At 37.3% G+C, this 288,358-nt stretch overlaps 3 protein-coding genes across 5 annotated transcripts in view; 1 reads left to right on the forward strand and 2 right to left on the reverse strand.

Moving 5' to 3' along the window:
• LOC134549113 (collagenase 3-like) overlaps positions 1-1,862 on the reverse strand; it is a 7,502-nt gene extending 5,640 nt beyond the window's left edge. The window contains exons 1-3 of the mRNA XM_063394562.1: positions 1,683-1,862; positions 1,342-1,583; positions 100-248 (exon numbers count right to left, since the gene is read on the reverse strand). Coding sequence (XP_063250632.1) covers positions 100-248; positions 1,342-1,583; positions 1,683-1,805 — 514 coding nt within the window. The 5' untranslated portion in view covers positions 1,806-1,862. The remainder of the gene's footprint in view (positions 1-99; positions 249-1,341; positions 1,584-1,682) is intronic.
• Positions 1,863-39,750: 37,888 nt separating this feature from the next.
• Positions 39,751-53,398, reverse strand: DCUN1D5 (defective in cullin neddylation 1 domain containing 5). 2 transcript variants are annotated; one of them, XM_063394565.1, is made up of 9 exons: positions 52,801-53,398; positions 52,325-52,366; positions 50,173-50,255; positions 47,565-47,635; positions 47,076-47,167; positions 42,029-42,137; positions 41,830-41,934; positions 40,853-40,955; positions 39,751-40,088 (listed from the first exon to the last, which is right to left on the reverse strand). In XM_063394565.1, the coding sequence occupies exons 1-9, from the start codon at positions 53,382-53,384 to the stop codon at positions 40,033-40,035; spliced, it is 1,245 nt and encodes a 414-aa protein (XP_063250635.1). In that variant the 5' UTR covers positions 53,385-53,398; the 3' UTR covers positions 39,751-40,032. The 2 variants fall into 2 exon arrangements, with proteins under 2 accessions (XP_063250635.1, XP_063250636.1); XM_063394566.1 differs by lacking the exon at positions 52,325-52,366 and having other exon boundaries at positions 52,801-53,342.
• Positions 53,399-54,186: 788 nt separating this feature from the next.
• On the forward strand, positions 54,187-198,306 carry DYNC2H1 (dynein cytoplasmic 2 heavy chain 1). Of its 2 annotated transcripts, none has more exons than XM_063394563.1 (89): positions 54,187-54,393; positions 56,683-56,853; positions 57,378-57,513; positions 57,825-57,943; positions 58,491-58,635; positions 59,418-59,650; positions 59,894-60,028; positions 60,122-60,235; positions 60,420-60,531; positions 60,683-60,807; positions 61,733-61,908; positions 63,269-63,464; positions 64,041-64,136; positions 64,630-64,782; positions 64,893-64,991; positions 65,616-65,755; positions 65,845-66,073; positions 66,527-66,654; positions 67,938-68,053; positions 69,314-69,441; positions 72,497-72,646; positions 73,425-73,630; positions 74,460-74,615; positions 74,707-74,821; positions 75,357-75,527; positions 75,706-76,088; positions 76,835-76,967; positions 77,057-77,174; positions 77,334-77,446; positions 77,536-77,655; positions 78,133-78,283; positions 79,816-80,018; positions 80,476-80,658; positions 80,965-81,147; positions 81,285-81,508; positions 82,090-82,205; positions 83,037-83,236; positions 83,887-84,151; positions 84,487-84,694; positions 85,057-85,186; positions 86,091-86,246; positions 86,850-87,109; positions 87,750-87,996; positions 88,693-88,844; positions 89,376-89,520; positions 90,763-90,865; positions 92,077-92,244; positions 92,363-92,487; positions 93,612-93,860; positions 94,649-94,757; positions 95,729-95,842; positions 96,659-96,801; positions 98,065-98,146; positions 99,380-99,534; positions 101,174-101,311; positions 103,622-103,735; positions 104,891-105,051; positions 105,214-105,337; positions 105,958-106,079; positions 106,948-107,034; positions 108,378-108,504; positions 110,218-110,359; positions 110,906-111,015; positions 112,974-113,072; positions 114,194-114,317; positions 117,194-117,357; positions 118,104-118,223; positions 120,893-121,027; positions 121,781-121,924; positions 123,538-123,627; positions 125,512-125,577; positions 127,653-127,703; positions 128,099-128,176; positions 129,331-129,462; positions 130,838-130,910; positions 133,536-133,696; positions 135,584-135,709; positions 137,230-137,340; positions 139,129-139,284; positions 141,226-141,301; positions 142,762-142,973; positions 144,674-144,778; positions 161,436-161,552; positions 168,584-168,793; positions 171,619-171,708; positions 187,346-187,455; positions 187,790-187,871; positions 194,111-194,227; positions 197,739-198,306. In XM_063394563.1, the coding sequence occupies exons 1-89, from the start codon at positions 54,193-54,195 to the stop codon at positions 197,895-197,897; spliced, it is 12,921 nt and encodes a 4,306-aa protein (XP_063250633.1). In that variant the 5' UTR covers positions 54,187-54,192; the 3' UTR covers positions 197,898-198,306. The 2 variants fall into 2 exon arrangements, with proteins under 2 accessions (XP_063250633.1, XP_063250634.1); XM_063394564.1 differs by having other exon boundaries at positions 90,763-90,862.
• The last annotated feature ends 90,052 nt before the right edge of the window (positions 198,307-288,358 follow it).

Raw genomic sequence — 288,358 nt, forward strand, 5'->3', positions numbered from 1 at the left:
CTATAAAGAAAAATTCAAAACAGTTAAATTTTTTACTCCATCTTATGTATATAGGAATATAGTTTACTTAGAAAATAAAAACAATTGGTTCTGTGTTACCTTTAGTTCCAAAGGAGATCATGATATCAGCTGTACCACTTCGTATTCTGGTGAAGTTCAGTGGTGTCACATCAGACCAAACTTTAAATGCTTTTTTGAAAGCTCTCTCTACTTCATTACGTCTCAGATCTGAAGTGTAATTCATAATTCTGTCAAACAGATTAATATCTCCAATTAAATTGTGTGAATTGAAGAAATAGGCAATGCACTTTTATCTGACTGTACACCTTACTAAAATTTTTGCTTTTGTCATATGATCTTATCACATAACAAGGAGCTTAGCAACTACATACAGTATTTAAAAAAAATGTTTCTATCATCATTAAAATAATCCAGAGCTATCAGAAATGATCCAAGAGCTTTCTGTAATTGGTTTTCTATGCACCAGAAGATTTATAAAGTGACAGATATGTTCAGTATTAAGTAAAATCCTATCAGTAACTTCAAAATTTTTTATGTCATATAAAATGTCTCATGATCCTCACTTCCTGAAGGAGAAAAACATTATCCAAAGTGATTTTTATAGGCTATAATTGTCCATATTAAATTAACATTTATCACTTGCTATGGAATGAAGATATTTTGGTGATTTCATATTTGGAATCTGCTAAATAAATTCAGTCTTTAGCTGTTGAAAACCCCAGATACACGACCTTGCAGAATTAAGGACAAGGATCTACCCTGTGAACTGTCAGCCCTTCACCTCCTAAGGTCAGCTTTTCTGAGGTCATGGTACAGGGATGTGCCTGACCAGACACAGAGATCTACACTTGGGATATGAAATGGAAGAGTCTGCTCTCACAGTCAGACTAGTTTGCACCTACCCTCTCTGTCCAGGACAAGACAGAAGCAAACACTAAACCAGGTCCAAGCAGAGCTAAGGAGTGACCTGGAAAAGAGCATGGTCTGAGCCCGTACCCCTCTTTCATTTGGAACCATGGATGCATCCTGAGTGTCTATATGGAGGCCAAATGAGGAGTTGCTAGTTTACAGCACACCAGGTTTCCTTTTCCATGACAAAATGCAACAGAAAAATTTCATGTTTACTTCCTTGGGCTGCAGTGTGGGCTGGGAGCACCTTTCTAGAAGTGGGGGTTTAAGGGTTTTAAACTGCAACCTTAATTTTGTCAAACTCAAATGAATCCTTCTCACATCAACCATGAGGCATTGAGCAACCCATTGGACAATGCACCTGGAAAGAAGGCAATATCAGTAATAACACTCAAAATACCAGGCATTTACCTGTACGTCAAATTCATTTTTGACCATTTGAGTTTTCTAGGGAAAAAGTTGTATTCCCCCACATCTGGGACACCACATCTTGGTTTCTGCATCAGCTCATATGTTTCTTCATCTAGTTTGCCTGTCACCTCCAAGCCAAAAAAAGCTTGCATTTCCCGAAGTTTAGCTGCCACTGTGTTTCCACTCTTCCTCATTATGCCAGCAGGATTCGGACGGAGATCATAGTGAGTCCTGAGATAGCGCTAAGGAGGGGAAAAGGAGCAATAAGCCTGGTTTCCAAACAGTGGTAACTGCACAGATTACATTATTGGAACATGCAAATGAATTATTCTATACTGTACCTCTGCAAACTGAAGGTCCTTTTCTGTGAATTCATGGCTGTCTTCAAGGGGAATAGGGATTGTCAGGCAAAATGACAAACCCAACAAGAAAAAGAAAACAGCTGAAAGTCCTGATTGCATCATGTTGGATTTCTGAAGTCTGAAGCCCTGATGTTTTAGAGAGCAGCTACCTTTACTTTTATAGTCCCAACCCAGTGAGTCACCACTTAGGGACAAGCTAGAACTTCCTTGTTGCTGGAAGTAAACATGCTTAGATGGCTGGTTTGTTTCTCCTCCCCAACACTGTGGTTTAGGCATCCGTTCCCCTGCTGAGGGCTCTGAAACCGTATCCTCGTATAAACATGAGGGCTCTGAATATTGACATAGTCTGTGGGAAGAAATGGGCACAAGCAAACCACACTTCTTGATTTTTTGCAGTAACTTCCACCGGCAATAACTGGCAACAATGCTGCAATAACTTACTTTTCTTTGCTAGAAAAATTGTGGGTTTTAACCATTTGATAAAAAATAAAAACACATAACAAGAGTCATTATTTTTAAAGTAAACCCTGTAACTTTTCAGTAGTTACATTATTTCAACAGCAATTTTTAGTGAAATAACATTATAGAATATACAATATTATACTGTTTCTCTGTTTCTGTAAAGAACTATAACTCCATAGCATTATCAAAAATTTTATTTCAGAGATCCTTAAAGAGAATGGCTATTTATATTACAGGATACTTTACTGCCTAACATACTGAAAACTGGAAATGCTACATATCAGGAACATTTAGAAGCATTTTTTGTTATTAATAAAGCAGGTCATGTAGAGTGACTAATTCATATAAGTTATCTTCAAAAAACTAGAATTTAATTTACTTTATGAGAGGATGACAACCATAGGTCAATGAAAGAGCTAATACTTTGAGAGAGGCAATCTACCAGCTGCAGGTAGGATCTGTGTGTGTAGAATAACAAAAATGTGATTTTTGTCTTGTGAGGTGGATAGTAGGATAAATCTGATGTTATGACGGAGATGGTCATTACTATACTTCAAACATAAGGATTATTTCTGTCTCCCCAGGGCCACCACAATCTCAGCTCCTCCTATATCGTGTATCATATCACATGCTGGCAAGCATGCAACCAAGAGGAGATGTGCTTTCTGCTGAATTTGCCTTGTTCTTTCATGGATAATTTCTTTTGCTTGTATGGAAAACCTCAGACAGCTTTCTGGTAGACACTGGTACAGGCATCCTGGAATACACTACCCTGACATGGATGTTCCCTTGTTGACAAAACAGGAAAAGGAGAAAAATTAGTGAAGCTGAATGTGTAAAAGCTCTATTACTCAAACAATGATAGCTGTGTGTTTTATGATGACAAACAACAAAAGTAAATAAAGCTGAGAGGAATTTGTTATGTAGGCTGTTTCTGCCTCTCTGCCCATCTCAGCCACTGTCAAATATAGTTGCAGCACTCAGGAACAGACAACATCTGTTAAAGCAGTTTGTATATTCTCCTTTATTTTGTGTGCCAGCCACGCTGAGACTTTTACTCAGCAATGGACATAAAGACTGTTAATTAGTTATTCCACCCTCCTGAAAAATGTTCTCCCCTGAAGTGCTTCAGGGCAAGCACTGAATCCATACTGCTCTCACTGCACTGCACTCCTTGCTAGTGCAGGCTGCCAGATTATGTATGTATCCCATTTCTTTCCCTCCAGTTACTCCGTACTGATATTTGCAACATTGCTTTTCTTAAAAAAATTATTCTTGGGGTACCCAATTAGCAGATAAGCAGTGTTTACAGTGTGTTTTCTTGCTTTGTGTGGAGCTTAGGAGCAGTGGTGCTGCCTTGTCATGTTTTTTGTGGCTGTAAGGAGTGCTTTGCTGGAGACTGTGAAACTGTGAAAGTTACTGCTCTCCACAGCAGTACCAGCCATAGATCAGAAATCTATGAGCAGAGTGAATAGTTTAAAACTCCACAGGTAACATTCCCATGAATTCCAAATTCTCTGAAATTAGGTTCCTTATACCTAAAGAAGCACAATTTTATACTGCCATTTGTGTATCACTGCCCCTTACCAGATTTAGTTAAAAGTTTTTCATTCTCTGTCAAGTCCTTTTATGGCTCCTCTTCCTCAGCTCACACATTGGAATCTTTGCTTCTGGAACAGGAGAAATTAATTCCTTAATCAACTGTTACTGCAAAAATGTGACCATTACACTCGAGGAGAGGATAATCCCAAATTATTCCTCAGTGGTCTCAGCTTTACCTTAATAAACATAGGTCAACTAACTGCCAATTAAAGGGAAAACAAAATATTCAGAGACAATATGTGAATTATATAAGTATAGAACTGAAAAATAAATATTTAGCTTGGCTCAAGAGTAAAATTAAAGAACAGTGTTGGCTTACCCAACAGTGCTCCAAGGAAATGTGTAGCCCTGTTCTTTAAGCTAAAAATGCCTAAGCTGCAGTCAACAAAGCAGTAGTAGTTACAATTGTCTTGCATGAAGAGAATGATATATTTGACAGGGAAGAATAATTTTCCACTTTCTGTGATTTATTTTTCACAAATGCTCGAAAGTCCTTTGAAGCTCTCTATGAAATCTCTTTCAAAACTTTGTTTTTGTTACCTTCAGAGAGCTGTCCTGAGGCATTTCCAAGGAATATTTTAAAAATTGGGCAATTTACTTACAGGAAAAAACTAGGACAGGCAGCTTTTCTGAAAACAACTTCTCTTTGTGTAAGAAAAAATGAGTAAAGGTGGATCTTTGCTACTGTAGAAAATGAAATGAGATGAACAAGTGAAGACATAGTCCATTGTAGGGAACAGATTCTGTCTGTAAGTAGAAAAACACACAAAGAGAAAAAAAAGCAGGTAACCTGTAGTTGTTTTTTCACAGGGAGTAAATCAAAATGCTAAACCTGAAGCTGGTTTCTGAAAGACTGTGTGCAATGAGCCATGTGAGAGTGTATTATGGCCAAATCATGTTTTCAGAACACTCAGTTAAATCCTTTGGGAGCCCCGGCAATGTAAAAATATCCAATATGTTTTCTTACATGTTTTATTGTTATTTATACTACATCAGTGACCAGAAGCCTAAACTGAGGCACAGATTTTTGTCTTCTGTAGACAAAGTGAAGAAACAATGGTGAAAGGCCATGCAAGCAAGCAAATAAAAGAGAGCAAAAAAAAAGAGCTTTATTTCCCCTTTTTCTGAAACAGTGTCTAAGATGTAGTGTATGATGGTGTTTTTAAGGGCAGATAAAGTCTTGACTGAGCTGGGAACTGAGTAGAGACCTCTGAAGTTGCTATTACTTTCATATACAGTGACTCCTTAAAACCTCAAACAAAAGAAGTTTTTAAAGTTGACACTGATAAATGATTATGTCAAGGCCAGCCAGCGTTGGGCATTGTAAGATGTAAAATCTATGGATCAGGTGATGCCAAGTCTGAGTCAGAAAATTAATTTAAAAATATGAAGAGAGGTGTAAATAAAGGTAAAACCAGTCAGCAGTGGTTTGTAGACCTTGTGCTGACCCCAGTGCAACCAAGCGAGCCTGGAAAATTCTATTTGAAAAGCTCTGAAACCCACAAAACTGCTGAATAGTAAGATTTCAACAAGCACTGCAAAATTCCTGCAGTGCTGTCATCTTGTGGGTGTGGGTAAAGTTAGCTGGACTGATGGTAATTTACACAGGCATAGCAGAGACTGGAATAATCATGATGGTCTTCCCCCTCAAGGAAAAATGGAAAATGAGGGATGGCAGATGTGTCAAGAAGAAATGAAGTGCCTTAACGCATCATTTAGGCACTATTTATTTGAAAACAAGAATTGTGCCAACCATGTGATTTCAGCATATATTTTGCTAACACAAATAATTGAAAGGTGTCCTGTTTTGATTTACAGTCTGTGTTTGGTGCCCAAAATAACAGTATATAGTGAATGTGGTGAATGATCAGTGACCCTGAAACAGTAGACACTTCACTTAAGAAAAATAAGCAAAAGTCAATGGTCCCATTTGTTAATGTTTCTTACCACAAAGCAGTTGTATTTCAAGTGAAACTTTTCCAGTGCCTGGGGCTGTGCCATCACATTTAGATGAGCTTCCTCTGGGAAAAAGGATGTTATTCTGAGGCCCATTGTGCAGATGGGTAAATGGAGTCTCAGAGTAGTCCAAACACATGGAAATACTCTCGCTCTGCCTCTCCAGGTGGGACTCCATCTCTGGGACCTGCTGCAAGAAGGGGGCCAAGACACATGAGCTGGGATGGCAGGGGGTGTTACAGCAACCTGATTCCTTTTTATATTAAACAGCAGCATCTTTGTGCCATTTGCTGGCAAAAAGATGCAATTGGGGTGTGCAGAGATGTTCAATATGGTCTGGTGCCAGAAGCAAGAAACATATAAATGTGTTGCCAAGAGGCAATGACCCTTGTTTGAATGAACCTGCAGACCCTGTGAAGCAGAGGTGAAGGGCACCAGAGATGGACTGCCTTTTTGTCTGCAGAACTAAATTTGGGCACCCTCCTGTGTGCTGTGTCTAAAGTCTCATTATGGTCAATGAAGTAAAAGCACTCTCTAATCCTAGACAGCAGTTTATCTTGTTACACTGAGGTAGGCACCTTGGGATTATTTCAGCTGCCCACAGACAGATTTCTGACTTTGTTTGAAGGACAGAGAGCTCTCATCAGCCCTGTGTCGTGTCTGACCATCTCATGCAGGTGCCTTGGGCTCCCCCCTGCAGCTCAGCTGGCGTTAGGTGCCTTTCTTTGGGCTGCTGTGCTGAGTCCCTCCCAGCTGGGCTCTGCTGGCTCTGGTGGAGATACACACAGAGACACTTCAGGTGACCTCTTCTGGAGGTGAACTTCTCACCCATTTTCTGCTGATGCCTGAAGAAGCCAGGAGCTATCACATTGCAGGGATTTGTTGTGTTATTGTGCAAGGTGGCAGCTCTGCAGCTAGTTGGGAAACATGCATTCCTTCCAGGACAGTGCTCCTGCCCACAGCTGCAACTAGGACAAACAGGGGCTCCTGCCTCATGCCCACAGCCAAACTGAGAGAGAGAAAATGCCTCAAAGAGGCACATGAATCCAGATTTTCTTTGTCCAAACAAAGTGACTGCCCCGATCAAATACAAAATATCTAATTATCTCTATTGATAGAAAACTGTAGGCAAACAATGAGTTTATGAATTTGTGTCTAGGCAACATAACTCTGCTGCTCTTGAGAAGGAGCTGGTCAACAGCACAATAAAAACGAAGGAAAAACCACAGGAAATTAGATCCAAGGTAAAAATGTAATTTTATTTTTAATACATTCATCATCTTATACCTAGTTTTTAATTCTGATATTTAAGATTGCACACAGTCTCAAAAATATATTTAAAGATTATCTTGATGGCACTGTGGATCTCTGACACTCATAAGTAGGTCTTAGTATGTTTTGATGTATTTTATTTCTTGTGTCAGCCCCAAAACACATATATTATGTCCTTAAAGCATTTTTATTTTAGCTCTTCCACCATGATAAAAAAGTTCTCTGTCTTGTCAGTTTACTGTTTAAGTACTTTGCTGTAGCAACTTTAGCCTTAAAACTTAAGACCTTCACTGTGAATGGATAGCCATTGCTCATAGGAACCATAGAAACAATGTTAATTGTGGTTAAGTGTAGCCTTTACAAAATCTGCACTAGGAAAAAAAAATGCATTTTTTGGATGATTTATTTATAAAGCAATTCAACATTTGTTTCTAAAATTTTGGGGGCCCAAGAGTTTGAATAAATTACCTGGAAGAAAAAGAAATTTTGCATGTTAAATGTCTAAGTGGAGTTTGAACTTTAAATACATCTTCAGGAGTGACAAATGGTTCCTTCGGGAGTATGAAATAAAATTTTATGTGATGTCCTCTGAAACATTTAGGTTCAGAGTACTTACTATTTTTGAAAATTTGGGCTAGGAACCTAACAGAAACACACAAGCCTTTTTCCTGACTCCACAAGCTCTTTTCTCTGATGTATGTTAACACATTTGTTATTGGCAATGAAGACTCATAATTTCTGATTTGAATTTCTGTCGGTCACTTCTCAAAAGCACTATATCTTCTAGACCTCTTAAGTAATAACAATAGCTGTCTCCACTGGATCTAGATGTGTCAAACCAGTGCTGGCTGTAGTACCTAACCCCACCAAGGCCTTGGCTTTTCTAGGTATTGTAAGAAGAAATGCAGCAGAGGAGCGGGGCAGGTTTGGTGTGGATTTCTACGATGGAGAGAAAGGCTCTCTTCAGCCCCAGTGAAAAATATGAGAGTTGTGTCCATTGTTCATAAGACATGTTCATATGTACTGAATGAGGTGTTACCTGATTCTTTTCAGAGGCATCAATCATTAAAGGTACACCCTAATTGAACTGTGTTCCTGATTCCTTATATTTTTCCAAGCCAATATCTATTGGAATTTCTACCTGAGTGCCTACAAGTTTCTTTACAAGATCAGAGCCTCTCATATATGCACACAAATAATTCAGAATGATGTCAAATGAATTTTAAAAGTTGCATTTGGCACTATCTGAAAGAGACAGCATCACAAGTCTTTTGGACAGGTGCTTGTCCTTCACGGAAATTAATGGAAGTGAGTTTACTGTAAATTTTTGATTTGTAAGGAGATTTATGACTAAAACCATACATTTAAAAAACATTTAGGAAAGGAAGTGTAATGTTTAAAGCCATGGGTTTTGCTTGCCAACCACACTGATGTTGTTTATACAGCTGGGCTTTTTACAAAGCAGTTCCTCAACCCCATTGCAAAAGCTTTTGAGGGTAAGGGGGGCATAAACTAGAACATTGATGCATACAGTTTTATAGAAAGTACAACAAGCAAGTGATAAGCTTAAAATTAAGGTTAGGATAACTGGTGAGAGATTACTAAAGTTGGGTTTTAGAAAACTCTTGATGCTACCTAGCAAAGTGTATGTTTTCAACTACAAAGTGATGTGGCACAGAAATAAATGTCTTTTTCCATTACAAAGAAATATAATAAAAAGGGGGTTCTACATTTAATCAAATATTCTCACTTCCCCATTTGGATCAAATTCAGGGTAGGCCACCAAGATGATGGGGCTGGAGCACCTGCACTGTGAGGAAAGGCTGGACAGCTGGACTTGTTCTGTTCTGCTTGGAGCAGAAGCAGCTTCAGGAGGACCTAACAGGAGCTCCCAGTGCCTGTGGTGAGGTTTCCTTGATACCAGTAACCAAACATCAAAGTTAGATCTATTGAAAACATTTTAGTGAGTATGCTTATGTGACACTTTATGTATACTCAAGTTCCATACATTACAGATTTTTGAGTGAGAATTAGTAAAAAAGCCAACAAACCAGGGCTCCAAATATTGACTGTCACTTGAAATCTTCAGAGACTTCTCATGTTCAAATTTATCAGTCAATATCTTCATGATAGCAGAGAATTTTCAGTTACTGTGAAATATTGCTCAGAAAATACTCTAGAAAAATTAACCAGCCAATACAGTTTACAAATGCAAATTAATGTGATTCAGACTAAGTTCTCAAAACAAGTATTTGCAATTATTTGTCTATCTAATGCCTTAACACTATCTTGTACACTAACACGCTCCATATGAATGATTTTAACAGAGTATTTTCAGCCATTACTCCAAATTTCCTAATTTCTCTGCCATTCTCCAGCATTCTACCCTTTTTACCCTGGCCTCTGCTATATAAATATCCTTCTGTATTTACTTTCAGAAGAAGACAACAACTTCCATTCCTCTTTTTCACATGGTAGCTGTGGGATGTAATAATAACAAAATAAAGGAATTTCTGCAGTGTTTTTGATAAGTCGTTAGAAATGAATTTTCCATCACACTATCTCTGTTCTTATGTCAGCTGAAAAATTTCATTCATGTGTCCCCTACCCTTGGCATTCAGCATTTTATTTTCTGCACTAGCAGCTAGCAAGAAGTGGCTTCTTTCACTTACTTCTTCCTCTTTCCTCATCAGGCAGTGTGCTCTGATTCACTGCAGCTATAAAGACCAACTGCTAGTGGTTCAGACTGGTTAGTGTGAGTTAAAGAATTACAGAAAAATAAAATTATAAATATTATTTGTTCAGAGAAGAAGACTTGCAAAAGCTGTGATGCTAGAAATGCTTGTTCATATTCATGCTGACAAATGAAGTTCAATAGCTTTGATCTTGCAGAAGATGCCTGGAGATCATGGTTCAGATAGAGCGACCTAGAGCCAGCCGCCCAAACCAAAATGATCAGAGGGATGGAGCACCTCTCCTGCAAAGAATGGAACCTACTGAACAGTGCACCATCCAATCAATCTCTCCCCAGTTTAGAGAGCAGGGCCTGTGTCAAAGGCTTCACAGAAGCCCAGACACCTATAGCCCTTCCCTTGTCCAGTGCTGCAGGCACTCCACCATAGAAGGCCACTGGGTCAGCCAGGCAGGATTTGCCCCATGTGAAGCTGTGCTGGCTCTCCCAAACCACCTTCATATCCTCAACACGCCTTAGCTAGAAAGACCACACAAAATGCAAGCCATATCGAGCTCATTTTTGAGAATTTCTCCATGATGGTTCATACTTGCAGATTCATAATAATTAAAAAACTCACTAAATTACATAAGGCTTAAATCAGAATAAATTCTATCCCTGACTATTTTAAAATGATTGGAGCCACTTCAGCCTTCATTATCACGATATTGGCAAGGCCACGAGACAGTCAGACCAAGGTCTTGGGAAAATTTCCAGCCACGTGCTCCTGAACCTTCAGCGTCCTCGCTTGTTTATTCACTTTTCTCTAGCCAGATGTGAGGTGGAATTTATTATATAAACAAATCAGGAGATATCTGTGCATAGTGGTGTCAGAATCTTTCAAGTTAAAAAAACCTGTGTCATATGTGGCTTGGTTTCCTTAGCATATAAAATGGAAATTCCTGCCTGAAAGTGAACCATAAAAAATGATCACTGAAAGTTTCACAGAACTTATGCATTAAGTTGAGCTATTGCTTTATGTCCTTTCAATGCAAAATAGTTTATAAAACCTGTTCAAAGTTGGCATAGAAAACCCTGTCTATGAAAAATACTTCTTTTACTGTCAAATAATGAGATCATTAGAATGGCTAAAAAAAAGTTTTGTGTGTTGTTTTTCTTTATTCCTGGATGAGGAAAGAGGAACATTAAGAAATACTTTTTCGCTTTATCTAAAAATGTAACAAAATGTTATGAAAGATTAAGATTTTCTCTGAAGGTTGCTTCTCTGTAATTAACTACTTGAAATTATGCAAATAATTATGAATTCATTTTATACCACTTGTGTTTAGCAAATATCACATGTAACCACTCCAGACTTGCACCTGAACAAAAAAACCAAGTGTTATTTCTATGCAATATTAATCCAGTTGACTTCCAGAAACTGAAAGTCTTCAGATGGAAGTGGATGTCATAACATGACAACATCTACTTTTGGTTATTAGGGAATTTGACTAAATGACAAAATTTTACATCCATGCACCTAACAAAGAAGGTGCATGGAACTCAAGGTTCACCCATACCCAAGATGAATGCTCTTGACCATGTAATAAAGGGCTGAATCAGCTTCTCCTGCCTGTGTGTAAGAAGGGATCAATCCAGTTTTTAATCCTATTTCAAAGAGTACATAATTATCACAGCATAAAACTTTGATTGTGCTATTAAATACAATTACAACACAATTCATTCAGTTTTGCTTAATTGCTTCAGTTTCACTATTTAACATGCAAATGACTGAATGACCCATCCATCTCAGTATTCTCTCTTAGCAATGATAATTAAAGCCAATATCTAGAGAGAACATGAGTTTGATGAGTTTTTGACTGATGCTGGATGTCTTCACGATTTTCTGTAAGAACAAATGCCAGATATTCACTTACTATTCTACAAGAGATGGTTTAATTTCTCTGTCTTAAATCCTGCCAGCCTGATTCTATGCCCCATGCCTCTAATATTATACAGTTTGGTCTACAGCAGCTTTACGTTCAGCTTCTGATGTACCTCCATGATTTTGGAAATCTTAGTTTTATGAAGTTTTTGATCTCCTCTTGTCCAAACTCCTAATTTGATAGCTGGTCCTTCAATTTAATGATTGAAATTGCCTTCTGGGTACTGTCTTCACTGTCATTATATCTTTTCTGAGATCTGAAGAACAAAATTGCACTAAGTTCTCAAGAATTAGACATGGGAAGTTTTGATATAGTGGGAAAATTATGCTCCCCATCACTCCATCTCTTGGCACTTATCCTAATGGCTTTCAGTACATTGAGTTCTTTTGCCTGCCACTGCATACTGAGCCATTGATTTCTGAGTGAAGATTTAGTCATGTAGAGTTTACTCCTGCTTTCGTACAATAGGCTGTTTATGTTCCAAATTCAGAAGGCAGAAAGAATGTGAGCTAACAACAGAACCAAGGCTGACATGATTACAGATTTTTGGTGGCAAAACAGCAAATCTAGAAGTGCACACTGTCTTCTGACTAAATCGCAACATAAGGATTGTTTTACCTTATGGTGCATTTTTAGCTGCATTGCTTCATTATCATTTACAGGAAAAGAATAAAACACAGGAAGAAAAGATTGATTTCCCATTCAGGGTTGACATGACCAAAAACCCCCATGCGGCCAAACAAACTGTAAGTTAAATTATAGGATATATGATGTGCTGTGCACCAAACAAATGTGTGTTTTTGTCTACAACTGTGTGAATAACTGATGGTTTTGTTCAGTCAGAATAAGAAAAATTAAAACCCCCAATGACTTCCATGTGAAGTATTTTGTGTTTATCTTTCTTGTCAGAGGGAAAAACCCACCCATATTTCATGTTTCCTTAATGAGAGCTAAGGCTTAAGCAAGCCCAGTTTAAAACCCATGGGTAGTAGCTACAGCTATAAGATCCAGGGAGGTGACGACCCATTCTTCTTGGCACTTATGAGACCACATCTGGAGTGGTGTGTCTGGATCTGGATCCTTTAGTGCACAGGAGACATTACCACAAAGGTCAGAGGCAGGAGCACAGGGCATAAGAGGAAAGGCCAAGAAAGTTGTGTTTGTTCGTGCTGGATGTCAGAAGGTGAAGGGGAAACCTTACTGATATCTTCAGGTACCTGGCAAGAAAATGCAGATAGTCTGGTGACTAGACCAGACTATCCTTGGATGTTCACAGAGAAAGGACAGGAGGCAATGAAAACAAAACTGAACACTGGAAATTTCACTTGGGTGTTAGGACAATTTTCTTTGTCATGAGAGATGAAAAATGTTTGAAAGGGCTGAGTTTTGGTTCTTTGTCCTTTGAGGTGTTCAAAATTCATATAGTCAAATCCATAAGTAACATGGTCTAATTAAATTTGAGGCAGTGGTAGCCTGCATGACCTCTCCAGGATCCTTCCAAACTAAATTAACCTGTATTTTGCATTTCTTTGAATGATGGTTGTTACTGATCCAGTAGATCATTGGAAAATCTTTTAGAAGGAACCTGAGTATTTTATATCTGAACTGCTGAGAAACAACATTCAGCACATTGCCCTTGGTTGGCTGGCTTTTGTCTAGGCTGGATCATGTTTCTTCCACCCAGTTCAGATTTGTGAATTCAGATTATCAGGTCCACTGAAACTGTATTTTGTTGTGAAAAAAAAATTGTCTAAAATGTTTTTAAGCTCTAAATTTTCTCAGATTTCATAGCAGTGAGTCAACAATAAAATTCTGAAAACTTGTCTTCTAACATCTGAATATTTCATAAGCATTAGATGATTAATCGTCATATATATTTGTTACTCAACTAAGCATTTTTATGCAGGGTATATTGTAAAATTGAGAAAGATTGGTCCCTAACTTCAAAGTTATCTATCAATTCCATTCATTTTTGACAGTTTGCTAAGCATCTCACTTTGGTCCTCAAATCCAGGTCAATGAAAATTCACTGGTAGGTGTATAAGAGAGTCCTAAAGCTATAGTGAAATCCTCAATAAATATTAATTTACAGATCAGTAACATCAGCAAACTCACTAATGACAGTCACAGTGCAAATTCTAATGCATGATGCTCAAATGAAGTTTGCAAATTAATTCTTCAACAAATAAATACAACAAAAGGGTATCCACTGCCTACGGTCTCCCAATCCAACCTCCATGTAATCATGATGTGTTGGTATTCCAGCTCCAAATAAATATCAGCTTGACAACCCAATATATATATGTCTTTGGTAACTTTGTCCTTTTAAATTCTATGCCAGGCTCTCTATTGATTCATATGCTTAGCAAATACATTTAAGAAAAGCCAAAGCAACAGGCTAAAAAATTCTTGAAAATGCCATCTACAAATGCTTTGTAAGAGGGTAAAGTGTTCAAAATGGGCTGTTCTTAATTGTTTCAGTCTGAAATGTACATGTGTGAGTGGGCACCATGTATATGAGTGTTAGAAAATCACTGGGAACATAAAATGAGTAGGTAGGTTGCCAAAGGCAACATGCTGTTGTTATTGTGCCCATTTTAACTCCAGACCATTGAAACTGTTCTTCTGTGATTTGATAAGACTTGATTCATGGTTCTATGAGTTGCCTAAAACTATGACTCAAGTCTAAGCCTGAAACTCAGTCAGTATTTTTAGATTATTAAAAAATGGGGAGAAAATTGAGGTGGGGAACTCCTTCATCTTGTTTACCTAGCAAATTAAGAGTAAGGTGTTTTTCACACGCTTGAAAACAGAGGTCTGTTCTGTGAGTCACTAGTGGATTTTCCACAATTACTATTAAACAATAACTAGAAGCATAACAACAAGAAGCTCAATTGCTAAATGACTTGCAAGTTAAAGAAGGTTCAGATTAACCTCTTCTAAATATTAATTCTTTCTCTTTAGGGCAATAAAGAGTTAACTCCTGTCCAAACACAACACTGTGTTGTCATTTTCTCAAATACTTTAGCTGAATGATCCATTTGATATGATATTATTATTAGTGTTCTTTTTTTCTGAAGTCTAGGGTTGTAGACGCAGCTCTGAACAACTTCTGAATTTTTTACCAAGAGTCAAAAAATGATGTTAAAATGTCTGAAAGATATAGTTAATTTATTCACACTGTATTTTCAGACAACCTATATTGCATGTGTATGGTAAAAAGCAAACCAAATTTCTCACTTTATCGGAATTGTTCCATAGTTCCAGGGCTCTGGTAAATTGAAAATTTTTATGGTTAAATAAAAGATGTGTTTTCCAACACAGTACTACAAAGACTGTAAAAGCACCATGATATTTATGCAGGTGTTTAGATACTCAATTATTTAGATACTTATTCAGAATTATTTTCTAAAAAATGTGAATCTTTCTCCATATCCTTTGATTTGTCTATGCAGATGCTGAATACGTGTCATGGGGAAAATCCTGTTCAGTTTGCCCCAAATGTTTTTTATCTGGGAACATTCTGTTTAGAGTAATCATTTTCTGTTTTTCTTAACAGACTCTGGTGATTCAGCCAAGACACTATTGATAGCAAAAGCTGCAAAATACTTTAATAAGGGCACACAGAGATGTTGATTTCTCTGAGGAGCTGTTAAATACCAGGGGCTTTTTGTTAGATGTTTGAGTATTTCAGTCTGACTCAGACTGAAACCAAACCAAAGCAAACCATCACAAAGGGTAACATTACTGTCAGTCATCTTTATAGAGTAAGTGGTTAAATTCCGATGCAATGACCCCTGTCTTGATCAACACGGGGCAGACTTCCAGTGGTAAAGTGTTGAGCCTGTGCAGCTCAAGGCTAAACCCCAAACCTGAGATGGTAGGAGTGATACACATACTATTAGAATGGGCATGGCACAGAGGAGAATTAATAAGATTCACTGTAATTATTTACTCTTACTCAACCTGAGTTAATAAAATTTTTGACAGCTGTATTGGAGAGAGAGATCAGTCATGCATTCCTCTGAAAGAGAGCTAATAGCACAACAGTTATGAGTAAAACAGTGATTGCAGTCTTTATATTGTAACATCTGATCAAATGGTTAGTTGAGGGGATTGTCCTAAAATGTATTCATCAGCCTTCCACACCATATTTATGAACACTGTATTTATGCAATTCTCTAATGTGGAATGAAAGTTCTCAAGATTATGTCATTTCACATAAATTTGGACTTTAGACAGGCCTGGTCTATATAAAAATATACAGAGGTGCAATAAGAAAGATCATGTTTGCACACTAGACAACTCCTTATGACATAGGCATTGAGAACACAGGGCATTCAGTTTAAATTTAATTTAATTTTAAATTAAATTCAGAGAATAAAAAAGATAACTGTGTACACTGTTCATAAAGGGGCATAGATCACAAAATTATTTAGTCTAATTAATTTGGGTGATTTATTTGGATGATTGTCATGCCACCAAAGCAGAAAGATTTGATGGAATTAGTTCCTCTTCCTCCAGTGAAAGACTCTGCCTGTTGTCCCAGCTACAGTTGCAGACTAAAGCAGAGTAAATCAAGCAGCAGTCTTGCTAGTCAATATACTTTTTTTTTTTTTTACCAGAAAAGGGAGATACAGAAGAAAAACTGATTTCTGTGTTTAAACATTTTCCTCACATATTCCTGGTTTCTCCTCTTCATTTCTCTTGAAGGACTAACTCTTTTTAGATGAAATTATACACAAACCAGTTGTAAACTGTAATTCACTGCTTGTTGAAAGTTAGACTTTTTGAGAAAGATACGGCTCCAGAATTTTTGCTTCATTAGATATCTGGAGGTAACTTGATAATTAACCATTTCTTGGTAGAAACCCCTTCCTAAATAAACATAAATCTAATAATAGCAAAAGACAGTGTAATTGTGTTTCTTATCTGAAGACCCAATCAAGAACAATTAATAAGCTTATTAGTGTGAAATTATTAAAACTGAAGAGGGAAAAAAGTGAGGGTAGAAGCAAACTGTGCCCCAAAATTTGCCTTAGTATTTTTAATCCTAGGTGTCCTGGAGCTAATGGTCTATATTATATCAGGAAATGAATTTGAAATAGAAGGTCCAGTAAACATAACACATGATTCACATCTTGATACTGAACTCAAAACAGCCTGATATAAATAGAATAAGAAAAAAAATATTTAATGAAGCAGCAGATCCTGATTTCCAATGTACCTTGAACTTGTTTTTTTTTTGTCCTCATTTGGAATGGCTTTTGCATTCCGGTGAAGAAATGTTTATTGCCTGTTACAAACCAAGACATTTATGGAATAATGTGGAAAACCCTGCATCTTACACGCAGCACTAGTCATCACAAATTAACGATAAAGAAAGGAAGTATAACAGTCACATTTATAGCAGCAGAGCAGCTGTTAAACACTACTTGGCAGTTCCTAGGTTGTAAAACCAGAGATGTACTTCCTGGAGCATGAGTTATGAGGGTCTGTAAATGTACAAGGTTCTCTCTCTCTCTTGGGGTCTGTAGCTCATGAAGGAGCTTGAAAATTTCAGAAATGTCAAGTTTAGCATGTAGGGCCTGCAGTTAAAATCCAAGTGCATGAAATTGGATGGCCATTGAAAAACCTTACTTATAAATAAAGGGGTTTGAGTCATGTAAATACTGACATCAAGGATGAGCTTTTTGTGGCACAGGGGAAAATAAAACTGTTGAGGTGGAATGCTGTGCTCAGCCTGTGGTATCTGGGACACAAGTACAGGTTAATTATCCCATAGCTGTTTTGGCTAATAGAACTGGACATTTTAAGTAAGTCTGAAGTCCTTATCAGAGGTTGCAAATATTCCAGGACAGATCCTCATGGACATTTTACCAAATCAAGGGAACAATGTCTCAAACATCTTCTTGGTAATACCGAAGCTGAAATTTGGTGGAGTTGAAAAAAATGCATTAAATATTAATAACCTTGTCAATGCTTTAGGAACAAATGTTACTAGGAATAACGGCGATTTCAAATATTTTTATTCTCTATTCAATTACTAGATAATTTTAAAAATATAGGTTATGTTTTGAGTTTCTGGGCTTGATTAATGGTGGGTGTGGAGCCCATTTAATTGTTCTACATAAAACTTGCACATACTACTACCGATACTTATGTTGTTCTACATCAGTCATGAACAGAAGCCCATAAAGAATTTAAGACACCTGGCCTTAACCCTGGTGCCTCTGTCCATATGAGTTACAGGACAAGGTCTTGGAGGACTTCAACATGTATCATATGAAAACTTGGAAGTGAAAAAAGGTGATAGTCTAGAATAGGAGGGAGATTTTTCAAAATTCTACAGGGAATTAGTCTCAACAGCTGCACAAGAGAAACTTTATTGATTATTACATAATTTCTTTTCAGATCAGTAATTTGTGTGTTGGACTTCAGTAAAAATATTTTTGTACATGATTTTTGTACATGATACTTTTTGCATATGATCCTATGTTTCTGTAATATCACATCTCTCTGCTCTAAGGAACCAACAAAGAATTATAAGATATATATAATTTTTCCTAGCTAACATTGTCTTTTTATCTTTAGTCTCCCATTTAGAATTAGTATTCAATGTGAGATTGAGAACTACATTTTCATATCTGTATCTTGGAAAATATATTAGAAAAAGCATAAATGATTCACAACACCCCCCCTTTTTTTTTTTTTTTTTTTTTTTTTTTTTTTTTTTTTTTTTTTTTTTTTTTTGTCTGCTAAAATAAATGACAATTATTCCATCAAGCTTCTCTTTTTTAAATTCCACAAATTTATTTGTAGCAACTTCTTTGGAATCCCATCGGGATACCATCCTCCCCATCATATACCAAGGACTTACAAAAGGAAAGACAGCGAGAGTACAGTCTGAAAAAAAGAGATTTGAAGATTTTTAGGGCAAGTTACCTCTCAATGTCATTCCAGCAGCTGCAAAAAACAGCACCACTGTTGGTTTCCTCCTGCCTGTGGATGATTTTGTTATGTGCAGTTGTGGAATGTGACGGGAAAGAGAAGCTATTTGTGGCTTTCCCATTAATTCAGTCCTCATTTTTGGAAGTAAGGAATCAGCAAACTTTATCTTGTTTTCATGGAGTCCTAAGAAGGAAGGGAATGTTATTAGGCACTTTGGTAAATTCTTCCTTTATTCTAGATGTCTTTTTTCCCCTGAATTGCTACACTGATATTGGCAAAACTATGCAAGGTGAATTGAAAAGACTGAGAAAGCTATCATCACTGAACATCCCTGCCCTTCCTCTGTGCTGCCCCCAGCAAATGGAAATTACAGGAGTATTACTATGTCAGTTGTAAATAAAATGTTTGCCTTGAAATAATTCAGCCAGTTAAATAAAAATAGTTTATCGTGTGACAGTGAGAAGACAACTGGGCTGCTATGTAATCTTAGCAGAAAATAAGGTTAAAGTTATGGCCAGTTGTAGTAAACTCAGCCCCAGAGGAAGAGGTTCGGAGCAGCTCAGCCCCTTTGAGCCTAGCGAGGGCTGGCAGAAGCTGAAGAAGGTGCTGCTTTTGCTGGGCATGTCACAGGGAGCCTGCAGCCTGAGCCAAACCACAGCTGTGGGGATGGCTCGAATGGCTTCCAGACAGCCTGCGTGGAAGTCTGTGACCTACTTCTTGCAACACAGCAGAGCAAAAACAAACCTCCCTACCTGAGCTCCAAGGGTCATTTCCAAGAATCATTTCTTGATACTTTTATCTTGATTTCCCCTTTTCTCTCCTTTCTCCTGCTGCCTGGCCTGAGGCCACCAGCCTATGGTGGCCTCTCCCCAGCCCTGTTTCTCAGTTTTCTCATAATTAAAAGTGAGAGGAATATATGTCTATCATTCATCCAAATGCACTAAGGTACTCATACACTTCTATCTGAGATACTTTCCCTTGGAGAGCAAAAGCCTTTTCAAACTCCCTAGCTTTCTGCAGCAGAATCTGGAGGGTTTCTGTATGGAAGGCCTCCGTGTTCTCCTTGTCATACCCAGAAGAGCCAGAGGCAGCCTGTTCCTGGAAAGCCTGGGACGGAGAGAGAGCAACCTGGAAAGAGGGAAACAGTGCCAGAGCATGTAGCAAATTGCTGTGTTCTGCCAGGCTGTTGTGGTCGTGGGGCAGGATGCTCCTGAGGGATAGCTCAACAAGGGAAGCACAAAAGAACCTTGCCCTCATTTTATTATTGAGACATTGCATTAGAAAGAAATCAGCAAATACAGGTTTCTGTACACCAAGATTGTGCTGGCTGAGCCATTCACTTAAGAGTCGGATTTGAAGATCCTTAGGAGTCCCTTCCAACTCAGAATATTCTGTGATTCTGAGAGCAGGGAAAGACATGCATAATAAAAACATAAACCCAAGAACACAAATTTTTCTTGTAAAGAGCCATGGCAAATGAACTAAACAGGGAAAATTAATTTCCCATGGAGTCTTTGTATGTTCTCTTTTATCTCTAGGATATTATTTTTCTTCGTTTTAATCTACTGTTAAACATGGGTTGCTTTCTCTAATCTCCTCTGAGGGTTCTCCAACCTCTTATGAGGGTTTCTCCAACTACCTCTGAGAGTATCATATTTTTGCTGAGATGTCTACTCCTGTTTATGGCTTCTGAGCACAGTTTGTTTCTCATTAGCAGTATCTGGACTTCTGACTGGATTCCTGATTATGAATCTGTCCAGAAAATTAACTTGGATAAATGAGTCATAAAAATTGCCTTGAAGCAGCCTCATAGCCCCAAAATCACAGCTACAATTAGGCCCTGCAGAATGTGGAATAACACTTAGTAAAGGCTTAAACATCACCATGTGGAGGTGAAGAGGCTGGACCGTGAAGTGTGGGGCTGGTGAAGCATTGTGATGGTGTGGGTGCATCTGTGCTGTGTGCTGGTCAGGGCAGAGCCCCAGACATGCCATTCCTGGCTGTTTAATGGAGCAGTGTGGCTCTCCTGCATTTTCTGTGCCCTTTGGGAACAGCCTGATATATGAGGCTGCACAGCCAATATGTAACAGGTATGGAATGGAGTTACATTTTCGGGGCATCCCTAGGGGTAAGGTGTACAGCAGGGCTGTGGATCCTGTTGCAACTTACTTGGCAACCCTGAGGTTGTGTTGCTCCTCTCCAAGGAATAATCTACTAGAATCCTTTCCCATGTTCTTCCCTTTCTCACTCCTAACTGACATCTCAAAATCTTGTCCCACTCTCTCACTGCAAGATAAAGGCCCAATCTGTATAAGGTAGTTAAAAACTCTGCATGCTGAGCTGGCAGAGGGCTGTGGAGCAGAGACCTGACATCAGGTCCTGTAAGTCTTACTCCTAAGCATGGTGAAACTCAGTAGGTTTTTGGGTAACAGCATTGGTTTCTAGACCATTTAGTATGGGTGCTGTAATACAGACTTCTGAGTGGCCCTCACTGTTTTTTTCCTGTTTTGCAAACAAAGAGGTTTTTTTTCCTAGAATCATGACTTTTGCCAAGAATGGTAACCACAAAAATTGCTGTTTACATCAGGAATTCAGAGGCACAGACAGCAAGTCTCCCTCTTGTCAGGATAGAGAAGAGAAGAAGTTTGAGGCTCAGGGTTACCTTAGTGGGGAGGTTTGGGTTAGCGTGGGAAGACTCTGCCACAAGGAACACAACACTAACACTGGTTTTGCTGCTGCCAGTAAGGACCACAGAGTGCCACAGAACAGAGCATTTCTTGACCTGCTTTTGTTGTTACACACTAAGGTTTAAATGAAAAATACACCTTCCTCCTCCAAATAAACTTTGCCCAGCTTGAGAATCCTAGGGACTATAAACAGGAGGACTGACAGTAGCTGCCGACAGTAATCTGAACTAATAGCAAAGAAATCAATTTCCTCTTTTTGTGGAAAAGAGGAAAAACATGCCAACTCACAAAGTATTAAAGGGCAGGATGAAACTGAGTGTGCTTCTAAATAGTTCTTCAGATTTGTGTCATTCGCTTTCCTGTTTCACAATACTGCTATGGAGAAAGCAGGTTCACACAAATACAAACAAATACGTTGTGGGTTCAATCCTGCCAGAGTGCCCAGCAGAAGAGCTTGCAGGGTGGCAATGGACCTCCTGCAGATGCTGGGAGCAGGGACACAGTGTCCTTCACTTCAGAGCTGAGCCCTGGCATGCTAGAAATAACTCTCTGACTGTTCTAGAGGGACTAATTTCAAGTCAATCATAATTCTTCATCCATTGTATTAAAGCCAAAGGATCCAGAACCTTTATATTCTATATTTGGCACCTTTATATTCCTTAATCCACAAAGCACATTCTAGCCCTTCAGCTTTTCATGACATGTAAGTTGGAACCCTTGCAGTTTCTTCTTCTTTGTTTCATTGAGATCTTCATAACTGAAATTGCCTCTGATCTGTAAAAGTCCTGTGAAAACCTTCACAACACCATTTACCTCTGGTTTTCTTGCCTAAAGTATTTCCTTCCTTTCTTTTAGTGTTTATCACTCAGATAATGAACCTGACTGCTCAATTGCAATAAGTTCTGCTAAGACTACTAAGTCCCAGTAAATTTCCATAGTGTTTAGATTTCATCCATTTCATGCACTTATTCTGCTATTTAGTGCTATAGTAGCATTATCATTCTATTAAAGACATTCAGTTATTTAATATAAATTCTAATATGTTTATCAAATAAGGTTATTTGATAAATTATCCCTCTTTGGTGTTTTTTTATACAAATTTAAGTAAATGATTATTTACCTACATCTCAAATGTATTCTTTTTATAGAACTCTCATGGTTTCTTGCCAATAAGTTTCACGAGGTTCTTCTGTATACCTTTATATGTTTTAGAGATCTTTGGAAATAAAAAGAAAATATAATTATAATTGTCAAGAGACATTAATAGTGATATAATGTTTCATCCATTTATGCATAAGTGAAAAGGAATATGAAACAAATGCTTTAGATTAAAATAAAGCTAAAAAATTACTCTCAGATCTCTCTGACCATCTAGGTCATTAGCTTGCAACTGTAGCTGTTCTGTATTGTTTGTCACAGCTTTCTTTTCTCTGCTGTATAGATTATAAATTTGGTTTTGGAAAGAAAGAAGGAGGGAATAAGATTGGTTTCAGGAAAGGAGACCGCAAGAAAATCAGGGAAGTGGTAGATGCAATCGTTTGAGAAAATAGTCTAAGAAAATAATCTAAGAGCATAGGGCAGAGTAACCTCTAAAAGAAGCAAGAAAAACAATATAAATTGTGCAAAGGCAAACTCTTTGGAAGTAAGACAAAGGTGAAAATAGATACTATTATACATGAAGATGGCTTGAGAATAGGAAGGAATTGAATGAAAGCAGAAACACTATTAAGTGTGAATTTAGAGCTGCAGCATGTGGGCATAAAATGAAAAAGATTAAAGACGAAGGCATTAAATATTATTGTTGGTCACATAAAGCAACAAGTGTAGATCATACAATTTAATTAGAAATAAAAGAAAGTCAGATGAAAGTTCATTCTGTTGCTTAGCAGGTGAAGGAGCCATGTGGGGAAGTGAATCATCAATGTATGAACATCACAATGTGGGAGCAAAAGGGGTTGCCAGTGAGACCAGGAATTCCATGTATTTTTATTCAACATTTTCACCAAAAGATGGATGGAAGAGTGGGGATTATGACAGCATGTGTTACCACATGTCTTTATACATGTCCTGGGTGGCTTTATTTGTCAAGGAACTTGACCCTCTTTTTCTGACTTTTTATTTTTTGTCATTTGTTTGTTTATTTGCTCATTTTGTTTTGGGGTTTTGTTTGCTTGTGGCTTTTTATTTGTTTATTTTGTTTTGGTTTTTTACTCTTTTTTTTTTGGATGTGTTTCTTTGCTGTCGAAGTTTCAGGGGCAATGTAAGGTAAATAATTGAAGTGCTGCAGGATTAGGCAAAATCACGAGTACTTTGTGTCTAAGCTTCCACATAACTATGCACAGATGAGCAGGCTATAGCAGCAATGTTGTTCTAGCTACTCCTGGAACATGCTGTCTTGGCTTTTCTGTGATACAGCCTAAAACATTAACAAGGCAGTAGATGATCTCTGGAAAATTACAGAATCATTAAAGTTGGAAAAGACCTTTAAGACCATCAAGCCCAGCTTTTCCCTGAACAGCACCTTGTCAACTAAACCATGGCTTCCTCAGCTGATCCTCCTAGGATTTGACCTATGGGTCTCTAGAAGGGTCTCTAGACCCTTCACCAGCTATACCAATAAATGGCATCCCATAACTAATGAAAAAAACAATCATTATGCCTGTTCTAATTTTACCTGTGACTGTATGCTTCAAATACCAGTTATTCTCAGTCAGGTTCGTAAAGTATGTGCATTCAGATGAGACAGAATGGACTAGATTCAGAGTATAGAGCTGTTCAACTGAAACAGGCCTGTTTTAGGTGACCTGAGTTACTGGTAATACTGGAAGAATGACCACAAGCTGCTGGACCAGATATGTGAAGGTAATGTTGGAGTCATAGGCAAAGGAGAAACCTTTTCTGCATCCTTTTACTAGGACTCTCGTTTAACTCGTGAGCAGCTGCTGCTTCCTGTCCTTCTGTCAATTACAGATGCTGAAAATTCCTTTATTTTGCAACTTATGAAAATTTCCAAAGGCATTTTGAAGGATGTCTTGTGAAATAATGTACAGATGGACTCTGATGTATTTGATTTCTTACATCTTTACCAGCCTAGATTACTGTACACCATCTCTAAGATCATAAGCTCTCACTTTACTCGGGAACATATGGTTACTTGTTATGCCAGAATAAACTACTAACTACATGAAATGGTTCCTCTCAGAAGCTGCTAGTGGTAGTGAAACAAAGCCCTTTTGGATCCAGGACCTTTGTATTTATAAAAACAGCTACTGGCTTCTGTTTTCTGGCATGATGAGCAGTACTTGCAAGTCAGTTCTATTTAACAATTACTTCAGCAGTCTCTTAGTGTATTATGGAGGTTGCTAATGCTTAGTTTTCCTTTTTTAATTACATAGATCCTACAGTATGGCTAATATACCATCAAGAAGTATTAGCACTTCATTTAGGGATAAATATCTTTGCCCAGGTGGCAGAGAAAATCCAAATGTTTATACAAATCAAAATAGTAGTACTAACAATCTGATTTTGTCAGTGGTTTTGAGTAAAAATATACCAGTATTGAAAATAATAATAAATCCTTGGTCTTAGGATTTCAGATTTCAGGATTTCATTTGCCCATCACAATACATACATGCTGTTTCAGTATTGTGAGATAATGAAGCCGAGAGCCATGCTGCTGAGAGGAAGGATTGCTAAGGTACACAGTTTTGGGTTATAGCTTTGTCTTTTATCCTTTTGGTGTATTTTATGATGAATACTGTATATTTGATATAATGTGAGTCCTACAGTCAATCCTTAATTCATCTTCTCCAATGCACTAGAATTCAATGTAATTAATACAAACAATAGAAGTACAAGAGGGAATGTTTTCTCCTCTGTTATGAATCTATAAAATTATTCAATAAATGAGAGTCATGCTGAATACTTAATTGTTTAGCAGTGGGTATTGCAAATAGATTTTAACTTAACTTTAGCTTATCTGGGCTGAAAACTTCTGTTCTGCTCTTTCCCTAAAACTCATTGGCATCATGTGCTTTTAAAGCAAGTTCAGGAGTTGTATTGAAAACAAACATTTGCTAAATTTTGATCTAAGAATAACTGCAAAAAATACTATATTACGTGTTTATTGCTGTCTTTAGAGCTTTCCCATGTCTGTGCTATTAACTAAGTCTTTTTTGCTTTGGGAAGCCATCAATGGGATCCCAGAAGGATCTAAATGTGTTCTATTTGCAGGCTCCACTTCTTTGGCCATAAATACTTCTTGATGGAAGAAAAGAATATTGTTTTGTACTCAGCTGTTCCTGGAATTAGCTTATTAGGGGTAAGGTTGGTAATTCTTGACACATCTGAAAAAAAAAATTAATGTGTCTCTAGGAGCTATTTGAGTGTGATCACAGTTATACAGTCATGCAAGAGAGAAGGATACCTCTCTCTGAGCTTCACAAATTCAATCTAATCCTATCCTTCACAGTACTTGGGGCACTGTGGTATCATCGATTTTATTTGTAGTCCTAGGTCCTAGAAGGACAAAAAAATGAAGAATGAGGAGACTGGGTATAATACAAACCAGTAAAATGGCAGCAGAAGTAAATACTTTATGTATTCCATTGAGGTAATAAGAAAAATGATGCCACATCTCACAAAAAAAAAAAAAAAAAGGAATGAGTAGTAAAATGAGCAGTAAGTCTTGATTTCTGACTGTCTATACCAGGACAGCTGTGACTTCACTACTCTCTGGAATTCAGAAGAAAAGGATTCTTCCAATTGGAGAGAGACAACCAAACTAGTTGATAAACACAGCTAGAAACACTCTGTAACAGGCTGCCAAGCAATGACTTTCATTGAAACTGGGGGGCTGTAACTTGCCTTTGAACTGAGGTGGAGCAATCAAAGGAGCTTTGATTGGTGCCCATTACTTAGCGCATAAATATAACAGTAAAATATAACTGTAGTCCCTTCACCATATAGAACTAATTTTGTCTGTTCATTGCTTCGGTTTGTGCTCCAGATTACTCTTGGCTCTAAATGCAAAAAGAAAAAATGAACTGCAGTGATTGCAATTTAGGAGAGCTCCTGGTTGAGTAACTGAGCAGGAAAAATGGGGCTGGACAGAAGCTCCCTGGCTGCAAATCAGTGCTCAGCCTAGCTGCCCACCAATAGAGAGCAGGTGGTTTTACTTCACTTTCCTTTTGCCAATGTCTTCTCTTCATAAAGAGTACCTGGAGATACAGAAACTTGGATCTGACATTCTGAAGTTGAGCTAATGTGCTTCTCTGCCAACTAAGATGCAGCCCTCTGCTTGAATCAATGTAAATCATAAAAATAAGAGATAGAGAGGACTACTGTGATGAGTCATCTGATCATCCTCCTTACCAACACAGGATTATTACCTACTCTGCCCAAATTAGAGTTTTGTTCCAAGTAATATTTAGGAAGCCTGAGCTTCATAGGATTTTCTCTGGAAAAATGCCATATTTATTTTCTTTTTAAGATTAAATTTTCAACTGTGTAATGCTGCTGTCAATTTACAACTATGCCAATCCCTTAAAAAATGTCCAAGTATCTTCACTCTTCTCAATGGTATGAAAATAAGCTGATTATCCAGCTTTGATCAAAAGCTGTACTTGTGGTTGTATGTTCCATGCTCCAAGATACAGGGATGATAACAACTGAGCAGTGACCTATGAGCTAAGCTCTTTGGCTTTTCTGGAATTATAAGGCTTCATGGATACAAATCTACTTCCTACTGATATTTTTTTTCTGATACAGGACAGTGAGCCACCTTGTCAAAGGTATCTGGATTTTTAAAAATGTGGAGGAAGCAATGGGAGCTAGGTTCTAGCTGGTTCTCTATACTAAGGTTCTCTCTGCATTTAACACCAAGTTGGAAGGAAAACATTGGCATGTTTCATGCCCACAAAGTTAAGTGAAATACTGAATAGAAACTTCTGGGAAAGTCTGGCGTCTGTAGCTGGAATGTCTATATGGAATTACAATAGCTTGGAAAGCCTTTCAAAATATTAATATTTTGTACATCGTAGGAAGAAAGAATATCCTAAGTGCTAATGGCTTCAATAGGAAGCAGATCTACATTATGCCTACCTCACTGCCTGAATGCCCTGTTTCAGAGCCCTTGTATACTAACTTTTAACTTCCCGTAGTCTTTATACATGACTTAGTTGTCTATTTTTAGAAGAATAAGTTTTCCAGACAATATTGTCATATTGTTATGGTAATAGCAGAGAAAATATGGCTAATAGAATACAAAACCAGATTCTCTTAGGCATTTGTTCTTAATAAAATAAATGTTATAGTGGTAGGAACACAAACCAATAAGTAGGTATGAGAGCTGTCTGACTTAGTAGCTAGCTACCTATGAAGACAGAATATATCAAGAATTGTAATCATAGAAATTAGACTTAAAAACACATTATGAAATTTCTGGTGCCTTTTATTACCAGGTCATTAGGATTTCTTAGTGTGATTTTTTAGTTATATTTTATTTAGTCTGCTTTTAAATGTTGCAGAGTTGCTTCTATGGCTCCTCTTGGGAGACTGTTTCTCAGTTAAACAAATCCTACATTTGCAATATTTTGGCTAATATGTCTTAAAATAATTCAATTCTAATTGGTGGCTGTTAATAATAATCTAGACTGCTTCATTATAGCTATTTTTGTACTTCAAGTTATTTCTGGAATATTTACTCTCTATACTAAGGTTTTCAACCACCTTAACTCTTGTAAATGAGTTCTGGTTTTTCTTAAGCCTTGAGCCTGTACAAAAGCTATATGTATATAAAAGTATTCCCAAGATAAAATCTTTAATGAACCAAATCTATCTGTTCTATTATACTCTCTATGTATGCTATCTAAACCCTTTATAAACATATACATACATATAAATATGAAGTGTTTATATACAAAAGCTAGGGAAAGGGAATTATGCTCAAGAAAGACAACCCAGGATTAATTATCTGGAGAACCTGTTCCCATAAGGCCTGAACCTATGAGGAGTCATAGAAGCACCTTTGCAACACTTGAAAGTGGACTAAATAAATTATATCTAAAACCTGAACCTGGCTCAGGGCAGCCAGGGGTGAGCTCACTGTCCATGCACACAGACAGCAGACCTCGAGGTATCACAACTGAGATTAAAATAAAGGCCCAGTGCCCTTTCCCCAGGTCCTGTTTCCTATGTGCCAGTTCTGTGCATCTCCACAGGGCACTGGGCTGTGAGACAGCCCAGGTGGCACCAGGTCTGAAACTCCTCAGAGGCTTCCTGGGGCTCAGGCACCACATTCACTTGTCTGCACCCTAATGCTGAGCTCCACCTCCCTCTGCCATCCAGCGATAAGTCAGCAGCTCCGCTTATTGTTTGGAAACTTCCCCAAATCACAAAAACTATGCAGTTTTCCTATCTGTTTCTCATTTCCATTAGGAATCACTTGCATATTCATCACAAGATGCATCGCTCAGCAGTTGGATCAGCAGGGGAAAGAACTGTATTCCATTTCCTTTGAAATTGTCTATTGCAGCATGGTTTGACCACTTAAATCAGTTCGCAAGTCAGTATATTACGGAATGTTTTCTAAAACAATAAAATCCTTAAATGTCATCCCTACTCTGCTAGGGAGTTTGCAGAAGTAGCCAGATGATTGTTGACTGTATTTTGATTATATTCTTGCAACAGATATGCCATATGAAGAAGTGCTGGATGAAAGAGATAACGGGAAAATGTGGCTGTAAGGACAGGAACAGAATAGTTGTTTAACTGGCTGGTCAAACTGGGTTAATGGTTTATTTCAGTCCCTATAGTGGCAGTGGCACAGTTAGTCTAGTATATGCAGGTATATAGTGAGTACGTGAAGTGTTCAAATTTCCAGAATGTTTAAAATTCTTATTTTATTGCAGCAATTGGAACACAGTTCCACTAGAAACCTAGGAACTTATGATTACACATTTCACATCACTGAGTGGCAGAAATTTTATAAAAAAGTCTAGACTGTATCCATAGTCCACATCAAAAATGTTGAAAAATAAGATATATATATTTTTTTTAATTTCAACATTTCCAAGTATGGGTATGAAGCAAATCCTATTTCTGTGGGACAAGATACAACTCTTTGTGTCCAGATAAGAGAGCATAATTTTTGCTCCTTCTTATGTGGTCATCATTCAGTTACAGGTTAAAAAGAGAGCTTGGCTTCCATTCTAAATCTTGTTTTCAGCTTGTATTGTTGCCGGTGTTGTTGTTAGTTGGGTTTTGTTTGTTTTTAATGCTAGGGACAGATCTGTAAGTGTTTAAGGAGTTAGGTACCACAGTGCTTTGAGAAACCCCCCCTCCTGTGCCCTGCCGTACTGAATACTCCGTGCCACGGGAGACTTTCAGTCAAGCCTTTACACTTGAAAGAGAAAAAAATGATCCAGAGATCCACCTTGTCCATATCCTTGAATACCTGGAAGAAGCCACCAGAGCTGGTTTATCCCAGGGGCTTTACCAGCACCGGGCGCTTTCACAAGCTGATGGGTTCCGTGCGCCAGAAGGAGACAGCGCAGGGTCCCCTCCCAGGGGCAAAGGCCGGCTCCGCTCCCGCTGTCCCGTGTGCCGGTCACCGACGGCAGCTGGAATCCCGACGGCAGCTGGAATCCCGACGGCAGCAGGCACCGGCATGGCTGGGGACACGGCCCCACCTCGCGGCGCTCCGCTGTCATCGTGCGCCTTCTGCAGCGGAACACGCCCGCAGCGCCTCGGCGCTGCTCCGACGCACAGCATCACATCCTGCTCATGGGGAGCAGGCTGAAAGTACGTCCTCCCCCAGAGCTGGAACTGCGAGGCAAAGATCTATTAATCTGTTACCCAGAGGTTAAAAACAGGTCAATTAACTTTGGTTGCTCCTGTCCTAAAATATATTTATCCTATTCACAGAAGCGAATGATATGCAACCACGAAGAAATCACAAATAAAAGAAGAAAGGCACGAAGTTCATGGTTTCCCAGGAGAAAATATTTAGCAAAAGCCCTTCTAGTTTCAGTGTTTCCCAGTGGTATAGACAAAATATGGCTATCTTTATGGTTACAATTCTGGAGTTGTACTGTTTATGGTTGTAAAATTCTCAAGTTCACTAACTAATCACTGCCATTTGGATTCTCTTTGACCACTCCTGAAGGGAAAAGATTGGCATCTACCCCAAGTATACTTAATAAAATTGTACAGTACCCAAGTAGGTCAAGCCTACAGTACTACTGCATTCATAGATGCATGGTTTTCTAAGACAGGGTGGGACAAATGTGATTCCAATTTATTTGTAAATCTCTTGGGCCACGTGATATTACTCGGTGACTTCTGAATCAGAGGTCGGTCTACACAACAAGTAATAGAAAATTGTCATTCTTACAGAAGATACGTATAGGAGGCAATAAAGAAAGCAGATTAGAAAATAATAGAGCACATAATTAAATGATATACTTTTCCCAGCATTTGCTGTAGGAGTCCTCTTCCAAAATTTCCCAAGGAACCAGAGCCTTCGGAGTCCTTTGGGCTTGCTTATCACAGGGCTGATGCATTAAAACCAACACTTCCCATTACAAATACTTCATTAAAACAAAGACTGATGAATTACATCAGTGACATGTCAAGGCTGGGAAAAACATGAAATATTTGTCAGCAAACATGTTCATAGGAGGTATGAATTTTAAAAGGGACTGCATTGCTTGCTTAAAATATAACAAATAACTGATAACTTTTATGACCTTTCTGTCAAGTCCACTTCAGATGAGGTTATGAATATGACTTCCACAGGAACAAAAAGATATCAAAACAGAGGGGGAAATTTTCCTTCAGAGCATGTCCAAGACCTCAAGAATTAACACTTTCACTGCCTCTGTCCTGCAGCAGGAACAATTACGCTGGTCCAAACAGTCTATGCAGAAATGCTGATCTACCTGGTCTGTGTTCAGTATGGGGCCTTTAACAATAAAAAACCCCCTCACCTCATGAACAGAAATATAAGGAGCTTCCTGATAGGGTTACTTTAGAAAGAAAAATCTGCATGAGATAAAGGAACTACCATTCTTGTACAGGAGAAGTCACTTGAAGTTTCTATTCATTAAGAAGGTTAACAACTGAAGCAGTCCTTAGATTTTTCAAATTATATATGGACAAACAAACTAAAGTTAGAATTTTCTTTGAAATCAGCTCTTTTTATAGATATAAGATCAAGCCATAGAAGCATTTAACACTTCATCCTACATGGATAGCAAGTAAAATTCACACTTAAGGAACATTCATGTGCAGCAGTGTTAAGAAATTGAACCTAGCCAGAATAGCAGAAGTGGGCTGTGTAGATGTGATTCTTCACGTGAAGTAATTGCACCTGCTTTTGTTTGTTCTTTCTAGTTTTCTACAAACTATAGAGAAAAAAAAAGGTACAAGTTCTTACAAGTTTGTCTAAGCATGTATGTCTTTTAAAACAGAACAAAATTGCATGAGACAAAACAAAAATGATGAAAAGTGTCTGAGCACACTCTTTTTACTGCTGTTAAAACCATCATGTCTTTCTCCTTGCTGGCCTAGCCTCTCAGTTCATTCTCATACCTGTGACACTGCCTTAAATCTGTTCATTCCATTTTAATTACACCTTCTGAATTTCTGCAGGCCTTGGGCATTTGTTTCATAAAAAAACATTAAACTGAGAGGGACTGGATGAGATCTCTAAGGAAATTCTAAGTGCTGAACAAAGTAGTTTTAGAAGGTCTTTCTTCTCTACAGAGCTGACCCAGTATCCTCTGCTTCATTTTGGTTGCAGGACAGCTAGTGATGCTGTCTCTCATGGGCATTGGCTTGTGACCCGTCTGCTGTAGCTCCCAATAGGCTGATGAACTCACTCAGTGCCTCTGATTCACTGTTTAATCAGCTGACAGATTATGCTGAATATGTTTAGTTATATACCTTATTTCTTCTGTTGAACTAGACTTACAAGTCAGAGCAAAAAGTGAAATTAAGAGATTTTGGACAGCTAATTTAGTGTGCCTAAACTCTCTTTGGCAGAGAGTGCACTGACCAGAAATCCAAGCCCTACTAAAACGAATATTGCAGTCTGTAACATTTATGTGAGCTTTCCTGAAGGCCATGAAAGCTTAGTAGGCTACTCGACAAAAGGCAGACTTTTCTCTCTTGTTTGTGACTGCTGTTCCTGAGTGGCTCAAACAAGTAGGTATATTCTGGGATGCCTCATCTTTTTTACCCAGAAGCAAAATAGCTGCCAACCCCTTGAACTAGGATTAGAGATGACTCAGGCATCTACTGACTCGCACACATCAAATGCAGCAGTTCTGGGGACCCCCATCAGCAGGAACCTGGACACCTGTGGAAGCAGTAGGAAGAACCTGGGGCCATTAGAGCTACAGTCACCTCTGTGGTTAGATGCTGCACAGGGGCCCAAGGTCTGCCTGAAGCCTTAGGAGGATCAGGATGCGGGCTTGAATCTCGCTCCAGACAGAAGCGTCTGTTCAGGGAATTGTGTTCTCAGGACCTCCCCTGCACACCTTGCACACCAATAACTACTGGAAGAAATGAGAAGCTTCATTTACAGATGCACAGAGCTTCAGGGTCCAGTTTAGGGAAACTGTCTTGCTTTTGCATTATCAGAGCACCCCACAAGCCCACCTCCATCAACTACGTGAAGTTCTGTAGGCCATAACAATGACATAAATATGTATGTTTAAAGGGCACTAAGCAAAGGAGAAGCACGGTGTTAGTAGGACAGTAGTGTCATTAGGTTGGAAGGGAAGTTTTATTAACAACACAGTACCCAGGTACAATGAAGTTGAAGCCTCACATGCTAGTGCACCAGCAGTCCAACCAACTCTCAAATTGATGGAAAGATAATCTGTTATTTAACAAGGACTATGAAGATGTTCCCTGAAGAACAGCAACCCTTTAAGAAAATGAGTATATATATATAAAACAAACAACCCCCCAAAAACCCCACCCAAAACCAAAAAACACAAACAAACAAACCCCAGCAAATTAAACTCTGTCTTGAAGCTTATTCCCTGCTTCAAAAGGTCCTAACACTTCAGATGCTTCCCCATGTCTTCAGAAATCATTGCTTTTCCACTGAGCAAAGAAGTATACTCTCTATGTTCCAGATTTATGTGAAGAAGCCCCACAAACTGTAACATGGTACATCATTAAAGCGGTAAGTTATGCATTTAAGACATACACATTGTAATGAACTTCAGTACAGCATAGGCTCAGTTGTACAGCAGAGGCACAGCAATATCCTTGTGTGATTTAATACACGACCTAAAATCACAGCCCCATGAACAAATTAGAAATAAAGGCAAGTCAGAAACATTAGCAAAGGGTGGGCCTTGGCACATAAATAACGCAGTGGTTCACTCAAGTGTCAGCAATAATTACTGGCTTCCCATGAACACTGAAATTCTCAATTCTACAGACATTTTCCCACATTAGAATATTCATTCTCTAAACCAGTAATCACCATATCACCCAACAAACCAATCCCAAACCATAAAAAGTCAGCCACTGGGTCTGGAATCAGCTTATTGAAGATTCAGGAAGGAAACAGCATTTCACCATCAGAACTTTAAACAGGCTCCCTCCTAGGACAGAACCACTCAAAGGTAGAAAAAACACCCTCAAGGGTAGATTTGCATAGGACAGAAAGGTGACCAGCCACTTCCATAGCCCCAAAAAAGTACACATGATTTAAGAAAGCTGAGCAGAACAGAATCTCCTTTCCAATTCTCCTTAAAGTTCCAAAATCTTTCTGGGCAGTTTCCACCACTCTGAATGCTAGATGGGAAACACTTATGCTTTTATTTTTATATATAAAAATATGTGCCTGTATAGAGGCTACAAATCTGAAACAGGGAGAGAGCATGCCCCTGGTTACATCAAGAACCATGGAAATACAGGGGATAACGGCAGGATAAGACTCTAATTTTGATTTGAAATGTACTTCCTATTCCTTCCCCTATGTGCCATCACTATTTCCATTTCCCATCTTGGCAGAAGCACCTTGTCAAGACCCATGCCCAGTCCTCAGAGCCCCAGAAGTGGCCTTAGCTTTGTATTACTACTCAGTCCCAATGGAAAGAACTCCTAACACGCATGAGGGAATAAACCATTTCCTTTGTTTTGTAGATAGAAGCAATACTCTAATTACTACACAAAGCATCACTTCGATGCAAGTGGCAGATATGCAGAGAACCTATTTTTCATATAACAAATCTTATGCTTCCTACTGTTGCAATCTGAAAAAAAAAATCAAAGCCATTACATTTCTCATGGATTAATAATGATTTTTCAGATGTGTCCTGACTAACATTTTGTCTGTGTTCAAATTGACATATGTTGACCAGTTAGATGAGGATGAAATATATAGCTGTTAATATTTATTTGTAAGTTTTAATTATTGAGAGACATTACATCATAGGATACTAGTTCTTTTTTCATTACAAAAACTGATTTATAGTTAACTGATTTTGAATGCTAAAATAATTTCACATTAAGCCTTTGATAGTTAGGAGACTAGATGCCACATCTACCATTTCACTTTATGATAACTTAATTATTATAATAGGAAAAATAAGCCTTTCTGAAATATCCTAATATTTAAGAGTATAAGACACTCAGTGCTATTAGCAGAAAAAAAATAGCTAGCTAGCAGTTCTGTGTTGTAGCCCTTTAATTTACTTCCATAAAATGAATAGTGAAAGTAAACAAAGTCTTTCTGGACACACTAAGGAAAAAATTCGGTTGCGTATTAGCTAGAATTGAAATCAACCCAAAATACCTTTATTTTATAATCAGCACTAATTCATGAGTCAGCTGGCAAAATGCATACATGGACAAACCGCTGAAACATAGAGTGATTCTTTTCTTAATTTTCATAATTAGGGAAGAAGTTTAATTTAAGAAGCTAAAGAATTTTATGTGTTGAAAGCAACTTCATCAATATGCAGTTTCTAGAGAAACAAGATACAGCCACTACATTTCCATAACTTATAAAGTACTAAGTCTTTCAACAGAAACACACTGGGAACCAACTTGGATTAAAAAAATAGTATTTGGCTCATCAAGACAAATATCTGTCCACTCTAAGGCCTATAAAACAAATCAGTGACTTATGTCTTCTGTCATTGTTATTATGGTCACTATTCAGACGAAAAAGCTAAGGCGATCCAAATACACAGAGTGTGTCACACTCTTGATTAAATACGACAAAGACAGGAACAAGAATAAAATTTAGAATCCAGATGATGTGATACACTGATTTTAGTTTGGTGACACACCTGGCAGTGGCTTGAAATTAAAATAAAAAAAGGCTACATAACCTTGCAGTGCATGTTCAGGCTTTAATGCACCTACCTATCAATTCAGTGCCCTTTCTCACAGAGACAGAAAGAAATACAAGAAAGATAACATAGATGGGTAAAGAAGTAAACAAAACTCTTGCCAGCACTTGCAGACACGAGATGCCTGCTGTGTGTGTATATACCATCAAACTTATACTGTCTCAGGAAGGCAACACAACTTCATTGTCAAAAACAATATAAAGCAGAACCATGGAGGCAACAAACATTGCCTTAGGTCAAGAGAGACTGAGGGAAGACTGTCCTGAGGCAGGTATGCCATCAGACCTCAACAGCTAGGAAGTGCAAAGAGAGGAACAAGCTGCATCTGCAAGGAAAGCAGCGTTATTAACTCAAACATATGACAGGATGTTGTCTTTGATTCTTTCTGTAATGGGCTCTGAAAGACCCTGTAGAAGAGTACACTAGGAAACACCAAGTCCTTTCCTAAAAACAGACATGTGACCCAAGAGATACACTGGGGGAGAGTGGAGGGAGGCAGCTGCAGAAGACAGAAAAGCTCATTCCCTCTTCATTCACATGCACCGCAGCAGGTTGTTGGAATTGTGTTCATTCAATGAATAATTAATGACTGCTAATTTCCAAGATCATGACATTCTATCAGCACCTAACAACATGGGATATAATCAAGAACAGTGTTTGCTGTTACTTGCACTTGCAATCAAGTTCTATTTATTACATCTACACACAGAAGCAAAGAAATGCTTCACTAAGGTTAACTTAACAATGAGATTGATCCGTCTTGCTGAAATTAAGTTACCTCAATGATTTTATGAAAAATTATACACAAAAACACGTAAGCAAAAACTAAGAGGCAACATAATAAAAGAAGTTTTCTGCCCTATTACATGCCATTTTATTCATCATATTTAACAAAGCTAAACCTGTAAAAGGTGTGTACATATTGCATGGAAAGAACTATTTACTAGCTCAAAGAATGAAAATAGCAGAAACATTAAACTTATGGTCCCTTTTGCCATTTTTGTGCAGTCAGGATCAATGTATCAGCACAAATCTTTAGACAGATACCAAAAAAACCCTGAACAAAGGCCACAGAGATCACAGGGCCCTCATTCGGGCTACCCAAGACAGGTACGAGGATGATATCCATGGCCATCTCAAAAGCCAAATTCAAACTCTGCTATATAGAAAAGTGAAATTATAGCCATTAGTAAAGAACTTAAGAGGAATTTAAGAATCTAATTTAAACAGTAAAGACAAATTGGATCAAAACTACATATACAATTAAAGACATAGGTAAACATACCCAACTGTTTAATTCAAGATCACATTTTTACACAGGAGAAATATTACATTCTGATGTACCAGTATGGCTTTTTCCATGAGGAGGTGGGTGTTTTCAGACTTCAAACTGGAAACTGTTAGTTGTCTAAGAAAATTGGAAGTGATTAATTACTTTAGGAAGAATTAACATCAAGAAATGAAAGTGAGATTAATGTGAAATTCATACCATTAAGATAGACACCACTATGATTTAATTTTGGAAGATGTTTTACCTTCAGCTTAACTATTTGTCATATTGTGGCAGCGTATTTCACCTGTGGTCTTTCATCTTAGAACACTGAAAGATAAGGTATAACTTTTTAAAAAAAATTCAACAGACTGAAATGGACCTGAGCAAAACAAAGTTCAAAGACTAAAGAAAGCACTTAGCAGAAGCCAAGTTTTGGCTTGTGGACATGCACAAAATTAAAAAATACAAAGCAAAACCAATAGTTAATAGCTATTGGCACTTATCCACAGTAAGTTTTAAGGTGATGTAATAAAACAGAGCTAATAAACATGATTGGTTCACAACGAAACTGTATAAGCCATTCATTCACATTGAAACAATACACCTGATTGTAGTGTTGAACAAAAAACCATAACTTAAAATTCCATTTCATTCAAATTTGAAGAACTTCTTCAACTAGTTTAAATACATGAATCCCCAAAGTTTTACAGTAACTGATGATTTTCAATCACTCACACAACCACATTGTAAATCCCTGAAACATGGGTTTATTATAGGAATACTGATAAAACCTTGACAGATACAAATGATACATCACATAGTGTCTTACACCTTAATGGCAAGTACTTGACCACCTCAGATTGGTAGGTGCATCAATCCTACTTTTACACTCTAATAGCATCCTCTAGGACCAAATGGTTTAAATTGAATTCACAACAGTTTGCAGTTATCTAAAAGCAATGACTTTTTAAAATCAAGCTATAAAAGATTCTCTTCTGACCAGTATTTCAAAACGTTTGGAAAGAGAACACCCTAGTGGAGACTAAACACAGTACACAAGGAGTCATTGCAGTGAACTTGAAAGTCATTTCAGAATCAGCATCCCTGAAGAGATTTAATATACAGCAGTACGTCCCTTGACATCTGTTATGTGGTGCATGTTTATCTGTGCATCTTAGGACTTTATTGTACCAGCAGGTCTTTGAACTGTTGAAATTAATCTCATTCTGACACAAGCTTTCTGCAGGGTAGAGCAATTCCCAAATGAAAGGCACTCCGTTATGAGTGAAATCAGAATTATCAGCAATGCAAATGGACAACTTGTACCATATTGAAGGGAAATGCCGCAGCTTACACGAGGTCTAAAACTAGATACTTTCTGTAAAATATGTGAAAAGATATTTAGAGCAGCTGTAGTGCATCTGTTTACACGCACACAGACACTAGCCACTGTACAAGCAGAGATCTTCCAAGTATCTCAACAGTTGTTTGGTTTTTCCCCCTCCGGTGCTTTTTTCACTTGGGTGAAACCAAGCTTCTGCAGTTCAAGGTGATTCACAGAACAGCCCACAGCAAACAGATCTGGAGAGAAGTGCAAGTGTGGTCCTTGGTAGCAAAACAAGAGGACAGGCACACACCATTAGTTGATATGCCTTATGTCTCCTCATACCTTTGCTTTTCTTTCCACCCTCCTTCTTAAAAAAAAAATAATCATCTTGGGAACACAGCTTTCTTCAAGGGCAGGAAAACTCATGCTTGTTAGTCTGTCTAAGGGATGTGCAAAATGAAGTAATTTCCCTGAGGCAAAGATCTTCAAGTCATGCCTAGTTTACATTGTCTTTTCTTATGTCACTTGTTGAAATATTTGGCACACTGAGGCCTTGATCACCAGCTGAGTCTCCCGGTATTATCACAGTCTGTATTATACATTTATATAATGAAGTAGAAGTTGCAAATGTTTCATTCTTTCATTCTGGTTTGGGTTTTCACATTTACTGATTAAAAACCCTTTCCTTCTCAAGGGTGACATTGGGTTTCCTGGTCAGGGAGGTAGAGTGAGAAACTTCTATGGTATTTAAAGGTTGATACAAACACCAAATCCCTAAAAGGGCAATCACAGTATTACTGGACTCAAAACACAGAGTAACAGGGTGACAATTAATATCCTGTTACATACAGCCTGTTACTTGGTCAAAAGTAGGTGATTAAATAGCTGCTTCTTGATTTACATTATGGAAACCATTCAGTGAGGAAAAAAAGGTTATGAGTGCCTCCAGTCTAAAACACGTAAGAAGCAAAGTTTGAAACCAAGTCTTCCCAGTTTTCCCTTTTAAAATATAAATTGCACTTTTATACAAAGCAATCCAAAAAGCCTAAATAGCAGTAAAAATCTGAAGCTGCCTTGCTGTACCAAAGAGTATCTGTGTTCAGCATCTGAAGTACAGGCAACTAGTTTTCAGCCATTCTGCACATAGAGTCATTTGCTCTACACCTTGCTGCTTTGAAAGGGCCTGCTATTAAATGCCATGCCACTGGGTGGGGAATAAATAAAGAAATAAAAAACAATAGTAGGAGTTTAAGGCCTTTATCTCCATGAGGAGCTGAAAACTGTGGCACATCCCATGACCAGTACTATGCAAATTAGCACACTCCCACCCAGGGCTTCCAAAATCAGTCATTCTTTCTAACATTTGCCACACAAGACAATCATACCAACAGCAAGCAACAGTGCCAATTAAGCATTTTTAAGGTCTTAAAAAAATTCACAGCAAAGGGCACTTCTGAGAAACATATCTTATAGATTTGGTTTTAAAAATAGACACCACACTCACATTCAAGGGAAATCCTTCACTTTTAGGCCTTTGTCACAAATCTGAATCTTTATTGTTCTGAAATAAATGCTATAAACATAAGACTCAAAACAAGAACTCCAACTTTCAGTCTCAGAAGAGGTGTGGTTCAATGCCCATATCACATGTAACAAGAAAGTCTCCTTAAAAAAGGGAAAAAAATTACTGTAAAGTCTTTCTTATGAATGAAAATGCAATCCTTTGTTTTTCTTATTACTTTGTGTACAGGCGGGCACCAAAAAAAAAAAACACTTTGCATTTTCTTTTGAATTCTTGCTATGACGCTTGACGAACTTTCTGCCATTCAACAAATTCATCCAGAAGTACAGGCCCTGCAAATGGACAAAACTTGGAATTATAATTGGCAATGTCTTTCAAACACCTTTTGAAGTATGAGGGTTAAAACTACTGGTCTAGGAAACATCCATGTCAATCCTACAGTAAAATACTCTTAGATTAGTACAACCTTTCCAATCCAAGGATGATAAAAAGTACACAAAAACCACTACACAGATTTATGGAAAAAAGTGTTCCTGATATCTGACAGGTAGAGTGAACTGAATGGAAAGCATAAAATATTCTTATAAATCTTGTAAATCAGCATAACTAATTCTTTTCCTAATTTTCAAAATTGTGGATAATTAGAACACGGACCAAAATGGGACTCAGGCAATTCAGTCACGGCATGACTGACTACCAGCCACGTGGAGAGTTCAGCCCCAAGTACCAGCAGGTAGGCAAAAGTTGTTAAGCTAGAGTTTACTATATACTAGTACAAAATGAGAGTTTGCTGTTTATAATTCTACTTGCAAGTCTACAGTTGCATGCAGCAAGCACCTTCACTAGATCCTCACTGAACACAAGCTGGCTCAAGTAAACCATCATACTACTGACATACTGTACACCTGACATTCAATTAAGAACAATTAATATCTGCAGCTTGGAGGTGGATGGTTATCAGGGATGTTTTTCTATACATTTTTGGAAGAAAAAAAATTTATACCTTTCAGTATTGTTTCTGTTACAGAAATTTGTTTTATGCAATTTTAAAATTCTCTGCTAATATCTGAATAAGCAAAACATTAGGAATACTTACATGCACCATCTTCATCATAGTTGCTAAGATCTGCATGGACAGTCCTGCTGAACTCCAGTACATTGTACCACTGATCCTTGTTCATGACTCTATACTTCGATTGCTAGGAAAAGTAATTTCAAAACATTAAAATGTCAAGTGGCATTTGGTACTTCTGCATCTCATTTACATCATTTTATCTTCAATGAGTTCTTAACAAACAATTTAATGGATAACAATGGCTATTACTTACTTCATTTTCCATTTAAAAAAATACTACACATGAATGTATTTCACAGTTATGAAACTACATAAAATGACTTCTTGGAAGATCAGAACAGAAACAAAACTCCCAAAACCTGGAAATCAGTAAGTCACCACTCTAAGCTTCAAAAACTGGTATATTTTTGCATTGCCCTGAAGCAGGGCATATCTAGCTCAGATAAAGTTCCAGAATGAACTATGTTTAAAAAAAAAAAAAACTTTTCTCCAGGGTACAACACATTATCATCATAAGGACATCTACTCTGCAGTGTTAGTACTATTTTGAAGCCAGGGAATAGTCTCGAGTCTATTATCTAATATGCTCCACAACCTCCACCCGTTCACTTTAATCAGTCACTTGCAGCTGAGCTGACCAAAATCTTCCACAGAGAGCCAGAGATCAAGGTACCTCCACACCGTAACTGCACAAAGCAAACTTGAAATGCAGTGCAGATGCAGCTGAAGAGACTAGTGGGGCTCTACTACTTACTTTTAAACTTACATTTACAGTGTAACCAAGATGGAATTTTAGTTGCCTTTGGTAAGAAAAGGTGCTAGGCCACAGGAAGGAAGACAAAGATCTGTGATGTATACAAAAACATCACTGTTTCATAAGCACACTGAGCAAGGGAAAGAGAGCAATATGGATACATTTTTGAGTAAAATAAACACAATACTATCACAGAACAGTCCAACTACTATGCCAACATTCACAAAGTCAAGGAAACTTGTACCTCCAGGTATTGATAAAATACTGAAAACAGTGGCCAAGTTCTTCCAAGCAGAAGAGCTAACATGGACTTTGCAGTATCAATGTCAAGACTTCGCTGGTCTTTTTCCTAAGGTTGAATAAAGAAAGCACAGAAACCAATCAAGTACAAGCTTGTTGAATAAAGAAAAGTAAGAACTTTGCTAACATTTCAGCAGTCTTACCCTTGCAAAATCAAAGGCGTATCTGTAGATATTCTTAAAGGATGAAATGTCATTCAACTGTGACCGTAAGAAGTCAAATTTACTCTGTAATTTTTCTGTAGAGTCACACCTTAAAAAAAAAAAAAAAAAAAAAAACAAACAAACAAACAAAAAAAAAACAAAAAAAAAAAAAAAACAAAAAAAAAAAACCAAAAAAAAACCCCAAAACATTAGGAGTTCAAAATACAACATTTAGGCAATGAAAAAAATGTTAGCAAACAAAAAATTAAAATCACCAAATCGCAATCATTTCATACACAGGAGTAATACTGTGAAACTGACTTAAAGAATATTGAACGTGCTCAACATTTGCAGCTTACTGAAATGAGGAATGCTGGCTTCTCTAAACAAGGTTTTTGTTTTAAATATATCAGCAACATAATACAAAGTGCATGCTTCACATCTCAAATAACAGTCTTTTAATTCCAAACTCTGCAATCCATATTCATACCCAGCAGTATCTTATCTTCTAATCACTATGAACATTTGAAAACATCATTCAGTGTGCATTAAGGGGTAAAATCCAGCTGTAAATAATGGGAAAACACAAACCCTAAACATGTAGTTTGAAGTGTGTGTTTGCAAATGGCAGGATTGAGCAGGCACTCTGTAAAACATACTAGTCTGCTCGTGTTTTATGTCTGATAAATTCAAGCTCTGATAAAACCTTTATCACCTGAATTAGTCAGTCACTATTCAACTGATAAATCAAAGGCTCTATGCGAATGTACAGCTCCACTAGTCAACAGGATAAAGCTTTGGCAAAAATAAGTCTTTGGCAGAAAGATCTCCTTGTACTTTACTCAGCGAGGAATTTTATTTCCAAATAAAAAATGGGTCAGATTCACCGATAATGGTAAAGGAGAATGCAATTTAACCTTGATAATCCTCCAGAAAATACTTACTCAATCAAACAGTTATAACAGGACATTTTATTCTTATAAAAAAGCTGCCACAACTAAGAAAGAATAAATTAAAAATCTACCTTGCCTTGTATCCTTCGTGAAGAAGCATACTTTCAGAAATGCAGCTGTACATAAATACTTCTTTTGGTCATGTGTGCCCCTTTTGGCAGCCTGCCTCTCAGAGAATACATTTGCACCTCTAACAGCTCCACATGGACTTGTCACACAGGCCCCCAGCAAGGGCCCTTCAGGGGTACTGCAGGTTGCTGAGATGCTGTGCTTTGATGCTGTACTTTGCCCACAGCTGATACTTCCTGTTCCTCAGATCTGCCAGCCTGTGTGTGCACAGCTGTCTGTCAGTCTGTCTCTTCCAGACTGCGACAAGAGAAATGTAGCAATTCCAACTCATGCAACCTTTTTTTATTATTATTATTAATTTTTTCTTGTCTGTAGCAGCATCTATCTAAAGGAGCACTGAGTCTTAGCCAACACTGGTGCTAAATAAATAAAAATATTAGCTAATTAGGCTACATATTCACATGACAACTAGTCTATTCTGTGATAAACCATATAACAAATTGAAAAGAACTCTTGTTAAATGAGCTTCGGTAAATTCAGCTAAAGATGAAATGATTTTTGTCTTCAGCCATCTGATTGGTCTGTATTCTTCTATTTAACTCTTAAAACAGCATTATGCTGTGGTAGAAAGGCATCGTATTTTTTATTCATATCTCTTCTATGTTCAAAGCTTCATACTTACAACAGAATGTTCTACACATTTGAGGACAAATCTACCTATTTGACCTACCTAAATGCTCAAGTTCTTAATGTACTAGTGATATGTATAAGATATTTATAGTGGATTTACTACACATTTTGTTAAATATCATTTGACTGAGATTATGTACCTTATCATGGGCAACCACAAATTTCAGTATGTTTGAATTTCTTACAAACTACTTTGTTAAAATCATTCAAATAATCATAAATCTTAGGGCAAATTAAAGTGCCAGCTATTGTCTACTATACTATTGGCTATGTGTATTTTAATACACAATTGATCCTTTTGAAAAAGTTGATTTGAAAATGAGCAATTATGAAGTGTCAAGACTCCTAAGCAATTTATTATCAGTGCATTTATAACCAAACCACCAAACAGATCATGCTCAGACCAATAGCACCCTCTGGATCCTGACACATGGACACGTCTCTGTTAAAGCTGTTCAGGGCATTTCTGGACCTAGCCACTGAGTTTACACCCAAAAAGAGGCAAGGAGTTGTCAAACTCCTCTTTTACGGAGATACAGCTCCTTGTGTGACTGCACCATAAAACAGAGGACTGCAGTCACTCAGAATAATCTTCCTGATAATCAGAACAACCTTATAATTAGCACAAATGAATTAACACTTAACTCCTGTACAGACACTAGAAAAAATGCAATTTCTCAAACTGTCTTTACTGAGAGATAGCATTAAATAGTGTTACCTCAAGATGAAAATTAGACATTAGCTTACTACATTCTCTTCTCATCCCTATGTCACATTTTTAACAAAACTCAAATTAGCATCACAAAGTGGAAGTATTTTAATTTCTGTTGAGGTAGAGAGATCATCTGACGCCCAGCTAACATGGACAAAGTGATAATTCATTAACTCCTACTCAGATATTCCAATATTTTATATTTCATAGCTATTTCCATATGCTTGTCTTTTAGTAAAAAGAAAAATCAGTAAGATGTATACAAACATTAAACTAAAAGCATTTAATGTTAGTATATACATTTCATCCTAAGGAGGTATTTAAAGTAGCTGAAATAAACTGCCTAGCAGAGGTACTTGATGCTCTCTGCTATGAAGAGAGATTGCATATGTACATAGATACATATGCATATGCACACACACACATATGTGGCAGAATTAACCCAATGTGCAAAACGTTTTGGAAACCTTCCAGTCTAAGTTAGTTCTTATAAGATGCTTTTAGGGCTCAATTCACTCTCATTTTGACAGTGTCTTTCTTGCCACACATTTATTTTTCTCATCTCTAAATAGCAAACTTCACCAGTGTATTACGAAACAACATGCAGAGAGAATGTCACTTCAGGCACCCAAATGCTGCCATCTAACTGTGGATTTGGGATAGACGTCCTAAGCTTCAGGTGCTGCCATTCACAGAGGACTAGCCAAGCAACGCCTAAGAGCAATTCAGGTGACCAGTCATTAGGTCTTAGAGCAAGCTGGATACCTCCCTAGGCTCCATTACACCGACTGGATCTTAAAAGATTGCAGTAAGAGTTTAAGAAGTCCAGCTATTGCATATAAACCAAACATTTAGGTATATTACTATTGAGCTGAATTCTACCCAAACGTGTTCATGCAATTACCTTGTGTGACATTTCACATATTTTGAAATATGGATTCTATAACAGAATTCTTGACTAGAATACACTCTGGGGTTTTAATGCATTTCAATTTTATTTCTTCATTCAAAAATTGAAAGAAAAAAACCCAAGCTGTGCAAGCATGTAGTAATATTTTACTGTTTTAAGTGTAAAATTCTTTTCCTTCCAACTTCTCTCAAGTGAAAATAGACAATCCCCCTTCCAGATGGAATCCCATAATATGATCTTCCCTTCCTAGTAAGCAACAACCGCACAAGCCTACAGGTTTGTGTTTTCTTTCATCATGGTTTAACCCCAGCTGGCAACTCAGTGCCACAGAGCCGCTTGCTCACTCCCAGCCGAAACCCACACGTATTTTTCAGCCAAGGGATCTTGAGCTGTGTTATGTGAGCACCTCTGCTTCACCCAGCTGCTTTGCCAGCTTATTAGAGAACAACAGGGGAAGCAAAACACACACATTAACTGCTTTAGGCCTAGGCAAGCGCCCTTACCAGACATCTCTTTCTATGAAAATGCACAGCAATACCCTATTTTCAGTCTTAAACACACTTAGACTACAGCATAACCAGCTCTGTTCTGAAAAGAGCCAGAAGACTTCCAGTCGCAGCAAATTATTAGAAACAAAGTCTAAAGTATAAGCTCTGAACAGGTGCCTGATTTCATACATCTTTGTGCTTGCATTCTGAGAGATAGGTTAACTCTTGAAAGGTTCTATTTGGGCATAAAAATTAAGTACTTCAGGTAAGTGACCAATACCCACCCAGTCACTGCACCTGAAAAATCATGCAGTCAGAACTTAATATCTGTCATCCTGAATTTCAAGGAATTTAATCATTCCAGCTCTTAATTTATTAAATTTCTGGTGATAGCCACAAAATAATCAAGCCATCTGTAAGAAGCCTCATCCCAGATCAATTAAGAGTTAAGAGAACCAGTCCAGAGTCACTTACTCCATAGTTTTGAGTAACCAGAGGGTATCTGCCTGATATAATTTCCCAAACCAAACCAGGGCAAGGGTAAAATCAACCCCTTTTTCTCACTACGCTCTAGCTGCAATAGTAGCTCCCTATTTGTAATACTGAATGCAGTGTCAAAACAAGACACCCTTAAAACACTAGGGTACTAGAAGTAGTTACATGAACTAAGCCTGACAAAAAGCTGATTACTTTAATGTAAGAAACGGTCTCTTTAGACAGGGAATTAACTCACCAAAAACTCAAATGCAAACAGAAAGAGCAAGAAGTTAATTTATAAATGGAAAAGGTGTTATTTAACCTAAGCATTAAGCATGGCTTCTGACATGCATCTAATAAGTAATACTAATAGCCAAAATTATTATTCATGCAGTCTTCTCTATAAAGCTCAGAAATCAGTAAAATCTTTACAGAATATCAATGCTGAGATATGCTTATGTGCATCTCCAGATCTACCTATTCATGTCTGCTAAATAGAATGATATTTTAACATATTTTTGTAAGAGAAGGAAGCCACCAAAACCCGACTTAACTAGGTTTAGATAGTAACTTAATCCTTTGAGTGAACTCATCAGATTAATTTTGCAGTTGTGGAGCAAAACAAGACCTAAAAGCCAGCTTTTTTGTGTCTTATTTCCAACATACATGAAACAGAGCAAGAATAGTTAATTTATACATACAATCATAAAATTAGAACATTCTGTTAGATATGTAAAAACACTCTTACTGTAATGAGGTCATTCCCTTTAACCATTCTTCCTTGGTAAAAAATCCCATGCTTTCAGCCTCTAATTTCCAGGCTAAAACTAACATAATAATCTAGGGGAAACAAAAATAAGGGGAAGAAAAGAGTCAGTATGTAAGAAAAGGCTGATTTACTAATGTCAAGAATAAAACTCTAAAGCATTCAAACATTCTAGCAGTTGTGGTAGATGCTTAGTCTTTATATGTGTTACCATTTAAAAATTCAGCTACATGCAATTTTTCCCTTAATATCAATTTTTGAAAACTAAGTATTACTATAATAACCCCCTCCCAAAAAACTTCACACATCAGCCAAGTACAATTGATGTATTCAGCTGAAATATCTTAGAGCAGCTCCCATAAGCAGGAAGATGAAAAACTCTTTGCTTTGTGGAGTTAAAGAGTTTTATACAGAACTTAAACATCATCTAATATTCTCTTACGTGTTATTAGCACTATGAAAGAAACTTACATTTTCAGGTTCAACACCGATGTCTTCACAGAATTTTTCCATTCCTTCAGGGCCTACAACTTCATCAGGACCTTTAAAGGAAAAAAAAAAACCACCAGAGTGAAATCTAAGTAGCATTCATGGCTCACAAGGGCAAACAATAATTAGGCTATACTGCACCCAAAGTACTTCTAAAAACATTAAATTACACTGTTAAGTAGCTTTTAGAGCTAGAACTATTCCATCAAGTGCAATTGTGCAGACATGTATGTTATGTGCTACATCAGAATGTTTGTGCTGTGCACTGCCTCCCTATGATAGCAGACAAGCCACTTTAGTTCTGTATCTGAGTTTTCAAAAGACTCCATTGAGCTTCCTATTGATGCAGCTCAACTCCAATAACTGGCAGGCAATTGTTTTAAGACAATTTGGGTACCGCTACTCTCTGCTGAAGTTCCTTTATGAATAATGTTCTTAAAAATTATTTTATCAACAGTAAAAAGTTATAATTCTGAGTGACTATAACAGATATTCTTTTGATGGTGCTAACATTATGGGTTTACCCTAACACAGAAGAGGGTGAATCTGCAAATAACGCAAGACAAGTTTTATGATGCTGAGTAATATAAATAAAGTGGTAAGAATACATATAGAAGAAATGCTGAGCATGTTAGCCATATACAGAACAGAAAAAAGTCTGAGGCTGCAATTAAAACAGATTGATTAGGATCACACAGTTAGCATTATGGTGTCATTTCTCTATTTTAACACAAGTCTCTAAAATGCAGCAAAATAGTGCATTTAAAGAGTGCATATGGACACACTCTAGAGTGTTTTGCTCCTCTAATCTCTCTCTGGTTTCAGTTATTTTGACTAAGCCTGTTCCAAAAATGACTCCTATTGGGCATCCAAACATTATTAAACAGCCTGTTAACACAGTATTTTGATGTGCCTTGGATCATTACATTAACATTTAGTGAGTGTGAACTCATGTGAAAGGCAAAGGTTTTAGCTTCCAAAACAACATGCCATTTTATAACTTTTTGGCAAATTTTGCTACTTATAATAGGCAGAATCATTGATGATACCTGTCTCCACTTTATCTATTGCCAGTATAAGCAGAAGCCTCTTAAAGAGTTTGGACAATGTACTTTGAATAACTACTCACTGCGAGATAAGAATATTGCCAATAGAAACTATTGAGAATGGTTACTTTTACAGGAAAATAAAATGCAACTGACACTTAAGATCATGAACCCCTACCTCTTGAAAAATATTGCAAAGGACATTTTGCCGAGGTAAGCAAGGCCAAACAGTGTTAGACAAAAAATGCTAAGGATAAAAAAAAAGCAAATTATGAAGAGAAGCACATACTGTCACTGGTAATGACAAGTAAAAGTTTGAATCAGTGCTTCTGGTCCAGAAATCATACAAACACACATACAGACACATGTGTGTGTGTGCGCGCACATAGTTTTATCTTTCAATGGAAATATTTTACCTCTAATTGTACATAATTTAACAGGAATCCTAGCTCATGTGGGAAATGTGGCATTTTTTCATGACTGGTTAACTAAAACTATAACCTCCTACATTCTACTCTTGACTCAACAACAAAGACAAAATTTACAGACATACATTCTGAATAATGTGCAAACACATTTATCACAAGAAAATTAATTTTGAATTATTATTTCCCTAGGAAAGACTCTCCTCCAGAAGAGTATGCCTCAAACTCAAACTAGAAAGCAGATTACTATAAACAAGAGTAGTTTATTGGTGTGAAAAGACCTCAAGGAAAATATCAGTCCTGATCCATATACTCATACCAACTGCAGGCAGATAAATTAGCAGCTCGTTCCATACTAAGATCTCGAAATGAATGAGTTTTAATCACCAACCAGTTATGATGGACTTTAAGTAGTGACCAGACAAGAAATTAATAATAATTTAGAAACCCTGAGTTCAGAAATCATATAACTAGTAAATAAATAGCAGTAATTGTGTAATAAATGCTGCAAAATACACTGTGTATTCACTGAAAGCAGCTATTCAATGGCAATTGGGAGGTTTTTTGAGAGAGGCTACTTCAAATACTTTTGGAATGAGACATTTGCTATTTAGAATATCAAAAATGTTAGTACAAATACTCAGATGGAAAAACAGTATAAACCTCTATTATTTTGTTTTGTAAAACGTAAATCCAAGGAACTTAAATCATAACCCATGTCATTAGCCTTCCAATATGATCACAAAGAAGATATAGCTAGATACACAGGCATCAATCTGAATGATCTCTCAATGTCCTGACTTCTACTTAACAATTTCAAAGCAATAAGCAGAACTACTTAGTATATCCTGGTTCAACACTCTACTGCTCAACATCTGTCATTTAAATTTAAAGTTATAAAGCATACAATAAAGAAAAATAAGTCAAAAAGAACAAATACCAAAATGGTAATAATAAAAGCTATTGCACTAATTCAAGTGCATGTTATAAGGAAGCAAATACAGACATATTTTTATGTTTACATCAGCATAAAAAAAGCAAAATGCAAGTAGTATTTGATGTATTGCTTTATTTAAAACAAAAACATATAGTTTTAAATATGAATGCATTGTATATTACCTGCATATTCATAAAACCAGGCCAGGCACTTTTTGCTTGAAAAATGTTCCTCTCCACTTATTACTTTACCAGATGCTTGTGATCTGCAGTAGCAAATAGAAATACAGGGATGAACAGTGTTATTTTAATGAGTCATGTGAAAACCAGAAAAAATAAAATTACAAAACATACACATATATATATAATATACATATATTACAAAACATATAAGTTATGGTGAATTTCATAAAAGGCAGCTGTCATCCTTAACTTCTGCTGAACATAAAACTACCTTTAGATTACAACCATCTCATAGCAACTAGGACTTTTTCTGAAATGCACGAGTACTGTTATCTTGTAGGCATTAAACAAACAAAAAACCACACAGATGGCCAAAATATCACTCCTCAGTAATTCAAATGCCTTATTATCTACTTATATTTACACATACAGGCATTTAATGTTAGGTCTCTAATAACCAGCATCATCTTCAAGAGTGCTGAATATGCACAGATCCCATTAAGATCACCAGAGGCTGCCAAGTTTGACATATTTAAAAGTCAGGTTATTTATAGTTAACCATTCAAATTTGGGAAAAAAAGTTGGTCAATTTATTTACATTATACACATAATTAAGAATCTGCAAATTCTATAGATACTTGGCATGTATACCAGAATAGTAGTGTGCAATCTGTGGCAAGACTGAAGGTGCTCAGCACACACAGCCTCCCCCATCATTGTCTTCATTATGTAACACACAACCCAGTTTGCCTAGGAAGTGAATTCTCTAATTCATCATTCATTAAAAGAATGCATAGAATTTCTTCCAGTAAAAACACCAGCTACACAAAGGCATCTGCAGTCAGTAAGGAGCTGCAACACCTTTTCAATGCATCCTCTTTTCAAACACAAATTACAGACTTTTAGAACAAGCTAAGGTTATTTCTAACAATGAGGTGAGAGCTAATCATATGAGAGGATTTAAAATTATGCAGCTCCCACATTGCAATTTTAAAATTAAAATGTCAAGCAGGAGAAGAATAGATCAATCCTGAGAGGGGTGAACAACTTCAATTCCCCATGTATCGTTTTTAGCTTCACTGGAAAAGAACGCAGCCCTCTAGGAAGAAGCCTTCTGTGCTGAAGGCTAGAATTAAAGGTGTCCTACAAACATCCATCCATCCATCCAACTGGAATTAGGAACACTAGTCACCAGAAAGAGGCAGAGTCATATGGTCCGCTATTGCTTATTGCCTTTATCCAGATTAACACAGATCTAGTTGTAATCACTGATTTTACTAAAGAATATTACCAATAAATTGTTGTGTAAGAACATAATGCCAAAAGTGCTTGTGTATCTAACATTTTCTGATCACCTAGCATGAACTCTCACTTACATCATAGCTTTTGCCCAACAACTAGCTCCCTGTAGAATCTGTTGGGTTTTTTTTGTGCTATGAAAACACTTTAAGTAAAAGAAATTAAGATCATGAAATTTCAGTTAACAGGGTTCCAGAAAGACAAACAGAAACTGAACACATGCAAACAAGAGCTAAGATGAGCAAGGAAACTGAAAGTTGGTATTACAAACCAGAATAATTTAGCTTTTTTAAGTATACAAAATAAAGAAAGAGAAAACAGAAGCATTCCCTCCAAATATTCTTTGAGGCAGAACCATGAGGGGGTAGAGTGGTACAGAGGATAATGCTGGCACAAGAACAGTTATTTATAGGCAATGAATAAACTGACTGAAACTAAAAGGTCATCAATGGCCACAGAAAGTGAGCTCTGGAACAGCGACCCAAAATGACCAGTCATAACAAAATAAGAGCCTGGCTACTTCTAAACTCAAGCTCGGCCAGCCTATGAGAAAGGCCAGATGCCACAATTTTTTGCAATAGCCATTCCCGTAGCGTTGATTTCGCAAGTCCTTTGTATCCCCGTGTCCTCAGGAGGTTAGCAGTAACTACTGCTTTACTGCCACACTTAACAAGGTCTAATAGACGAAGCAGGCAATCACTTCGGGGAAGCCACACTGTAAGCTCCTGCTGCACCGCACTAATGGTTCGCCATTCTAATTGCAACTTTGGGGTATCACGGCATAAAGCGGTCTTTTCACAGTGGTTAATGAACAAGATGCTTCAGACTCCTGCATTTATTAGAGAAACCTTTCCTGCTCTTGTTTTCCAGGGTGCTGACCAATCCTTCCAATTCACTGAAAAGAAAAGGAAAAAAAAAAAAAAAGGAATAAAAGGAAAAAGAAAAAAAAAAAAGCGGAAACTACGATTCAGCAGAGACAGTCTGAGTACTGGCAACCTTAAAGTGAGGAGAACCGCCTACCCCAGGGAGACAGAACAAATATGGGGACAAATGCCAGAACTGGCCCTAGAGGTACAGCCAAAGGCAAAGCCCGCCGGGAATGGGAGCCGTTCCGAGGCGTTTTTCCCCGAGGCGTGATCATGCCGCCGCCGCGGCCGGCACGGCGAGCTCCGCACCTGCACCGGGACGTGTCCCCCGGCACGGCCGCGGCCCTGCCGGCGCTCGCCGGGCCCACACGGCCTCAGCGCGCCCGCCGCCCCGGGAAGCCCCAGGGCTGCCGCAGCCCGGGACGTGACCGCCGGCACCGGCCGCCGCCCCGCGAGACGGTACCTGCCGAGTTTACATTTCTTGAGGCTGGTGTCGTCCGCCGCCGCCGCCGCCCCCGAGGACTTCCTCTTCTTCTTCACCGGCATCGTCCTGCCTCGGGGCGGGGCCGCCCCGCTGCCGGGGCCCGCGGCCGAGGCCCCCCCGGGCTCGCTTCCCCTGGCCGCCGCCGCCTCCCGACACCGGCGGTGAGGAAACCAGAGGAGACTCCGTTCCTGCCGGTCCGCCCCAGCACCACCGGGCGCTGCCGCCCCCCGCTCGCCGCGGGCAAACGCCGCCGCCCCGTTCGCAGAAGCGGGTGTCGCGCCGGGGGCGGGAGCGAGCGCGGGCGGTATCGGCTGCGGAGGGAACGGCGAGAACGACCCGGACACAGACGGCGCCGGGCAGGAAGTGGAAGCGCCGCCGGGGCGGGGCCGCGCCGGGGCCCGCCCCCGGGAGGGCGGGGCTGCCGCGCGCGCCTCCCGGCCGGAGCGGGGCCCGCGTGCCCGGGCGGGGCAGCCGTGCCCGTTACGCTCCGCGTTTGCAGCGAAATAAACGGGCAAGCGCCAACGCTTCCAGTGCTTTCGAACCCGCGCGGTCACAGCCCACATCCGGGGGGGAGCTGAGTGTCCCGTCAGCGCTGGAGGCGGCCTGGGGGCTGGGACCGCCGCCCGCCGAGAGGCGCGAGCGGTGGCCGAGTTCAAGGGCGGCCGCTGGGCGGGATGGGAGGCGCTCTGTCCCTTTAGAGAGCCTCTGGAGGAGCGGCCGGGAGCGCTGAGCGGGGCGCTGCGCCCGCACTGACCCGCGAAACGACGGGCGGCCACAAGCCTGTGGTCCCGGTGGGCGTTCTGAGCACTCGCCCAGCGCTCCCCAGGGCCGGGACCGCTTCTCCGCCGTGTACCGGGCACACGGGCTCCCTAGAGGAGTGGGGCGGGCGCGAGGGAAACAGCCCGAGTACTGCGGCGGCCGTGATGCAGCTGATGGCAGGGGAGACGCTTCGGTGAACCCAGGGGAAGCCTGGCACCGGATCGGAGCTGCCGAGCCCCGGGTGATTGCTGGGCGCTGCTGCCGAGCGGGGAACAGCGCGGCACCTTCTCCGCCCCGCCCGGCGGTCCAGCCCCGTCCCGCCCCGTTCCGCTGATTTCCGATCGCGTCGACCGCCGCCTCCTTGCCCGGCTTGCCCGGCGCCACCCGGAGCTAAGCCGCCTGCGCGCCGGGGCCGCCATCTCCGGTCACCATAGCGACGGTCTCGACGACGCCGGGACGGCTCCGGACCTCTCCCGCTGTGCCCGGAGCGAGCAGCCGTCCTGCCCGCCGTGAGCCCTTTGGGTCCTCTCCCGCCAGCGCCTGCCTGCGCTCCCATGGCGTTCTAGATCCGCCCCCGCCTTGATCCTGCCTGGCGGGGTGCGTGCCGCCACCATGGCCGGGCAGGCAGACAGGAGGAAGCGCTTTATTTCGGCCACGGCTGCCAACTACTTCGGGCTGGACCCGGCGGGCGGTGCCGCTGGCCTGGCCGCGGGGCTGCATTCCCGTCCGGAGCTGAGCCGCTTCCTCGACGACGGCAATGAGTTCCTGCTCGTGGTGCAGCACTCGGGCGCACAGCTCAGTGCCTCCAACAAGGTACCGTAGTGTCCGGCGCCCGCGGCCCCGCGTGTCCGCCGCATCCCGGCGAGCGAGCGGGGGGCATGCAGAGCCCGGAGCCAGCCCAGGCTTGGTGGCCGTCAAGGGTGGTGTCAGATTTGGGACACATCACCTTCCTGCGAATATCTGTGCAGGTCTCTGTGTCTGCTGCGAGCTACTGGCAGCTGCCGTGGTTTAACCCCCGCCGGCAAATAAGTACCACTCACTGTCCCCCCACCCCGCCGTGGGGAGAAGAATAGGAAAGAAAAGAACGCCGTGAGTTAAGAACAGTTTAATAACTCAAACGAAATAAAATACAATAATAGCTAACCACTAATACACTAATAATAATGTTAATAACTGTAATGAAGAGGGGCGAGGGGAAGAAAACCCAAGAGAGACCAGAGATGCACAATGCAGTTTTTCACCACCCACTGACTGATGCCCAGCCCGTCCCCCAGCAGCGACCAACTCCCCCCAGTTCATGCCCTGAGCAGGATGCTCTGTGGTGTGGAATATCCCTCTGGCCACTTCGGGTCAGCTGTCCTGGCCGTGCTACCTCTCAGCTTCTTGTGCCCTCCTCACCAGCAGATCATGAAGGGCTCAAAAGTCCTTGACTTTCAGTAATTAGTGCTTAGCAACAAACAATGTATCAGTGTGATATTAACATTATTCTCATACTAACCCCAAAATACAGCACTGTCCCAGCTATTAAGAACAAACAAGAACACTGTCCCCAGAGTCCATGAAGACCATATGGTCAGCTGACAATACATTTGTTAGCAGGTTGTGCCCATGTCGGTGCAGTTTCAGTGTGCTGTATATCGCCTTTGTGTGAATGTAATGCGGCCTGGGACATGGAGTCGCATGTATGATTTCCTCCTGGGCAGGGCTGCATGCAGGTGACCAGAAGGATTGCACGGGCAGTGTCCGTGCAGGCAATGGGACCCAGTGTGTGGCACACTGCTGGTACGTGACAAATCCAAGGCGGGTGTTTGTCCAAAGCAGGCATTTTTAAAATTGTTGTGTCCAGCTGTGAGCACATCGGAGGTTCATTGTGTGAAATGTCCTGCCGTGAGTCTTGTGTTCAGCAAGTGACTTCAGGTTGCTGCCGTGGGGTGTGATGTGCACTCCCTCATTCTCACTGTAGGGAGGGCGTGGTGGGTGCCAGCCACACAGAGTGTACAGGCAAGGTCTTGACATGGGACCTGTCATTGTGCAGTGAGACCAGGGACTTGATATCTGTCCTGTCACTGGCTTCACACATGGGAGATGCATGTAAGGAGTCCTCACCTTGTGAAGTCTAACGCATGCTGTATTCAGGCAAGAATGAACATATATATGTGTACCAGTTTTTGGGGGTGCTGCTGAGCCACTGTCTAAAGTAAGAAGCAGCAGTTTTCAGCAGCTGTGGAAGATCAGATGCATATTGGTGCTATACTCTGTACTTGTAGTCTCAGTGAAGCTATGTTGGGCTAAAGACTTGATAAGAAAGTAAAACTGATTCTGTCCAATAAAACTGAAAGCTGTTCTTACTACCATTTGTTTCTTTTAACAGAAAAATAGTACACAGATGTTTAACATTGGACAGAATCTGGGATTTCACTTAGCATATCTTTTTGCTATTAATTTATGAGATGTTTAATAATTTTTTCCTATTCTATGAATTCTCCTCAGCCACAGATATTTTCAGTAATTACTTTTTGTCAATTTTTGGAACTTTACCTGTAAGTTGGGCTGTGGATGGAACATTAGTCATGTTGCAATTTATGATTTTACTGATGAAGGAGTATGCCTGTCTCTGTTCTTTAGAAATCTTTGAGTAATCTATTTACAAACTCATGAAAACCATACAGCATATTTAGAATATATAGAAAATATTCCCAAGGGTTTGTAGCATAAAAATTAAAATTAAAACAATTAAAAAAATAGGCTTCATGGTTAGTTTCTCTAGGCACAAGACAGACTTTCTGTTTTGTCCAGAGAAAGTGGTAAGTGGAATTTTCAAAATACAGTAAGAAATGATGTTATTTACAGACATTATATGCTGTAGAAGGCTTTATGTATTTTATTTGATGTTGGAAATCAGGTTCCTCTGGACTCAGAAATGAGGATCATAAAAAATTTAATTTTCTGTGCAAATCAAATACTACCAGATTTGAGCCCAGGGGGAGTAATATGATATTTTATGTTTTTTTTCTTGATGCAAATTGTTTGTGTAAATGGTGTATGTAGTTTAGCAGTCAGTAACAGCTTTCTAAACTAATCCTATTTTCTTAATTATTACAGATTGAAGCTACTGATTCAAAGAATAATGTGTTGGTGTTCTTTAAGCTGAGACCTGATGTAATTACTGAAGATAATCTTCACAGTAATATTCTTGTGTCATCTATGCTAGATTCACCAATCAACACCCTTTATCAAGCTGTACGACAAGTGTTTGCACCAGCATTACTGAAGGTGAGCAAGATACTAGTTGAAATGTTCTGTAGATTTATATGGAGACATTGGAATTCAATAGGATGTTACCTAATTCTGAGCTAAATGTTTTATGTTATGAAACCAAAATATTTGAGGAGGTTAAGCAATGGGTGATAGTTATAATTTCTAAGTTAAAGAAAGTACTTAAGCTCCTATCAGTAAGGATGAGAGGAAGATTCTGGTCATACATATGCCTGACTGGAAGTGTGGAATACTGGCAATTGGTGGTTAATGTGAAAAAACAGCTCACACACTTTCAAGGTGCCTTTATAAACCTGACAACTGACTTTTGATTTCGTGATAAAAAATGTTTTTTATAGTATTATTCTGAATTGTTAAAAGAATGAGGTGCTCTTCCTTGTCTTTAGAGAAAAAAAATGCTACATTGTCCCACCTTGTGGTTGGCACTTAATCTGAATTTTTATATTATTTTAAAGATTACTGGGAAGAAAATAGTAATTGCTCTATCATGTGAGTCATAATTTTTGATATTTTCATTACAGGATGAGAAGTGGAGTAAAGCATTAGATCCTAAGCTCCAGAAGCTTTTAAGTGAGCTTGAAGCTGGCTTGAGTACTGCTCTCAGAATATCAGATCCCAGTAACACAGGAACAAAATTCGGCGAAGATGATGTGCGAGGTTTGTTTTGCAATTATGTCTTTTATAGTTAATTTTGAATTTGGAGTAAATAATTTATTTACAGGTTGAGTGTTTAGATTTCTCAGTGATTGCACAGTGTGAAATACAACTGGCTTTTGTTAGTAGACTGGAATTATGGTGATGCCAGAAGACCACAGTTGACTTTTATACCACATCTAATCAGGATCAGAAGTTAAAGGATATTCACATAAGCATATGTAAAAATTTGCTTGAGAAAGTATGTTCTGACTGAACATATTTTATAAACATTCATTTATTTAATATATTATTATTTTCTATTTTATTTGCAGCTATACTTACACCAACAGATGAATTTCAGTTCTGGAGAGAATGTGCTCATCATGGAAATAAAGGACGTAGTAAGGAGAGAGCTTCATATTTTAGAGACCTATTTGAGGACATTGCAAAAGTATGTTTTATTTTGTTTGATTAGTCATGTATTTCTAGACTTAGTAAAAACACTCTTCCTGTGAAATATTTGTCAGTGTATGTACACTCTTTCCAAATACATGAATATATAACTATTTAGTTATTTTTTTCTTAGGTAGAATTTCAAATGATTTTCATGTAGTTTCTAGTGACAGTGGTGCATGGGAATACCAATGTTTGATTGAGAGTGGATTTGATCATTGAATACCAGGAGCAGCTGTGGAAATACAACTGTATGCTACAGTTTGTGAACTGGGGATTGACACACGAGAGGAAAAGGACACTATTAGTGCTGTTATGCAACACTTTCAGCACCCACAAAGCATTTTCTTGAATAATGCTTCAGATAGCAGTGAATACTTCACATGAATAAACTTACACAAATGTTTGTTTTTTTGATAGGATTATGGCATATTCTGTTATGCAGTAAACCTCAGGAAACTACACCACTTGCCAGCTTCAGGAAAGTGTAAATGTTTCGACAATACTATTTGCAAAGTAAATATATTAAGGATTTTTTTTTCTAGGATTATTACAACTTGGATACTCTGTCATTATTTGAAGTTGTGGATTTGGTGGAGGCTACCAAGGATACTGTTGATAATGTGTGGAGACAAACAGAACACGATCCTTATCCACAGTCTCGCATGCATAATCTCTTGGATGTGATAGGTAAACCTTTATGCAGTCTTTATTAAACGAACAGTCGAGAAAAGTAAAATGATTCCTTGAGCAGAAACCTTCTTCCTTGTAAAGGCACCAGTAACAGCCCACAGCATGAAGGTGCTTGCTTCTTGTAATTATGATCCATAGATATTATTTGCTTTCTAGTATGTGGTATGTGGTAATTCAGCCAGTTCTGGTAGATGCCTTCACACATGCTTGGGTAGATGATGGATAGAAGATGGAGTTGGATACCTTTCAGCCTGTGGGCTGGATTTGTCATGCTTCTGTTTGACTCCTTGTCTTTCTCTCAGAGGAGAAAATTTATTTACATAAACTCCCGTTAAAGGTCAGTTCAGTCTGTGTGGAGGTGAGAGCAGGATGTGCAGAGAGGTCCTTCGCTCATTCTCTTGACAACAGCCCCATGTTTGGGGACCGGCATAGGACAGTGACTTTGTGTGCTTCTGCCAGATGTGCGTGTGTGTGAGAGGAAGAGTTGTAGGGAGCAGCCAGGTACAACCATTGCTACTGATAGAGACAGATGCTTGTGTGTGGAATCCAGAATCCAAATCCATCAACTTCACATGTTGGACCAACTTCTGTTTACCTTGGAGTTTGAGATTTTTTGAATCTGAAACAAAATAATCAGTCATTGCTTCATTTGTGTGGTTTGAAATCAAGACACTACACTGTTTTTTTGAAAAAACGTGATTGGAATGTGGTGTAGCTTTGAAGGAATTATTTTAAACAAACATAACACCTATGTTTTTTTATACTTTTCCATCTTCTAGGTGGCTCACTAGGTAGATTTGTTCAGAGAAAATTAGCAACTTTGAATTTGTGGGAGGATACTTTCCACAGTGTTAAAGAAAATATACAGGCTGGCATCTTGGTTTGTGAACAGTGGGTGTCAGCTTGTGAAAACCTAACTGGACAACTATGGCAACGTTACACACTACATCCATGGCAAAACGAGGAATATTTCCCGGAACTGATAGCCAAACTTGGCCAACGTCTTGATGAGGTAGAGATTTGAATTATGCACATTAGTTTCTTTAGACACAGAATTAAACAGCATTGTTTCAAGTTAAAAAAAGAGAATTAAAATAGTCTTTTGTAGTCTTTTCAGGGTCAGATAGTATTCCATAATCTGCTTGTCTGAGCCATTCAAAAGTTTCTTGTAAAAAGGAGAGAGATGTGTACTTGCAAATATAAATTTTATGTAAAAATACATTTGTTATATCGAATACTTTTTTTTCCCTCATAGGTGCTAACTGTTAGAACACTGCATGAAAAGCTTATGTTCTTTTTGCCAGCTGGAGAACAAAATTCTTTACATCTTTCCCATGTGTTTGAACCCTTTGCTGGCCTAAATCCTGTACACTATAATCCTTACACAGAGGTATAATGCTTATTTTTAATTTATTCACATTCTTTCTGTGTCTTTCTGCAATGTATATAGTCCTAAACTAACACATAAACTCATTATCTCTAGCCATTATGGAAAGCAGCAGTTTCTCAGTATGAAAGAATTATTGCACCGGTGGAACAAAAAATAGCAAGCAAATTGAAGAAAGTTATTTCAGAAATTCAGGACAGCCCACAGCAGGTAAGGTTAATTCTGTAGTCTGAAAACTTTCCTGAAGATCAAGTTATTTAATTCCTAAGTAGTTAGTTTAGGGGATAGGAGTACTTAGTACTTACAGCCAAAGATGGCACTACTGATTGGTGTCGGCCTATGTTTAGTTTTTTTTATGAGAAAGTTGTAACTTTTTAAAATCTTCATATTCCAGCTTCTTCAGATATTTCAGAAGCATAAAGACCTGATAAAGCACCCAAATATAAGCAAAGAATTGCTTTTTGAAAGGGAAACATTGCTGGCAGCACTTCAAGATTATGTCAAAGGTATTTAATTGCATTAGTTTTTTGTAAATGCTAGTATCTTTATTTACTTCTAGAATTATGTCAGTTTTCCTAGTATATTTTTATAACTGCAATAATGGTCTAAGGTTGTTCTATTAGATTTCTGGTCTAATGAATCTTTTGCACATGTTAGACTATGAGACAGACTTTGAAACTCGGTGCCATGGTGTTCCTGGGGATATTTCTGGACCGCTGTCAGGCAAGAACCTTTCTGAAGTTGTCAATAATATTGTATGGGTACAGCAGCTGGAACTGAAGGTAACAGATTCTGTTACTGTTTACACATGATTTATCGTAGAATGTAAACCATGGTACTTGACGTTTCTGTGAAGAATTCCACACAGAAAAATTGTGGGCTTCCCAAGAGTTACATAATCAAGATTCCTTACCAGTGGTGCTGCTTGCTAAGTTGAATTTTATTAGCAGACCTAGAATGGAGTCTTTTTTTGTTAAACTGAATGTTTTAAAAAAACAAAAAAAGACCAAAATTCATACAGTAGGTGTTTTTGTTAAATTTTACCCTCCAGGTTGCAATTTAAAATTGTATTTAGGATTCACAGATACCCAGATTCTGAAATCCTAATTTTCACTTGTTATTGTGAACACTTTTTGACCAGTGAAAACCAAAATGTTTTTGTGAACAGAAGTGCCCTCTACAATAACGATTTGAATGAAAATAGAAGTTACTTATCCTGGAATAGCTATTTGCCTGGTTCAGCTCATGTATCTCAGTTTTATGTCTGCTTTGGGCTGTGCTGAATTTTTTAATTGCTCTCAAATAGCCACTGATCGTATTGACTAGGGCTTTAATTTGTCCACATGTAGATGTGAAATTCCATTTCAAGTACCCTTGAGTACTGTCATGGACTTTAGAGATACAACAGAAGACTCATGGGAGATCTGTGCCTATACAGAGAGTTAAAGACCAAGTTGGATATCCTGGGGTGTCTTAATAGGGGTGGATGCAATTGTCAGTGTTGTCAGTGGACAGCTTATTCAAACCCAATTTACTGTAAAGAGAATTCAAACATCTGGGACACAGTTCAGAAGTCACTTTCTTTTTCCTAATCAGCTTTTGAATCCCACTTGGATGTTTTGTAATACTGATTTATATTGTGATGATTTTTCTTTTCTGATTGAATATTGGGAAGTTAAGCTTCTTTTGTTTGTTTTTGTATTTAAGGTGGATGATTCCATCAAGCTGGCAGACGCACTTCTCTCTGACTTACCTGGATTCCAAACTTTTCATGAAAGTGCAGATTGTTTTCTGGAGCAGTTAAAAGTATATGAGCAAGAACAATTTGATGATTGGTCTAGGAATATCCAGTCAGAATTATCAAATCCCAAGTCAGGACTTGGGTAAATATACTGTTGTTTAAATAATGTTTATTAAATAATGAGATCTGTAATGGAGTGTAATTCATTAGAACTTGACAAAAGAAATAAAAAAAAATTACAGAATTCAGAATGAATGGAGGGACAAAATAGAACAATTTATTCATCATCCTGCCAGTCTTGCTTGGTGAGGTGAAGTATATAGGACAATATTATTAATTACTAATTAATAGGTAATATTGCAGATTAATAACTAATCTTGAAGTTTCTGTTAGCACGTGGAATGAAAGATATGTTTGGTTTGCTTGTTGTTCTTACTTGTTACCCATTGTAATCCTTATAGTGATAATGTATAGAGACTAGATGAGAGTATAGCTGTGATATACAGATAACACATGCAGGGTAACAAATTAATTGTTATTCACAAGAAAATCTGCAGTCTACATAAGGCAGATGAAAGAAGGGCAAGCATAATAATTTAAACGTCATGATTTTTTCCCAAAATAATAAAATTTTTGTCTAAGATACTAAAATGTATTTTAATAATTTTTGTTTTAGTTGGTTGGCCACATAGCTTCTGTCTTCAACTCTGGGTGTTGAAAAATTCCTCTGAAAATGATTTGTCCACAGTTACAGAGGATACAGGAGCTGATATTTAAGTGAAAACTTTTATTTTAATGAAAATACTCAAATATATGACAGACATGTAATGTATTAGTAGCATACAGTTTTGTTACTGTGAGATTTTAAAAGATGTGAAGTGGTCAATTAAAAGAACAAGAAAAGAAATAGCTCCCTACAAAGAGGAATGCAATGGATATAGAAACTAGAAAAGAGATAAGAAAAAAAAAAAGAAGGAAAAAAATGAGTAAGGCTGAAGTGTTTATTAAAGGATGGTGATAGAAGCATTGCTAAAGTAGAAAAAAAATGGAGTAAAGTCTGAAGATAGGCTGATGTTCTTATTATTGTTTGGCTGAAATACCAAAATGCCCCATTAATGCAAGTTCTGATTCTTAGATTGGTTCCCTCATTATTTTTTCCCCCTTTGCAATGCTGGGGTGGCTAAGACACCTGCTTGAGAGACTGTGATGGATACAGAGTAATTTAGAATACATTCTAGCTGTGAGTTAATTCTTGTCACAAACCAGAAAAACTTTGTAAGCAAAAATGATAGGCATTGTTAATTCTCTTATCTTCATTGGCTTTGAATTAAAGGCAAGGTTACTGGAATAATTTCTGAATAAATTAAAATATTATAAGCGTAGAAAAACAAAATAGAATGTATTCTAAACATATTTAGAATACTTTGTTGTTTTATGGTAAAATGCACCTAAAAAAGGATAAATACCAATTATATTCAGTAATATGATTGATTTTGGTTCAGTATCCAAGCTAATAGCCCTGTGATGGAGTTGGATCCCATTTCTGGAGCGTTAAACATCCTTTACTCAGATCGTTTGGTGACTCTGCTAAGAGAAGTACGTCAGCTCTCAGCACTCGGCTTTGCTGTACCAGCTAAAATACAGCACCTTGCAAGCACTGCACAGAAGTTCTGCAAGCAGGCGGTCATCCTCAAGCAGGTATAAGATTATGCCATAGGAATTCCCTGTTCTGACTTCCCAGCTTGAATTTTCCTGCAGTGCTGTCTTTTCTGTCTGTGTGGTTACACTTTTCACTGTGCTTGTCTGTGTGAAAGTGACTTCTTTCTTGAACAAATTAGCTAAGTCCAGAAAAGAAAACAGAAGTAAAGATATGCTTTACAATTTCAGAATGTGTCTTCTTTTGAAATGCAGTATTAAAGCCATATGAATTACAAAATTAAGATGACTAATTAGTTGATTACCTGTTTTTAGTCTCAGTTTTTTATGACTAAAGGGAATTGTCATAAAATGTAGCAATTTGTCCTTGCCATTGCTAGTTTCCAACTGAAAATATATTAGCAAGTGTTTTAGTGGAAGTATATGTGGGGCTTTTGCAGGGGGGGGTGGTATATTTTTCTGGTTGCACTCAATGCCACGTATGTTTTGATTTGCTTACATTTCAATTCAATTTCACATGAGGTGTCATTGATATCTGAGATGCCGCTACAGCTAGGGAAAAAATGACATAAGACTTTTTATTTTTTCTTCTAAATATAAACTCTCCTTTTTTTACAGGTGGCACATTTCTATAATTCTATTGATCAACAAATGATTGCGAGTCAAAAGCCAATGATGTTGCAGTCTGCTCTAGCATTTGAACAGATAATTAAGGTGAAAGAATTCCCCTTTTCTTTGTCTTTTTAATTTCAGTGATATCTGTGTATATTTTGTGCTGCTTTTTCTACACTTATTACATTGTAATTTAAAAGAAATATTTCTTGATAAACAGGAAGTTGATTAACAATTATTAATGTCACATTTTTGATTTTGATATGTGCAGAACAAAGACGAAGAGAGGCGTTTAGGGTGTCCTCTCATCTTCAGATGTCTGCTTATGTTTGTGGAGCAGCAGTCTCAACATCAGTTGATCTATTTCAGACTCTCTTAGGAGTCTGTCATTAATCCTTCAGTGCACTGATGTAGCTGTATGCCCCTATGTGTTTGTGATTTGCCAGGTTATTTTGTCTGTAATGCATCCAGGAAAAGTGAGATCCTCCATTTCTTTGCTAGGAATACAACCATCTTTTTTATATTATCACTTCTGTATGCTAGCTTTTAGACTGTTTTTCTCATTAAATGTTACAAAGTTTGTGTGTTTTTAAAGCATTCAAAATCTGGTCCTGGAGGAAAAGCTCAAATAACATGGGATAATCCCAGAGAACTGGAGGCTTATATCCAAAAACTCCAAGCTGCTGCTGAACGGCTTTCCACCGAAAATAGAAAACTAAGAAAGTGGCACACAAACTTCATGCAAAAGGTATATTTTCCAGATGAAATTGAAGTCGTGTCTGTTATAGCATACTTTAACCTGTCTTTCATTTACATGATGATGAGTATGTTTATTATTTCTTAAAATTCTTTTAACAGGTCATATCACTTATGAATATTGATCTACTTCGGCAGCAGCAGCGTTGGAAAGAGGGACTCCAGGAGCTCAGAACTGGTTTTGCCAGCCTTGAGTCACAGGCAGGGTTTGATTTTCCTACTGCAAACTGTGAACATTTGAATTTTCAACAGTAATCAAGATTTAAGACTCAAACATAGCATGATTGAATTAATTTTAAGATGTTACTAGTTGTCATACGAAAACATCTGTATCCTAGTTAATGCCAGATGTGGGGTAAAATCACAGATGAGGAGAATGGAGATAATTTTTTTATGTCATACTAGTAATGGGACAAGAACTTTTGGTCAATTACAGGTGTTAGATGAGGAAATAGGAAAACCTCAGGTACTGTAGATTAGCTGTGTCTGAGCCATTAATGCAATCTGAAATAAATGCGATAAATGCAATAAATGCAATAACTGGTCTCAAAACCAAAAACTCCTATCTTGAGTTAGCAGGGGCCCACAAGGACCATCAAGTCCAACTCCCTGCTTCTCACAGGACTATCTAAAACTAAACAATGTGACTTAAGTATGTTGTCCAGGTGGTCCTTAAACCAACTTGGTGCTGTGACCCAGTCTGTTCCAGCTGTGTGATTACTGAATTTTACTAAGATCTAGTCTTCAGGTTTTATACCATGTGCAGTTTCATGTTATAATTATGGTTTGAAGAATAAAATAATAGTAAATATTGTTATATCCTAGGGTTTCAAATCGAGTGATATGAAAGCTTGGAGACGACACTGGAATCATCAACTGTACAAAGCTCTGGAGCATCAGTATCAAATGGGCTTAGAAGCACTCAATGAGAATTTACCAGAGATAATTGTAGATCTAACATTCAAGTAAGATTTTTTTTTTGCCTTAAAAGAAAATATTCAGGCACAGATTACATTAAAATATTAGTTTTTCTATTATTTGTTTCACTTTTTAGGCAAGGTCGCTTGCAATTCAGACCTCCTTTTGAAGAAGTACGAGCTAGATATTACAGAGAAATGAAGAGATTCATCTCTATTCCAAATCAGTTTAGGGGAGTAAGTGAGCCAGAAGATGAGTCTATTTTCACTGTTATGATCGAAAGAAATGCCAATGGATTTCTGACCGCTTTCAGTAAAGCAGAGGATTTGTTCAGAAGGCTGACAGATGTTTCTAATCAATTCAAGGTATTTTCAGTAGTGGACTGACTCATCCCTTTTTTTCCCTTAGATGTGTATCATTTTACGCTGTGGACATTCTAGAAGCTGAGCAATGACGTTTGTGCATGGTTGTCCTTTTCTTCAAGGCATATAAGTAAAGACTTAGCCAAGTCCATCCAAGTTAACCCAACCACTTAATGCCTGACTTGAAGTATATGTCCAGTTCCCTTTTAAAGTACTGTATAATAGCTAACTTTTCAGTCTCTCTTGTTTTGAATATCCTTGAATGTGTGAACATGTCAAACCAGTTTTTACCTCCTGATTTTTGCACTAAGAAATTTTACAGATAATTGAAGAAGCACAAAGGTGAAAGACAATGTAGCTTGAAAATATTATTAAAGTATTTTAATGTTATTGAGAAATAGTTTTTTAATGTGGAAAATATTTCTTTTCCGTGGAATAAAAAATAATGTTGGAAAGGAATGGATCGTAATTGGCCAAGTAGATATGGAACCTTTGGTGAAGACACATCTTTCTAGCAAACAGGACTGGGAGAAAAACTTCAAAGCATTAAAAGTGAGAGGGAAAGAAGCAGAACGTCTTCCAAGGTATCGTGTAACTCTATTCTTTTGTTTCAATAATGTATTCTATCAGATATTTTGAAGGTAATAGCAAAATAGAGATGAAGATATAAATAGAATTTCAAGTATTTTTAAAATGTTGATGTAGTCTTTAAATGTTTAGATTCTAATTTTTCGTTTTTATTTTTAGAAACTCTCTTTTATCCGTGCCACCTTCTCTGAAAACTTTTAATTACTTCCTCTTAATATAATGGGAGACCTCCTCAGAATTCAGGACTAATTCTGAAATATTACAAAACATAATATTTTAACAAATCTTTTAGCTAAGTTCTGTACATGTGAAATATATATGGCAGTTAGGAACAGACATAGCAAATGTTTGTCATGAAATAATTCCTGTATTGAAACATTTGATTGCCTCTTATAACTTACAGTTTAAAAAATGCTAGGGTAGGCTTTTATTCTTACATAAATTCACATGAACTTACTGTACTGTATGGTTAGAGTTCTAAAATAAAAGGGTAGGAATTCTAAACGGTAGGAGTTCTAAAATAAAATGGTAGGAATCATGCTTAGAACAAGGAAAACGATGTGACATTTCATGCTGGAGACCGGTAGAGCTTGCTGACTAGTGATACTCTGAGTAGTAGATTTCCATGAGTTCATGGACAGACTGAGGTGAATAAAAGAGAAACTGGCTAATGTGCCTTATAGCCAGAAGCAACATGTTGCTAAGAAATCTGTGAGTTGAAAATCTTAGTTTTGAGGGAGGATAGTCAGGAAAATATCAAATAAGGCAAACCTTTTTCTTAGTGTTCTTTAGGTATCTACTGATGGTCACTGATACATTAGATATGGGGCCTTGAAATGACTCTCTATGGCTTTTCTTCTCTTATTGCTACTGAAAGATGAGTAACTAAACTCTCATGGAAATTAAAGAATGAAAGACAGAAATATACAATAATGAAAATATTTTTCTTTTGAGTATGGTAATAGTCTTTCAGAATTTTATGGCACTGGTTATATAAAATCAAGCCATTTTCTAACTATTTGGAGCAGCAGACCATTGATCCTCAGTCCTCATAAAACCAAAAGTATATATGCATAATTGTTATATATATTTCAATTGTTATAAATATTTAAAAATAATTTCCCCAATAAGCTGTGACTTACATTTGTAGAATTATAAGGGAAATTTTTCATTAAACTGTAAAGTTAGGGTAAACTATAGATATGTGTAGATCTAGGGATACTAACATTTAAGTATGCTACTGAATATTTGCTATGTTTTAATCTCTCTTGTCTTGAAGCACAATCAGAATAGATTGTTTAACTGTTAATTGCAACCCGGTGAAAACTGTAATCGATGATTTCATCCAGAAGTTGTACGACGTTCTAGTTGTTTCTTTGAGAAAATCCATTCAAGGTAAATAACTTCAATGAATAGTATTTTATTTTTGTTTCTGTTGTACTTAGGCACATTTGTGTTAATGTAAATACTATTTTAAAGAAATATTTTACTTTCAGGCACAGTGAACTGCAGAAATCACAGTGCAGAGGAGGTAATCTGTTACAGCTGTGGATTCCTCAATATTACTTTTTCACTATAGACCTAACCTGGGACCCTTTGATGTCCATTGTGTGTCTTTCCTGTTCTCTTGTTTGGGCCACATCTGTTACAGGTGTAAAAGAATACATATGAACATTGTTTTGCTTGTTTCTTTTATCTGAAGGAAAATTTTGTTGCTTCAGAGAGGAAAATTTATTTAATGTTTGAGGGAGGAAAATTTCCTAGGTGTTTGAGAAGGTGTTATAAAATGTAATAAAAATGCTGTTCAATTTTTTTTGTTACAAATTGAAATACTTCATGAAGAGCCTAAAATAATATAGACTTAGTTCATAGAATTACTTGTTGCTTAGATTGTCAAAACTGTTAAAACTGTATTGAGGAATACAAAACATTTCCCTGTTTTGGGTGGTTGGCCTATATCTGGAACAGCAGGACAAAATGGAATAAAGTGTAGATGATGAGGAATAATACTGCCTTGTGCTTTAAATCTAATGGTTGTCATAGGAAACATAGAACAGGGATTGGGCAAGAAAGTGAATTATTTCCATAGCCTGAAAGGTGAGTCTTCCCTGGAAGATTTTGTGGAGCTGTACAGCTCCTTTCTCAGTATCAAAAGAGATTTACCTTGGTAGGTAAATGCAACATTAGAGCTTATTCAGGCATTTGTTTGGGAGTCTTTTCAATATGTAAAGTAAGGTGGTTTTAGTTAGTTAGCTGCTTTAAAAGACCCAAACCAAAACAAACAGAAAAAAACCCCCAAGACCTCAAAGCGATTTTAACATCTATTTTTATCTGTTTACCTAAAAAAAAGACCTACACAGCCTTTCAAAGTGTATAAATAAATGCCTCAGTATTTATGTTTAATGTTCAGAAAGGATTCTGATACTTGCGGTCTAAATCATACACTGAATGTAATGGATCACATTTGAAAAACTATGTATAAACACAAATGTGCAATTTTCTTTCAGGTAGTAGTCAAGATTGGAGTCTGCAATTTTTAAACAAATACTTTGCATAGTTACGACTAATGCTGTATCCTTGTGCATTTGTCTGACTTGGATATTTAAAATTACAAATATTCTCTCCATGATAACTTTGTTTTCCATCTTCATGTAGCTCATCTATGTGATGTTTCTACATTTCTCACTGATGCCATGGAAACACTTGTGATTAGGCCCCAGACTGTAGAGGAAATAGCAGAAGACAATTTAAAATATTTAAGCCTACATGAACGAAAAGAAGGGGTAAGATACTATTTTATTCTATCCAGAACAGCAGCTATAAAACTGTAATTAATTTTTAGTATAGAAACTTATATTTAATAATAACTAATAAAGATCACACAGAGGTCATGTAGGGTCAGGGCAGTAGTCCATGTAGCACAGTAGTTTGTGTCCAGCAGTGGAGTGATTTACCTAGGGGAAAATATAAAATCAGGGTAGCATATTTGATACTTTTTACTTCTAACCTTCAACCTGAACCATTGCTGAGTTTTATGTGGTTCCTGAGCATATAGTAACTTGCAGTGGATTTCTTTTCCACAGCCTTACCTCATCTTCTCTTGAGAGCAAATACATATTTGATATCCAGAATATACTCTGGTAAAGTGTAGTTCAGTTATCCCTTACATGATGAACCCTCTCCTTTTATTTTTTTTTTCCAACTGGCATCTGTTAACTTCATACCGTTTATGTCTTATACTGGAAGAGATATGGACCAAACAGTTCCTGTTCTTCCTTTTCCTGGCACGTGACTGTATTCCACATGGTTGTGTCTGGTATCAGCCATCTCTGTTGTAGATTGAAGAGTGTTAGTTAATCTAATCTTGTCTTATGCATAAACCCACTCATAACTTTGATCATCCTTGTTGCCTTTTGATTAGTCTTATCTTTCTATTTCATTTTTCTCTGTGACCAACAGATTTTGTTCAGTTTTTAAGATCCGAATAAACCATGGATTTATATGACAAAATAGTAATATTACCTCTTACTATCTTTTTGGTCTCTGTGACTCAACATTTGTTTTGCTTCTACTCTGTAGATTAAGCTCCCATTTTGGTAAAACTAACTGTCATAACCCCAAGATACCAATCCGAAGTGCAGTTTTTATCTTAGGATTCAACTAGTACAGGTGAAATTATTTTTTTCACATTTATGTCCCTTCATGGTTATCTACTTGAATTTTGCTTGTCAACAGTATCATCAGTCATTATTTCTTCTACATTCATTCTGCAGTTCTTAATGTGTGAAGTATTTTAATACCTGAAATAACATATTATCATCAGTAAAGTTTATCGTCACACAGGCTGGTCTCCTTTTCCAATTCTTTTATAACCACTTTGAGCAGTCCAGAACAGGTATCTACAGAACTCCATGGGTGATATTTTTTGATTGCAGGAACTAGCCATTTCCTCTAACATTGTTTTCTGTCCTTTTCCAAATTAATTATCTGTGCAAGGGCTTTTGTTCTTATTTCAAGGCTACCAGTTTTCCTTAAATGCCTTGGATGAGGACTTATGTTAAAAGCTTTTTGTAAACTCAACTGGAATATCTGATTTAACTTCTCCTTCATCTGTACCCTTACTGAGATGCCTTTAAAGAGCTCTGGTTCTACAAGATTGTGGAATTCTACAAAATCCATATTGGCTCTTCCCAGCTGGACAGTATTTATCCTTTGAAGGATTCAGTTCTGAATGAGTGCATCTGAGTTTAGGTGTTTGTGTGGAGCTGTCTGCAGTGCATGTGCTGTTCATATGCTCAGCAGAAGTCTGGTGCAGTTGCCCAAAAGAGCAGTTCCAGAGTTACTGAGATGCATTTCCAACATCTCCACAAGGCTGGCAACCATAACAGATAAGTTCTGGGAGGCCCTTACCTTTCTGTAGTTGCAGCTGGAGGCTGTGGAAGTGCCATAGGACATCTGGGATGGCCCGAAAAGTGTATTTGTGAGGAACTCAATCAAGTCCCAGTAGTGTAGTCAGCTGCAGCCTGGAGCAATCCTTGTCAGCCTGAGATAGGCACCTTGTGGCTCATCCTCCTGAGTTCCTTAGCTCCACTGAGAGCTCAATGCAGTTATTGATGCACAGGTGTCTACTGTTTGAGGGATGTCCTGAATGTCAGAGAGCTCCATATAAGGCTCAAGGTAGATAAGAGGATGTAGAGGAAGAGGGAACTAAGATGAGCGAAGGTGAAGGGGAAAGGAAAGGAAAGGAAAGGAAAGGAAAGGAAAGGAAAGGAAAGGAAAGGAAAGGAAAGGAAAGGAAAGGAAAGGAAAGGAAAGGAAAGGAAAGGAAAGGAAAGGAAAGGAAAGGAAAGGAAAGGAAAGGAAAGGAAAGGAAAGGAAAGGAAAGGAAAGGAAAGGAAAGGAAAGGAAAGGAAAGGAAAGGAAAGGAAAGGAAAGGAAAGGAAAGGAAAGGAAAGGAAAGGAAAGGAAAGGGAAGGGAAGGAAATATTATATGGCATGGAATATCTCTGCCTGGCTGTGTCTCATGGGGTGAGATATAGACAGTTTAAGAGGTAAAGCAAAAGCCACACATAATCAAAGCAAACAAGGAATTCATGCATCATTTCCCATGGGCAGGCAGATATTCAGCCATCTCCAGGAGAGCAGGGCTCCATCATGTGTAACGATGACTTGGAGGGACAAACAACTTTCTGGATGCTCCCTTTCTCCTCCTTTCCCTAGCTTTCTATGTTGAGCATGATGCCATACGTTGTGAAATGTCCCTTGGGTCAGCTGAGGTCAGCTGTCCTGGCTGTGTCCCCTCCCAAACCCTTGTGCACCCTCAGTCTCTTCACTGGTGGGGCGGGCTAAGGGGCAGAAGAGGCCTTGGCTCTCTGTAAACCCTGCTCAGCAGTGACTAAAACATCTCCCTATTGTCAGCATCAGTTTCATGACAAGTCCAAAACATAACCCCATACCAGCTACTAAGAAAAAAACTAAGTACATCCCAGCCAAAGCCAGCAAACATACACACAGATTTATCGAATTCTGTTGTTTGCTGCTGTTTTCCAATTTGATTGAGTTGATCTCTGCAATATGTAAGGTGGAACTTACTTCTTTCATAATTAACATTCACCTCTGTATATCTCATGTTAGGATCAAGGTTTAGAATTTCTCTTAATACCTCAGATACTATTTTTTAAAATGTTTTATTATTATTCTATAAGTATTAAGAAAGCAGCTGTATATAAGCTAATTATCTGTGCATACAGAATTGGCAATTCATATGTATTTGCTTTAGATAAACGGGATTTGCTGAATTTTTACATACACACCTATTTTTGATCTTCCTGATTTTAGGTTTTTCTCCTGTTTCAAGAGGCTGAAGATAAAAACAAACTTCTGCGAACTGTGGCTGGTGCAGGTTTGGACAGTATCAGCAACCTAAGAGCTACATGGGATAAATTTGAATTAATGATGGAAAGCCACCAGCTTATGATTGCTGAACAGGTAGCAATGAAAGCTGAAAGTTTTACCTGGAAGTGTCGAAGTTATTTTTAATATGTCTGAAACAATACTTTTTTCTTAGGTTGAATCCATAAATATTGTCAGTTCAATAATAACACAGGCATTGTTGAGTTGAGGGAGAGCCGTCTAAGAAGAATATTTAGTCTCTCAAGCAGTAACTGGAAACTCTGAAGCATTAACTAGGGAAAACTTTCATTGATGCCGAAATAAACGTCGTAGTGTTGTAGTTCTGTCTCAAAACAACTTTCTGGTGACAGAAATGGCTTAATAAATGCAATGGTTAACAGAGGAAAAGAGGATAACAGTTTAAAGATAGCATTTTTATTTCTTTATCATGTTTCTAGTACTGATGCTTTTTATTTTCTTTTCACTTAACTTTGCTAATATATGCGCAGTCCTGTAATTCCAGTCCATCAGCAAGAACTACTTAGCTTATTTAAATTCTACTGAAGATATGAGTATGCCATACAAATACAGCAATTTCTCTATGTGCTATAAGAGGCAAAACTAAGTAGGTAGCATAGGCTAAATAACTAGGGCTCAAGTACTAGCATAATAAAAAAAAGTAGTGCCCCCTTTAAAAGAAAAACAAAACAAGGAGAATAAAGTTGAACTATTTCTTCAGGTATTACACAAGAACTCTTTTGAGTCTGATTTTTGATCAAGTTGTCATTATCAAGTTTTGAAGTCAATGCTTTGATTTTGATCATAGGTGTAGATACAAACATGAGGGAATGTAATTTTGCCTATTGCTTTGCAGATGGAAATGATGAAAGGAAATGTGCTTTCACGTATCAATGTATATCTTCAAGACCTGGAAAAATTTAAAGCTCGCTGGGATCAGCTAAAGCCAAGTGATGATGTCATTGAAGCAGGTGACCAGGATGTACTCGAGAAAAGTGCTCAGATGATAAAAGAAAAAAAAAAAGAATTTGATGAACTTCAAACCGTGAAAGAAAAACTCATGTATGTATGTTTATTTCTCTGTTTATCTTATTCATTAATGTATTGATCTTTTGCAGCAATAATATCTCAGAAAATGTTTGCTAATTTTTATCACAACAGGTATTGTAAGTAATTTAATTTGTATTAGATGTTTTTCATTAGCTTTTGGGTCCTTTTTGTTGATTTTACCTAAAAGGAATTTCTTAAGCTAAGTTTTTCCAGTTGTTTTGTTGATAAATAAACTGAAAAGTCTCTTAAGTTCTTGCAAAAGGAAGTTTGTAGTAAAGGTTTAATTCTGACTTCTGAAATTCTCACTAAGAGAAGGTTTGGGATATTTGTCCAAAAAGAACCTCAATCCTCTTGTAACTTAAGTGGACAGGAGCTTACCTCTCCCAGTTAGTGTCCGCGCTCATTCTTGCAGGTCTTGAAGATGAAGTTTTCTATTTAACTTGTTACCTTGGCATGTAAATGATGGTAAAAAAACCCTAGCATATTCTTTTTATCACCAGGAAGAAACTAATAATTCAAAATTATTTTCTTTCCACTTTTGATTTTGAGGGCACAAATTAATTCACCTTTCTCATAAATAAAAAAAAATAAATGAAAGTTTATGAAAAATAATTGAGAATATGGGAGAAGGTCGTTGTGTAAAAGAGTTATCACTCATATTTCTTTATTATTTCTATTCAAGAAGGAGATTATAAGGAAATTGCAGCTAGCAGCAATATTCTTCAATAAAGCCAATGAGTGTTCTTACAAAAGTATGATAATTTCTGTATGGTGCCATTTATTAGTCCATAAAGGTACAGAGAAATAATGTAATGCATAATGCAATGATTTTTTAATGCAGTGAAGAATGCCATCATTTTAAATTGGAAGAGCCTGATTTATCATTGTCAGAAACTGTAAGTCAAGATATTCAGAGCTGTGCACAAGTCTGGGCACTGTATGAAGAGTTTTATCAAGGTTTTCAGGAAAAAGCCAAAGAAGACTGGATTACTTTTAGGTAACATTTTGTTACTTTATTTTTAATGGGCATACAAGTGTGGTTGTAGTACTGTGTTGTTACGACCTTTTTATGTTTGATTTTCATGCAGAAGTAAGATACACCTATTTGAAGAATTTTTGTTTAACTGGCATGACAGACTGAGGAAGATGGAAGAACATACTGTAATGACAGTAAAGTTGCAAAAAGAAGTGGACAAATATAAAGTAAGATGCTAATTACCCTGGAAATGCTTGAGGCCAGGTTGGGTGGTGCTTGGGTGTGCAACCTGGTCTAGTGGAAGGTGTCCCTGCTCACAGCAGGAGAGTTGGAACCAGGTGATCTCTAAGATCATTTTCAACCCAAATAATTTTGTGATTCTATGAATTTCCGTGAAACAAAATATATTTTGGTATTACTGGGTAATATACCCATTCTATACCTCATTGTTCATTTCTTGCAATAAAACCAGTTAATATTTAACAAAATATCTTCTGATAGTGTTTTGAACATTTCACTTACTTCTGGGAATGTGTAATTTTCTACGGTAAAAAGAATGGTCATTACAGCTTACATAGACACATTTACAATGAGCTGTCTTCAGAATCATACTCCCAAAATTTAAATTCAGGAACTGAAAAAATTGTACCTCAGTTTAGGAATCTAAATTTTATTTTTGTTTGAATAGCATGTTACTCCATAATCAAAGAGATGCAATTTTCATAATGACTAGAAGGATTTACATATGCATTTTTTCTATAGATGATAATTCCACTCCTAAAATACGTAAGAGGAGAGCATCTTTCTCCTGACCATTGGTTGGATCTCTTTCGTCTTCTGGGTCTTCCCCGAGGCACTACACTTGAGGGTTTGCTATTTGGAGATCTATTAAAAGTGACAGATGCCATTATAGAAAAAGCAATGGAACTTAAGGTATGCATAATTTTAAATACAGGATCTATAGGTTTTTTATGGTTTATTTTGTGTGATATATATTCCATATGCATATCTCTTGAATACTGTAGAAGTAGAATTTGTGTTATATTTTTGAATGAAGAGTTTATTGCAAACTCTGTAGTTTCATATGAGATCTATTCTTGCTTTTAAATAGGATTTGAATTGTCGAGCTCAAGGTGAAATTACAATCAGAGAAGCATTACGTGAGCTTGAACTCTGGGGAGTTGGAGCTGTCTTTGTGTTAACAGATTATGAAGACAGCCAAGGCAAGACTATCAGGCTTATTAAAGACTGGAAGGACACAGTCAATCAAGTTGGAGATCATCGCTGTCTTCTACAGTCTCTTAAGGATTCTCCATATTACAAAGGTTTTGAAGATAAAGTGTCCATCTGGGAAAAAAAGCTAGCTGACTTGGATGAGTACCTGCAGAATTTAAACCAAATTCAGAGGAAATGGGTCTATTTAGAACCAATATTTGGTCGTGGAGCTCTACCCAAAGAACAAGGTCGTTTTAACAGAGTTGATGAAAACTTTAGGTTAGTGTTATGGAATGTGACTTAGCTTTTGTAGTATCTTTGACATGTAGTCTAGAACATTCTTCATGGTGAAAATACATGTAACAATTGACATGTGTATGAAGAAGGTCAGTGACAGGAATTCAGAAGGTATATATTTATGTTGGCAAAATATATCTGAATAAGGGTGGTAATGTTTTCCTTTAATGGGGCACATGTGAAGAAAGGAATCATGTGAAGTGTCAAAGGCTGTAATCAAGTCAGACAAGCCCAAGATTAGTCTTAGCAGCAGAAGTAGAGGTGATGTAATTATTTTTTCAAGAATCATGTTGAAGACTATCACTTTTTTCACTAAGAAAGTATACACAGAGTTTTGGGAGAAACTCTGGTATCCTTTGGTTTATTTGTTCCAAACAAGTCAAAAGGTGAAAAAGGGAGTAGGTTTTGGAAATATGGAAAGATATGTACCATTACCTGTCTTGGCTTGAGTTGAAATGACTTAAACAGAAATAAAAGTCAAGAATTGAATGTTCTTGGTTCTGGGTAGAGAAATTTTAGTAAGAAACCATTGTTCTTAAATCACATTGGAGAGATGTTGAGGTAAATTTTGAAATATTTATACATTAGTACTGAAGCCTAAAAGTTATATATCAGCTGTTTATATTACTTGCCTGTGTGTTAATTTTTACTTACTTAACTTCAAAAATGTCATATTTAAGTTAAAATTATAGTGGATTTATGAATTCTTTTTTTTTTTTTCTATCAAGATCCATTATGTCAGATATTAAGAATGACAATAGGATAACATCGCTGAATGCCCGGGCAGGAATAAAAAATACCTTAAGTACCATACTTGACCAACTTCAGAGATGTCAGAAATCTCTGAATGAGTTTCTGGAGGTACAGTGAGCATTAATACAGTTTTCTATAAAAAAATTAGTAAGCTTGGGTTTAAATCAACAAAATTGATTTATTCTGTTTTTATATAGGAGAAACGCTCAGCATTCCCAAGATTCTATTTTGTTGGAGATGATGATTTATTAGAAATTTTAGGACAATCCACGAATCCTCTGGTTATCCAGTCTCATCTTAAGAAACTTTTTGCTGGTAATGCATTAATCTCTATTTGTGAAATTTACTTATTTAGAGATAAGCTTCTTCAAACCTAAATAATGTGTTGCAGTTCCTCTCTTTCCATGACTAGACAGTTAGTAAATAATGTTTGACTGAGAATATATTACTTTATTGATGTTTTCTGATTATTAGGCATTAATAGTGTGAGCTTTGATGAAGAATTTAAATACATAATTGCCATGAAGTCAGCAGAAGGAGAAACTGTGCCACTTAGAAATAAAGTTCTTCTATCAAATGATGTGGAGGTAAGAAAATCAAATCCAAGTCTAGTTCAAACAAACATTTTTGAGAAATTAATTTGTAATGTGATTTTTAACTTTTTTCTCTTTGTCAGGTGTGGCTTAACAGTTTGGCTTCAGAGATGAAGGAGACCCTGAAAAAAATGTTAATCGACTGTGTTGATGCTGGAAAAAAATCGCAAGGTTCAATTGATCCATCGCTCTTTCCTTCCCAGGTAGTAGTTGATCCCGTAATGCCACTGTGTAGTCATAGAATTACCAAATAAGTTTTTTTTTTTTTTTAATTTCTATAGAGAACTATACAGTTAGATTTGGAAGACAGTAATCCAAATCAATTTAATTTTACTCATTTTTCATATAGAGAAATTCTTTAGAAAATTGTGCTCTTTTTAAATTCCTTTGTAAACATTTGAAGTATTCAAGTCTTTTACATGGCAATCTGACATACCACTTAATGGAAGAGACTTGCTGTGTTAGATTACATTGCAAGTTTGGGCAAAATTTTGCCAAGTTTTAAGATGGTTTTATTTGTTCTTAGGACCATAACAAATGTAGAGTTTTGTTTAAAAATTATACAATAAAATATTTTAAATACCAGATATAATAAGCAATTGCAAATTAATTTAAAAACTGATAAGTTTTTATATGTGTTCAGTATTTATAAAATATAATTTGAATTTTCTCTTCCAAAGATTCTTTCCTTGGCAGAACAAATTCTGTTCACGGAAGATGTTGAAAATGCTATCAAGAATCATAATCTGCAACAATTAGAATTAGAACTCACAGCTAAACTGGACCATTACACTAGCATTGGTAGTGGCATAGAAGATACTGGGACTACAGGTATAAAAATGATAATTAATATATAATTATTTATTATGATTGCTGTTGTATAGTATTTTTAATTCTCTTTGTTTAAACAGGAAATTACATAAATCTGTTTCAATCTTAGTTCATAAAGCTGTTACATAAAGTCACTCACTATTACAGCTAAGATTAGAGCCTTTAATATTTCAAAGTAAACAAAAGGATTTTTATTTAGATTAGAAATTATCTTGGAGAATTGATGTATTTGGAGACCTCTTTACTTAATTTTTTAATAAACTACTATCTTTTAGCTTATGTATCTACTGTTTCACAGGAAGTGGCAAAACAGCAGTTGAGGTACATTATGTCAAGTTAGTATATTCTGTACAATTGTGCAGGTGATTCTCTTTTTCTATATTAGATGTACACATCTTCATCTGATCTAATAATTCTTGAGTACTTTTGAGGCAAAATACACTAGCTATTCTCAAGACATGATTCTTCTGAATCTTACATATCCGAAGGGGTTAGAACAGTTCTGCCTCTGAGTGCTTTTTCTTCTCTTTTGACAAGAGGTGGGGCTTTGAGTGCCTACCTCAGATAAAAAGTCTATACTGTGGGTTAGGTAAAATGGCTTTTATTTTAGGTATAAAAAGACTCAATTTGATACGTAGTTGATAATGTTCCACCACATTTGTATAGCTGCATACTGCATTAAATACTAGTTTACAATTTGTGAACTGTAAACATGTAAACATAAATGATAAATAGGATTCATATCACCTACCTCCAGAAGTCTGTAAGTTCTATGGTTCTTTATCTGAGCTCCCTTTCTGGGCTCTTGCAATAGCTGTTTGAGAAATTTCATCAGTTACAGAGGAGTGTTCATTTCATCTATTGTATAATACATTAAATTAATGTTTTAGTTTGGAAAGTAGGTGAGATTTTGATTATTCTTACTTACTTTGCTTTAATTCCATCATGGAATGGTATAGAAACACACAAACTGGATTTCTTCCAGTGAAACTAAATTAAACAATATGCTCTAAGAGAACACTTAAGGCACCCAGTCTGTTAATGAACTTCCACTTCACATCACCATAATTATTCTGAGTAAAATCTCCGGAGTGTGTGTAGTATGATTTTCAGATGCTCAGCAGATCACTTAGTGGGTTGGGCCACATTGATTGCTGAAGTGGACGTGGCTTTTAACGCTCTTGGCATAAACTGCTTTGCAGAAAAGCCTCTCCCTTTCCTTTTCCCTCTCTCCCCTCTGTCCCCCTCTCCCTCTGTCTCACCTCCCCACCCATTCAGAGGCATACAAAATCACTTCAAAATGACAAAAGTTACATGATTTACATTGTTTGTCAAGTGTGGCAGTGTGTGAAATAGTCAAGATCTTATTTTATGCTGCTTGCTTTAGAAAATAGAAAACCTGTATATAATTCAAACAAGATTTAAATAAAATCTAGTGATAATAGAAAGCAGCACAATGAACTTGAATGGGTAACATGTGTCTTCCTTGCTACACTGGTGTCATTTTTTTCTTTTGGTGTGATTATTTTCAGAATCTGGAATCCTCGAGCTCAAGCTTAAAGCTCTGATTCTTGATATCATTCATAACATTGATGTGGTGAAACAGCTGAATCAAGCTGAGGTTCACAGTATTGAAGACTGGGCTTGGAAGAAGCAGCTGAGATTTTATATGAACAACCAAAAATGTTATGTTCAGATGGTAGATGCTGAACTCCAATATACTTATGAGTATCAGGTGTGGTATTTTTATGTAGTGGCTTTTATATATGAGTCAAACACTTCCTCATTTCATACATGCTACTGATTGTCTCCTAACTGTTGTCATTTTTCTAGACTTTGTTATGTGTTTAGTAGATAATATTAAAAGATAGGGTAATAACTTTCATTCCTGATGCTGATGGGGCAAATATAAGTTGTATCAATGTAGCTGCATTATAATATAAGTATTTTTTATATATCCGAGTGTAGTTTCATCTGCAGTTATTAAAAATTTGAACAATATATTGGCATTTGATATAAAACCAGGACAGCTTTTTAAACAAACTCATATTCCTAATGAGACAGAAGTTTCGGCTGTTGCCTTATATTATCATTTTGATAATATAAATTAATTATTTGTGAATAGAATGAATGAAATTAAATTGCCAGTATTTTCTGTCTACCAATCAATATAATTTGTTTTGTTTCTACAGGGGATTTCCCCAAAACTTGTTTATACACCTTTGACAGATAAGTGTTACCTAACTCTTACTCAGGCCATGAAGATGGGCCTTGGAGGAAATCCCTATGGTCCCGCTGGAACTGGGAAGACAGAATCAGTAAAGGCCTTGGGTGGGATTCTTGGAAGACAAGTACTAGTCTTTAATTGTGATGAGGTGAATATGTTGTTGTTTAACTTAAGAAATGGATATCTATACCCATACTTCATAAAGCAATATTATATTCCAGAAAGAATATTAACATTATAGTAAGTTTTATTATATAAATGATGATTATTATTTAGTAGTAGTAGTTGTAGTAGTATTTGTATTGAAATTATTATGGAAATTTTTCCAATAATTTGTCAGTTTCCATTAGAAATTTGTGGATATTTTCAAGAACCTGCTTTTTAGTGGATGGGAAGACATTCTTTTATATTTTCTTGTTATTTGAATTTTGACAACATTCTTTTCAATTTCAAGGGCATTGATGTGAAGTCAATGGGACGCATATTTGTGGGCTTAGTGAAGTGTGGTGCTTGGGGCTGTTTTGATGAATTCAATAGACTTGAAGAAGCTGTATTGTCTGCAGTATCCATGCAGGTTCAGACAATTCAACATGCATTGAAGAAACACAGTCCTGTGTGTGAGATGCTTGGCAAAAAGGTACAGCAAAACTTCATTATCTTGTTCACTTTGGCCACACTTGAAAACTGACTGCTCTAACTAAACATAGTCCACCCAGCATTTTTCAATACTGTTTCATCTGACAATATGTCATTACAATGCACTTCTAATGCTAGGTGGAAATGGACCCTAATTCCGGAATTTTTATCACTCTGAATCCTGCTGGGAAAGGTTATGGAGGAAGACAAAAACTGCCTGATAACCTCAAACAACTTTTCAGGCCAGTTGCTATGACTCATCCAGACAATGAACTCATTGCGGAAGTTATTTTGTATTCAGAAGGCTTTAAGGATGCTAAAATACTGGGTAGAAAATTAGTGGCTATTTTTAATCTAGCAAGGTAAGCTTTCACCACCCCACCTCTCCCCTCCTTGGTAAAGTTACCTTTCTAATTCTCTGCCCGTAGAGCTCTTAAATCTAAATGGTTTACCTTGCAAATCACTGTACAGAGATACTTTTAACTTACAAAGTTAAAATACTGCAATATATTGGGAGGTTGAGATGTGAAAGTATCTTGAATTCAGTTCCAGTCTCAAGGGAGAAAATTGCTGCTGCCCCAGTGTCTCACTAAAGATGAAGGTGAACATATGAATGCTCACAAGCATTGTGTTGTATTAAACTCTTAAAATTGTTGAAATGCAAGTGACTCTTTGGTTAAAACTATGTGCTTTAGGGAGTACAAAGATCAGAAGTTATAATGAACGCTGTTAGGGTTGATAATAAATATGTGTTTAATATAACCCCTCTGAGAATTCCAGAATGTCATTGCTATATTTATGAAGTGCATTTCAGATGACTCTACAAATTCATGCCAGTTTCTCTTTTGACCAAACCTGTATTATAAGTGTGCTCACTCACCAACCCAAAATTTCAGATGCTGTCACCTAGAGCTTATTACAATATTGTTGTTTTTAAATTCAGGGAGCTTCTGACACCACAGCAGCACTATGATTGGGGTTTACGAGCACTGAAGACTGTTTTGAGAGGCTGTGGTAGTCTTCTTCATCAGCTGAAGAAAAGCGATGCTAAACAAGAAGGTAAAAATGACCATACCAAACTTTTGATTCTTTAGGATCTTGTAGAAATGTAATTCACTCCAGCTTTCTTGTTTACTGGAGTTTTAAAAAGCTGTGGCTTGTATCTGTGGGCAATTTAGAAAAGAAGAAAATACCTATGAAAGCCCGCCTTCACTAGGAGATCACAAAAAATTTATCCTATTCTAGATTGAGCTTTTATATGATGATAAGAATACAGATTACAGGACTTCATGTGGGAATCATTTTAAATGACTCTCAAGACTTACTTTCACTTGGCTTAGGACAAGAAATCCTCTGATGCTGTCAGTAGTCATTCGTTACCAGACCATTTTGACTCTGAGTTTTGCAAAAATTGTCACATGGCACTAGATTCAGATTGGTAGACAGAAACAAATAGAAGGATAGGGTAGGAATGATAGAAATATATTGGACTAGACTGAGTCACTGCATTCTTAAAAGACTTTTTAAGTTGTTGTTGTTTGGGTGTTAAATGAGAGGGAATTAAAACGTGTGAAATGGATGAGCATATCACATCTTTAGGAGGCAACTGCTGGTTCCTGTTTGCTTAAACAGTGTATATCTGAAAGTTTAAAAATTCTGACATAACAAACGGTCTGCATCTGAGCAGCAGCATAACTACCTCATATCTGCATAGAATGCATTTGTGGGCATATATTGTACTTAGAGTAAGTATGCTTGACTATGCCTAGCTTCCAAGTAGAATGGTACATGAACTGGAATTCTGCAATCTGTCCTCCAATTCCACTTTCAACATGTGAGCAATGTTGACTCAGTCCTAAACTGATCTGTTTTCCTTGTTTTTCCTTCCAGTTAATGAAAGTCACATAGTGGTTCAAGCTTTGCGGCTGAACACCACATCAAAGCTTACATTTGCAGATTGCACACGTTTTGATGAGCTGGTGAAAGATGTATTTCCTGGCACTGATTCTAAAGATGTGGAATATGCTGAGTTAACTGCAGCTTTACAACAAGTCTTCGAGGAAGCAAACTTGGAAATTATAAGCACACAGGTAAACATCAACTTCAGCAATGAAGTGGTATTGTTCTGAATTAGAACTGATTAATATTTCATTCATTTAACTAATTTCTGTTTTCTTCTGAAAAATCTTTCATAAGAAAGTGAGAGTAACTGGTAGTTAGATTCTAATTACACATGTACAAAAAATTAGATGTGTGTTCAAAGCATGGTAGATCAGTTACGTAATTGAAAGAAAAATAGTGCAAAGAAAATTAAGAGGGAACGTGTGACACAGAGTTTCATTCAAGCCAAATACAAATGCCAATGAATATTTTGGACAGTGAAAAAATGAAATACATGAATATGTGATTTTTGCCAGCAGTTCTCCACCTTGTTTTTATTTATTTATTGTAAAACTTGACAAAATTTTGTGAAGATTTGTTAAATTCTTATTAAAAATATGCCTAAAGATGGCTATTATCTTTGTATTAATAATTTAGTGAAATGCTTCTAATATGCTAAATTAATGTCTTCATAAACTTTAGTATCATAATTTTAACTATACCTGCTAATATATATTGTTTAAAAAACCACAATTATAGAAAGTGTCTGCATGTAAACTAAATCTCAGAAACACTATAAAGGAACGTGTTTGATTTAGCTTTACCATTTCACATAGCCATTGTCTCTTTCACTGTCTAGATCAAGAAGGCTTTGGAGTTATATGAACAGCTGCGTCAGAGAATGGGTGTAGTTATCGTAGGTCCCAGTGGTGGAGGTAAATCAACGCTCTGGAGGATGTTGAAGACAGCCCTTGGTAAAACTGGCAAAGTGGTGAAGCAGTACACAATGAACCCCAAAGCCATGCCTCGGCATCAGCTGCTGGGCCGTATTGACATGGACACCAGGGAATGGTCTGACGGAGTGCTCACAAACAGCGCTCGGCAAGTGGTGCGAGAGCCCCGAGGTATGTCTGATAGGAGCTTGCAGATTGGTACATGAAGTTACTGAAATCGTTCTTTTTCAAGGACTTCTTTATACTGTGGTATTAGTTGTGGATAGCGTAAGGCCAGAAAAACTTCTGGTAACAATTACAACCAAAAGCCTGAGTACATTCTTTACAAATTTTGTGATAAAAAAGCAAAAATAGGCAGCAGAAGGTAAAGCATGTGAGGAGTGTCTTCACAGAAGTAGAACTGTAAGTCATAATGAAGAAAGAGTAATAACATTAAGATACCAAGGAGTAATATTTTTATACTGTTTTTCTTGGGTTTGATATTTTATTTTTGTGTCTGGAAATAGAAGTTACTTCATGGATAATTTGTGATGGTGATATTGATCCTGAATGGATTGAATCTTTGAATTCTGTTTTGGATGACAACAAATTGTTGACTATGCCCAGTGGAGAAAGAATTCAGTTTGGTTCAAATGTCAACTTCATATTTGAAACTCATGACCTCAGCTGTGCCTCTCCTGCTACAATATCTCGAATGGGAATGATCTTTCTGAGGTAAGCCACAGGAGCATTACATACTTTTAAAGTAAGCAAATAGATACTTACTTTTCTTGAAAGATACTCTCAAGTGAAGGGAGCAGTTGATTAAGTGCTTACACTTAGGAAGCCAATCACTGAGGAAGTTTCTTTAGGTTGTGTATCTCTTCTCTGGTGTTTGTTATAAACTTTTGACTGAAATACCTCAGATATTTTCTAAAAGACATTGGGAATTCTTTACTGGAGATCCCAAATATTAGTTAGAAATTGTTAAAGTATTTTACCAGACTTTTTCTGGACTTTTGTTGTTCCTTTAAAACAGTCTATTTAAAGACAATGGTGACTTGTATTTATCTGAATCTTCTTTTGATTTGACTTAGTGATGAAGATACAGATCTTAATGCTCTCATAAAGTCTTGGATAAGAAGTCAGCCTGAAGAATGCAAATACAACCTTGAAAATTGGATTGGAGACTATTTTGAAAAGGCTTTAAACTGGGTTGTGAAGAAGGTTAGTAAATGAATACTTAATAAAATTTCAGCTTCTGTTAAGTATGATCCATTTTTCTAGTTGAGCCCTGAATCGATAATTCAGATTAATTTTTGAACTGTAAATAATAAAAAAAAAATCAGCGCTTTTTCATAGAATCACAGAATTGTAGAATATGGGGGTTGGAAGGGACCCAGAGGGATCACTGAAGTCCAATTCCCGGCCCTGCACAGGGCCACCCCAAGAATCAAACCATACACCTGCAAGTGTCCCAACCCTTCTTGTACTCTGGCAGGCTTGGTGCTGTGATCACATTAATGATGCTTCCGAGACTCTCTTCTGGGAGGAGCTGGATTTGCTGATCAAGTAGCTTATGTGCTGAATATGTGTTTTAGGAGACTTCTCCACTGCTGTGGCCAGTGTGCTATTGTGTAAGAGATGTGCATTATCTCCTCCTTGGGAACATACAGGTCCTATTGTGTTCTTCTTTTTCCTCCTAGTTCTTTTACCCATGGCATTTTTTAGAGTATCAAAGTAAAAGGAAAAAGGAAAAGGAAAAACCATGACATTGTTCCTGAGGCTGGAAATTCCCTTTGGTGCCAAAAAGCAAAATCCATAAAGAGTCTGTTCAAAAGGAAGGTTTCAAGTGTAGAGTTATGTTTATTCCTTACAGATTCTCAAAATCTGTGAGGAAAGTTCTGATTGCTTATCCTAAATTACGTGAACTTATGGTCTGGAATTGAAACCTCCAAATCAATGCTTAGAAATAATTTAATGTCAAGAATTTTCTAGAACAATAGCAGTGTTGGGATCTTCCCTCATTTGTGTAAATGTCAAAAAGCAATGGGTAATAACAGCATGCTAGCAACACATCACATTTATATTGAAGAATGTACTTAAATCTGCTACAACTTTCAATTTACAGAATGACTTTGTAGTGGAAACAAGTTTAGTTGGAACTGTGATGAATGGACTGTCTCATCTTCATGGAAGTACTGATCGTGGACAGTTTATTATTAACTTGTTACGTGGTCTTGGTGGCAATCTCAACATGAAGTCACGACAAGAATTTGCAAAAGAGGTAATCTCTGTGCTCTAATTTGATTTTGAGCTGTGCTATCTGTAGAGAGATAGCTGAGAAGCAAAGGGATGTTTTATGTGTCACTGATACATTGCATCCATCCCAGGCAGCAGTCCTTTAGTCCTGCACCAAGAGATAGTGAAATGCCTTTTTCCATAATGCTTAGTGCAAGGACCCTCTGTAGCAGACTGTATTTGTCTATATGTATTGTATTTGTAATTCAGATTTATTTTTGTGGCTTTTTTTCTGTTCAGAATACTTGGAATAGTAACAGAACTTTGCACCTCAACAAGGAGATATTCTTAGGTATTCTTCTTACTAGGATGCCTAATATAAAAAAAAGTAAAACATTTTAAAATACAGTTTAATTTAATTTCTTTATATTATAAAAAGTGGAAGAGTAATATATTATTGTTTAGTTAAGGACTTAATCATAAAGCATATGCATGATGTGATTGAATTTTCAAAGGCAGCCTCAAACTATCGAATAATTACATGTTTGATTTTACATAAGTATTCTTTTAACAATCTTTAGCTTGAAATGGTAGATCTTCTTGTTAGGAGTATGGATTTAACTGAAGCTTTTTAAATTTTTTTCTAAAGATCTTCAGTTGGGCACAGGAGACTCCTCCTGATCCAAGGAAGCCCCTGGACACGTATTATAACACTGACACTGGAGAGCTAATGCTGTATCAGCTGAAAAAACCTGAAAACCTAAAAGCTGATGACTTCAGTAATCTCCAAACACTTCCTGTCATCCAAACCCCTGACATGCAGAGAGGTTTAGATTACTTTAGACCATGGCTAGATATTAATAATAAGCAGCCGTTTCTTCTTGTGGGTCCTGAAGGATGTGGAAAGGGGTAAGAAATAGTTCCTACTTTAAATAGAATGTACTTCTAGTTCTTTGACAGAATTTGTAATTTTTTAAATAATGCTTTTATCATGTGACTTTCTGATAGAATATGACTTGTTTAGGTCATTAATTAAACAAACCATATGTAGTGGCAAATAAATTCTTATGAAGTTCTCCTGAGACAGTTCAGACTGTTACTATGCATCTAAGACATCTGAATGTGGCTTTTAGATATGAAACAGGATCTTTGGAAAACCTACTGTCATGGAGCAGCAGCTTAGAGACACATGAGATCCAGTCTCATTTCAAGAGGATTTAGATGCCTTGTGCAGGCAACTCAATTTAGCACATCCTGTTGCCTTTATTAGATCCCTTATTTAGATGGTTTGGATCACTATAATCAAGGTATTCAATTAGCTGTTTGTTTTGTGTAGGTGTATACACTACACTTTCACTGAATTTTGTGAATGGGAAATGTTACAGTTTTAAAGGCAAGAATGTTGAATTCAGCAAATCGCATGCTCCACCTATTCCTTTAATATAGGATGTAGTATATGCATTTTAATTCAAAAACTATAAAATATCTTTGGATGCACAGCATTTTAATTTATTTATGCCTATATGTATGTACATGTTTGGTTTTCTAGGATGCTGCTTCACTATGCATTTTCTCAGCTCCGCTCCACTCAGATTGCTACTGTTCACTGCAGTGCACAGACTACTTCTCAACATCTTCTACAGAAATTAAGTCAAACTTGCATTGTGATCAGCACAAACACTGGACGAGTGTACAGACCAAAGGACTGTGAAAGGCTTGTTCTGTACTTAAAAGACATCAATCTACCCAAACCTGATAAATGGGGAACAAGCACTCTCGTGGCTTTTCTGCAGCAGGTGAACACTTATGTCTGTTATTTATAAAGAGACTCAAGTATACTGGATATAATTTAGTGTATGTAGTAAATATCTACATTGATTAATTTTAATGTTAAAATCTTAATATCCTGTATTGGCATTAGTTTTGTTTGTGCTGTAATGGTCTATGTGGATGTTAGCCAGAAATAAGATACCATTTTTATTTGGCTGATATTTATAATTAAATAAAGACAGCACTTATGTCAATGAGTTACAGTGCAGTAGCCATATGAATGACAAGATTTCCAGGAGCAGTCAACACGGGTTCACCAGGGGCAAGTCATGCTTGATGAGGGGAAGAGAGTGAACATAGTCTACCTGGACTTCACTAAGACTATTGATGCTGTCTGCCAAAATATCCTCCCAAGAAAAGCAATTGATACAGGCTGCATAAGCAGATAGTGAGATGAGTAGAAAGCTGGCTGAGGAGCCAGGCCCAGAGGGTGATCATCAGTGGTACAGAGTCTACTTGGAAGCCATGATCTGTTTTAACATCTTTATTAATGATTGAAGCAATGGAGTCCTGCAAATCTGCAGTTGACAAAATTGTGAGGAGTAAGATACCTCAAGCAATTGAGAAAGCAGAAATAATAGTATACGTCTCACTTTTTTATTGTATTTTGTATGATACTCTGTTGAGTTTCCTGTAATGAAGTATTTATTTAATTATCAAAGGTTCTTACGTATCAAGGATTTTATGATGAAAATCTGGAATGGGTTGGTTTAGAAAACATCCAAATTGTGGCTTCCATGTCAGCTGGAGGAACGTTAGGAAGACATAAACTTAGCTCCAGATTTACTTCCATTGTTCGTCTCTGTGCAATTGAGTAAGTATGTGTGAATTAGTCTAACTCTCAGAACTCAGACTCAGCCTCTCTTTAAAAGGACCCCAGGATCAATTTAGGATCAATTTAGTCTTTACAAAGATGTGGCTCTTCTAGTCTTTCATCTTTTCTCACAGTTTGTGATTTTCAGATTTGGTGCTATTTGGTGCCTTTAGGCACCAGAGTCCAGCTAAGAGAAGTCTAGAGCTGCCTGTTGGTAGTGAAGTGTTTGAAATATGTTTCCTGTTGGATAATTTTGCTTGTAGTTAAACTGCTTTCTGCACCTTTATGTTAAGGTGCTATTTGATTAAAAAATTAGAGAATTTTAAGTTTATTTATTTGTTTTTAGTTTGACCATATCAACAGATGTATTTAGAAAATTTCTGAGAGTGGCCTACTGCAATAAAATGATTTTACCTAGCTGCTGGATGGAAATGCTATTCAATTAAATTTCTCATTAATTGTGTATATAAGTTTAACTCAGTTTTAATTAAATAGAAAAAGTCCATAATGATTAGTTTTTCCCCTTTTTAGCTATCCAGAAAGAGAACAACTGCAAACTATTTATAGTGCCTACTTGGAACCCGTACTACAGAAAAACCTAAAAAATCACCCTGTTTGGGGTTCTTTACCAAAAATACATCAGTTAGCAGGATCTATGGTTCAGATCTATGAACAGGTACGGAAACCTCTTTTCTTTCTTCAAGGAGATGGAGAATTCAAATATTTTATTACAAGTAATTAGCTTTTGATATTAACAAGCGAGTAAAAATGTTTATCAGTATTAAAATCTAAGTTTATATATTTTTGATAAAGTTTGTATCAATTTTGGAACTTCTTATTTTCAGAGAATACTAGATATTAGAAGTAAGCGGAGTAAGCAGTAAGTGCTCTTGGTATCCCATAAATTTGTTTTAGGATTTTGGCATGCGTCTTAACACTTCAATACTTTCAGTTCCTGATTTATAAAATGTGGGTAGTAGTGTTTTCCTACTTAACAGATGATTGTGTGCCCAGTTGTTGTGGATGCTGTTATGAACACAGAAGGAGATATGAGGGTAGCGTCCTTTACAAACATCAAGGACTACCTATTAAAATTGTACACTGTTAAAAACAGGTGTGTAGAACTGGACACAAGTGCATTTTAGCCTCCCACTTGAAATTTTATTTACTTCTATCTAGCAAAATGCTTAACTGCTTGCTTTTTATAATCAGTACATAGCCTTCCTGGGGAAGGTACTGTGTGGTGCCTGCTGCAGAGTGTATGAATGTCCCCATCCAGGCAGAAGCATGATACAGACTTGATCCTTTTGACTACAATGTGGGTTGAGTCACTTGACTGGCTTGCATCTCTTAGCAGGAGTTTCATGTGATATTATCAATGTATTCCAAGCAATATGAGTTTGTCTCATTACACTGTGATCAAATAACTGGTGAAAGCAGTTATTCCTTGAACTAAAGATATAATTGTAAATTCAAAGATCCTCTCTGGGAGAAGAGTGACTATGTAGTATTTTGTAGTGAGAAAGCATTACTAATTTAGGTAGGTTTTAGTGAGAAAATGTTAATAATTTAGGTAGGTTTTTTTATTACATTTCAGTATTGCCTTTGTGTTTCATATTTGGTATTGTTTTAAAAAAATATGTATTTTCTCTAATAATACTGCAGTAACAGCACCTAACAGTCCTAGGTGCACCTAACAGTCCTAGGTGAGATGTGGAGCTTTTTCCATCAAAAATGGTACAGAAAAGATGTTCTGAGAAAATCTTTCATGGTCAGAAAACAAGATTTAAACAAGGAGTGCATTCGTAAAATATCTAAATGTTCACCAACTAGAAAACTAATCTATCTGGTACCTTAGAAAAAGTACTTTACATTTTACAATACCATTTTTTTTCCTTTCCTTAACTCCCATTTTTAGGTACGAGCAAAATTCACCGTTGATGATCACAGTCATTACCTTTTTACACCATGTATTCTTACTCAGTGGGTTCTTGGTTTATTCAGATACAATTTAGAAGGTGGTAAGTCATTTACTTGGTTTTCATTAGTCAACTCGTTCTAAAATGGTCTAGATTATTATTGATGTCAGTCTTACTGTTGGCTTCACATTGATCTTTTTAATCTGTGAACTATATGTAACTCAACAGAGGGAAAAAATGCCTGACAGTTCATTCCATAACATAAGAGTAAACAAGTGTAAAAAATCCAATGATGTTTTAGAATATGTGTGGGGGCTATTTATGGTTTAAGGGAAGTTAATAGGTTGGGGCTGCATTCTTACAATGGGAACTTCAGTTGTGCCCCCTACTCTTGTGTTCTGTGGTTCTTTGAGTTTTGTGTTGGGGTTTTTTTGAGCATATGTGTTGTTTTCTCGATTCCCGGAGTCTTGCCTCTCATGCTTGTCCTGCTATATCTGGTTGTATAAACCTGGTTCATACACATACTTCTTAGGCTGCTTTCTAAACTTGTTTTTGTCTCTGGAATTGGTATTATTACTACATGACGAGCAATTACTCATTATGTTTTAGCTCTTACATTGATTAGAAGGTTGCATAGAGGGCTTCTTAAAGAGGATAAAAGTGATAAGAATGCTGTGCTCCCTTTCCACATATTTTCTGGGATCATGAGATAATAACTGCAGCTTGAATGATATCAGAAAAGCTGCATTGACAATCAATGACTCAGCTCATTTAAGGGCTTCTTAATTGTATCTAATGTTGATGTATACATGTGCTTTTCCAGTGATGAACAACAAGGCTTGTTATTTACTCACCTTCCTTTTCTATGTTTGTGAGGAATATTTAAGATTTGGAGTCTCTAGAGGCATTTTCTAATACAGACTGTTTTGGGGTTTTATTCTTATTTTAGTCTTTGTTATGAGTCTTTCTCTTCTCATTTAAAAATATCTTCTGGATTTTCTTGGTTTCATTGCCTGGAAAACTGACTTTTAATTCTAACGTCGTGTGCAACACCTTGTTCAGTTTTGTAAAAAGGTGACACTTGTTTTAATAGAGAGAACTTGTTTTAATAGAACATATTTCATTTTATCTTGTAATGATCCATGAAGACATTAAAAAGCACTTCATAATGTTTACTTTTTCTCTTATTTCTTCCTTACCAATGCTCTCCTGCTGGTATGTAATTTCTCTTGCTCATTTTCTATTTCATCTTTTAAAATGGAAATTTGAAAATCTAAAACACGTAAAATTAATTCTCTCCTTAAATTTTGTAGGCTCATTGATACAAACTGAAGACTTTGTATTGGAAGTGCTTGCTTATGAAGCACGTCGCTTGTTCCGTGACAGAATTGTTGGTGTGAAAGAACTTCAAATGTTTGATAACATTTTGACCAAAGTGTTTCAGGGTGATTGGGGCTCAGATGTTCTGGACAATATGGCAGGTAAGCCATTTGAAGCATACCACACAAACTTGAAATATTTGTGTAGGAAGTGCCTAGTCAAGTTAGATTGCATATGAGTTGAACACCAATGTTTCAATTTATTTTTTTTTTCCCACAGATACCTTTTATGTGACTTGGGGAGCTTGTCAAGAGGCATTCGTCACACCAGGCCAGGCACTACCACCCCATGGGAGGCCGCTTGGCAGACTAAACTCAACAGACCTGAGAGACGTTATTCAAAAAGTGAGACACGATTAAAGAATATTCAGCAATGATTCCAGGCAGTTTTGGTGAAGAGTAACATGCTAGCAACCAGTTTTATGGTGGGGACCGCCCCTTGTTCAAAGAATCACCTTTTGCATTTGGTGAAGCAAGGGAAGACTTGCTGTTATGCGGCAGGTAGTAGGAAGTATCTTGTAGCAAGGTCACATTATTAAAATGACTTACTTGCATTTGCTGCTGATTTACAACAGTTTGATGAACCAACATTTTGAGGAACATTTATGTCTGTATATATTTGTGTATTGTTCAAGTACCTAAGTGATTTATTAAATGATTTATTTTTGAATTTGCAGTATGGTAACATAATTTTTGTTTGAAGAAATGCAAATGGACTGTTTGGAGATTTGTCATGCTTTTAAGCAGTAAAGGACAAAAAGTGAACTTGATGAGGAAATGCAGATTTTAACTCTGCTAGGCTATCTGATTTTTAAGATGAGAGTTTTGAGATCGTCACCCTTAGTCATAGTGTTTGACGGACTGCTCTTGCAGATGGGAATCTGCTCCCTCTCCTTAAGTGCCAAATTGTGACCAATACACCACATGGGAAATAATGAAATTCAATAGCCTCAGTAAGCAGGGAGTTCATTGGTTTTGGGTTTTTTTTCTGACTGCATGGTTACATTTGGCTTCAAAGAGGAGGTTTTAATAAGTATAAAATGGTCATAATTTAATCATAGGGCCTGTTGTTATGTGTCTTTCACTAGGAACTTCCATAATCTGCAATTATGCAGCAATTAGGTGCCTAAAACATTCTTCTGGGTTATTAATTAATCTGTACTCAGAGACACAGCTCAGATTGGTTCTGGTCCATTATTCTATTTTAATTAGTTCAGTGATAGATTCCTATTTCAATATATCAAAGACTTCCAGGGTGTTCTGATGTTGGATGTAATGTGATATGCACATTATTGAAATATTTACTTATTACTTATTACTTATAAAGGGTATGTGAGGTATCTTAATTCTGTCACAAAAATAATTAAGCCATTCTTTTCTAAATGTTTAAATGTTGGATGTTTTCATATCTTACTGCTTTTATTTATTATTAGTGATCAGATTTTTTTTTTTCTCTTTTTCTAAAATAGGGTATCATTCATTATGGTCGGGACAAAAAAGAGATAGATATTTTGCTGTTCCATGAAGTCCTCAGTTATATGTCCAAAGTGGACAGAGTGCTGAGTTTCCCTGGAGGATCACTGCTTTTGGCAGGACGGAGTGGTGTCGGTCGTCGAACAGTTACCTCTTTAGTTAGTCATATGCATGGAGCTGTTCTGATTACTCCCAAGATTTCCAGAGGTTATCAGCTGAAGCAGTTCAAAAGTGATCTTAAATATGTAAGTCACTCAGTTTCTTCTGTTTTGTAATGCTGTAGGTGTATGTTAAAGAAAAAACAAAGAATATGGAAATTTTGAGGGACACAAAAGGTTGTGTAAAAGACATATTTTAAGAGAAGAAAAATGGCTGTCTAAATGAAACAAGTTCTCACTTTACATGTGCAGGATGTTCTTTACAGTAGCTAACCAAAATTCTCTTTTTGGAATACCAGAGCTCTTTTTGATTGTTGTAGAACTTACAAATAGGAAGTTTATGTGAATATTAGAAAGGCTTTTTCATGTATGTATTTCCATGTTGGTGTATACTTTTATTTTCTGTCTCTACTATGATCCACCAGTTTATAGTAGTTGAATCAAATAAAATTTTATTAATTGATGAAAGTGTACATATTATTTAAACCATATGCAAACCTTTAACCAACAGTTTCTCATTTCCTTCAGCAATGCTAAAGAAAATTCTAGATCTATGCCTACACTAAAGAGGGTTACAGTTCTATCGAGTCATATACATAAATATACTCTATGAAAGAGTCTGTTTTAATTATTTTTTCATTACTTAGCTATATATCTAGAAAAATGTTTCTTTATATTTTATATTTCTTTTAACTGAATCGCATGGAAATCTTTTGTAAATATATGGTAGTGTAGATGCTGTGGAGAAAACACATATGTAATATATAGTCAAGGAAAGATTATGATCCTTGTTGGTCCCTTCCAGCTCAGGATATTGCGTGATTATCATTCTCTTCTGAACAATACTGAGATTTACACGTCTTCCCTGCTTCTAGGTGATGGAGCTTGCAGGCATTGAAGCACAGCAGGTGGTATTCCTGCTCGAAGACTATCAGTTTGTTCATTCCACTTTCCTGGAGATGGTCAACAGTTTACTGTCCTCAGGTGAGTCAAGTCCAAGGAGGTTATGGTACTAGTTTTACCATGCAGACTTAGCTCAATGAGGGAGAATTAGATGATGTTTCCTAATTTCAGTGTCTCTATCAGAAGGTTTCTGTGCTGTTTTAGTTAGAGTGCTTGTATGTAAGAACCTGACGCAAGGTTCACTTAGTTGTCCTTTCATTTACCCTATAGTACAGGTGCTTTCAGTTCCTTTAATTCCTTTCCAAGGAGTTCTTTATAACAGTGTAATAGCAAAATGAAAATGCATTGTACTTCATAGCTTCCCTTTTATAATAAAACTCAAAATTGAAAGGTTTCCAATGCTTTAGATTGCGTAGACTGAAATTAAATAGTCACCAGCAAAGCTCACTTTTTTGAAGGTAGTGAGATGATAAATAACAATAACAAGTAACAAAAGGGACTTTATTTTACTGTCCAGCTTTGTTCCTGGATCAGAGAGAGGATCATTGAGTCAAACTTGCTAAATGATTTTTTTGGAACTGCAGTAGTTTAACAGCTGATTAGTAAGTGTATCAGATTTTCCTATCTCTAAGGTGCTACCCCAAATCCACTTACAGTATCAGATTGTCATCATCCAGCATTAAAACTTCATGTCTAAGATCTAGACGAATACTCACTTTCATGTTCCTGTGTCCTGCACGACAGTTTGGTTTGATTTGTTTTGTGTGGAGTACAGGGTCACTGTCTTTGGGTAGATTTGAGAGAACTTTTTTCAAACACATTTCAGCCATATAAACAAACTACACTGTTAAATAGAATCATTGTAATTGGTTCAGGTTTTTTTTGTGGTATCATGCGAAAAATGTTTAAGTATATGGGATAATACTCAAGAAAGTATAGAGGTGAATACTACGAGATATGAATTCTTTCTATAGAGGATTCAAGGGAAGCCTTCAAAGCAATTTAAAGAATTACAGTGTGTTTTATCTGACTTAAATTCATTCTTAAAACAGGAGAAGTTCCTGGGCTGTATAAAATAGAAGAATTAGAACCATTGCTATCTCCTCTGAAGGATCAAGCTTCACAAGATGGATTTACAGGACCAATTTTCAACTATTTCACATACCGTATGTCAACAGAATTAGAAGTTATATTTTAATATGAAGTTTAGAAAGTGGTATAATAATAGACAAATAATTCCTAACATGGTCTTTTTATTGTATGCAGTTTTAACTTTTAATTAATTATTAAATAGCAGGCAGGAATAATATTTGTGATATTTGAAGGCGCAGAATCCTCAGCTTAAAATTTATTTTTCTGTTGGAAATTTTGTATTGATGAATGTCTTACAAATGTTATGTAATCTGCTGCTGAAAGTAATTAGAAGGAAGAAAGCTTTTGTTCCCAGTATTTTCTGATTTATAGAGTGTTTATATATATATAACACAGAGATTTCTTTTATTTGTCAGTTGTACAACAAATCACTTTGAATTCTGAGTAATTATAAGCAAGTTTACAGATAGGTTTCTTAATTATTTTTTGTTTCTTCCTTGGCCCAATGACAAGATTAAATAGTTTAGAAATAAAGCAAAGAATATGACTAAAAGAATATAGTCATAGCAGCTGGCCATGGAACGACTTCTAATTGGTTTTATTGGTCTGCATGAATTAGAATGAGAACTAGTGCTTTCTGCTTAAATACTGTCAGCTCTTCAGAATTAAAAAATGCACTGTAGTATACATAATAAGAATTCATCGCTATAAATAAGGTTCTACTTACAAACACTCCTGTCCTAATTTGATTTGATGTTATAGGCTCTTTCTTTTTTCAGAAATTACCTTGTGATAAGTATTTGAAAGAAAGTAAATTATGCTGTATTTACAGTGAATCTACCATCATGTAGTCAAATGGTTATGTACAAAAAATTACTACATTTTCTTAGGGATCCAACAAAATCTGCATGTTGTCTTGATCATGGATTCTACCAATTCAAATTTCACAATAAACTGTGAAAGTAATCCAGCACTGTATAAGAAATGTCAGGTTTTATGGATGGAAACCTGGTCAAAAGACAGTATGAAAAAGGTAAGTTGCATTAATTGTGACTTATTTAAATTAGTATCTCTAAATATAACTGAGCTCTGGTGAATAAGGTCAAGAGATTTAAAGTTGTGAAGGAATAATTATCACTGTGCTTATTTAATCTCTTTGTACACTCTTAGAACTGCAACTGCAGAACAGTTAAGTATTACTAGCATTGTTATTTTACCAGTAACGTTATGTTTTGTTCTCTCTGTGGGCTGACTTGAGCAACATGCTGACTACTGTGACTCTGATCAAACACAGCATTTAAGAACAAAATACAGACTACAAGCAAAACCTTAAAGCCAATTGTATTTTGCTTGTGTGGCAAGCTTTTGGTGTCAGGTTGGCCTGGAGGGGTGACCTCTCTGAGAGGTTACCAGAAGCTTCCCCCATGTCAGGTGGAGTCTGTGCCAGCTGGCTGCAAGAAAGGTGAGCTGCTGGCCAAGCTGAGCCCAACAGCAGTGGTGGCAGTGCCTCTGGGATAACATTTAACAAGTTGAAAGAAGTTACTGTACAGGAGCAAATGCAGCCACAGAGAGGAGTAGGACATGAGAGAAACATCCCTGCTGACACCAGGGTCAGTGCAGAAGGAGGGGCTGGATGCTGTCCAGGTGCAAAAGGTGAGATTCTCCTGCAGCCCGTGGTGCAGCCCATGGTGGGGCAGCACATGGAAGTCCACAGTGGAGCAGAGATCCACCTGCAGCATGGAGTGCCCCATGCTGAAGCAGGTAGAAGCACCTGAAGGAATCTATGACGCTGTGGGAAGTCCATGGACGTGTATGCATGTGATTGTCACACAGAGCAACACAAACCAAACCCTTAAGCACTGACATAAACAGCACCAGCACAGCGTTGCCATCATTCTGTTCCCCTCTCTAAGTGATGTCGGTGAAGGTCAATTAGTGGGTAGTGTGCGCATGGGCAGAATGTGGATTAAGGCTGTCTTATTTCCTCTTTAATTGTATATGCTTTTAAGACTTCAACATTTGCACTATTATTAGGTCCTTTGTAAATAAGCTGCTCCTTACAGCCAGGAAAATATCTTCCACTTGAGGGAATAGGGAGTTATCAGTGACATGGAAAGGCAGAATTTATCTTTCTAATGCTAAAAGTATTCTGTAGATTCCTTATTCTGACTAAGTGTATCATTTTCAGTCTTTTCAACAGAGAAACTAGATTGAAGGTTTGTGTTTGGTTTTTTTTTAATTTTAACTCAAATTAAAATTGTTCGTAATTTTTGTGCAAAAATCGTGGTTTTTTTAGATACCTGAAATGCTTCTGTATGATTCAGATGAACAAGAAAAGACTGGAACAACACATAAAGAAGTTCAGAAAAAAAATTCAGGTAATTTTAAGATCAACCTACTAGTTACTGTTCTTGCTATTACAGTCGATCCCATCTTGGGCATAGATAATAACATCAATACTTTGAATAAGTATTTACTGGCATATTCATAGAATCTGGTGTTGTTCACGTGGCAGGCATTTTGCACAAGGAAGCAGTAGTCTGGAACATACATCCTGGCTGATGAAATGCAGTCTCTTCTGTCACAAGCAGTCACTGTGTATATTCAGTTTTATGAGATGTATCTAGTTTTGGTCTGTGTCTTCCTTTTATGTGGATGTTATTTCACAACCTGAAAATTTGATGTTTTGAGAGTTTTTCAGTTTATATATTCCATTATTCTTTTCATAGATCTTCATTTTACTTTATTAATTTCAAAAACTACTTTCTTGTAAGTAATACGTCTTTTTCAGAATAATTGATTTTTATCATAAGACTTTAAATTTAGTCCTGCTAAAAATAGTGTCTCAAGCATAATCTAAGAGACCAGTGCCAGCATTCACTTGCAGAATACTACTTTTAGTCACTTCCTATAATAATAGCACTTTGAGGTCATGGAACTAACAGAATATAAGATGGGAAGTGGATCACTTGTTGTCTTGTTTCATTTTGCTTTTTAATAGGCCAATCAGAATAATGGCCGAAAATAGTATTTGGTATTTACATTACCATCCCTCCTTATCCTAGATCATTGTAATTAATCTAGGCCACAGTACTTAATAGAGGCATTCATTTATATGTAGATATGCTTTAGCATTTTTTTTTTCTGTTGTAGGGTAATGCAGTTTATTTTACAGTATCTTTGGGCTTCTTTTGAGAAACTTCAACAAACTGAATGGCAGGAGAACCTTTTAGTTTGCCTGTCATCAGAGATAAGAGAGAAGACAAAACCACATGGGCGTTATTTCTTAAAAAGTTCAAATATTTTAAAATTTATTTTTTGTGGGAGTTGTTTCTTATATGATTAGTTCTCAGTAGTCTGCAATTAATTTTACTGGCTTTTCCAAACATCAAAAAATTTCAGTGTATTTCTTTCTGAGAAACAGGCATGGCAAATGTATTTAGATGTTGTTTCCCTGAAAGTACGTTAAAAACATGTAGTCTTTGTGCTAGTTTGAATACTCTTAATTTGTATCTTGAAAAACAAGCATATTCTCTTTCTTTTTCTTGGTTTTTTTAATGTGAGGTAAAATTCAGTATCATTTTATCTGTGTAACAAATGACGTTGTACAGGTGATTCTGCTTTTCTGAAGTCGTTTTTGGCAATCCATGAATCATGTAAAGTATACGGAGCAACGCCTAGCAGGTATATGACATTCCTTCATGTATACAGTACCATCAATAACAGTAAAAGAAGAGAGCTAATAAAAAGGCAGAACCACTTGCAGGTATGTGTTTAAAACATTTAACATATGGCTTTTCAATATATTCTTGAGTTAGGAAATGTCTTGTGTATTAATGAGCTGTAGCTGCTAACGTGGTTTTGTGATGTCCTCTATTGGCAAATGCTCATGCTGTGGTTTCAGGGGAGGAATACTACCAATCTTAATGCCCTTCTCTGTAGAAGTGCCTGAAAGAGTGAAAAGTGGTTTTCTTGTTTTTATTAATACTTTTCCTCAAGAACCTATCAGACTGGGCATGTTTTACTGGAAGAGTAAAATGTACTCAAAAGCACTTCTAATTTTTTCAGCCTTGTGTACTGGAATTTTGTGGCTAAAAACCTGTCATCTTTTCATCCATATGAGTCCTGCCTCTGCTTTTATAAAAGTTCCCTTCCTAGCTATGTATTCCATCACTTTCTTTATATCTTGACAGCAACTTCCTGCTTTGTGTGATTTTCTCTTCTATTTCTACAAAGTGTTATGTCCTACGTTAACCTCATGGTGCTCTTATGTAGCTTTGACCAGGATTCCTTGTGTTGTGATTTTCTTTCCTTTTGTGTTCTGGAATTGGTTTTGAATTCCTTTGGCACACATCAGTCCTCTGGGCCATTGTAGCCCAGATGCACTTTTTCTCACAGGTGTTGCTTTACTCCTGTGCTGTACATTTAACATCCTTATTTTTGAAACCTATTTGGTATCTTTCCAGTCATACCTTCTTCCCTCCCCACAGTATATTTTGGAAAGAGCTGTATGGTCCTTTAGGACAACTTTCTTCTATCCCTTTCAGCTCGTGTTCTCAGTGACCCTTACTACTTTTTGGAGACACCTATGCAAATCTGTTTTTTTTTCTTAAAACACTTGTCTAAACAAAATTACCTCCTTGCCTTGCATTCTACTTTGTTTTTATTCTGCCTGCCAATATTTTTCAATCACTGTAATGTGCAATTTAACAAGATTTCTATTTGTAAGAATAGAAATTTTTTTTTTTGGTTTATTTAGAAAGCAGCTGGGGTTTGTTTGTGATGATCCATCATTTACTTGTTAAATGCTCTGGTTAAATAAAGGTAATAATTTACAGGAAAATTAGAGATGTGTATCCTAAATCAAAGTATCTTCCAAGTAATTTTTTTTCCAAATACATCTTGAAATATTTATATTATATAATAAGCATAAAGTAACCAAGGTAGAAAATCTGAATAAAGAAAATAGTTAAGCATAGTTGAATTTTTATTTTATATATAATCTGTGTTTTTTAGAGAGTGTACAAATATGTAGAAATCAGATAATCTATTTTGTTCTGTTTAATTTTTAATATTTGCTTTTTGGGGAGATATAGTTACATTGAGTTAATTTCAGTTAACTGAAATGCTATTGAATTACTGGGAAAAAGATTACGTGCTAGTTGTTTCATTAAAAGTTTATTATTTTGAGATTTTTTTTTATCTTCTGGATGCAATAATAGAACAACACATTTGGAGCTGCCAGATCTGATTTTTAGATTAAATAATGTCAAGAAAATATGAAATTAATTTAAAAAAGAAACTTAGTCTACATTTTTCCTAGTTTGTCCATACTATTTGTAGCAAAGATTAATTTAAGTACTTAAAATTTCTTACTAAATATCTGCTTCCTATAAACTTTATAGGCAGGTGTTTCAAAGCTGAATGAAGCTAAAGCCCTGGTAGATGAACTGAACAGGAAAGCTGAAGAACAAAGCATTTTACTCAAAACAAAGCAGGATGAAGCTGATGCTGCTCTTCAAGAAATTACCGTATCTATGCAGGTGGTGTATACAATCACATCAAAAGTGGGGGAGAAAAAGGAAGAAAAAGCTGCTTTCCTGTCTTTGGTCTCTGTAACTGCCTATGTTTTGTATTCTCTTCAACTGTTAAAAAACCTGATGCATTTATAAGAATTTGCCTAAGGGAAGTCATGAGCCTAGAGGCTTGAATAAAGTTGCAACTGGGGATTATGTAATTTAAATCAGATTAGAACTGGTTGAGTAGGAAGAAATCAGTACAAGTTTTGTGCTTCAGTTCACTGTTGTAGTTTAGTCTGTCTAAAAGTTTTCGTAGAACTTTGTAAATCCAAACTGATTGGTTTTATGTTTATCTCAGAAAGGAAATTTCAACCAAATACTTAAAAGTAGCACTATTATAAGCAGCAAATTAATTTGTAGAATTACATTTGTGAACTTTTAGAAAATATGTATTTCATGAGGTCTGGTTCTCAGAAACTAACTTCAGAGAAGGTTAGATAATACCTCTGTGTTCATCATTCTTTGAATTTTTATTCTTCAGCTCAAAGGTAGACTTTTTTTTTCAAAATTCTGTAATTTTCTTTAGTAGTGTTTTCTCAGCCAAGTAAAATAATTGTGTAGACAATAGGTCTCTACATTGATGCTTCCCGGAATTAAAAATGTGGGATAAGCTGTATTGAGTCTGCTGTCACTGCACTGTTGTTTATTGGTTTCTGGTTTCATCTGGTCAGTCTGCAGCTCGATGTCAAAGACATTCTCTGTATGCAGTAGAGTAAATGCCTGGTCTTTCAAACCGTTTGTTTCTCAGTGCTTTAAAGGTGCATTACTTCCCATCTTGGTAAATCTCTTCTTGCTGTCAGTTTCTAGTACTTTTAGGCTCCATCTGTCTGTAGTCCATGAATTTGGATAGTGATGATTGTCTTGGTGTGTTGATGATCTCAGTTTTAAATCTGTGTGTGCTGTTGTCAGTAGAGTTGTGTGGGTAGCACATACTGTGCTGTAGGAGAAAATCAAAGAATAAGCCAAAAGCAATGAAACACGATGGCCCCACTGACATCAGAAAAAATACAGTGGAAGTCTGATTATTTAGATTAGCATAAAGTGGAGGTGCCCTCTAACATTTTAGTGTCACTTCAAATGATCTAGCTTATATAACAGAGAGAGCTCTAATACATACAGACTCTTTTAATCTCCTTTCAGAGAAAAGCTTTTGACCTACAACTGAATGTTAAGGTTTTCTTATTCAGAGCGATCATTCAGTACATGCTCATTTGCATGAAATGTCTAATCTAGTTTTATGTAGCTAATGTTTTATGTATTTGAATGTAATCTTCAATAACATGCTGATCTGTAGCTTGGGTTAAGTGCTTAGAGGATTATTATTATTTTAAGATTTTCTCTGCTTTTATGCATGTGTTACCTTCTGCTACAACTTCAACTCAGCTTGACAATTGCTGGTGATGATAATGTGTTATATACTGGAAAAACACAAACTCTGGGCTTCATTGTCTTGTATCTTTTAGGTGATCTGAGCCTAGAATATTAGTATTTTATTTGATACATTTATCTTCAATGAATAAAAGACATGTAAGGTCCATTTTACTGTAGTTTTATATACAGCAGTATTAATTGTTTAGGATTAATTGTTTAGGATTCCTGGAGATGGCTAATAGGTACTGTCTGCCTGCAGACACTGGTAGGCACAGTACAAATCTAGAAAAAACCCCAAATAATTTACAATATACATGTAGGAGATAAGACAGTTATCCTTGCAGACAGATAGGTACAAAATCATACTAATCATGGTATGGTAAAGAAATCATACCATGATTAGTAATTCTAGGCTGGTAAGCTGCAGTTCCAATATAACTGCTGCTTTTATGAACATAATAGAAAAAGAGTGTTTCAATGGTGTTGTGAAAGAAATTGAAATAGGAATGGGATCAGGACAAAGACAATGACAGGAAAATAGTACTTGCAAATGTAGAAGAATTTTACAGAGGCTGTCACTCTTATGGTTTTAGAGGAAGGATGACATTTTGATAAGGAATGGAAAATCAGAAGCAAGGGGAAAAAAGTGAGAATTAGCCTCAAAGATAGAGGTACAGATCTGGTCTGTGGTAAAGAAAGGGAAGAACACACAGTAAAGGCAAATTATGCTTATTCTATATAGCTTATTTACTTAGCCAGCCTGACTAATATTATATAGGCTTGGCTGTTTTATTGTAATTGGTATTGAGCAAATTATTATAATGAAAACTAAAAGAAACAAAGAGACCTAAAGGAATAATATCAGTGTAAATTTACAAACTAAAGGAGTTAATTTTTTTACAGAGTGCTAGTGAGCAAAAAGCAGAAATGGAAAAAATAAAACATCGAATAGCAGAAGAGGCTGCAGAAATAGAACAAAGAAAAAGAAAAATTGAAGATGAACTGAAAGAGGTTCAGGTAAGAGCTGATAAGGAAAGTAGTATTTTGCAGTCTGATTTTATCTGACTTATGTCCTGCAGTACAAAATGGTTTTGCAGATTTTATCCCTGCAATTCTTAAATTTTACTCTAAATTATTTTGATATTAAAAATTCTATGCATTAGAAAACAGTATTCCATGTGGCAAATAGAGATTGTGGTTCTGGCATTTGTGTTCTGCTAGATAGTAATTACAGATAGAGTTTTCAAGCCAAATCTTGCCTTCACCTGCTATTTCTATGCTGCCACGCTCTACAGCCGAGTTCTGCTGATTTTATGTAGTATTTTTCAATTACTCATATCTTATATAGACCAACTATATTACTTTGCCTTGATCAAGCTGGTAATATAGGGCTTGGTACTCTCAGCTGAATGGAAATAGTTTAGTGAGAGGTAACTTCACAGCTATTACTAAATCCTGAAAAGTGTATGTCCTAATGATGCTACAGTGAGCTGCTTGTTCAAGAAATTTTACATCTGTTAAGCATCAGGTTTTTTGGGAGGTATGTGTCTTCAGTCATTGTTTTTAGTCTGTATTTTTCATACCATGCATTTTAATTTATACTAAAGACTTAAGAGAACAGAACAAGAACTTATTTTTTTTCCTTTTAAATATCATAGGAACTAAGTAATTATGTTCTTGTATTGAAAGTGACATAGAACTACAGGATTAGACGAATTTTGTTGTCTTTGATAAATATGAAGGATGTGCAAGGTGTGCACAGTCTTTAATGATAATCTGCGATTTTCATTTCCTGACCATTTTGTTGCTTTATTGATAAAAGTGAAGGATTTTTTTAGGTACTGGAAATAGAAAGCTTTTGTGGCCTGTACTTCTGTGTATGTTTACAAAGAGATCCCCAGTCATGCCTATAAATAGTAGCATCATTATTAAAAGATACCTGTATCACAATGTCAGGATTATATTATGCTGTTTTATATAGAAATATACTAATTATCACTTAGTAAATACATGGCAATTTTTTAGTAACTTGTAAACATGAATCTGGATCAGTGGTAGTTTCTTAGGTACAAAGTATTTAAAAAGAACAAGAAATTGTATGGAAACTGGAATGGGAAATGTTCAGTTTCTTGTATCCTCATCTCTCCTTTTAATGTGTTTTCATGTTTTAAGCCATTGGTTAGTGAAGCTAAATTAGCTGTTGGAAATATAAAGCCAGAGGCTTTGTTAGAAATCCGGTCACTGCGGATGCCCCCTGACATAATCAGAGACATTCTAGAGGGAGTTCTGCGGCTGATGGGGATTTTTGATACATCGTGGGTGAGCATGAAGAGGTGAGAATTGTATTTAACCTTTAAAATTAAATACTAATTTACAAAATGAACTACTTTCTATTGTGTTCAGGAATCTTGTGCTCAGAATTCCTTGGTTTCATGTGGAAATAACCTTTTAAACATTTGTTTCTTCTTTACTTAGTTATTTTATTCTTTTTGCAGTTTCTTGGCCAAAAGAAGTGTAAGGGAGGACATAGGATCATTTGATGCCCGTAATATTCCAAGAGAAATACGAGACAGTGTTGAAGAACTTCTTTCTAAAAACAGAGCATCTTTTGATCCAAAGGTAATTCCTGATTGCATTACATAAAAATGAAAACAAGACCAAAAAAAGACCAAAAGAAAAGACATAATTGCCTGGTTTGTCAGCATAAGTTTTAGGATGCACTTAAGTTAGAGAAAAAGTGATGAATTCTGCTTACAGAATGTGTCAGTATGAACAGATAAAGGAGTAACAGAGATTACTCTGTTGCTTACTGCCTTCTAAAGTGAGAATTTGGTTGGTGAATGAGAACGGGTGGGGTAAGAAATCATTATGGGGTCTAGTACTCAAAGGTTTTTCTACTGCTATAAAGTTAAACTCAGACCAAGGAATTGTAACTGGCTCCTTTGGCGTCCTTGTAACAGTAAGAGTCTAATAAATCATTCATTGATTTAAAACTTGTTAATTTCAGTTTAGCTTCATAGTTGTAAAAATACCCATTGTGGTTTTTTACATGGATTGATAGCCCTCAATGTAATCTTAGTAACAATTTAAAAGATTAGTTCATTGGAAGAGTTGGCTTATTAGCATATTTAAGTTGGTAACTAGAAAATCTGTTGCAGTTACTTATCCTGTATTTATCTCTTCTACATTATACTTCAAGGACTTCTGTGTAACTACTTTTCTTGTACTGAATTTTTCAGAATGCTAAACGAGCCAGTGCTGCAGCTGCTCCATTAGCAGCTTGGGTGAATGCCAACATCCAGTATTCCCGTGTCCTAGAACGAATTCAGCCTTTGGAAAAAGAAAAGGCTGGCTTGGAAGCGTAAGTTAGACTCTATTACAAAACAGTGGTTTTAATTCCAATGGTGGTGGATAAAACTGAAGCCACCAGAGAGGAATCTGATTATGAGGAAAGGCTTCTTTCCTTGAGGGTGACAGCACTGGTACAAGCTGCCAGAGAGGTTGTGGAGTCTCCTCCTCTGATACTGAAATTGTGCCTGCACACGATCCTGCTTTAGCAGGGTGGTTGGGCTAGAGGGTCTCCAGAGGTAATTTCCAACTCTAACCATTCTGTGATTCTGTGTGAATTGAAGTTTATTAAAAACCAAAGATAAAAGATAACCTTGTCCAGAGGTAATAAAACATACATACTGAGACAGAAAAAGTAAGTGTGCAATAGTTTCTTTTTCCTGGAAGCTACGCCTTGTATGTTTTTTGTACAGTCATGAGTTACCTGTCTCTTAAATACTGTCAGGGAGAAATTAGCATCACAGGTATGCTTGAAATGTATTCTCTCAGTGAAACCCATGCTATTTTATGAGATATACACTTCCTCTTTTTCAGTCATGTACCAAGCATTATCAGCTTCTCCTTAGGATCAGAAAGATAAGACATTGTCCTATGACCATCCATAACCTGAGGAATCTGTACTGATTGTTTTTCCAGGTCTTAAAATTCTGTATTAGAAGAATTTCTTCTGATCTTTAGGAATGGGGTGTTTGGTTTCCATTCTAAAAATAATGTGATGAGAAGTACTCAAAGCTTTTACATGTGAAAATATATATTTCAATATAAAACACAATGGAGAACATCTCTGAACTATCGCTATGTAAATTACTTTCCTGTTATATTTACTCTTTTGTTTTTTCCTTTGGGTCCATGGTCTTAAAATAAGTATTACATTTTTATAGTAATCTCAAGAAAACTGAAGACAGAAAACAGAAGTTAGAGGATCTTCTGAACTCTGTTGGTCAAAAAGTATTGGAACTGAAAGACAAGTAAGTTGGGTTTGTTTATTTCAAGACATAAATAAGAAGCATTGATGATTTTACAGTATGAATAATGAATTTTATCTAAGGAAATGTAGCTTCCTTTACTGCAAGATATTTACGTCAGAATTAGTGATGCTTATGCTATCTGTACTCTCAGTGGAGATAAATACTGTTAGATTATATTTCATCTCCTTGATCAGATGAAATAAATGCTCCTTGAAAGTACCTGCTTCTCACTACTGAATGTGTTGGTAGCCTGTATTGTAGGCATTGTAGATGTCAAAGGCAAAGAAGATGTTTATCACCTTCTGAATCACAGAGGGCTTCAGTGACTCCTTAGGACTTTGGAAACATTCCTATACAAAACAACTACTGATCACAGCTTGAAGAGAGACAGTTCCATTTCTTTTAGGATAGCCTGCTTTTCTGATACATAGCTAGTTAGCTATCTCCTTTTTTCTTAGCCTCCCATCAAGTACCTGACTCACAGAGGCATAAAAATAGATCTGGTAAATGTTTGATGTTTTTATCATGTTCTTAGTATAGGAGATACTTTGTAACCTGACATATATACATATTACTAAAAGTCATGTTTTGTAGTCTGTAAAACAAAGAAAAAGGGATAATTCTTGAATTCTTGTGAATCAACTATACAGTGATTTCTTGGATAAATTAAATACTATATATTAGAGTTAAATATATTAATTTATGTACCATATATTATATATTTATAAAGTAATATATAAATATATTCCTTTGAATAGGTGGATTAAATGTATTAATTATTTTAAATATTAATCAGACTAATCAGATATTGAACAGTATGAAATAACACTGAAACCATACCTGTTTTTTGGGCGTGTTCTTATTTCATATTAGTTTACAGAATAGACTACTGTGAATTGAACTGGAGTCATCCATGTGAATTAGTAATATCCTTTTTTAAACTTTTAATAGACGGAATTGACCAAATAGTTACCAATGTGTGGTATAGCATCAAGCTCTCTGTTGTCCTGACTAGGTGCAGAGCAAAACTTCACACAATCACTAAAATTGTCAGGCTGTTTAAATAGAAGAAGGAATGATTTTCAGACATTATAGTCTGTATTTCAAATCCATTTTTAAATCCCACCTGTATATCCATCTAAATTTAGTTAGCTAGAAGTCTAACAAGCCCATCTGCCAGTTAGAAGCAGAAGAATAAAAAACCACCAAACCCTACTGCATTTGTGTTCTTTGTTAACAGTAAACAAGGCATTCATTACAAATTCAATCAATTAAACTTCCTTGAAAATAACTGTAACTTTAGTAGTTTATGATAGCAATTACAAAGAGTATTTGTTTCACAGGTTCCAGACTAGAACAACAGAAGCAGCAAAACTTGAAGCAGAGCTAAGTAAAGCTCAGAAAACATTGAAAGCTGCAGAGGTATTGATAAATCAACTCGATAGGGAGCACAAAAGATGGAGCACTCAGGTTAGTGAAAATTTTCATAAGTACATTTTATAGCTGCTAATTTGAAAATACAGTTATTGCACTGCTTGGAAGAATGTGAGTTACTGCCATTCTGCATGTTTCCAAGTGCACAATTTTTTTATTTCTCATTAGAAAATAAAGCTTTCCTTTTTTTGTGAAACTTCTTTTTACTTCACCATACTTAAAACCTTTCTACCAAATGTGTAAAAATCCCCCAGTATTTAATATAAAACATTGCAAATGCTATGCTGGTTTTCAATCGCAAGAATGTAATGGTTTTGATGGGTGAACATGTCAGCAGTTGGACTCTCCAACCTGAGATACAGCCAAAATGAACAGATTTTAAACAATTACAGTCCTCAAATGTATCACCTTCATGGCATTTGTGTTGTAAGTGTGCATATATAGGTATACACGAAATGTTGAGTTATTTTTGAAGTCTTCACTTAAATTCTTGAAACTTTTCTGCTGCTGAAGTAGGGAAGGTAAGCGTATCTTATTTGCTGAAATGATTTATTCGAGAGAAACTGACAAGTCTTTGGAGACACAGGCCCTTCTATAGTCTGAAACAAAAAGGAAAATCTCAAGACACATATAAGCTGAAAATAGCTGTCACGTCCAGAAAGCCCTAAGTAACTTTCATTGGTATCATAGGTCACAAAAAATCTTCAGGCAGAGATACATGATTCTGTGTTTCCACTGATACCGAGAAAAGCCTCAACAATTAGGCTAAATGCCTGCATTTTGGAGACCCAAAGTTAAGGTTAGATGAATTCTTCTTGAAGTTGACCGCCATACTGGAAAAAATTGGAAGATTTTCCTCTGAAAGTAGCTTTAGAGGTTTTCCATCTGCTATAGTAAGGATTGGATATATTTGAACCCCAGCATTTCAATGCTTCTAAAATGGATTCCTCACAATTTTTCATCTTGGTACATTAGAAAATTCAGACTATCTATTAATGGTATGCTGTAGACTAAACTGGCAGATAGATTAATTAGGAGCTCATCCCATAATGAAGACAGTAAAAAGGCAGTGTTTGTCTTCCTTTAAAGTAAGAAGGAAGCAGTAAAAAGTTGCCTTTATTTTCTGTATCAGCATTTCTTTTTAATGTGAATTTGATTACAGTAAAAGTGACAGGAATTTGAAACCAATTATGACAGTCACATATGATGTTGATACACTGTATTTTTCTTCAAAGACTGGAACATTTCAAAACAGAGTTGATTTAGTGCAGATAAATTGTTTGAAAATATATGATAAAATAAATTTATCATGTAAGTGTACAGTGAATAGCAGTAAGTATAAAAGTTGCATATAGTATTTATTATCTGTATACATATTGTCATTTGTACTTACAGCCTGGCCGTGACTAGGATCACATATTTCTTATCTTTTTACTATAATACCATTTATCCATTTGCTTATTAGTTGAACTTTCCATCAAATTCATGGATTTTTATCAGCTACATTCTCAGAAATATCTGTGCATACTCTAGCTCAGAGCTGAAAGGAATTTTTCCCATACTTCCTACCACAGCCCATATCTGTGTCTTAGCTAGGTACAGATACCTGAAATGCAAGAGGAGAAACTGTCTCAACTGTATTACCAATGGCAGGCAAACTTAGTTCTGACATTTTAGTAACTGATGAGATGTATTAATGCAGTTTTTGTTTGCAAAGCACCTGTACATCCTGTACTTCGTTTTTTGAAGGTGTCAGAGATAACAGATGACCTGGCTACGTTGCCAAGAAGAGCTCAGTTAGCAGCTGCATTTATTACTTATCTTTCTGCTGCTCCTGAGGATCAGAGGAAAAACAGCTTGGATGAATGGACCAAATCAGCAGGCCTTGAAAGTAATTTCATGTGTGTGTTTGTCAGTGTCTGCATGCAAGTAATTAAGCTTGATTGAGGAAGTGAGAAATGCCAGTGAGTTCTAATGAACAGTCTCAGTCGGCTTTGTACTCCCAGATGAGAAGAGACATTTTCTTACTCAATAATATTTCTACATACCGACAGATGATTTCTTAGAATCATTCTGTGAAATTATTATGATTATAAATATTTATAAATAATTGTATCTTTGTAGTCCTTGCTTAAAAAGTTTACAAAAATGAATGTGTTCACATTAATTGTTGTAAATTTGTCAGTGCATTCTGAATGCTTCTGCTTTTTCAGTAATCATTTTTACCTTTGTGTTAGCAAAACTATAAAACATTTCTGTGACATCAGCTACTTATTACGAATAAGTTCAATAAAAGCAATAAAATAATAGATTACAGGGAAATCTACAGACTTGCCCTCTATTAATAGACAAAGTCTCTGTTCTATATAGACTGGTAAATGCTTTTAAATTATGCAGACTGTAAATTATGACAGAAACTTCCACTTCCATTTGTCAGAGTTTGACTTACGGCGGTTCCTGTGTACAGAGAGTGAGGAGTTAGTTTGGAAAAGTGAAGGTTTGCCTTCAGATGACCTTTCAATAGAAAATGCTCTTGTCATCTTGCAGGTAAATTTGCTTTTTTATCTTGTCTTGGAAGTATTTAAATTTTCACAAATTTCAATAACATAGCAACTTGAACTATTTAATTTGTGTTTTTTATTGGCATCACAGAGCACACATACACAGAGAAATAAATACCTGTGTAAGAAATGGATATTTTGTAGCAAAAAGAAAAAAAACTGTTGAAGAAAATACATGTTTTCATTTTTACTGTTTTATTCCATATCAGTCTATTCAGGCTTAAAGTCTAAACAGTCATTAATACAAACACAACCAGGGGAAGATTATGCCCTATATATATTTACTTTGGCATATAATTTCTTTTATATTTTTTCTCAGAAAAAGGAAAAGGCTATATGCAGATACCTTTCAAGACATATATATATATGTATATGTGTATGTATATGTATGTATATGTGCATTATCTATCTAATAATACTTGAGAAAAGGAAAATGCTCAGTTTTATCTATATATAGATGTATAATACTTAATATATTATTACATATGTAATATTCTAGTCATTTATTAGATCTACCAACAAGTAAATATTTAATGGCATGAGGAGAATCTGCATTTACTACAGGTGATTTTCTTAGATGATTTATGATTCAAACTAGTCACAGATTTTTCTCCAGTTTGAATTTATCTCGCTTTATCATCCTTTTAGTAGATCCATATATTCTTTTCTTAGTTTGATTAAAAAGCTTTTTAATAAACACTGTCTTGTACCATTAAAGCTACTTAGATGCTACATAAAACCTTATTTTCATCCTTTTCATTAGTAGAATAGATTGAGCTCTTAAAAATCTCACTGTGTGTAAAGAGCTTTTTGAAGGAGTCAATCAGGGCAAATAATTTTCCTTGTGTACATCCTTATAAAGCTGAAATTGGACATAGTATTTTACCAGTATGATCTACAGTACAGTTCTTAGGCTTTTGTCCAGAGAAGCTGTGGATGCCCCATCTCTGGAGGTGCCAGAGTCAGTTTTGATGGGACCATGGGCAACCTGATCTAGTGAATAGCATCCCTGCCTTTGGCAGGAGTGTTGGAGCTAGGTGATATTTAAGGGACTTTCCAACCCAAGCCATTGTATGACTGAGTGTCTGATACACAAGAAGATAAAGTTGAGGCCCAGAGGATCCTTGACAGCCTGGAGAAATGGGATGAGAGGAACCTCATGAAGTTCAGGAAGGGGAATTACACAGTCCTGCGCCTGGGTAATAACAACCCCATGTACCAACATGTGCTGAAGAGCAACCAGTTGCAAAGCAAATTTGCAGGAAAGGACCTGATGTCCTGGTGGACACCAGGTAGTTGAGACAATTATGGGCCCTTGGCAAGGAGAAGGCCAATGGTATCTTGGACAGCTTTAGGCAAAGTATTGGCAGCAGGTCAAGGGAGAGGATCCATCCCCTTCACTCAGCACTGGTGAGGCCACACCTAGAATCCTGTGTGATCCTTAGCAAAAAAGGGACATGGATGTACTGGACAGAGTTGAGTGTAGTTGTGTTTTGTGCCTGCAAAATACTTATATTCATGATTATTTCTAAAATGCATTGAGGTCCAAACCCAGAAGTATTGTACCTTTGCCCTCCAGTGGAAGAAAAAGGAAAATTAATTACTCTTCCAAGTTTAAAAGCAGTTGTGAATAACAAAAGCTGAAGATTATGCTCATTGGGTAGATTAGAGTCATTGAATACAGAGTCCTGTTTTTAAGAAAAGGTGAACAACTGCCTCACTTCAGCAAGACAAACATCTGAGAATTTTGGATTTCGGTGTTCTCCTTTTTTTTTTTTTAAGAAGAGATTAAATGAAAGACGTAAATTTCTTAGTCTATTGTTTCTTTAACTAAAAAATGATTTTAAAATAGATATTCCATTAATTTGGGGAAATAAAAAAAAGGATTATAATTTTATTCTTAAAACAGATTTTAGTAAATATATTTGTATTTTTTTTCTCTAGAGTAAAGTTTGCCCATTTTTGGTAGACCCTTCTTTCCGGGCTACTGAATGGTTGAAGACACATTTGAAGGACTCACGTTTAGAAGTTATCAACCAACAGGTGCAGCATTTACTCTTGGTCTTTTCTGTTTGAGTTTCCTCTATTCCAGATTTTACAAAGTAGTTTTTAAAGGTGTGTGATAGCAATCACCAACACTTACATTCTGTGAAGCATACAATTCCTCATAGAGTTCTAGGTTATTTAAAATTGGAGGCTCAACATCTGAGCCAAACTTTCTACAAGTTTGCCTCTTTGTGCTACTGTCTCCAAGAATGTCATATGCTGAGAGGGAGATAAAAAAGATTTTCAAATAAAGAGGTCTTCTGTATACTTGGTTGCAGTTCACTGGATTTCAGGAGTATATGTACGCTCAATTTCCTATGACTGTTGTGTTGCATTATCTACTTTGGAAAGAGTAAATTTGATTTCTGTTTGAGATTAAAGTACCTGAAATTCATTGTGTACCTGTAACTGTTCCTGAGTAGCGAGGTGCAGCTCAGTTGCGAGCACAGAGGCAGGCATCTGGTACTATGCAGAAGTCTTTTATTGAATCCCACCTAGCCTCAAAATATTGCTTCAACAGCATGCAGATCTTCCACAGATCCCTGCTGGCTCTGTGGAACGTCTGTAGATATTCTCTGATGGTAGTAGATAAAATATCTTTGGGTAATTGATTGTTTGTCTTGCTAGCTGATTGGCGTGATTACCTTTTAGCCTCTGTTGTCTATATTGTCCAGGATCTCTATTGACTAATGGGATCATAAGTCAATGTGGTCAAAGACCACGTGCATGTTTAAACACCTGTTTGCAACAAAAGACTGCGTGTACACCTCCTAATAATGTGAATCCTGTGTTTGGTTCAGTTTTGAGACATAGCTACTTATTAAATTTTGAGATACAGACCTGGCCAGGACTTCCAGGTGCACCTGACTGTCATGACAGTGAACCTGCTCTCTTTTCATGGAGCACTTGAAGATCTAGGCATGTTAAATAGGTTTCCTTGATCAGTAGATCAAGTTTATTTAAATTAAACATATGTGGCCAAACCCTGAAATATCATGTGCCTCTAATAAGATTTTTCATCTATACTACTAAGTTTTAGATTTGGATTATTTGGTGTAATGCCTTCTTGCATTTTTCAAAAAAACATGAATCAAAGGGATGTATTTCTATATATCCAGGACACCAACTTCCTTACTGCTCTTGAGCTGGCAGTGAGATTTGGGAAGACGCTTATTATACAGGAAATGGATGGAGTGGAACCTGTACTTTACCCATTGCTAAGAAAAGATCTTATTGCTCAAGGTAAGTCACCAAGATTTTTGCAACTGCTTGCTCAAAACTTTTGTAGTTTCGATCTATTTATATAAAACTTGATTTTTCTGAAAATGTGAATATTGTATAGTTATTTTCTCTCTAGTACTAACCTGCTACTAACACTTCAGTGCATGAAATATGTTGGAGACACGTTCTTATTTAGTTGGTGGAAAAATACTAAAAAGTATTAATTTTTTAAAATTTAAGTTAAAATAATGTGTTTTTATAGACTCTTAAAAATTAAATTTTAAGTGAATTTCTAGTGATATTTCAAACATATGCTTTTAATTGGAAAATTGGGCTTTAAATAAATCAGAAGTATATTGATTTCTAACTGCACTAACACAACTGTTAGTGCAGTTAGAAATCAAAGGTTTAGAATGTTTGGGTTCCTGCTTCTCTTGCATTTCTCTGAACCTATAGAAGACACACAGATCTGTTCCTGATGTGCCCTTGGAATGGGAAGGGTCATAAAGATCAGCAAAATGGTGGAATTTGGTGAAAGGAGTCCCTTAACCAATGCAAGAAAAGTGATAAAACACAATGTTTATGTTTTGCAAAATAATATCTCTGCTTTGAACAGATAATGTGTTCTACATAACTGTTTGTATGACTACTTTGGACTTAGTTACTTTAAAAATGTTTTTTTAATATGAAAAACTGTGATGAAATTTAGCAAAAATAAATTGTAATTATGCAAGTATCTCAGCATTAATTTTGTTGAATTATGTTACATATTTTGAAATTATATCAAGAGAACTTGATGAATTAAAAAATACAGCAACGTGTATTTTAAGTACTTTCCAAATTACAGTAACTAAAATAAATTTGCATTATTCTTTGTAATTGTATTTCTGCCTCAAGTTAACATTCCTTAGCATGTACCATGACCTTTGCATGTAATTTACTATATGAATTTTGGGTACTGAAAATCACCTAAGATTCCTTTTTTGCTATCATTTCACCTGCTATTGAGATCTAATAATGTATGGGGTAGCAGTAATTCTTCACATGTAAGTACATGCTAAAAATAAATGCAAATACCGTAGGATTCATGTATACACTTATCACCAACGTAAGAAAGGTCTGTTTAGGGAAAAGAAGGTGTTATTTTAAATCAGTCTTCCATTACAGATGCTCTTACTTGTTTATTTTCATTAAAAGAATGGCACCAGTGTGGCAATTTCAGGGATCTGTGGAGCGTTAGGTAGAACACTGTAAAATTTTTCTTGCCCTCTAGCTTCTGCTGAATTTTGGAGAGCTGATGAGGTACAGTATGAAAGATGACTGTGTCTGCAGAACTGTGGAGAAAGCAGATTAAATTCAAATATACTAGTTTGTTCAGGAGAATTGCTTGTGACATTCAGACATCCTCTTTTGCTTTTTAATGAGCTATGTTAATGCCAGGTCTGTGTGGGTCCAAACTAAAGAGCTGTTGTTGGAGAAGGAAGAATGGGTCACTATTTGAATCTTTTCCATCACTTTATAAGCAAGCATGCACTCCTTTTTGTCAAAATGTGGGTGTGGGGACCTGTCTGCATTATTTTGCTTGTGATGACTGTACATCTCTTCATTACTTGGAGTGAAATGTTAGGAAAAAATATGAACGTGCACACTGCAGTAAATTCATCTTTGTACAGCTTCCATTTTCTGTTTGACATTTTTACAACATAGTCCTAAAATTTATTCTGATTTCAGCATAGAAGCAAAATTGGTATGTGATTTTCATCTCTACCAGTGTTTTAGCAAGAGATTTATATTTCTGATCTGCACTCAGTGCTAAAAATAGAGAAGCACCTAAGTACGCCATCTTGGAAAATTTCTGGAATGAAAATTTTCTCTTTTCATCTTACAATTCTGTTCTAATTTGTTTTTCAGTATGAGGAGGCAAAATTTTACTCTAATCATGTCATTGTCTGAGTCTATTCTTTTCTAACCCTGCTAGAATGGAAACCTGTTATGGATGAGGGGTGGAGAGGGCCTGTACATGTGGTTTTATTCTGTAACAGGCATGTTGAGAAATATTAGGCGTATAAACAGACCGAAACCATGACATCAGTTATTTAATAAGTCACTTGTTTCTTTCATAATATGATGAAGTTATAAATATATTTATAATAATACAAATCTATCAGATATTCCTTGATTAAATGTTTTTCTTTCATTCTACTGTCTAGATATTCCATCATTTTTAGTTTCATTGACTTTCTCTATAACAGTTATCACAGAAAATAGAATCTTAATAGAATTATGATTATACAGCAACGTCAACATTCTACAGATAAATATAACAGATCCAGAGATGAAATCTAATGGGTTTGGTGAGGAGATATTGAACCACCTTAGTTAGCCAGTATATAATTATGGCTAGCATAGGGTGGTAGACCAGTGTTTAAACATAAATGAATATATTTGAATTCTGAAAAAATTCTTACACATAAGGGGAATTCTTGAGGTCATCTTCTGTGCTGTTTTGTCTCCTATTCATGGTCTGAAGATTTCAAAAAGTTTTTAGTATTACTTTTACTTCAAGTGCATTTTTTGTCATTTATGCTTTGTGTTCTGGGTATTAACAGGATATTAGGAGTATTAAGGATAATTAAACTACTCAGGTGTATTGAATTCTTATAATGTAGTTTCCTATATTATTGCTATGTTGATATTTTTCTGTCTCTAGCAATACAGCTTAGGACATGTTCTTTAAATTTTTTTAATTAATATTTTTTTCCAATCAATTTATAAATCCCTATTTTAAAATACATTTAGGTCCATTGGTCATAAAGTATTACACAAATACCATTATTTTCAGATAATTTTAGAATGTTCCAATCAGAGTGAGTATACCATCTGCTTGTTGTTTACAGGGCCCCGTTATGCTGTACAAATAGGTGAAAAAATGATCGATTACAATGAAGAGTTCCGTCTTTTTCTATCAACAAGGAACCCAAATCCCTTCATTCCACCTGATGCTTCTTCTATTGTTACAGAAGTAAACTTTACCACCACAGCAAGTGGCTTAAGAGGACAGGTGGGCATTTGGAATAACACCAGTGTATGTACAGTGAACAAGCATAGCTGCATCCAGCATCTGGAATAAGCCCCGTGGTGCAGTTTGCGTTAACGGTTATGGAGGTATTTTTGAGCTCACAAATATCAATAGTAAAATTTTTATGCACTTTGGAACCATGGAGTGAGTCCAGTGGAGAAAATGAAAATGTTCTCATTGACTTCAGTTGCAACAGATTAATTGCTAAGCCTTTACTTTCTGTTCAAGATGCATTTGTGGTACCATGGAAACATTTCTGTTACAGCTCTCCAGTGTCCTACTTAGAGAGTAATGCTGGTGTCATCAAGAAACAGAAATTTTTTTTGTGTACAGAAAAAATGTAGTGAAAGCAAAATACTGTGTGTTTTATTTCCTTTAAAATACTAGTAGCTTTGGAGGTTTTCTCTATAAAGTCTTGGAATCAATATATACAAATGGAATAAAGAAAAAAAAAAGAGAGATAAATTAAGGGAAGAAAATTCCCTCCTTACTTGGTATGAAACAATTTTTTCTACATTAACAAGAGACTTAGAATGGGATGTAGGTAAGATGTTGGTAAGTAAGATATAATTCAAAATGTGAAGCATAGATAACCATATGGATTTCCTCCTTCCTCTGGAGATATAGAATTGGCATCATACAATGTATGCATGAAAACTGACCCCTCTTGAAGTGGAAATGCAAAAAAACCACCCAACTTTGTTTTTGTTTTCTCTCTTTGTTTTTAGCTTTTGGCTTTAACAATTCAACACGAAAAGCCTGACTTGGAAGAGCAGAAGACAAAGCTGTTACAACAGGAAGAAGATAAGAAGATACAGTTAGCTAAACTTGAAGATTCTCTTTTGGAGGTAAAACAAATTTACCTCTTTAATAGCTGTTAGACCAATAAGATAATAATCACATTGTTGTGTGTTTGAGTGGAGATTCTGGAAGTGTGGAATAATGAGCTGTCAGGATTTTTGATTAATAAAAATAAAGGCATTATTTTCCTGGACCTGTTGGAAGAGTAGAGTAGATAAGAAAATTAATCTGTTATGAAACTGTACTATTTCAAAAGATTAAGCACTTTCATAGTTAAATTTATGGATTTAGTGAGCTAGATTTAGGCTGATTTAGTTTGATTAGAAATTTAAGTAATTTTAACATACCAAGAAGAGAAAACTTTACTAAAAATTATACTATTTCATTTTGAAATTATGAGATTTTTAAAAAGCCACACTTGTAAGCTTGTGAATCATGTCAAATGACTCTTTCTCAAACTGAGAAATGATCCTGTGTTGTGAATAAAATGGAAAACTCCCACTACAAGTGGAAAGATTGTTGAGACATTTAAAATTTTAAGCCTCAACAGTTGTTTCCTATTACAGTTAACATTCCCTGTCTTGCATTTGAAAATGTTCTCAATTTTCAGTTCATCTTTTTATTTTATTGAAAGTACTTATGCTCAGAAACAGCTGTTCACCTCTATAAAAAAGGTAGCTTCCAAGGAAGGCCTGTTTTATTATTCGTTTGTGTCTTGCCATGGATTTCACACAGATTGTACTTCAGGAGTGTAAGAATGGATCCTTGAATCCTGTCTTTCTGAAAGGTCAGAGATGCAGGAACATTGACCTGGTGCTCTGTCTGTCGCTAAGTTCACAGAACATTGCAGTATTGAGTGCAATGGATTAGCTTAAAATAATGTTTTTTGTAGATTAGACTGGCCATTTATCACACTGGCCCACAGGAGAGCTGGAGAGGGACATGCAGTGAGAGGACAAGGGAGGAAAGGCTTTTAAACTGCAAGAGGGTAGGTTTAGATTAGATATTACAAGGAAGTTCCCTACTGTGAGGGTGATAAGGCACCTTGCAGATGCCTCACCCCTGGAAGTGTTCAAGGCTAGTTTGAATGGAGCTTTGAGCAACCTTATGTAGTGAGTGGTGTCCCTGCCCATGGCAGGCGGGTTGGAACTAGGTGGTCCCTTTCAATCCAAACCATTTTATGGTTCTGTTCTATGATTCTGTGATTAATAATTCAGTTTTAGAATTTTTCACATAATTATTTGATGTGATTTGAACTTCCACATTAACTGTCCCTGTTGAAATCCCTATTCATTCTCAAATACTAAGATCAGCCCTTTTCTAAAACTCTGATGGGCAGATTTGTCTTACAGGAAGAGGGATACTTGCTCTCTAATAAAATTCCATATCCAGATTTGACCATTTTAACCTTATTGTTTACCAGAAGCTGAGGGTTCAGAGATGCTACAAAACAAATTTCACTTTAGAACACACTTTTTGTGGGATCTTGGAACTCAAAAATCTCTTTCATTTGTCCCATCTGAATTATCAAGTACAAAACTTAAAGGAGTTGATGCCTAAGATATCTGCAACAAAAAGCATGTGAGTAGTACCAGCAAGGTTGATTTCAATTTTGGAATTCTTGTTAGCAAGTTATCCTGAAATCAGGATACTCTTTGACTCTGAAGAAAGAAACCTAAGGCTCAGTGGAAGCTAGCAGGTGCTACTTAGACTTTGTCAGCAAAGAAGTCAATATTGGATGAGGTCTAGCTAAATTTAAGTTAATCTTAAAACAACATTGCCATTCTGTCTGAAGTACTGTACTGATTTCCTTCTGAAAGTCTCGGAGTAAAGACATAGGTGATGTGTCATAGCTCACAGGATGATTCCTCATGGATGAATTGGACTATTTGAAAAAGCAGGTGGTCTTGTCTTAAACTTGTTTCAGGTGGAGAAGTAAGTGCATTCTACTGCTCTGACTGGTGAATCTCTGCCTCTAAATATTCTAAAATGCTGTCCTGCAGGTGGCTGCTCAGAACTGATTTGACTGACAAGCAGCCAATTTCTGTGACTAAAATAAATATATTGATGTGTATTTACTGAAGGTTCATAAAAGACCTTAGATACAAGTGAACTATTCAAACTTTTCCCACTTCTTAGACGTGAAATTAATGGCTTAATTGCTTAATTTAATGTGGAGAACTTAGGAAAAATGTAAGGCAATCTCAAGGATTTTGAAGTCATCTTTGATTATGAAACTTAAAATTTTTTAATGTAAATATTCATCTTAGTTGGAAATGAGAACTAGATTGTATAGGAGATATTGGAATGCTTCTGAAGGAAAATGAATTTATGAATGATTGAGTACAGGAAGCTGTTAGAAGTAGCCAACTTCAGGTTAAATGGGAAGTTAAACACAAGAAAGAAATACCCTAATCTGTATTTACCATGGAGACTTTGGTGCTCAAGACTCTGATCACAGAAGTCTTTCTCAAAAGCCTGCTGATAACCTATGTTTCAGCATCTGGCGGTCTGGATTTTTGAAGTACCTTCTTGAGCTGTATTTTCTGTACTTCTTTAAAAATCATCTCAGTTTTTGGAGTAACCACCATTTTTCTAGAAGTCTTGAGATGCATTAAATGGTTCAGAAATACATACAGATCAGAAAGATAGCTTCCGAAATGGTTATTTTACAGGATTTTTTAAAATGTAACATAGATTGCTTTCTTTTTTTCAGACACTTGCCACATCACAAGGGAATATACTAGAAAATAAAGAACTGATTGAATCTTTGAATCAAACTAAAGCAAGCAGTGCACTCATCCAAGAATCACTGGCTGAATCTTTCAGACTTCAGAGTTTCCTTGATAAGGTAGAAGAATATTTTAATCTTTAAAGTACTGTTTTTCTCCTGCTAAAAATATTCATCTTTTATCTAGAGAAGATACGTACATCCACGGGGTTATAAGATTAATAACGTATAAAATTACTTCTTTTTGAGTAAATTATATTTGGGATATGCAAGCACATGCAGTATTTTCAGTAATTAAAATGCTTTGTTTTGTGTGTGCTGAATAATTACACAGTATAAAGTCTGCCAATTTGAATTAAAGGAATTCTGGCAAGTAATGGGTTTTGACTTTATTTTTGCTATCCACTATTGCAAACATTATAGTTCATATGGATGTTTTTGTTTATTATGCCCCTTGCTGTTGGAAGAGTTTAGATCATTGGTGATGCTATTCATCTGATATCCTCTTTTTGTGCCAGATTGCAGAGTTTTTTCTGTGCTCTATTTGTTTAGTTTAAAATTTCCTACTGAATTTTGGGATGTGTTCTGTGGTGGGAAAAACCCTTAGTGCCCTAGGGATTAATTTCCAACATCTTCATCATAATTTAAAGGATTTTTTGCTAAAAATGTTTTCTTGCAATTTTGAAATTTCAGTACAGTGTTGAAGTCTGGAGTGCTGATCTGTCAGTTTGAAGGCTTGGAAAGGATTCGGTTTTCTAAAGCAGTGGGAGGCAGGAATGTTTTCCGGGTGGGATGAGTAAATGTTTATGCAGTAATCAGTAGGTGGCAGTAATGCACTGGGGTTTTTTATGTGTGTGTTGTTTTTCTCCACAGGAGAGGGACGCCTATCTCCCTTTGGCTGAGAGTGCTAGCAAAATGTACTTCATTATCTCTGACTTGTCCAAAATTAATAATATGTACCGCTTCAGTTTGGCGGCGTTCCTGCGGCTTTTCCAAAGGGCTCTGCAAAGCGAGCAGGTATTTGCTCTTCTCCTGAAGCTGCTAATGCTGCAGAAGAATCTGCTTTGATCCTTAGAATTTATTAGTCACTCTGGACATTTTTTAAAAAAAGCTTAGAGTAACTGATGATGAAGTGCATAATAAGTAGTGATGCTGACCTGTTGTGCTTTAGGTGCTCAGAATACAGGCACGTGGACTTCTGAATTATGTTGTATATAAATCACAGAATTTCTCTTCCATCTGAAAGCACAGTAGCTCTTTGTGAATTCAGGCTTGTTCTTTGTCTATGGTGAATTAGGAAAAAAAAGGCTAATTATAACTTTACTGAAGGTGTTTTTAAAATAAATTAATGATCTAAAATGCTAATAAAGCTAATTTTATCAACAAGGAGTGGAATAAGAAAATACCTGTATTTCTACATGGTTCATTTATCCGAAGGAAGGTCATAACTTGATCTACTTTTTTACAGTTTGTAAGCATGCCTGCAGCCTGTCCTATTTAAAATGTCATTTTTATTCTTCTGTATTCTTAGGGCAGTATATTCCTTTTGAAGCAAAGAAGGGATCTATCCCTTGTCACCTCACTCTTTAGATCTAAATACCCACACTGAGTATCTCCAAAATTCTTCATATTTCTCTTTGTTTCTACTTAGAAAGTCATTCACCAACCTTTCGTCATGTTTCCTTTGGATTCCTCTTTGTTCTGGCATCTGTGATTACAGCTCTTCAGCTCCAGTCTTTACTAGGAACACAGTTCTGACTATGTGAACTGGTCCTCTTTGAGGTTCCTATTACTTCTTTTACACAACATGATGTTTTAAATTCTTGTTCTTACTCTCACACTCCTTCATAATTTTTTTTCTTCCTGCCTATAATGTTACCTATTTAAAGCTCACCTTCTGGTTTTGCCTTTGTTGCTTGCTTTCTTTTTTCCTTCTCTATCCAGTTCTTCATGCCAAGTGATCTATTAAACATGGGAAAGGTATTAGGCAAATCAACTGCCCAATTGCCCTTCTTAAACTCATTTCTTCAAATTCCAGCATGGTGGAAAGGAGCTCATCCTACCTGTAACACATTCTCTGTAACATATTCTCTGGTCCCTTTTTTCTTTGTCCTATCTTTCAATTTTTTCCTGTTAGAATTAGTCTTTCAATCGATGAGCTTTGAAGGACAGTGTACACTTACTATTTTCTACAATGTTCATTTCAGTTGGGCCAAATTTGACCAGAAGTTTAATAACTACACTTATAATCAATGTACTTGTTTGGTAATATTAAATATAGTAATTCAATGAATAGGCAATTTTTTATCAAGTGAAAACTATGAGATTTCAATGATATTAATGTTAGGAGAAGAAAATTTACTCTCATTCTCCATGTATTTCACCTTATACACAAAGTTGTATCATGTTCATAGTCAAAATATTCAATCCCAAAATATTTATTTCTTAATAATTCAGCATGAATTTCCCATTTAATTATTGATAGAGACAAATGAATTTAATATCTTTTTAGAATTAGTGTCACGGAGAGTCCAGATTATTTGTTTCGGTTTGCATTTTGAAATTTACAAAGTACATGAGAAGTTTTTTATTTCCACAAGAATTTTTGAAGTTTGAAATTTCTTTTTTAGGATTCAAGTAATACTGAGGAAAGAATCAAGTTGCTTATTGGCTCATTGAAACATACAGTGTACGAATATGTTTGTCGTTGTTTGTTTAAGGTAAGACTGGTTTTTTTGGGTTCTATACAGTGCACTGGGTTTGAAAGTATTCTTTCAGCAGCCGACACTTCATCTACTTCAAATAAGCAGTATTGTGTAACATTTCCAAAACATTACACTACCGATAACTAACATGCTAAATGCAGACTTAAAATCAGAATATGACCAAATTATTATTGCTGATGCACATTTCTCCACAGAGCTCTACCTCTCTGCCTCATTCTGGCTTCGAAGTCAGTCACCTGAAGGCTTTGCAGTCTTCTGAGCACTTGTTTGCATTCACCCATGCTTCTTGCATTCCTAAATATAAGGTTTCATGTGTTTATTTTGGAGTTTTTTGTATTTTGGTTTGGGTTTTTTTAAAAGGAAACAGAAATGGGTTTGTTAGATTGATATTTGGTCTTGGTTATCTTAAAATTATCTTCCAACCTAGATGATTCTATGTTTCTAAAAGTCCTACATTGTGATATTCTCCTTTTTCTTTTCATGGCCTATCCCAAATGTCTACCTGCTACCTTGTTTGTTTCTGTCTGCTCCTTGTTCTTCCTCCAAAAAATGTTCTTAGTATATTTTTTCTTTATTCCAGTCAGGTGTCTTTTCACGTCTTACTTTCTTACTGAAAACCTAGGGAAGCTATGCCTTTTATTTTCAGTTTTAATTTTTACTTTCACGGGAAACTATCATAACAAGAGCTGCTTTTTCAAAGTATCAGGCTGAAGGAAGCATAGTAGATCTGCATATATGTTTGAGCAGTACAAATCATGCAAGTCTGTAGCTTGATCTGTGAGAATGGAGATATCTTGAAAATTTTACACCACCTCCTACCCCTGTCCCCCAGTCTTGCAATGCTGTATTGAGGATACAGGGGCAGCAGTTCTTTCTAAGGGGTTTTGTTTATCAAAGTCCAAGTGGATTCTCATGAAATTGTCTCATAATAATTAATGTTTGTCTTTGAAGTCATGAGTATGTGAAGCCTTCCACAAAGTCATTACATCTTGTGCATATGGAAGGCAGCAATTTTTATATTTAAGCAAAGAGTAGAGAGTTCAAATGAGAGGCAGAGAAGAGATTTCTAGTATGAAAGATTTCAAGTGTGATCAGACTAGAGTTTAGAAAATTCTGAAAATCTGTTAACTGTGCAGCTTCATACTAATGGTCCATCCAGTCTACTATTGTGTTCTAATAAGGGAGAGAACAAACTCTTCACACCATCAACAATTCACTGCTAATTCTTTCTTTCATCCATGAAAATTTTAAAGTCTGCTGGGACACTGAGGCTTTACTAGTGTCTCTATGGTAAAGCTGATACAAGAAGCATGTTAGAATTGAGAAGAATGATTTTGTCTGTGGTTATTATATATGTGTACATGGGCTTCATGGATGCTACTAAATGAAGTGATGCCAAGAAACTTACCCAAGCACTTGAACTGGCCCATCCTTCCTCTTTGATTTGTCAAAGCAGGATTGGTCTGGGCCACTTAGCGTTCTTCCAAAGAATTCTCATTCAAATTTTGGGTACTAGATCATCCAGGGAGCATCCTAATATGCAGTTGTGATAAGGATTTCGTTGCAGACCTTGTCTGAGAAGATGAAAAAGTTAAATGGTGTGATTTGTTCTCAATGTCATATGATACTCATGTTTATCAATAACATGAGAACTTCAGTGCCTTGCAAAACCTGATGGTAATTCCTAGTGGGGGCGTCTTTGCCCTCCACTCCACAACCCACTTTGAGTTAGTTTTTGTCTCTAACTTGCAAAGATATGTAGCAATTTTGAGTTAGGATATATGATTTTTTTTAAAAAAAGAAATGTTACTTATAAAAAAGAACCAGAAATATGGCTTTTCCTGAGTATATAAATACATTTTTCCTACTTTTTTTCAGGCTGATCAGTTAATGTTTGCTCTGCATTTTGTACGAGGAATGCACCCTGAGCTTTTTCAAGAGAATGTAAGTGCTAAAGAAGAAAATCCCCAAGTATTTTACTCAAACTTAATATGAAGAGTAATAAGTAGATAAAAAGTTCCTGTCACTAAGTGTAGGCCTTAGTTGTAGTTATCTGTAGTGTGGTCAGATTAATCTTATAAAGGCTGCCTGCTGTGAAACAGTGTGCATAATTGACTTAATACAATTGCTTAAACGTGGCTGATTATCCTGAGTCAAGACACATTTAATTACCTTAAGTACCTCCAGAAATGGAGAGACAGAACTATGGCTTGCTGTACTAGAAGCTGGAGACCAGAAGGGACATCAAATGATAGCAGATGTCAGTTTAATAGAGAGAGGAGAGACCATTATAGAGGTAAAGGTACACATCAGATAATACATTTGAAGGAAGTAATGGAACTTGATTATATGAAAGATGTGAGCTTAAGGTACAAGGTTCAAAAAAGTTGATTGGAACCTTCCGATAAAGGAGTAGTTTCGTTGTAGACACATGGATTTCCAAAGTGAAATCTCAGTCTTTCAGCAATGATGTGGCCTCCTAAAAATAACTCACTTGTTAGCAGAAGAATATTCTGACTGCTCTTCATTATCCAAAGTTCCCTACTTCATATTTATTATTTTATTATTTATTTTATTCTGAAAATACCTCGCTTTATGTTTCTTGAATTTCTAAAGTCATGAAGGCAGCAACCTGCAAACAGTTTTCTGTCTAAATTAAATCCTGGCTTAAGTGTTTGTAAAGTACAGCCCTATGTGTTGGTTTCTGTTGTTTAGCATGCATTTCCATCAGCTATTAGAGCTCTTAGAGAGCTTAATCTAGGTTATATATAATGCATAGTCTTACAGTATGTGAATACCCAAGAGAGAAAACAGGCAAATATAAATGATTTTTTTACTTCTCTGAAAGGTAGAAGTTATTTTAATTAAATCATTAAGAGAAGAGTGCTTGTACAAAATATTTAGTGAAGAAAATGAAGCTGAAGTTGTTATTCTTTTAAAATTATTTCTTCTAAAGCTTTTAATGTGATGAGACTAGGAGTTGTTTAATAAGGTGCTAGAGAATTTAGTATTCTAAGTCCCTGTCCCAAGTGAATCAAGCCTTCTACACTTAAATATTTTTTTTGCATAGCAATATGAAATTTATAGTACAACTTCAACAATATATTGTAGAATGCATTGGTTCTTACTAAGGACATTCTCTTTCTAAATCAATATGTATAGATTTTTCTGAAGTAGTTTTATATTCTCTATGTATTGTAGTTCTTTTCTTCATAACAACATTGCACAAACCAAAAAATACTCCATGCATTTTTGTGTGCACAAGCATTTTCTGTGTAATTGGGATATGAACATCAGTTTGTAACTGAAAGAGGGAGTTGTTTCAAGACTCAGTGATAATGATGGATGCCAAAACTGTGCTGGGGTTTCTGTCAGCAGTATTACTCTTAGTCAATTGACTTTTAAGTTTCTAATGTTACTATTGTCTTTAATAAAAAAGTCTTTATCATATAATATTGATATCAATTATGCAAAATTTCAGTACTTATGAAGAAATTTTTATCTGTTTCTTGCCACCTCCAAATACATGTTTATGCAATTTCTGGTGGTTTTAAAGACTTGTCTAATCTGTCTTAAAATTATATAAAATAGTCTTCCTAGATACATATACAAAATCTAAAAGATTTCATCATGCATAAATTCAGTCATGCTTTCTGTAGTTACTTGTTTGTGTGGGCTGCTGATGCCCCACCAGGCAGGATGTGTGTCCTTGCCAGCCACGCTTGTTGCTTCCTGATGGATGGGCAGTCTGGGTAGGAACTGTGGGTGCTGAGAAAGTGTAGAACTTCCCCTTTGCTTCATTTTCTTATAAAGCACTGCAGCCACTTAGCTTGGATTCTGAAAAAGGAATTACATATTGGTAGCATCACCTCACATTTAGAAAATGTCTTGGAACTCTTTCAGAACTTAGGATTTAATTTATTTATCTTCTCTTGCTCTCCCTACATGCTACTACATGTTAATCTTTGTTCTTGAAGATGTCTTGTGACTTACCTGAGTTGTTTATTTCTTCCCCCCAGGAATGGGAGACTTTTACAGGTGTGATCATTGGAGACACTATCAGAAAATCAGTAAGCTACATTTATTTTCATATCTTGAAATAAGGAACATTTACTTTAATTCTGAAAAGTTAAAGTTGTATTCTTGCTATTTTGTTTAATTAATTGTATTCATGTATTAAAGCAAGGAGTAAATTTTCACATAGTTCTATAAAAATATACATTTATTAAAATTTTTTTGAACATGGCAAGTAGTTTTCTAATTTCAATTGTGAACAGTATGTCTCATATTTAAATACTTTGGTAGCTTTTTTGTCATGCCATTTATGAACTCAGCAAAAGACCACAGAAAGATTGCTGTTGTGAATGTTTTTATTAACAACATGGGTTTCACGACCTTATTACTGATATGGTGTTTCATAAAAATTCCTGTAACTTACATGTGTGATGTGACTTGCTTCCATAAGGATTCACAAAGAAGTGCTCGTGACCAGATCCCCTCTTGGATAGAACAGGACCGAGTCTGGGCAGTAGCGTCTTTGAAGGTATGCAGCACGTGGTCTGTTGAATTTAAATTTGAAGAACTTTGGTTTTGGCAGATAGCAATTTGGACTTCAATACTCACATTTGTCAGATAAAAATATTTTGTTGTTTTAATCCATTTATTCTATCTTGCAGAAACCATGGCTTAATATATATTCACCTAAAAAACCCAAAGATGTCTTGTTTTTATTTTAGTCTCATTTTTTGAGCCTTTTTCATGAACGTTTCTACCCCATCTAACAATGAATTTCAATGCATGTGAATGAACCCATCATCTTACTGAGACTAGAAAATACTGTAAATCTGTCCAAGTTCTACAATTTTTATAGACAGGAAGATAGAAGAAAAATTGCAACCAATATTTAGCTGTAGATTTCACTTACATAATGACTTTCAAAAATCACTTCCTATTGTATTAAAAGCCATAAACTGTTAATTCAGAAATTAATATTCTCCTCATCAGATTTCTCTGTACATCTTTACAAGTATTTCAGAGTTTGTGATTGTTCAGATTGAAATAAAACAACAACTCTTTCTTGCATTGGTTCCTCCTACCACAGTCAATGTTGAAGTCCTTTGATCATGAGGGGAACTAAAGGAAAATACTAGTCCTGAAATTCTGTCTTAGCCTCTTTTTCTCCTGCAGGTAGCTCAGCAGCAAGAATAAAACCTTGACTGGTCTTTGGCAAGGACTTCTTTTGCAAAACCCAGAGTTCACTGTTTAATTTTGTTCAACCAGGAATCAGGAACAATCACAATAGTGGCGTGGCAAGCATAATAGTTAGAGATTTAAACAAACAAACAAAGAGAAGTTGAGTAACTCAGTGAATCAATAGCATGCACTGATAGCAAAATATTACTGATAGCAGATCATCATTAGAGGAAAGGACTTAAAGGTAAAGGCCAAATTTAAAATCAAAGAACCTTAAGGTTTTAAAAAAATTATAGTGCAAATATAGATTTAGTCTTTCCAATGAATAGGTGAACAAGTGGTTAATTTTAAAATGTACCCTTTTCTTCTCTAACTCCAAGGATAATACTGAATTATGTGATTTGCATAGTAGTAATCATACTGATATTTGGAAATAAATTAAAATATACAATGTGCAAATGGCTGTTCTTCTTTACAGTTAAATTTACACTATTTGTTTTGTAGGTTTCTCTCCCAGGTCTCTATCAGACACTTTGCTTTGAAGATGAAAGTCTGTGGTGCACTTTTTCTCAGAGCTCTATATGTGAGCAAGAATTTCCATCGTCCATTGTAAAAAGAATTTCCTTGTTTCAGCAGGTAATCTTTCCTTTCATAATATTAATTATGAGTTCAGCAGTGAAAGTAAATTTTACATCCAGGCCTGGTTGAATTATAAGCAGTGACAGTATTTACAGTGTCTTACAGTTTAACTCATTTTTTTAATCTAAGAATTATCTATTTGTTTTTCTATAGTGCGTATTATTTCTCTGTTATCTGAGTCTTTTTAGTGTTGATGTATTAGCTGCAACTGAGTATACCCTCTAAGGCAACAAGTTCTTTAGAAATATACATGGAATTAATTTTTTGAATAGATAATAAAATTCTTTCATGGTTGCTTTGTTACTGCTGGATGTGTCAGCTTGTTGAGCATCTTACTTCATCACTGAATGTGCAAACTCACACATCTGACACAAAATGCAGTAGCAGCCTCTGCTTCTTTAGAATAGAAGGCATGAAAAATGACTTCTGAAAACCCAGTGATAAAGAATGCACCAAGAATTTGGGAAAGGCAAGTTCCTTCCTCAACCTGAGAGTCCTTTTCCACTGGAAGAGAAAAACCACTTTTGTGTTTATGGAAAAAAGATGTTGTTACTTACTTTCAAATGATGCTGTGATTTTTCTTTTGAAGTTACTTTACATGAAAACATCCAGAGAATGGATGAGGTATTAGACAATGTAGTTTCATGTTGATTGGCTCTTAGCTACTGTCTATTTAGAGTTTTTTTGTGGAGGAGGAAGATTAGCATGAAATAACTGAAATAGCATGTATGGAATTTAGAAACAAACCATTTTGGAAAGGAATTTGTCTGAGTCATATTTGATTCAGTGAAATGCTGAAGAGCACTTCTTATGTGTGCAGTGTGTTGTCAGAAAATGTCTGCATTTATAGGAAAGTAAATCTGGAATGATCAGTGCATCTTGTTTCTTGTACAGAAAGTATTAAGAATGTTTCTGTTTATAAAATATATTGAAACTACATTGTTAGATTGATGTGCCACTCATAAATTCGTTTGAACTGAAACCAGAAATACTTCTAATCCATGTAGGACATTGTTGCCTATATATGTGCATAGAATTTAGATACTCAGGTAGAGCTAAGTGTGCTTTCTGTCATTCTAGCTACCCACATAGCTACTTTTCTTTTAAAACATTGTAGAAAAGATTGTAGCTTACAAGTAGAAGTAGACATTAGGTATAGATCTATCTTCTGATTCTATTGATAGAACAAGCTACTTACAAAAGAACAATTAAGTAGATTGACTTGGAAAGCGATGATCAGATAGCTCTATTTATTCAGAGAAAACAACTTTGTTCTGAAGTAAATTCAAAGAGTTCATCCTTCTTAGAAGAGTCTTGCATTTTAAATTGTCACTATATATTTTTATCTCCCCTGAATATATTTTATTTTAAGGTACTTGTGGTCCAGGCTGTCAGACCAGACAGACTACAGAGTGCCATGGCTCTTTTTGCGTGTAAAACCCTTGGTAAGTTAATTTTTCACCAAGGCATTTCTGCACAACAATTAAATAGCTTTTTTTGTCCTATGTTTCTCTTTTATTTTATAGTTCTTGTGGGATACCTAAGCTTTAGCATATGAAAATGTGCTCTTAACGGGTTTGCTGGTTTTGTTATTGTAAAATATTCTTAAAAGTGCTTTTAAAATGGTTTGGCTTATTCTTCACAGTGATTGAAAATATAGTAAAAGGATCTGTCAAATTCTTGTAATTAATTCTTGAACACTGGAGTAATTAAGAAAGGAAGATAACTGGTTTTTTCCAAGTTTTACACTGCAGCACTCTCCTTAGGACTCAGACTTTCCATAAATATTATGTCATTTACCATTTAAAGACCATTAGGTTTGAGATTTTATACATTGAGTCTCAAAAGATTATTTATTTAATATCAGTCATTTTTATCTAACTCTTGGTCTGTTTAAAAATACACATGATTTAGAGTTGTTCAACGCTACGGTTGTCTGTTTGTTCTAGTCAGTCAATTTCCTATCTCAAGTCTATTATAGCCAAAGCTTGAAGCCTATATGCCAAATAATCTTAATATTGCAGTACAGCACACAAACCCCTTCCTTCAGTTTTTAGCAGTTTTGAGTCTCTCATCAGGGTGGACACTGTAAGTTTTAAAAGTCACTTTATCTTACTCCCTTATGCTGTCTATGGACATTATTTGTTGCTCAAAACTGGCCCTATATCTGCCACCCAGACAGGGTTTTTCAGCATTAAGGTATAGCTTCTCTGACAAACATTATTAGTAGATAGAGAGGGTGCTTTGGTCATGGTGACACGGCCCATGCTGGCAATGTCCCTGCCTGCTGGACTCAAATGACAAGAGTGATCTGCAGTGTGTGTCGCTCAAAAACCAGCAGAGACCTGAAGGCACAGTAAATTTATTTGCTTGCTTACTGTCTTCCAAATCTTAATGTATTACATAAATTACTTGTGTTGGGACCAGTTCCTTGGTGGAACACTGCACCAGGGAATGTTTTTGGTGCATGAAGCTGCTGCCTCACCAAGGAAGGCAGAATACCATTGATTCCATCTGGATTTTCAAAACCAGTAAATCATCCAAAAATCATCCACAGATTTTTCATGCATATCAATGAGTTTGGTGAAATCCTGACTAGCACTTTCTAACCAGTAAAAGATGTCACGCTTGTATGAATATTTTTCCATATTTTTTTCCTACTGTGTCTTTTTCAGTGTCCTTGCCCTGAAACAAACAAACTGTTTCACATAGTTCTAAAGGAAGCCATTAGGTTTCCAATCATATTTGGCTGCTTTCCTGTGAGAAAAAATAAATTCCAAAAGAGCTGTAATATCCTACAAGAAAGCCTTTCAATTCTGTTTTATCCAGACATTTTTTTTCTTTTCTCACCTTTTACCTGTATTTTGAAATTTATGGATGAAGAGGGAGTAAAATAACTTCTTTTGAAGATAGGGTTCATAAGAATTTTCTATGAATGTATTTTGTATCACCTGAAGCATGCCTATTTCTTTATTTCCCATGCTATACAGAAATGCACCATGTTAACAGCCTTTCAGTGCTCAAAGGGGTCCACAAGAAAACTGGAGGTGGACTTTTTACAAGAGCATGTAGTAACAGAACAAGGGAGAATGACTTCAAACTGAAAGAGAGCAGATTTAGATTACATATTAGGATGAAATTCCTTCCTGTGAGGGTTGTGAGGCACTGGAGCAGATTGCCCAGAGAAACTGTGGATGCCCCATCCCTGGAAGTGTTCAAGGCCAGGCTGAGCAGCTTGGTCTAGTGGAAAGTGCCCATGCCCATGGCAGGGGATCGGAGCGAGATGATCTTCGAGGTCCCAATACAAACGGTTCCATGATTCTGTGGTACAAATTATATAGCATTGTTCTGTGTGCAACACAATAGCTCAAGACTGCAAACAGTCTGCATCCTCAAGGAAGTGTGCATTGCATCTTTTAGTAGTTGTGGCATAGATGTCACTGGTTTGGGCTCTTCTGTCTTGCTGTATGTTGTGATTTCCTATTGCACCCAACGCTTCACTGGTTAAATGCCAGTCTAAAGATGCATGAAAATATGTAGTTAACACTATTTAATTTATGATACACTTACACATGTATATTTGGGCTCCTGTATAAATACCCTGCCTATACTAGGTCAACATTCTAGACATTTAAATTGTATATTAAAACAAATAATAAATGTAGTATATGTAATTGTAGTACCAAGAACAGTGTAAGTCTAATAATTAAGGCTCTCAGGGCAGTAAGGAGAGAAGTTCTGCACCTGGATATATATACTGCAATTAGTTTTAGCAAATAGCATAGCTTCTCATTCCACTCCTCTCTTTTCATATGTTTTCCTCAAGATTACACTCTAAATAAAGACTGCGGTTTGTCAAGCTGGAAATCCAGAAACACTTCTCTTCTTGATATAGGATGCCTCAAACCTACCTGCATGTTGTAAAGGTTTTTTTTTTTCATTTTAAAACCAGTTTTATGGTGTCTGCTGAACAGAACTCTTGACAGGCAGATGAACTCCAAAGTGGATAATGAAGCACTCCATCATGTGTAGTCACTTTATTTCCATAATAATTTTAATTCTGATTATAGGAATAAAAGAATTATCTCCATCACCTCTGAACATGAAGCGTCTGTATAAAGAGACACTGGAAATTGAGCCCATCTTGATAATAATTTCTCCTGGTGCTGATCCTTCTCAAGAATTACAAGAACTTGCCAGTGTTGAAAGAAGTACTGAGTGCTACCATCAGGTCAGTCTTAGATAAGTGTAGTGATTAAAAACCACAATGTGTAAGATTTTGTTGTAGTAATATCTGTTGTACTTCGCTTTCCAAGGAAGTTAGTAAGTAAAATCATAGTTTGGTATCTGTGGTGTTCTGTTGTTTCCACCTGTCTTGACACTAACTTCTCATTCCATTGGCAAGATGGGCTGGAGAAAAGACACCCAATTAGTCGTGCTCACACAAGCAGAATCCAAACATGAGGCATTCCTCCAGTGTGGAGAAGGAAAAGATGAGAAGATGGATGGAAAAGAACAAAAGAGTCTGAGAGTTGTTATATATGCTTCAACATTATCTTTTTTAGTGTGGAGTAAATGAAACAAACAAAACCCAGTAAAAACTAGACTTCATCTTTTCCTCTGGCTATAGAATTTGCACATTTCTTTCTTCAACAGAAAACATTAACCGGGTGTTCAGTGTTTGAGAATACTTAGGTATGTTGTGAAATTCTGTTTGTGTTTTGTGAATACTTAGGTATTTTTTGAAATTCTTTAAAATAATTTGAGCAATTTTACATCCTTGAAGGTTCCTAAGAATCCACTGGACAAAGCCCTTAGCTCCTGATTTGATCTTTCGCACCTGGCCCTACTTTGAGCAGGAGATTGGACTAGATACCTTCCAGGATCCATTCCAATTCAAATTGTTATATGAATCAAGTGGTTTTCTAATATTCTCAATACACAGTACCACTGTGCTTTATAACTGTCTGTAAAATATTATTTCCTTTTGTCATTTGACATATTAAGGGGAGGGAAGTTGTTATCTAGCTGATCACTGGTTAGCATAGAAATGGAAAATGTCAAGTTTAATGTTGCTTTTAAATAGTCCTTGAAATTGTTCCTTTCCTGGAACATAAACTGATATAATATATTTTTCCCATCAAACTGTAAAAATTTAGATTCTACTGCCATCTTATCTAGCTATGAATATTGCAGAACACATATTTCTTACTCTGCCACATGGATTTTCATGTTTATCTCTAAATGTCCTTTACATGTTGGACTTTCAAAATGTAGCATAGCATGGTATTCAGTTAAGGATCAGGACTCAAAGCTACATCATCTGAAAATTGTTATAATAATGAGACTATTTTTTGTTGTTTTTTCCTACACTTTCTCATGTAATTTGAATAGAACATAGAAGAATTTTCTTCTCTGTTGATTTATTTCTCACATGGGATAAAGAAGAGAATGCTAAATTTGTGCTGGGGACTTTCAGTTGTCTTCTTTTGGCTATTTTCAATTATTTAGGATATTATGCTCACTTCTACTTAGTCAGAGAATCATAGTACCAAGACAAGACTTTTCACATTGGCTAAGACCTTTTTATTTTCAACTTGTTTGCTTCAGGGGTTTTTGTTTTGTATATCTTCCAAATCAATTGTAAGGTAGAACTAATTCCAGTACTATAAAAAGTGAAGCTCATATATCCCAGCTGAAAAGAGAGCAGCCTTAGTTTTTCATTCATTTTAATACAAAATTGAGTATTTCTCTTCAAATGAAATACTCCTAACTTCCAGTCAAAAGAAACTTAGCTCTCATTTATCTCTTATTTTTGCAGTTCTGCAGTAATGCAGTTTGGCCCTTGATATTTAAATTACTTTTTGACTTCCCAGGGAATTACCTAGAAGACTAGATAATGTTGTTTGTACAGAAACTGGCTAGATAAGTTGCAGAGAAGAACTTGTTTCCCCTAATCTTTCCCCTACTTTAGTAACCTATCACATTAGAGAAAATTCTGGTTATCTTTAGCACTCTTTTTTTTAACGTATGCATTCTAACTTGAAAACACAATTTTATATTTAATTTTTAAATGAGATATATGGGATTCTTGATACAACTGTGTCTGCCATTTCAGATTGCCATGGGCCAGGGCCAAGCTGACCTGGCTATTCAAACTTTAAGAGAATGTGCAAAGAATGGAGAATGGCTGTGTTTAAAGAACCTGCATCTTGTTACATCTTGGCTTCCTGTATTGGAGAAGGTGAGGGTAAATAGAGAAGATGATACGGGAAACCAGACAAAATTAGTGTGCAACATCTCTGAAGCATTTCAGGCATTTCCATGGTGATGTTTAAAACTGAAGTTTAAAAATATACTTTTGTGGTTTTCTCAGTTATGAATAAGGTGAACTGCTTAAGATCTAAGCAGCTCCCTTCTTTGTATGAGTGCTTTAATTTTCATACAATGTAGAGTATTTCTACCACGACTGAGTAAATGCTTCAGTTAGAACTTCTGGTATTTCAAGGGATACTGCCCATGTTTTTTCATGAACTAGGAATTTATGTATGCTTGAATTTAATTTTTTCCCCCTTAGTTCTAGAACTTTCATTTTGGTAGTTCTTTTATTTTTGAAGTGCAGATTCAGGCTGAGTAACTAGGAGGTTTTTACTAATTTGAAATGAAAATGTGTCATATTTTATAGAAACACACACTTAGGGCATATAAAATCACTAACTTGCTAACTAAAATTGATTTTATATGATATACTTTTCATGTACATCATCATGAAACTCTCAAAACAAATAAAGTAAGAAGACAATCATGGGATTCCTTCAACAGTTACTACAGTCTTAATTTTCCAGTTTTCAATGGTTTTTGTAAAGCATAGTCCATGGACATGAGCTTGGAGTCTGTCATCTGTCTAGCAGTAACCATGTGGCATTACCTTCACCATTCCTATAATCCATTCTGAAGAAATGGAAAGGCAAAGCAAGATAACACTGATGTGTGTCATGTAGTCTGAACAAGACAGTCAACGGTAATGAAATGTTTGTAAGCTCCTTGCTGAATACAAAATTTCAGATCTTTTAAGTATTAAAATATGGATATGTGTCAGGAGGGTCTTACTCTTTCCACATGAACTGAATACTGAATGTGTTAAACTTCTTGCTGAGCATGATATAGACTAAGTTTTTCTGACGTTTGACTCTGCACATCCCCTTGCCTGTTTTGCATACCATTAGCAAGTGTGAGGCTATGTAATTCTTACATTTAAACATCCTCTTAAGAGACTGCTGCATATTCATTAGTCAGTTCCATCCAGGTACAGAAATTCAGTTCTCAGTCTTTGAATATGGATCCAAGTGTACCACAGTGAGGTAGAAATTAATATAGGTATACTGGTGTTGAAGGTCATTGAGATCTGTTGTTGATATGCCGCCCACATTGCAAGCCTTCATCACTTCTGATGTAGCCTTCTGGGGTTATTGTACTTAAAAGAAGTAAATAACTGCTCTATATTTTTATGTCCTGAATTCAGTATCTAGGAGAAAGGTACAAGTATCTGACACAGCTAGGATGAACTTCAAATTTGAGCATGGCAATGATGTAGGGGAGGCAGCACATCTTGAACTATAACCTTATGTGTATAAGCAACTGTCGATTTTTTAGATAAACCTAACTTTCTAATCCAGGATATTATAATTCTGTAAATACTGTTCTATGTATAAAAAACCTCAATCACCTCAAAGCCTATTTCAATATAGAACATCTCTTTAATAGGAACTGAATACATTACATCCTCAACCAAACTTTCGTCTTTGGCTTACTACTGAAGTTCATCCAAAATTTACTCCGATTTTGCTTCAATCAAGTCTGAAAATAACTTACGAAGTAAGATCTGTTTGGAAAGCTTTTATCAGATTTTTACATTGAATAAACCTTGATGTATAGCAAACTGTATGTTCAGATAGAATAACTTGTTTTACCTTATATTTCAATTACATGTAATACAAAAAATACGAGTTTACCTTGAAAGATAGTTTTTTTCCTAGAAGCTTTTTCCAGCTGAAAGTGAACTGAAAATATGTTTACCTAGGAGAAGTAGTTGTTCTGTTTTGTGCTCCAAATTCTTTTGTGCATTTAATCTTTTGGGCAGTTTCTCTTAAAAACAAAAATCAACAATGGTGTTGCTACATGGATGGAAAACAAGGAATTTCTCCTTGGTGAATATTCTCATGTGAAGATCACAGAATCCCACTTTCTCTTCGTTATTTTCCTTTTTGACCCTGTAGCTTTATATTCACTGGACTCTTTCAACAAAAGTGGGTTTCCTCCCATAGAGCAGAACATACAATTAAAAGCCGTTACTCAAAGTAGAGGCCTTTGCATTTGAAATGGCTCAGCTTAAGGAATAAATGTGACCATCTTCCTCCAATTGATTGGAGAGTAGTCTAGTCATGAATGCACTTAAGCAGTAATGTCCAATATGGAAATCATTAGTGGGAGTGCTCCTAAGTCTTCCATTTATAATGGAATGTGGCGATTTTGCCTGCAGCTAATCCAGGAAACTTCGACCTTTTAGAGTCCAGTGTTGCTGGGTTTGAAGAAGCTGGAGCAGTTACACTTTTACATTGACTGCAGGCATTTTGAAGGTTTTGCAGTACCTTCTTGCTTATACTGAGGTCTTCAATGGTACAGAAACTGCAGGACTGTGTGACTCATTCCACTATCTTTTTGGAATAACTGAAAGTTTGCACAAATGTAGTATTCTAAATAATTTTGTTTCCTTTCCAATTGCAGTAAATATTTTGTTACCATGAAAGAACAGTGATAGGCAGTGCCTTGTCAAATGTTATTTATTATATGGTTATAGTATGTTCCAATGTATGCAGAATGATACCAGTGAAGATACAGATGTTAAGAAAAAGTCAATTTACTGCAGTATTTTGCAATTATTTGTCAGAAGCAACCATGGTAATCTTATGGAAACACTAAGCCATTTTTCAAAAGAAAGAAAGAACAACAAACATTTTTAGAAACACGAAATTGTATTTCAAATATCTTTAAAATTTATGCTTGCCTTCAGACTTGCAAATAATTTGAAAATGGCTGAGTATCCAGTTGTTTTTACTTTTAAGCACTGTAATTTTGGTTACACCTTAAATGCAGTTATTGCTGGGGGTTGTGAACATTACCTACCACTAAATCTGAGAACTGGCATTTTATCATACATGTATACCAATATGCTAGCTAACAGAGTGTGGGTGTGGGGATGGAATAAGGCAATTTGACATTCATTACATCAGAAATAATGGGTAGCTGAGGTTGTAAAATCAGGAAGTAAGTTCTTTTGGTTGAAAACAATTGAATTTACTTTATGCTGATGTATTTTGATAGACTACTATGCTTTCTCTAAGTTCTTTTCATGTAGGGCAGTCCTATAAGTTAGTTCTGGTTACCTGGTTACCATTTCCTTCAGTTTGTTGAAGTTATTTTCACTATAGAATCATTCTGTCGTTAGGCTGTTTATTAGAAACATTTTTTTTTGTGTTAAATTTTATGCTATTAAGTACTGTTGGTAATTTCATTAAGTTAAAAATCTCAGGTCATAGTCTAAGAAAATATCACATGAAAATACCAAGTCTTCTGTCTAGAACAATGTTTTTCCTTCCAATGCAGGCACCTCCAGGCCTCAAAAAAAATCTCTTACGAACTTATGAATCTTGGACACCGGAGCAAATCAACAAAAAGGGAAATTTGTCTAGAGCACATTCTCTCTTTTGTTTAGCATGGTTTCATGCTGTATGCCAAGAAAGAAGAAATTATATCCCTCAGGTAATATTTGCTATCTTTTAAAAAATCTGCCCCATTTATTAGCTTTTATTCTTGGAAGTATTTTTTATTACGTATATGTTGGGTCATATGCAGAAATGAGAAAAACTTGGATGTTTCTGGTGCCTGCTTTTATTGTCTCTGAATTCCTTCCACAATAAGATCCTGGTAACCTCAGTTCCTGTCCCTCTGAAAATCGCTTCTGCCTGTGTGGGGTTATTCTGTGATTCATGTACTAAGTGATACTGCTACAGAAGTGTGGAAAAGATTCTGTGAATCCTGTTTGCTTGGGACAGGCAAATATATTATAGAAAAACAATTGAATGGAAGACATGAGAAAAGAGATACTGGAGGGAGAGAGGAGATGACATTGTCTACACTTTCTTCATGCAAACTCCTTCAAGGAGAAGGAAGAACAAGGGAAATCATTAATTTCTTATGAGGATTATAATGATTTTCATAGATGTGTTTTTTCCTTAGCTATATTTTGAATAAAAGTGAACTTTTTTTTCTGGCTGCAAGAGGCTTAAATTAAACAGACCAAAAAAACCCTCCAAACAGCAACTGCTTTATATCTTGTTTATTTTATTCTCTTTAGACTAGATATGAAATTACTGTGTCATCTGAAGGATTTGATCTGGCATAATCTGGAATGTTTGAGAGTTTTTTGCTAATTTTGACTTCGTGATTTTTTAAGGTTGTTTGCTTTTTGCAGTAACAGGCTTTTCAATATGGTGTTCAAGAAGTACACTAGGTGAAAATATTTAAAGTATTAAACTGACACATGAATTCTCGTCTGTTGTAGTTCAAATCCATGTTTGTTTGGCCGGTTTTGCAAGTAACACAAGATAGGATTGATGCTCTCTTTAATTTCACTGCACAAATGTGCAGACAGTGATGGATTTATATTTCAAGATTACCAGTTTCTAACACTGATGGACTGTAGTTAATCTCAAGTAGAAGCTTTTGTATTTTATAATGAATTTTGAATTGTTTTGGGTTCATGTACAGATCTGTCCAAAAACCCCAACATGGATACTGTTAGGAGCATCTTTCCAGAATATGACCTTCATGGTGGCTGGCTGATAGTTTTTTGTGATCTGTGGAGCAGATGCAGTTTTGACCTCAGGCTGTATTCATCTCACTGGACATGTGCATGTTGCTGACACATTTGCATTTCTCATCATGAGTCGTATGCACTCTTGCTGTGATATCATCCAGATGCAAAGTACACTGTAAAAGGATAGAGCAACAGGACACGACATTGAGATCCAGATTTCCTAAATGATTTGTCATATATCAGTATTTATTTATACTTACCTATTTACACTGAAAGCTTTTTGTGAGAATTACATACACAGAATGCATTCCTGCTACATAAAGATTAATGGCCCAAGAACAAAAAGGAGGTAAAAACTGCAAATCATTAAAATATACATGGTCAGCATTTTTATGGTGATAGTAGCAGTAATTGATAATTTTTTTTGTCAGATGAGAAGTGACATGAATTAAGGAGTAAGATTATGAGAGTATGTTAAAGACTATGTTTGAAGAATCAGTTCTATTTATGAAAATACAGTCTGTATACTGAAATATGAAAAGGTCCTCAGAAATAAAACATTGTAATTCAATGCATGATATAGTCACAGATGTCAGCAAGTTTTAGTTGCAGTAAATATTGATAGGAAATTAATTAACCTTAAGTTTGTATTTTTCATACTGAATGGATTCTGGCTTTTGTAAGTATATAAAATTAAATGAACTGTTACAACTGATTTTTTTAATACTACATCTATTGAATGTTTCAAAAAATGCACTTTGGAGGACACAGGTTGTTGCTTTTTTTCATTAAGTATTATACAGCATTCAGTAACAACATGATACTGGTGTTTTACTTCATGATTATCTTTGTGTGACTAATGAAATTCTTTGTTTTCATGGTAGGGTTGGACCAAGTTTTATGAATTTTCTATGTCTGACCTACGTGCTGGTTTTGACATCATTGATAGACTCTTTGAGGGTAAGTAATTTCTTAAGGAAAGTCCCATTAGTAGGGATGCTGCATGAAGAGCTTTATATTTCTATAACACTCATATGAAAGTGGAGATTCTGTAGAGCTCATCATCAGTAAGCAAAACTGGAAAAACAGGGTGAATCAGAAATCCGTTTTTGACTGATTGGATAGACCAATAGTTCTTGGTGCCTAGGGAGTATGCTGCTCAGCTTCTTGAGTCCAGAGGAAGAAATAGGAAATACAGGGCTACCTGTAAGATGAAATCTGGTTTCTCCATTCCTTTCCAGTGTGAGTTCCCCAAAATATTGAATAAATGAATTGAATATGAAAGAATTCTTCATATTAAAACTCAGCATTAGCTAGATCCCACTTCATCGTTCTGTTAACCAGTGTAGGAATTTCTAATATTAGTTAATGTGGTAAAGGTAATTTTTTAAACTCTTTACATTTTGTACAATTTCAAAGTAAAGTTAGGAACTGATATGTAGAGATAATTTACAATCGTTGACTTAAATGGGATCTGTGAATGGTTAGTACTTCTAAAATTAGACTTTAGTTGTGCAGAATTAAACCACACAGTGATGTAAAGAGATTGAATAATTAACTGTCAATGATAATCATTACTTATTACTATGAAAATATCTTTTCTTATGAAGTAATGATTGAAGCATTAGGAAACAACAGCCACCACCACTAAACCTCCACTTCAAGTAATTGCCACTTCCCTCTTTCAGCAGACTTTAGGGAGCACCTTTCTGATTAAGCTTTCACCTGCACATGAAAGCTAATAGGATGCAAGTAGATAATTGTCCCATGTAGTTATTTTGGGCAACTATGACAGAATGGAGGAAAAATAAGTTATTTTGAACTTGTGGGATATAGCTGGGTCAGAGTAATATAACCCAACATCAGTCTGACCAGAAAATTATTATTAGCATGCTTAAATTTATGTGCTGTGTTGTATGATTCATAATCATTTGCAAAGTGTCTATCCTGGACCTTTTTATGTTTGAAAGATGACATTTGCAGTAATCTTACCTATTTGGAGCATGATGTGCTTTTGGTTTAAGCAGTCAGTTTATATTATGAAATCAGATGGTACTGTGGTAGAAAATAGTGTATAAAATTGTATTTATGACAAAGGAGCACAAAATTAAAGTTTTAATAGCATAATTTCTGAAATGCATATAACTAATTAGTTCAAAAGGCACTTCAAGTCTAAAGCGAAATTTCTAATCATTCATTTGCAACACACTAAGTGATAGTTTTTTCAGTGAAAAATATTCACATACTCTTTCAAGTTTCTGCAGCTTTTACTATTTGGTCATATAGAAGAACAATTAAAAAGAATTATTTGATGTGTTATCTCTTTTTATTACCCTGAAGAGATGCAGTGACAAGAAGAAATGCTTATAATGCAATGCTATTGAGTGATACAAAACTAATACTAATGAATTGATTCATAGGTTCCAAAGATTTTCAGTGGGAATTTGTTCATGGCTTGTTTGAAAATGCAATTTATGGAGGTCGTGTTGATAATTACTTTGATATGAGGGTTCTTCGGTCCTACTTGGAGCAGCTTTTCAATTCACGAATCATTGGCAATTTAAATGCCAGAGGCAAGAAGATGAGTACTTTCCCATGTTCCATCTCTTTACCAAATTCCTGCAGTGTTTTGGTAGGTATACATCTTCTATCACCTAATAAATAATTCATTTTCAAGAGTTATTCTTGAAATATTTCCACAAAGAAAACCAAAATTACAGTCCAAAGGATATCTCTATTTCTTCAGAAAATTATCTCTTGTGTGTGAAGCATTAACTCTGTCAGTTCGCTATTCTTTTTTATGATATCTGATTGGACTGTGGTGCAGAGCAGTCTAGCTATGAAGACTTGATTCAAAACCATTGGGTTAATTTATGACAAAGATATAATTATGTTTTTATGTAATTTGTATATTAACATAACAGTAGTTTTTTAAAGACTGCTAAATAGTCCTACAACTTCTGGATAAAACAGGAAAATCTTAATATACCGTCTTGTTTCCAAATTATATCAACATTCTGTTGGCAGGCCATGGAGGGTATATGGCATTTTATTTGGTGACCAGTATGGATTCTGATTCTGCTTTAGTATTCCTTTAGTGTAAAAGAGAGGGAATTTAACAGTCTAAACAACTGATCTCTCCCTGTCCTTTCACAATATAATTATTGTTGTTACTGTGATTAAGATTCACGGGCATTCTAATGGAGGACTCCATACTAGACCTCTAATACAAACAGATATAAATAATGTTATCTCAGTTAAAGTAAATTGCTGTGATTTGACATTCTTTACCTGGATTCTGACTGCTCAAGTTTGGTTTGGGGATTTTTTTATTACTTTATTATGACCATTATTTTTTATTTTTTATAGATGTGCTGAGTTAATATAAAAACAGAAGGGATAAAAAAACAGGCTAGTCTCTTGTTCTTGTAGATAATATGGTCAAGTAGATGAAACTTTTTTTCTAGCCTGCACAGCATTTAATATCTCTTGATATCTTACACAGTTATGTATGTAAGAATTCATAGTTCTGTGTCTTCAAGTAGCATTTCCTCAATGTTTGATGTAGAGTTCTGCTACTGTTGTTACCTCTGAAGTCAGAGTCCATGTTGAGTCCATGTGCATATCCAACACATGCTCCTCCAAGGGAAGACAAAATGCTCGTGGCACATATGCAATAGAGTGCAGCCAGACTTTCAGACAGTAAATATTTTTGCCTTTAAATCACAATAAAAGAGATGTCCAACACCATTAGTCTACCTTAGTCTGCAAGGCCTCTGTGTTGTGCAAGAGAGCATCACTTGTGACTATTACACCGTAACCACTATTGGTGCTATTCTGCATCTCCAATGATTATGCAAACCTATTTTTACCTGTTTTACCTTAACTACTTCACTGGCTTTTAGTGAATATTTTCGGAGAGTTAACTAGAAGTGAGTGCTCTTAATTTTATAAATATGTATTATACTCTTCTTAGAATTACAAATGCCACAGTATTATTTTTTCTGTATTGTCATTAATCTTACCTTCAAGTTTTCAACAGAAAGAGATAGTCTTGGCATATTTTTGTTTTCATTTGATAGCATCAATGTAATCAGAATTTCATTTTGCTCTTTTAGAGTTGAAATGTTATATAAAAGAAGATAGTTTCTGATAAATAAAATGAAGAAATCTATAAATAAGATTACCATAATATCTCACGTATTACATACTTACTTTAACCTTTGTGTTGTGGTGTGCACTTAATGAAATTCTTTTCAGCATATGCTGTTAATTTTCATGAGTGGAATGAAAAGTTACCTCTGTTCTGTCTATTCTTTTTGTCTAATGCAGGATTATCGTAATATTATTGAAAGCCTTCCAGAAGATGATAAACCTGACTTTTTTGGCCTGCCAGCTAATATTGCTCGTTCATCACAGCGTATCATCAGTTCCCAGGTAAAGTTAGCATTTTTCATTGACATCTGAATCTATTCTGCAGCCGTTATAAGCTGAAGAACCCAACCACCTTTTCATAAATGCAGTTTCCATAAAAAAGCCAGAGTAAATTGATGTATTTTTTTAATATGTTGACTTTTATCTGCAGAATATTTCAATATAATAAGTTAGTCTTTAGTTACAAGAGTATTCATTTAGAACTTAAATAAACAGATAAGTTTATTTTATATTATTGAGAAAGTTTCCAATAGTATAATGCAGTTCATGTTGTAGAGTGGTATTATAGTTTTACACATAGAATATGGGTAGTATTTTATGTTTTTACTAAAATAGAAATTCTGAAGAATTTTTCCTGAAATTCCAGCATTCTTCCGATTAATCAAAAAAATCCATTCCAATTAGAAATGTGATTTGTTTAATTGAAGTCTGGATGAGACCACACAATTACTGTAAGTGCACCTAAACAGTACAATCTTTTGAATACTCATTAGCATACTTTATTTGACTAGTAAATTAGTCGTCTCAGATAATGTGAAAGTTGATGGATTTGAGAATCTTAAATCAGAGCTGTGAAGTAAATTGTCTACATCAAGGCTCTCTTCAATTTTCTGCCAAGCCCTGGTGTGCTGTCCTATGTATGGGCAAGTTTTAGAGGGGAAAAAATTAAATCATGGACTGATAGGCTGGGAGAAACTTCAGTGATCATGTGGTCCAATCTTTCTTGGCAAAATCAGTTGGAAGTTTCCTATAACTGGAATTTCCTATGAATTCAAGACTAAGAATTACAGGTTTTTAAAAAAGTATCTAATTGTTTGTTCACAGTCACTTAAAAAGGGCTCCAAGCAGAAATTTCCTATTGGTGTAAGACCTCTGATCTACTGAAAAAAAAAAAAAAAAGCCTTTGAGTATTGCATTTGCTTCCCATCAAATATAGTACTGGTAAATTTGTTTAAATATTTCTGTTCACTTCAATCCATAGCTGTATTGTCAAACTATTTGTGATTTCTTTCTGACATGAAAACATAAAGATATGTAAAGAAAAATCAGTAGGATGAAGGTGCATAAGGTAATAAGACGAACTCAAGAACTTGTTTATTACAAAGCTAATACATGCTTTGAGATTCAATGTAGCTCTCTTTGATTTTGTCTTAAAATCATTTGCATAAACATCCATTTAGATGCTTTTGTTTCTCTCAGATTCACTGTAGACTGCTGCTTATTTTTTTTTTATTTCAGCTGTGCTTTCATAACTTGTTAAAATCTGCAGTTGTTGAAATTGCTAATATTTGAAAATCAGAATAGATTCAGAGTTCCTGTGTGAAGGGAAATAGATAATGAGTGCGTTTACATGTAAACTCACACTCTGCTCTCTGCCATAGCATTGATTATAAGCTATAAACTATGGGTTATAATCTTGAAAATGTGGGACTGCTCTAGTTACAATTCTGTGAGATGATTTCTTTTATCATATGAGATATTTTCTCATCCTTCCAATAGCATTTTGCAGTATTTCTTTAAGTCTTAGGCAATTTAAGTAACAAATGCGAGATTTTCCTTGAACTATGCTTCTCCCTCACTGTGAATCCTACTCCCTTTCCACTTCTGACAGTTGGCAGCTGTTTTAGATCCATAGGTGATCCAAGGGTTCACGACTGGAAATTCAGTAGTTGTTTTCTAAGAGTGTTTCTCCATTACCATTACCACCAGAAATCCATTACCAAGCTAAATCAAAGAAAAGGTGAATGAACAAGGGTAGTCAGAAATCAGTTGCTACCAGCTCAGCCCTCGTGTCTGTAGCATCAGAAAGGTGAAATGTAATACCATGTCCGCTACTTCACTGATTCTGTAGACTTTCTGTGAATATTATTAATTTTTCATGCCTGGAAGTGATAGCTTGTGTTGCTGGAGCAACACACTTTAGTAGAAATAGGCTGCAGCACAGTGCAGCATTTTGAAGTCATGCAAAAATCTCTTCTGTAACCTATGCATTGGTGCTGTTTGGGTAAACCTAAAACATCAATAAAAAGAAACGGTCTTTTAAAAGAAATTTTACAATTGTTGACTATATTCACAGCCCCTTATCAGCAGGAAACTTTTCTAATTTAAAGCTGAATATTGCTACCAGTATCTTTTTTTTACATTGGCAGTTACTAATTGATTTATTAGAAATTGTAAATTGCATCAGAACATAAATTGCATACAGGATATCTTGCAATCTTCTGTAGGGTAATTCAGAGAGTATTAATATTGAATGTGTACTGGTAAAATCCTTCTTTAAAAAAAATTACTTAAAAGGACGTCCTTGTGGAAACATGACAATTTTTTTCTGAATTATGTGCTTAGTTGCTCTAAGTAGGTAAAGATAAGTAAATTTTTAGAGCATGGATTTCTAGAGTTCACAGTGTCTGTTTCTGCCTCACCTGATGTTAGAAAAAGACTTTGACACATCTCTTATGTTGAATAAGGTCTTGAATAATCTCACATCTCTTGCTATGTTCTATTTGCAGAGCAATGCATTAAAATAGGAAAAAAAAACCCCATACAATGCAGCTGCAGGAGTCAGTTTACCTTATGCTACCTGTTTTACACCAGTAGAGATTTTCTGTACTGCAACTCAGTTTCCTCATACTCAACAGCAGACCTTACCTTAGTTACAGTCATGCTCCTTTCTTCTGATCTGATAAACATTGTATTTTGCCTGCATATTGGCCTGTATTCAGGTGGTCCAGTCTCCCAGTCTAAGTTGTAACCAATGATTAAAGCAATCAGAATATGTGAAGGTTTGCTCTAGGCTTCCTGTGCAATGAGAAGAGCCTGTAATTTACATATCTATCCAATGACCTTTTGGCAAAGTGAGCTTTTCTTGCCAGCGGACTCATCCCTTATTATTAGTTCTGTGCTTTTATGAATGCTTATCAACATATCTCATCCTTCATTATAATTGTAATAGAACTATACTTAAGTGTCACCATCCAAATAAAATTTATTGTATGTGATAAATGGAATTTCAACAGACTGAAACAGACAGACCTGCATATGTATTTTTAAACCTTGGAAACGCAGTAAGAATTACCCTGTTCTGTGCAGGCTTTACCATACCTGGAACTCATACGACTTATTGCCAGTAACCACCCTAGGAGGGTGAATTGAAAATGCAGAGGGGTTGTTTTGTCTCCCTTCTTTGCACAGCAGACATATTCACTGCAGGCACTCTAGAGAGTGTAGCATGTGTTGAGTGATCCCAACAAATCCTGCCGAACACAAACGTCTGCAGCCTGTAAGTAGGAGCTCTATATGATCAGTCGACCGGGTAATCTAAACAGTCTTCAGTAATACAGTAAATTATTTTGAAAAGAAAGACAATCAGTAATTGGCAAGATGCACAAGATTCTTCAAATATGACTGCCAGTGATAATGAATATGGCTAGCACATGGTTTGCTCACTGCTGGTTTCTGTATACAATACAGTGTTTAATAATTCTAATAATATCTTGCCTCAGGAATTCAGCATTCTTTTACACGTTATAATGCTTCACAGAGTATCATATGAGACAGGTTAAGTCTCAGTAAAGTTGAAGAGTAAGTTGTTTTTGATATTTTCGTAAATGAATAAGTACTCTCACATTATCATCAAAGATAAAGGATAGTTGCAGTCTCTCTATACTTGGACAGCATCTTGATTCTTTTATGTCCACCATCCCAGTGATGGCAGAAGTGGAAGGCAAGTCTGTGGATTTGCAGTAACTTTTTATGACCTCCTGAGATTGATTGTGCAGACATAATTGAAACTTACTTTTAAAGTTCATGGGGTAATGTCTCATGTGAGTGGGATCCCATGCTGGAGAGGGAAGGAGAGTGAGAAGACAGAGACAATGCGTGATGAACTGACCACAGCCCCCATTCTCTGTTGCTCTGCCCTACTCGGATTGGAGGAGGTAGAGATTTCAGGAATGAAGTTGAGCCCAGGAGGAAATGAGGGATGGTGAGAAGGCATTAGAAGATTAATTTCTCATTATCCTAATCTGATTTGGTTGGCAATAAATTAAATTAATTTACACAATTCAAGTCTGTTTTGCCTGTGATGGTGACTGGTGAGTGATCTCTCCCTGTCCTTAGTTCGATCCATGAACCTTTCCTTACAGTTTCTTTTCCCTGTCCAGCTGGGAAGGGGAGTGATAGCTTTGGTGGGCACCTGGTGGCAAGCCAAGGTCAACCCAATACATCTTCAAAATACTTAAGGACATTAGAGATGTAAAATAATCCTTTGGGACTCATTCCTGAAGAGTCCACAGACTGCAGCATCTCACCAAATTTTCGAAGAAATACTACAAAATTATTTATTTGTGGATTTTATTAATGAATTGAAATTTTTGATCTCTGAGTACTTATAACCTAACTATTAACTGGGTTCTAGTTCACTTCAGCTAAACTTGCTGGAAGTATTTTTCCTCCTGTATTTTGTCCTTTGTAATTTTGTTTGCTTTTCAACCAGGCCAGTGATACTCTGCAGTTTAGGTGGTCCAGATTTTGCAGCAAAATTACTTACTTTAAGAACCTTTTTCATACTAATTTTATAGTCTCAAATAGAATCCAAATCTGTCATTTTCTGTGACAGGGTAGAGGATATAAGGTAGTTTATTTTTCTCATACTTAATTTTCCTTCTTGCTGGAAGTCACAAATTTCCCATTTGATTTACCAGAAGACATATTTTTTGGATAGTCACTATACACTGGCAGCAGAACTAACATAATAGAAGAAATATTTTCTAAGGGTGATAGTCATCTAACAATGCTTTATTTTTCTCAGAGTTAGGTGCCTAATCTAATGGTTATCTAGGCTCCCTGTGTATTACAGTCCAGCTCCAGGAGACTGTATTCATACCTGCTATGGAGTGAATTATGTAGATATGTGAAATCCTGTTTCCTTCCCTGATATTATCTTCCGTTAGTGTTCTAATATTACTTAAAATACCTCCTCTGTTAACACCAAATATTTTATTTAGATGTTATTCTAACATTTCCCACAAGTCAATGGTATTTTAAAAACAGATATCATGGAATTAGAGTTTATCTTTGAAATACACAGAGAGGTTATTTCAGATTCTTAGTTCAGCTCTTAGAGGATATTTTGTTTAAATCCTGCTAGAAAAGGCTTGTGATGTATTTATTGATTCAAGCCACTTCAAATTCCCCTAACTGATATCGGAATAATTTCTTATGTATTTGTTTTGCTTTTAAATGTTTAGATACTGTGATAGAAAAGCATGATAAGCCAAATTCAAAGCCAATTGAAATTAAGACAAAGAAACCTCAGTGTAATACCTCTCTACTAGGTTCTATCATATGAATATTATCCACCTCGTCTTAGGTCATCCATTTTATTTTTTGTTACGAAGGAAAGACAAGCAGCTACAGGGAATTATTTGTGCCAGTCTTAGATAGGCATCTAAAATAAAGGAGTGAATCACCTTTTAGAATTACCTATTTCTTTCCATTGAACTTTGAATCAAACTTTGTAATAATGTCAACAGCATTTCTAAAACTTGTATAATGAACATTTTAATGAGCATTTAAGAGATTAAAGAAAATAGCCGTAACTATGAGACTGTTGCTTGCTCAGAGTACAGGAGGGTTTCTTTTCTTCTGAAAACTGGACTGTTTGAAAAAGGAGTTTTTTGTTAGAACAGGATTTTGAAAATAGTTGGTTTTGCCATTTCCCCATTGAGTATTGCAACAATGTAAATGTAGTTGTCAAACTTGCATTTCATATCTAAGTATTCAAATTCAAATTGAAAAGTTCAGGAGATGGAAGTGAAATCTCAAGCACCCTAAAGGATGTAAGTTACAGTGCTTGTCTCAAAGACAAAAAAGAGATTTTATTAATTAGTATACATATTTTTTTGCTTGTTTTATTTCCCAGGGCAGTGAAAGACCAGCACATTTCAAAATTCATTTGTTTTTTACCAGTTTTATTTTATTTCACTGCTAAAGCAAGTGAATGGTTCGCATCATTATGCATCCTTAGGCAAGGGTATTATTCTCATTAATGTAAGAGAGTGTGCTTGTGAGCCTGGCCTTGTGAGACGTGCCCCCTGTGTGCCAGCGTGCTGAGAGTGCACTCAGTCTCCTCGGTGGGATCACTGATAAAGGTGCGGAACAGAATTGGCCGCGCTGCTGAGCATTGGGAACACCACTGGTGACCGGCCAACAGCTGGACTGAGGTCCCTGGTAGTGTTTGAGTGTGCTCATGTTCTTTGCATGGGCTGCTTATTTCCCAGTGTTATCTGCTCCTTTGCTCCCTACGCCATGCACAGAGGCCTTAGAATACTTCAGGTTTTATGTACCATGCCTTGCGTATGTTCTCTTACATTTGGCCAATGCCTCATGTTTTCTTTGAACTTTTTTTCATATGTGTTGAAACCCATTTCACCCCTAATTGTTTCCTGCTGGTCTTATCTCCATCTTGGCTTTGGCTTTTCTAATTTCCTCTTGAATTGCCCAAGCAGTTCTTTCACTCTCCTTGATTTTTCATCTTACATTTTCCCTTTTTTTTAATCCGCAGAAATACTCCATGCTTACTCAGTCATTTTGCTAGAAATCCTGGCTTTTCTGCACAATGAGGGGACTTGTTCTGAAGTTCATTCAAAAGTAGTCTTTTATTCTCCTTTTTAATCAACTGAAATTAATTTGCTGTCCACTTTGCTGCCTGAAATTTTCCCTCTTCTTACTATACTGGATCACATTTTCCCCCTTCCTTACAGCCATTAAAGCAGTGTCTCATTTCCTTAAGTCCAAAATCTTAATTATACAGTTTACTTCATGGCTATCTTCAACATATGTATAAATATAAATAATACTTTCTGCCTGGGCTGTTTACCACTACTTCAGAAATTTCCTTCAGTGAAGTCATCATTAATAATATACCTTTTTCACATATATTATGAAATATAAAGATGCAGAGCTGCAAATAATGGTATTTAGAGGGCTTCTATGACTAAAAGGTAAGTCTTAATTTAGGATTTTGTAAGCTGTAGTTCCAATGAAAAATTTGTTGATGCAGTTCTTTGACATAGTATAAAGCTTGTATTTTTTTTTCTTACTCTCAGTAAAAAAATCTCATTTTGCAGATCATTGCTATAAATATAAATTTGCTTTTATACTGAACTCCAGTGCACAGTGTTATAGAGAGTATTTAAAAATGCCTAGGAATGATCTGTGCCTGTATTTGTACTTATTTTCATGTGGGAGGAGTGACTGATATCCGAGGGGGCTGTGCCAACATTCAGTGAGACCTGGCCGTGCTGGGAAGTCGGGCAGAGGGGAAGCTGATGCAGTTCAGCAAAGGCAAATGCAGAGCCCTGCACCTGGAGAAGAATAACCCCAGGCACCAGCACAGGCTGGGGGTGAGCTGCTGGAAAGCAGCTCTGCAGAGAAGGACCTGAGGGTCCTGGGGGACAACAAGCTGAGCCAGCAGTGCCCTCGTGGCCAAGAAGGCCAGAGGGATCCTGGGGTGCCTTAGGAAGAGCAGGGCCAGCAGGTCAGGGGAGGTGATCCTGCCCCTCTGATCTGCCCTGGAGGCACATCTGGAGTGCTGTGTCCAGGTCTGGGCTCCTTAGTTCAAGAAAGATGAGGAGCTACTGGAGGGGACTCAGGGGAGGACTGTGATGACTGGGGGACTGAAGCATCTCTGTTACCAGGAAAGGCTGAGAGAGTTAGGTCTGTTTCACCTGGAGAAGGGAAAACTGAGGGATTTTATCAATATTTACAGGGATCTTAAGGATGGGTATCAAGAAGATGGGGCCAGACTTTTCAGTGGTGCCCAGTGACAGGACAAGTGGCAGAGGGCACAAGCTCAATCATAGGATGTTCCATCTGAAGAAAAACTTGCTAAGTATAAGGGTGACAGACAACTGGAACAGGCTGCCAGGGAGGATGTGGTTGAGTATCTCTTCTGGAGATATTGAAAACCTCTCTGGAGGTGATGCTGTGTGGCCTGCTCTGAGTGAACCTGCCTTGGCAGGAGGGTTGTACTAGATGATCTCTAGAGATGCCCTCCTACCCCAACAATTCTGTCATTCTGTGATTCATACCATGACATTTCATGCTCATCATGAATGGCAGCTGAATCATTTGAACACTTGAGAGATTGTTCTAGCAAAAACTTGACACAGAGAATTAATATTCACACATTACATCAGCATGACTTAAAAAAATTAAGTCATGGTATCTGAACAATGTCAAGTTTACTTAAAAATCAGGCAAAATCATACTGCTGAATTGAATATTCCACAGGAATTATTACTACCATAGAAATCTCATAATGAATCATTCTTTTTATAAATGGGATTGCTTAAAGACAAACAACAATTTCTTTAATGAAATCCATCAGAAATCAAAAGGAATAGCTCATTGAATTTTAGTGTAGCTACTAAATACAGAATTTATTTAGAATAAATACTCTCGCTCTTCTGTCAGTACTTGAAAATGAGAAATTTTGTAGGAAAAAAATTACCTTTTTATAACTATTTTTTATTATGTGTTTGATATTTCTCATGTTAAAAATAATACTAAACTAATAATGAAGAACATTTTAGAGCAATCTAGTAAAGTAGACAAGGTACAAACCAGGGTCAGGAAACATGAAGCAAAATCTGCCTCATTAAATTAATTGCCATGATCTGACTGACTTCAGTAAAAGAGCATTTTATAATTGGGTTCTTTTTTTTTTTTACTTAGTTTCTGATGTGCTCTTATTTTCAGGAATTCACTGGCTGATTTTGTACCTCCTCCTTCTATTCCTTGCATATCCTTTTACTTAGATTAAAACTGCTCTCTGTCTTACTAAAACTGTGATCATATACATGGTTCAGTGCTGCTTTTTGCCTTGTTTCTCAGAGCAACAGAGACAGAAGGTGTAGCGGAGGGTGTATGAGGACACTGGCAACTCTTAAGCTGCTGGATCATGCTTGAGTTTGTATACCAAATCTCCACGGTTGTTATTACCCAAGTCAGATGAAGAACAGTTAGGGTATGTCCACCCAATATTGCAGTCATACATCTGACTGCAGTATTTCTGATGTATGTAGAATAAGTGAGCTGTGGTGTGTGGTTATTTTTCAAGGTGCAGCTGTAATGATAGCTGTAACTTCTTGAGTGTTTGTCAGCAGACACAATTTTCTCTTTCACATTCTAGCTCAACAGGACTCAGAGCATGAATTCTGTGTTTACTGTTCCTCCATAATTCTAATTATGCTACATAGAGTAATATGTGTATAATTATCAAAAAGTATTTTAATTATTGAAAAGCAATTTGTGTTCTTAAAATTCTTATTACTATAGATTCCAGATAAACATGAATTTCTTTTCTTAAATAATTTAGCAATTATATAACCTTTCAATTGTTCACAGCATTTAATTACTGAAATTTATTACATCCCACATCACAAATACATGACTAACAGTCTCTAGTAGAAATTGATGAGTAATGTCAACCTATATTTATTATGCTGCAACTGATAAATCAAAGTACTTAAAAAGACTTTTTGAAATATGAGGAGTATTTTGAATACACCTATGGTGATGCATGAAAGAAATGTGCTATGCCATTAATGAAGTGGAAGCCACAATACTGTGGTTTAACTAAAAGAGCTACAAAACATCTCTTTACTCATTTAGTGAGTAAAAAACCCGCTTCAAATAACCTTATTAATTCTCATAGGACTGGTGCTGTGTATATGAAAATATATTGGTTGTGCTCTGCATATGAGAAGTTGGTTCTCTTCTAAAAACAGGCTGCCATTTTCCAGTCTCCATAAATATTGTCAGGATGTGTAATGTGTTAAGGTCAAACACTTCTTCTGGCATTCCTTTTATCTTCATGGTCTTTAGGTAATATGTATCCTGTGGACCTCTATGAAGTAAACAACTCTTAGTTATTCTTTAGGAGAAGGTTCAGCTAGGTCTTGTGCTGTCCATCTACAGCATGCTGCTGACCTTCCTTCTTCCCCTGAACCCCTGCTCTACAGAGGCTCTTGCTGTTGTCAAATGCATGTGACACATGATCCGCTTCTGCATTAAGGAAGACACAGATGTGGTCGATATCTTTGCCACATGTACTTTGTATTTGGTTGAGAAGGCATGTATCTGTATAGAGTCCAGCCCTGCTTCAGATCCTTCGTGAGTGAAAGTGCAGCTTTGAGGTGGCCTTGATGGAAGAAGAAAAGAGCGAGCATAGACCTGCACTGTCTCTTACTGATCCACATGCAGTAGGAATGATTTGCATACAAGTGCCAATAAACTACCTTCAGCCTAACAGCATCTATGGACCCTGTTCTTGCAGAGAGGGTAAGGGACGCAGTCAGGGACTGAAAGTCAGAGAGCTTTCAATGCCAGCTCACTCTTAGGCTACTGCTCAGCAGTGAGGGAACAGCAGCCAAGCTGTGAGAAACAGTATGGAAGCGCCTAGTTTTGCCAGAAGGGATGTCACACAGAAACCTGCTCTCGTGACACTGTAAAGACACAGCTGCATTGCACTGGGTTAGTGCCTTCACAGTATTTACCAAAGTAATTAAGCTATAGCTTAATATTTTAGTTTGAGCTGTAAAATCTTATAAAACCAGAAATATCTCCTTGAACAGCCGTGTAAAGGGATATATTGTTTCATTCAGAGAAATGGAGCATAGATATGGTTTCTGTGCTAAGACTATATCCTTTTAAAACTGGTAGATGGCAGTAGAGTATCTGCTTTGACATCTGTAGATTTACTGAGAGGACTTTGTTAGATTTTTGTACAAAAATAAAAATTCTTTTTTATATGTTCCATAATCTCGAAAAAATACCCGTTATCTGACTAGCAAATCTTTCCAGCTTTGCATTCTTAGAACAGTAATCATACTGAGTTCAGAAATGATTGATCTGAGATTTTTTTTAATTCACTGGCAGAATTTCACAAGATATTTTTGACTGTATTACTTTCTTCTTTTTCAACTCTTAATACTGTGTATAAAATTTGATTTGATTCTGAAATGAATACAAGACTTAGATATAAGTCTGTGTTTGTTATATACTGCATTTGTGAAGTAGCATTTTTTGCAGTAGTTGTGAATGACTGAAGGCAAGGCTTTTTTCCATCTCGTGCATGAGTAAAGAATAGAAATAGATTTTGTGTTCCTAGAAATCTGTCTTGTCTAAGTTTCAGAGAAAGAAAAGTTACAATCTTGACATTTCCTCATTCTGACTTTTTCCATTAATTTTAATTTTCAGGTGAAACATGACCTTTTAGTGATTCCATAGGAAATCCCATGGGAACATTCATTGTCTTTATTGCTTTCCATTTAGTTCATTATCTCTCATAATTTCTCTAGATGCACGTGTTTTCTACTCTAATGTTCTGGTCAATATCATAGCAGCATATGTCTGTAGATACACCCAAAAATATGCAGTAGATTAAAAAGCTGAGATGCACATGTAATTTAATAACTAGGTAAATAAATATTGACACTCTTTGTTTAACCATCTCACCTTCCTTAATATATGCAATTTGTATTTTTCTGTGCTTATAACTCAGAAAAAAACATGCAATGGATTAATTTTTCCACTAAGAATACAGAAAATACTTGGTAGCAGTTTCTGTTGGCTGTTCATCAGTATTAGATGCATTGTTCCCAAATAAATTGCTCTATTCAATTTTTTTATAATATTGTTATGATTAGTTAACCTTACTTAAAACAGACAGATTCTACAAAGAACTGATTCTGAATAATCTTCTTGCCCCTTTTAAACAGACCACTATTGGTGATTGCTTTTATATTTTTATTACCTCTTTTTCTGTCCTTCTCATATTTTTAATGAAGGTACTCTTTTAATGCTCAATGGTAGATCTTTTCACTCTTCTCATTATTCAGAATATTCAATTTGCATTTGGTGTGAACTAGCACAACATACAAGAGCTTTTAGTGTATAATATGTAAAAAGAATATATTTCAGTAACAAAGGAGAATACTCAAAGGTTAGGTATTGTAAAAGTATTGTTACTTTGAGTACCCTGTATTATACATCTATGATTACATTTTCAGTTTCCTTAGTACTGTAAGTATATACCTGGGTCAGAGTGCAAAGGATAAGATTCCACAGACCTGCATGCATCTGTGCATCATCACTTGTGATCTCACTATGTGCTCATAGAAACATGTTTAAGGCAAGCCTAATATAGAGTAAGTTTTTGAAGCTGATTATAGATTGGCCTGATGGTATTGTATATATAGTGCATTGAGAGAAACTGAATTCTTTTCAAGCTTTGTAACTTGGTTTCCAGGAAATTAAATTAATATCCTCATTCTAATTTCCACAGCATAGACCTATCTGAGGTACCTATGTGAGAAACATAGTTTTCCTATATACTCAATAAGAGAATTTTCAAATGCAAATTATCCCACTTAAAATCTGTCAATTGATTATTTAGGGAGGTTAAGGGGATAATATTTATGAGTAAGTTTTAAGTAAGCTTTAAATAAGTGCCTAAGGATAGGTAAGGGTGAATTTGTGCTTGCCTGATGTGACTGTGTACAGTGCCCTCTTTCAACCCAAGAGTTGTTTCATCTTCTTAAATACAGATTCCTAATCATAGTCCCTTTGTTATCTCAACCAGGGTCTCCTTCCTGCTAGATACTTATCCAGTCTATGTGTTCATTCCTGTCCTGTTGCTTTGGTTTTCATATGACCCCCAGAAATCTATTCCTGATAATCCTTTTTCTTTTAAATCCAGTTTCCCTTCCAACTCAAAACTTATTTCTCTGGCCTGAAGTGAAGACACTTCTGTGGATCAACTGCAAATGTACCACAATCATCCAAGTGTCCCTTGGACACTTCTGTGATACACCTGAGAGTTCTAATAGGGTGATGCATCCTGCTCGTGGTTTTACTTAGGTCCTTCCCAATCTTAACACATTCTTTGTCCCAGTCAATGCATTTGACTTCTATTTTTACAGGACATAAACTGGTACAAGAAAGGTCCAGTTTTGATATTACAGGAAACCTTTTAATTATTGGGGTAGTAAAGCAGTGGAAGAGGTCATCCAGAGAGGTTGTCCAGTGTCTGTACTTGAGATTTTTCAAAACCAGTAAAAGCCCTGAGCAAATTGGGCTGATTTTAAAGCTCATTACGCTTCCAACAGGAGATTAGACTAGAGACGTCCTTAGGTTCTTTCCAGTGTTAATTGTTCTATGATCTTATTTAAAAAATAAATTTCCCTTTTCATTTTCATAACATCCAGAAAGAGACTGATTTGAGAGTACTGAGTAAACATTTTCCCAAACTTCAGCTGACTGAAAGTAGCACAGACTGGTCAATACTGTAGGGAACTTCACTGGGATTTGTGAGATTGAAATACTTATGCCATTCACGTTCTAATATCAAACTTGTAATCATACTTAAATAGTAATATGTGTTACTGTTTTACAGTCTGTAATTCTTTCCTAAATTTGGGCAGATGTCATGCCATCCAATTTGCAGTCCATTAGCAAAAGTTTGAGGTGTTGAAGCAGTTCAAAGGTGAGGTTAACCTGAGTATTTTGACATGAATCAAATGTATTTTCATCTGTGTCTTGAACGCAAATGACTATTCTGGGTTAAAATTTTGAAAAAGTATTCAGGCTGAAAGAGCCACCAGCACAAAAAGTTTCAGCCCAACCCATTAATTAAAAAAAAATAAAGTGAATTGAAAACTGTGCTATCTTGGAAACTTTAGGAGTAAATTATGCTACCATCATACCTGCTATACCTGAGAAAAGAAATGGGATGTACTGTAAAGCATTAAAGATTTTCCATGAACATTTGATGAAGATCATTGTATGTTACAGTACTCTAGAACATGGAGAGTTAAAATTTGGGGTTTTTTTGATTCTGTACTTTTAATTTAAGTGTTTAACTTTTGATAATGATAACCCAGTATTTTTGAACTACTTCGATGGAATACACAAAGCAGAAGCTATAGGCACAGTGAAGAAAAAAAAATTGAAGTAAAGGATAGATACAGTATTTCCTATTTAAACTATATTGACAAATTTTATAATTAGATAATTAGAAAAAGCTAACCCCATACAGTAGAGTTAGAAAAATAGTTTAATTACTTGGTCTTGCAGTCACTACTTCTCAGAATAATTTCAACTGTTATACCTCTAAAGGCTCTTTGGAAATGAATACCAGAGTTAATGTTTTCAATCCCCCATATTCACAAAGCAATCATATAAACGTTTTTCAGCTTTATAGTATGCACTATGTGCAAGTTTATGTGAAGTACTACATACTGAATTACCAGTTAAAGTGTATTTGATATAAATGTTTTACTGCATAGCAAATGATGGCAGGCAACTACCCCAAAACAAATTAAAAGATACAAAACTATAGCTAAAAGAATGATATCTGGAAGGCACAAATATGTGTTTATAATCTGTATTGCTTGCAAAACATTTGCATATGTGCAGAGTGAAAATGAGGAAGAATAGCAGGAATGATAAAGACACTACGATCAAAACATTCATCAGAGAAATTAATCTTTCGCTAAATTAAACAAGAATCTTTTTTGATATACACAATAGCTGGGGCACACAAAGGATTATGAAAGTTTAAAATTAAGTTATGAGAATGAGAGGGTGAAATGTTTTTTTATATAACAGAAGCTATAAAGAGTAGTAGTTCATATTTTCTGTTCATTTTAGCTACCAGAATACTGCCAGAAGCCCTTTTAGGTCTTTGCACATACTGCTGTTTTAAACCCAGATGAGATTTGGCTTTCCTTACTTGACACTAACACAACTGATCAATGTCTTTCTACCCCTGCTGGGTAGTCCATCCTTGTGCCATCTTCTGTGGGACATCTCACTGCAGTCTGCAGCTTCCTCATGAGGGGAAGAGGAGGGGCAGGCACTGATCTCTTCTCTGTGGTAACAGTGACAGGACCCGAGGGAATGGCCTGAAGCTGTGTCAGGGGAGGTTCAGGTTGGGTGTTAGGAAAAGGTTCTTCACCCAGAGATTGGTTGAGCACTGGACCGGGCTCCCCAGGGAAGTGGTTACAGCCCCAAGCCTGACAGAGTTTTGAAAGTGTTTGGACAATGCTCTCAGGCACATGGTGTGACTCTTGGGGATGTCCTGTGAAGAGCCAGGAGTTGGACTTTGGTGATCTCTGTGGATCCCTTCCAACTCAGTATATTCTAGGATTTGAGGTTACTAGCTTCCTTTGCATCCATGATGATCTTCTTTCATGACTGTCCTTTGACTTGCTTATCATGCTTGTTTCCTCTGCATCAGAAGGAACTGATGCTATGCTTTAAGAATTTTTTTCTTGAGGATTTATCATCTCTCTTGGTCCCTCTTTGCCTCCAAAACAGTTGCCAACTGCTTCCTGCTAAAAAGATCCCTGTCTAAGCTGAAATCTACTGTCCTGAGTTCTGAGGTTGTGATTCTGCTACTGGCCTTATAATCTTCTCCTAGGATTTTAAACCACAGTCTCATGGTCAGTGCCTGTTGTAGAAGTTCAAATGATGGTTGGGTGTACTATCATCTTGGAGTGCTTCATAGTTCCTATCAAAGCTGATAAATAAGGGGAGGTCTGCTTCAGTGAAAGAAAATGAAAAACAAAAGAAAGCACTTCATCATTGCACATCTTTGAAGACTAGAAAATAAGCCAAATCCCAGCAGAAACAACTTGACTTTCTCCCTCAGTCTGTGTTACAGTTAAATAGTCCAGACCTTCTGAATGATTAATACATTTTTACTATGAAGCTTAATTCTTTATTGTCAAGTGAAAGAGAATTAATAAATTGTTCTCTAACATACCTTGCAAAAAATGCACTATGAAAAATAACTAAAATTTAACAAAAATGCCTCAACAATAGCAGGAGGTTTATATACAGTATAAGGGACAGACTGCAGTATCTCTGAAGAATTTTAATTTCAGTGGCCTTCGTTCCAAATGTATGAATGTATTTTATCAGTTGATTTGTGAACTTACTAGGGTTGCTTACAATAAAAGGCAGTTGGACCTAATGAACTAGAAGGTCCCCTTCTTTCTGGAAGGTTTGCAGTTAATTTTTTAATTTCATGCTTTCTTTTTTTTTAATAGGTATACATTTAAATAGGTTGAGGTAGCATGAATATGAGATCCTGGTCAAATCAGATTGAATTTCCTATAATTGTGTTGAGGTTTGGTCCCTGATAGTTATTGTATGTATTTAGTAACATATTTTGGGCGTTTGTTTCCCTTAAATTTTTAATTACAGATGAAGCTTAATTAAAAGGCAGAGTTTGAGCCTAGTTAAAGGCAGAGCTTGAGTTTTGTCTCTAAATTTTGTGGAAAAGAGGTTTTTTACTTAATTATACACCTCATTAGTTTTTAAATTATAATTGAGCAAAGACAATTAGTGTAATAAGAAAATACATACAGAGGTTTTTTGTGGTTTAATATTGATGAAGTTTAAATAGGTTTTGTACTTGAATATGGATATTGTTTGTGTTTTGATCAGATGATGATCAGTAATTAAGTATGCAGAAAAGGGTAGTTCATAGATAAATTGAAGAGTATTTGCTAGTGTATGGCATTTTTGTGCTAAAAGAAGTTTGTTTATCCTTCTTCAAGAGTGCATTTGTATTCTCATCACTCAGGTCATTTCACAGCTTCGGATCCTGAGTAGGTCAGTAACTGCTGGCAGCAAATTTGACAGAGAAATATGGTCTACAGAACTTTCTCCTGTTCTCAACCTATGGAAGAAACTTAATCAGGTAAGAATGCACCTAATTTGAAAAGACAACTTCTTTTTCTGGTAACCACAATAAAAATATAATCTAAGGAGTTATCTCGAGCATTGAAACATGAGAAGAGAAAAACGAAAGGAAATGCATCTGAGGTGGAAAGTACAATGTTAGGTGCACAATTAGCAATGAAGTCTGTATGTGATATAACAGGCTATCACCTTTTTTCTCTGTATGGAGCTGAGACCACACTCAAAACATGAAACTAACATCTCGTATGTGTTTCCAAGAAAAATGCTAATGTACTTCAAATTTTTATTTAGTCTCTTCATTTATCTAATATTCACAAGGCAATGTTTAATGATTTCAAATACAATAAAGTTTTTCCTTTACAGTGTTGAAATATGGTATTAGCTTTAAACAGAGGTTCATGAAAATCCCCTCTGCAGTACCCAATATCACTCCCTTTATATTCCTTTGTTGGTCTACCTTGGTTCCGTTTTGGTGGTGTTTTTTAACTTCTGTTGTAAAGCTTGGTTTCCAACCATTGAATTCTTATTCCAGGCATACATTTGGATGTGATGTGTGTGAATGCAGACACTATGCACGCTTGGGAAGGATCTTTGGGCACCTCGTGCTAGGTGCCCACTTGGACATTCAAATGTTATTTTGTCTCTCCAGTGATAAAGTAATGGATGAGAGATGTTGTGGCCTAAAACTGTCTTGTACACACCAGCACTGTAATGAGAAAAACCTGTCTCTTATTCAAATAACCACATACAAAGCAGAGACATAAGGTACACATTAGAATTTACCATTACATTTTGAAATATCTCATTAAATTCTCATCTAATTCATGCTTAAGTGTATGATACATCACATTTGTGTGTCAAAATAGTCTTCTGGTAGTAAATTACTTCTTGTTGAAGTCTGTGGATTCTGAAAATGGGCTTTCTGTTAACCAGGTCTGTGATCCTGTAAGAAAAAGTATATTTCAGTGTTGCACTGTAATTTTTTTTTAAAAAGCTCACATGAAACTATTACATATAAGTACATGTTAACAATAACAAAAGGAGAGATTTTGACTGTAGTGTTTGAAAGATGAGTAAATGAGACCAGTTTTAAACAGTAAAACAATTCTACACTACATTAATAGTCATTAACAGATTTCCTGAGAGCTCTTTGACAAGGAAAGCTGGCCTTGGTGAAGGCCTCATCTTTAAATTGCCCTCAAATCTGAGATCTCTTTTCATATGATTTTTTAGCCCTTTACTTCAATTCCTGACTTACAGGCTGGGTGACACTTAGGTGGGGTTGTTTTTCAGGGTGTAGAAGGTACCTTTATTGTGTCCCTTGGCTGTTTTTCTTTGCTGCATAACTCCCTCTTGCCTAGGAGCACAAGTAGCTTTGCCAGTTCTTATTTGTGCCCTTTCTCAGTGGCCATTACATGACCATCAAGTTGCTGGTTATAGTTCTCATAGTGCCTCATTTCAAACTGTGCTCAAGACTTTCAAGGCCTTTGCTATTATCCCGTGCTATCCCAAGCATCACATTAGAACAGGAGACACCTGGTACTGAATTCCACTTCACACAGCAAGCTCTCCTAACAAGCTAATAACACATCTAGAGGGCCAGTATTGGAGCCCTGCACAATAAACATGGTTAGCATGACCTATTCCTACCAAGAGCAATTTAGCTTTTAACAGAATCACTAGGTACAAACATTTTTTTGTAAGTCTCCTCTGCTGTGAAAACAGGCTGAGAGAGTTGGAGTTGTTGCTGGGAAGAGGCACTACAGAGACCTTATTGTGACCTTCCAGTAAGAGAGCTGGAGAAGGAAGTTTTCCAAGGGTGTATAGGGCAGAGAATGATTTCAAACTGAGAGAGGGTAGGTCTAGGTTAGATATTAGGAAATTCTTTCCTGAGAGCTGTGCCAGGTGGGACTCTGGCACAGATTTCCCAGAGAACTAGTGGATACTCTGTCCCTGAAATAGTCAAAACCAGGTTAAATGGGGCTTTGAGCAGCTTGGTCTATGGGAGGTATCTCTGCCTGTGTAGGAGGGTTGGAACTAGATTATCTTCAAGGTCCCTTTCAACACAAGCCATTCAAGGATTCTGTATTATCTTGAAGTTTCTTTGATTTTCTAAAGGTTTTATGCTATTAGCAGATAATAAAATTAATCTTTTGAATATAGCCTTTAGAATAGGATGCCTGCTGATCTTTTATAGGGTTTTTTTTGTGGGGAACATTTTCTTGAGTGTTTCAAGAAATTTAAATAATATTATTCTTTATCAAAATAAATTTTCATGGTCTGTTCAACCCGTAATTGCTTCAAGCTTTGAAAAGGCCTAGGCATCCTTAATATTTCACAGACATTGCATATAGTTCTACATTCTCATTCTAAATTGGTAGTTCAATGAAGGCATCATCTTTGCAGAATTTTTAAAGACCTGGAAATTGGAATGAAGAAGATAGTTGAATTGCTGCTTAAGTTAGCAATCATAAATGATTTTATTTATGCATGAATGGGCAGAGAATGTGAAACTAAAACAGTTTCCCAGATACAAAGAAGTAACATTAAAAAAAAGTATTCCTGAAGTCTTTTAAAAAAATTATTCCAGAGGCAAAAAGACACTCAGAAGTTTGTTAATATGTAGACAAAGATTGTTGTCTTAAACATTTTTATTCCTATGTTGAGTATGTAAGTCAAGGATTAATTACAAAGGATTATCTTACAAATACCTTGAAAACAGTTGTTGTACATCTACATACTGATAGTTTTGAAATTCAAAAAAATTTACCACTTGAGACAGGTATGTCCTGTAGAATTTACATCTCAATGATTGATAATAAACTCTCAGTGTTGTCGTATTTTTGTCTCTGCACTTTTAATTAAACTGCAAAGCCAACTAAACCTGATCCGCACAGAAGCACCAGGAGGAAGTGGTAGGGAAAAATAGTGAGCAATTCCCTGCAGCTGGGAGGAGGATGCTCCCATTTTCTGACCTCATCTGTTGTTTAGGGAGTTTTGCTGCCTTCCAGGGCCTCAGCTGTGGGACACTGTGGAAAGACTGCCAAGGCTTGTCTGGCCCTCGGGCTGTGACGCCTTGGAGCTTTCCTGCGTAGACTCCAGTCAGCTGCCAGGGGTGGTGTGGAGCATATGAAGATCCAAGGGGTTGTATTCTTGCATGGAGACTGGATACAGGTCTGGGCAACCTGCTGCAGCTTTGAGCACTTGACAATCCCTAGAGGTTCCTTCCAACCTTGGCTGTTTGTGGCTCTGTGAACCAGAGTCTTTTTGTTCAGTTTTCAGAGCCTATCACATGCTTTGTGGCCAAACAGCAAAAATGGCAGGTCTACTTTGGAAATCTTAGCTTTTTTCATTTTAGACATTTCAAAATGGGAAATAATTCTTCTACATTAATACAGTAGTGAGAACTTACATATTGTTACTTTTTCAGAAATATTTCTCGTAATTTTCAGGGCTTCATTTTTTCTCTCAGACCATACATGATGCAAAACCCTGTTAAATGTTGCTACCAATTATTCAGATATCCTGAAATTGTTGAACTGGGAAGTTTATTTATTATCTTTATCTGTCTATAAGAACAGAATCATGGCAGTTGCCTCTACATCATCCACTGATTATTAGTCTAACCAGAATTCAAACTCTGAAATTTTTAATTGAATTTTGCTTTAAATGAAATAGATACTTAAAATGTGCTTCGAATCTGTGCACATCTGTGTTGAAATTACCCAAGAAAACTTTCTTCAATGTTCTGTACTAATGCAGAATATCTTGATATTTTCACCTATATTAGCCTTATTTGAAAACATTCATGTTAATTCTTGCCACTGAAAACATCCTTGTAATGAATACTGTCCTAAAACTGCTTTTACAGTATTTTGCAGCATGATTTAAAAACAGCTTGACACTTATCAAATTTAATTAAACTCTCATGAACCTGCCACTTAATTAGAAAAAAACACATACTCACATGTTGAGTATTGGCTTGCCTGAAAAACTTCTTGATCTATAACATAAAGTCTTCACTGAGCAAGTTGTCAAATGTTACACAAATTTTAAAAACCCTTCCTTAATGTGAAAGAGTGTCACACTACAGATTGTTGGCAAGGGCTGGGCTCTTGAGTTAGTCAGAGTTGGCTCAACTAGTCTCTGTCCTGGTGTCTGTTCTCTTCCCACACAGCCTTGCCCTGACAGGCCGTGGCTCAGGACCTGTTTAAGCATTCATTGTCACATAACTGATCAGCTGGAGGTCACTGTCCTGTGGAACTCAGGAATCACCCATCATATCACAGTTGTCAGAGATGCACAAAAGTGTGAGGGCACAGGGGGACTGCATAAGTGTTTCATCATGTCCGAATGGCTCTCCCTCCTGAGGAGGGAGAGAGATAGGAATCAGAGCTATATTTTTGTTTTAAGGTTTTTACATTTTCTGTCTGTTTCAGAAGAACCCTGTATCAGCTCTATGAAAGTTAGAACACCCACCCATAAAAATTTCAGCAGCAACTCCTTCAAAGTTGTTAACTGAAAGTGTAATTAGAAATTATATGTGCTGTATCTTTTGTTGTTTTAAAATTGTAATTAATTATTTTTATGAAGTTGCAAAATGTTACAAGAAAATTGTAGAAGTAGTTTTGAAAATTAATGAGTTGTTGCTCTTTTATCTAAACCACTGTAGAATCATAGAATCACAGAACATCTTGAATTGGTATGGTACTACAAGGGTCATTGAAGTCCAACTCCTGGCACTGTACAGAACAGCCCCAAGAATCACACCATGTGCCTGGCACATGGCACATGTGCCTTATTAGCTGCCTCAGCTTTAAACAAACAACAGGGTCTTTTCCATGAAGGAAACCCAGTGAAACAGAAATATAGGGTCATTCCTTATTTTATTTTCAACAATGAAAAACATGTGAAAAACAGTGAAAGGCTAATATCTAAAAAAATAGGCAGAGAGACTTGAAGGATGAGGCAAAATAGGTACATCAAAAGGGCAATGGAGATTTCTAAAACCCATCACCACCACCACCACCAAAATTGCATTTTGAATCAAATGCAGAACTAGTAAAAGGTATATAAGTTTACTTTCATTATATTTGTTATCTTTCTGAGGAGGCAGTTTTCAGAACATACTGGAGTTTGCAAAACATTGAGTTTTAGAAGATAACAAAGTAAAGCTCTGGGACAGTTAAGCTGAGACTTTATGAAGTTTTGTATTATACTGAGATAGCAACACATACAGAACTGAAAGAGGGAAAATTATCAAAGTTTCAAAATACACCTGATTAATACTGGTAGCAAAATACACTATTTAATATTAAAGATTAGAATCTACCTTCAGTTTCTTATGATCAGGAGAAGCACTCAGTACTTAGCAGTTCTTCGTCTTAATTCCCAAGCAGGTCATGAGCATACACATATTTTAAAAGCTGATGTGAGTTATATACATAATGGATTTTAAGAGAATGTAATAGAACATTAAATGTATAAGCTGATATTGGTATTCATGTTTAATTTTCCTATGGAAATGACAGATGGGTTGTTTCAACAAATTCTCAGGGGAAAGCATTAAAAAGAGTGATGAAATGAATCTGAAATTCATGGGAGACTCTTATGCAAAGGATGCTATTGAGGAACTTCTCTTTCAATAAGCTTTTGTGAATTAAAAGTGTGTCAAAGATTGAGCAAAGTCTCCAAGGTGCAATGTCTTGGGTTTTTTCTTTATTTTGTGCAATTAAACACCTCAATAATAAATTATCAGCTAGTTTATACTAGTTTTGTATTACAATTCACATATACTCAGCAAATTATGGTGTCAGAAAAACTGATGTGAAACTGGTACTGTGATTTTTGAATGAATGCAAAAAAAATATGCAAAACATTACAATTTTAAATACGGTATGATTTGGCACTTTGATCTGTAACTTTGTTGTATACCTATTTAACAATGTTGTAAGACTTTATCCTTCATTTTTCTCTTGTTCAGTTGCAAGCCAAAGTATTGCTCATTCATTTAGTGTCTCTCATATTTTAGCTTGGTAGCTGAGTGCAGTATGAGCTTGGAATTAAAAACTTAAAAGTTCTGACAAACACATAGTGTCTGGGAAAGATTATAGAGGTAAATACCCTGTGTTTTCTGAAAAGCAAGATGACATGTGACAATTCATAAATTTAGTTCACCTGAAAAATAAACAAAACTTGTTAGTTTAAGATGACATATTTGAGAGAAAATAAAATCTGATTTTATTTGTACTAAATTACTAGAAATTGAAATAACAAAACATTTTTCCCATAGGTTAGGGTTTACTTTTTGCATTTGTGCCCCATAGAATTTTCCAAAAAATTTTTAATTCTATAATGGGAATTCATTTCAGCATCTTGCCACATTGCAGGTTGGCACTTTCTGAACACATGCAAAAATATATTTATGTAATAAGTTGCATATGAATTAAGATTTTCAAAATTGCACCATCTCTTGAAATTATTGAATAAATTTGGATTTTCAGTGCCTTTAATGGAAGGGAAGTAAGTAGTAAAAATGGCAGTGTGAGAGCAGCAGCAGTAACTCAGAGTCTGAGTTACTCAAGATTTATGCATAAAATTATATTTATTTTGTATTTATTGTATTTAATTCAATTCCATGTTGAACTAGTTGCGTAAAGCAAGGCAGCATAGTTTACAGTACCCAGTAAAATTTTGTTGTGCTGAGTACACCACTGCTTTTTATATTAACAAATTAACACAAATACTAATAGCAGTGATTCAGCTAAGTGAAGATTTTTCAGCAATTCAAATACTTTTGAAGTACCTGGGTAGACAGGTCTCAAAAGAGTGGTGCCTTTATTAAACATGTCACAGACAGTACTGAAAGTATCACTGTACTTTTAATCCAGTGTCAGAAAAGGGATGATATCACTACTACTTCAAAGCTAACAAGGTCATATGAAGTATTACAAATTAAACAAATAGTATGTTCTACAACATCATAGATTGTCTGAGTTTATTGACTGGATATCACGTGTTGTTTCTTAGAATTCTAACCTGATCCATCAGAAGGTGTCTCCTCCTGCAGAACAGCAAGGCTCTCCCATCTTATCATTCATTACTCTGGAACAATTCAATGCCATTCGCCTTGTGCAGAGTGTCCATCAGTCCCTTGCTTCTTTAAGTAAAGTCATCAGAGGTACCTCACTATTGAGTGCTGAAGTACAAACACTAGCAAGTGCTCTGCTAAACCAGAAGGTAAGTCATTTTGTAATGAGTATACATTATAATAAGCACTGAAAAAAACCAAGGAAACTGAACTAATACACGTTTTCATATTCTAATTTTTTTTATTGATAAAGACTCTAAAATAGAGTTCTTTTAAAGATAGAAACTCTAAAACAAAACCATTTTTTTCTGGAATTTTTTTTCAGAAGTATTTGCAGAAGCTTCTGAATGTATTACTCTTATCAAGCTTTCTCTTAAAGACAAATCCAATTAGAAGTTGTGGAATACTATTTCAATTTCAAATACAAGACATGCTAGATAAGTCAAATACATTAGCCAGTAGAATATGTAAATCTGTCTCTTTATTTAGTTTTTACATTTTCTTGAAATTTAAGTTGTAATAACAGTTCCCTTTGCATTTGTTTGGTATGGAGTATTGCCATACTTCACCAGACAAGCTGTGCCTATCATACCAGCCTATCATCCCCACCCTATATTCTTGATATACATAAAAATCACTCAAATTTTGTATATGTACTTTCTCCATGTTTTTTGGCATCAAACTGGGCATGTTTATAACCTGGTACAATTAGTGACAGCAACTTTACATGGTCTATCATTTATATGTATATAATTAAGATGGTCAAACAGTGATGTAACATGAAACTCTGGTTTTATTTCACCTCCAGCAACTGATAAATTCTGTCCATGCTAATGCATAGATATTGAGATTACTTCTGCAATGAACAATAATTCCTATTAACATCCTGTTTATCTTCTTGTAAAGAACAGGTACTGTTGAAAAGATTGTTATGCATTTATTGATCAAATTCTAATAAAAACAATAATTAAATTTGTTGTCTTGTTAGATTTACAAGACAGCATTTGTAAGCAAAATTGCTGTACAGTTAGAATGAATTACATCTTCTTGTTACCAATCTCATTGCCTTTTAAAACATGTTTTGACATGTGGTAGAAGCTGCCACTAAGTCCCAAGTCATAGTGAATGGAAATGATATGTGTAATAGCCATTCTTCAGTTCTTACAGTTATATTTCTTGTTACTGAGCAAGAGAGCATGGCTTGCTTGTGTGCTGAAGCTGCACGCTTCTGTTGGAACTGGCAGGAGCTGTGAAGCTGATCCTAGCTGCAAAAAGTTTCTTAAAAATTCTATGCATTTTAACCTCTCACAAGTATCAGTTCAGTGCTTCCTGATGTATTGACCAGTGCTTCTGTCATTTCATCTGCTTACTTACCCACTTGACATGGATCACTTCACTGGATTGTGACCATATAGCAATTTTTACAGCAGCCTTCCAGAGAGGCTAATGCCACATTCCTGGCATGGCAGCTAAACCTCACTGTATTTATCATCCTAAAGTGATTTTCTTCATGTGTTTTCTATACTCTCCTTATTTAGTGTTTTCATGTGTTATGTAGCAAAGGATTATTTTTCAACCCACAAACATTGTAGTTCTTTTAAGATTATAGCACCTGAAGAAACTGCTGGATTACTAATAGAAGTGTAAAATTCAATAAATGTATGACTTATAAAGGTTTCAGCAATGTGATGTATTTGTGTAAAATTGGTATGTTAGCCCCATACTAGCCACTGTGAAGAAAATGAACTCCACCCTAGCCAAAAAAAGCATAATCACATCTGAGATACACTTAAATAATATCAATCAGCTAAGTTATTTCTTTAGACTTAAAGTAATTTAAAGTGATATAATAGCAACATTAGGCAAATGCCTTGTAAGTGATAGATTGATGAGCTGCCTGTAAATGCGTATCTAGTAGAAGAGGCTGCAAAAATGCAAGGTTTCAAATAAAAAATAAGTTTAAAAAAATCCTAATTAGTAAAAGCCTCCATGCAGTTAACTGTGCTTTATTAATTGTCTTGTATATAATCTAGTTTATTGAATTAATTTTTCATTAGTATCCTTGAATTTAGTTACGTTCTGGTTTTTATCTATAAATGGTAAACATAGAGTATTTACTTTGAAAGACACCTTTTTTCCCAAGCTTCTGTGATCAGATTTTGAATACCTGTTCAGTACATATGCTATTAGAATGGAAGCTTCCTGGTAAATGCAGATGTAAATATTAAACAGTATAAACTGTTTATTCTGCTCAGCATCTTCAGCAGTGTGCAATATTCCACAGGTACTGATTTACATTAATTCTATTTCTCATAAGTTAGAGAATCTTGCAGTCACTTTCAATATGCTTTAGATTCCTGTGGAGTAGGTAAAATTAGTATTTCTATCCTTATTTTATAAGAAGGAAGTTTAACAGATGCACTTTTTAAACCTTTCTTTTTGAAGTCAAGGAGAAACTTGTATAGGGAGGTCTTGCAGTACTTTTTTTCTCAGGTGTTGCTCTACAAAAGCTGTGAGGTGATGAGAAAATAATCATGCAGAGGAATTGTACCAGATTCTTTTCACCACAGAGCCACACAACTGTGTTTTGAAATCTGATCAGGCTGCAGCAAAGGAGTGGGAAACTGTGGCTGCAGTTGAAAGATGACATTGTGGCTTTCCAAGAAATAATGCTCTTTGGCCTTTTGGAAATATTTGTGGAACCAACTGACGTTTCCCTTATTGAATAGCAGAAGTTCTTGCAGCTTCTCCATCAACAATGTGTCTGGACCACACAAAGAATTAGCAAAAACCTTTCTGTTTGTGGTTGTATGTTCTTTATCATTATATTACTGGTGTTTCTTTTTTTTTTTTTTCTTTTTCCTGGTAGATAAATTTTATCTTCAGATTATTTATTTTCATTCAAGTTGCAACCTAAAATGTAATGACAATGGATTTGAAATCAATACTTTCAGTAAATATATTTTTATTTCAGTGTCCTGTCGCATGGCAAAGCAAGTGGGAAGGTCCAGAAGATCCTTTGCAATATCTTAGAAGTCTTGTAGCTCGAGCACTTGCTATACAGGTAATTTTAAAGAGTCATTTACCTCACTGTGCTGGTATTCAGTGACACAGCATAGTGTGTAAATTCCACCACAGTAGACCCTTGCAAACACAGGTCCCAAACAGTTTTAGAAGTGTGAAAAGGTATATAAAAATCTAAAGATCAAGGAATAGTTGATAATATTGTTAGTTACTTCACAATATGTTTACATCTTAGTCATTAATTTTTGTGGTGAACTGTGGGGGAAAACGACTTTTTTTACCCAGATGAAATTTTACATTTAAGTCAAGACACACTCTTTAATCTGGTAGAGAGATGCCTATCAACACATAAGTCAAGCATTTCTAGTAAAGGTAATGTAGAAATTCATAGATGACTAGTCTTGGAAGAAAGTAATGAAAAGATCTGCATTCTCCAAGTTTACAAAGGGCCATAAGAGAAGGTGCAGAGACTGACAACAGCTCTGTCTATCCACAGTCTGACAGTAAAGAGGCTGATTTTTAGTTAAGGTAAATCTATGTATACTTTGATTGACAGCAGTGGTGTATTTAGGATAATACACAAATAAATTTATCTAAATTATTAGTATTTAAGGAAACAAATTCCTTATCTGTGTTGGCTATATAGAAAGAAAACTCTGAGAATCTGCAAGAGAGGAAGACTACTTTGGAAAGGACAGATCTTTGTTGCCTCCAGGCAATAAATAGAAAGCTGTTGGTTTTGATCTTGATTAACGCATCTTTTCCAGTGGGATGCCAAGATTTTTGTCAACATTTATGTTGACTGTCAGATGCAGAAGGAAGATTTGAGGGCCACGTGTCTCCTAGGCATGACTTTCTCTAAAGAAACCGTCAAATAAATGTTTTCAAAGTATTACTAAGATTCTTGTTATGCAAACAATTTCTTTTGGCTAATACTTATTTTTTCTTTATCCTTTCCTTCAAAAAGGGTTTAAAGTACAAAGCAGAAAAAATATTATTATGTATAGCAACAAGTTATAATACATGTTCAAATGTTATATGGTCATATAACTGGAGTTGAACTTAGTCCCATCTGTCTTTTTGCTGACTATTGTAGCCTTTAGTATTAAAAAAAGCATCATTTGTGGTGAGTCAGTGTGTGTAAGCTTCAAGAGTACTTTACTGTTTGCAACTTCTACTTTCATTTGGTTGTGACCACACTGCCTGCAGTTTTCCTTACTTATATGATTTATTTTTAATGGAAGTCTGAGATTAGAGTTTGAGCTTCTGTGTGGAGTGCACCTCCCATACAAATAATGCAGAGGTAACTGGATAAAATTAGTGTTAATAGTAATAGATGATTTTCAACCCCACATATCCCAAAAGTTTTTATTTCCATACATTCCTCCAGTCAGCTGTTGACTAATGTGCTGCATTATATTTGCTGCATTACCATGATAGTAATCTTCCTTTCTCATTGCTCAAACTACTGACAAAATGGTATATTTGGATTAGTCATTTTTATGAAAGGTATTATGAAGGAATCATTTACAGTCTTTAACATTTATTTATAGTAAGAGAGAGAAAGATTATTAAAGCATAGCTTTACAGTAGATACTTGACTGTGTCCATGAGCAGTAAATTATGTTAAATTTTTATTAGTGATAAAAGCTGCTGGTTGTCTCATTTTATTTCTTCAGTGTCAAATATATAATATAGTTGTGTTTCGAGCAATTCTTAATAATCCAGTACCAGTCTGTTTTGCATCTCAAACTTCTAGTCAAATTACATCTGAAATACAATTTCCATATTTCTATATTTTATATTATTAGAAAAGTGTTGATTATTTCTAATTACACATTTCAGTTGAATCATCTTTTTCCTCAAATGTGATTCCAAATAGTGATTGTGCCCATTACACCTTCCTGATTGGTCGTGATTATTTTTAAATTAATTTTTCTTTTTTGTGACTTTTCATTATTGATTTTATAAATATAATTAATCAGTAGTTAAGTCTAGATTTAGCATTCAGAAATTCAATAAAGGCTTCAATAAAGAGATGTCATAACTCTGAAAATTATCTTCAGATTTTCGTTTCAATAAATGCCATATTTTGGATTAGTTTAGTTTTATATGACCAAATTTATAAGCTTTTTTTTATAGTTACTCTTATATCCCTCTGTTTCATTGACTGTAAGATAATTGACTTATACTTTACTGTTTGAGACAGGTTTGATTTAGGCATTTTTAAGACAAAATAGGAGACATTGAAAGATCCAAGTTGTACTCAAAGATTACATTTAGTAAGGATGGATTACATTTACTAAGGATGGAGTAAGTCTCTACCTTGGTTATTAGTAACAGGCTGCCTTATCAAGAGGTTTGCTGCCAGTGCAGAAAACAATAAAAGCAGCTGCAACAAGCATTTAATGGGGATGGGGAGGAACACAAAATATAGGCCAGGTGGTAAAATATTTATAGCAGAATTTATAGAAGTGTAAAGTTGTTCTGAGATCATTACACAACAAAAGGCAGAAAAACAACAGGTGTTGCATTTTTTAGGTCTGATTTCACTCAGTGAAAGCAAAATTTAAAAAACAAAAAGAAAAAGAAAGCTGCCTGTTGAAAATGTGAAGAAATTTCTATATGCAAAATGCAGTAGAGGCATGTATTGCTGTGTACTATGTTATGGTGATAGACCTGATGTAAATAGGTGATCTCTTCCCAAGTGAAAATTTTGATATTTTGATGGCAGCTTTTGCTTTAAATTGAAACAAAATTGAAAAAAAATGTATTGAACATTTTTCTAAGACAGAGTTCTGAATACTTTCAATTAACAGTGCTGACTTTGAACTTTATAATACTGTGTTTCAGCTTGTCTGTCTAGAGTGATATATTTGCTACCAACATTAAGATATAAAATGTATGAATCATCAGTGATCATTGTATAAGTTATAATTCTTGGTCCTTACACTGTCAGTTTCCTCATGATGGCACCCTAAATGTTTTCTGTGGTTTCACGTGCTTCATGATCATAGGTCAGCAATAATACACATCAGTATATAATGGTATTAAGAGCATCCCAGTCTCTAGATAAGTGTCTTCTCATGGCTATGGATACCAGCAGGAGAGAAGGAGAGAGAGGAGACTCAGAACTGCAGCTATTAAGAGGCAAAACAGCAGCCCAGGCAAATGTCAGCTGAATAGCAACATGAAAAAATTGTTTCAGGTCAACAAATTGGAAATTGATTTTTATTTCCACAAGAACTAAATAGAGAACTTAATTTCACCTTTTCAAAAAAGAACCCCAAACCCTTCTTATTCCAAAAGGACCTTGTATTTCATTCTTTGGACTCAACTGGTTTTATATTTTACAAAAACAGTTCTTCCCTTGCATGACTGTTTGGTTAGAGAGCTGCTAAAAGTCTTGTAGTGTACATTCTGACCTCAGAATCATAAGCACCAGTTTCAGAATTCTAATCAAGAAAATGTTTATGAATACTGAAAATTTTTGGTTGCATCATTTATGAAAGGTTTCATTGAAATTGTGCATTTATCTATAAAGTACTCCTAGTATCTAAAGAAGTTAAATTTAGTATTTTTTCAAGGGGCTTATATTTATTTTCTGTGATGCTGTTCTCTTGTCCCTCCCATCCTGAGTAAAATCTAAGGTAGTAATATTTAACTCCTATACCAGTTTGATCACTTAGTGTAATATTTTTACTATTTTAATGGTCTTTTGCTACTTAAGGAAGAATGACTCTGTTCCTATTTTGGAAACCTATTCCTCTATTTCAACAATTAGGTCCCCAGAAAGGTGGACTGGTGGACGCCCAAGGTATATGAGGTTTGAAGTCTTGGAAACTGCCTGCTGAATATACTATAAAACCTTCTGGGAATAGGAAACCCAGGATTTCTCCTTCACACCTCAGGCATCTAGGCAGAGGTATTAATTTTTCATTTACTGATAACAGGCAGAGAGGCTGCTCTTAGAAAACCAAGGGAATCAAGTCCTCTCAACTTTCAGCCGGTTAAAGAACTCACGTAATGAATCTTGTACAAATCTAGAATAGTCATGCTCAGTCCTGCTATTCATCCACTTGGGCACTCCATAATAAGGCCTATCCCAGTCCAAGTAGTCACAGTTTGTTCCCAGAGTGTTTGCTAATACATTGCCTTAGCAGAATTTGCAGCAGGGACAATGCAGCTTAATGGTTTATCTTTCAGAGTTTTAGGAGAGGCTGATTCAGATGAATAAGTTGGCTGGTTCCCCACCTTGTCATTGTTCCTCTCATGACTCTCTATTTGAGCAGCTGTTACCTAGGTGTCTGTAAAGTGCAGAATACTCCAGATTTAGCATTCTAATATTGAAGCATGAAAATTCATTAAGCAATGTGTTTTAAATCCACACATTCTATTATTTTAGTTCGAATTTCCACATTATTCTGAAGAATTAGCATTCTTCTGCTGCTTTTCTTGGCTTCTCGTCTTTAGCTGTCACGAATAGCAAAACAAAAATTCAACTGCAGCCTAACATTATCTGCTGAGGGACTGATCCTCAATTGGTTTCATCAGTTCTCATCATGTTGCAGCTTGATTTCACTTTGTTCCAGGTTTATCAGCCAGGATATGTCTTTTAAGACATTATATCCAATCGATAACTACTTGGTAAAAATTGGAAATTTGCAAGTACTACTAAAAAAATACATTTTTTGTTTGTATCTAATAGACAAATGTGAAGCTCTTAGCAGCTGTTTTATCATGTCCCTTTTAATCACTGTCCCAGATTGCATTGATGAAGAAATGGCTGATAAAGAGCAGTAGTGCTTTGTAAAGAAGCACTATCCAAACAAGGGACCAAACAGAATGTGAGATGAAGGTTTGGGACATGGATGGTTAATAGGAGTTGTCCATTGACATAAGATCTAATATCCAAGGAAATTAAAACAGAAGCTGAAGCATTTTTGGTGCTCTTACAGAAAGCTCTGTTCATGCATGGATTCAGTTTCCCCTCCAGGCTCTTCACCATATTTGCAGCCCTCCTTGGGACACTCTCTAATAACATAATATATTTCATATATTGTGATGCCCAAAACTAAACATAACTTTTTTGTGTAGTGAAATGTTTGTTTTCCTCCAAAATACAGTGGGGTTTTACACTTAATCTGCAAACTATGCTATTTCAGAGGTAAATAATTTTGGTTGCCAATGAGCAAGACTTACGTCAAGTTTGGGAAAAACGTTATGCCTTTTACACAAAAAACAGTTGCACGAAAAACTGGAAAAACTGTTTTTAAAAAGCAGCATTGGAAAAGGAAAAATATATCTACCTGCTTTTTTTTTGGCTTCATTATAAGCTGTTGAAGCTTATTCCCAATGAGTCTTAGGTGCTCCATTAAACTGAGCCATCTGCAAGTTATGGTGGTTTTAATAAACATCAGACTTAACTGTTGAGAAAAGTAATCTGTTTCAACAAGATTCAATGGCTGTTCTCTAAACTCTTGAAATTCTAAACCTGTTTTGTGAGAATGGCTGTTCTGTTGAAATTATGAAATACTACCTTGTAACCAGAGGTTTGAGCAACACCCCTTATCATACCACTAACCAATTACTCAGCTGTTTAATTATAAAATATTTATTGCAAGAGATAATTACTCATAAAAAGATTGTTAAAAGTGTTGAATAAAAGAAGACACACCCAGGTCATCGGCTCTACAGACATTGTGTCTCAGAGAAACTACCATATTTTAAAGAAAATTATGTTTTTTCCTAACCTAGGTCTAAATTAAAACCTAGTATTCTGTATTTCTTTTATGGATGCAAGATAGTATTTATATGCTTAGTAAAGTGCAAAAAGCTGTACTCTATACTATATAAGATGCAAAGATATCCTTTATTTAAACTAATAAAATAATCATCATTCATTGATTTTTCTCTTTAAGTTACAAGATACATTTTCACAATACAGGAACAAATCTGAAAAGATGCAATGGTAAAATATTCATCGATTGTATGCATTTAATCTGTCAAAATTAAAAGCGTAGATTGTTCTGTTTCTAGCAACTTGTTTTTCACTCTATCTCCTTTATCACAGACAGAGCTGTCTGCAGAAGAGAAGGCAGAGTAAAATGGATAGCCTTGTCTGACAAAAGCTCAAGCAAAAAAGGTTAATTTTAGTACAAGTGGTAGAAAACGATGTTATTATCATTCACATATGAAAATGAGTCCTTATGTTATTCTGTCAAAGACTGGTAATTTTAAATTCCATCCATTAATAAATGAGAAGGCTGCAGCACATGCTAATGCACCAATTTTTAGGTTCATCCCATCAATCTGCTTTGCTTTTTCTAGACAACTTAGAATGAGAGAGAGGTTTGGGTTGGAAGGGACCTTAAAGACCATCTCGTTCCAACCCCCGGCATAGACAGGGACACCTTTCACTGGACCAGGTTGCTCAGAACCCCATCCAGCCTGGCCTTGAACACTTCCAGGAATGGGGCATCCACAGCTTCTCTGGGCAACCTGTTCCAATACCTCATCCACCCTCACAGGAAAAAATTTCTTCCCTAATATCTAATCTAAATCTACCCTCTTTCAGTTTGAAGCCATTCCCCCTTGTCCTGTCACTACATGCCCTTGTAAATAGTCTCTCTCCATCTTTGTTGCAGGGTTCCCATCAGGTGCTAGAAGGTTGCAGTTAGGTGTCCCTGAAGCCTTCTCTTTTCCAGGCTGAACAATCTCTACTCTCTCAGCCTTTCCTCATAGGAGAAGTGTTCCATCTCTCTGATCATCCTGGTGTCCCTCCTCTGGACTCGCTCCACAGGTCCCTGTCCCCCCTGTGCTGGAGCCCAGAGCTGGATGCAGCCCTGCAGGTGGGGTCTCACAGGGCAGAGGGGCAGAATCCCCTCCCTGCCCTGCTGCCCACCATTGGATGCAGCCCAGGACACGTTTGGCTTTCTGGGCTGTGAGTGCACACTGACAGCTCAGGGCCAGCCTCTCACCCACCAGCACCCCCGAGTCCTTCTCAGCAGGGCTGCTCTGCATCTGCTCACCCCCAGCCTGTGCTGATACTGGGATTTGCCCTGACCCAGATGCAGCACCTTGTAGTTTGTCTTGTTAAACCACAAGAGATTGCAAGGGCCCACTTCTCAAGCCTGCCTTGATCCCTCTGGGTGGCATCCTGTCCTTCGGGTATGTCAACAGCACCACTCAGCTCAGTGTCATCTGCAGACTTGATGAGGGTGCACTTGATCCCTTTATCTATGTCATTAATGAAGATATTGAATAACACTGGTTCCAGTATGGACTCCTGGGGGGACACCACTTGTCACTGATATTCATTGGGATTCTGAGTCATTGATCACCAGCCTCTGGATGTGAACATCCAACCAATTTCTTATCCATCTCACAATCTATCTAGCAAATCTATCTCTCTCTGGCTTAAAGAGAAGGATGTTATGAGGGACCATGTCAAAGGCTCTACAGAAATCCAGATAGATGGCCCATAGGTTCAGATTTGTAGCCCTTCCCTTGTCCAGTGCTGTGGTCACTCAATCATAAAAGGCCACTAGATTGATTAGGTGGGACTTGCCCTTGGTTAACTTGCTGTTCTGATCACTACTATACTGACAGAAATATTCTATTTACTTACAGTAAGCGATCTATTCAAAATTCTTTATTGTTTTATACCTAATTCTCATTTCATAGTTAGAAGTTCATACATAGAAATAAATTACAAAGAGTAGTAAGACAGCCTTGTGACTAAAAGGTAGTCTGATTGTGGCTCTTTTTAACCTCTAGATGGTTTGCTGGAAACTGGGTTGGTGTAATAGTTTGCAAAACATTTCATCTCCCGTTTTGGGATTTTAATTGGTCAAAATCAATGGTAACATGCTGTAACTATTTCTCAAATATCATTTGCAGGCATGTATTAGAAAAATAAGCTCATTTTTATTAGAAACAGATTTCCATTCCACAAGTGAGCATTGTCCCTAATTAGCAATCTTTTTGGCATTTCTTTGGGGGAAGGCAGAAATGTAGCCTCATCTCGATCTATCCTTCTCTCTTTGAAGGAGATACCGTATTACAGAATTTGAAATTATAACAGTTTCATATTGTATCCCTTTGCAAATATATTAAAAATATTTAACATTTCAGAGCCTTTTAAGTTTCAAGGCTGTCATCTCAAATTTAGTTCGTGAAGGAAAAGAGTCATAAGAATAATTCTTGACTAAACCCTTCTTTATCTGTGGAGTGTGCAGTAGTTTTACTCTTGGGAATTCACAGTCAAATAAAGCAATCAGTGCTGGATACAGATACACTCAACAATTCTGTAAACAGACATGACTGCATTTTAAAACTGAAGTCAACAGAAAGGCATTCAGATATGGGGTTTTGTTCATTCTGTTGTTTGATTTTTTTCTTAGTAGAGTTCTTTTTGGTGCAATCTTTGTCACTAAATGTTCAACAAGGTATATAATTGAAGGAAAAAGAAGCCAAACCTTGAGTCAAAGGAGAAGAGTTGTTAAGAGTGATGGGAAGCTTAGATCCCTATTTAAGGTGTGTAAATGATGCTTAAAGGCAGGAAGGATAAATACCCTCCTGCTCTATAGTGTTTCTCAGTGTGTGCTCACTCAGCTGAGAGCTATAAATAGCAACTAAATTAGAATGTGTACCCCTACATGGAGGAGAATTTGCAAAAGCATAGTGATATATTTGTATTGCTAATTCCACACAGTCACTCTGAAGTAAGAGAGTTATGATCCAAATGAGAAATCTGTTCTCTACATCTGAACTTGAATTTCAAAATTCCTGTCAGGTTTATACTTGAACAGTGTTGTATGTGCTTTTCCTTATACATACAGTGTGTTTTCTTAGAAGTTCTCTATCATTAACATTTTCGGTATTATTTCTAATATTTCATTATCCCATGTGTTAAATTAAGCAATTGAAAGCCTATATATCAGGCAAAAGGCAGTAAATAATTTAGAACTAAACCAAATATTGTTCGTTCTTAAGATATGTAGATTACAAAGCTATGAAAAAGATTTATTCTGTCATGAGTATTCATGTATTTGATCACACTGAGAAAGTAAAAAGTAATGATTTGAATATATCAACAAAGAATCCATCAATTAAGAAACACATTAAGATATTACTAGAATAATAAAACTGAAACCAATGTGTCTGTCCTGAGATACCATAGAAATGCAAAATTCCTAATGACCTTTCTAAAGATCAGTGGGAGTTATTATTTCTTCTACACTTTTGAGGCCACATCTGAAACACTTGTCTAGTTTTCAGCTTTTAAACTGAAAAACATTACCCATATTTTCCAGAGAGGTTTGTGGAAATATGTGGTTTGTGGAGGTTTTGGATATACACTGAGTTAGAGCAGACAATGCCCTGAGCAACCTAAATTGGTGTTGAATTTGGAACTACTCTGAATTGCAACTGGATTGGATGCCAAAATTTTATGAATAAATTATTTCTGTAATGGAAGCAATTTAAAAACTAAAGCCATTATAGCCAAAAAAAAATTATTTTAACAATATCACCAAAAAAGTGTGCTGTTTAACAAAATGTGCAATATTTTTTTCCTTAAATTGCTCCCTAATGTATGTTTTTGTGGGTTGCTTCCTGAGAACAGGTGGGAATGAAGCTATATGCCACGCTAATGCTCTTCAGTATTCTCTTAGCTCTCAAGTTGACAGGACATGTGAAAGAGACCTACAGCCTTTCTGATGAGCTGTTCTTTTGGGATTGGCCACAACAAAAGAAATTTGCTTTTGGGTTTAATAAAAGGTTTTATGAGCTTCAGAGAGCTAATACGCTGCACTTGAGGTACCTTGATGCTAACTGCTTTAGCTTTACAATGTAGGAGCAAGCAGCAATCCATACCAGCTTACTGCATAAAAAAAAAAAACAACAAAAGGTGATTAGACTCTGTGTCTACACAAAGTTGTTCTTTTTTGAACAAACTATTTGCTAGTCTGAGCAGTACTCCCGTGTCGGAGTGTTCTGTCTAATGGAGAGTAGGCAGCTTTAGCATGAGCTAGCATGGTGTGCCAGGATGCCAGATCACAGACTAGCCATGACATCATTTACTCTCTTGGTTTAAATGGAGTTTCTTTAGCCACTGTTTCCGTTCTGTGATCTCTTTTTCTCATGTGAAAAAAACAGATTTCCTTCTTTGCCTTTTAACTGTGGAATTGTTTAAGTATTTTGGGATATGGACCCTACAGAGTTAAAAAAATTCTGATTAGATTGCTTTAGTCTGTTTGATTAACATTCTTACTTATCTGAAAGTTAGGTTAAGGCTCAATAGTTACTAATATAGTAGAATTCTGTGCCACAGGCATGGGTGAGATATTTGCTCCGTATTTTGACACCTTTAAGAGAGGATGTTAACAAAAAATAAATGACTGGTAAACAAGAAGGAAAAAAAATGGAGAGAGACTGCTGACTGCTGTTCAAGGGGTCATTGTTTCAGTAGAGGAAAAAGGACTGGGGCGGGGGATGCTAATGGAAAATCTGTATCTCATGGGGTATTACCAGGGAAAACGAGCCATAGCAAAGTGGCTCTCTTCATGGTTCTCTTCATTGTAACATAGCTTTCAAACTGGTACTGTAAAAAAAATTACTGCAGTGCATCCCATCATTACCAGTGTCTAATATACTGAGTATTCTGTACCCCTGTTTAGTCACACCAGCACCATCACAATATAGATTTCAGCATCCCTGCTCCAGAGCTCCACAAAGGTTTTATGTCTGATGTAATCCTGACTTTGTCCAAGTAGTACTGTAGGCAGTCTAGGCTGTTACATACAAATGAATATTGTATGCCACGGTTTTCCGTCCCCTGCAACTTATTTTTGGAGATGGGGAGTTGGTTCCACTGAGGAATAATTCCAGTTCTTAGACTTCCTTACCCAGTTATACTCTGCTGTGTAATACAATCTGGTGCCTGGTGACTGATGTACTTAGGAAAGAAGAGACTAGAAGGCATGAAACATAAGAATATTGCCTAACTGAATTCTGTAGTGATCATACAGGAAATAGCTGAAAGTAGGTATTTTTGGCATATGTCAATCATGAACTTGTCAGTATGTTGTTACAGTTCTTATGCGTCATTCTGGTATCCTTATTAAATGTAGAAAACAGGAATTCAGGGAAAGTTAAGTTCCTGTTTTGATAAAAAAAATTGAACTAATACAGTAACCAGAACAAGATCACATTTGCTAATGTATCTGTCAGCTGTACCTTACTACAAATTTGTTTCTAGCAGCTGGCTAGCCAGCATGCTGATGCTGAGGGACCTAGAACATTCATGCTGTAACACTGTGCTGTTGTGTTATTGCTCAGACTTCCCCAACAAACAGGGGCTCTGAGGTGTGGCAAACTGAAATAAATAAAGGTTAATAGTATTTTGTTTAAAGCAGTAGCCGGTGGTTTTGGTCTGAGGAAAGGAAAGGAAAGGAAAGGAAAGGAAAGGAAAGGAAAGGAAAGGAAAGGAAAGGAAAGGAAAGGAAAGGAAAGGAAAGGAAAGGAAAGGAAAGGAAAGGAAAGGAAAGGAAAGGAAAGGAAAGGAAAGGAAAGGAAAGGAAAGGAAAGGAAAGGAAAGGAAAGGAAAGGAAAGGAAAGGAAAGGAAAGGAAAGGAAAGGAAAGGAAAGGAAAGGAAAGGAAAGGAAAGGAAAGGAAAGGAAAGGAAAGGAAAGGAAAGAAAGGAAAGGAAAGGAAAGGAAGGGAAAAGAAAGGGAAAAGAAAGGGAAAAGGAAAGGAAAGGGAAAAGGAAAAGGGAAAATTAAAACCAAACATAAACTCCAAATTGAATGACTGTGTTATTTATCATTTGTAAGTATGGGCCAACACCTTATCATATACCTGAAATACTGCAGTATTCACATTTTCATTTAATAAAGGATAACTACCTCAAGAGTAATGGCTCAAGGATTTCACATACAAGGAATTAGCACAAGGGAGGAAGAATTGTTGTATACTAGCTGTTCCTCAGAATCCTAGGCATTACCCCCTCTGGGCTCAATGACTGGAAAAATCCCTTTATTTCCTTTCCTTGAGCTATAATAGTGTCACTCCTGCTGGCATTTACCACTGAATGCCTGCACTTAGGAGCACACCTGTAGAACAGCTGCTGCACTGTGAGGAAAGTGGGACTGAAGCATAACTGCTTGTTTGACCTTTGCTCAGTCTACACTCTGGTTAACTGAGTACCTACTCCCCTAGAAGTGCTACTCGCCTTTGTTTGCTCTCAGACTTAGACAAATGTCTGCACTTCTTTCCCTAGTAATGTGGAAAATTCTGAAGCCTATAGAAAACCAGAATTATGCTCTATGGTTTCTGGCTATGCATATTCATGTAACACTGAATACAATTTTCCATCTAGGCACAAGAATGAAATAACTTCTGTGGTGATTTATATGATTTTTCAGTATAAGTTCTCTTTGGGGACCACAGCAATAGAAAAATGCAGTAGAAGAATCTACATTTGGAATTAATTAAAACTGGTGAAGGAAGAATACTTGCTTCATTTTAGAGGAGTTCTGTGATCCTAAAGCTGTAGAAATAATAATGTGAAAATCTGGCAGCCTCCTTATTCCTTCCACTGTTCAATGAGGTGCTCAGTTTGCTTTGGGATTACAGATGATAAGGAGGACTTCTCTCTGAAAGTGGAATAGATGTTTCTTGGATTTTAAGATGGATGAAAAAATATTATTTGAACCACCTGAGACCATGCTTATAGACTTGTTTTGGTAAGGGGAAAAAAAAAAGAAAAGAAAATGTTTTTATTACGGCAAAGAGAACCGCACATTAATGGAAGTTTTGAAATATCCTGCCAGGAATTGCTTTGGAAACATTTTGCGTATCGCTGGTAAGTTTTGATATTATATTTATAATCATAATTTTCTAAATTAATCTGTCACAGACTGTTACATTTCTAGTCCAATTGTAATAAGAAAGATTCAGAAAATAAGGAAATAATGAAATTGAAATAAACAATTGCAAAGAAGAGTGGATGATAGATTTTTTTTTTTTTTTAAATTTTGTAGTAAAAATATTTTCCGGGTTAGGATATTTGGACTTGCAGACAACCCTGTTGGTGTAACAGGTATATAGTTATATAAGAGTTGGGGATGGAAGGAAGCCCTTCACACTGAAGTGCTGCATAGCCATCCAAGGTGAAGAGGAAGTCGAACAACTTTTCATCACTTTGACAAATGCAGTCAGTACATATTTCTGTCAGAGTTGGGATAGAGGGAGGGATGTTATCTGTTACAGGATTTCTCCCTTTCAAGAAACATCACTTCAGTCTTTCTACAACTTAGCTTAAACTTCCTTCCCATCGTGAACAGCTGGTCTCTTCCAGCATTATGGCAGTGGGACCACCAGTGACAAATGATCTGTTAATAGAGTGATGTTGTCTTTTGAGACTGTAGCATTTCTCTAATAGGCTGTCATGTGGTCTTGTAGGACTAAAATAAACATAAGGATATTTTTTATGATTGGGTTGTAAAATGCATTTGATTGCGTCTAAAATTATTTATTTAAATGGATGCAAATGATCTACACATTCAGCTTTATATAGAGCAGTACAAGCCATTACAATTTTGCTTTTGTGATCTAATGAAAGATTTTGTTATTGTGTACATCCTAGTGCTACTTAATTATATCTGTTCAGAATTAATATCACCCATACTGGTCTTTTAATTGGGTGGAATATAAACATCTGTGTTCCTGACAGTGTTTCTCTTTAGCAGCTACATTAAAAGTTTATTTGATGACAGCAATAGAATGATTATATTAAATACAAGTTGAAATGATGTCTACTTTTATTACACAAAACAAAAAACCTCTCCTAACTAGAATACAGAGCTACTACTATATGATAAAAAAATTATTATATGAAATCATTAAAAGAATCATGCAGACAAGAGTCATTAGCTGTGTACATTTACCTAATGAAAATGGAAAGCAAACATCTCTGAACTGATTCATAATCATTTGAGTTGAGGGCTCATAATCAGGGATGTGGCAGATAAAAAAAAACCTGATTAAAAGCTTGAACATGGTGGAAACATTAAGGAGATGTGTGTGACACACTGCCAAAATAAAATAAAATTTACTGAGTGATACCTACTTGCATTTTTGATGGTTTTGTCACTTCCAAAATGATTTTATGGAATTATTCATCTGTCAGCAGTTCAAACAATACAATAAAGTACTTTTTAAGCATGATATGGGTGCTTGGCAGGTACATTGTGTGATGAGAGTGTAATTTCCAAGATTCAGTGACTACAGCAATTTAATAATTTCCTGGGTGCTGGCATATAGAAAGGAGTGGGGCTTGTCTTTGTTTAGTGATAGCATGTGGAATCTTGTTCTCTGATTAGTTTCCATCTTAGTATTTGTAGAATCACAGAACAGTTTGGGTTGGAAGATACTTTAAATATCATCTGGTTCCAAACTCCTGCTGTGGGCAGGGACACCTTCCACTAGGCCAGGTTGTTTAGACCCCATCCAGCCTGGCTCTGAAGACTTAATCTTTCTGGGAAGAGATTACTTGTAGGGTGGGTTATACAGTGACTTGAGGTTCATACTACAGTGCCACAGTAAGGACTGTGACTATATCATATAAATAAATTGTACCAAAGAGAGACATTGTAAAAGTTTCAGAAGAGGGTTTTGAGCGTGGACTGTTGCATAACCAGTCAGGTACCTAAATAACTTGTCTGAAGAGAGCAAATTCTTTGTCTGAGATTGTTAATGTCCTGAGGATCAAACTGAGATTGCATTTCTTAGGATGCGTGTTTTATAACGATTGTGAGGTGCAATGTCTCTTTTCTCAGGCTGGCACATAAGGTGTTGCATTGGTGGGAGATTCCAAGCTTGCTGCGCCTAACAGGCTTCACAGCTGCCTGTAAGGACTGGAGGAAGATTGAGGCATGTGCTCTGTAAGGATAATTGAGCACAGTTATTCCCTCCACCTTTATTAAACTCATTTATTACCAAGTATTACAGAGGCCACTTTTTATCTTATAATAAATTCTGTGAGTTCATGTCTCGAACTAATATACAAAAAATGGCAGCATCAGCTTAGTAGGAGGAAATACTTAAAAAACCTGTTGGCAAGTACTTACAAAAACTGTTACTGCAGATTGAAAACCAAGTGTTTCTTCAATATAATATGCCATTTATATGAAGAAATGATCTTAAAGCGTACCTAAAAGGAATGCAGTTATTTTCCTGAACTTATTAAAGCAAAGACAGAAATAGCAGCTATTGTGATGGAAAACATAAACTCCCCGGTAAGTAAAGGTGAAATAAGGTTTCAACAATGATAAAGTTGTTGAAATTATAGTTTTCACTATACAGTGATAACTTTTTTCTGTACAAAGTAAACTGCAATGAACAAAGAATGAAACATGAGTTTATTTAGAATGGATGAGTTGTTATACATAAACTGCTGTTTTTCTTTGTATTTTAGAAAGCTTTTAATTTCCCTTTCACCAGTTTGAAATAATTGAAATTAATATTAAGCTTTGAGGCTACAGTATGTTTACACAAACATTTTTCATTAATCATAATAATTGACATACCCACATTAACTCAAACTGTTGAAAAAGCAAGTAATAATTTCAGGATTTCTTTTTTTTCTTTTTTTTTTTATTTTCTCTTTTAGAATTGGGTAGAAAAAGCAGAGGAACAGAAACTGTTGTCAGACACCCTTGACCTATCCGAGCTGTTTCACCCAGACACATTTCTCAATGCTTTACGCCAGGAGACTGCAAGGTGAGGGGAAAATAATGTGCCTATTTGTGCTAATGTGCCATTGTTCCTTATGTGTGAGGATGGTTATTTCATTTTTAGGACACAGATCCAAAAAGTTATGTCAATTGCTGTCATCAGTCATCTTATTTTCATTTCTTGCCTTGAAGTAAAATGGCTGTTACCTGTTTAAATGCTGATTGTTATTTTTTTTTTTTTCAGTTAGAGATGTATTTTTCTTCAAAGCAAGACTTAGTATGATATGGTACACATTGAAAATACATTGAGTTTGGTTTTGCATTTGATATCTTGTTGTTACACATCTGTAAGATTTATTGTATTTGTGTTTCCATTGCAGAGTAATGAGGTGTTCAGTGGACAGTCTTAAATTTACAGCTTCATGGAAGGGGCGAATACAGGAAGGCAAACTCCAAGTTAAGGTATTTTGCTAGGCTGTTTTACTAGGATTTTATGAGGATGTTTCATCAGTATAGTCTAAGTCATCTGTCTGTAAACGTCCTGGAATACTGAGCTATAAATAATTGGTGTACCTGAGATAAAAGGGCTGATTAATGCTGTACAGCCACTAAAATGGCAGTGCAAATTTCCACAGAAATTAGAAAAGGAAAGCTGTTACGTTTTTTCTCTTCCCTGGTCACTGTTCTCATTTTAAAATTAAGCTTATTGCTCCATTCTCTTCAGCCGCCTTGTAGATGAAAATTGAAGCTACAGTTTCTTGAGTTAAAATTTCTCTCTTGTCCAGACAGACAAGTTGCTTGTAGCCAGAGGAAATACACATGTAAATCTCTAAGTCTAAGGCCAGGTGTTAGCATGTCTTTAATCACTGAAAGGAGACTACTAAGGAAGTAAAACAAAGAAAGCTATAAGATGACCAGGTTTTGATACGATAAAAACCCAACAATTTTTTAATGAGCAGTTAAGCCTACACCCAGCAGCCATAAAGTCACCACTGATTGCTTTGACAGCAAAGTAGAAATGAATCCTCAAATAGTTAAATTTAACTTCTTAACATTCCAAGTAAAACCACCACTTTGGTCAGCACAGGTCTCCGCACCGTTTTTATACTTAATTTTGTAGGGAATTGACAAAAATAGGTTTTCTGTGCTGTGCCTTCCTACAGGTATGTTGATCCCAAAATAATCCTGTGCAGCTTCAAGTTCTGTGTTCAGCTGGGAGCATGGCCCTTAAAACCACATCCCCACAGAGACACTTGTGCCCATTGCAGGGCACTCAACAGCCACTGTGGGCCCACGTGCAGCTAAAGCAGGGATTGCTGGATTAGGATCAGAGAACAAATGGCAGGGCACCTTCTCTAGTCTGATAATGCAGACAGGCACAAGGCTGTGGGAGCTATTAGGGTTCAGGGCTGACTCCTGACACTGTCAAAAACTATTAACATAGAATATGTAACATTTCATATTCCTAAAGTATTAATATATTGTAAGGCCAGTAAAAATAACTGTAATTATCCAATCAGCCCTAAATACAGATCAGTCTTTTGAACTTTGTTGAATTAATTCCTGTTAGACCTAGAGAACATAATTTTTCAATTTCTTCAGTCTTGATATTTGAGTAAGAGTAATGGTTGCCTGCTTCATTTCATAAGAAGCATGAGGAGACAGGGGTGTAGAACTTGGAGATAAATAAACCAAGGGACTTTTAGGGCTTGGAATAAACCTTGTCTATGACAAACCTCAGAGCCTGCAAATCTCATGGTCTGAGGTTACAGATTTGTGCAAGGCTTCTAAGGCCATAGCAGTAAGTCAAAACTGAGTCTCACAACTCAGACCTGTCATTCTAGTAGGCTAACTCTCAGCTGCAGACTGTAGAAGCTTGAAGTTCTTCAAAACCATCCTAATATTTTTGAAAAATGTCTGAAATCAATGTCCTGATTGATTAACTCGTAAATAACTCTATCTCAGTAGATTCATATATTTTAAAAAATCACAGTATTTTACAGTTGCCAGATTGAAATAGCTGCTTGGCAAATAAAAATGAGGGGAAGGAGTTTTGTAACAGAACTCCCGGTTTTATTAAACTTCTGACTGAATTTTAGATGTATTACTGTCTGAGAATTTATGTGGTAAATTTTTGCCAATATTATCTATTTAAAGTACACTTTTAGCAATCTATATCATGTGTAGGCCAAAAGGTTAACATATATAATCTGTTACTTTACAAGAATGTGTCATGTTCTAAGAGGGATTGAAAATCAAAAGAGAATTTTGTTTAAGAGAAAATTCTCTGCCCTGGGAATAGTACAAGCAGTTAGGTGAGTGGTTATTTTTAGCAAAATATAAGAATCCTGACAAGTTTCTTCACTTGACTTGAATATTATCTTCTTCTCTGTAAGAGAAATACTCATTGATTCTCTATTAGTAAGAAATCACTAGTATTTTCACTAGTTGTTTTAATCTTTGATGAACAGAAAGCATTTGGAACCCTTTGCAATGCTGAATATTTAGATTTCCCTGCCATGAGTCCTTCCTCATGCTCATGGAGAACTGAGGAGAAACTTTCCCAATAGTAAAGCTATATACCACAGGGACTATAACTGGGGCATAAAAGTGTCATCAGTTCAGAAAAATCATTCTGTAAAATATGTTTTGTTTGATAAGGATCCTCTGGATTGCACATTAAGGTTGGTTCACCTGAGCAGTATGAATTCTAATAGTGGTAATGTAAATGTTGTATTTTCAAGAATTCAGGCCAACCTTGTTGAATGGGAAGCTATTCTGAGTTGGAACTCAAAAAAAAATTCAATCAGCAGAATAGATAAGTCCTTAAACACATTCTGCGGTGAGATAGCTGGGACTTTGTTTTATCCCACCTAAATCAGAAATTGTAGTTTACCAGACTCCCCTACAGGAACCAGACCATGGTATAGGCTATTTTGGGCTTTATTAGTCTCAACTGATGCTAATGATGTTATTTCACTCTATGTAACTAACCCCACCAAGAGACTTGATTCCATAATCACAGAGTTGGGGGACTCTGTTTCAAGGTCTGGGAGAGTTGTGCTCAAGTTCCTGAATCAACAAATATTTAAAAGCCTAATAGAATTTGTTGAAGGATTGGCACAAGTAGGAATGCAGGTGAATTTAAACCTGATAGTCACACATACTGCATGTAACTTTCTAAGTAAAACTGTCAGGCATGGTTCTGAAGACATGTTCTTCAAGAGTTTTTCTTATTTTTAATTTTAAAAGGTTTTGATGGCTTAGAATTTGTTCTGTGATAAGGAAAAGAAGATTGCTTTATGATCTATGTGATGAAAATACTTTTTCAGTCTTGATATGATTTTAAAAGATTACATCAAGCTTCAGCAGTTGTAGATAGTTGATCTTTCTATGCCTAAAAATACAAATAATTTACTCTGTAAGTAAGAAGCATTCAGTGCTTGAAATGTCAGTGAAAATACAAAGTAGGCAGAGGAATACTCAGTGAGGCCAAGAGCACACCTTAGTCTTATATGAATTATCAAATCAGATGTTAAATTATCATTGTTAATTCAGGTGATGGTTTAGATGTATGATGTGGAGTGGATCTCCTCTAAAAAGATGTGATGAATATTTGATTTAGAATCAATCTGTATAAAATTACACCTTCTTCAATATCACTTAGAATCAATCTGTATGAAATTACACCTTCTTTAATATCACTCTGTATTGCTTTAACTAAAGGTACTGAAAATGTATGGCTATTGCACTGTAATCACATATTGATATGCAAATCCACCTCTTCTGTTTGCTTTGTGCATTGATTGTGCTGTTGTACAAAAGCAGGCATCATTCCTCTGGGTATTCCATTTTCTGTATTGTAGAAAAGAGTGAAAGAAAGGAAGAAACATGGCAAGAGACTTACTGGATAGTAAGTAATATGACCTTGGATAGAATTTATTATACATAGTGAAAAATAAAAAAATATTGAAAGTCTCAAATACACAATATGAGTATTAATATCAAAACTATACTCTTAGCAACTGACAGATATATTATTATCAGGGATCCTGAGAGGTCTTTTTTTACAGTATACCTCCATCCTGAAATATCAATGAATTAAGGATGGAGGCCTGTAGAGGTAATGGAATGAGAATACGACTTCCCAAAGTCTGCTGCAGTTTGCATCACATCATGGAAAATTATGGTATTAATTAGTAAGGGAAAATCTGTTTCAGAGAATTTGAAATTTGGAAACAAGCATGCTTTGGACCATGACATCAGCACACTTTCTACAAAGGTATTTTAAAGAAACATAGTCTGGAATGTGTAAAAGTAACTTTTTTTGAACCTAAACTAGTACCAGTAGCTATGAACTACCAAATTCTTTGTAAGAATTAAAAATTATGGTCAACTTCTGCCATTACTCTCTGCTAAGTTTCAAAGATACTATGATTATATTACAGATGATGTGAAATTCATGTCTTTCATAGTATTTGTAATTTTTCTGTACTGTTTATCACAGATAGGAAAACGTGGCTATGGGCGTACTCAGCCCAATGGTATTGGACAGTACATTGTTGTAGTATTGTTGGGGTTTTTTTCTTAATGTCTTTTAATATTAAATGAAAGCAAAAATTTGGTCTTAATCTTCAAAGGAGTTTCTACCATTGGTTGAAATTTTCCAGGAGATCAAATGGTGATATTTTACATAACTGTAATGTCAAAGAGACTGCCAATATCAAAAGAAGAAACATGCAGTAAAAAGTCTTTTCAATAGGTGACCCATGTCTATAGAAATTTCTTTCAGAGATGTTCAGGATGGCCAGACCTTTGAACACCCTAGCAACAAACTTTAAAAACTCTTAATCAGACCAATCTTCATGCAGTAACTTTGCCAATGTTATTTATTAAGCTATGGTCCCTACAAATGTTCTCTGCAGAAAGCAGGAAGGACAGAAAGCACAATGTAGGAGATAAATCTTTCTAAAATTTGTGTGAAAGTTAAACAAAAAGTATACTCTGAACTTTCCATTTGGGGTTGTTTTGGTTCAGGTTATTTGGTGATTTCACTGTAAGTCCTAGTCTGTATAAAGCACAGATTGCTCCAAAGAACATTGTGACTTCTCTGGTCACTGTCTGTCCAAGGAGAAACACAACTTTGTTCTATGTCTTTTTTAAATGCCATGTTTTATAAGTACTTTTTTTTTTCATATTAGCATATGTACATCTGCATCTTACACATTGTAAGAAGAGTCCCCAGCTCAGCATTAAAAGAGAAATACGAGTTTAAAGAAGCAAATTCTTGAAGAGTGTAATGCCTGTCTGTAATCAAAAGAAAAAAAGATATTAAAAATGCAAAATATAATCTCACAAGTTTACAGTTAATACAGTGTTAATGAAGAACCCCTAGCACTGGGGAGGAAAGCATTGCTTTTCAAGCATGACAGTAACTGCAATAGTGTTACTGTTTAATTTCATCTTTTCATGTCAAATAATTTTAGACTACTAAAATTATCTAAGGAAATTATATCCATTATATCCACTATGATACTGATCTTCATTGTAACATCATACTTTAACCCCTTTTTGCAATCTGACTGATGTTTCAAAATTTCTTACAAGGGAAAATATAGTAGAAAATGACATTTTTCTCCATTTTGCTTATGTTATCATTCATTCAATTTTCAGCATCATTGTATTTCCTAATTCCAGCACTGCTTTATGAACCTTTCATTTGGTGAAAGCCAACCTCAGTTTGATAAATTTAATTCAAGGCTTGAGTACAATAGTGTAACAGACAGATGATTTTCAGATTGTAGCTTCTCTTAGAGATCTACTGCAGCTGGAGACTTGGCCTTTTGAAAAGCTGCATGAAAGTTATTATTGAATTAAGTTTTATTACTGTTAAAACTGAAGTTCTCACTTCAGCAGGCCAAAATAGCTATTATTATTGTTATTATTATTAAACTAGTAGTATTTGTACTGGGGAAAATAAAGTGATCAACAAATACTGGAATTTTTTTGAGGAATCCAGAACAGATATCACTAACTTACAGAATAGTCCAGAGAAGAAGAAATAGAACATGTAATTCAGAGGCTGAAATTAATTAAAAGAAAACACTTGAAACATTGCAAATAAAGCATTGCATAGTTACTTAAAGAAGCATCTGTGATTCTTATTTAATTTTTTGCCAAACAACAGTAATCTAAGAAATCTTGAGTTTGTTAAATAACATTTTCTCTCATATTATTTCAGTATATTCTGTTTGCCCCTGCTAAAACTATGTAGTTGCACATTCCATTCTTTGAAAGCTATGCTCAGACTTCCAAGCAGGAAGTGATGCTTATTGCAGTGATTGTTCTTCTCTTTTTCTAGACGTTGTAATGATTGTGAACTTGGCTGTTGCTATCATAATTCCATTAATCTAATGCCAGGCAACTGCAGTTTCATAATTGGTGACATTTACAGGTATTTTTCTCCAACATTTCAAAGAATGTGAATCCAAGTCAGAGGAAGTTCACAGTGAAGTGTGATCCAGATCTTGCTTTTAAATCGTGTTTCCTATTCTCACGAAGAACATAATAGTAATTAATTTCCTGTTATTTAAAAATTTGGTCACAGTAAAAAGGTTCATCATTTATTGAAGCACAGTGTAATCATTATTGACAATTTAAGTCTGTTATTTATGTTTGAATATTTTATATTTCCATGGCAGATCAGTGGCTTACAACTGGAAGGTTGTTGTTTCGATGGAAATCGACTTTCAGAAAATCTGCATGATTCTCCCAGTGTGTCATCTGTTCTCCCTTGCTACATGGCCTGGATTCCACAGGTACTAAATTATTAAAAGCCCTAAACTTTCAAGACCCATAATTTGATTTTTTCTATGTAGTAGCTTTTCAGTATGATGTTGCTGACCTGTTTTCCTTCCGTTTCAAAATAAAAATCCCAGTCTTTACTAGGAAAAGCAGTTACTTACTTTATTTAAAACAAAAAACTTTCTGTATTTTTGGTAATGTTCTTTAGCTTATATTGCGTAGATGAAGACAAGGGCTATATTTCAGTCATACCTTTTTTCTTTGTCTTTTAAAAACATCAGCATATTTTCAAACCTATATTCACTAAATGTATACACATGTTTGGGAGTTCATTCCTAGAATATATTTTCTTTGCATTTTAAATATTAAAGTAAAATGCAGTGGCAATAGAAAAATAGAGAATATGATGTGAGCTGTAAGCAAAGAAAGCCTTTCTCCCACTTAAACTAATTTTATAAAATGCTAGTGCTTGCAGATTTTAAGATGAAAACAAAGTAATCTAAACAGTAAAAACTATTACTGCTTCTGCCCTCCAATTGTCTTAGCAATTGCTGATAAATAACGCAAAAAGTCACATAGAATGTATTCAAGGATGTGTCTTTTTACTAAAAAATTGCTTATTATAGAATTCATCCCACTTACATTTAAGAAGCCCATTTCACCAGAAGATAGTGGGATAAATCTGTCCAGGTGTGACTCTAGAGACAGCCTAGACCACTTTGGTGACCTTTGTATATTGTGATAGATGTTGTGCAAGGAGCTTCATTGCTAACACACTGCTGTATCCCAATTTCTTTTTCTCTCATTGTTATTTCCAACAGGGGAAATATAGCATTACACTGTAGTACAGCATTAGAAATATAAAGGTCGACAGATTTAGACCTTGAACACAGAAGTAAATGCTAGCCACCATCTGCACCGTTGCTCCCAGCTTGGTTAGGAAAGAAAAGACTGAAAATTTTTAAAAAAAGGACAAAAAAAAATCACAGAACCTCTTACAAAGTTGACCAGTGAAAGATTTTTCAGTATTTACAGGGTTTGGATTTTTCAGATAAATAAACTGATTTCTAATTTACTTGAGAGGTGGTGCATGGGATAAATACAGAATTGCCAGACATTCTAATATATTGGCTCAGTGGTGGATGGTGGCGGGTATGTGGGTAATATGTGTGGTTTTCCATGGTAACAGCAAATGGAAACACATTTAAAATGAGAATTCCAAGCAGTCTTCCCATTATTCTGAAAGACATTCATCTTGTGTTTGAAATAAAACAGATTTTTTAGTATTTTTCAGAATAAGACTATTTTTTAAACTCCAGAGGTAGGATCCAAAAGTTATATGTGAAATCAGCAGAGAACATTGTCTATAAAATCAAAAAATGAGATACTTCAATAATCAATGATTTAAATTTTTTCAAATGTACGTATATTTGAAATGGATAGCAACTGACATCTTTGTGTTGGAAAAAAATACAATTCTTATAAAACACAGGTCATAACTTGTCTACTGCCCAGATTTTAAATACAAAGTGTCTCTAAGGAGAGTTTTTCTGAATTGGTCTACCCTTGAGTTGTTTTACAATCATCATAAAAATTGACTATAATCAAATACTGTGCTCAGAAACCAAAGCAGAATTGGGTATCATGCGTTTCCCTTAATTTCATTACCTCTCCTTAGAAGAAGAGTGCATAAAATTGAATGTATTGTCTTAGAATTCTTAAGTTTTGAATTTGTTTTCTTTTCTTCATAAATGCGTCTTTTGAAATCTAGTGAGCAAAAGTAAATGTATTTGTAATGCTTTGAAGTTATTTTCAACCAAACTTAAAGTAGCCTACAGGATTTCTCTGCGAGAACCCCCTCAAAATCCTGCAGTGCTCTAAACAGAATATTTTGAGCTACTAACATTGTGCTTATTATCATTAAACTGTGAAGGTCCTTTCCGGTTTTAATCCACTGATAGATCCCATCCTGTGAGGGATGTGACTAAAGGGGATGGAACTATGTGAGGCAGTCTGACAAAGAGAACTTTTTGACTGTACTTAAGCCAAGAATATAAGGATTTGTGACTCGAAAAGACTTCCACAGAATGGCTTTGACCCTCCAATAATGTGATTCCTTGAAACATCAGTGGGATTGAGAAAGGCACAAGAACAGATATTTTATCCCTAAAAAGTGTAAAAACAGGTCTTTGAAGGCAAACTGGCCAGCTTCTGGCTCCCAGCTTTGGCAAAATTTAAATTCTCTGATTAACATTTTGCTCTGTCTGGCCAGTACTTTGTCTTCTTGGTAATGGTAACTTCTGTTACCCTTGGTAGTGGTAACCAAGGGATAAATGGTGTATGGACAATCCTTCTGAGAACAACTGAATTCCTTATTATTAAGTTACTCTGTACAAATATTACCAACATAGATGTTCTGCAAGGATTGAAACACTGTTGTCCAAAAGACAGGGGATGTTGATTTTCAAAAGGAACAACAAAATTCCTCAGTAATGGCTTTACACTTCACATGCAAGGCAAAATGCTTGAAATAGTTATTGTTCTCATGTTTCCTTTTTCCTGTGTTTAGTTATTTTCTAATATTGGAGTATCACTAACTTGCATTTGATGTGACTGGAGTTAAAATGACACATTTTTATTTTAAATTCTTTTCTGACAAGTGTGCTGCTTTGTTATGTGGTTCTTGAAAATCTGACATTTTCCTGTTGACAGGAAAGGATATTTTGAGTATTCATGAGAAAACATGCTTAATATATATCAGTTGAATCAAACCCTGAACTATTTGCAGTAACTAAATACATCATGGTGTGAAGTTAAGTGCTGTAGGAGGTCTAGACTTTGAGCTTAGTTCAGTGGTCACACATATGGACAGTGCCCTTGCAAAGTCCCTGGGAGGAAGCTGCATCCAAGGCAGTTTGAAGTACAGACAGCAGAGAGGAGCAGTTCAGTAAAGCAGCCTGGAATGTATGGGGTAAGGATTTTTGGATTGTAGATCCTGCAGTATGATGCTTGCAGGTATCTCAGATGGCACCAGGGGCTGTGCCACACCAGGAGGGCAGGGTTTGCTGCAGGGGTGCAGCAGGCAGTAGGGTCTGCCAGGGCACAGGCACCACAGCACTGCAGCCTGCCAGGATAGCTGCTCCCTACACTACAGCTCCTGAGCAGCTTTCTCTCTGCGGGAAACTCATCAGCACTCCCTCTAGCCTGGTTTACAGACACTTTGGACGTTTAATTTTTGGGAGGGTTTTAGCTGAATGAAGAGATTTGTATGTAGTTCATGGAATCACCCCTGTTATTTACTTTCTGGTGTTAGAGTTATGGAGTGAGCAATTTTTCTGAAGTCTCTGCTTCACTGGTAATCCTTCCCCTTAAGAGAGAATGAAATGTCCTGAATGAACACTTGGTTGTCTAAGACTGCAGTGTCCAAACTGTGTCTTAACTTTAGGTACCATACCAGTGGAGATTATTGCTTTCTCATGTTTCCTTGTCTTTTTACATGACAACTAAGTGCTTGTTTGTTGACAGGATGCATATGGTCCATATTCTCCAGAGGAATGCATCTCCTTACCAGTCTACACGAGTGTGGAGAGAGACCGTGTGGTGACAAATATTGATGTCCCTTGTGGAGGAAACCAAGACCAGTGGATTCAGTGTAGTGCTGCTTTATTTTTAAAAAATCTGTAATCTGAAACTGCATTAGCTTGTGAAGTTAAGTGGTATTTAAACATCTAATTTCTTACTTACTAAGAGAGAATTTTAGATTCATTGCTTTTATATTTTTAAAGCAGTGGTTTATTAATTCCTGATTATTTTTTTAAGATGTATTCAAATAGTTCTATTTGATAGAACTTCAGTGTATCTTTGTAGGATATTGTAAAAATTAACATGACACTATTCAGCAAACTGCTAATTTGGATTGTTTCTTTAGATTGTAATGTAACTTTCTTTCTTGAAGTTGTCAAAATCTCTTCTGGTTTGCTCAGGAATATTGAATAAAAATTCAAAGTCAGCATTTTTTCTTTGATTTTTTTCATTATCCTTTTGGTACTGTTATATGCCTCTGTTATTTAATAAAAGGAAATTTAAAAACTTACCTTTTGTAACTGAAATTTAATGTTTTACTTGAAGATAAGAATCAGGATAAATCAGTCTCTTTTAATGATGTTTTACTTGTAATTATATTTCTTTGTATAGGTAGTAAATAATAGGACTTCGATGAACTTCATGTGGAGTTACAAATTCATGTGGAGTTACGAAGTTAGATTACTATCATGGGTATTATCCAGAAGTTACTGAAAAAAACCTATGAAACTGTACTAAGTTCCAGTAAAAACGTGCACATAAAAGCCTACAAAGAGCAAAACAATTCCTTAGGAAAAAGACAAAAAAAGAGAGATTTCTATCCAGTTCTTAAATGAAAACCAGAGGAATATAATAGTGCTTTTGGTCTGTGATGTGAGAAATGCCTGGAATCTTGTTCTTAGTGCAGGATACCCAAGTTTAATTTCACTGTTTCATGATATATTGTTTTGGGATGCTGTCATAGTATTGGAGTGCAATTAGATAAAATCCTAAAATCCATTAGGAGGCATTACTGATGTCTCAACATAACAATTGAAAGTGTCTAATTTTTAAGTGGAATTACACACCTCATTAAGATATTTTTAAAAGCCAAAGGAAAATCACTTTCTTTGCTTGGAAAACAAAATAGATGCTTTGGCTCTGATATACCTGATAGATTTTATATTAATTCTGATGTAATCTTTAAATTAAGACTATATTTCACTTTCCTGATATTTTTCATTGATGGTTTGAGGGAGAGAGAAGGAAAGCAGAGAAATGATTGGCCCTATCTCCAGGTCAACTTCCTGAAGAAAGTATTTTTCTCTCTTCTCTATTGTTCATTGTTCATGCCTTAAACTTGGTCTTTTGTCTCCATTTGGAAAGTTTTCCATTTTAGTTGTTCTAATTAAAAGCTGTCCTAAAAGAATTTGATACAATTGAACATACATTTTCAAAATTGAATCGTGTCTAAAAGCAGAATAGACTTACTTAATACTTTTCAGATAATTGCTTCATCTTCCTTTATATATTTCATTCTGATTCACTGAAGAATAAAAGGGTAGGAAATTTGGAAAAAATTGTCTGTGAAGAAAATTTTGGCGAAAAATGACAAAGTCTCCATCAGAACAAAAGCACTTGTGAAAATCTATGTACAAGCTCTGTGAGGATTTAGAGGGTGACTTTTCCAGAGAAAATATTCTGCCATACTAGACTTTCTTGGAGATAAAAAATTTTGCAGAGGGGATATTTTTAATTCCCATAGGCACAGGTAAAGAACATGCTGCAACTTTCCCTTTTGGATCCAACATTTTCATAACCTAGACTGAATTTCAGCTCTTATGTATATTAGACTGAGGGGTCAGTGTACTGGCTCTTCTGAATTCTAGGTTTTCTTTTGTGGGCAGGTAGAGAAATAGAGATACTCAACTGTTCAGATAACTACCTGTTAGGACAAAGATGTCTGGAAAATAATTCATCTTCTTTTAATCTACCTAGCAAAGAAAGTAAAGACCAGAGACATAGTAGGTGGCTTTCATGACCCATCTTGTTTGCATTGGGAAATAAAAGTCTGCTGTAGTGAGTGGTAGGAATCCTGAAATGAATCATTAAAAGAATATTTTGGGAATTTTCATGTTTTGTTTTTTCAATTTTTTTTCTCTCCCATTGTAAGCTTCAAAATGCCTTCCATATTGCCAAAAGAAATGTGATTATTATTTGAAGTCCTTTCAAGTCTCCTCTTGCTAAATATTTAGTCTTACTGATTCTACTCATATATGTATTGATCCTATCACAAAGAGCAGATACAAAAGAGACTCCTCCAGGCCTACCACGCTGTGTTTCTATTTCAGGGTCAGCAACTGATTCAGTTTCTTACTGATGACTTGTCTGTATCCTAACCCCTCAGAACTGGCCTATCTCTGGAGGTTTGCAACCTCTTCTATCATCCACTACTGCCACAGATTTATTCCACAGCTGTGGAATATTTCTCAGCTCACAGCATCAGGAGTTTTGTTCCCAGACATGCATTCATGCATTTCTGTCAGAGCCTTCTCTTAGCCAGCTTGATTAAACCTCATTTTGTTTGGTTGTCCTCTCAGTTTAGAACCCCTTCACATTACTAGAACTGTCTGTTTGCTTCTGCTCTTTCTAAGACTTTCCCTGAGTGATATGAAAAAAACCCAATCTTCTTAATGTTTTGCTATAATGGATCCTTGAGTTATATTTTTGTTTGAACAGAGGTCCTGTGGGAGCCCATTGAGGCTGATCTTTGTTACAGATATGAAAGCCTTTCTCTTCTGAAGCATCTTTGATGTCTATTTTTTTCAGAACAGGACAAAAAACTGATTTAAGTATCAAGCTAATTTTTCAGCTTGAAATCTAGTAGATTTTTAATTATGTAATATTATCATCACAAAGAAAAACCCCAAACCTTGGGAGCTCTATATTACTCTTGCAGTGTATTAAGCAGTATGATACTTATTTTGTTTAAGTGATTCACTAATTTTTCCTTCTCCTAACTGGAGTTATAACTCTGATGTTTTAGATGGCTCCCAGATGACCTAAAAAGGAAAAAGAAACTACTTATCATGTGTTCCTTCATACTTATTGTCTGTTTGTATTGTATAATGTGCTTTCTTTCTACCCAATGTTGTAATCTAAATGAAAGATGCTATAGGTAACTGCTGCTCTAGATCATAGGAATTATATTTTTGGCAGTAAAAACAGAACTGTAGAGTTTTTATTACCACCTAAGTGCAGCTGTATCACCTGCATAGGCCACTGAGAAGTATGAATCAGGAAACATAAGAAATAACAACAGAAATGCCTGAATGGTCTGACTAGGGTTTGAAAGAGTCTATTCTGCTATTCAGTTTCAAGGGTATAGGAACTTGTAAGACTGAAAAGAGATATATAAAGAGATCTTAGAAAACATGTATTACTGCTCTGTAAACACTCTCTTTTGAAGACTTCAGAAAGGAAAATCTTCAATAAGTGCAAATTGTTATCAACAGAAATCAAAGTGACAAAATGCAAAGTAAAAAAAAACCTTAAAAGAATAACAAAACCTTTGAAAATAATGATTATGCAGTAATAGCTGAAGGTCATTTTTTTTTTTACAAATGGATTTATTTTAAATCTGAAAAGGAACAGTTTCTTCCTTTTATACCTTATAGCAGTCAAGTTTTTGTGAGATATTGGTGCTGTCATCTATTGGAAGATATGCTGTTTGGTGCATTTAGCAAATTCACTACTGACAGAGTCTACTGACAGAGAGCGTGCTGTGTACCCAAACAGAAGAATACGTGTTTGTTTAAAAGTCAGACTCACTTTTTGCTATTTGGGCTGAACAGCCTTTCAGAAATGAGACCTATGATGTTGACACGATACCTCACATGTTTAGTGCTAAGTCAAGTTGGTTTAGGATTTTTTTCCTAGAAAATTTTTAGAGTTTCACTAAAATCCAAATGCTGCAGTGGAAGGCAAGTTATGCAAGTTATGCTGAGTATAAATAGAACTGGTGATGCAAATGGTCTCTCCCCTCTGTTTCTTTATTTCAGCTTTCAGAGGCGAATACTCAGAACAGCAGTAATATGTCCCCTATCATTGTTAGCGCTGAAGGGGGAAAAACCTGAACTCCATGCTCAAAAGCATCAAATACGAATTATATGACTTAAACTGATAGACTGTCTTTTAACAACAAAAATGGGTTTGCATAAATTATGCTTAATATTGGTTACCATAATAAAAATGTGCCACCTTACCAGGAATAGAAATTTCAATATGAAGTTTTACATAGACATTTCTAATTTCCTTTAATTTTTACATTCTTAATCCTTTGAAAATGAAAGGTGTGAATGAGAAGCTAGATGTGGGAGAGTCTGAAAACCAATAAAGAGTGAGTCACACTTGAGAAAACAAGCTCAGCCTGTGAGCCCTTATGCCCTTATGCTGTGTTCTCCTCTGAAGGTGTGCAGTTTCATCAGTGCACTGGAGTTCTTCACAGATCAGAAGCTTCTCTGGAAACCCATCTGCCTGAGAGGCCATCCTCCTTCACCTCAGCTCATGGCCCCCAGCGGGCGAGGCTGCGTAACGCAGCCCCATCTCCTGGATCTGCTTTTCATTTCAGATACTGAAGCTCTTACAGCAGAGCTCACTAAATGAATGTGTTTTAAGAACTGCCAGTCTTTAAGATCTAGATTTCCTCCTAGTTCTCATGACCTTTATCTAAGACACCTAGAAAGCAAGAGGGTTTTTTCACTTTATGTATATTGGGTGCAAACAGAAACACTTTTCATTGGCTGTTTTAGAAAATCAAGGAGTAAAATTGGCGTTACTTCTTTGAACAGCTTCACATCAATTACTGTTAATAAGGGCTACAGTGTGGCTCAGGGAAAGTTCTTAGGATATGATCTTCGTGGAAATTGAGGTGGTTATTTCCTTTTCTTTTAAAGTTGAACTATTTTGTCTTAACTAGCACATAAATAATCACGATAGAATATCCAGAGACCTTTGCACAGGCTAGTTCTAGAATGGGTGTGTAGGTATGACAGGCTAGTCAATGCAAGAATTTAGATATTCATCCTGTCTTAGGATATGCTGCAATTCTACTTCTCCCTCATGAAAGCCGTCTGCATTGCAGTGCCTTGTCCAACACATAAATTAACTGAGAGCACGTGTCATTTGAGGACAGTGTGAATACCCTGTCTGGTGGTCATTCCTGCTGGGTGATCCTGTAAAGGAAGTTGCCTGATCTGCAGTAAGCAGATGCCCTAGGTGGATGTCAGGTCTGTGTTCTCTAACTGGGAGCAATTTCTACAGAAGTGTCAGAATTCTCTGTCTTTTCATCTCGGAGACAGCGAGCTGCCCCAGCTCTCTTTAGAAGTCTTAGGTATACTTTTCATCGTTTTCCCTTAGTGTTAGATGCACTTAATTTTTCAGAACAGCAAATATGGATTCTTATTAAAGATCAGCTTTGCAAAAAGTAATTAGTAATCATGCTTATGAAATGTTTCAGAGAGGCAATTTCATTGTCAGAGCTGTCTCACAGGTCTCAGCCCCTGGCAAGGTGAGTTCTCCTCATGCAATCCCACATGATGCTACTGCCATGCCCAAGAGGATTTCCATGCACTTTTCTCTACCTAGTGAGATCGGGGAAGAAATGGCATTGCCTTCGGAGCGCTTTCGGGATGGGCACGGTGATATCAGCATCTCCCACTAGGTGGTACTGTGGGCTAGACCCTGGTGGGAGCCTGGCACAGGGGACTGAGGTGGGTTTGGAAGGTAGAGACAATTTATAGTCTGTACAACATTGCATCAACAGTCCGTTCCAAAGGAAATTTCTTACAGCAGTGCTGAATAAGCAGCTACATCTTTAAAAAAAAAAATGCTTCTAGTTAGTTGTAATGTAGTTCTTTTTAGAAATAAGTGATTCAGCAGGTGACTTTCTCCTTCCTTCAAGATGCTTTGTTTGTGCAAGTGGAAGAGGCACTGATTGACCACTCTGGCCCATTTGCAGCTATTCCTATACATCTGAAGTGTCTGCATAGGAGAAAGGAACAGTGGAACAGCAAGGAGAAGGGTACCCTTGCAGCATGGAAGGCCACCAGCCTCGTGCTCTGCATCAGGCGGAGTGTGCCAGCAGGCTGAGGAGGGTGATCCTTCCCTGCACAGTGTTGGCAACACACATCTGGCACCCTGGGCCCAGTGCTGGGATCCCCATACTCATACTCCCCACACTCAGACATACTGAAGAGTCCAAACAAGACACTGGAAAACTTGAGACAGTTCACCAAGATGGTCAAGGGGCTGGAGCAATGACTTAAGGAAGCACAAGGCTTAAGGAAAAGGCTTCTTCAGCCTGGATAAGAGGCAACTTTTGTGATAAGGGACCTATTGGCAGTTTGCCATTGCCTACATGGAGGTTATCAAATTTCATGGCAGGAGGATGGGGACAAGATGTTATAACTGCATACAGGGAAAAATATTCTCCCCTTGAGGACAGTCAGGCACAGGTTTCCCAGAGAGGTTGTCCAGTCATCATGTTTGCAAGTATTGAAAATTGGACTGGATAAGACCCTGAGCAATCCATTCTGACCTCAGAGCCAACCCTGCTGTTGGGGTCCTCCTGGTGTCCCCTCCAACCTGAAATATACTGTGCCTGTGTCTAGTGAATTAGTTACATGTTCATCACTTCAAGCACAGTGTATAAATTACAGTAAGAAAATAATGTCATTCTGCTCTTTCTACTTTCTGCTCCATACAGAAATGACCTGCAAGTCCTTCAGTTTTACTGCTGCCTCATAAGCTATCAGCAAGTTCAGGGGTTAGTCAATGGAAAATGAAGCAGTTCACAGAATAAATGGATGAATGAAATATTAAACCATAATAGAGCAAGCCAAAAACAATTTAGAGGAACCTCACTTAAGGCATAAAACCAAAAATAAATGTTCTGAGCACTTCAGAAGCAAGATGCCTGCCAAGGGGAGGATTGGGTTATTAGATGAAGTGCAAAATGAGTACTCAGGCAAGGTAACACAACAGAAACCCAAATTCTTAGCATCAAAATTTATTTCAGAGAACCTGAGTGTGGTTTCCATACTGACATCTCAGTGTGTGTTTTTTTAAATAAGGGATGAGCCTTAGGGATCATCTTAAACTGACCTGTCAAAATAAAATGTTTTAGAAGAAACTAAAAAATAATTTTAAGAAATAAGTTATTAGGTCCTCATCCAAAAGTCCTTAAGAAACTCAAGGAACTCCAGCACAATGTTGCCTCACTGGTGAATATAGGTGTCTAACCTATCATTTAAGTGGGTTGTGGTTCTAGGAGAAGGAAAAGTTCTCCTTTTTTTAACAGTATTCCATATAGACTTTCTTCTATCTAAAGCCTACTGAAATTGTAAACCAAAATAAATTGATACTCAACTATCTTAAAAACAAGGAAGGTCAGCATGGATTTTTTGTAAGTTATGTTTTAAAGAAATTAATTTTTAGCCTTTAAAAAAGCTTGAATTTATTGATGGAGTCAGAAAAGTAATTTGATACAGCATACAGGGATTTGCACAATGTGGGAAAAGTTGGGGGAAAGGAACTAAGCTGTGTAACAAGAAAAAAATGAGAGAGAAATGGAGGGACAGAATGAGTAGTGTTGTGCCATTTTACAACAGCTGAGGATCTCAATTTCTTACTTGATCTTTATCAAGGCAGGAATCTCAGGCCAGAATATTTGCTGTGGCTCTTCATTACAATGGCATACTTCTGTAAAGAGGAGTCTGCGTGAATTTTACTGCTTTTACTACATTTAGACATGCTGTGCCCAAGGGTCGGTCATCTCTTAACCTGTGTAACCTTTATGTCTCTCTTTTAGATGCCGTATAATTGATCATCCTGAAAGGTAGAAAACAGGTAACCAGACAATTTTTACAATTCTTACATTGCCCTTCCTTCCTTCCTTCCTTCCTTCCTTCCTTCCTTCCTTCCTTCCTTCCTTCCTTCCTTCCTTCCTTCCTTCCTTCCTTCCTTCCTTCCTTCCTTCCTTCCTTCCTTCCTTCCTTCCTTCCTTCCTTCCTTCCTTCCTTCCTTCCTTCCTTCCTTCCTTCCTTCCTTCCTTCCTTCCTTCCTTCCTTCCTTCCTTCCTTCCTTCCTTCCTTCCTTCCTTCCTTCCTTCCTTCCTTCCTTCCTTCCTTCCTTCCTTCCTTCCTTCCTTCCTTCCTTCCTTCCTTCCTTCCTTCCTTCCTTCCTTCCTTCCTTCCTTCCTTCCTTCCTTCCTTCCTTCCTTCCTTCCTTCCTTCCTTCCTTCCTTCCTTCCTTCCTTCCTTCCTTCCTTCCTCCCTCCCTCCCTCCCTCCCTCCCTCCCTCCCTCCCTCCCTCCCTCCCTCCCTCCCTCCCTTCCTCTCCCTTCCTTCCTCTCTCCCTTCCTCCCTTTCCATCCTTCCTATAACTCATCTGATATGTGACTGGCCATTAAGGTAGATAAAATGAGGAGAAACTTCACTGAAATAGGTGTTAGGGGAGAATGAAGAGTTTTTATCACATCGTGGCAGTTGTGATTCAGTTCATATCAAAGAATAGACTGTGTCACACCTGCTTCTAGGGATTGCCTGGAGCAGGAACAGCAGAATCACAGGAATTAATACAAATGAAAATATCCTGACTGCATTTCCTAGTCAACTCCTGAAGTAGTAAGAAAAAGACATGAAGGTTTCAGGCTGATCACTTACTAGCACAAAGCTGCTTCTAGGAGTGAGATGATGAGATGTGAAATTTGTGCTGCAACAAGCAAGTGAAATTACCCTATCCTGTGTCTGTGATGCCAGTGTTACTATTCCCTGTAAATTTCATTTTTAAACAGCTTAAACTAGATGTTTGAAATATTTTTAGTTCTACTATTATTCAATTAATTGTCTTTCATTGGATGGAAATGAAAAAGTCCAGACTGGTGAAAATAGAAATGAACCTAAACTGAGGTAGTAGAATGTTGATGCAATTTCAAAAAAGCAAGTGAAACGTGGCAATTTCCTAAGCAATAGAGATTTGAACAGAACAAAATTACATAAAATAAAAGCTAAAAATTAAGGGGTTAAAAAAAAATCAAAGAATTCCAAATAATGTATTTGCCATGCTTGTTGAGAAATTGTGGCATGCTTCACTACTGGAATGTGAAGCAATTGCAGACCGAAGAGCCAGACACCCACTGGCATCATACCAGCTACCCTGAAGGGGAGTCCACACTGAAAATCTATCAACTTGATGAAGAATTGTATGCCATATTTGTGCAGTGGAATAATGTAGCTGTTTGCCACACAGAAATGACCACGCCGACACATAACTTGAGAGAAAGACAGAGCAAGGGCGGAAAGCCCTTGTTTATTTCATCCTATGAGATACTTTTAGAAAGGTGACCATGGATTGGAGGGTGGAATTCCCACCTCTCAACCACATTGGTCAAAAGGAGTGTCATTCAACACCCTTCCTTCCGCTCCTCAAGAAGACTGCAAAACCAATGACAGTATTTGCAAAAACAATCTCTTGTTTACATGAACCAAGTGTGAGAGGTGAGAGCTTCTATTTTAATATGAATGCTCAGAAAACTAGGAAATCTCATGGTGACAGAATAATGCAAAGATGAGTCAAATTTAGCATTTGACCAGGTGCTGTCATCATGAATGGAAGGTGAATATTGCTGGTTTAGATAAGGACTACAGGTCAACTGATCCAGTACGCTGCCACTACAAATAGCTGGGGAGAAAAAAAAAAAAAGCATCTAGCAACAGACAAAAGCAGGAAGGAAAAGCTGTGTATATTTCCTTCTCTTTCCTACAAACTAAAGGTTTTCTTCATTTTTCTAAGAGGGAGATTTCATTCCCTTTCCAGGAAAACATGTATATCCCTGGTATATCCCTGAATGTTCATGTGATGTATATATGTGTATAAATCTTCGAGTGGTCTGAAATTTTGGGCCCAAGACATACCTTTGTAAACTGGATTTTTCTTTCAAGATTCTTTACTTTATACATGTTTATGATATCCCCTCTTAATAATTTCCTCTTGAACCAAACAATCACAGCCTTTCAGTCTCCTGATAGGAAAAAAAAAAGTTATTTTCCATCTAGCCATCTTCAACTGATTTTGCTAAGTTTTTCTGAATTCTGAACTATCTTTTCTCTTCTGTTTTAAGGATCGGGTGGTAACAAAGGTTCAGGTAACACCACCTAAAATTTTTGATTTTATTACATATACTGTAGTAGATTGCTTCCCACAGTTTCATATCCTCTTGAACAGCACTGTCCAGTGCTTCTTCACGAACAAGACAAATATTATAATGTGAAGGGTTGCCCATCCTTTCATTAAATGATAGGAGTTAAGCCAAGATCCGTTAAGAAAATACTTATTATTGCCATTTTAATATAAAGGAACATTAAATTTAAATACATCTTTACAAATTTGAATTTATCTTTTCATTTTAAAGTTATTTATAAATAGATCCCATTTCTTTCCCACCTACAGATGGAACTACTTCAGAAGTGTTTTACAGAGAAATTTTTATTTTTCTGAAAAAAATATTAAAGATAAAAGAAATACTAATTCTTCATTTTCTTGCACAGTACCACTTTCTGGTTTAGCAGGCTCCCTGTGCTCTGCTTTTTTAAAGTTTTTTTATGTCTGTCCTATTCTCCAGAAGGTCCCTTGAACTGCAAAGGTCTGGTTGTTTCCAAGGTGGAAAGTCCCCTCTGTTACCCAAAGGTTTCAGCTGCCCAGAGCAGGCACACACCTCTTCCCACTGCTGCCAGGCTCCAAATTTTTAACAGAACAGAAATGAATTAACAGAGAATAAAAACAGGTAGGAACTATATTTTCTTTCAAAATTGCAAAACCAGTTTTATCTCAACCTATTGTGAACTGTTTTTAACATTATGGAGGACATTTTCAAAGTGTTGAGAGAGCCTTGTGGTGATTTTCTTGGAAAGCCAAGAAGGCAGTGATACATCCGTTGAAGGACCATCTTTGCACTCAGCTCAAAGCATCTGCTATTGAATGTTGCTGGAGACAGGGGAGGACAAGGAGTTGGATTCATTGTGTGGGCTGTTTAATCTGAGTGAGATTTTACAGTAGATCTGGTATGATCAGCTCAGTTGGTTGGAGCATGGTGCTAATAATGCCAAAGTCGTGGGTTTGACCCCCACATCCAGCTCAGAGTGGAACATGGGGGTCCTTTGTGGGTCCCTTCCAACTCAGACTCGGACTATTCTGTGATATGACAGGGGTTATTTGTTGTTCTATATTCCATTAAAACCACCTTGAAGACTTGTCTGGGGCAGTGTCATTAACATAAATCATCAAAAGGAATAGTTCTGTGGAAAACTTGGAAGATTTACATGGACACTCTGAGCAGCGGGAAGTCAACTCGTCTCTTTTCTTCGGGGATATTGTGCTGGTGAAATGTCTCACTGAGTTAATTGGACAGTTCTTGAACAGTTCTGTGCAGTGGGGCCCATGGCTGTGTTGAACAGCAGAACTTACTGGTTGGGGTGGTTTTGTGGGACTCTTAAGAAATTTATGCTGATTTCTTTTTCCTTTGGAAAATCATGATTCACTAAACATGACTTCTGAGAAGGAAAGTACATTGAAACCAGTCCTAAACAAGAGACTAAAAAAGGGTTTTAACACTTTAAACTGTCCCTCTATGACTGCTGCAATACAGAAGATTTTATCCCTCAATACACGGGAATTTCCAGTTTTGAAATTTGAACATATTCCTCCATATCTGAAAGAATACCAGCATAAATTAAATATCAAAATCAACAAAGGATACCAAAATAAATTAAAGGATACAGATGAGATAAATCTAGTTCAGTTTCTCTAAAAAATTATCCAATCACAAAATAAAATATCTTCAAATAGTTAATAATAAAATCATATATCAAGACAACTAATTTGCTTTGTAAACAATGATTTGGTTCAACCCAATATACACGAGTGCATTTTTTGTCAACTACAGGGACCCATTCCTCCCATAGAAAATTTAGTTTTCAGAGTCTGGCCATTTTCAATGTACATACTGTGGCCTTTACTCCAAAAAATGTGACTATAATTTTAGATTCCTTCTGGATAACTGTCTGCAATCTTATGACTCCAAAACATGTGGCACTGGAAATTCTTCTCCCAGATTACAATAGCATCAGCAGTTCAGAGCTATGATAGGAGATAAGTTGCAGTCACTGTCTTAGAGCATGTGCCCTGGATTTTCATGCCGTTTGGGTCCTACAGATTGCTGCAGTTTCAGGGTTTGTTATGGATGCTGGAACAGAAGTATAAAAAAGAGGTATTGTCAGAGAAGCAAGAAGACTACAAAAAATTTCAAATTCACTTATTAAAATAGCTGTTGCCCAGAGTACAAAGTACAGAAAACAGTCTGAAACCACAGACACCAATATTTCCCTTCAGAATTCAGAATACAGGATGTGATATTTTGATAATTATGAACAGGACTTTGGAAGTGCCTCAGGCTCATTAATCCTCTGGAGTTATGAACCTTATGAAAAATCCTGTCTTGTGCTTTTAAGGATTTCATGAGGATTTGGTAGTCAGCAAACCCCAGGTCTCTCAGGTTTTTGCTGAAGTGTTGACACAGGCTTTTACTTCGCAATAATACCAGGGTATTTTTCTCTACTCAGAATTACTCTCATCAGCATTTGAGTGTTTTCCAGCCAAGTTATCTGGTCCAAACTGGGACCAGATATGGCTTTCATCTGGCCTGGCAAGTCATCTTCATCTGTCAAGTTGTGACCTAAAATCCTGGTGTAGCTGTAGGTCCCGAGAGCCTTGCCCCAGTGCCCCGCACCACCAGGGAAGGGGTGGCAGGGCAGCTGGCTTTGGCACCAGCTGTCGTGGAACACTGGCTTCACTCACCATTAGTTTGCAGCTTCCTTTTTTTTTATTTTATTTTTTTTTTAAGTGAAAGCATAGCAGTCCTTTCATTCTATGCTGAAATTAGTTTGTAAAATAGGTGGAAGGAACCATCTGAAGGCAAGTGCTCTGTACCATCAGACAACACAGGGAACTTGAACTCCTGTCAGCCTAATCTCAGTGCTAAGAAGGTCAAGGGACAGATCATCTTGAGTGCCAACACTCAGCACACGCAGCACAACCAGGGGATCAGGCCCAGCCAGCACAGGTTTATGAAAGGCATGTCCTGCTTGACCAACCTGATCTCTTCATGTGACCGGGTGACCCCCTCAGTGGATGACAGAAAGGCTGTGGATTTCATCTACCTGGACTTCAGTAAAGCCTTTGGCACCATTTCCCACAGAATTCTCCTGGAAAAATGTCTACTCATGGCTTGCAGGGGAACTGCTTTTTGGGTGAAAAACAGGAGGCTGTGCTCTGAAGTGCACTTGATCACTTCAAGAAACAACTTAAAAGTCACTGAAGACTGGTGTATGGAACTGTTGCATTGTGTTCAAAAGAAGTGAACAAGAGCCTTTGTAACTCAAAATATGTGGGATTTTTCCTCCTTTTCATTTTTCACTGCCTTTTCTGTACTATTCAATGGTTCACACACCTTTCAGAAGAGGTGGGATGACTTGTTAAGAGCAAACAGGTCATGCATACTGAACTTTGGTGGTAGGAGACAGTCCTTTTAATGTCATCCAAACATAAATGAAATGAATTGGCTTTGGAATTTTTTTCCTTTAATTCCTCATGTCTAACTCAAAACTTAAGAAGTCCCCAAAGCAATAAAAGAAACACTTCAGCCACACACTTCATTGGTTTCTCCTGGTCCTGTTGGGCACAGAGGGGCATTCTGCCAGAAATACTTGTAAATGGCACCATTCCCATAAAGGATAGTGAAAATTGTGTTTTCAAAACCCGTCAGTTGTGACCAATTCTTCCTAAAGACCTCTTGGGCTTTTCTGCAGGAGGGAATGCTGACAGGATATACAGAGGCAATAAAAACATTTAAACATTGACAATACATCAGGCTACAGAGCCATGCAAGCTGCAAAGCCCCAGTAGCACATCCAGACTGTGAATTTTGACTGGAGTACTGCATGGCTTAGAAAGAGGAAAGGGCACAGGAAAGGGTAAGTGCCACCATTGCCCATCATATGAAAATAAGTTGAAAGAGGCTGAGAGGCTTCTCTGAAACTTGTGCACTGAGGAATGCAAAACATGGCAGGAAAACTCAGTGCCTGATATTCCTCTCTTGTCTCTTCCTTTTCAGGAGTTCCATACAATGGAGATGACTTACCTCAATAAATGGCTCCATTGTGAACTTTTATGTTGCTTCAATTAGATTTTGTATTCTGTTTAACAGCACTAAAGTAATAAATTAGAAGATAATTAAAAGAGATGTCTTCCTACAAATAGAGCTGACACTGGCAGAAAGGCTTCAAGATAGAGCAGTGAGGCAACGTATTAAAATTACTGAATAAATATAATATACAATAATTATTAAATAATGCATACCCTGGGTTAATTCTCCACAGTGATTTCTTTGAAAAAAATGGATGAAAAAAAGCAAGGGACAGTACAGAAGAAAACAGCAGATGAAGACATATAATTCTTCATCAGGCAAATGCTTTACTGCCACCACAGTGATAAGGTGAGATCAAGTATGAAGAGATACAAGCTCACAGGTCAGAGACAGGGTATGGCCTCAACTGCATTGTTGAAATCTGAATAAGCTCCTATAGTCAACACAGATGTGCTGCAAAAATAAGATCTGATGTGACTATGAGAAGTTTCTTGATAATGTATTGAGATGCACTCCAGCTCATTTGAAACAGAAAAACAGGCCAGGATGATTTCCACCAGACAGTCTGACATATTTACTAAATGGAAACTGGATTAAAATCAAGAGCTATAAGAACATGTTCAATATTTAGGACAAGAAAATGACAAAAATCACATCAAGGCACCCTGGGGCCATATTTCCACCTTACAATGTTGACTATTTTAGTATTATCATAGAATCACAGAGTCTTAGAATACCCTGAGTTGGAAAGGACTCACAAGGGTTATCAAAGTCCGACTCCTGGCCCTGCTCAAGACAACACAAGAATCATACCAGGTGCCTGAGAACATTGTCCCAATGCTTCCTGACCTCAAGCAGGCTTGGTGCCATGACCGCTTCCCTGGGGAGCCTGTTCCAGTGCCCAACCACCCTCTGGGTGAAGAACCTTTTCCTACAATCTAACCTAAACCTCCCCTGACACAGCTTCAGGCCATTCCCTCATTACCCTCTGTCACTGGTAACCACAGAGGAGAGATCAGTGCCTGCCCCTCCTCTTCTCCTCACAAGGAAGCTGCAGGCTGCAGTGAGGTCTCCCCTCAGTCTCCTCCAGGCTGAACACACCAAGTGACTTCAGCTGCTTCTGGTATGGCTTCCCCCCCAGACCCTTCACCATCTTCATAGCCCTTCTTTGGATATTTTCTAATAGCTTTCCATCCTTCTTACGTTGTGTGTATGCTCTTGTTCCTACAGCCTCACTCTGCTTTTAGTCCACAAGCAAAACAGGACAGAAATTGCGTTACCTGTAATGTTTGCCCCTGATGACCACAGTCGTTCCCCATCTTGGTGGCTGTCTAGGCACTGCTTTAGGAAGCAGCACTATTACAAGAAAAGCAGAATCACTACTTCTCTTCCAGGTTCAAAATACATAATTTTCTGTATGTTTGTTTGTCTTGCTCAGGATGCATGTTGCAATATAAATTTGGATTTTCTTAGTAATATTTAAGGTTTCATCTGTGTCTGACTGATTCAGTTAGATCCAAGTTGCCCTTTAAAAAGCATAAGCTAACTTCTTTTTTTTTGCAGAAATTGAGGAACTTGACACCTGAGGAAAAAAATTCATGAGCATAACTCCAGATTGATGTGCTTGGTGGAGAAATATTTTCATCTTGTTAAGGAAAATGCATTAATGCAAATGTGAATACGAGAAGTTATAAACATGAAAGGTAATCCCGTCTCAAAGCTAGTTACAGAGACAGAAATTATTACCCAGTCTTTATAATGCTGTAAATTGTATCTGATTTGAACTTCATTTTCAACTCCATAGTGAAAGAGAAATCAAAATTTTCTGTTAAATACAAAGCTTGAATGAGAATTCAGCACACAGGAGACAGCAGACTGACAATATACAATCTCACTGAAGCTTGAGTGTGCATAGACTAGCACAGTTAATCAAAAACCCCACTCATCTGCCAACTCTTTATGCATTCATCAAAGCTCAGCAGAGAGTTATCAGCACAGAAGATTCATACATCAAGGCTTCAGCTCTGGCTTCCTTGACATCCCAAGCAGATTAGTCTGTGACAGATTTCTGTAGCCCAGCAAGCATCCCAAAGTGGAGCTACAATGGAGATGAGAAGCCAATGCTTGGCATCTGATGTCATGTCCACTTGTTCCATCAAAGCCAACAAGGTTTCACTAAGGTTATTGAAGTCATGCAGGTTTAGGAGCTGTGTTTTTATTCAGACAACATGACAGGACAAGTCCTCTGCAGCTCGATGCAGGTGATAACCTTTCAGAGACCACAGGAATAAATAAATCCTGTTCAGACTCCTTTCAAAACAGCCCTGTGTCTCCCATGCAAACAGACCAAAAGAGGGCTGAATCACAAATAACTGCTCAAAAGTGCTCTTTCTGTCTGCACAGGGTATCCCAAAGGAGATCACGATGTACTGCTCAGTGCCTCAAGGAAGCAACAGCAGAGCGATTATCTCCCTGTGTGTTTGTGTGCCTCATGCAGCTGATGCTGGGCATGGACTGGCTGGATGCAGATGTTTTGATTCTGGGTTTGAAGCCAGGCATTAAGGGGCGTGCTGCCTGCGAAAATCCATGGTATGCCTACATGGGATGTTGGGCAGTCTTTTCTAGCATGGGACTAGGGCTGAGGTAGAAGAAAAGACCATCCCTATGTCGGGATCTCAGGATTAGGCTCTGGGCAGGGGCAAATGTGCTCTGTAAGAGAAACCCCTCAGCCCATTCATTTTGCTGCTCTGTGTGAGATTGTAATGTCTCTGCCTGCAAAGAAACCATTGTATTCTACTTTTCTGTGACATGGGTGCAAAGCCACCATCTCTGGAGTTGCTCAGCCTGGAGAGGAGAAGGCTCTGGAGAGACCTTATTGTAACCTTTCATTATATAAAGGGGGGTTATAAGAAAGATGGAAGGAGATCTTTTACCAGGGCCTAACAGGACAAGGGGTAACAGCTTTAACAGCCACCTGAAAGAAGGTAGATGTAGATTGGAAATAAGAAAATTTTTGTGATGAGAGTGGTGAAGCACTGGAACTGGTTACCCAGAGCAGGTGCAACATCACTGAAATTGCCCAAAGCCAGATTGAATGGCGCCCAGAGCAAGCTGATCTAGTAGAATATGTTCCTGTCCATGCCAGGGGATAAGATTAGATGAACGGTCCTTTCTGCCCCAAACCATTCCATGATTTTATGATCATTCCACTGAGAATTTGAAAATGGATCCAAGACAGTAAATTTACTGAAGAACCTCATAGGTTGTGGTAACTGCAAGTTAATAGCTAAAGCAAAAGCCATGCACACAAGCAAAGCAAAGGGGAGTTAGTTCCCCACTTCCCATGAGCAGGCAGGTGTTCACCCATCCGTAGGAAAGCAGGGATCCAATACACCCAGCAGTGACTTGGAAAGAGAAACTCCGTCACTCTAGATGTGCATCCTTTGCTTCTCCTCTCCCCAGCTTTCTATGCTCAATATCATGCCATGTGGTCTGGAATGTCCCTTGGGTAAGTTGGAGTCAGCTGTCCCAGCTCTGTCCCCTCCCAAATCCAAACCTCCAGCCTCCTCACGTGCAGAAAAGGCCTTGGCTCTGTGTAAGCCCTCTTTGGCCATTATGAAAACATCTGTCAGTTATCAATACTGTTTCCGGCACAAATCCAAAACACAGCCCAATACCAACTACCATAAATAAAATAACCTCTACCCCAGCCCAAAGCAGCACACTCCCTTTTACCCCTCCAATTATCTCCTGCATCCACAGGTAAAGACTGAGGAAGGGTCTGCTTGGGGCTCAGCTGCCTGACGAGGCTGTACCACGCTGGTTCATAGTGGTGTGGTGCTGTTCCATGGATCAGGCACAGCCAGGCTCATTTAGGTATTGCCTCGTAAGGCTCATTAAGTGTGAGCTGTCAGCCAGGCGTTAGAAAGGGATGACAGATCAAGGTATTACAAGAATCTATAGAACGATAACTTTCCGTGCAGATGACTGACCAAGCATCTCCACATATAGAAAGGGAGAGAATTCCATGCCCTGTTACTTCCTCCAACACACCAAGACGTCTGAATTACATGAGTTGCATCAGTCATGTCACTCACTCGCTCAGCAGAAAGTAAATACTCTGGAACTGACATACAACTTGTACTGAAGTCACACCACTCAAAGGAATATTTTAGTTACAGGGAGTTCTTTACTTTCCTTTGGTAAAAGTAAAATCATCAATACATAAACAATGAATTTAGCAATGCTGTTGTACATAAGCTTATATTTACTGTAAATGCTGGAATTATAAAGAGACACTGCTCCCTTTTAGAGAGCAGCAGATAAACTTACGTTTTTAGGTTGCCGTGGATTTTTCTTTTACAGACAGCTTTAAGAAATACCAGTTCCAAAAAGACATAGCCTGTAAAAATTCTTGAAAGAACAGGCATAAATCTTCAAGGCACCCAGCAGAATTTTCTTCCATATTGATACTCTGCAATGGACTGAGTAGATTTTAAAGGTGTTTTTCCTCAGAGGTAGCTGCACTTCAAAGGTCTCAGACTGGGGAAGCCCATTCAAAATGGAATTTAAATGCACATGTAAGTAACGTAGAGAAAATGGTTTTCAGATAGTGATGAGGATAGATACGTTAAGAAAAGATTCCTCCTGGAGCTATGTCTATTTGCAAAGAAAAGTCTAAATGCTGCACATTTTAACAGAGTCACTAATTCAGTTAAAAGTGGAAATGTAACAGGGTCTAGGATTATTTCAATCCCCTTTAGGAATGCAAAGTGCTTTAAGAACATATTTTGCTTCCCCAGCTCACAGCCACCTCATCTTAAGAAGAGTGGCAGCTGTTCAAACTTGCAATAAATTATGGAAGCCAAGAATTTGAGTCAACTGGGCCAATACTCCATGTATCAGAAACTGGTATTTAGTAGTCATGTAAACATGTAAACACTTTAAACTCATGTAAAATTTCTCTTCGTATTTTATTTTATGCAGATACAGGCACACATATTTCACTTGTTTTAAAGTATTTCTTTCAGCTACCTGAAGGCTGCAAACCTCTTAGCATGCTTGACCTGCAGTCCTGTTTGGGGCCAGAGACAATTTAGGGTTATTACAGATGTCCTGTGAGTAGTGTGAACCCCAAAAGCCACTGTACAAAGTGGGGTATGTGGCTGGCAGTGATACCCACGCCTGTCTGAGACCAGGAGCAGGGAGGAGCCAGCAGCTGGCTCCAGATGATATCTGAGTAAAGAGAAGTGAGACCTTCTACAGTGGGAAGTTCCTGACTAGCATCACATCCACATTAACAAGTGGCTCGGTTTGTGAGGGTTTAGTGCACATCTCTCCCAAGGCAAGTCAACTCCCAGTGTTGCTGTGTCACAGATGGAATCAAGCACCTCACTTGTACCAGGGGAGCTACAAAATCCTTCATTGATTTAAACCAGGGAGTTAAAAATATTCAATGGTAAAGGCAACAGTGGTTTAACAAGATTTGATGGCAAGATAGACGTGGTCATTAACTGAATGCAGTCAGATCTATTAGGAAGACCCTCCTGTTGAGTTGTGGGGCTCAGAAAGGACCTCCTACATAACTAAACTAAACTCCTTTTCAGAGAGGAGCCTAGCTTCCATCCTAGTCCCAGCTTGGGCAACAGTTTATGTCTGGAGGATTATATATGCACAATCTTTTCTATCACTCAGCTAGGATTTCAAAGTTTAACATGCTAAAGTTGCTAAAGATTTCAAAGTTCAGTATCTGATGCTATAAGAATTCTCTAAACACTGAGAAATAACCTTGATGTCCCTGCTCAAGGGGAGATCCTGGCATGCAGCCCATGTAGGATTGCTCAGTGGGCCTGGCCTGTCCACTGCCTATGGAGAAAGGTGACTGACTTAGAGCTGCAAACCAGCAAGATTTTAGGCTCACCATTCCAGACCACCCTGAGCTACACTGTTGACATCTGCTCCCCAGATTCCAGAGTGAACTGGATGAAGCCATCCCAGCCCTTCCTGAGGGTTATGGCTTAACCCCAGGGCTGGGGGAGGACATTGCCACAAGATGTTAATGTGATTTGGCTCCAAATCACAAAACCTAAAGCAAAGGGAAAGGCAGAGTGAGCTGAGGGGAGCAGCAACACTGCAGACACAAAGGGGAGCCCCAAGTGCCTTTTGCAAGCTCAGGTAGGTTCTGGTAGCATCCACTGTGCCTGCTGTGCCTTGGCTACTCACAAGGCAGAGGCTGGATGGAGCTGGAGTGTGAAACCCCCCTGCACAGCTGCATCCAACCTCTGGGCAGCAACTTTTGTTTCAGGGAAAGACCAAGCACTTCAGTAACATGTTAGCATCTGCTCTGGGCTCTTCAGGCAGCCATCAGAAGATAAATTCTTGCCTTGCATCCCACTGGTGACCAGCTGGTGCCTTCAAGCAAGGAATTTCAGGTCTTTTCTTTACCTGTCCACTTGCAAATGCTGAAAGTGATACGATTTTTCAGCCTTTCTAAAAAGCCAGTCACAGGTTCTGCCACTGTGAGTTCCTATGAACAGGCAAAGAACTTCCCTTGGTTCTTCCTCTGATTCATGTAGTTCGTACCTGGACTGCCCTTTCAGCTGGGAGGAGAGGGTCATGCTGCATGGCCAGGGTTTGCTTTAAGGACAGCTCTCTGAAAAAGGAGTGATATATTTTTTATAATCCTAAAATACTTCATCACTGAACAATTCGGTCACTGGGAATATTAAAATACGATCAGAGATATTTTATGCAGCTGTTATTAAATAGTCATTAAACATTTCTGGAAATAATACTCCTCAGGGGTTTGACATTGAAGAATAGACTGTCAAGGCCCAGTCTGAGCCATGACTTAGAAAAATACAAACCTACCAACTGCACTAAACTTGTCTTCAGCATCAGTTACCTCTGAGTTCAGCAGTTTTCTCCATGCTGTGCAGAGTCTGGGGTATGTGTTTCTGTGCACACCTCACCGAGGGCCACGGTGTCCTATGGGCACGTGTAGCACGTGGCACTGCAGTGCATCAGGGGAGGCTGCAAAAACACCACAAAAAGTCCATTTGTCTGAAGATATCAAGGGTCATTTTTGGATTTAAGGATGAAGTGGCAATTGTCTCAACCAATTTTATGCCTACAAAACAGGTCACCATGTCAGTTCTAGGAGGCAGTGTTTGGGACCTCTGGGCAGTGAAGTGACACAAACTGATTTGGGGCACAGCTCCCAATATCAGTCTGACCTGTCAGATGTACTTCATGGTGGATTGACCTGTGCTTTGATGATGACTGTTCCTTGGCCAGTTATGAAGGTAACTATCTCAGGTGATTGTTTCAGATGCCCAGACTTTGTGTCTAGCAGGCTCTCTCGTTTAGAGATCCAGGTGCTGCTTCTTCTACCCCTCAAATCAATCACAAACTCCCAGGAGCAGCTCAAAGTTTCTTCCCTGAATGTCAGTGTTTTCACCTGGAGATTGATAAAGACAATAGGAGGTTTTGTACCTCTTCCAAATCTGTTCTCTCCAGATGCAGAGGTAACAGTCTCATGTCACAGCGAGGGGAGCACACAGCAGATTTTTCTATTTTTTTATAGCTTCAGGAGAAAATGTAGTGCTTCCTGCTGTCCCTTTAAACTCTGCAGGGATTTTGTCTGGAGGGAAAATCCCCTCTTATTTACAGACTAGTCCAGATTCCCAGGGCATGCAAATTCTCATTCCCCCTGCCAGAGATGTGGCTCAGTTGTAACCAGGCAGTTCGCCTGACTCTGCTGGAAGTTTTGGTCCTCTGCTCTCATACAGATTGCTCTGCTAAGGGAGAACAATTCTCCTTCTTAATGAATATGCAAAAAACCAATTTCCACACTCGTAAGTCTCTCAGCTGGTTAGTTAAAAGCCTCCACTGGTGGTATACAACAGCAAGAATAACAGCTTGATTAATCCCCATCTACTGGTCTGAACTGAAACCTGTGCCATGTTGTCACATTGCAGTGACAGAGTCATCACAAAACAATACAGCTCAAAATGGCTCTCACAGATTCAGAAAGTTGTAATGATATCCCCACTGACCCCAAATATCTGGGTGTATGCTAATTTTCCTTTGCTAAAATGAACAGGGGACTGATTTTGAGATTTCATTGTTATGGAAATACATTCTGCTCAGGACTATTACATTTGACTTCCCACTCCCCCTGAAGCATCTAGAATATTTAATATGCTACACTGATTAACAGTGCTAGTCTCCTGTTTCTGGGATGATTTGTCTAGGTAATATTTGCATAGAGAATAGGGCAGAGGAGAAACTGTGGTGTTTCATGATTGATCCTGTTATCAGATTTGCCTGAAGAAGACCTACTTTTCCACAGGGGAGATTTCAAAGCATGAATATCACTCCATTCAGGGCTCTGCTTAGGGACATTGATGTTTCTTAGTTACCCCAGCCTGTGGAGACACCCATGGTAAGAGCAGAGCTTGAACTGCTAGGTGGGATATAGGCCTGGACACAAATTATCCATGGAAAATTTCAGGTATCTCCTCCCAGCCTGTGCATGTTCTTGGCTTTTTGTATTCATCAGGATGCTATGGGAAAGAGATCTGGATTGCTACAAGAGCCACTATGCCTGGAGTTGAATAGAGAACAGAGACGTTACTTCACCAGTGGCATATTTATAATTTTAACACGGTTTGGAGGAAGGTTGTGAAAAAAATCAAACATCAGTGACTGCTTAGTCAGATCTATCTATCTGAAGACTCTGACAACTCTTTTTGTTTATATTGGGCCATCTGCTCCAGCAGTGCAGCTGGATTCTGCCAACTCTACTGGAGTCACTGCTGTACCCTGGCTTCAGGCTCATGCTCTGCCTTTCCTATTGATTTTAAGGAGACAGAAATATCAGGACATACAAAAATATGCATAATATCTGCTCTAATTATTTTTTACCATTTATTGTTTTGTACATTATTTACTATCTTAGGGGTTAGCATACAACCACAAAATGTGAATCAGTTTGGCTTTTGTGTGGTTGTGCAGATTCTTTGTTGAGGCTGAATTCCAATTCTCTTTATAAAGAAATGACAACATTTCAAATCTCTTGTGTTTCTAAACAGTTTACCTAATTGCCTCCCTGAAGCTGCTTATTATGGAGTGCATATATGTGTAAGCATATATATATTTTACTAGTATTTGAACCTAAGCTGCAGTTCAATGTATGCCTTCATATGCAATACACAACTGCAATTCCCACCCTGAAATTGTGTATCCCAATGTGTTAATCCCTCTTCCTCTTACACCATTTTGTTTTCAAATATCTTCCCTGAAAGCAAAAAACCACAGCATCTCCATTTAAGAAAAAGGGAAAGCATAGCCTAAACATACATATCCCCTGACATTTACACATAAATATACACATTACACATAACATAAAATGTTTAAAAAAATCCAGTTCTGAATGAGAAAAAGACTGAACACATGGAGATAAGGATGAAATAGCATAAAATGAAACTTGCAGTAACAAATGATGTCACAGCAATTTTTATTTTCACAAAACAACCTTAGGACTGATATTTCTTAGAGACAGAAGTAGGGAAGATTTGTGTGAACAAACAGAAACCTACATGGCTGTAAGATCAGACAGAATAATGGGTGTCTTTCTGACTGCAAGAGCAAGTGGACACTAGGATATATTTTCTTTCCAACAGGAGCATCCTTCAGCATTTCATGATGGATTGTGCTTGTGTAAGGATTGAGTTTATATCAGGTAGCCTGCAAATACTGCTGCCAGCTAGTCAGTGACCCTACAGCCCACTCCAAATCCTGTCCTCCCATATACTTCACCCTTCCTTTGCTGATCCTCTGACACCTACTGTTCTTCTGCATCCTGTGCCTCAGAGATTGTGCTATGTCATCCCAAAGTATGTCATTTTTAGATATGTGTATCGTTCCGAGAGAATGACAGAGAAAAGGAAATTCTCCACAGTCCCCCATCCCACTCACTTCTGCATACCATGTATCTCCTGCTCATTTCTCTTGGCCAGATCGATGAGGAGTGATGGGATGATGGGAAAACAAGTCAGCCATAATCTGGTCTGGTTCATCAGTTGAGGAATTTAAAAACTCTCTGTGCCTAGTGGAACATGGTATATTCAACCATCCTCCCCAGGACATCTTGTGTTATGACAATATGGGAAACCTGCCTCAAACTAGAAAGACCAAGAAGCTTAGTGTCATCAGACACTCAGGAGCTGTGCAAACATTTCCTTCACTCTTTCAAAGGCATTCTCCCTTCCTAGATCCTTTCATTACCATTTTAATCACAGTGTAATAGTTCTTGTTTCTTCCTCTCTGTGACAATGCAGATGTAGAGTCAATAGACTGAATGGCAAATACATAACTGATGGCTTCCTGTGCAGCTTGAAGTTTTCTGAAATACATAATCCTGGTAGTCTGCTGGTTATTTTACTCAAAAGCTGGAAATATATACGCTATCAAAAATACCGTCACAATGAAAGACTAAAGATCATGTCCTTTCAGATCCACACATATATTACTGCATTGATATTAATTCAGAAAAATAAATTTAAATTTCAATTTCAAAAAGTACAGAGCCATTTGAATTCTTCATGAACACAACTCCATACCTGCATTTCTACATTCCTAGATACTTTTTTGGCTGCTTTGACTTCACAGAGTGTCTCTGGGTAAAGTGCAAGCTAGTACAGGTTAAAAGCACCATTGATGTTATTTCCATTGGAGTAAAGGTGAACTTGTTGCCCCTTCTCCCCATGCAGGGACAGGTGGCCTGTGACATCCTGATGGGTTTATTCTGTTTGATGCTGAAACTCAAATGCAGAACTTTGGCCCTTTTCTCCCTGCTCTATTCTTCTCCTTTAACTTCCCATCCTCTGTGCCAATGAATTTTAGGCTTGATAAAGAAAGGAAACATGTTGATGCATAAAGGGATAGATAGATAGATAGATAGATAGATAGATAGATAGATAGATAGATAGATAGATAGATAGATAGATAGATAGATAGATAGATAGATAGACAGACAGACAGATAGGCTGTTTACCTACAGTACCTGTGAGATCCTGACCAGGTGCCTGCAGATGTTCATTGGGTTACCCTGCAGTTGTGGCACTAGCTACCATGTGCTAATTGTTTTCTTAATCCTGGGAGTGTTTTTTGCTTTGAGAGCTCACAGCTCTGTGGACAGACAAAGGAGAAGAAGGAGGAGGCAGCAACTCCCACAAGTTTATAAATTAATTTCTCCTCCTTTGTCTGAGGGAATTCTGATGCCTTTGAAGCCAAATCTGGTCTCAGCCATAGCTCTGGCCTGCTGTGCTCTGTTTCCTCTGTCCTTTTTTCTCCTCATTGCCCTATTTAGATCACAGAAAATTGTGGCTCTGCAGCTGCACAGCCAAGTGGGACACTGGTCACTTTCCTCTGGGCATTTTTGCAGGATGAACAATAACTTGTGCAAAATGAAGCTCCCTTAGAGAGGCCAGTCCAAAAGGAGCAGGGAGCTGCAGGAAGGGTTTCCGCAGGGCACAGGGTGTGTGGGGCAGCAGGAGGTGCTTCTGTGAAGGGTGGGAAGGGCCTGGTGGTGGCTGTGTGAGGGGCTGCTCCAGGGTGTGCAGCACAAGGAGCAGGGCTCTCCAGACAGACAGATAAAGAAGGACGGGTGCACACCCGGGCAGACACGTCCTGCAAGGCCACCCCTCGCTGCCTTGATGGATGGCAATCCCTCTCAGCCCATGCATGGGCATTATTCTTTGCAGGACTCAAAGAGTCCAATTCATTATAGCAAAGCCTATTTTTTTTCCTTTTTCCACTCCAGTGGAGCATAAATGACCTGAATAAATCCTACTCCTTTGGCACATGTAATGCATGGAATGTGTTGCCGGCTCTGTAACAAGATTTATCTCTTGGCACATGTTGTGAACACACATTTCTTTCCAGTCAGTAGAATTGTTATAGCTATAGAGCTTGATTATTGAAGGGGGAGCTGGTTGGTGGAAGGAAGATATATAAATGTGATATACACAGTACACGTCAGCCACACCAGCTGGAAAAATCCATTTATTTCCACTGACTGAATAACTCACTTTTGATTCCAGTTTATACAGGTAGGAACATGATTACTCAGTGCCTGTCTCCAATAACTCAGCTAGTGTTGAGCTTTGCTTAGTCTCTGTGGCCAGGGCCAGCTCCTCTCTAGAGCTCCATACCAGCAATTCCAGAGATGTTCAAAGGAGAGACTGGTACAGACCTGCCCTGCTCCAGCTTTGACATACATCTCAGGGCATGTGGCAGGGTCTCATGACCACCACAAGGAATGAACATATATGTAAAGGTAGAAGGAAAGGGACAGGGATGCAAATGGATTTGTAAAATCCACAAAAAACCATTTGATGTTTGGTGGGATGGTGGTTGTGCCACAAAAAGCAAGAAATTCTCTTTAAGATGTTGGAAATGCCAGTCACATTTGCAAAGGTCCATCATGAGGTCTCTTGCTCGAACGGAGTTGTGAACACAAAGATCTGTGCATCACTAAGAAATAAAAAATTTTCACCACAATGCTTCAGTGACCCCAGCCTTCTTGGAGGAACAATTCTGCTGTTTGCATGAATGTGGCTCAAGTGTTGTTGCTGCCCCAAGCAAAGCTGGGCCACTCAAATGCCTGTAGGACACCAGGCTGGCTTCTCACCTCCAAACAAAGATGGTAACTGAGGTCTTGTGAACCCACTCACTGCTGCTGGGCCTCTATCCAGACTGTCTGTGACATGTCTGAAGTAATTTCCACTTCTTTTCATCCTTTTCGCACTCTACCTTTCCTCTGTGGCTACAAAGTGACCTGCAGGTGACTTTCTTAGCCAAGGCAGTGGTGCCTCCCAAATGCTGATAGCTCCAATCGCAGTGATTTTCAGACAGCCAGTCTCACCTTGAGCCCAGAGAAGCAGTCAGGGTAAAGCATCTATGTTTTACCAATGAAAAAGCTGGCACCCAGCGGGGGAACAGCCTCATAAGGTTTTTCAGCCCAGTAATCAGCAAGCCAGGTGTCTCATTACTGTGTATAATGAAATAGTATCCGAAGAAGGGGGGGAAGATAAACATATGTCATTCAAAAATCCCCTGGATTATGGAAAGTGTCCACTAACCGGGTACCCAATTAGCCTGTGCAGCTTTATATTTTGCCCATCTGTTATTGCTAATCTGGCCTCAAGTGTGCAGTTTAGTGCTGTAAACCTTTGGTTGGGACTATTTTATTAAACCCTGTGGCCTGCGGCATCTGCCTCCAGCTAGGAGAACTGTTTTGGAAACTTTCCAAATCACAAAACCGGTTGTTATATTTTCTGTGCTCCAAACACACTTCTGGCCAGGTTGGTGCTCAGTTTCAGGGAAATATATCCATATGTCTGTGTGATGTCTTGGAAAGAGGGAGTCTGCTCTGTTTTTATGCACTAGACTCTCCACCTGGTTGGGTCCCCCTGCTTGGCTCTGCCCTCCATGCCAGTGAGGAGCTGGAAGGTCAGAGTCATAGCTCCTCATGTCACACCTGGTCATGCTCCAAGCACCAGCACTCATCCTCCTGTGCATGCTTGGGCTGCAAGACAGGAGACCTTCCCCAGATCTCGGTGTTTCCTCTTCTTTGGTGACTCCCTGTTGTAACCATGCCCAGAGTGGCCTCTGCTCCCAAGCTAATGGCTAATCCTGGTCTCTCTCTGAATACTCACTGGAGTGTCTTCTCTTACCACTTCCTGCTAAGTGAATGCAAATAACTTCTCAGTTCTCCCTTTTTCTCTATTATCCAATTCTGTCAGCTGACATAAAGATAGTGATCTGCCCAGCAGTGTGGAAAGATAACTGGAAGCTAAGCCAAGGATCAGGAAACCAAAACAACAGTGAAGAATGAGAGAAAAAAACGAGCACACCAAGATGCTAAGCCAGCACAAGGAAGAGGCGTCACAATTTGCTCAAGAGCACTATGGCATGAAACACTGACCTTTATGCGCCAGTCAAGCAGTACAGGAGGAGCTGGTCATCAGCTGCCTCTTGGGGTCTCCAGTGGATACACTGCTGAAGCCTTGTCTGGCCAGGCTTTGTGAGTGTATTTACCATTTTGCGTAGTGCTGTGCACAAGCCCAGAAGGCAGTGAGGATCTGTGTGTAAAATCAAAGGGTGAGGTGCGATAGCGTTGCATGCACATAGGGAGCATAATGAACTTGTGGAAGGATATTGATTGTAATGAATACTGTATAGGGATGTCCAATAGGTTTGTTTTGTGTAGTCCTTTCTCTCTGGGGAGCTTTTGGGAAGTAAATGCTGTGAGTGTTTGAGACTGGTTAAAGGGACTTTTTCATTATTTTGAGGACATATTTGGAGAATGCTTGAAGGTAACTGTTAGAAGATCTAAAATTCAGAGACAGAGGCTGTTACCTGGGGCTTTCAGGTGCAGAAACCAACTACATGATAGGAATGACATTTCCTTATGTTTTTCTTTTCTTTCTGAGCTCATGTCCTGCATTAATAGTAGCTCTGCTGTCTGAGACAGACACTCCCATAAGCTTGTTATTTTGGCTAGCTTAGAAGAAAACACTGCATTACTTTAGATAAACAAGAGTTCCTTGCTTTGTCATGGAAAACTAATCTAGCAGGAGCTCTCAGTTGCTGCTTTGAGACAGCTTGCTTTCAAATACTATGGGGGATATCAACTTTGACATGTTCATTGCACTTAGCTGTATTGTAGAAATGCAATTAAAATCAATGTCCACTGCTGAAGCCTTCCTTAGTCAGAACAACTCTTCTTTGGGAGATGGAAAGCATTTGCCTAAGTGAAAACTCTGATGCACAGTCATATTTGTACAAGCTCTCAGTAAGCTTTGAAGCATTTGCACGTCTCCTCTCCCCCTCTTCAGTAATTTAAATTTTTATGATCTACTTGCTGAAACATACTGTCACATAAAAATTTAAAATGAAATGTATCTTTCCTATCATTGAGCATATTAGAAGTTATTTTCATATCTCTTTTTAAGTTATTGGGAAAAAGTTGGGCACAAATGCTGAAACCTACCTGGTGGTTTATAGGATAGAGGCTCCATTCATGATTTGCTTCAGAAAGTGACCCAGAGTAACAATTTGCCCTTCCTGGACTACAACTTTGCATCAGGAAAGGGCACCAGCCTTTCTCTGTGCCATTTGTCAGCCCTCAGTGCCAGGGCCCAGCAGCAGCCACTGTGACAGCTGGCAGGAAGGGAGCATGTGCCAGTGAAGTGTCTTTATACAGATCCTATTGCTAACAGACAGCAGGAATGGAATAATTCCTAAATGAATGTTTGTGAAAAGTACTCTACAATATTTGTGTGTTTCCAGCCTGGACACAGATGTTAAGGACATAATTTTCCATGCTGAAATACTTCCCAGCACTCACAGTAATCAGGGCAATAGGAAATACTTCTGTAGAGCAAAGAGGATTATGCTTTATGACATCTATACGCATAGCACATGTTCATATGCTTTTATTAGCTGTCACCCATGCTTAAGGCCAAATGAGGCGTGCCATTTTGCTAATGGACACCTGTCTTGGGAGGGAATTGTTCATTCACTGCTCATGGATGTGAACAAACATCTTAGACCAGCATCTAGGAATCTAAGGAACAAGTTGTGATAGTGCACCCAGACAGATGTCAACTTAAATTATTCAGCTGCACTTGTCTCAGAGACTACTACAGTCCTGCTGTATTATACACACCAGAGACTCTCAGTCAGATAACCTTTGTGACCAGTATCTACTGGGGAATTGATATAATGTACATTATCTCTTTTGTCAGTTCATATTTATTAGATTATTTTAGCTGCCCTGAACTTCTGATTAAATGTTAAGAAAAATCTAGTTTTCTTCAAACAATACTTTTCATGATATTTTATGATAATAACTCATTATTGGATAATAAATGTTCAAATTTTCTGTCAGTATTGTCCTGGAGTGTTACAGTTCTGGATTCTTTTTTCTCTGCTGAGGTCAGGATTAAGACAAGGGAAACATGGTTTTCCCAAAATCTAAGTTTCCAGAATTCCAACACTGGGGGGAAGAAAGGCATTTGCAGTAAGAGAGATGACTCTGACAAGCACTCCAGTCATTTAACAGGCAGCCTTTCTGCAAGCTGATCATGTTGCCATTATAAAAGTTCACCATCCATGGCATGTTTATGGGAATAGCTGTTTGGCAGGATATGTAAATCCGCAGAATCTGACAGCAACCACAATCACATGATGTGGGATGGCATCCCTTCTGCCCAGGGCACTGACATCTCAAACACAGAACTGAGGACTGAATTTATAACATCCCTGAATGCCCAACTAGCACCTCTGCAGGGACGAAAGAGGAATAAAACCATGATACTTCCCACCACAGGTTACATGGCCAGTTTCCAATGAGTGTAGTTAAGACATGTTACCAATTGTAGAAACTCAATTATTACAGCCAGACACAAATACAGAATCACAAAATCACAGAATTCTGAGTTGGATGAGACCCTCGAGATCATGGGGTCTTGATCATGTAAGTGAGTGAGTGGCCCATATGGGTGGGAGTCAAACCCATGACTGGTGTTATTAGTTCCACGTTCATAGAAGAACAGAGATTATGAAACATGCTGATTTTTGCTAGCTTGGGAGAGAGGCATCAGTAGGGACCGAGCCAGAGCTGTGAATTTTTGTATGCCATGGGCCCAGCTGTGTGAAAATATAGTGTTATGGTAGAGAGATGAGCTAAAAAAACAGTGATCATTTTGACCTTACTGCTGACAAGAAGCTCAGTCCACCTCTCTGGGGAGTCTCGCTAACCTTTGGATAGGGAACCAGTCTGCCTCTGAAAGGTTGCCTGTGCTTGTGATTGTGTTGAGCAAGTCCTGCAGTGGAAAATAACTTGTGGCTGATGCTACATTCTTCTGTAACACCTGCAAATTGAGTGGTCATTTAGCAAAATTGGAATGAACTGTTCAGATCTTTTTGCTTTTTGCTACTATGGTGCTGTGTTCTGTTTGAGAAGGAAAGATGTAGATTGTGATTACACAAATGTACTGTCCTACTGCTGAAAACTATTTATTAGTACAAAAGAATAGTCTAACTGGCCCTCTCTGGAATATTACAGAAGAAGAAGACCATGTTAAAATGGCCAGTTATTTCCCATGAAACAGAATGTCTCACTAAAAGGACAGCTAGGAACAAACGTGTAAAACTGGGATTTTTCCCAATGATAAATCTAGGTTTGAATTCCCTGTAAGAAACTCTCTGCTCTTGTTAGGACTCCTGAGACTGACTGTGAGGAATATGCAGTGGCACGATTGTCATGCTCTACAATTAGAAATCAAAAGGCAGGGCTAAGGTGTCTTTATAAGGCAAGGAACAAAGTATACACCTAAGAACTCCAACATTCCCCTACATCCCTGAAACATACATGAATATTGCTGAATTCAGGATGAGGTAAAATGAACTGAATTTATTATGGATTTTAGGTTTCTGACTGATAACTACATGAGATGGACTAATGAGATGGACTCATTAAATGTGCATAGCTAGATAATTTACTTGGATATTTTGGTGGAGGAACTTATTCAAACCAGGAAGGATGTTTTACTCAGAAAGGTTTGATGGTAAAATATTTTCTCCCAGTCAAATAAGATATGACTGAGGATTTTCTTTTAATTAATACAAGTGAAACTAGTGAACAGGGAAATTAAATTCCTCCAGAAGTAATTTTGCAGATTTGCTTAGCCTAAGGTTAAAACTTCATTTGAGGAAAAGGAAGGCGTAGAGGATATATTACTGTCCACGTTCCACTAGGATTCTAGTAGAATTACTGTTTTATAATAGAAGATCTATGTCTAGTTAGCCATGAGCTGAGCCTTGAGTCAGAATATTTCAGGTAAGAACTGATCTGAGCAGCAAGATAGAAAACAGAAAGTGTTCAGCCCATGCTTGGAGCACTCATACGAGGATCATCAGCAGTCCTGTCACCTTTCATATTCAGAAAGTTATTCCAGAATTTCAAAGTGAATTCAATGCAAAGTTTGTGTTGCAACCATTGTCTCATTTTACACTGTTGGTTTGGAAACGAGAAGTCGTTTCCTTCCAGGACCCTGTTCTTCTGTTTGACCATGGCCTGCTGTATTAGCAAAAAAAAAAAAAAAAAAAAAAAAAAAAAAAAAAAAAAAAAAAAAAAAAAAAAGAGAGTGGAAGAAATAGGTAAATGTAAAAACTGTGGGTGGTTTGGTAATTAGATAGTCCAGAGACTGTTTCCCCTGGCAGTAGGGATGGGACTGCACTATGTCCTGATGCCTTGGCTCAGAGTGGTGTTTGAAGACTCTTCCCAAAAGCCTCAGCTTTCCCCATGCCTTCATGCTCTGTTATTTCACCCGTGTTACCCTGTAGGGGTAAGAGACATGGCAGGTTCCCACAGAGACAGTCCTCTCCTTGTTCCACAGTTCAATATGAACTCCAAAAGCATTTTAAATGATAAACTGTCTGTGACTCAGAAGGGATAAAACATGCCCTTAGTTATTGCTGAAGAGGGGCTCGGGGGGCTGGGAGTCTCATGGGCGCTTCAGAACCTGTGCAGGTGGCCTCATACTGGGAGTTTCAGGCACAGTCCCAAGCTTTGCTACTTTCCATGTGGAAAACCACCCTGACCATGTAAAATAGGTGTCAACATGCTTTTCACAGTGTCGCAGGCATGCAAGACAACATTGAAATGTGGCTGTGAACCTCTTCATAAGCCTGAACTATCTGCAGTGTTTCCTGTGCCCTAGGGCAGGGTCAGGAGAGCTCCACGGCTTTTGCCTGGAACAGTTCAAGCCTTAACACAGCCCAGTGCATAGGGACACCAGATCTGCATCAATCAAGCCACAGTGAAGCCTCTCTTAGCTTTTTCTAAGTGATGATCCTTGAGGGTCCCTTCCCAACCAAGCATATTTTATGATTCTGTGATCCTACAAACACCAGGTGGGTGAGCTCAGAGCCTGACCTGCACAATGCAAAACTGAGAAAATGAACAGTGCATCTATGGACTCAGCAGGTGTAAAGACACCATTCAGCCCAAGGATTGTCTAATGATGTTTGCCAGGACATGGGAAAAAGAGGCTGCCCGGGAGCCAGCAGGCCAGAATTCATTCTGCACAAAATAGAGACTTCTCACCAGTGGCTGGGTTTGTCTTGTGTGCTGCTTAGATTAGTCAAGCACGCATGCAGTGTCTGAGAGTGCTGGTATGAATATATATTTCATAGCTGGCCTGTGCTTCCAGTGGTCACTCAGCTCAGGATTTTGGTCATCAAATGTAGCAGGGATGCGTCAGAATACTGCTAAACGAAAATGAAGAAAAGCAGTGGAGCAATAAGATGTGCCAATGGTGAGCTCCCAGACCCTCCCTGCCTGTGTGGAAAGGTCATACCCTATATGGGCCACCACTTAGGGCATCTTGGCCAATGCATCCATCATCTTATTCTGTAGATTACTCTACAACAATATTCAATTCTTGTCTTTTCCCCCCCTCTAATTATAGAATCACAGGTTGAAAAGTAACTCAAACAACCTGTTGTCTTACTTCCTCCTTGCTGTTAAACCAAGAATTCATAGATGATATTTTGTGATTTAATTTCTGCTGCATTTGGAGTACATCTGTTTTGGAGTTTGAGGATTTTTTTGGGTTTTGAGCTTTTTTTGTTGGTTTGTTTTGGGTTTTTTGTTTAGTTTTTTGTTTTTTTTTCTTAAAATGCTTATGTTGTATTCAAAAGCTTAATTATCTTAGAGACAACTAGAATTCAAGACAGATGTTTATATTGTTCTTTCAGAATTGGCCTATATTTTTGAAAAAATAGGACAGTGAAGGAATTACATCATGCAAAAAAATATGTATACTGCCAAAGCTCTCTGTTGCACCAAGGGTTTAAAAAACCTTGGAGAGTCATGTCTGTAGCCTCTGTTTTGTATAAAGGTACCAAATGTGTGTTGAAAGCCCTTGTGAGAAACTTCTTTCTCCAGGGAGGAGACCAGTCACAGGAAATGTATGGAATAGAAGTTAAAATTAAAGGAAATGAATAGAGAAAAGAGCTCGGTTACTTTTCTCCAAGGATCACGTTCCTTGGAGAGTGTGGATATTGTTCACGAGGATATTGTTCCTAGAAATGTGGTATTGTCCAAGTGAGGATGTCTGCTGTGTGAGTGTTTCCTAGGGCAGGTACTCCACTTGTCCTTTTTTCACTGCCTTTTCCTCTCTGGAAAATCTGCCAGCTCTGCCTCTAGCCCAGCTGCTGACCTGTATGAGCCACAGCCTCAGGTTTGTCTGTGTGAGTTTGCCACACGGACCCTTGCTGCCAGCCAGCTCCTCTCTTGGTAAATAGTCCATCTTTGTGCCTATTTTCCTGTGCTTCCCAAGCCAAAGTTCACACATGCCCAAGTCAAAGTCAGGCACCCCTTCTCAGGCCCCAAATTTTATTTGGTTGGGTGCAGTCTTCTACTTGCCCAGCCTTCAAAGCATCTGCTTGCTCAGTGTCCGAGCCTGTGCAATGACCACATGTAAATCAGTGAGCTGCATTTTTTAGCTGTGAGTGTTGACCCAGAGGGAGACTTCACCAGACTGAACCCATTACACTCTATGATACACAAGAAAATACTAAAGTGAGTCTGTTAGAGAAAAAATGTTTTACCTTTTCTGATTCACCCTGTCTTATGAGATTGACTGACACAGATACATCAGTTGAAGGTTGTCAGTTAAATTTTATATTAACATTGGGTTTTTTGACTAAAATTTTGAGATTTAGAAACATTTACTAAAGAGGAAGACAGAACATGTATTTCATAATTTAATTTGTCATGTAATACTTTAAATAAAAGATTTTCTTCTTAGAAGTTCCTTACTATCAACCTTTAGAAAATTTGACTAAGACCTTCATCTGTCTTTCAAGGCAGATCATGTGATACACTTCTCCATTTATTTCCAAAGGGTGTGTACCGGAGAATATTTCTTTCCACAGACCTAGTAAGAAACTTTCCAAGGACTCTATCTTTCCTACACACGTAGGCAGAACTTTGGAAGCCTCAGCAGATGTAAAATAATGAGGCACTGCATGCAAATAAGCCTTTGATGTGCACTGTAGCACAGTTCTCTCTGCCTTAAAAAATACCATTTGACTGCAGATGCTTAAGTTTTTAAAATGAAGCATCCTTCTATGACAACAGATTGCATGAACTGCTGGAAAAGTCAGTTAATATTTTCTTGCAAACCCAGCAGTCTTACAGGTGACTTATGTTACTTGTTTCCATGAAGACCTTGCCAGGATAAAATACCTATGCTCTGAAATTTTTCTGCTGAAAAGATATTTTCAATGTAAATGATTTGTATTAGTCTGTTCACATTCCCATGTGCGTTCATCTTTTTCGCTCAAAACTATAAACATAGAAAATTACTGACTTCAAAATCCAATTGATTTCACTTTTTTTACCATTATTCAGTTATCACTGAAACCATGACCAAGATCCCTGGTTCACGTGGAGAGCTGCATGGGAGCTTGAATTTTTTACACATCTGGAGGTTCGAAACAGGCCTGATGGCTTCAAAGTTTCCTGTGCTATGCAGCAAATCTTACTGACTCATTAGATCTCTCTTCTGACCTCTAAACTATGTAAAAGTGATGACAATTCATTTATAGTTCATTAAAATAATGGATTTAAGGCTGTTGGTTCTTATAATATTTGTTCTTACATAAATCTATGTCTTCTGTAGGAAATGGGCACACATAAAGAGCTTCAGAATTATAACAGACCTTACACAGGTCATGTTTAAACTGCTAGGCACAAGCAAATCTTGTCTTGCAGGTAGGCAGACCTTACCTTCAGAAGTACAGTATGTAAAAATGAGGTCTATACATTATGCTGGGTTTCTCCTCTGTCATAAAATCTGCATATTCCTACCAGCCAAGTATTTAGCTTTCCAATATTATTAACTGTTGTATATAAAAATAAAGATATGCTATTTCACTTTGACTTCATTTTTTCCAAAGGAAAGTAATTACATTAGCATTTTTTCCTGCATTTACTCTCAATGGAAATCTGTCTCTGATAGCCATAGATTAAACTGGCATTGTCTCCCTATTCCATGGCTTTCCTGGTTTTATTGAAACACAATTGCAATATGGTTATGCTGAAAAATGTTCACTTTTCCCCCTTTGTACAAATATTCTGTCAGTGCAAAATCAGGTATTTTTAACTTTCACACTCTTCAGTGTTTCTTATGGCTACCCCCCACTTTGTCTGCAAATGTACTGCTAGTAAAAATTACTTTCTTTTTCTATTGTCATGATTGTTCAATTCTTTTGAAGAAATATACTGATTGTCCCTTAAGAGCTACCACTTTTAATGCTGAGTGGCTGACAACAATTTGTCAGAAAAGTGAATTTGATCATTTATACCTTAGGAAAAGAAAGGAGGAATGCAAGAGATGAATTAGTACTTGCAGAGCACAGCTCTCCTGGGTGTATAGCAACAGTACTCAGTAGTTCTCTCACACTGCAGAGTGCAGAGGGATTGTCTTGGGCTGAAAAATGTAACCAAAAATGTGTATTCTATTTTCATCTGTTGAAACAGTTTGGGAGATATTGTTCTTTATCTCTTGTAACTCTAGTGGGGGAAGAGGGTTGGTGCCTTCTGATAATAGACCATCTGGGGCAGTGTTTCTTATCTCTTTCATCCACTTTGTCTCCCCCTCTGGGAGATATCTTCTGCAAATGGGCCATTAAGGCTCACCAGTGACACGACACATTACATCATCCCATTGTGAGATGCTCCACCCAGTGGGGCTGAGCCAACCATTCCCTACCCAGACAAAAGGGGACCCAGGGATGCCAGACATCCTCTTTTCCACTGGATTCTCAGAGGAAGGCTGGACTCATCTCACTGCCACTGCAGGATCATCTCTACTCCAACAGAACCACATCTGTCACTCCAGAAGGACTTATTTGGGCTGCTTCCAACACCCTGGCCATCAGGGTGCCAGGTAGTATTCCTGACTTCATCGGGGTTCTCTAGGATTTTGTTTGCTTGCTTGCTTGTTTGTTTGTTTGTTTGTTTGTTTTTAATTACTGAATTTGCATTTTTATTATTCCTAGTAAACAACTGTTATTTCTATTCCCATATTTTTGCCTGAAAGCTCCTAATTGCAAAATTGTACTAATTTAGAGGGAGGGGGTTTTACATTCTCCACTCCAAGGGAGACTCCAGTTTTCCCTGACAGATACCTGTCTTTCCAAACCTAGACAGGGATCATAGCACAGACCTACTGAGAACCACCACGAGGCAGCGAGGTGGGGACACAGCACCCACACAGAAGTGCAGGCTGCTCCCTGTCCCAGCTGAACTGACTCTCAGGAGACCAGGGCATGACACAGGCAAAGCCAATGCTCAGCACTTTAGTGCTGTTTCAGCACATATTCCCACTTATTACTAGTGGTAGCAATGGAAGGTTTTCAGAGATCTTCAGGTGATGGTGTCAGATTTGAAGTATCGTGCACCTGGGGTAATTTTTGGATGTAACCCATTTCATTCAGAGACTTTCCTTCCAGATATGTATTTATCCATAATAAACAATACTGGGAGGTGTATAGTGGGTTATTTTGGTTGGTTGGTTGGTTTCCTTGGTTTAGTATTTTTCTCAGAATCTGGTTTCAGACTGGGAGTTTTTCTGAGAATAAGCACAGATTTTCCTGACTGGCTGGAGCAGATCCCTCCCAGGGTTATTACCCAGCCCATGTGATTCTGTGATTTTAAGATCCTACAAGGTCAGTTGTCAAATGTGTGGTTTCAACTATGGAGGAATTTATAAACTGAGTGTTTTGCTTCTCATGAAAAGATTTTTCAAACCAATGAACAAAACTTGCTTATCATGTGAGGAGTTTGAGTGAGCAAACTTGAATTAATCAATAGTTTACCAGTATATTCCTTAGAAAGGTGGCTTTGATCTGAAAATTTAAGCACTATAAAGCAGAAATTATTTGTCTTTGCTAGTCATTCTTAGGTCCCCAGCATTGACAAGGGGCATACTTCATGGACCTACGAGCTTCCACAGTTATCTTGTATAGGGAGATAAGCCTTATCTGTAACCTTTGGCATGTTCTGTCCTGCTGATGTGACCTAAAAAAATTACTTTTTTAGTACAGCTTATGTTAGTTTTGTTTTGTTAACAATACTTTTTTTTCTTTTTTTTCCCTCACACTGTGGGTCTGGGATGTTGCTGTTATTTTTTTGGTTCTTCCAAGCTGACAAAATGGTGCCTGTTCAGTGGGGAGCAGCATGTTGTGTGCTTGTGGCAGTGTTGACAATAATCCATATGATCTTCTCTAGTGTGTTCTGCCTTCTCATGGCTCTGACAAATCTCTATCACTTTCTGTTCAAGTGCCACATTGCCAAAAAGCAATGTGTTACTGTGTCACCCCTGGGATGTGCATTTGAAACAAGCTCTGTCTTGGAGCTGTCACAACCTGAGACCACAGCTGGTCAGGCTGAAGGAAGGAGGCAGGTATGCACTAAACATTTCTACTCTTTTGCTGTAGAACTCCAGGCTATTATTGCCTGCTTCCTAATTCACTAATCCATTCACTTAGTTTAAGCCTTTGATGTATTATAAACTATTGTACCTAAACGCTGTGAGCAGTGATGATAAACACCAGCCTGAAAATAACCATTAACTGTGATGTCTGTGGTCAGCATGCTCTCACACATCCAGAGCCCCAAGGTTAAATACAGCACTCTGCAGTGCCAGCCTATCTCTCATGCAGCTGATGCTATTCTCCATAGCCTATTAATTTCAGTCTTTCATTTCATTTTTGCATTACAAGATAGTGTAAAAAAACTGTTGCCCATATCAGATTTTTAAAACAGAACCTAATCAAAGCACTCTTTGTTCTGCATCCAGCACCACAGTCAAGATGCTTTAGCAGCGTGGTGACTCAGGGTAAAGGCTGACATTTGAAAAATATTCACATCAGTCTAATGGTGAGCTGGTAGCTTGAGCAAACAGGAGAAAGTTAACTATGGAGAGGCATGAAGGGAATTTAAATTCACAAAATCTTTGAAAAAGCCAAGGGCAAATCTGAATACATAGATTTTCCTGTAGCTTTTGGGTGCAGAAGAAAAAGGGGTTCTTCCTTTTTTCTTTTTTTTTTTTTTTCTTTTTTTTTTTTTTGAGGGGGGAGCAGGGGAGAGGTTGTATCTTGCTGGGGCTGTGCTTGCTAGCTTTGTGCAAAGAACAGTAAAGAAATGAGGAAAATTATTATCTTGATTGCAATAACCCTCCACTGGGAGACAAAGAGAAAGAAATGTTTCTCCTTCGCTTATTACTTCACAGTTGAACTTTTCAGTTACTTAGATTTGATTTTGCTTATGTTCTTAGCCTTACACAAACAAGAGGCCAAATAAAACAAATCCCAAAGCATATAGCGTTGCATCTCCCAGGCAGATGTAATTTACAGAAACAGTAGGCACACTTCAGGAGTTCACTGTGCATTCAGAAGCATTTCCAATTCAGCTATATTTCCCATGCTTAAATTGGGACTCCAGTAGTCTCTCAATAGTCAGAATTAACTTTGCAAGTGCATACATATTGCAGAGCAGCAAAGCTTAACACAAGCAGTAAATCTGCTGCAGTGAGGTGCAGAGACCCTGCTGAGAACCTGGCACAACAGAAGCTAGAGCCTTTTTTTCTAAGAATTGGAGATTTTACTTGGATGTCCAGGAAAAAATAGGATACATGTGTGTGGAGATGTGTATGTATACCAAACATGCCAATAACTGTAGTCAATGCTTCTTAAAGCTACTGATGCAGGACAATTCCCTTCAGAGGATAAGATTTTTTAACACAGGTAAACAACTTCTTGGACCAAATCTTACTTTTTATTATTTAGCTAACGAATCTGATAATGAAAAAAGAAAGTTGAAAATTTGATCTACATTTCAAAAGTGAGTAAGTCACAAGAACACAACATCTATTTGTCAAGTTAAAACTGATTTTCTTTCAGCAAATGGAATACTTCCATTTGTATTGAAAATGACAACAGTTTTAGTTGGCATTTCCCATTTTTAGCAGAGGTATTCTTCTTTTCTTAGGTTTTAGCATTCTTCATGAACAATCTAATTCAGTGCAGAAATGAGTTTCAAAATGCTGCCATTTCTCATAAAATGGAAGTCATCTTTTTCTGAGCTACCCCAGCACTAAATATTCCTCCTGGGCTCTGTAGGATGAGAAATATTTTGCTGTAGTGGCACACCAGAGGTGCTTTTTCTGGTTTAAGCCTTAAGTGTCCTTACAAAGAGGAGCCCCCAGAACCAGCTACCACTGCTCTTCTGTGGAAATTTCTGTTGCCTTACTGAGGATAACAGGAACCTGACTTTCTTACAGGGCTCAAGCAGAGATAAAATCCCATCATCTCTGCCCTGTTGTTTGCATCAACCAGTCTCCCATGGTCCATTTTCAGTTCCCAGATACTGAGGAGAAATGTCAGCCTGTTACCCTGTGCCAGCTTGGAGGATGTCCCAGGTCAAAAAAGGAGAGGAACAGTGGATTAGACAAATCAACGACCAGCTTTGGGCAACTCGAAATAGAGGAGCACCAGGGGAAATATAGAGGATGTGAGGATGTGTGTAATGGTGTGCACCTTCCAGTGAGCGTATGAATAACCGGCAAACCAAACAGAAGCACTTGGCACCCGATACCTGCACTGCCTTCAGTTGTTTTCAAAACAGCTCCACAGGATCCCATGTAGCAGGCTTGTGCTCCCCAAAAGCCTCTGCATCTGAGAGCCTCAAGGGCTGGTCATGGACCTCTGTGTAGCCCCTCAGAGCATGCTTCTGCATGTCGTACTGCAGTGTGTTGCCCATTGGTAGGGCTGGGAACATTTTGATAATCAGAGATTGACAGAGATCTTGTCTTCTGAAAACATTAATTGTATTATTTTTCACATGGATTTCTATTTAATATGTTCATTGTTGATAAATGGCCACTCTTCATTGCTAAGGAAGTTACCTTGTTCTGACAGCTCATCAGATCCAAGGCCTAGCAGATGCTTAGGGTGTCACTGACAGTCAGTGGATAGAAGTAAACATGGCTGTTATTCTTCAGTGTTTAGATGAAAGCTCTTCACTAAATATAAGGGAGAGCTTGAAGATCAAGTGTTTTCCAGAGTACAGAGAGAAGTGGTTGAAAATTGTGGTTTATCTGGCAAAAAGTTGGATAACCCTAGACTGCAACTTGATGGTGAATATGAAACATTATATCCCAAAGCTGAATGACCACACTCACTTTCTCTTAAAATTTATGTCCTTTCAACAACTTCTGTGTTGGAACATTGTCTTCTCCTCCTGAGTCATGTGTGTGGAAGAGAGGAAAGAGAAAGGGAAGAAGGAGCTTTGAATATGTTCAACATGGTCCCATAAACATGCTATGGACCTTACAACCACCTTTCCTTGAGCGAACAAGAGTTAATTTTTTCAGAGAAATTAAGTAGAAGGTAGAATAAAGCAAAGAATTTGGATTCATGGAAATTTAGTTATCAAGTATGTGCTATGTAATCCAGGTTCCAACAGAAATGATCACTGGCTTGCTGCAAAATGAAAAAGTGCAACACATTAGCAATTAAGTTTTTTGTTATGAAACTGATTATCTTCTTTGTTCTGTTAATTTGGAAATGAAAATCCAGATTTTCATGAAGAACAAAAGAATTGCAGAACAAAATATTTATTGTCTGGACTAAAATCAACTTGTGAAATAATTCCAGACTTATTATAGCCCCCAGATCCAGTTCTCTTTATTGAGAGTACATGATGGAGGTGGGTGGTGTTTCATAACTGTGTTTCTGTCTGTCAAGAGAAATAGCACCTGATACAGCAAACAACCTTCCAAGAGTGCTAAAAGGATAAATTGATATCAAAATAAAAAGAAATGTACAGCATCTTTGTGCTGGGGCGCACACAGTATGATAATACAGTAAATTTGCCTTTCAACTCTCATCTTTGGGGAAAGCTTGCCTTCATGCTCCTAAAGATAGAGTGCTATATGAATATCAGCCTTGGTGGCCTGCAGAGGCTAGGTCTGCCTATGATGTATTTAAACCTCCTGCAGAAGGTCACCCACCCCACCACACCATTCTTACAGTTCATCTGTGATTCATGCAGTTTGTAGTGGAGACAATCTGCCAAAGGATCAGCAGGCTGAGGGGGGGAACTCCACAGCATGAGTCCTTTCCCTTTGGCTGAAGGGAATGTTATTGAGCTGGCTGAAGTCTTGCTCTCTCACAGTGGATACCAAACCTATGGACAGCATTTGCTTTTCAGCTGTATCACGAAACACCCCTATTGTGTTTACTGGGAAAGTGCAAGATTCTGCTGGCTGTATTTATGATATTTTTAAAATTTCCTCCTTGCTGCTCAAGTTTTTTAATGTTGTGGGATAACTTCTGAAGTGTTTAATGAAGAAAAATGTTACCTGCTTTGAAGCACTAAGTGGGAAAATCTATGTGGTGGGGTTTGTTGGGTGCAGGAATACTCAGGCTGTCTCTGCAAGTGCAATGCCCTGATGATCCATATAACATATGATAGTTAATTCTGGGCTGGACAGGGTAACTTCTGTTCCTCAGAGCATGGTTTACCAACTAGACTTTCAAGCTGGCTGAAGTGCATGAGGGGCATGGAGCGCATAACACAAAGCAGGATTTGACTGAACGAAGATGGAGTGGTTTTATTCCAGTGTAAAATGAAAGGCTGCTGAGTGGCAGCCTATTAAAACTGTTGCTTGCCACTCTCTAGTCAGGGTTCAGTTCTTGGTTCAATCATGAACAATTAGTAGGCTGAAAGAGAAAGTTGATTTATTTTGTATGATCATGGTCAAATCACTCAGGAACTAAAACCAAAGGAAGATAATGTCCTATGTGATATCAAGGTCAACATCTTCTGTCTGAAAACCAGGGTCTTTTTAAGGTTTCCAAAACTAGGTACCTCCAAAATGAAGGAAACAATAATACTTTGCTGTGCTTCAGAGTTTTTTTGTAACATTTTCCTTAGAGATTGGATTTAGAGACTTAAGAAAATGATACTGTTTTAAAGTTCTTTTATACTGAGGGTACAGCTCTGAACATATCCCAGTACTAAGAATGAGCAGGATGGAGTAGTTTTAAAGCAGGTGAACATGACAGTTTCAGGAAAATCATATGTTTAGAAACAGCTGGTTTAATACAACAGTTCTTGCAGCTCCCACATTATCAGAACACAAAAGCACAGATATTTTTCTTTTGACTGGGCAGGTAACACAAATTGGTCTTAAAGCTTTCAGGAAGAAAGATGGTAAAAATAGCTAATTTACCTGATTTATGTGAGCCATTAACAACACATTGCTAGGTTCTTGTTGAACTTGGGTTGTAAATTTCACATGACAAAGAAGACAATTAAGGAAAAAGCAGGTAAGAAAATTAACAAATCGTTATTTTATTAATTTCTACTTAGCAAAGATTTTACCACTGACACCTCTTCTTTCAAGACATCTCAAATTGTTATCTGAATGTGTAGATCTATGTACCTCTTTCTTCAGCTGGTAGAATCAGGATTGCTAGCCACTCAAGGGATTTTAAGTTTTGTTTTATGATATGAAATAGCCTTCCCTGGTCTGTCTACCTATTTTTGTACCAAATCAGCCTGACTTATGTAAAATCAAGCTAGTTTCTTGTTATAATTTCAAATAAGAAGTTGCATTTTCTTCCCCTGTTTCTTGATTGCCGGTCCTTCATTAATCACAAGCTATTATGCTGTGTCTTTGGGAAGGCACCATGTATCTTTTGTAGTGCTCTCTAAGAAAGAGGAAGCTAGAGCTGGGGCGAAAAATGTCTGGCATATACTCAGCTCTGGTCTTTCTCTGCCCAAACAACAGAAATATTTACAAGACTCCAGTTCCAGATGTAGCAGCTCATCCTTGTGGCATGGAGAGCTTTTCTGACCCTTCCCAGACCCCACAAGCACCATGCAGGGAGAGGGAACAGCAAGCAGGTCTAACCTGTGTCTACTGTCTGTTCTGTCTCCCTTAGCAGCCTCCTTGTCAGCCTGTCCATTCTGAAAAAGTCAAGACTGGGAGTTTACAAATGCCTGCACTTTCAAGCCATGCCTGGAGCTCAAGTAAGATTTGATACTTTCCTAAACCCAAAGTTTTTTTAAAAGAAACCCTCTCACCTTGCTACTTTTCTTTCCGTCAAAACCATGTGTATATTTGAACTTGTGTGCCTTGCTTGGATCTCTAAATTAGAGTTGTGCTCCAGAAATTTAAATGAGGCAAGAGTGTACCAGCTTGGTTTTTAGGAAAGAGAGTCATTGCTAGTCCTCATTCACCTCTTAGTCAGATAATCCCTAATACCTCCAAAGGAAACCTGATTAAGAGCACATTTTTCTTGCTTGTTATTCTTATAGACTTTTTATTATGTATTTATTCTACAAACATTCAGTCACAAAGCAAGTGAGAGGATAGTAGCAAACATTCCAGCAACCTTGAAGAGAGAAAGCCTTTCTCTGTAATAACATTTTGGCAATGGTTACTGAGCCCTTTGGGGTTCAGGCTCAGGAGAAGAGTGTACAGAATAAAACCTGGGAGAAGAGAATAAAATTAGTTCTGAACAAGGTGGACCATCAAGCTATATGTTTCTTTCTATATGCTTGTTACTTAGAATTTTTCCCTTTGTCCTATTCTTCCAGAATTCTGAAAGAAATTTGTCTGCAGGCACCAGGCCTTTTCTCTACAGACCTTCCATTCAGCTGTAAATTCTTTTTGAGTCGTGGTACATGTGAAGTGATAAGAGAGAACAGAAGGTATGACATTCTTTTCCAGGAGAAGCTTTAAAGGATGATAAATATTTATCCAAGCAGCACATTCAAGCCATATGCAAATTTGCATAATGGCACTCCAGGTGATGTGATGCATGGTAATTACTTGCAACCTGATAAAATGGAGAAATTCAGGAGCATGCTGCTGAATGCAAACATTCATCTCTGAAAAACAACACTGCCTTGTCACTCCTTAATAAGGGTATTATGAAGGAAATACATGTCTTTAGGGAAGGGCACGAAGGGCATGTCTAGCTGGACATGAAGGACATCTCCCTCCTCCCTCCAGGAGTATGATCACTGTCTGCTCACTTCCTGAACATAGCCATACCTTTCAGCTTTTCAACTTGCATTGATTCCTTAAAAGCTTAAAGATTCTCATCATTCCCCAGAGCTACACATATTGGCCTGACTTTGCCAGCTCCCCCAGTAACATGGCTTGTGCTGTAATCACTCTCAATTAACAGCACTTGCATCATCAAGATGAATAAGAACACATTGGACTCACTTGCCTGTGGGCAATTAAACTGAACAAACAGCACCTTGATGCTTGAGTTGTGACAGAAGAAGGTCAGTAGTTCAGAGGAGCTAAATAGTGGATTGTAGCTGTGTAAAAAGGTATAATTAAATTTCCATTTTTCATGCATATCCAAAGTCCAGAATAAAACCATATGTCAAATTGAATGGGATGAGGTTTTGCCATTGGGATAGCTTTATTGCCAGAATTTCACTCTGGGACACATTTTTACCTACTAGGAGTCTTTTTTTCTTAATCCCTCTGAATGAAGTAAGGAAGTATTCAAAATGAGTTGCACAATTGTCTTCACTTAGAAGTTTCTTTACATGGGAGAAGTACATCGAGATAGAAGAAAGGGAGTCCTGCAAATGGTTTTCATGTCCTTGCCACGGTGGCTCTGTGGTGGTCCAGAATAGGCTATGCCTGAAGGAACAGATGCATGAGATAGAATCTGCTGAGCATTGAAGGAGAGCTCCTGGCCAGGGCAAAAAAAAAAACTCCATATTTGCTTCAAAGTGATCAGGTTCGAGAAGGTCAAGCAAGGCTTGCTCACTTTTTGTTTTTTTAACTTTTCACTAAATAAAAGCATAATGTAGTGCAAATTTCTCTGTGCTTAAACAATACAGGGCGTTGCCTTATGCACTGATGTAGCTACTGGAATTTGGATAAGGGAAAACATTCTGTACCTGCCTGGGGAAGGTACCTAACAGAGTGTTGCTGTCAGAGTCTTAAGTCCCTTTCTCCATGGTGTGCTCTGTGTATCCTCTATGTAACATGGCTTTTAAGTGGGATTAATGGATTCCTCAGACCTACAACACCATAAGAAGTTCTGACCATTCATTTCATATCTGTAAAGGATGAACACAGCGAGAGCAAATATATTTCTAAAATGAAAAAAATATCTAAAAACACAGAAAAAACACTTACCTGGCTGTAATTGTGGAAAATGAACTAAGGTTTTTGCTGATGTGAACAGCCAGAAGCTGATGGACTGCACAGCTTTTAAAACTTAAGTGAAAACAGAGAAGGAACCACCAGAAGAGGAAACAGCAAAATGAGTAACTTGTGGGAAATTATCATAGTAGGGAAAATAGCCTGAAATTCACATAATCATTAGGAATAAATATTTTGGGAAAAATATATATGTAAATTGTAAGTAATATAAATATTTTTATTACTGTAATGTAAAGAGATCTGACAGTGATTTATGTACCTAACAATTTCTATTTCAAAAATATCCATAAGAAATTTCATAAGAAGCTTTCAGAACTAATTTTTCTTTAAATAAACAGCAGGAATAAGACTAAGAATGTGATGGACACCAAGGAAGTGCTTTTTGTTGCTTAGTGTTTGAATTTTGGTTGTGTAAATCCATTTCCTTTCTTTTTCTCTCTGTTATTTTTTTGCCCGAGGGTTAGGAGAACTTCCTCTTGCATTGTTCTAAACACAGTAAGTACAGAACTCCCTTTGAAATTGTAGTTTGCTAAAAATTAAGTAAAAATTAAATTCACCAAATTATGTGAGGTTTGGCAGACAAGAACATGTTCTGGAAAGTAGGATCTGGTAGCCATTCTTTGGCTTCTTTGAAAATAACAGCATCCTTGGCACACTTAAAGCTTGCCAGAGAGACAGCAGGACATTTGATGTCCAGATATAATATCAGTTGCTCCAGGTATTAGATTGTTCAACCTGAGTAGCCAGAACCCATCACACCTTCCTTTCCTAGTTGCAACAATAATCATTGTGTTGAAAAGGAAACTGGTGCTTCTGTCTTAGTTTTTCTTTCTCAAATTTATATTGGTACTGTCTTTGTCTTAGATTTTTCTTCCTTGTTTTGCCTTATATTGGATGTGAAGAACCTATCTGTTCAATAAAGGGCTTCCTAGTTTGATGCCCACTGGGAACTTCATCCATCTAAGCACGTCAGCTAGTGGATATCACTAAATCCACTACAGAACTGTACTATCTTCTGCGTAAGGGAAGCAAAGAATTAATCTCAGGCTGTGGTTGAAATATATATCTATTCTTCTCATACAATAGGAATATAAAAAAATATTTAAGATGGTAAAAGTGATTAAAAATCCTAAAATGTGTCAGGATAAACCTTAAGATCAGGGATTGCCAGAGGTAGCTGCAAAAGGGAAACAGTGGGAAATCCCATCACTTTTCTATCAGTGACTCAGTGTTGTGCTTGAGAAAAGGTCAGTAGATAAGGGCCTGATGCTGGAACATGTGACAGAACAGATCCTGCTGATGTTTCTGCTTGCTGCTTTCATGCAGCTATGTGCAGTAGAAATTCTGACTGAGAAGCAGAAATTCTTTCTTAACATTTTTAATAACATAATCCTCACTAAAATCTGAGATCTTCAAACAGAAGTTCTTTGATCTCCTTTAAGTTTTAACCATCTGACTCGCCTATTCCTTTAACTACCTGCAGTGCAATTACCCAGGTGGCTCTGCCTGAGTATGCTATTTCCTGCTGATCCAGTAATTGATGGATAACAGGAAGTGTCTGAACATGGATGTTAAATTTTATTCACTGTAGGAATAGATTGCATTGCTACCACTGTTGCTATATTTATTTAAACCAGTAATCACTGTTGCCATTTTACGTGCCCTCAGGAACTGGATGCCGCTGTGCTTTCCCAGCATGTCTCTTTTTCCAAAGACATGGAAGGGACAATGGATCGAGGCAATTGCACAAAGAGAGGACTTCTAAGTTTGCTCACTGTTTACATCATGTAAGCCATGAATAGATTGGTCAAGCACAAACATGTACATTTTGACAAGGAAGAAAACAGCACCAAGCCTTTGAAATGGGACAAATCAGTACTGACTTCTGTGCTATAACTGAGGGTGGCCCTGGCTGGCAGAATGGCACACTGATTGCCAAACCTGCCACTGTGTTTTGCTCTTGATGTTGGGTTTACAAGTTCCTTTCTCAAGTCTTACAGTTTTGGCAATTCTGACTGATAGAAATAAAAATTTCTGTAGCTGGACATTTTGGATGGCGAGGGGTCAAGGACCTGATGGTGGATCTTGGATAGGTCTTTTTGGAAGGGAATGACTGAGCAAGGGAGAAGTTAGGGACCATTTTTGCCATCATTCTTACTCAAGTCTCTGTAAATCTCTGCCTTGCAAAACACATGGGAACTGTGATATGTGCGTGGGGTTGATTTCTCAGTTATGGACAACCTTATCAGTGTGTTAACCACAAGGCTATCAAAAGCATAATTTGCTTCTGCATATGCCAGTGTAAGCTAATCAGAGAAGGATGGCAAGTATAATCAGGGCTTTAAAATAGCATGGCTATAAAAAGAGATAGAATTGACAAGTAGCTTTTGGTTTGGAATAGAGATGACTATTGTAGATATATAAAAATATAAAAGGCATAAAAAGAACAAGAAGTGATTGGGATTTGAGTGAAAACATGCTCAGGAGTGAAAGAAGGCTCTCCTCTCCACTGCCTTGAAGCACAAAGGAACAGAGGAAACCTCTTGCTCTGAAAATTCTCCAAACTGAAGTGGTAGGACATGCCAGGGGAAGGAAAACTTGGTATTGGTCCTGTTTTTATATTCCTGCCATGCCTACTTACTAGCCTTTCACAGGCATGGTGCCAGGCTGGGTAGCCCTCTCTGCATGGCTCTGGCTATGATTTAAGAGGCAGCATCTTTTTATAGCACTTCTTGCAAGTACAAGTAATGTTACCTATGACTAGGCCAATCGTTTCCATATCTTTTTATGTAGTGTTGGAATTTCAAACACACACACACAGAGACACACACACATTTAGTGTACATTATGCAATACTCCTGCCTCATACACATTATAGGTATCACAGTGTACAGCTGGAACAATATTCATGTTCTTGCTCAAACTCTAATAGGAGTCTGATTTTCAAGGTGAATGTACTCACAGTGACACTGCTTAAAAGATGTCAATATAGGAAATTACATAATTAAAAGCTATTACCCCAGATGTAGGAACAGAATAGAAATATCCTGTATTATTGAATACTTCTGTTACATGAGAATGAATTGTGTTAGGAGTGTTTGTTTGTAAACTGATTAGAGAGCTAATGATATAAAAAATATGCATAAAACATAAACACAATCTCTTCTCTCTCTCACAGGAGTTTCCCACATGCACAAAAGGTCCATAATCTGTTTCCTTCTGGCCTTGGTACTACGTGGAAGACTTGGAATATGATATTAACTCTGAAATGACCTTTAATTGGGACAGGACTGTAATAGTGGTTCATCCTGTGGGTGATTAGTAGTTGTCATGGAAATATTCCATATATAATTCTAAAGACATTTGTTTTCCAGAAGCTCTGATGACAGTTTCAACATCCATTTGAGAGAACAAAATCTCTGTTCCTTATATACCTATTTGCACTGAGTTCTGTTGGTGCAAATAAAATAAGAGAAATAAAACGCTTGAGGCTCTAAGGGGACAGACACTGACATGTTGTCCTGTTCTCCTTTTATCACTAGGGACTCAGTTTCTGAAAGCTGCCCCTGATGCTGTTTGTCCTTGTTGATGTGCACCTTTTGCAGTACATCACTAAGCTGCTTTGTCAGCTTGAGGGCTGGCTGTTTAATTTTTCAGAAACATGCAGTTACTCTTTTAACACAGTTATTAGTGCACTGTTCTTTGCTGACAAGGGAAAATAATTTCACAACAGCGTTTTAGAATTATGTCACTGAGAAGATGGACTTATCTCCAGGTCTCTCACCCCAAATTCCCCCATGGAAAATGGTGGCTATAGCCGGTATATGTGCTAGATATTAACTGGCTATATGGTTAAATGAATGAGTGAAAACAAAAGAACATTTACTAAAGTTGGCTGTAAGTTTGCAGTGATATATATCTCCCACAAGCTCTATTATTTTTGGCATGCAGCTCTAGTCAGAGCTAAGTTTGTTCAGACTCAGCTCAGCAAGAGAGCTCAGACATGTAACTTTTACAATTGTGTGCACATCAACCAAAGTCACTCTCATGGCTCACTGCTGATCTGCCTCTTTATTGGATTTCACTTTATCAGCTTGAAAAATCTAGGGTGTGTATACTTACCTTGTGACTTTGAGGTGCCCAGGGGTATTTACAATGTACACGGATGGCCATAGCCTTTAAAGCTAGCAGTTGCAGGCCAGGTAGCATATATTAAAGCACCTCAATGTCACAAGACACCTAGATGTGGGCAGTGGGATCAAGACTCTGAAATCCAGCAAAATGATTTGTGTTGGCAGTGTCTGTGTTGTGGGGGTGCAGCTGGGATGTCCACTTGTTTCTGGGCTGATGGACTCAAAGTGCTCACACATAACAAAAGTATTCAGTGGGAAGTGGGCTTGTTTACAGTTAAGACAAAGATGAACTGAATACATAAATCTCTGTTTATCTCCTTAAGGCTCTTGCATTAACTCCTCGTCTTTGCTTGTTGTGTGCACAACCTTTTGCTCGTACTTTAGCATACTGTCTTATCTCAACCTACTAGTTGTTTCCCATCCTATTTTCTCTCCTCAGTCCACTGGAAAGCGGAAGTGATAACAAGGCTTGGTGGGCACCTGGCATCCATCCAAAGTCGAACCACAGCTAAGGAAATTGCCCTTTCTGACCATCCAGGAGCCACTCTGGCAGTCACACTCACACCATCTGAAGGAGAATGAAGCCCCTTCACAGTGATCCCACTCAGTCAGATCAGATTTCCTTACCAGCTTGACCACAGTCTTCTCATAGCAGAGTGTCTGACATTCAGATCTTTAAAGCAATTTAATCATGGTGCAATAACTAAATAAAAAAGTAACAGCTTGAGCTGTGTACCTCTGAGGAGGAGCCCTGAACTAAGGTTCCCCCATTAATATTAATATTAATATTAATATTAATATTAATATTAATATGTATATGTATATGTATATGTATATGTATATGTATATGTATATGTATATGTATACGTATACGTATACGTATACGTATATGTATATGTATATGTATATGTATATGTATATGTATATGTATATGTATATGTATATTTATATGTACATTTACATTTATATTATCTATATCTATATCTATATTTCTATATCTATCTACACATATGTGTACGCACATATATACACACAGAAACACACACATATATACACATATATATACACACACACCCCTATGTGTATATATATATAAAATATATTAAAAAAAAAAGGATATTCCCTTACAGCCTAGGAGTGGGAAGGTCTGGGGGTGTCAGCTCCTGCTGTGTCTCTGAGTAGCAGTCATCCAGCTGCGCCACAAGTCCCCCTGCCCTTTGTTATGCAAAGGGTTTGCTGTTCATGGCCTTTTGTCTTGGCCTCGGGCTCCTACTCCCCCAAGCTCAACCTGCAGCTTGAAATGCATCTGCATACCTAGCTACCTGCACTGAATGTATTCTTCAAAACCCACCACAGCCTGGTAACAGGAAATTGGTTTTCTGGTTGATTTCTCTTGGGATTTGCTATGTATTTGAAATGTGATATTGAATTTTTCTTTAAACTATGTATTTTTCTTTACATTATGTAATTTTTACATTAAGAAGATTCCTTCAGTTGAACAGTGCAGAATTGCACCGAGTGCTGACAGATGAGAATATCTCATTGTGCCTCTAGTACTCATTGAAGACTTTCTCACAGCAAAACAGGTTTACAAAATCCATGGCTCTGCTTTTTGGACATTCACTTCAGTTTTCCCTGTTTCTAACACAGCCTTTCAACACCCATATTTCTCCCACAAGGATCTGAGTGGACTCTGTGGGTTTATGGGTTTCCTGTCACTCAGCTGTAGAGACAGAGCCCTGCTGTGCTTTATGCTGTGCAGATGTCTAAGATCCATCTCTTTAGCAGACAGTGAGTGGAACCATGGGGACAGACACACCACCTGGGAGCTGCAGGTCCTGTGAACCACCTCCAGGACCTGGCACTCCAGGACAGGATATTTAACAATGAAGGAGCCACCTCATTTTGAAAATGGGTGGAGGACTAAAAGGGATTCAGGAGTACCAGTAGTTCTTCTACCTTTCCCACAAACTTGTACTATCTGGAGCAGTGTGCCCCCATTTAGATGATTGCCTTCTGGATAGAATTTATAAAAGGATGTTGACTGAACTGAACTGAAACTGAATTTGGAGAGACTAAAGTCTTTCATGAACTGGAAAACTTGCTCTTCATGGAGATTTTTTTTTGTTAAACTAATAATCTTACCAATAAAATCATAGAAGTAGAGCAAACATGATTTTTAGACTGATATTATCCTGTAACACAGATACTTAGGGTTCTATTTAGTCACAGAGTCAGAATCTATTAGTGTAATTCTTATGGCACAAGGCCTGGAAGGTGAGGGGATTCGTATTAAAGCCTGTCCCTAGTTTCAGCAGGCCTCTGTATGAATTTAACATATTCTGTATACTAACTAGATCTCCTTTTTAGCAAAAAAAATGTTAGCAAAGTTAGCAAAAGTTAGCAAAAATCCAGGTAATCATTAATACATGCCATATTCATATTCATATTCGTCAAACCAAAGATGTGGTTTTACTCCAAGACACCTGCCTATTTGTTTGACATTGGAGCCATGCAAAAAATTATTCTGTTCCATTCTTACTAAAATATCTCCTAGACTTTCCTTATATTTTTTTGCACCTCATTAAATCAGCGACATCCCTGCATTAAATCAACCATTCTCCAATCATTGCCAACAAGAGGAACTCTACCCTTTGCTATTAAAGCATATGGGCTGCAATCTGTTAGTATTATTACATCTGACAAATATAAATTTGTTAAATCAGAGGCCATGAGTTTTTGTCTTCCTAAATAATCTTATAGTCTCTCTCTTGCTACTTTCCATTTCTTTCAACAGCAGTCAAATTGTCTTTGCCTTCCAGTAAAATATGGCATGTATTTGTCTAAAATAATAATCTACTCTCCAAATTACTTTTCCTCTGAAGATCATGAAATGCTTTATTTCACGAAGATTGCATAATCTCACCATCATAGAGAGAGTAAAAAGGAGAACTGGAAAGAACCTCGAGAAGTGACTATTTGACCTGCCCAAAACATCCTCTGTTTTGACACAAAACCAAGGTAATGTAGAGAGAACAGTGCAGTCAATTTTCCACTGCTTTCATTTTCCTTCTAATGAACTGCAATAATTAGGCATACATAGTTACATCAGCTTAGACTGAAGTGATTCTTAATCAGTTGATTTGGATGATAAGATTTCAGCTACATATTTGCCCCTAGGGGTAGGAAGAATAACAGAAATGCAGCTTGATTTCATTCTGCCTTTTGGAAGAAATCTTTATCCCTTCTACTAAAATTTGCCCTCATTAACACATCAAGCTTGTTTGCGGTAGCCAGTGGGGTCATTGGGAATATTACTAAAAGCAGAATTTGGTTTGTTACATTTGCAGCAGCTTTTCAACAAATATTTGATATGACAAGATGCATAGCTGTTTCTGGTTTTATCCATGAGAATGGCAGAAGAACCTTCAAACACAGAGTTGCTTCAGACTTCTGAAACCCTTCGGTCTGAAATTTACAGAGCTCTGCCTGTTTCATTTGCATATTCAGGGCTGAAAAAAATGTGTCTTGAAGCTTTTTACTGCTTATTTGGTTTTATGCTACAGCAGTAAGCTCTGTTCTTGTTTTATTTGCTGATCTGTATATTAAGTGCCTTCTGATGAACAACAAGAAGCGTATAATAAAAACCATCCGCAATATGGTGGCAGCTTTCTTCTCTCAGTCACAGACCTTGAACCACTCCCTGGTGTGCTGCTATACACAATCCTGCCTTGTTTCTAATAATTTTTAATAATTTAGAAATTTAATAGCAATTTTACTGAAATGTTCGTCTGTTCCTGGCTGGTGTTTTTGGCTGAACTTGGATTGTGCTGCTATTAGAGAAGACCCTTCCCTAAGAACATTTTTCTAGTTCATTTGTAGCCTCTTTGACAGCATACTCCACTGGATAGGTCTTCACTGGAGTAAATATCATAGCCAGATGAATGCATGGAAGAATGAGACAGTTTGCATTTGGTAATAATCTTCCCTTTATCCAATCACAGCAGATGTGAAGTTCTGATTTTCTTCGCTCAGCACCTGTGTACCACATGCAGTGTTTTATTCCTTTTATTCCATTTAGTCATAGCCCTCCCCCTTGCTGGAAAATTATCTGCTAATAGTGTACCATGCAGTCAAATTTTAAATTACTTCCATGAGAACTCCTACCAGGTCTAATCTGAGAGGACCCACTGTGGCTCCTCTATTTATGCTGGCTGAGATGGAACACCAGAAGTGCCTGTTCATCCTTTAGGCAGTGTTGTGCTGATGTCCAGGTGGTAGGGAGTGTGTTCAGCCAGGCAGCCCAAAGACCTGCTGCTCCATGGGATGTGGTCTTCTGGAAAAAGGGTTGTACTTTCGCGATACACCGTGAGCGAGGTGAAGTGTTGTACAGGACTCAGCCAGGGCAGTGTCCAGGTTTCTTGAAGATTGCTTTGTCTCTCTAACTATTGACAGCAGAGCAGGCAATGCCTTCCCTGATGCTCCCAGGAAATTCACACATCTTGCCAGTGCAGAGCATATCCTCAAAGACATTATTAACATCGTTGGACACAATCTCTTAGAGAAGAGAACTGAAGATACAGGAACCACTTGCAGGATCCTTCAGCTGGAGGTGTTAAAGACAAGCAATGTAATTTAAAAGCCAGACTCTAAGGACTCAGAATTTACAAGGGTTTAAAATTTTGATGAAAACTGATGTAAGTGATCCTGGCTGCTGTAAATGATCCGTTTCCGTTACAGCACCTTCACGAGATTGACCTTGCTTTCTGGTTCAAACTTTATTTCAACTAAATATCAGGATAATGAATGAGATGGTAGTCTATTACAGTTCAAAATAATCTAAATTCATATTGCTGAGATATGCAGTTAGCTCTTAGCCTATATTTTTTGCCTCTTTTTCAGAAACTTTGAGAAGCCTCCAGTGGCTCCAGCAATCTAAATATCAAACGATGACATTTAAAGTTTGGAAGAAAAAGAAATATACTGCTGCTTGCCATAAATGCCCATTAATTACCTTCCTCTTTCCCATGTAATAGGACTTTATTCTCTGTAAGCCACTCCCAGAGGCTAGATCCAATCTTAGCATTATTTAAATGTGGAATTTGAACCGTTATCACATCTTAACATTACTACATTCATAGCAAGAAACTTTTCCCTGTTTATTTGATCCTAAAAATTTTCCTTTGCACAGTAATGATAATACTCTATTTTTGAGCCTCACATCCTTTTAGTATATTAAATAGCTCTAGTCTGTGTTTTTCTGGAAACAGCTCCAGAAAGTTAGTGAAAAGTCATCTTGCTTATGTAGCAACCACTGGCAGGAGTAACCACCTCCTTTTGCTGACCTCAAAGCATCCAAAACTATGTAATGCAATTACAACTGTTTAGGACTGATTCCTTTTCTCTTAATTTAATGACAGCAGCAAATCAAATCAATCTTTTGAACATTTAAGTTTTGAAACATCTGGATCAGTTTTTATTTTCATATTTGCATCACTTATAATAATATTAACTAATTTGCTGCCCTAAACAGTGAAAAGAGATACATGTGAGAAACTTTCTGTCATTGATAAATATGTTTAACCATAACACATTCTCTCAGCGTAAGTCTACTTCAGAATTAGTGGTTTAGATTTGAATCAGGTTCTGCTTCTTCTGTGAAGAAAAAGTATTTGAGTCTAATAACTTCTACCAGTGTGCCTTTGTCCATATATTTCTAAAAAATATCAGCTAGTAAGTATGATTGTGTCAGTTCTATTTCTTTTAAATGCCAGGTGTATCTATACCATGCAGCCAAAAGGTTTTGAGCTCAGCATAATTGCACTGATCCAGGAAGTGATGGCACACCAAATGGAGAACTGGGGGAGTGTGGGAGACAGCCCAAATGCAGGAGTGTGCCTTAACAAGGCAGCAGCAGAACTAACATTGCTGGACTTCTTCCAGGCTCAAGCCTCAGTCAGCAGTGACTCCCAGACGTCTACTGGTTTGAGCATCTCTGTCCTGGAACTGGCTTTGAAATTAGAGCTTTCTACAATTTCTTTTCATCTATGACCACTACCTAGAGTAGTTGTAGATACTCTTTCACATTCTTGGAGTTCTTAGCTCTCCTAGGAACCATGCATTTTTTTCATCTTTCTCACAATTCAAAATGGCTGTTCAGAGTTGACTTTACCTTTCCTTTTGCTGTTGTGTGTGATTTAAACCTTCAAAGCTGATAAAAAGAAAGATCTTTTGCTTGCTGTTGTCATCTTGGTGAATGTTTTTACTTTTTTTTAAAACCACTTTCTGTTTACCAATTCCTCCTTTTCTTTCTCCAAAGTAAAAAAAAAAGAAAATCTACCTACCCTTAATTTTGAATATCAACAGTCATTTTGCAATTGCTTCAGAACAACATTAGCATTGTTGCTGCAAAAAAATCAGAGCTGTAAGAAATACCTATCTTACATCCAGACCCATGTCTTTAAGAGTTAGGTGCTTAACAGGCTCCAATGCCGTCTGCTTCCCAGCAAACAAGACTTAGGAACTCCCTGGTGGGGATTGTCCTCAGCATTATGGTTACTGCAACCACACATTGTACATGTCATCAGGTCCCCTATGCTTGTCAGCTCTACCTGTTTAACCAGGGAATGGAAAGAACTTTGGACATATGACAGTTAACACAAATCATAAGAGAAAAGATATTTCTATATTTTAGAAACTCATTTCACACCACTGGAGTCCTTAAATTCTGCTCAAAACTACGGGTATGAACCTGAGGGGTTGTTTTTATAATCTAAGTTCTGAGGTTCAACTGGAAACAGAAACCCTGGTGATGTTGATTGGAAGAGACTTCAGTGATCATATTGTCCCTCCTCCCAGTGAAAAAACAGTCACTATCTTTGGACCAGGTCAGTAAACCTGCAACAAGGATCCACCATCACTCTGGATAATCTTCTTCATTGCTCAACTACCCACCAGTGAAAAAGTTGACTTTAAAACAGAAGCTGAACCTCTCAGTTCACAATGTGTGACTGCTACTCCTTGTATATATATAACATAACATGACCAAGAGGAATTTGACTCTGTTCCTTTATGATTCCCATGTGCACATTTGCAGACTGTATGGAAACCACCTCTTTTCCGCCTAAATAAGCCAATGCCTCTTAGAATTTTCTCACAGGCCCTGTAATTGCTTTCTCAGTAGTCCTACAATGGGCCTGGAAGCCAGAATCCTGAACTCCTGACCCAAAACTGCTGTGTCAGTGGTTCTATATTAATGAAGTCTCTGAGTCAGGCACTGAAATGTCCTACATGTGGGTTCATGGCCTGCCAGTGGGATGCAAAGCACTTAGGTATGTGCCCGGACTGCCTAGACAGTCAGCACAGAGATACGGGCACCCCTGCACGTCTCTGGATAGCGATCAAAAGTGGAGCCTTTCCGTGTCTCTGCTGGCTGTGTCGGGATCCTGCCCACTCCAGTGGAGCTGCTCAGTGCTCTCAGGAGGAGCAGGGACCCATCTGACGGGGGGTCACACACAGGACCGCGCCAGGAAACGCGTCCCGCTCAGAAGCGCGTGGCAGCCGCCTGGATCCCCTGGGAGCCGGGGTACAAGGGCAGCCTCAGCCTGTCTGCCTGGAGAGGATGTGTATGGCTCACAACTGCTCACTACAGGGGCCTCACATTTAGCGGAATAAAAATACTCCCACAACTCTAATGTGGGTTGGTTTGGTTTTCTTTTTAGTAAAGCTGATAGAATTTCTTAGTAATTCTATGAAGTATAAGCAGTCCAGACTTTGAGGCTACCCACTTATCTCACAGATTCACAAAGCCATGGTCTTGCCCTCAGCATTTCTGAGCTAACAGAATAATGAAGATAGCCTCCAAGCTTATGCACTTTTCTTTGCTTAGTGTTTTGGGGCATGTTTCACAGATGAGTGGAAAATATTGATAATGTTCAAGCTGTTACATTTCCCCTCTTTTCACCAGGTCAAGAATACACAGTTTTGCAAGTATTGGACACTGGAATCAGTAATTTGAAATTTTCCTGAACAGGTTCAATCTAGACAAAAAAGAAATTGCAGCCATCCGAAGATTAAAGGTAGGCTTTACTCAAATAAATCTGGCCTTCTCCAGCTGTAGTTAAGACAGATGATCCTTCAACTTCTTAACTGCTAGCATACCTCTTAGGACAAACTGATGCTTCATGCATTTTTAAATAGAAAAAAAAAAATTTGATAAGCTGCCAAAAGCTAAAAAATATTATCCTAATTATTTTGGAGTAATTGATTAAAATATTTTTAAGGTGGAAGTCCGTTCCCTTTACTCATGCTGAATAGTAAATTGCAATGCAAATAAAAGATTACAGGTATATTATACAAACAAAGAAAAAAGATGTGGGCTGAAAAGACTGCAGGAAGTTTGGAATTGGAGCTAATTTAATATATGTGCTCCATAAACCACATAATTTTTATTACGAATATGTAATATAGTAAAAGGCTATGAAAAGAGTAAGAAACTGTGTCAGAAATATATTTGAAGCTTACATTGTTTCACTTCTCATTGACTGAATTAAGCCCTGTAACAGAATTTTTTTCCCAGAATTAGATATATATTTTTTCATCTATCATTGGCCCATGACAGATCTGCTTCTCTTGGTGCCTTCTGTACTTATGTAGGTCCCTTAAAGCTATGAGAAGGATTGTACAGTATAATATTAGCCTATATCTACTATAAATAATGTGATAAAAATTGAAAACCCAAAGTAATAACAACTGAAGAAAGGTATGTCAACATCAAAACTGCAGTGGTAGATTATGATTTAACCTGCCTTACAAATAATCTCACCTGCATTAAAATTTCTGTCTAGTGTTTAAAACATGTTCTGTTGCTTAAGAGAAAATTTCATGTATTTTAAACTTCAGTCAAAATATTGTGAAACCACATGTGATCTTATCTAGACCAGGTAACGTGATGCAAGTAATGATGTCTGATTAGCAAAACCTCCAATGTCATCTGAAGCTGGATTTCTCCCTGTTCCTGGGTCATATGTAGATGTGGCTGTAGCTGCACTGTCATGTACAAGGTTTCAGAAGAACTTCTCTGAAAGTACCTCTTTTTTCCCTTTCTTTAGCAAGTTCCATATTACTTCCAATGTTTTTGAAACCTATCTGTCTCAGCCTTAAGAGCAGGCTTATTTTAGTCCTGCACCGCTCCCATAAAAATTCCTTTTTAGATCCTTGCTGTTGTAATGCTTATCTTTTTGTTCTTCTAATTTCAAGCCTAAATTTATTCATAGCCAATTTATACCCATTTGTTCTTGTGTCAGCATGGCCTTTAGCTTAAACAGTTGTTTTCCCTGCCTGATATTTACATCCCTGAAATGCTTAGAAAGAATAGGAGAGAAGACAGATGGCTATCGCTTAACCTGTAATTTGTATTAATTATAATAATTAATCAGGTTATTTTGAGTTCAGTGTGGTGTGATTCAGCAGAATTTGGTATATCCTGCTAAAATTCCTTATCAGAAAAGTTGATGGAAGATTTTCAGTGTGTAAATAAATCATATATCCTAGTAGTAAATGTTTGTTAACAACACTTATTACTGAGCTGAACCACAACAATTATACCAAGAGAAAAAAGTGATAAAGTCGCCATCTGTAGTGCTTTACAGTCTTTTGTAAGGAAACTCCAGTGGGCCACAGAGGCTGCTGGCAAACAGTTACTACTAGGGGACACTCAGGAAATCACAGAATCACAGAATCACAAAATCATTAGGTTGGAAGAGACCTCCAGGATCAAGTCCACCTCAACTAAACCATGGCACCAAGTGCCACATCTAGTCTTTCCTTAAACACATCCAGAGATGGAGAATCCACCGCCTGCCCAGGTAGACCATTCCAATACTTTATTACCCTTTCTGTAAAAGACTTTTTCCTAATATCCAGCCTATATTTTCCTTGGCACAGCTTAAGTCTGTGTCCTCTCGTTCTGTCAGTTGCTGCCTGAAGAGAGACCAACTCCCACCTGACTACAGCCACCCTTCAGGAAGCTGTAGAGAGTGATAAGGTCACCTCTGAGTCTTCTCTTCCTTTTGGGGTGTACCTGTGTTGCACATTGGCTTGGATTCAGAAGTGAAAATCTCCTGATTGTCCGTGTTGTCGGTGTTCTGGCTCCAGGAGGGAGCAGTTCCAGAGCGATGAATTGCAGTCCTTGGAGACAGGGCAGAATGGAGGAGTGCATGCCTGAGCCACAGCTGGGCAATTGCCTGTGGGGTTTTCCACCCACAGCACCAGATAACAGCCAGGCCTAGGCCTCTAGGGTGGCTGTGTGGACCTCAGGACAATACATGTAGCAACATGTATTGTCTTGAGGTCCACACAGCCACCCTACAGGCTATTTTAAAGAGGTAGCAACCTAAGCACCACTCTAATTTTGCATCTGTTGAATTAGATTTTAATTTTCCTTATTTAACCTTGCACTTAGTCTAACTCTTTGACTACCACTTTTAGCTGTTAGACACCCAGCCTGTGTTACAAACAACAGTGTTCCCATGAATGAGACCCATTAAACTGCTCCACACAGAGATAACCCAGCTCCAGCATGGGCACAGGTTCAGCTTTCACAGGCTGTGCCAGCCCCTTGCCTTGCCACCACCGTGGTATTGAGTGGCCTCTTCCATATCTGTGTGGATCTTATTCAAGTTCCAAGGGTCTCTATTGTCTCTATTTTATTCTGTATGGAACCAAGTGCAAATTTTTAAACATGGGAAAATATTTTACACTTATTTATAAAGCACCAAGCAAACAAGAGCTAATAAGTCCTTTTCATTCCTAAGACTACAGTTATTCTCCAGAGAGATGGCCCAAGCATTTTTCCTAGTCTTCAGCAACCTGGATAAAACAGCCAAGGTTGATTGTGTGTTGATTGTCCTTAAAACTTTTATAGCCATTTAGGTTAAACATTTTTACATCCTAGCTATGTTGATTTATTCATTACATTACTTCTGCTTTATGTCATCCTTGTTTAAGAGACACTGCAAAATGTTTTTAACTTCTGCTCATAAAATGTGCAGAAAGGAGGCGTAAGACCATGAGATTAGCTTTGCTCCCATTTTCTCCTCCCATCAGAGGGACAGGGAATTTCTTGGTATGCCCTTTACTGCGGTTATATTCTGCTATCTGCCTCGGTAAGATCAAAAAGCTTCAGTGGTTTGGGAGTTTAATATTAATTTCTACTCTTGTAATGACCTGGGAAATGTTTGATATTGAGAGATTAATATCATTGTGACCTTTGAAATCTGTAAAATTTTGGTTCTGAGGGAGGATACTTATCTACAAATTGTACCCTCTGTTGCTGAATGAAAAGTACGACTTCCCTCACACCGTTTCTGTTCTCCTCTTTTGCTGAGCTTTAATCTTAAATACAATTTTCTGTGCAGACAAAGATGCACATAATGCTACTGTTTGAGATGCTCTAGTAATAGTCTCCCTGCAGATATATTTTTGAGTAGTTCCACAGAAAAGAATTTGGTGCACCACTTCCTCAGGAAGCTTGCGATAAATTATGAATAGCTGCTGTACAGGCAGCAGTGTTCATTCCAGGCACTGAGTCAGTTAGGAATGGTGGGGTGGGAACTATAATGATTATGAAATCTGCAGCTCTCTTCTGTTTAGATGCTTGCATGAGGACTGAACTTGGATTTTACACTTGAGTGGCTCCCTTTGCCATGCTTTCCTGGTTTGTTTAGGGCTTTTTAATGCAATTGCCTTAAAAAAAAGGGAAAAAACCTCAACCCAAACCAAACCAACAGACAAACCAACAAACAAACAAAAAAACAACCCCCCAAACCCCAAAAGAAAGCCAGAACAAACAAACAACAAACAAAAAGAAGAAAAAAAAAGAAAAAAAGAAAAAAGTAACAGAAATTTACACATCGGACATACTGGCCCTAAATGAGCTATCAGCAAGGTTGACATTGGCAGATGAAAATAACCTTCTGTGATTTACTGGTATTTTGGATGCCCACCATGGTGGCACATTAGCTGTGAAACTGCTGACAATCTTCCAGCACAGAAGGAAGTGTGGAGATTTGAAAATGAGAAGCTTAATTGCAAGTTTTGCAGTAGTAAAATACTTCTAACTGTGTAAGTTAAATGGAAAGAGATGAGACAAAACTGAGTTGTGGAGAAAGTTTAGTTCTACAACAAGTAAACTCTAGGATACTCCTGTCAGGAAAATACAGTCCCTCCTCTTCTCCTACAACATTTATCCTTTCTTTTATGTTCATCCATTTTCTTTCCAGGATCATTGTCTCCAAAATTTCCAGGCCTTCCTCTCTACAATCTCTTGCCCTTGCAATAGCTGTCCTGTTCCTCACTGTGTCTCCTTCTCTGCTCTGTGTATTTTTTGCTTAGAATAGAATTTCTATATGCTTTCACTTCTAATAAAGACTTTACACATTTTATCATTCTTTGTGCTCATTTACTTCTGGCTTCTTAGGGCCTGGAGTCATCTAAGAAGAGTGCATTACCATCAGCCAAAGGCCAGATGGCTTAGGGAGGGTGAGCAGCTCTTAACATAGAGTCCCTTTGGTGGTCACTAAAGTGTTTGCCCTGAGATGCAGGAATTTCCCTTGACTCCAGCTTGATTGAGAGGAAGAGCAGGAGCTCAACACGTAGCAGGGTGGGATAGACTCTGACTCAGCTTAGCTGGCTCAACTCCTCGTCCTTCCTGTCATTAGCAAGGGAACTAATCTGACACAGATCTTTTGGAAAATTCCTTCCTTTACACTGGTCTACTGTGTGAGGTAATGTTATGGGAGCAAACATCCAGCCAGAAGGCTTGGACTTTTTGCTTCCACACAGAGCTTTGCTGGGGCAAATAACTGACATGGCTCCTTGTGCCTCTTCCCCTGTTGTGCAATTGAGCACACTGTTCACATAGGTAAGTTCATATTTTTCCATTTGAATGATATAAGGCCTTAGCCTAGTCACGTAGTGTTGACATGCTCTACTCATAAACAAACAGCCTCAGTTTTGGATGATTGATACAAAAAAGCCTGAGGCCAATCATCAGCATGGTCCTCTTGTCAGAACGTGGTAAACAGAGAGGCAAGTAAGGCAGTGACTGCCATATCACATAGGGTTCCTGCAGAAATCCATCTCTGGACAGTTGGTTTCATGGTCCTTCCAGTGGAGTTGCTTGTTTAAGATTGGTCTTATTCCAAAGAAAGTGGCAATACTGAGAGCACAAACTGGATAATTGCTTAGAGTAAATTTTTGTTCCTACTCTGCTTCCAGCAATATAAAACCACCAACCTTACTAACTTTTCCAGCAACAACCTATAAATTTTAGGGGTAGTTTGATACTCCTGGGTTTTTTATTTTGTTTCGTCATTTTGCTTTTTCTTCTGCATATCACAGAGACATCTCAAGTAGTCACATCAATCAAGTTGACCAATGCTCAAAGTCTGTCTCATCTCAATGCTCAAAGTCATCTCATGCTACCTTTACCACCCAGACTGCTAACCTGCATAGACTGTGGTCCATTGAAGAATGTCTTAATTTATTCAGTTTGTACAGAATCTGTGTACTTTCAATTTCATGTTTGCTTTTTTTTCCCAGTATCTTCAACTGCACAGAAGAATGTGAACATACAGAGAAATGAACTGAAAAAACCTAAATTTTCTTACGGAGATAAGTTTCCTGAAAAGATGGTGTGGTGGGTAGACTCTGGATGACTGTCAGGTGTCCACCAAAATGCTCTCTCACTCCTCCTCCTCAAAGGGGAGGAAAACCAGATGAAAAACTCTAGAGTCAAGATAAAGGCAGCTTATTAGGAAAAATCATGGACTGTGTTCATAGGCAAAGAAAAACAAAAATAGTTATTCTCCACTTCCCATCAGCAGGCAGTGTCCAGACATTTTCTGGGAAGCAGGGCCCAGTTATGCATAGTAATTTCTTTGGGAGACAAAAATCTTCCTAATGAATGTCTCCCCCTTCCTTCTCTTTTGTCATAACTTTTATTGCTGAGTGCAATATCATGAGGTGTGGAATATCCCTTTAGTAAGCTTAGGTCAGCTGTCCCAGCCATGTCCACTCCCAATCTCCTGACCTACTCCACCCTACTGACATTTTGTAGGGTTGGAGAGACAGTTTTGATGCTGTGGGGGCACTGTTCAGCAGCAGCCAAAACACTGGTGCATTATCAATGGCTTCCAGCCACAAAGCACAGCGCTGTGAAGGATGCTGTGGGGAAGGCTAACCCCATCCCAGCCAGACCCAATACAGGTGGCTCTACAAATAATTATTTTCTCCCAAAATAATGACAGCTTTTCATGGAGACATCGTGTAGTGTAGCGAACATGATGAACACAGCATTGTAACTCATGATACACTGGAGTGATACATTATGATTCAGAGAGATTTTATACACCTGAAAATCACAGTACAGAAGGGAGTTTTTTGCCAATTATTTCCTCCCCTTTGCTGTGAGGATAGTGTTAACAGACAATGGAGCAGGATGCCATTCCCAAGCATGGAAACCCATCTTTTTCCAATATTGAGACTCTAAAGATGCTGATGTCTCTCCACAGGTCCAGCAGGTATTCTGTGGCAATAATGTAGGACATACAGGTAGCGTTTGGAAGCCACAGTGCATTAGAGTAACTCAGATGATGATCAGACCTGTATTTAACATTTGAGGCACTTCCCTCTTAGTTTCAGATCCCTTTTAAATAAGGGAGATGACATGTATTTTCCACAAGTACAAAGTATGGTGAAAATCTTTAAGTCAAATGAGCTTTTATCTGTTCACAATCACTCATTGACGTACAAAGTTACACCTCATTGCGCAGAATGTGTCTTTTTACTATTTTTTGTTATCAATGCATTGGGAATTCTGCAGCTTCCTGTCCCAGTGCATGTGCAGGCTAATACAAACAAGAATGTCTATTGAGCATGACTCCTAAGGAAATCTGTGTTTGTAGTTTTGGGATAAAAAGGCACTAGGCAAGCTGAAAAGAGTCGATATCCTGAGCAAGGAAACATGCTGCACCGTGAGACTTTGGATCCAGTTCTTGACTGTGCCTCTGGGGACAATGGTAAGGCTTTGTGGAGGAGTGCAGAGCCACCTGCAAGCTCCCTTTTCGGTGTCTGGTTTCTGGTTTATCTGATACCAAGGCTGACCCTTAACACAAGTCTGTACAGCCTGACTTCACTCCCTCCTCCCTCACCATTACCAGCAGCTGCAGTGACACGAGTGCTTTCTAACAGGGGGACAGAGGGTTGCCCTGGCCTTGACTTTCTGTCTGATATTAACAGCCAGAGCACAATGTGGGAGAGGTTGGGCTGGCACTGAGCCACGGAAGTCCCTCTGCTCTTGGCTGCCCACCAGCAGAGAGCTGTTGTGTTCTCTTGGCACGGTGAGACAGCCTCCATGGCAGTGTGCTCTCCCATAGGATGAGTGGAGATATCTTACTGAATTCCTTCCTCTGAATTCCTGGACTTTAATGAAACAACATGTCAGGCATTTCAGTGAGTTAATGTCCTTCCTCATGAAAGCAAAGTACTTGCTTGTTGGTAAACAGAATCATGTCATACTAGCTATTATAAAATTATGAGCTGATCAAATGACAATGTTAGTGACTTTTTTTTATCGTATAACTGACTGTTGAACTTCTTGGGGAACAGTCAAGTCAGTAAACTTATTTTCCCAAAAAAATACTTCAAGAAATTAAAGATTTCCACTTGTTGCAGAATTCAGGGATTTTTTTTTAATATTAAAAACTATTCTCAGCATTTTTCAATATTGTATAACTTGCAAACATTGCAAAATATCTACAGGAATGAAGGAAATATTCTGCAAAGTGTCTGATTTTCTTCCTGCTTCAGTTTCATGCATTTCAAAAGAAAAGGACGGAAAAGAGGAGGATGAAATCTGAATTACAGATGAAAAGGAAATTGTCCCAAATGAATGCTGTTACATCAAAAATCTTGATGAGAACTAAGCTTCCTAGGAGGAACCAAGAACCAATCATTAGTTTAATTAAAATCTTTTATGTCTAACTAAAATTTTTCTTGGTTCATTTACAATATTGCTAATCTGTTAGCAACCCTGTTAGGGCAATGTATGCAAACTTTCTGGTACCTACGACTTTTCCCCACTGTTCTGCTCACCTGCTCTTCCCTCCTCTTGCCACAGCTCTCTCAAGAGAACAGTGGCGGGTTTCGAGTGATCAGTGTCCCAAGTTGTTTGCAGGGAGGAGTGTGACACTGGCATTCCTCAGCCTGGAATCTGCTTGAATTATCTTTATATGCAATCTAAACTAAAATGTTGCTTTCTTTGACTCTACTAATTCCCAACTTCATATTTTGCTTGCTTTTCTGTTCTACTATCTTTAAAAACGTTTAACAGGATACACATGGCTGCATCCTTACAGTGCCAAGTAATTGGCTACTACCATTTGTGTTTGCAGTCCTGGGGCTTTGGGTATGTCTGTTGCTATACTACACTGCATTTTTATTCCAGGATTCTATTCTAGACAGCTCATTCGACCCAGAATAACTACTTTTTATCATTACCTATTAGTTAACAGTAGGTATTGATTGCACTGCAGCATTGCACACAGCTAAACTAAAGCTAAAACAATTTGGGACATAGCTATGTGACCTCTAGACAATTGCTGTCACAGCTGTGACATGCTAAAATCAGTTCAGGACACGAGATTTACAGACAAGTCCAGAGAATTTGTACTGCTGGGTTAATACAAAGTCTGTGGCCTCGTACCAGTAAAGGCAAACTCATTTTTACTCAGCTACAGGGCACAAATTTTGGTTAGGAAGTTCATGTGAAGGTGTTCTGAAAGTCAAGGATTTTTCTGAAGTAATGCTTATGTAAATATTAAATGAGTCAAATAAGTATACAATAGTTCATGAACAAAACCTGTAAACCTTGAAATTGTGTAAATATACAGACCCTTAATAAATTTATTCCTATAAGGTTTAAATATTAAGAAAACTTATGGATCTGCTTAAGAAAGGCCTAATCTTGTCTAAGCCTCAGCTGTTAGGCCAGAAGAAAGTATCCCATTACAGCTGCTGATTGGAATTTGTATGGTCTAATCATTGTCAGAAAACTTCATTATTACAAGTGTAATAAGTGAGTGTATTAATTATCTGTCTCTTGACAAACTGAATTTAACCTTTAACCTAAATTTTAATTTCAGTGGTTGTCTAGACAACTTAATCCAATTTTGTGGTTTGTTCCAGATGTGTGAGCACTGTTTGCCATGTATGAATATTTCCTTTGATTCTACTTCTTTTGTCATCCTTTTTTCCTCTTTTGAGTATTTGATAGGACATAATTTTCATGGTTTTATCTAAACTTAGACAGACTTATAAAAACTCTAAGTGTGTTAGCGTTTCCACATCATCTTTAACATGCTTCATATGCATTTTGTACTAACAGCAGTCTTTGACTGTTTGTTCAGTAGAATTTGGATTTTTGAGGTACTGAATTAGAGTTGCAAAGCGCTCAGTGTTTGTAGCCATGAGCATGGAAACCATGAAACACTAAAAGCTCTGCGAGTCCTTGGATATCTAAAATAATATGCCTTAACGTGAGGAAGTCTTGCCAGTGTGGTGCTCTTGAGGCCAAAATTAGATCCCCACATTAGGCTACCTAGCCCAGGACATACAGTGATGAATTAAGGGCGCATTGAGCTACCCTGAGTAAATAACTCAGCATCCAGACTCCACCTGGCAGCTTCAAGGTTCTGAAATGGTAGGTTTGCAGGTGGACTTGTTTTCAAATATACAGATAGAACAACATCAGTAGAGGCAACATTCTTCTGAGGTGTCAGGAGCCCTCTAGGAAGGTTCTGTATTTAAAGGCAACTCTGTTTCTTGAAAGAGTATTGGGAAATTACATTTCAATGGATCTGTATTGTCCCAGTTTTCTTGTTTCTAGGAGACCTTTGGGAACACTCCTTCAGAGTGTAATTGTCCTTAAGCTTTTATGAATCGTTTTAAGAGACCATCAAGTATCCAGCTACAACAGTTTTACACAACATGAGAAAATTCACTGAGCAAAGTTGTTTGTCGTGACAAATATGAGCCTTGTAAAAGCCCTTTTCTGAGACTGGCTGGTTGATCACTTTAGGAATAATTGCTTGACCTCTTTGATGGGGAGGGGGCATGGTTGAAAAGGAGATTCATAGTGTTACCTGATGTAATATTTTTTATTAAAATATGTCAGTTGTATTTAATGACTTTGAGCAGATTCTTGAAAGTTTTCAAAACTGGAGATTTATAGTACAATAAAATCACTCAGGGATGAGCCTGTACCAAGCACAGGTAAAATGATTTGTCTCAGAAACATTTTAAAGTTTTTATGTCAATATATCATGTGTTGGTTAGATGAGTTTGAGTGAATAATTCTATTTGGTGACCTGCCTTGTTATACACACTTGGCTTGTACATGTTACTGTTCTGCTTAGGACTCCAATGGCTTGCTACAGAAGAATGACTGGAAAATTATAAAGATGTTTTGCTTTCTCCACATGCGTACACAGATACAGCCCTTTATGGATTTGAGCAGTAGACTGTGTGTCTCTCAATTTTCAGTATTAAATTACCTGCATAATTACACTAATTGCCCCATCTATGCTGATCCTTCATTTTGATCTGTTTATTACAAGTGGTTTTATTTCTAAGGACATATCAGTTCACATAGAAAAACAAGGTTGCATAAGATGAACCTGAAAAACTGGAGTGCATTTTAAATGGGCCATTGTCTTTGACTGAGGAGAGCATGCTGGTATAGACCAGTCTACAGTAAAGGAACAGTCTTGATTTTCTTATTAATGCTAAAATCCCTCACAGTAGCACTAGTGAATAAGTTTTTATCACTTTTATCTAGCTAAGTAAAGAGCTCCACTGCACCTTACTCAATAATGATCCATCACAGAGCACTGGAGTGCATCTCTCAACGGTGCTTGATCCCCTTATATGTACAATAGATATAATCATAGAAATACAGAATCATAGAATGGTTTGGGTAGGAAGGGACCTTTGAAGGTTGCATAGTTCCAACCTCCCTGCCCTGGGCAGAGCCATCTCCAACTAGGTCAAGTTGCTCAGAACCCTGTCCAACCTGAACTTGAATGTTTCCAGAGATGGGGCACCCACACCTGTATGGACAACCTGTTCCAGTGTTTTACCACCCTTATTGCAAAAAACTTTTTCCTCATATCTAGTCCAAATCTACCCTCCTTAAGTTTAAAGTTATTACTGTCATTACAGTCCTAAGTGGAAGGGAGCACTCAATATTTATAAATGCCTGTGATCGGAAAAGAAAGGCAAAAGCCAGATCCAAAAAAGTTTAATTTAAATTTTATTAGCAAACTACATGCTCAGCATGGAAATAGATATATGTTTTGCTCCTATTTTCTAACAGTAAGAATAATAAAAAATAAAAGAAAAGACAGAAAAGGAGAGAGAGAGAGAGAGGGAAGGAGAGACAGATCAGATTTTGGCACGATGGAGAATAATAGGAATAATAGGAAAGACTCTTCCATGAGGGGAGTGGGTGCTGGTACTGTGAGTTCTTCTGCATGAACTGTCACACATCTTACTGTCTTTTAAACCATAATAAAGGTGTGTTTAGTTTTGTCTTCTGATACTGTAATGCACAGGGATATCTTCCTCTTACATCAAACTGGCAGCACCCTAATCACTGACCAAGAAAAATTACAAATGCTTTTTAGATGAGGAGAATATGAAGAGAAAATCATATATAGTGATATAACAAATTGAAGACACTGAGGCTCTGGGGTGATGAATGAGAAAGGAAACTGTGCAAAATGAAATGTAAATGTATGGGTATCATAATAATTGAATGATAGCGCTATGGCAGAAATGTTCTCCTGAATTCTATTAATAAAAAATATTTTTTAAAATTAAATAACAGGTTGGGGGTTTTTGTTTGTTTTGTTTTTTGTTTGTTTGTTTGGTTGGTTGGTTTTTTTTTGTTTTTTTTTTTTGTTTCTGCACCTAATTTTATCTCAACATGCTAGGCTGCTTGCCTTCAAGAAAAAAAAAAAAACTGTCTTAGAAATTCAATTTTGCATTACCTCTCATAGTAAATGTTTCAGCTTGCCTTATGCTTCAGAGGAAGTGCTAAATCCTTCATTTATATGGTAAAAACAATAAATGGCCTTCTTTAACATAAGCTGCAGTATATTAGCTTTATCATTTAGGTGGATAGTAAATCCAGCTAATATAACCAAAGAGTGTCAGTCCTACCCAGGGTTCTGGAAGAGCCCTAGGAATGAAACCTAGAAGAATGGCACTATTTTTCTCACTGGCAGCTGGAGTCTCCTGTCAGTCAAGGGAATTCTGTGTTGAAACCTTCCTGCTAACAGAGGAGTTAAGCACTTTGCATTGCTCAAGTATTAAATCACACAGCAGATGTTTGGTAAATTTGCCTGTGTTCTTTCCCCCACTTGCTGCTACTTGCCCAACAGTAAGATCAGCAACAGTTAGGCTGAGCTATATTTTGAAATCAGATTATCACTCCGACTTGTAGCTACTCTGAAAAAATATATTTTGAAATTCAGGAATTTGAGGATAATCTGTGATTATTAATGCTATTCCTATAAGGAAAAGTCAAATTTCTAGGAAAATACCAGAATATTTCCCTTGAAGTTTTCATATGTGTCCTCATTTAATAGGAAAGCAAAGCTATCTTCTTATTTAATATAATTAACAAGACTACAGTTCCTCAGAATGAAACTTGGAGCTAAAGTACGTGAAGACTTGTGTTTACTTACTAAGCTGAATATTTCTATTTGCTCTTTTATAATGTAGTATCATAAAAATATCACTTAATTCAAGTGTTCCTGCTTCTATTTTTGTAAAGACCTGGGAAACACTTTTTAAGATCTACTGACCCTTTTACAAATTTTTAATATCATGTTGCTAATATTACTTTTTTTTCCAAAGATCAGTGTGATGTTTGCACTATAAAGAGATCTTTGTGTATTTACATATTCCTCCACTGTGTCTGCTGTAATGAAAGTATTTAATTCATTTACAGCTGATCATTTTAAGCAAAAAGGCAAGATGGTAAATGAAAAATTCTAAGTTCACTATTTTTTCACCTTGTGAAAGAAACAAGAAGTTAGAAAGGTCGCAAAGTTGTCATTTTAAAGATTTAAAGACCATAGAACTTTATATTTTCAAAGTTGTTTAGACAACCAAGTGTCTGCTCAGTAGAACTACTTAATTGTATATAGGCATATCGAAACACTTATCCTGAAATTTTTGTCAAGGATAGCTTTGGACAAAATCTATTAAATTCTGTTAAAATTCTTTTGTTATTCAGGAACAGACACATGTGATAGTTTAAACCAATTTTCACATGTGATGGATATTCCAGGCAAAAAAAAGTAAATTAATTTTAAGAAATGCAATGATTCTGTCTTAGTAGTTTTCAGTTCAAATACATCTTTCTGCATAATGCAGTCTGAAACAACTCTCACAATGATCGTGAAAAAGAAAGGTGCCATTCTTCAGTTTCTAAAATATTGATAGAAAAATAAAGTTTCTAACAATGTATGCCAAGATATACACTCTAGAAAATAAATACATATGAAGAGAATATACCATTTTACTCAGCAAAAATATCAATTATGTCATATAAAGTTGCACTAGATGCAAAGAAGTATTTTAGAGGCTATGCTGAAGAAGGAAACTGATTAAAATGATGGTTTATTTCAATTGACCGGAATCAGTCTTCTCTGGTGAGAGAAAACAGCTTCTTATAATTACCTATAAATATTAAACATGACATCATCGTGCTGTGTCTGAGGGAAAAAAACCCCAAAAAACAACAACAAAAACTCCCAAAACAACACAAAGCATTTAGTAGTATGTAGGAAATAGTTACACTGAGTATCTTGGTGCAATTCTCACACTGAAGATAAAGCTCTGATCACATCCAGGACATGACTAAATTTTAAATGGCATTTTAGGATGGATATCTAGATTTTGGGGAGGCAGGGATTTTGTTGGTGATCCTGCAGCAAATCAAGCATTGATAACGGAGCCTTTTCTCAATGCAATTAATGTCTCCCATTCTAAATCTAAGTGTTGTAACTTCAGTGCCCATGAGAGAAAATTATTTCTCTCTCCCTTGCTTCTTCCTCTTCACCTGATGGAAAATGACAATGCCATATGCTAGTAAAATATGCTGAGACACATTTCACTATGTTGAAAAATACATGAGACTTCAAGACTATTTCCAGATCCCTTAATATATTACAGTTTTATTGTATAGTAATAATGGGCTGAACATTACACATGGAGGGGCAAGAGGGGCTGTTTCTTATGAAATATGAAAAGATGTGCAGTTTGCTGAACACCTGTTCTCCTTTTTCTGGAGAAAAACTTTGGCTGAAGATCTCCAGCATGGAATATAACCTGACCTTATTTTAAACACCCTAGAAACCCAACACAAAAGAAACCAATTAGGGTAATTGGTTATTAATTAGAACAAGATTCAACTTTTAGCAAGGCAGACCTGCATATAAAGACCATGAATTTTTTCCTCCCTCTGCGTGAAGTTTTGGATCCATAGGGGGTGAAAATGTGCACATAAAATGCTTGTGCTGTTTTCTTTAAAAGTGCCCCTTAAAGGCTGATGTGCTTCATAAGTTTCCCCAAAGTATTGAATATTGATGTTCAGTTCAGGCTGGGACTTATTATGCTGAACATCAACTTGCCAAATCCTATTATAGTAAAAACCTTGAGATAATATTTAATGGCATGAACTGAGAATGCTGTAGTGAAGTTAAATGAAATGTGCCTGGAGAACATAAGTAATTCAGGAAGAATCTTAAAATTTTTAGTCTTCTATACAGTTTCTTAGAAGTGTGTTTATATGGAACGCTTTGTGTCTTTCAGCAATGAAAGAAAAAATGAAAAAGAAAAAAGTAATATCAAAATGAAACTGCTATTTTTAGCTTGAGACATTTATTTTCTTCAAAAGGGAAAATATGCGATGAGTCATTCCTGCAGCTGGTGCTGAAGCTGGGTTAGTCACATGCCTGTGAACTTCTTAACTTGAGTACAAACACCAAAAGCTTTGTGAAGGAACTAAAACCAGAAGTTCATAAAAGATATGGCAGTCTGTGAGTAGACAATGGTATCTTTTCAAGTCACCTTCACCTTATCATCTTTCATAAGTTCTATGCTTTTAACCAGTGCCTCCTTCATCTGTAACATTACCTGTGCATTTCATCAAGCTGAATTAAGATTGGCTTACAAACAATATCTCTGAGTAATACTTATGTCTTATCCTGTAAACTCTCCGTATCACTGATCCTAGCAAGTAAAGCAGTGTTCACCTTTTCTGCACATCTTCAATGTGCAGCAATTCTCTCTGGCATTATACTGCTAAGATATTTTTCATTTTCAGGTTTGGAAATTCAGTTGGTCTTCTAATGACCTCAGGAAGCTGCAAGCATTGTGGATTGCTCCTTAGAAGTGCTTCCAGACTACTCATAAATCTAAGAGAAGACTGATTGCAAAGAGCAAATAGGTACTTACTGTGCACAGCTGGCAAAGAAGTCACCTGACAATGAGCCAAATTGCTATAGAATCATAGGGTGGTTTGGGTTGGAAGGGACCTTAAAGATCATCTAGTTTCAATCCTCTGCCTTGGGACTTTTCACTAGACCACATTGATCACAACTCCATTCAGCATGGCTCTGAGTACTTCCAGGGATGGGGCATCCACAACTTGGCCAACCTGTTCCAGTGCCACACTACCCTCACAGTAAAGAATTTTTTCCTAGTATCTAATCTAAAATCTTTCAGTTTAAAGCCCTTACCCTTTGTCCTTTCACTACAGGGCTTTGTAAAAAGTCCCTCTCCAGCTCTCTGGTATGACCCCATTAGATACTGAAAGGCCACAATAATGTCCCTCCCTAAAACCTTCTCTTCTCCAGGCTAAACAGCTCCAGTTCTCTCAGTCCATCTTCATGGAGCATATGCTCCAGCCCTCTGATCATTTTCATGGGCTCTTCTGGACTCACTCCAGCAAATCCACACCCTACTTTTGTTGAGGGGAACCAAAGCTGAGTGCAGCACTGCAGGTGGGGTCTCACGAGAGCAGAGCAGAGGGGGATCGTCACCTCCCCCCCGGACCTTCTGGCCAGTCTGCTTCTGATGCGGCCAAGGGTATGTCCCTCCAGCCAAATGACTGTAATAAAATACAGTTTAATTATACTAAGTGAGATCTTTTACCCCACATCAACAGCTTTGCCAGCACTCCTTGCATGTAAGCTATGCTCCAGGAAGGATCATGATTCATTTCACACTGCCTCAGGTTAAATGATGTGGGGCAGCCTGACCCACAGCAAATAGCCCTGGGTACTCTCACATGTGTTGTGAGCTGGCAATCTGAACACACTGCTGAGCAGGTCCTAGTTACATATAATAGCAAGCACAAGAAACTGAACAGTTGGTAATGTTTATTTAAAATGTTGAAATTGCTGTAAATGATGATAAATTGCAGCCAGGCAATGATGTGTGATGTTTAAGTGACCCCATACCACAGAAAAAAACACCATGAAATCATTGGGGAAATTACTCTAATTCTAGCAATAAGAGGAGTGGTTGTTGAAAGGACTGATAATGGTCATCTGGACTATCCTTTAGGCAGTTCTAAAAGGGAAAAAATAACAGCCTAACATTCATTGTTTGCAATTGTTTCACCCCTTCAATTCAGTACATTTTGCTATTTCTATTAGGAAGAGTCAAAAACCCCCCAGTTTGTTACAGCTGCGGAGGGGAGTGAAGCACTAAAATAAATTCATTCATATATCAGCATGAAAGAAAATTCCATCGCTATTTTGCTCCAGTAGTCCATGCCTTCTCAATGCTTTATCTTAATGATGTGAAAGTTTTAACTTGAAAAGTTTGATTATACTTTTCAGTAAAAACAGTGGAGAGAATTTTGTGCATGCATTTATATTGTAACCTTAGTCTATTTGAATTCTAGCTATTGTCATCATTTTCTTTTGAGTGCTCACAGGTTTCAGCTGACCCAACTTCCCACAAGACCTTAATCTCTTTTGATATATTTTTTTCTTTTTCAAGGAAGTTCCCTTGCAAGTATACAGATGTAGAAGAGTTAGTGAGATGATTATATTCCAATACCCAGGTAAGAATCACTGAAATAGTTCTTTACTTACATTTCAGACACTATCCATATATTCTCTTTTCTATAGAAACTGAGAAAGTTCATTCTACCCCTTACTAGGACAGTGTCCACTTGACAGGTGGTAACTTGTTCAGAATTTACCAGGTATTGGTGGGGGATGTGTCAGAGTCCAGAACTACTGACTGTCTCTTGGATTGGGAAGTGGCAAAAATAGTGGTTCTGAGTTGGCCATAAACCTGCCACGCTTAGGCAAGTTGTTTAATTGCACTGTTTCAAAACTGTTCTCTTTCTCCCACCATATTTTCTCATTTCCTATACAAACACCACTCCAGTGAGAAAGCTTCAATTAATATTATATTGTTACATTCCTGCACCCCTGAAGCCTTTATTATCTTCAATAACACCTTCCAGGTTTATCTTAAACTATTTGAGTACCGAGAAGGAGGTATTAGGAATGTGTTCATGATTGTCATTTGTTTTACTCTATTTAGGCAATATCACAGAATCATAGAATGATTTGGGTCAGAAGGGAACCTAAAGATCATCTGGCTTCAAGCCTCCTGCCCTGGGCAGGGACACATTCCACTAGATTACATTGCTTAAAGTCCCATGCTAGGATTTCCTATAGTACTAGAAATGGGCAGAGATTTAGTTGCACAAAAACATGTGTTCTTTTCGTATCTGTAATTTGGAAATGCAATTCACCTTTGATCTGTGCTACAGACCATCTGTACAGATTAAGTGCAGAGCTGACATCAGTGTCCAGGTTAGCCTTCAACGTGCAATCCAGTTCTTTTATCACAACAGTTTTATACCATCTAATACTATTCAGGCAAAAAACCACTCCAGAATGTGTATGAAATCAAGGATGGTATAACAGAGTAGTATGATCTGTTAAACAATTGTTAATAATAGTTTTCATGCTGGATTTTGTCTACTCTTGATGTTTGTTGACTATTTGTGCTAATATAAGTTCAAGCAGAATGGGTTTGTTACACTGTAAAGTCCTTGAAATGAGCCACTGCCACATCAATACATTCCAGGAAATCTGTAGTCATCAGTGATCAGCTATTGCTGTAACACAGCCTTTCAATACAAACCCAGTTTTACCAACATGAAGGACACTGTGTTGTGGTGCATTTGTCTTGGCCACCAGCTAAGCCCCTACACTGCTGCTTGCTGACTGCCCACACCCCCTGCCACCTCCATGGAATGGGAGAGACAGCAGGAAGAACAAAAGTGAGAAAACTTGTAGGTCAAGATAAAGACAGTTTGTAAATGAAGGAAAGAGAAAACTGAAGCAACACACAATAACTAGTGTACACACAGTCATTCACCACCTCCCACAAGAGGACCAATGCTCAGCCAGATTCTGAGCAACAGCTATTGTGGAAAACCACCTCTACACAACTTTTTTTATTTATTACTGACCATGACCTCATCTGGTATGGAATATCCCTTTGACCAATTTGGGTCAGCTATCCCAGCTTTGTCCCATCTCAAATTCTTGGGCACCGCCAACCTTACTGTCTGTGGGGACAAAATGACAGAGAAGGCCTTACTGCTGAGTGAGCACTGATCAGAAATAGCCAGAACACTGCTGTATAATCAACACTGTCCTAGTCACAGATCCAAACCACAGAACCATACGGACCACTATAAAGACAGTTAACTCCTTCTCAGCTGATCTAGTGCAAGTAAACAACGTGTTTAGTGCCCATCCTAAAGGAGAATAGAGTCTATAGACTTAGGTTCACTTCTGCAGAACTTTACCTTACAAAGGGAAGTGCAGATCACTTATTGGATGACTCCAGTTTGCTACTTTCCTGCTAATTATGTAGGCAACAGCTGATCAGAGTGCCCACTGCCTCCTGGCAGACTCCTCTCATGGAAAAAAGCATATGTGTCCTGGGGAGTAGGAGAGAACCAGCTGCAGCTGGTTTATGCTCAAGTCTCCACACGTGGTGAGGTTAGGAAACAGCTGGATTATGCAATTGGTTCTGGGAATTAAAAAACATTTCTGCGTTTTGCGGTACAAGTGTGGTCCAAAAAACCCATTTATTTCCTCTAGGTCTCGCACTGAGTCAGCACAGATCCAGTGTTGGACTCAGATCTGGAGGACAATCTTATCCCCAACAGAACTTGAGTGGGATGCCTTCATTCACAAGGCATTTAAGCACCCAAACACTTTCAGAGACCTAAATTCGGGTATTAACACTAACCTCTAGCTGAAGAAAAATGTAGTTCTAAGTTTGTAAACAGGGAAAGGAAAAGGAGATTCAGAGTCTTGAAGAGTCAGTGTAGTATGCTTAGACCTTGTTAAATACCTTTCTGATATCTGGACACAGCTGCACCTTTCACTGGCAGTTCTGCAGGTCTGTATTGCCGTGCGTTGACTTTCATTTCAGGAAGGATGAGCTGCTCCTGCAGCAACTGCTGTGAATGTGAGGGTGTAGAGTGCATTCTGCTAACAGAAGAGGATATGTCTACTAGTGGAAGTCTTGGAGGAACTCTCTTTCATCCCTGTGCACAATTTCTACACAGCAGTGGACAGAAAATCGTGCTTTGTTTTCATCAAGGCACCGCATGGTTTCCTGAATTGTTCCTTGCATGCGCCATCTGAATGCAAATCACAGCTCTGTTCATTAGAGGTACTATAAAATAGCAGAAAGGGTTGAAATTTACAACTGACTGAATCTGCTATAAATGATGTGTGCTTTATTGCCTTTTAATGCACAGTTGCTGCAGTAAAGTTTGCAGTCTTGTTATTTTATAGCATTTTACTAATGCATACTAGAGCAGCATGCTCACACTGGCATAGTTAAAAGCTGCAGTTTCCATTACAAACCTGTTTTCCGTCATAAAGACTCCCTGATCTAACAGTGCATGAATTTTAGATCTGCATTTCTTTTTCTTTAGAAGCATCCAGATTGGCCAATTCCAAATAATTTATGCATGAATGCCAGAGACTTGAGCATTTGTTGGAATTTGGATTAATTTTTGATCTTGCATTTAAAAATGCAAGTGGCTGTAATCCAAGCCAAAACAGTTGTTTACAGAAGCAGTTCCAGTTTAGTTAAGCGAACTCTTTATCACCCTGTTTTCACAGACAATAACAGAGGGTGTACATGACCTAAAGTCATAGTGACCTGATGTAGATCTGTATCAATGAGTCAATCTCGTTGTTCAGTGGATCTTCTGCCTTACTGAAGAGTACAGAACTAGTTTTATTATGACCTGAGGTCCATGTAGACAGATGTTTCACAAAAAATTAGGGTTTTATGAATGTTTAATAAGGAAGAAAACCAGATAATATTTTTTAATAAATATTTTGCATTCTTGTTACACTTTGCCTCTGGAGACTTCATGCAACTATGCAGGAAAGAAGGTTAAGAAAGAATGAATATAGACTGCTGGTTAGTTTGTGGGCAATACTGGATTTTAGGGTAGCTTCTCTGCTTGGGTTGTTTGGTTTGGCTTTACTATCCTATCTCAAGCAATTTTAAAGTAGTTTTGAAAGTCAGAATTTCTTAAACAGTAAATCTAAATGTTGTTGTTGTAGCTCTAGAAGACTACAGAGATGGGCATCTATGCCCCGTCAGTAAAAATCTGTGGAAAGTGTGTTGGGAAAAGAAGAGGATGGGGCAAATGTGGTGGTCCATGCTCCAAGACCTATTCAAATTCATGATCTGTCTTTGAAAGTCAAAGAGAAACCCTCATTCTTCTTGGAGATGTAATGTTTAAAAGTATGGGATATTTTTGGGCTAAGTGGAACTCTCATAGAGTGATTTCTGTTTGCAATCTGCTGAAGTTAGAGACTAGCTAGAGGCAGCATCAAAAATGGGGCATAACCTTCCACTAAGATGACAACTGAGGGTAAAAATTGAAAATAAGTAACTTAATGTACTTGTCCATTGAGTCACATACTAACTGACAAGTTAGTACAAGATCATGTGCTCCGCTGCAGCATCTTTCCAAAATGCTCCTGACTCTTAAGGCAGAAAAATCAGGGGCTCGTGCATGAGCCAAAACAATCATTTGGGCATCTCTGTTCATATATATTTATAAGTGGTGGGAGAGATTTACCTATAAAAATATGTGCTATGAGAATATTTCAGGCAAAAATGAGGCACAAGTCACATTCCCTGTGCCTGCTGCTGAACTGCTGTGTCACAAGCAGGCACTTCTACTTTCTTTGCAAAAAACCTGGAAAGCAACATGAAGAGGCAACATTTCATTGCTCAAATGGCAGTGGGACATATGGACTCATAAGAATTGCAATAAACTCACATCAAAGTCATTGTTTTAGTGTTTAATTGGCCAAATGTTTCCTGAGCTGAGACAGGGGTGGCACAGCCTCTGCAGATCTTCTCCACCCTTGTGCAGAGCCTGTGTGCTGATCTGCAAGGTGGCCCTTCACGTCCATCCTCCCCCTGAACCCATGACTGCTCATTAGAAAAGACATATTTTCTTTTACAAGAAAATCCTTTGCATCATCTTCTGTGTGAGCCAGCTTCCCTTGGACTTCCCCTTGAGTTACAGCATTTCTGGGAGCTGCTGACAGCCCCTGCGGCAGAGCTAAGCTGAGCTGAGGACAGCTGAAAAATTGGGCAGTTTCCATCTGCGCAGCATTTTTATTGCATTTAAACTTTGCTCTAAATACTTTTGCCTTTTGAAAGGATGAATTAAGCAATGCTTTGTAGTGACAGGGGCACCTTCAAAATAAGCATTTGCTGACAACAAGTATTTCAGCACCCACGTCACAGGGTGACCCGCAGAAGGAGGTGTGGGTAGTATCAAATTAGGCTGCAATTCATGTCCTGACTTAACCTCTTCACCCAGCATTTCTTATCCACTGCTGGAGGAGGTGGATATAGCAAGCCTGCAGAAAACCCTGCACAGGGTTGGCAGTACTGGGAGGAGCAGAGCTGAGCAGGAGACACCAACTCTTCTCCATGTCATTATCCCAGCTCCCCCAGAACCAAATGGTGCCAGAAAACCATGCTCACAGGGCACCAGGGGATGTGGGCATTTTCCATTAGACATCTCTCACAGTCAGAATTTGCAGAAAGAGCCATTGCTTTATCACTGTGAATTGTTTGTTCATCTACCTACCCACCTGCTCTGTTTTTGATGGCACCTTCAGGAATCAAAGGTGGCACATGAGCCATGAGATTAGTGCAATTTCTTGTCCTTTCCAGTTGTGTTGCATATAACATGATTAGGAGCAGTGACAGTCTTCATGGTGCTGGTGAGATCCATGTGGAACATATTTTCCAGTTACTTCAGCTGTGACCTGACAATGACAATAACATTGTTGATGTAGCAGCAGTGCTATAGCCGTGAAGGTCTAAAGATGTAAACAGTGCAAGGTCTGGGGAGAGTGGTTACATCTTTTATCAGAGCTATTAGATTCAGCTAAAAGTACAGATAAGCTTCCAGGCATGCAAGACTCAATACCACATACTGACATCTCTTTTCTCCATCTATTGGTAATTACTAAAAATGAAAAAGAAAGGCTCCCTATCCAATCTTTCTCTTTTCTGTCAGAGGTTAACAGTTCTTAAAGACACATTAGTTTGGCTCAGACAGATGGCAAGATAGAAAAAAAAGGTGAGGATTAATGTGCTTTTCACTGTACACTGTGGGGCAAACCCTCAGTGAATTCCACTCCCTGTGTGCACAAAAGTCGTCTGTCCTGAACTTTACAACTCAGATGGAAAGATGTACACATCTATTTCAGGCTGCTAATACAGCCCGAAAACAGTGGTACTGCATTTGATACTGAAGCTTTGGGATCAGCTTCCGGAGATGTTAGAGTACAAATCCATGGCTCCGGCTCTCCCACTGCCTACCTCAGGCTGTGCCATGGACAGGGAAAAGTTCTGTATTCTGCAGCTCAATAGACTCCAGCTTCAAGATATTTCCACAGCTGTGACTTCTGCAGCACTCATTTATTCAGTTGCCATCAGTTCTTCTATGGCTCTTCCATGTGACTCCTGTGCGGTCCCATGTGAAAATCCCATCCTTAAATCCTGTTTTTCATTAAAAAAAAATAAAATTAGGCCAGCTAAACCTCGTCATGAATACAAAGCCTTGTGTGCACTTAATGCATTGGAAAAGTATGATTTCATAGTTTACCTTATGATATCTGTTTTAAAAGAAACAATGTAAAAATGATGCTGTTGTATAAAAGCACTACTGGGAAGTAAATCCTTCAGTGGTAAAATATCTCTTCCTGAAAGCACAGATGAGTTAAACTTACCTCTGTACCCAAGATAAATTACTGCAATAATTTAAAACTGCTCAGGAGCCACTTTGCCCATGGTGCTACTAAACCATCAATTACAGACAAGCGAGCATGGAGTGAATTTTTTCCAAATTTTGAAAAAGGATTAAAAAACTACCAAGGGAGTATTATCACAGTGACACAAGGAGAAAATGGAGTAAATTAAAAGTAACAAGGGCCATAGGATTTGTGCAGAAGAACTGCTCTGTAATGCTTGTGTTCTTACAGTATCTGAATTTTAGCCTACCTGAATGTGATCTTGAAATTCTAGTTTGACAGGACATGCTTTTCTAAGAACATAAAATGAGAGTAAAAGCTTGAGGAAAAATGTGCTGCTCAATCTAGGGGTAAGCAAAATCTTTCATCAGGGTGGGCAGCGGCAGCTGCAGTTATGAGGGCTCTAGGGTACTGTATGACCCAGACATTTGGTTCTTTGGGGTTTTTCTTATTTCACTTTCCTAGGTATCAGTGTTTACTTGTTTGGCTTGGCTTTTCACATACGTGTGTGTGTATGTGTGTGTATCTCTATACATTTGCATTCAGATATATTTTTGTGTTGTTTTTCCTGTGCTGTTGGATTAAAATGTGTTCTGTTGGACAGTGTCCCACAATGAATTTTGCCAAAGCAGAAGGGACCATTCCCATTTACTTCTCTGCTTGCTTACCACTTTTAGCATGCCAGGTTAGAAGTGACAAAGCAACTGCAGGAGAGAGTTTACAGGGATTGACTTCCTTGGTAAAGACATAGTCGAAATATAAAACTTTACTCAGGCTTTACAGATAAATGTAAACTAAATTCTAGATTGAAATCGATTTTGAGAATTGTCAAATTAAATTGTCAGCTCTAGTTTTAGATTTTCTAGGGGAGGAAGAGACATTTTTGGTTGGAAGAGATATTGTTGCAAAGATTATGGCTTCAGATTTGCACAGCAGATGAGCCAGAAGATTTCAGGATTTCTGTTTAGGATTTTCCTATGTGCATTCCCCCTAAATGCTACTTTGGGTGCCTGACAGGGGTTTTTTTAGTTTCTGGCCATCAGATATATCTGAAAAACTTACGCAGTCCATGTTCAGCCAAAAGAATCACTGAAAGAGCTGCTGGTAAGAGTAGGTTCTTATCTTTTATATAGGTCAGTCATTGAAAAGAAAAATGTAATTTGTGGCGAGTTTGTGGAAGGAGGAAATATACTATTTATCAAGTTTGGAATGCTTTTCACTTTAAGTAATAATATATTTTAGGTAACATTTTCAATTAGTTATGGGGGTATGCTATAAAGAGACATTAAAAAAAAACCAACAAGAAAAACCAACAAAAACCAAGTAAATTTACAAGACTGATTATCTGGAAAAATACTTCCAAAATCAAAGTTCATTAAGCTGTGGTAAAATGTCCCATGAGTAGCAGTTTCCAGTTCTGTGGTAAAAAAAAAGTAGTCTCGGCAAAGTATTGCAAAATACACTTTGGGGAACAATTTTACAGTGGCCAGAAAAATGGGGTAAGCGAACTAATAGGTCTTTTTCATCTCCGTGTTCTAGGAGTGTGTCTGGTTGAAGAAAATTTGTGTATTTAACCTCCATCTCACGAGCCTAAGAATGCTGTTACAAAATCTATGTAGCCATTAAAATGTATTCAAAGGTATAATGAAATCTAAATTTAAATGGAAAAAAGGAACCCCTCCAAAAGACTTAGGTAAAATATGTATTTGTGTACCATATTAAAAGTCCTGTTCATCATATTACTTATATGATAATTTCAAGAATCTTCTGGCATTTTGTTGGCGAGTCATTTCCAACAGACACGTAGAAATCTTTATTAACTAATAGTAATTCTCACTGCAACTGGCCTAAACCAGCACCTTTTAATGCTTTTAATGCTGTCTGTTTTAACTGGCACCTTTAGAGCTATGGACTGAAGAGAAGCAAACAGTTGAAATGTCATTCAGGTTTACGTCTTCGTCAGGGCACCTCAGGTAACAAATTAACTGGTGTCTGAGCAAATCAGGGGATTTGTTAGTGTGGGCATGACTGTTTTGACTGATAAGAATGACCTTCATCCTTGTCTGGGATAAATGGCATCATTTTTTTCTGGATAAAATTAATTTTCTTCACATTAGCAAAGCCCACCCCACCAGCAAGGAGAGTGGGTGTGCATAAGGATTTGGGAGGGGACACAGCTAGGATAACTGACTACAATTTACCCAAGGGATATTCCATACCATAGGTTGTCATGCTCAGCATAAAAACCTGGAGGAAGCAGAAGGAAGCAGCAGGCTTATTAACAGTGATGGAGTTTTTCTCCGAGGTCACCATTATGTGTGATGTAGCCCTGGTTTCCTGGAGATGGCTGAACATCCTTCTGCTCATGGAAAGTGGTACATTTATTCCTTGGCTTACTTTGCTTCTCTTGCCTATTAAACTGTCTTCGTTTCAACCCATAAGTTTTCCTGCTTTTTTCTTCTGGTTCTCTGCCCCACTGGGTTCCTACCAGTGTGTTCCTACCAGGGTGTGAGCGAGCATCTGCCTGGGGCTGAGTTGCCAGCTGAGGTTAAACCAGAACACCCTGAACTGCACACAACCTGGTGTGAGTAGTTTTGAGTTTGCTGACAGGTTAACTGCCCCTTTTGCAAGCACCCTATTTCATCAAAGCTCGTCCATGAGGCCCTGCTCATAGCTTATGCCTTAAATTGGCTGTGCAAAGCACCCCTGTGTTTATACTGCACGGCAATACCTGAGCTGCACGGGTTATTGCCAGGATACACCAGCAAGCCTTACTGATACCTGATAGTCTTCTCCAAAGAAATTTGTAAAGGATGTGTTGAAGAGCTTAGAGGCCCCCTTGGCAGTACTGGTTGCTTCACTGCTTTCTGTAATGGAGCAGGTGCCTCTGTTGGGCAAGCATCTCAAGCAGACACTGATTCTGTGTCTGCATTTTGCACCGAGTTCTCCGTGTTGTCATGTCGCAGTTTCACCTCTACCTGTGCTCAGGCTGAGGGAAACATGTGCCTTCCTGGCCGCAGACCATGCAGACAGATCTGGGCTAGGCTCAATCCTTCTGCTGGTTCTTCTGTGGGCACCAAAACTCAGAAGCTCAGGCAATTTCTGCTGCTGTCAGTGGGTGTGACCAGTGCGAGTGGCAGGCTCATTACCATTCAGGTACAGGGTCCTGCAGGACTTCTCTCAGTGATGCATAAGGAGAACCAGGAAGCACAACATACATATTCATAGAGGTTTGAGACTCTGGAGGGCTTTTGGGATTGAGAATGGCCAAACACCATTTCTGTGCTGATGTCAGCAATAGCTATCCAGTCACCCAGGGAATTTTTTACAATAATGAGACCAAGGGAAAGTTGATTTACCTGATAGCTCAGTCAGAGATGTCACACAGCTAAAACAATGATCCTCAACTTTACTGACATATTTAGCACAGGGTAAACAGCTCAGCTTGCCCCTGCTGCACCTTGGTGTGGCATGCCAAAATGATGCAAATGCCATGTTCAAGAGCAAAACTTGTTACAGTCATTCCTACAGGAAGCTCTACCCCATGGAAAGCAGTGTGGAAAGTTACACTGTAACACACATAGTTGTTGTAAATAAGAGTTCCCCTCTGGGGAGTGAAGCCTTGATGAAGGAAGGCATTGTGCATTGAAAATAGAGGGAATGAAGCAGATCTGTCCTGCAAGACCACCAGCCCTATGCGAGCTACAGTGGAAATTCACTAAGCTTCTGTTTGCCTTTGGCTTCTGTGCTTCAGATGGGAAAAAATAATGGCTTTTGGATTATTATTCATACTTCAGGGGTCTATCAAGTTTGAGTACTTTGTGCTCTATACTTGTCATAAACCTATGTATTTACCATAGACCTGGGCAAAAAAAGGTTGTCTTCTAACAATAGGGGCCCTTTTTGTTACATAAAACCTGCAAGGGCATTCAAATGGAGATATTCCTTAGAATGTGTAGGTTTAATTCTCAGTGTCAGGGAACTTCTGGTGCTCATTTTGTGTTTACCTTTCTGTCACACATCAGCAGGGAAACTCTGTCCTTCTTTATTGTACCTAAACCTAAAATTTAGTAGCACTTCATTTCACATTTCAGTCTTATGACTAGTCTTTAGTTTTCTGTTTTTCCCATTTGTACACTTGACCTCTGGCTTGAGAGTCAGTAGCAGGACACATCTCCTTTATGCTGAAGTTCATTATGTTAACCATTTTTGTGTATTTGTTCTATGTACTTATTCTCAAAAAGACTGTGGTGGGTGCATTTATTTTTAGAAGTGAACAGTGACAAATATTCCCATCGGGTGAATAATAAAAAAGTTGCTTCAGTTGAACCTTAAGTTTGACTCATGAGGAAACAGACTTTTTCCATAATTTGAACTTCTAAAGTGGAAAATTAGAAGACAATTTAGGATAGTACCAAAGAAGATTTTCAATGGCTCCTGTGTCTGCTAGACATCTAATTATCTATGACTTTTCTCTGGGTAAACTTGGGACTCCTGACTGGTCTTTAGTACCTCTAAAGATCTCTTCTTGCCTGGTCCTGTGCTGTACATACTGTGTGGAAATAATTCTGATTATCCCACAGGTGCTTTACTTAGATCAGCCTGGATGCAGCTGTTTAAAAGGCACCTGGCTCTGAGGAGCACTGCCTGGCAGCACATTTCTGTAAAGCCTTAAAGGCAGGGATGAATCCCACATGGAAATCCACGTAATGCAGAGCACTGCTGTTTGAATAGCAAAACAAATGAGGTTATTACTTTGAGGAAGCAATGGAAGTTGGCACTACAGTGTGTCACAATAAGGTTAAGTGATCTAAAGACTGCAGGCCTATTTAATTAAGTAAATAGACAATCAATCACAAAGAATAAGAGTCTTAAATAATAGGTTTATAAGCCTTGCAATCTTGCTCCATGGATTCTAGTGCTGTCCTATTTTCATTATGCAGAACTGGAGATTTTCACTCAGGAATCAGTTTTCTGCAGGACAGTGGTTACAAGCTCCTGGCAGTTTAGGGAAAAACATGACCAGATGCTCAGAATAGATTTGACACTTCAAGTTAAGAGAAAGATAGATAGATAGAGTACCACCAGTTCCAAGTATGCCAAGCTCATGGGTGATTTTGAAATTTTAAGTTCCAGAAGGTAGCAAATATCCTCAGGACTGTACTTTGTATTCTGAATGATGTAATTGCTTTATCCATATTTTCAGTCTTAAAGGTTGAAGATTGCTTTATGCGTTTTTAACCAAAAACTGAGCTTCTGATATAATTATGTAGCTCAGTTGAAATTAAAACAATAAACTGCAGAGTCTCTGAGATATGATCATGAGAGCTAGTAAGACAGTGAGCTGCTAATAAATTCCAGGGAGGAGACACAACAATAAATTCAAACTGATAGGAGCCATTTTTAATGGAGGTTCCTGAGAGCTGATGCTAAATTCTGAAGTCTATCACTGATTTATTGCAATTCGTGTACAACCTACGAATACTTTTCCCCTGCATCCCATAATGATGCTGGCACTTCCATGGTTATGGTTATCCAGAGATCTGAGAAGGTGACTGGAGCTCCTCCACCTACTGGTGTGTCCCTTGTTCCTTCTTGTGTGGAGATAAATATTAAAACACAAGACTTGACAGCAATGACATTGTAAAAAATCAGATGGCAGAAACACATCTGGTGATCATAAGATGGCAGAAAATTTGCCCAAGGACCTTTGCTTACAGAAAGAATTAAAAATATGTGTTGATAAGCCCTAGGAAGTGTTTGAGGTTTGTTTTGGTTTGACCTTTTTTTTTTTTTTTTTTTTTTTTTTTAATCCAAAGAAGAGAATTTCCTATAATTTTTAGTTGGCCTTCTCTACTGTTTACCAGTTTTAGCCTAGTATTAGAGAGATTTTCTAACTCCAAATTGCTTTGCTAAAGGTTAATCTTCCTGGTCCTGCTTCAAGCAGCATTGAAGAAGTACTGCTTGTTTCTCTGTAAGACATGGTACCACATTTGTAATATTGCTGGTTTAGTCAGATCTTAAACTTCCCATTTAGGTCTCTGAAACCCTTCTTTTTGCCTTCCTGTCTATGCCATGTCTGCACTTCATCTTGTGGTCCTTAAACTGTGGTTTGAGGAAAGGGACACAAACCTCCTCCCTGTTGCCAATGGAGCAGGAAAGTTTTCTTTCTGAAGGCCCACGTGTCACTCCTATTGTTGAATGTAGAGGTGACATTTCCAGACGCATGATATGCTTCCTGGATAACTGGACCACTTACATAAAGAGTTGCTGCCTAACATAAGAAACTACAAAAATAGGTCTTTGTCTTTTCTGAAATTTACAAAGAAAGTCTGATAAAAGTGCATTTAAATCTCAGCTCAATAACAACACAAAGGCTGCGATTTAAAATTCTTGTAAGTAAAGAGTTTTATGCTAAAGTACAAAGCTGTTCAAAATGCCAGCCTATAAAAGACTGGCTAACCTAAACATTTTACTGTAAACTATTCAAATTGAGTGTCCTACCAGCTCAACAGCCCTCTCTGGCATGGCTCACTTGGTGGCTGTATGGGCTAAGAATCTGTCCAGTAATACTTCTGGAAAAATTTCCCATTTTTTCTCCTAGGTCATAGCATGTTGGATGGGGAAAAGGTGGTGGTGGGGAAAGAAAAAGGTACTGACTGAAAACTATACAATTTCAAAGTGTAAGAAATGCAGTTCTCTAGAGACAAGAAAGGCAGTAGGGGCAGCTTCTGTTTAATCTAAGTTGACTTTTCTCTCTCTGTTGTACAGCACACCTGATCCTGAGAAAAGCTGAACTTTCATCCTCTCCTGTTCCTGGCAGAATTGGTGGAAAGTATCCTGTTGTATTGTGAGTGATTGTGAGCCTCAGCTGTATGGCTCCAAATCAACTTAACTGGCACTGAAGACACTGCTGATCCCTGGCATCCCAGAAGGATTACACTGCTGTGCCCTCTTCATCTACTTTATATCTTGGACTAAGCCTCCAGCTTCATCTCTCAGTAAATATCTAAACTCCCATCTGCTGTGAAATGTGAGAAAATAAACATTGATCTACCTGAATCATGGCATATTTTTACAGAATGATTGTTCTAAAATGAAGCAAAGGCACTTTGCTTTTACCCTGATATTACCAATACCTGACTTTGGAAAGTCTTACTGCTCAGATCACCAGTCAAGCCTGAGTATCTCCCAAAGCAGGATGCTTACAGGTAATCAAGAAATTAATTAGAATGCTATCAGTGAAACATTGTAACTTTAACTTCTTCTCTGAGGTGGGAAATAAACCATAGAATTTTAGAGTCTTTTTTTTAAGTATGTAAAGGGGAGAAAATATAAAAGAGAAGAGTGTGGAAACAGGAGGACAAAACTTCCTTAATAGTTAGTATTTTATCAGTTTTTCCTCTGTCTTTCTGAAGTCCTGTTTGTCTGTCTGCATCTTGGGTACTTAGTATTCTAGAATAAGCTTTTTCTTGACTTACATCTTGGGGAAGAAGGAGGCTGCATTTTTGTCAGCTGATCCAGCTCCATGGCCACTGTGCTGTTTCCAAGATGAATCCTAAGCAGGAAGAAGCATCAGAACTTGAGACACTGCTAAAATCTGTGGTAATCTCAGTTCTGGGGATCAAATCTCACCAGAGCTGATGAAGGGAAGGAGAAAGGGAAAAGAATATCTGATCTAGTTTATATTTAATGGTGATCTAAAGGTCTGCTCTTCTACAAGGCTCTTTTAGACTATTTGCCATGGCATGGGTTATTCAGAAGTAGACAGCACACAACACAATTTTAATTCCTGGTTTATCCAGTCAGCCACTAAGTTCTCCAATCTCTATTTTTAAAAACCTCCAACACTCTCACTAATTAAGAGTGCCTTCTATCTCCAGCTGTTAATGGGCACAAACATGGCCAATTTGAAATATGTCTAATCAGAGCACTGCCTGATTCTGTCCTCATACAACAGCTATTGCCCTAAGGGATAAATTATGTTTTCAGATGCACACACTCATCCTGTTCAGCAACAGCTATGGGAAGTTCATCCATTAGAGGGAAAATATATATTGCAATTAGCTGCACATGTTACATATTTATTCCTCTTTTTCTTAACCTTTTTTTTTTTGTATTAATTTACTTACTGTGGATTTGTTTTGCATCTTATTTTTTATTCTAGGAGTCCTATTTTCTTGAAGATATTCTCCTTTATATTTGTGCCCAAGCCTACAAAGAACCTTGAAGAAACCCACTCTCATTAAAAACCTTTCACAGAACATATTCACAGGAACTCAAGCTACTCTGCAGTTGCAAATTAATCTAAAAATAGCTGTGTTTATTGACAGTTAAA

Source organism: Prinia subflava, chromosome 3 (assembly GCF_021018805.1).
Source record: "Prinia subflava isolate CZ2003 ecotype Zambia chromosome 3, Cam_Psub_1.2, whole genome shotgun sequence".
Classification (NCBI taxonomy): Eukaryota; Metazoa; Chordata; class Aves; order Passeriformes; family Cisticolidae; genus Prinia; species Prinia subflava.

Excerpts from the sequence above, each read along its gene's own strand:
- DYNC2H1 (XM_063394563.1), top strand. The coding sequence starts at position 54,193 with ATGGCCGGGCAGGCAGACAGGAGGAAGCGCTTTATTTCGGCCACGGCT. Across the intron at positions 58,636-59,417 it reads TAATCTCTTGGATGTGATAG|GTGGCTCACTAGGTAGATTT; the intron begins GTAAACCTTTAT and ends TCCATCTTCTAG. Across the intron at positions 135,710-137,229 it reads GGCTTCCTGTATTGGAGAAG|GAACTGAATACATTACATCC; the intron begins GTGAGGGTAAAT and ends TCTCTTTAATAG.
- DCUN1D5 (XM_063394565.1), bottom strand. The coding sequence starts at position 53,384 with ATGTGGGCTGTGACCGCGCGGGTTCGAAAGCACTGGAAGCGTTGGCGC. Across the intron at positions 52,367-52,800 it reads AAGAAATGTAAACTCGGCAG|TGAATTGGAAGGATTGGTCA; the intron begins GTACCGTCTCGC and ends TTTTCTTTTCAG. Across the intron at positions 40,089-40,852 it reads CTATGATGAAGATGGTGCAT|GGCCTGTACTTCTGGATGAA; the intron begins GTAAGTATTCCT and ends GTCCATTTGCAG.